General features: G+C 39.9%; 9 protein-coding genes across 15 annotated transcripts; 3 read left to right on the top strand and 6 right to left on the bottom strand.

The window, feature by feature from the left end:
* Nucleotides 1-24,921: 24,921 nt before the first annotated feature.
* Nucleotides 24,922-46,177, bottom strand: LOC101175393 (macrophage-stimulating protein receptor-like). 3 transcript variants are annotated; one of them, XM_011474774.4, is made up of 21 exons: nucleotides 46,010-46,177; nucleotides 44,210-45,462; nucleotides 39,422-39,598; nucleotides 38,703-38,822; nucleotides 38,447-38,617; nucleotides 37,515-37,675; nucleotides 35,493-35,622; nucleotides 35,256-35,392; nucleotides 34,144-34,323; nucleotides 33,957-34,056; nucleotides 33,599-33,829; nucleotides 33,363-33,509; nucleotides 33,125-33,287; nucleotides 31,379-31,465; nucleotides 30,227-30,433; nucleotides 30,072-30,152; nucleotides 29,818-29,999; nucleotides 29,599-29,708; nucleotides 28,064-28,229; nucleotides 27,839-27,975; nucleotides 24,922-27,731 (listed from the first exon to the last, which is right to left on the bottom strand). In XM_011474774.4, exons 2-21 carry the CDS (start codon nucleotides 45,407-45,409, stop codon nucleotides 27,518-27,520), a joined length of 4,101 nt encoding a protein of 1,366 aa, XP_011473076.1. In that variant the 5' UTR covers nucleotides 45,410-45,462; nucleotides 46,010-46,177; the 3' UTR covers nucleotides 24,922-27,517. The 3 variants fall into 3 exon arrangements, with proteins under 3 accessions (XP_011473076.1, XP_004068781.1, XP_078803137.1); XM_004068733.5 differs by having other exon boundaries at nucleotides 44,210-45,424; nucleotides 46,010-46,139; XM_078947011.1 differs by lacking the exon at nucleotides 31,379-31,465.
* A 2,989-nt stretch (nucleotides 46,178-49,166) lies between these two features.
* On the top strand, nucleotides 49,167-88,497 carry uba7 (ubiquitin-like modifier activating enzyme 7). The gene is made up of 24 exons (XM_023954830.2): nucleotides 49,167-49,529; nucleotides 49,621-49,789; nucleotides 50,093-50,227; nucleotides 50,342-50,448; nucleotides 50,528-50,618; nucleotides 50,725-50,857; nucleotides 52,161-52,258; nucleotides 52,334-52,483; nucleotides 52,566-52,730; nucleotides 53,494-53,598; nucleotides 53,680-53,760; nucleotides 54,120-54,275; nucleotides 55,668-55,833; nucleotides 55,925-56,121; nucleotides 56,214-56,278; nucleotides 59,162-59,372; nucleotides 62,500-62,574; nucleotides 64,564-64,765; nucleotides 64,856-64,938; nucleotides 68,757-68,849; nucleotides 72,193-72,384; nucleotides 85,302-85,403; nucleotides 87,058-87,140; nucleotides 87,783-88,497. Exons 1-24 carry the CDS (start codon nucleotides 49,483-49,485, stop codon nucleotides 87,913-87,915), a joined length of 3,039 nt encoding a protein of 1,012 aa, XP_023810598.1. The 5' UTR covers nucleotides 49,167-49,482; the 3' UTR covers nucleotides 87,916-88,497.
* Nucleotides 88,498-88,509: 12 nt separating this feature from the next.
* Nucleotides 88,510-91,222, bottom strand: LOC101166543 (PAK4-inhibitor inka2). The gene is made up of 2 exons (XM_004068612.4): nucleotides 91,019-91,222; nucleotides 88,510-89,671 (listed from the first exon to the last, which is right to left on the bottom strand). The coding sequence occupies exons 1-2, from the start codon at nucleotides 91,019-91,021 to the stop codon at nucleotides 88,772-88,774; spliced, it is 903 nt and encodes a 300-aa protein (XP_004068660.1). The 5' UTR covers nucleotides 91,022-91,222; the 3' UTR covers nucleotides 88,510-88,771.
* Nucleotides 91,223-93,552: 2,330 nt separating this feature from the next.
* gnai2b (guanine nucleotide binding protein (G protein), alpha inhibiting activity polypeptide 2b) lies at nucleotides 93,553-154,108 on the bottom strand. The gene is made up of 9 exons (XM_023954829.2): nucleotides 153,586-154,108; nucleotides 122,768-122,810; nucleotides 120,965-121,106; nucleotides 114,896-115,056; nucleotides 104,386-104,514; nucleotides 99,812-99,941; nucleotides 99,282-99,435; nucleotides 99,004-99,196; nucleotides 93,553-96,218 (listed from the first exon to the last, which is right to left on the bottom strand). Exons 1-8 carry the CDS (start codon nucleotides 153,701-153,703, stop codon nucleotides 99,006-99,008), a joined length of 1,068 nt encoding a protein of 355 aa, XP_023810597.1. The 5' UTR covers nucleotides 153,704-154,108; the 3' UTR covers nucleotides 93,553-96,218; nucleotides 99,004-99,005.
* Nucleotides 106,005-107,701, top strand: LOC105358373 (uncharacterized). The gene is made up of 4 exons (XM_078947014.1): nucleotides 106,005-106,292; nucleotides 106,948-107,039; nucleotides 107,169-107,265; nucleotides 107,418-107,701. Exons 1-4 carry the CDS (start codon nucleotides 106,133-106,135, stop codon nucleotides 107,489-107,491), a joined length of 423 nt encoding a protein of 140 aa, XP_078803140.1. The 5' UTR covers nucleotides 106,005-106,132; the 3' UTR covers nucleotides 107,492-107,701.
* Nucleotides 154,109-162,038: 7,930 nt separating the features above from the next.
* Nucleotides 162,039-199,166, bottom strand: slc38a3b (solute carrier family 38 member 3b). Of its 4 annotated transcripts, none has more exons than XM_004068611.5 (17): nucleotides 198,900-199,154; nucleotides 185,555-185,707; nucleotides 185,259-185,279; nucleotides 185,010-185,091; nucleotides 184,812-184,927; nucleotides 183,495-183,568; nucleotides 182,744-182,836; nucleotides 181,697-181,778; nucleotides 177,635-177,717; nucleotides 169,225-169,283; nucleotides 168,840-169,013; nucleotides 168,633-168,712; nucleotides 168,441-168,541; nucleotides 167,868-167,992; nucleotides 167,644-167,788; nucleotides 165,817-165,920; nucleotides 162,039-164,535 (listed from the first exon to the last, which is right to left on the bottom strand). In XM_004068611.5, exons 2-17 carry the CDS (start codon nucleotides 185,653-185,655, stop codon nucleotides 164,431-164,433), a joined length of 1,545 nt encoding a protein of 514 aa, XP_004068659.1. In that variant the 5' UTR covers nucleotides 185,656-185,707; nucleotides 198,900-199,154; the 3' UTR covers nucleotides 162,039-164,430. The 4 variants fall into 4 exon arrangements, with proteins under 4 accessions (XP_004068659.1, XP_011473071.1, XP_011473072.1 ...); XM_011474769.4 differs by lacking the exon at nucleotides 198,900-199,154 and adding an exon at nucleotides 198,416-198,541; XM_011474770.4 differs by lacking the exon at nucleotides 185,259-185,279 and having other exon boundaries at nucleotides 198,900-199,166.
* An 8,476-nt stretch (nucleotides 199,167-207,642) lies between these two features.
* Nucleotides 207,643-221,187, bottom strand: rbm5 (RNA binding motif protein 5). Its single transcript, XM_004068609.5, has 25 exons — nucleotides 220,988-221,187; nucleotides 220,704-220,752; nucleotides 219,589-219,766; nucleotides 219,353-219,511; nucleotides 219,146-219,215; nucleotides 218,673-218,746; nucleotides 217,917-218,000; nucleotides 215,810-215,870; nucleotides 214,321-214,386; nucleotides 214,054-214,214; nucleotides 213,878-213,975; nucleotides 213,195-213,282; nucleotides 213,049-213,117; nucleotides 212,875-212,941; nucleotides 212,026-212,126; nucleotides 211,820-211,949; nucleotides 210,718-210,809; nucleotides 210,459-210,641; nucleotides 210,219-210,359; nucleotides 209,008-209,091; nucleotides 208,729-208,911; nucleotides 208,557-208,631; nucleotides 208,368-208,468; nucleotides 208,153-208,282; nucleotides 207,643-208,075 (listed from the first exon to the last, which is right to left on the bottom strand). The coding sequence occupies exons 2-25, from the start codon at nucleotides 220,718-220,720 to the stop codon at nucleotides 207,950-207,952; spliced, it is 2,538 nt and encodes an 845-aa protein (XP_004068657.1). The 5' UTR covers nucleotides 220,721-220,752; nucleotides 220,988-221,187; the 3' UTR covers nucleotides 207,643-207,949.
* Nucleotides 221,188-226,005: 4,818 nt separating this feature from the next.
* brk1 (BRICK1 subunit of SCAR/WAVE actin nucleating complex) lies at nucleotides 226,006-227,504 on the bottom strand. The gene is made up of 3 exons (XM_004068608.4): nucleotides 227,303-227,504; nucleotides 226,885-226,967; nucleotides 226,006-226,808 (listed from the first exon to the last, which is right to left on the bottom strand). The coding sequence occupies exons 1-3, from the start codon at nucleotides 227,418-227,420 to the stop codon at nucleotides 226,782-226,784; spliced, it is 228 nt and encodes a 75-aa protein (XP_004068656.1). The 5' UTR covers nucleotides 227,421-227,504; the 3' UTR covers nucleotides 226,006-226,781.
* Nucleotides 227,505-231,999: 4,495 nt separating this feature from the next.
* On the top strand, nucleotides 232,000-277,096 carry tex264b (testis expressed 264, ER-phagy receptor b). 2 transcript variants are annotated; one of them, XM_004068731.5, is made up of 4 exons: nucleotides 232,000-232,466; nucleotides 247,616-247,834; nucleotides 264,561-264,726; nucleotides 276,230-277,096. In XM_004068731.5, exons 1-4 carry the CDS (start codon nucleotides 232,206-232,208, stop codon nucleotides 276,475-276,477), a joined length of 894 nt encoding a protein of 297 aa, XP_004068779.1. In that variant the 5' UTR covers nucleotides 232,000-232,205; the 3' UTR covers nucleotides 276,478-277,096. The 2 variants fall into 2 exon arrangements, with proteins under 2 accessions (XP_004068779.1, XP_078803139.1); XM_078947013.1 differs by lacking the exon at nucleotides 232,000-232,466 and adding an exon at nucleotides 237,706-237,831.
* The last annotated feature ends 457 nt before the right edge of the window (nucleotides 277,097-277,553 follow it).

Genomic DNA, 277,553 nt, shown 5'->3' with positions numbered 1-277,553 from the left:
CAGTTAAAATTCACAAGAGGAGGTAGATTGCCAGTCTAATGAGCAGTTTGCTAACCTAAGACAGCAGGTTGTAAATGGCATAAATAGTAAAGGCACGGTGGAGTAGTGGGTAGCACTCTTGACTCACAGTGAGAAGGCCCCCAGTTCAACAGAACACCAATGGGGGACCTTTCTGTCCGGAGTTTGCATGTTCTCTCCTGTGAATGCATGTGTTGTTGTTTTTTCCAGGGACTCCGTCTTCCTCCCACCGTTTTCAGAGAGAATTGGTCACTCCCATTATCTATAGGTGTGAATGCGAGTGTGCATGGGTGTGTGATTTGTGGCCCTGCGACAGACTGGTGACCTATCCAGGATGTCCCTGCCCTGGCCCAGGATAGGCTCCAGCAACAACCCTGAGAGGGACAAAACGGTTTAGAAGATGAATGAGTAAAGGCACATTAGAACTATGGTGCTTGCAGTTTGATCTTTTGCAAGGCTTACTGTGTCCATAACTGTCTATGATATTTCTATAGAAAAAAACAGAGAAATTGAGGAGAATGATCAGTATTTTCATTACCACAAAGCATGAGTAGTGTGACTTTCAGTAGCTTGTCTAACAGAGAAGCCAAGTCTGGAAATGATCTAAACATTGACCCAGGGCACAAAGCCCAGATCCTGGAGTTTCTGCAGGAAGGAAGCCGGATGAGGCAACGCTACAGGCTGAGGCATAGGGATGTTTTTGGACAGGCGAAGCTTGGACATATTGGCTTCCATGTTGGATAGATGTGGTCGTCATGGTTCAGAGCAGAGAAGATCAAACTGATTGTAGATGAAATATAAAAGCAAAGAGTAGCTTTGTCAGTTTATAACTTGAAAAAGTTGCTATCAAGAAAAGCTATCATGAAAAAACATTACAAGAATGGTTATTCTGACAAAGAGAATGACTGAGTAAAGCTGTTAATTTCTTAGTAGAAGTCTATGGAATTTTGGCTTCTTGGAGCCAGTGGGTACTTCCTGTTTGGAAAACCAGGGGGGACAGACATAGACATAAACATTCTGAATTTAAGTCCATTTTTAAGATCTAAATTACACATAAAAAAGGTTTTTAGAAGTCTAAATAATAGTTGCCTTTTCTCAGCTTTAAATTCTGAGCAAAATACAACTTTGCTTAAACTAACTGTTTTTTTAAATGACAGAAATATGAATCCAAAGAGCAGAATTTTCTAAATTTTCATTTTAGAATAAGGACAACACAATACATTTTCCTTTCCTCGAATTCCTAACAATTTGATAATTTTAATCAACCATTTCGTAGCACCTGACAATGAAAATTTTAGCCCTGATGTAAAATGGATGAAGTCCAGAAAAAGATTTTCATTAGTTGTTTTTTTTCTAAAAATAAAGATTAAAAAGATGTGATTTTTAGCTGCACTTTCATGTTTCATCATCTGCAGCTACTGAACTGCAGATGATGTTTATGATCTTGATGATGTGTCACCATAGTACCAGCCTGTTAAGGACATTCATCCGTGCTGCAGTTCCCGATGACGTGAATTTTGACATCATTACTTTTGATGGAAACATTTTCTTTATCCTTTGCTCATTTTGGAGGTCTTTTTTTTTTAGTATTTATTCAATTTATTCAGTTGTAGATTTTAGCCAGAGTGCAGATTTTTAGCAGAAGGAAAATCTGCCTCACAGACCTCAGAGCTTTGCTCATCCTTATGTTTCCACAGTAAGTAAATTAAGTTCAGTAAGTCTATGAATGGATTTAAGTCCCCCCCTGTGGTTTAGACTCTGTGTGTCCATTTCAGTTCTTTCTTCCTGACAGATGTTTTACTGGGTAATAAGGATAATAAGTGACAGAAACCTCGAAATAGATCAGACATAAATTGGTTTTTAAATTTTACATGCTGTTAGGAATTTGAGCGTTTCAAAATGGTCCTTTAATGCGTTAGCTTCAAACTAATTTTTAGTTAAAACGAATTCTCTGCACAATTTTGCACTCATGCCTGTAAAACATGAGTCAACTTATAGCTCAACTTAGTTGCCATAGAAACCAAAACCAATAGTCATGGGGTCTCTGGTAGAATTCTTTGAAGGGCTGAAGGCATGCTTCTCTAGCTTTAGTGAAGACCTTGAAAGCTATTACAGCAGTCTCTGAAGTCATACAAGATGGTTTTCTTATACAACAGTGCCATTAATTAATTTGATTTGTAAGCATTCCAAGAAGAGAGAAAAAAACTGATGACAAATTTACTACATAAAAGCGATCCATGTCTTTTCGAAGTGAAAAACATGGAAAATGACGCAAAATGATTTGCACAGCTGAAAGCGAATGATCTTTGATAAAGCTGAAGGCACAATGCCACTGTTTTCAATTCTCAGATGCACTCCTCACATTGGCTGCTCTACAAGATTTGATCCATTTTATGTACTTGCCCATCTCATGTAGACTGGGGAGTTCAAACAATGCTCTGTTGCATTGACTGCCAAATATGTCTAAAACAATAACCTTTCACATCTTTAGAATAGATGCAACAGTTTGACTCATAGATTCAAGGCAGGATAGATACAATTTCCTTTATTTACACGAAAATCTTTGTTCTTTTGCATTTCATACATCTTATATCGTTTTCCCCACTTCAGGACAAAGCCAGGTCTCGACATTTCGAAATTCCATCATTTTATGATGTGCGTATGTGTGTCTGTGTGTGTGTGTGGGGGGGGGGGGTGGGGGGGGGTTGTCGGCACTGTTTGTCTTGTCATCTTGTTTTTAAATTTTATTGTATTTAATGCACAGCACTTTAAGTGACAGATGTTGTTGTAAAAGTGCTATATAAATAAAGGTTGATTTGAATTGATTTGATCTTAGTCTACTTGCACTGAAAATTAAAAAGTACCCCTCAGCATGATCTTATTTGAAATAATCAATTAAAATAATATCACAATAAGACATTATTTAAATTATTGTTGCTTTTGCACCAGTTTGCCTGTATACTCTTGAAATATTGCTGGTCACTGGCTGTTTCCGTGTTTTTCTTTTTCGCACAGTTGCCTAGAAATATCCTCGAGATGGATGAGCTCATTATTTCCAGCAACTCACCAAATTCTAAAAAGAAAAAAATAAATCTGGAATTTATGTGTGGACTAATCTGGTGTTGACAAACAGCTCACTCACAGTTGCTTTGTCTGCATCATAATTCATGGTTTAAACTCACTAAAATCCCCTCCATTAAAAATCACGCTTTTGGAGTTTTTGACATGTACGTGTGGCATTATTCTTATGAAAGAGAAAAAGTGTAATAAGAAATTATTTCATTTTTGCATTTCTGAGTATTTCTCCTCGTAAATCGCTGGCAATCCAACTGTCGCAAAGACGCTCGGGTGCAGTGGAATCAAGACAACACATTGCTTCAATGCCTGCACGTATTTCAAGTGCGTCCAAGGCGGGATTTCGTTTTTGGCCGCACATATTTTTATTTAAAGTTAAAATCCCAGATGTGTTCTCCACATTTGTGGTCTCTCTCTGGCCGAGTTTGAAGGCTTGCTGTCCAGCATTAAGCAAAGACGATAGAAAATGAAAACAAGAATAAAATCAGGGGAACTCTTTTATAATTTCCTCGATGAAAATAAGAAAAAATGAACGACCTTGATATAATTTTAGGCAGGCAGCTCAGCAGTGTGTTCACCTGTTTACACCTCCCCGTGGATGGTTCTGCCAATAACTTCACCTGTTCCGTGACGTAATTAAGAACCAGGTGTGAGTAATCAAGAGATGTCCCCTTAGTGCCCTACCCGCCAATTTTAACCGCACCCCCCTTAGTACACACACCCCTCCCCCCTCAATATATACATCCCAACATAAACACACACACATGCACACACACACTCTCTCAAACACACATACACGCACACACATTTTGCAAGGAAGGTGGGACCTAGGACCATCTGTCCCCTGCCTCTTCCCTGGTGGGGGGTACGGGCCCCTTTGCAACGGCGGCTGTGTCCCCGGGGTGCTGGCTTCCTGGGCCCGGCGGTGCTCTCTCCGCGCGGTGGGGGGGGTTCACATTACATCTGAGCCGGGGGTGTTCGTGTCCCTGGGGGGTGGGTTCTGGTCCTTGCTCCTGAGTGCTGGGCCCCGCCAATTTTCCAACTGTGGCCGAGCCTGGTCGGGCCATATTTACAACACCCCTTGTGGGCCCTCTTTTTTCCCCGGGGTTCCCCCCTCCTGGGCGGGGGCGGCGGGCCCCTGCCTCGCTCCTCCCTGGACCAACCGTCGGCCGGGCGGATGGCTGCCTGGAGTGCGGAGTGGGTCTCCCTTGGGGGGTCCTGGCTCGTACCTGGGGTTGGGGCGGGGGGATGCCCGGAACTCCTGGGTGGTGGTGGGGTGCTCGTCTGGGGCTGTGGGCGTCCTTCTCCGGTGGGGCCCTGCGTTGGGATCTCCCGGCGCGGCGGGGGGGCTGCTCTCCTGGTTGGGCTGGGGCGGCGCCCTCTTTCCCTCCGTGCCTCCCTGCTCTCTGGCTCTGGGGGCCTTGCGGCGGCCCTGCTGGCCCTGGCCTGGGTGGCGGGCTTGGTCGCCCGGGCGGCGGTTGTTCCCTGCCGGTTCCCGTGTGGCGTTGGGGGGATTCCGGCTGCCGCTGCTGGTGCGGTGGGGGTCTTGGGGTGGGGATGGCTGGGCACTCTCCCTCCTTCTTTTCACGTTCCACCATCCATTTTAGAAGAACATAAACACTCACCTGAGCACAGGTGTTAGCTCAACAGACTGAATGACTGAAATATTTCACACTAGTTGGTTTTAAGGCATAAGTATGCATGTGAACACTATCTGTTTTGTGTACATGTCGACAGGTGGACATTTTTTGCAACTAACAGGTGTGTTTATCACATTTGAGTGTGTGTGTGGACAGGCTCCGCCCTTTTTTTTTTTTTTTTTTTTTTTTTACATTTAAACCTTACCATAATGATTAACAACCAGTAAACTTGTTGCTTTATGCTGCTTCATGGTCTTATCCCCCTTCCCCTCCTATTATCACCCCCTACCCCCCCTCTCTCTAACGTCCCTCTCTCTTCTTCCCCTCTTTCCTTTTCCGTCCGGTCCAACACCAAAGATTTTCAGACATGTTTGAAATTAATAAAGTTTGGCCTCAATTACAAAAGGGGTTTATTCAGACATACCTTTGGTTTGTCTGAAGATTAATAACCCCTCTTGTTAAAGTAAAATATGTCCAACCCAAGAGGCCCTCAGCTCTCATCTGACTGCCCAGCTGTTGGACAGGACAAGTAAAAAAAAAAAAAAAAAAAAAAAAAAAAAAAAAAGAACCAGGTGTGTGCTCTACGCCTTCTGTCATCCATTTCCGCGAGTTTGTCGCCCCACCCTACCACCTGTGAGCTCCGTCAGGGGTTAGTTTTATACCAGAAGTTTTCTATGGTGATCTTGTTTTATTGTTGCTGAATGGAGCCTTATGCCAAACTACAAAACAATGCCAAACTAAAAAATATGGAAAATAAAGCTTTCTACTGCATGAGTTGTCTGACTGACATGTTATAAAGTTCAGGAGCCCTGAGCAGGCTGGCTCCTCACCCCGCAGCGGGTCCCTGTCTGGTCACTAGCTCGCGTCCCAGGAGCTGGCATAGTGATCAGGATCGCTGCAGCTCCATCGGCCATAGGATGTACCCGCCTTCACCCCAACAGTGGTTGGGACGGGTATTGTTGGGCGATTTGTTTCAAACGGTTCAGACGGGTACCAAATTGCTCCGCTAAAATCGCGGCGCTGAAATTGTGCTCCTGCCAGACCTTCACACCGCGCCTCCGACTTAAATCAGGCCACAGGACTCGTGTCTGTACCATTGACTTTGCAATAAAAATGGCCGCCTCTACCACACCAATCGCGTTCTATGTGAACGCAGCTTAACTGCAACCCAAAATCCTAAACTTAACTCTTCTTCTGGGTCCACACGGCCAAAAAAAGGAAGGAAAGTCTCAGTTGTAGCTTAACATTTTCCAAAGGCTTTAGCTCTTGTCTTATTTTAAGTTGTTTTGAAATGCCCTACTTCTTTTGAATAAGACAAATGGTGCATTTTTTCAGCATATGAAAACAACCCTCAGCACCTGTAAGTTCCTGTTTGCCTCAAATTGAGAGTTTAATAGCCAAAATGAAGATATTAAATGATGATGTCTCCTTTAAATAAAATAATTGACTGTATGGATGTAGCTAATGAAGTTACAACATATGTTTGGTTCTGATTTTATTTGGATTCATATGGTTTGTTCAAACCTTCAGCATTAAATAATGCTGACAGTTGGAGAAGTCATGTGGATGCTCGCGTTTGCAGAAGAAGGGAGGCACAGTGTCACAGATGATACCCTCACACTTTAAGCAGAACATTTGGTGCTCTGTGAGGTTACCATAGCTACCACAACACATTGAGACGGAATGTCCATAATGTCGCTAAGATTGGATCTAGTGGTGTGTGGATGATTTCTTTGTCAAAGTAAGAAGTCCGTGGCAATCTGATGCATTGTAAACACCAGTAAAAAGAATTCTGGGAAATGGCTACAGGTTAACTGGTGTTTCCTATAAAGCAAAATAAAAGAATTATTTTTTCTGTGAATGACAGGTGTTGTACAATTTATTGTCAGGCAGAGTGGGGGACAAAAAAAGAACAAAAAAGATTCACTCACGCTACAAGTGTGTTGTAATCTCTCTGCTCATCTGAAAAAGCCGTTAATCTCTGTTTTCTTTTGCATTAATTCACAGTTTAGGAGATTAATCTGTAAACTGGCACCAGAACTGAACTATTTTCACAAGCAGGCGGACTCTCCCCCAAATGGTTTGGGATTTACTTGTTACATTAACAATGCTCTTCAAATAGTGTGTAAATGCACAGTTATCTAGGATAATATGGGCAAAATAGATTCGAAATGATCACGTTTTAGCGAGAGATAAAAAAGCGTTCTGTTGTATGTACATGTTACTTTCTGTTACTTTCTGCTTTTTTGTTACCAGACTAAATAATCTCCCAAAGAAAAATGTCGCTTACATTTTCTTACTAAATTTGGTGGCACATAAACAGGCACTAATCAAAACAGCATTTATCAATTGATTAAAACTGAATACTCAAAACAAGTATTTGAATTATGGGACACCAAAGCAATCCATATATTTGCCTGTTAATAACATGACTATGTGTATATTAGGATGCATGTATTGAAAATCTGTAGTATATTTCTTCACTCATGCACAGTTTTTATAGCTTCTCTGTAACATAACTAAAATAAAAACTACAAGTCATTGTTAGTGACAAAAAGAAAATAACTTCCCAAAGTAATAAAAACAAAGTATTCACTTTGAAGCACACAGATTATATTAATCACTTCATTATTTATTGGAATAAAGATGACCAAGTGTTGTTTTTCTCTCCTTGGAACGCTTACAAGCTCAGTGCATGAATGGCTGTTGTGTGTGTTTTTTATTATGATCTTTTCTCTTTCAAACCTTTTCACAAAACACACATTTGGGGTATGAATAGATTATAAAACACACACATGCAGTTTGTTAATTTTCAACCACATTTCTCTATGTTCCTACACAACTGGCATCAAATGGGGGTTGTCATAGCAACAGGCTCACAAGCCACAACAGGGCTTTTGGAAGACAAATACATATCAGCATAATAGAAAATCTCTTCCTTTTCATTTTTCTGCAGACTTGTCTTATCTGACTAATCTAGCAGCACTCAGTTTTTCGCTTTGGTCCCTGAGTAGACAATCCAACTTTAGACCATCAATGTGGAAAGTCCTGTAACAAAGGCATTGGCATTCTTAGTGTGTGCAGTGCAGGAAAATCCTGATACTTGAGCATTGGAGTGATGGTCTTTGGGGGTGACATGCTTTCTTTTTTTCTTCAGGCCATCAGAGTATCCCACTAACAATTTGGAAAATGTAAGCATCCTGTAACCCTTGTGCTATCGTAGGCACTTTAACATTGGGAGTTGGGTCATCTAGACCCACTAGACAGTGCGCTGAACCTTTTTTCTACAATGATTTGTGATCTTCACTGGTGTCCATGGATCACATGAAATCTTTCCACCTTTATCCACCTTTGTCATGGTAGGAATAACACGTCAATGTAAGGGTGGGGTCATCTAAGATAGCACAAGGGTTAACTGCAACAAATCAGGGACTTAGCTTTGGGTAAGTGAGGCTTTCAGTGACTCGATCAAAGGGTGGAAAAATAAATCCAATATGGCCGCTCAATGCGAAGATTTTCGTCCTGAACTTCCATCTATTTTGTTAACCTGCTAGGGGCTGTGAGGTTGCCGGAGACTGCTCCAGTTACTGTTGGGTGAAGGCGGGATACTCCCTGGACAGATCGCCAGCCTGTCACAGAGTTTATGGAGCTGGAGTGATCGCGTCTGCCACGCTAGCCAGCCGCCCGCTGATGAGCATAGAGAGCTGCTCAGAGCAAGCGAGTGTCAACCTCCAGGGTCCGGCAGAGCTTGCATCCGCCACCGCCCAGGCTGTCGATCCCTGGGCAGCGGAGCTCACTGTGCTGGCCCACCGGCGGTTGCCTGCCCGGCAGACGGAGAGTTGTTACGGGTGCCGTCATAGCAAGTGCAATCACTCCAGGTTCATGGGGTTATGATGTTTCTCTTATTTTTTACATGAAGGCAATAATAAAACAATCATCCAGTTTTATTTTTATTTTCCACCCTCAGGTTAAAGCTCAAACTAGGCTATAGACAGATGGAAATAACGTTTAAAATAGCTGTCATGGCTCCCGCTGCAGGAGTGAAGTACACTGCACCGGGAGAGACTGAATGATCTGGTGAACCCAGACACAAAGACATGCTTGCTGACACCTCTGTAGAGTTCTCCAAACTATGTAAACCCAAGCTTCTTGCTCAACATCATCCATGTTTTCCATGATGTGGCAATGAATAAAGTCCAGAAAAACGTTGGCGGTTTCTCCGCGGCCGGGGCGTCAAGTCATTGAGCAGTAGCTCCAATGCGCAAATTTGATCGCGTCCGGTGTGAATGCAGCGTCATACTAAAGGAATGTATGTGAATCATCTGAGAGAGACTAATTTAAAGTTAGTATTATTTTTCAAAAGTGTAAACGTGTAAAAATGTCTGTATTCCCGTATGACCACAAAAGGGTTTGTTTGATGCCCTGCAGCAGTTTTAATTTGTAACAATTTTATAAAGGTGTGGATTTACAGTAGTCTAGGACAAAAATAGGCTTCTAAATATTTTTCAGACTCACTCTCAGACAGAATGCTTCTGAATTTGGCAACAGAGAGTAGGTGTAAAGAGAACACTAAGATTCCAGCGCACAAGAGTGAAGTCATTAGGAAGAACTGAGGGATAAAGTATAGTGTGACAAAAAAAGGATTTGCCAGTCGCTGATTCTGTAAATTTTTGTGAGAGGTCTAATGTTCATCATTGATACACTTTAACTGCGAGAGACAGAATGTAAAAAAAAAATAGTCCAGGAAATCATGTTGCACAGTCCATTCTTTCATATATATCTGTATGTGCTTCCAGCATTACCAGTACATGGTAATGGTGGTGCTGGCGCCTACCAGCTATCGGGTGAATGCGGGGTACACCATGAAATCTATGACAGTCCATTGCAGCGCCATACAGGGAGACAAACACACACATGTATTCATAATGGAAAGTTTAACGTCGCCAATGAACCTGATAAACTCTAGGTTACTCTGTGGTCCAGACTGGCAGAGCCACTCCAGAACCTTGAAATGATTTTTTAACTTGGCACTTGCTTCATTGACCATGTGATGTGTTTGGGATCATTGTCATGCTGGAAGATCTAGTCACATTTCATCCTCAAAATTCTCACTAATGGATGGAAGAGGGTTTTTGCCCATAATTTCTCCATAAAAAGCCCCATTCATATTTTACTTCATATATCGGTTGTCTTGTCACTTTGCAGAAGATCAACCCCAAACCATCATGTTTCCACCCCTATGCTTCACAGTGGGTACGGTGTTCTTGGAATGTGACCCAACATTCTTTCTCTTCCAATCACATCAAGTGGCGTTTACACCAAAGACTTTTACTTTGGTCTCATCTGACCACATGACATTCTCCCAATCCTTCTCTAGATCATCGATATGGTTTCTGTAAAACCTTAGACATGGCTTGGACATATGTTGGCTTAAGAAGGAGAAACTTTGCAAGATTTGAATCCAAGATGACATCATGTGTAACTATAGCAACCTTTGTTACTGTGGTCCCAGCTCTCTTCACGTCATTGACCAGTTTCACCTGGTGTGTGCAGTGCAAATCTTGTGAATCTTTTTCTTTAAAGGCTCTATTCCGATATATAAAAGAGTTGGTGTAATTTAATTCCGGCCAGGCACAAACAGCAATTATTGATTTCTATTTTCTATTTTGGAACGGTTGTCACTTCCATGCATTAAAAATCCAAGTCCCTAAACCCAGGTGAAAGTATGAACTAAACTTTTTAGTTAAACTGCTTAAAATATGCATTCAATGGCCACACATTTTGTAAGCAGAACCCAAAAACAGTCTGAGAAATGTTGGCAGTGATGCTTGATTTGTTGAAAGCACATTCAAGAACGTGCGTGACCTGCCCGTTTTAAAGGTAGCACGAGAATTTAAACCCAAGGCTCCCATCTTCAGTCATGGTAAAGCACTCATCTGGGTGATGGAATCCCACACCAAGGAGTCTTAAGCATCTGAACTTTAACCCCACAACCGGCCTGCACAACCCTTTAAAGTCCTCCTTATAGCAGCTAACCGGTTTTTAGCTTTTTAAGGCTTTTTTTTTTTGCAAGCTCTAATAACTGCTCACATTTACAAGAGTCAACCCACTTACTTTGGTGTAAACCTACAGCCTGGTGGATGTATTGATTAATAAATCATCAAATGAATTATTATTCTTTATTGTTTAATTTTCACACCAGGTATTTCATATCTTATAATAGGAAATCCATCAGTAAACAAAGAAAAAACATTAACATGGATTGTTAACAAATGTTTTGTGTTTTACATTTGAAGAAGTTTAAAGTGTGGTACACAATCAACTTATTTGATCAAATATATTAGTTTTGCAGTCATTTTAAAGACAAAATAATTGCCAACATACGGTTAGCACATCCAACTGGGTTGCTGTCTTAACATATTAAGAATACTGAATCAACAGGCATCTTTAGAATAGAAGGCATGAAATACACTTGCTCCCAGAAGGCTGATAATAAAAAGCTCAAAAAAAAAAGAAGAAATGTGCCCGACCTTGTGTTTCTAAAGTTCTTTCATTGCTGTGCAAATTTGTGTTTGCTTTCAATATCTCCCCATCTGTGGAGACATTCACTCGGAGAGCAGAGACAGGAACAAACATAACACTTCTCGCCATCTGTGACCTCACAAGTCCTCATCCTCCCCCTGAATGCAGTGCGACAATGGAGAAGCAGGAGAGAGGGAGGAAGATTGCTGCACTATTCAGGCAGCTACTGATGACACACAAGCTCAAGGATAGCAGATTCAATTCAGAGAACAGAAGTGTGAAGCTGCCAATACACCAGATATTTTGCAAAGAAATCCACTAAAGGAAAATAATTATGAAGAGGAAAAAAAGCATTGCAAAAATGTGAAGCAACATCGTGCAACTGATAGTTCGATGAGAAATGCTTGAGAGTGTTCATTTAAGTCCTTGTTAATTAATTAAATATTAAAGAAAAATAATAAAAAACAAATGTTTATACTATAATAAAATAAGATGAATACAAGTAATCTCATTTCTAAACATTTGGGATTTAAAAAATATATATTATTATATTTTTGTTGCCGATAGCAGCTTTGCTGTTATTAAAGTGTTTAAGAAACACGGTTTCATTTTCCGCATCCTGAGGTCATTTTTCCTAGAGAGTAATGTAATGCTGATTGTTAAATGCAACTATGGCCTGTAGCTCACTGAATCATAATATTGTCATCCCCAAGCCTACACTCGCATCAGAGGATTTTCTTTGGGTAAATGTTGAGCGAGCGCCTTGTAAAGGTCAAAACTCACATTTATTTTGTCGCCTTTATTGCATTTTGAAAGACAGATCTCCAAAAATCCCGACCGCAAATGACAACTATTCCTCTGGCTTATCTGTGAATCACACAACAGACATTGGATGAGAGTTTGCAAAATTCAGCCAAACCCAACGCCAAAGCCAGGACAGAGTAAAATATAACAGTAAAACATGTATGCATGTATACAACTTTAGAAAAAGAAAAATTATTTTTGACCAAGGATCCCTTTCTCTTCTTTCCATGCAACTGTGAATTTTTGTTAATGCAGGATATAATTTGAGTTGTGGAATTGTTGTGCACAAGTGTGAAAGTAGATGAATTTATCTTCCGTAAATAAGATTTAGTGATAATCAAATCTATACATAAAAAATAAACTAAGTCTAATGATTATGTGAATGCACACAAAGAAATAAGTTCGAAATCCTAAATAAACATTGAAGTCCGACTCCAATCATCGTTTGATCAATTAAAAAGTGTTCCCAGTGGTCTTTAAATTGAGATTATGCCGCTTTTAGCCAAAATAAAAAAAAAAGAGTTTTTTTCTATGACATCAATTCTGCAGAGCGGCAGTAGTTGATCAAAAATTATAAGTTCTTCTGAGTTGTGGGCGGGACTTTTGGCGCGGAGTAAGCCTGACCTGATTTCACATGATCCATCCGTTTACAAGGTAGCTTACAGCCCCTGACTATCCAACATACCAGTGCCACAGAAGAGATGAACAATTTTGGTCCACAAACCATCCATCCATACAATGGACGCCCGCACGGCAGCAGATAGAGAACAGCCACCCCCCGGGTGGCCGCATCCGTGACCCAGGCCAGGGCCAGCAGGACCGCCCACGGGGCCCATGGGGGACAGAGAGTGCAGCTCCGGCCCAACTAGGAGAACAGCCCCACCGCCGCGCAGGCAGGACCCAACGCAGGGCCCCGCCCTAGAAGAGTGCCCACTGCCCCAGACGAGCACCTCCTCATCACCCAGGAGTTCTGGGCATCCCACCGCCCCCAACCCCAGGTATGAGCCAGGACCCCATAAGGGAGACCCGCCCCTCGCTCCAGGCAGCCACCCACCCAGCCCACGGTTAGTCCGGGAAGGAGCAAGGTAGGGGCCAGCTGCCCCCGCCCAGGAGGAAGACATCCAGGAGAAGAGGGGGTCGACACGAGGTGTTGTAAACATGGCCCGACCAGGCTCAGCCACAGTTGGAAATTTGGCGAGGCCCAGCGCTCGGGGGCAAGGACCAGAACCCACACCACAGGGACACGGACACCCCCGGCTCAGGTGTGATGTGATCCCCGGCTCTTGGCCTTGCCAGAAAGCTCAGGGATCCCTCTCCCTGCGTGGAGAGAGGGCCGCCAGGCCCAGGAAGCCAGCACCCAGGGAACACGGCCGCCGTTGCCAAGGGCCCAGTACCACCTACCAGGGATAGGGTAGGGGACAGATGGTCCAAGGTCCCACCATCCTTGTGAAATGCGTGTGTGTGTGTGTTTGTGAGGGTGTGTGTGTGTGCATGTGTGTGTGCTTATGTTGGAATGTATATTTGGAGGAGTAAAGGGTGTGTGTACTAAGGGGGTGCAGTTAAAATTGGCGGGTAGGTCACTGATTACTCACAGTGATGTCCCATCACCCTCCCCACCAAGGGGCCCTAAATGTCTAAGGTGCAGTTAAAATTGGCAGGTAGGGCGCTAAAAGGACATCTGCTGCTTGCTGGCAGTGATGTCCAAGCACCCCCCCCTACCAAGGGCCCTACATGTCTACGGTGCAAATAAAACCGAGAGAGGGGGGGGGCATTCCACACGGCAACCTTGGGAGGGGGATCACTGCCAAGTAGCTCCTCCCCCCAAGGTGCAACGCAGGCTGGACCCCCCCCCCCCACGCTGATTTTACATGTGCAGGTTTTAGAATCGCAACTGCAAAAAATAAAAACGCAACTCAAAAAGACGATTTCAGAAAGGCGAGACAACAATTCGGGACCTGATAAATATGATTGCACTTTGGGTTATATCTTTTGGTTGCAAATTATGGGTTTTGGTTCTCAATTTATGCATTTTGATTCGCAGATTTGGGGTTTTGATTCGCGATTTACGGTTTTGATACGCCATATTAGGCACTGAATTGACACCATAGAAATTTCTTTACGATTCAGCTGTTTTGGATCGGCTCACTAAAAAGAGCCCATTTGGCTCCCAAACGGCTCTTCAGGTGTTTTGTTGGTTTATTTAATTTATTAATAACAATATACGATTATGAACACAATGAATAACTAATGAAAAAAATTGTTTTTATTCGTACAAGTGTTTATTATGTATGTTGTTATTTATTCCTTTCAGATAAAATGTATAAATTAAATGATCGAAACAAAACCAGCTGTATACAATTCAACTGTTAATTACTTACAGTTTTATCTTTCTCCTTTTGAACAAATTTGAGGCGAATCTACACAAAACATTGGAACCACAACCCAGAATAAAAGTTAAAAGGTGAAAGCCAAAAAAAGGCTTTATTTCACTCTAAAGGTTGGCATTTAGAAATACCAAATGTCCTGGCTTTGAAGAGCTGATCTGGTTTCTTCTGTTTTGATCTGTCCTGTTTTGGAGAAAATTCTATCAGGTGTCTGTACAGGTGGATTTGGTTTTATATCTAATTGTTTCATTGCAGACTCTACACTCTTTTATGATCTTTTAAAATCAATAAAAGTCAAATGGTTCCATATTTTGCTTCATTTCCCAGTACTATTGCTCATTTTCTTTCCATTTTTGTGTTGCTGTAGTTTCTTCTTGGTTCCCCATCATGTTCTCTCCGTCTCTCCCTTATTCACGCTTTAGATGCTGCTGCGCATGTAACACCCCCCCCCCCCCCCCCGCTAAGCGCAAACACGATTCATTCGCGACCATCACGCATGATTATGATCATAGCTGCCAATATTACTATGAAACATGTTTGCCACATCAGATAGTTGTCAACCCATTATCCAGATAGAATAAAAGCGACCTATGATCAAACATTTCTTAAAAAGACAAACATAAACTGAGCTTTAAAATCTTCTTGAAGTCATGAGGTTTTGACTACATGCGTGCTCTGATGTATTAATAACAAACAACCAGCAATATCACTATTTCTAACTGAAAAAATCCGAGCAGAGTCAATCTTCAGCCCAGTTCTGTTGAAGTTGGTCAGTGCTTCACGAGGCGTCCATTTGGCCATCACTACCCTCAAACATGTAAACGTCTTTGCCTCTACAGGCCCTAGACGGACACAAAGTACACGTGACTTTCCTATACCCGCCCACATTTAATCTTCTGGCTCCTTCTAACACTAAAAAATCATGTCTTTCACTTGTGATTGTGAGAACATACTTCAACCTACAGACATGAAACTTTTACAAACTACCGTATTTTCCGGACTATAAGTCGCACCGGAGTATAAGTCGCACCAGCCCAAAAATGCATTATAAAGTAGAAAAAAACACAGATAAGTCGCACTGGACTATAAGTCGCATTTTAACTTTCACAACCTCATATGACACAATCATAGCAGACTGTTTATCTAATAATTTCACAGTAATTATTTCTCATTTTTTTATTCCTTTCATGAAGCATCATTGGCCAACTAATACTCTGTTTTCATCCTGTTTTTGTAGAAACAGTTTTCATTTTTATTGCATTTCTGAATCTATGAAATCATTGGAAAATAGAATATTATGTTGTTAGCCTTCAAGATCTTACTGTAAAAAAAGGTTTGCTGATTCTCTGAGTCACTTAACATACTCTTAACACTTAACATACCTCATACATCAAATTGACCCAGGAACATCATCTCTGTTCCTCACAAATGAACATAACAGGAGGGTTAACAATGTATTTATTTCAATTTATTTCTAATATAAGTCGCTGCGGAGTATAAGTCGCACCCCTTGCCAAACTATGAAAAAAAGGGCGACTTATAGTCCGGAAAATACGGTATAGCCCAAAGCCTTGTGATACTCACAGGGGTTTAACAGTTGTGATAAGTGAGTGTTCTGAAGATATGAACATTTGCTTGGAGGTAGTAACACCCATAGAAATACATAAGGATTCTCTGCTTGTTGGGGAAATGAGGCGCACCTGTGCTGCCAGTGTCTGTAAACACCTGCCTGTCAGACCCTTTGATGTCTTCCTGATTCGTTCTAGCACTTACAATGTTATACTCTTATTGATTTTATTCTCATTGGCACACATTCATCATTTAAACAAGACTTCTAGACCCATTTTTGCATTTCTTTCAACAGTTTACACTTAACTACATGTTGTGCAGTAAATGTAGAATTTCCCCATCTTTTTTAATCCCTTCAAAAGCTTTTCCTGCTTTTGCAAAGGATTGTAATGATATTACACACTGCAGGAATGCATTATGGGAGCTAAAATGTGTTTTTGTTAGTGTGTTGAACCTTAGGTTAGTTGTCTACTTCCATAAATCACATGGCTATGCTGTAACAGAATTTAATGCTTGTTCTGAGCTCAAATGCTGTTTATGTGGGTTCACTGATCCCATGGTACTTTCCCTCATTTTCAGTCTGTCTAAACAATAATATCAGATTCAGAACCAAGAGGTTGTCAAGTTAAATGCTTCCTCTGTTCACTCATGAATTGAAGTGTCCTTGGGCAAGACACTGAATAACTCCTCCTAATTACGACTTAAAGTTGTAATTAAAAAAAAAAAAAAAAGACAAAGAGCGTTAGATGCAGATGTCACTGTGTGGAGAGCTGGGTAAATTCATATTTTTAGAAAAACCTATATTTGTAAGAAATTACAATATCTAATAAGAAAACACCATAATATTGTCCAAATATCACGTGTGCTCTCAGGAGAGCAGAGTAGTTTGAAACTGAATTGGGTTTTTTCCGCCAGTAGGAAAAAAAAGTCATCATTTCCGTTGTGCTGCAGTTCATGCTGTTGCTGCGGTTATGTTGTGTTTTGGGCAATTTCGTTGTGCTTCGGGTAATGCAGTTGCGTTGTTTCTTTTGTATGTAGTGTGAGCCCTGTCGGCCACCGTAGAAACCTGATGGATCAGAGGGATGACTATTTCGCTCTGAAAAAAGGCCAACGTCATGGCGATTAAAGTTGAAATACGTGTTTACTTACTTGTGTTAGAAAAGAGAGCTGCAGTGCAGACTGTCATGTAAATAAAGCATCGTAGCCACATTCAAGCGCTCTCTTTCATCCTGCCATGCTGCCACGTCACACTCTGTTGTTTCTGAAAAGAATTGGGTTTTTTTTCCACTTTATTTTTGAAGCCAGTGTTCAAGTATCGTTAAGGTTTCTGAGCTGTTTTAAAGTACTGAAGAAGCTACATTAAGCAATGTTGAAAATAAACAGCACTTTATTCCCTCGATCATATTTTTAGAACCTTATTGTTTAAGGTTCTTTTTAATTTTCATTATACTCTTTTTAATTTTTATTCTTTACTTTTTATTATTTATGCTGTATTTATATCTTTTTCTATGGACCGCATCTGAGTCTGAAATAAAAGTGTTGTTGTAAGGCACATTCATTCTATTGAATTGAATCGCGGATTCCGGGTGGAATGAGGCAGCACACACGAGCATTCAGGAGGGGATTAAATGACCCCCTAAAGGATGAGTTAGTCTGTAAGAACCAGTCAGCGGGTCTCTCTTGGGGTTGGGGTGGGAGGATGCTCAGAACTCCTGGGTGGTGGTGGGCTGCTCGTCTGGGGTTGGGCCCTCCCGCCACGGTGAGGGGGCTGCTTTCCTGGTTGGGGTGGAGTTTGCACTCTCTGTCCCCCCATGTCTCCTTGCTCTCTGGCTTTGGGGACCCCTGTGGCGGTCCTGCTGGCCCTGGTCTGGGTGGCGGATGCAATTGCCCGGTGGGCAGTTGTTCTCTATCTGCTACCGTGCGGATGTTGGGGGGGGTCCTGGCTGCCACTGCTGCTGCAGTGGGGTCTTAGTGTGGGGATGACTGGGCACCTTCTCTTCTTCCATTTACATTCCATCATCCACCTTAGAAAAACATAAACACTCACTCGAGCACAGGTGTTAGCTCACCTTTGCACGAATAGTTTACGTGACTGGATGAAATGTTTCACACATGTTGGTCTGAAGGCATAAGTGTGTGTGTGTACATTAGTTGAATTGAGCACATTTGAGTGTGTGTGTGGACAAGCCCCGCCCCTTCTAGATTTGTATTACATCTGAACCTACTCGAAATGTTTATGAACATTTAGCAACTTGTTGCTTTATGCTGCTTCATGCTTTTACCCCCCCCCCACTTCTATAATCACCCTCCTATCTCCCCCCCTCTAACATCCCTCTCTCTTATTCCCTCCTTTTCTTTTCCATCTGGTCCAACACCAAAAAGTTACAAATATAAGTAAAATGAATAAAGTTTAGCCTAAATTACAAAAGGGGTTTATTCAAATACACCTAGTGTTAAAAGATTCATCACCCCTATTGTAACAGTAAGTTACAATAGGGGTGATGTTCAAAAGAAAACAAAAGAAAAAAAAGGACCAGTCTGCTAACGTAAACTCTCTAATCCAACTCTTCATCGGCATTGACAATCACCTTCGGGAGTGCCAAAGAGACAGGGTCGTCCAAGGGTCGCGAGACTACACCTCCTCAGTTTCAGTAGCTGCTACCCAACTGCCAACACCACACGAGCCTATGGAGGAACCCATCCAGCTGGGCAGAACACACCTCACCCTTGAAGAGCGCAAGTGAAGGATCCAGCTTGGCAACTGTTTGTACTGTGGAAAATCTATGCACCTTATTACAACCTGTCCACTGCGGCCAAAGGATTGGTCTCATCAACGAAGCGAGCGGGTCTTGGTGAGCCAAACACCTAACAAAGAACACTCCAGGCCCCGCCTTCATCACACTCTCTACAATTCACACACTTCACCTTTCGTCACCAGTACTTCTTGATTCCAGTGCTGACGATAACCTAATAGACAGTATATTAGCCCATCAACTTGAACTAAACACACCTGTCACTGCTAGGGCCCTAGATGGCAGAATTATCTCTACCATAACGCATTCCACTGAACCAGTGTCTCTTCTAATTGCTGGTAACCATCATGAAAAAAATCAGCTTAAAAATTATCATCATTCCTAAAATACCATTGCTCCTCAGTTACCCAAGGTTCAGGCTGGACAATCTCCAAATAGACTAATAGATTAATTATAAGATCAGTATCTTGAGTTCGTTTTGTCAGGCTAACTGCCTTTGTACAGCAGTGGTTTGGGTAACCAAACCTCCTGTGCCCCCTCCAATTGACTTGACTGGTATCCCTCAATGTTATCATGATCTGGCTGACATGTTTAATAAATAATAAGCCACAGCGCTGCCCCCTCACATGCCATTCGACTGTGCTATTGACCTTGTTCCCAGTGCAGCACTTCCCACCAGTCACCTGTACAACCTTTCTCTGCCTCCCCTGCTTATTGACAACTTCCCTACGTTTACTGTGTGGCGTGTTCTGGATGTACACCACCGGTGGCCGGGTCTCCAGTATCTCATTGACTGGGAGGGTTATGACCCTGAGGAGCAGTCCTGGTGCCTCGTGCCGACGTTTTGGATCCGGCCATTCTGCGGGAGTTCCACCGAGACATCCCGACAATCCTGGTGGGCTGCCAGGGGGCCACGATGGAGGGGGAGGTACTGTCAGGCCTTGACAATTCCTGGCCCTTCGTTGCCCTCTACTATTCCTGTTTGGTGAATTTTCCCTTTGGTTCTTTGCTTGCCCTCTGCCTATCTCTCCTTATAGGAAGAGGGCGTCCAGAACGAGACAGGGCATCCTGACACATCTGCCACTCATTACTCCAACAGTATTTAAGACTGGTTCCTCCAGCTCTTGCTGCCAGTCTTTCTCCTTTCATCAAGAAGCATTGAACCCACATCTAAGTTTGCTTCCCTGGCTTTCTACTCGCAACCTTATCGGATCATTTTGTTTCTGTTTTTGTTCTGCTATGAGCTGGAACCCTGTTCTGACCTTGCTCCTTCTGGACTCCCTATGGCCTCTGACCTGCCTGGACCCCCCAAACCCCGGATTCCCAGCAGTTCTCCTTCAATGAATCTTTTGTTTTTTAATCAACCATCACCTCTCCTTATCTGACCATGATGGATGGATGGATGGATGGATGGATGGATGGATGGATGGATGGATGGATGGATGGATGGATGGATGGATGGATGGATGCATGGATTAGAAAAATCTACAGCTTCCAATACATTTTGAACTGCAACAGCTTTGTAAGATTGTTAGCATCAAGCATTAGCTCAAGAAACTCCCATTAGTCACATTTGGTGAGTGTTAAAAAGGTTTCAATGACAATGTTCGATACTTAAAAAACAGTTTTATTTAAAAAAAAAATAGGGAACATTCAGTTTTTCTGCACTTAATGCTAGAAACATGTAATAAAAATTATCTCAAGATTTTTTTTATCAATAAGGGAATGTTTGTTTCTTTTCTATTCAGTTTTACCTCTTTGCTGTGGATGTTATTGCATTTTATAAATACGTTTAGGCTGCTAATATATTTCAAACAAATCTATTTCTCATTACGGTAATTTGTATGGCGTTTCATCTCTGCCATAAAGTGAAAGGGCGTAAAGATAACTGAGCGGGCGTATTCAGGAACTGAATGTGGAACCTTAGAACCGTGCAGGCGCAATTCTTACTGAGCAACCCTGCATTTGCACGCCTGCAATCCTAACTGAGTGGTGATCTTTCGCGGTCATTTTTCCTTTGCGCGCTTGCTTGGGTTTCCGCTCAGTGTTAAGGGGGTGTTTTTGTCACTTGGGGGGCGGTGGTCAGGGATTTGTTTTTCACTTGGGGGCAGTAACCTTTCTGGTTTATCTGATTGGCCGAAATTTGCTGCTCAAATGCGGCCAGGCAGCGCTGCGGGACTTTCATTTTTCAGATCAGGGGGGGTTAACATGCGGCTCTGTGCCTTTTATCATAGTTTCTATATACAGTACCTGTCACGGTGCCTCCGTCTGTCACCTCCCCCCTCCCAACTCTGCTCATTGGAACTAGCTGCACCTCATCACCTCATCACCGGCAGACCTTCATAAGGAGATCCATCCCAGCATTCTACGCCAGTCCGTTACACTCTCTCCGGTTCTACTCTCCACAGTTGCCACTGGTCCCTCCACGCCTAAGGCTGTTCAAGGCACGCAGTCCTCCTCGCTGCGCGCTCAGGATCATCCGCCACTGCGCGTCCTCGCGTCACAGGATTCTCGGCACCGAACCACAGACGCTCTTCTGGAAATCCCACTGGAACTTCCTACCAGACTCTCTTGTTCCACGGTGATTTCTTGGACGTTGAGTATTAATCAAACTTGCAACCAAGTCCCTGAGTCTGAGTCTCCTTCCGGGTTTCAGCAACTGGGTCTTTTTCGTCATCGTGACCATGACAGTACCGGTACTTTCACAACCATAAGGCGAACATAAAAGTCTTACATTTTCTCCAAAATGTATGGAGCGGCCCTAATGTGTTTCTGGTTGATCTGATTGGCTAAAATTTTCATGTCAAGTCCGGCGAGGCAGCGGGGTGGGACTTTCTTTTTGCGGCTTTAATAGAAAAGAAACGGCGGCTGTAACGTGGATTAAAACCGTAACGAATGCAGTGACTTTTACATGAGAAAAACTTACAGCACAAAAAAACCAGCTGCACGCCATTTTTTTCTATTAAAGCCTCTAACACAGACAGGGGTGGCGAACAAGTCTCACATAAAGATTCGAAATTTCTATCTCTGAGAGTCAAAGAGCCACACCACGCATTGACCTGCCAGACACAGACACACAAACACGCAATGAAAGCCATGTTATTTTCCACAACACACTACTTTACTTAAAATACAACAGCACTGGATTAAACTGCGCAGTTTCAGTTATGGCTGTTTTTTTCTGTATTTAACATTAACACATACCGGTAAAACATGCACAAATGTGTTCTTAAAAAGGCAGCGAGCGCAAAACTGAGTTGGTTGTGATTTTATTTCTTCAGTCATCAATCAGCATCCAAAAATCCATCAAAGTCCTCATCTTCTGTATTTGAAATGAAGCTACATTTCTATCAAACACGCCAGCTTCCCTTTTCGTCATCATCAGAGTCCGTCTCGTTGCCGTGTGGCTCCAAAGAACAGTGCAAGCAGACGCGTCAGGCCCAGCTTAATTCCTACAGTTCAAAAGTGTGACATAACTCACCCGGCGCTGCGTCCCAGTAAAAGGAACGGAGGATGGACAGCTTTTCATTGCAGCTGGGAGATCAACCAGAAAGGTTACTGCCCCCAAGTGACAAACACACCCCTGAATACCGCCCCCCAAGTGACAAAAACGCCCCCTTAACACTGAGCGATAATCCAAGCAAGCGCGCAAAGGAGAATTGACTGCGCAGGATCACCGCAGGATTGCAGGCGTGCAAATGCGGGGTCGCTCGGTTAGAATTGCGCCTGCGCGGTTGTGAGGTTCCTCACTCAGTTCCTGAATACGCCCGCTCAGTTGTCTTTAAGCCCTTTCACTTTATGGCAGAGATGAAACGCCATATATTTGCTCTCATTTCTTACCATTTGTGAAGTCTGTCACATTGTTGAAATACAGTGTCGTTAATAAGGTTTACCTGAAAGTTTAAATAAAGTCAACTAATTAGAACACCTGTGTTCTCTTTATTTTCTTTACAAATCTACATATAGTAAATTGCAGTTGTGTTAAAATAACTTAATCCAAAAGATTTAGTAGAGCTTGTTTGGGTTGAGAATATTCAATTGGAGTTTTTGATTTAAATCAACTTAACTGTTTAACATTATGAAGTGAATTCAAAATAGCTAAGTTAATTTGTATATAATTATCCTACTCACATTCGATTTACTTAAAAGTTCTTGACTGAACTAAGTGTATTATTTAGTTTATATCTAACTAAACCAATTGTGTGCAACCGGTTGCCATAACTTTACAAGTGAATACAACTTAGTAGCTTCTATGTAGCAATTACAACATTCTACCTATGGCATTATTTTTGTTTGCTCCTGATTCCCAACAATTTGAATGAATAACTTCTCAGAAACACAATTTCGCATTTAATTTCCTTTAAATATGTATTTGATCATGGGAAAAAAATTGAATAGGCCTATTAGTGTAACCTTATAAAACCTTGTAAAAAATAAAAGTTGGTTAGCACTGGCAGCGAGAAGGCCTTGGTTCAAATCTCAGATGGGTCCCTTCTGTTTGTAGTTTCCAATGGAGTAGGACTTTAATCAGCGCTTTACTACACATTAAGAATCAGAACTGATGTCTGAAGGCATAACTGATCAAATCAAACTAGAGAAATGATGTAATCGTGCAAACAATGGAAAAATTATTTGATACACTTGTCACTACGGCTACACTTATTTTTTAACAGCTGCAGTGAGAACATCTTACTACTATGTGATGGTATAAGTCAGCAGCAGAAACTAAGAAAAAGGTTAAGACACTTACTGGGGTTAAAAGCAATGTGGGGCAAATTTAGCTTGTTTGAGTTTCCTTTTTAACAGTGCTGGTTGATGGAGAAGATGAGTTTGTCCACTTTGTGCAACTGAGCTACTCCAGACTGCAGACCACCTGTATGCCGTTCTCGTCTGAAACTCCTCCCTCTAGAATCAACGCTTCGTTGTTTTGGTTTTTTTTTTTTAATTTAATTTATGGAAAGTTGTTTACTCTGCAACAAAACCATGTGCAAGACTGCATAATATACTGTATATCATGGTATTGTCTACTGCACCGGGTTTACCAATAAATCTTTGTAAAAATGTGTTTTTATTGAAACTGAATATACATTTTTAACAATTCTTTTTCTTTCATTTCTTTAGATGAAAATCAGCTCATGTTTAAGGAAGTACCTGAAACAAGCAGAGCTTTTCACTGGCAAATTTTCAAAACATGAAAGCAAAAGGATTAAAAAAACATTCCTAACCATCTGTAAATTATTCATGGTGGATAACATTTTTAGATCTACTGATTGAGCAAATGCATTCATGTTTGACGCTCTTTGAGTTGTGTATTCAGACCTGTCAAGGTATGTGTTTTTCATTTTATCTGCTTGGCAGAGAACCAGAGCTCATGCTGCCAATTCACTCTGTATCATTTTTATCTTTACCTCTGATGACCCACTTTCAGTCATGAACAACTTTTGTACTTTCAGTGAGTGTTGTGTTTTTTAAAGAGATGGTAAAAGAAGAAATTATTATAGAAGCACATTTTTATTGTGTTTATTTTATTAGATTTTTTGTTGAGGCATGTCTTTTTAAAACATATTTCAAAATATATACAGTATATTAATTATAAGTATTCACTGAGCGCAACCTTTTAAAAACGAAATCATTTTCAAACTAGGAATAAGACATAAAGGAAATACGGTATAAAACACAACTTGCGTCACTTATGGCCAGTTTTTCAATGTACATTAAAATAATGACCTTGAAGTTACAATGCAAAGCTAAAGTGAAAAATGACCAAGTTCAAGCCTCAGCTAAACAGCAAAGTTGATTTTATTTTCAGAGCTCAGCATTTGGGTATATGTTGGTCTGAAATGCAGTTGTGTTGCCTTCATGCAGCACCTTTGTCTGCTGGCTTCTGCTGTGCCTAATGCACTGCAGAGCAACACTGCAGTACAGACTCCGGTTCTCCTCTGAAGGAAGCCTTTGCCTGCCCTCTAGTGACAGCAGAGTGCACTTAAAGCAACTGTAAAAACACTACAGTAAACGTGAATAATTCACAGAATGTGACATTTACACATTTCTCATCTTTTAGTCTGCATTCTGGGGTCAATATGAGGTACTATTAAAAAAAAGGAGATATTGCTGATTCTGTTTAAATGTTTTGAGACAGTTATGAGAGCAGCAAAATTTTATTCAGCATTTTATTTTACAAACAAAGGAGCAAAAAAAAATTATACATTCATTTTGTCATGTTTGCTTTGGAAAACATTTGTGTATGATGATTGTCCTTTGATAGGAATGATAGGAAGCAGGGTAAAAAAAAGACCTTACATTTTTCATAAAGGAGTGGTGAAACTTTTCATGGGATCAATTTAGAAGACATGTGTGAAGTATATTTTTACTAACTTGAATCTACAGAAGAGGTCATTCAACTATCGACCATCTGCAGTCAGTCGTGCAAATACTCGAGAAAACCAATGAGTGTAAAATACCCATTTATATGGCGTTTGTAGACTATGAAAAAGCCTTTGATTCTATCCTGCACAAGGCTGTTTTTGAGGCGCTAGAACAACACAGCGTAGAGGAGAAGTACATCAACATCCTGAAAGAGACATATGATGGAGGCACTGCTCAGGTTCGGAACGAATCACTTAGCCGAAAGATTAAGATCATGAAGGGAGTGCGACAAGGAGACACCTTGTCACCAGTGATGTTCACAGCATCGTTGGAAGAAATATTCAGGAGAATGGAAGCTGAAGCGGGAATTAACATCAATGGAGAGAGGATGAACAACCTGAGATTTGCAGATGATATCATCTTACTTGCAGAAAAGGAAGAGGATCTCAGCAAGCTGCTCAACGATCTGAACAAGGAAGGGAGAAAAGATGGCATGAAAATGAACAAAAAGAAAACCAAAATCATGTGCAATGAAATAGCAAGGAAAAGGAGAAGGAAAGGAATAATTGTGGATGGAGAACAACTGGAGGAGGTGGATGAGTACAAGTATTTGGGAAGACTGCTAACACCAGGAAATGAGATGGCGAAAGAAATAGACGAGAGAGTAACATCCGCTTGGAAGAGATTCGGACAGTACAGCACGTTTCTGAAAGATCAAAAAATGCCCATGTGTCTCAAGAGGAAGATCATGAACACTGTCATACTGCCATCAATGACGTATGGAGCTGAGACATGGTCACATACCAACCGCCAAAGAGAGAAACTGGCAATCACCCAGAGGAGCATGGAACGATCAATGCTGGGTGTTACGAGGAGAGATAAAGTCAAGAACGAAGACTTAAGATCAAGAACAGGGGTGAAGGATGTCATCGAGAAAGTGATTGAAGCCAAAGGCAAGTGGGCCGGACATGTAGCCCGAATGAAGAACCACGAATGGGCTAAGAAAACAACAGAATGGACTCCGTGGGACAGAAACTGAATCTACAGCATGTTTTTGCTTCATCTTAAGGCTGTTTCTGCACTCAAATTGCTCTTTCTTTTTCTTTCTAACTTGTCCTGTCCAACAGCTGAAGGCCTCTTCTACTATTACAGTAGGGGGTTATGGATCTTCTGACACATGAGGTGTATATTTGTATAAACCCCTTTTATATTTTAAGGCTAAACTTCTTTTGTGCTGATTGGGGGGTTGAATCAAAAAGCAAAAAAACATAGTAGAGGTTTATCATTGTTGGGCAACCACAGGGGTGCCCAACACCAGAGAGCAGGGGTGCACACGAGCACAGAGGGTGCGAGCTTTATCCCAGCCATAAGAATAGCCCTTCATATGAGGAAGGAGGATAAGTCGGGGACAGCTTCAAGACTGACCCCCAATGAACCATCCTCCAACCCCCCTACCGCATTGGGCCCATCTCCCCAGACCATGTGCCCCACTGTAAGAAGAGCCAACTCCCCAGGCCCCTCCCCCCTTACCCAACATTAAGAGAGAGGAGCCAAGAAAGAGCTGTCCCCAGGGACAAGCCCAATCCCCCGGCCCTGTGAGAGACCTGGTCAGGCACTAACAGCACCGAGGCACCCAGACCAGTCAGGGTCGCCAGGCTAACAAAATACAGATAAGTCAGCCCAGAAGTAAAATCCTGTTTTGCTACACAGTGTCCATCCAAGGTTCTGGTTAACTGGCTCTAATGCACCAGCAGTGACATTTATAGACATTATAGATTTCTTTTAAATTTGGGATATTTCAATATTATTTTCAATTAAGAACTTTTTTTTCTATGACATGGGTTAAAAGGTTTTTAGAAATACCAAAGAGAAATATTTAAATATACAGCATTTTAAATAAAAGGACTTAAACTTAGCTTGAGAGATGGCTCCACTTTAGAGGGAGAGCAGAAAAATCAACATTTAAAAAACACCTGCTTTCAAAGGCCTAAAAAAAGAATTGAATAGGCCTATTAGTGTAACCTTATAAAAAATAAAAGTCTGATGAAAGAGAGCTGTTGGGGCTGCACAGTGGAATGGTGGTTAGCACTGACAGCCAGAATCCCAGATGGGTCCCTTCTGTTTGTAGTTTCCAAGTTCTCCTAAAATTTGTGTGGAATTTATCTAGCTTCCTCCCACAGCCTAAAAACAAGCTTCCTCATCAGTGACTTTAAACTGTCCTTTGTGAGTGTGTGTGGTTCATAATCTTATGTGAATCCTTGTTGTGGATGGGCAGATTATCCAGGCTGTACCTTGCCTTTGCTCCGTCAGTCATCTTTATGCCCCACAGCTCGAATCTTAGACTGAATTCCGCCATTTGTAGTCGCACTTAGCTGGCAAATGACGATTATGAGTCCAAGTCTGATTCCTCAGCTTCGTCTCCAGACTCCGCCATGGGGGGGTAAGGCCTTGGCTGGTCTAAGTTCACGTAGTTAACCTCTAGATTGATATAGTGTTCTCCTTCAAGACAGCTAAGTATATGGTTAACTTCAGTCACCAGGCTGTGGAAGGAGGGTCTACTCTCAGGCACAGGGTCCCAACATGTCAGCATGATTGAATACCTGTGAGGTAAACAGTGATATAAAAAAAGTCAAACATTTCTTTTCAAGTCGTTACACTTATACATTTTCACCATTTTGATATGGGATGGAAAGATTTTCACCCTTACAGTGTATTGGGGCAATACTGTGGCTGAGGAAGTCGACGTCCCTTCAACAAGTAGTGCGTGATGTCATAAGGGTCCACATCTGGATAAGGGCTCGCACCTCTGGTTAAGAGCTCCCACATCAAGATGCCGTATGACCACTGGGAAGCAGGTATGCGAAATTCGAAAAATGCATTTATAACAAAAGAAATGGCAAGTAAAAGGATTTCTATGGTAAAGCACACTCACTACATCTGACTTGGTTGTGAACTTCTGTGTTTGCAGGCTTTCGATGGCCATCCACTTCACTGGAAGTTTTGCCCGACTGTGATTCTGAATGCTGTAGTATTCTTTATCATAAACATCCCTTGCCATGCCAAAGTCAGCCACCTTGACTGTAAATGTTTCATCCAGCCTGTAGAGAAGAAGACATCTTAACAAAAGATCACTGTTTTACACTGTCCTTGTCATTTAAAAATACTTCTTCTTTTGATGAAAACATCAATATTTGTGCTCCCTCGTTTATTGCGAGGTTACGTTTCATAAAAAAACTGAAAGGTGAAATCAAGGAGATTTGATTATAAATGTTTTAAGGCTGTAAAAAGCCTCACTACACACTTTATACACTTTTCTCAGAAAGACATGAACATTTTTGTCTCTTGTTTAATTACTCAAAGTTCAAAAATGAATTTGAAAAAAAAGCCCAGTATTATAGAATCAAAACAAAGATCTGATTGCGATTGGAGATTTATGTGGATTTGGCAAACTAATTATTATATAATTATTCTGTACAAGAGGTTCGGCATGGAAGAAACGTATCGACATCAACAGCCAATCAGTGCGCTGCATTAAAATAAGAAAGAAAAAAACCCTGAAAAACTGCACTGAAAAAGATCTGCAAAACAGTGAGACCATGAAAGGTGAACCCTGATATAGTGAAGGAACACTGGAAATGTGTACATTTCAGTGCATACCCCCCCCCAAAAATTTACTTTTATTAAAAACACCATCAAAAGTTTAATTTTATATTCTTTGTTGTCATTTAAGCATTTTTTAAACCTTTTGAGGTCAATGCATATCTTGTTGCAAAGAAAAGAGTTGAGGGGGGTTTTACACTGCATGTAACTAAAAGCAAAAGTAAACTTTACATATACGGTAGGTATTTGTTTTTAACATGTTCTTGTAGCTTTTTTCTCATAATGGAAGACATAATTGAAGAAAATTAAGCATAGAAATTGCATTTCAGTATTTCCTTATTCAAATTGTTGTTAATTTAAAAAATGCCATTTGAAAAGTCTGCACTTGTAAAATTGTAGCTACAATAGCAAACTGTAAGCTCCCTGCTCTGCTCCATTCTGAGCCATCTTCTTGGAGACAATTAGATTCATGTACGTCTCTATTTTCCTCGTCTGAGGCTGGTATCTGGCCCAAAACTGTGCAGACAAAATCTGCTCCAATTTCGCTTGCCATGTTTGTTGCACTGGTAATGTTAGGTTGGGGGTGTGAGTGTCTGTAAGGTAGTGGGAGGGCATGTAAACAGATGGGTGATGGGGAGTGGGGGGGGTGTAGCCCCAGGCAACATTCCCGCCCAAAACTCAGAAGCAAATTTCTAATGAATTTATGGCGCTCTGAAGAAACTGTGTCCTCGGAAAGACACAGGGTTGTTTTTTTTAGGCCAAAAAGGGCAAAATCATACTGAAAAGACCAATGGTGCTTTGAAAAAGCAAAAAAAAATAGTTGTATGCATTAAGTCAAAAAATATTTAAGGTATAATTCATACACACATGCAGTTTCGTGCAGCCAGGTCTCTGTGGACAAACTTCTTTTCAGCCAAGTACTCCATTCCTCTGGCAACCTGAAGTCCAAACCCAATCAGGTCTTTCACTGTAGGGTTCTGCGAGACAAAGAAAACAGACTTCATTGTCCATAAGCAATTTTTGTATCAGGGTAAATATTGACCGTTGTGATTCTTGTTCTTAAAAATGTTCCATCTGTTGATTTACCCTTTGCTCAGACCGGATAAAATGACGCACGTCTCCATGTTTCATATAGGGCAGAACAACCAGTGGGAGCCCCTCGTTGGGCAGCATGATTCCGAGCAGAGAGAGTATGTTGGTGTGGTGGAAACCCTTCATGATGATGCCCTCTCTGAGAAACTGGTGCACCTCATCCAAATCGGTTATCCCTGTCAACAAGCATGTGCAGTTTAAGAGCTGTTCCAGCAGAGATCCCTGAAAGATGGCCCACAACCACTTACTGTTTAGAGACTTGACAGCACAATGGATCTCCTGCCTATTGCTATCGATTAGGTATCCATGGTACACTGTCCCAAAGTGACCTGTGTGGAACAAGCAGTTGCCTGTAACTTAGAAAAAATGTAAATAGAAGAAATAAAAAGTCTGGAAATGTTACCTTTTCCGATAACTTTGCTGTCTTCAATTCGAAGCTTCTCTGCGGGAATTAGCACATCTTTGACCTCCTCCAAGAGATCAGTACTCAAGCTAACTATGGAGAGATTGTCCCGGTGCATTAATGGAACATCCAGATGGTCATAGCTGGCAGCGTACAATAACCCTTGGAAGGTCATTCCTCCTGAGCCTGAAGTTTGGCTGGAGAAAACTGACAATGCATAAAACAAACACAATTTTATGTAACATTGTATTTTTGATCCAAGTAAAGGATCTGAAATGATTACACGTCTCTATTTATGCAATTTGCATGAAGAAAATATGTAAAAATTGCCAAGTTGGTTATTAAATACCCAAACAGTTACTAACAATGTGGGGAACCTTTTTTTGATTTTTATGTTTTAATCTGTCTCACTTTTAGAAAATTAGCCTCCTACAATGGCCTTTTAAGGACCCACTCTGAGGAAAATTATGTTTTGGGTGTTTTCAGAATGTTCTTGTGGCCTTTTTCTGATGAAGGAAGTCATATGTATAGAAAATTAAGTTCAAATTTGCATTTCTGAGTATTTCTTTATTCAAATGGTTGTGAATCAGGAGCAGACACTCCATTATCAAAAATGTACAAATTAGAAATACAATTTATGAATGCACAACTTGAAATGACACAATCTTAAAACTAACTATGAATGTAAAACGGATCCAACGCATAACATTTTTTAAACCAATCACCTGATAGACACAGGCAAAAATCACATTTATACATTTTAGAGATACAAGTGCACAGAAAGTTTCGAGACTTCCCTTCTCAAGATTTAAGCACCACTTTCTTAAGCAGAGCCTTTCTTATTTAATACAACTCAAAGGGTCTTTGGTAAAGAGCGACTGCTTCTCTGCAGAAACTGTTATAAAAAACAACACAGATTTTTTTATTTATACCTAAAATTGGCATCATCATGATCTAAACACCACTAGGAACATCTTCAATAGATCAAAAGATGATCGGAGTGAAAAAATGCACTGATTACTACTGCAACAGGTGACAAAAATATTAACTGTTTTTAAAACTTTAGATATAGTCTTTGTGTTTATGTTGTTTATTTTGAAAAGAAATAAATTCCTGTATTTCTTTTATTCAATATGAATTTGGAAGCCTCACCTTGCCGATAGTCACCTGTTGGAACAGAGTCATGATGGCTGCCAAAGCGACTACGCGCTAATGTTGAGGAACCATTCTCATCTTTGGCTGGAAGTTAATAACAAAGATAACCGAGTTTGGGGATTTTCTTTTCCAGTCGTTTGAGCAACACAACAAATGATGCAGAATTCTACAGTGGCCGAGAACCGCCATTGCAGCAACAACAAAAAAAGGAGCAAAAATAAAAAACTACTAGCAAAAAAGAAAAATGAAAAGCAAATTAGAAAAAAGCAGCAACTAAAAAAAGGAACAAAAATAAAAAACGTCAAGCAAAAAAGAAAAATGGAATGCAAATTTTAAAAAAAAAGCAGCAACCAAAAACAGGAGCAAAAATAAAAAACTACTTGCAAAAGTTATGCCGCAACAGATCGAGGATCAGAACACAAGAAGTGGATTGTCTTTTCCCATAAATACCGCTACGAAAAAGGGGAATACGTAAAACGAACATTTTTAGCCTGATGGCTGAAAATGTTTTTAGCCTTTTTAGCCTGATGGCTAAAAATGTTTTTAGCCTGATGGCTGAAAATGTTTTTAGCCTTTTTAGCCTGATGGCTAAAAATGTTTTTAGCCTGATGGCTGAAAATGTTTTTAGCCTTTTTAGCCTGATGGCTGAAAATGTTTTTAGCCTTTTTAGCCTGATGGCTAAAAATGTTTTTAGCTAAAAATGTTTTTAGCCTGATGGCCGAAAATGTTTTTAGCCTGATGGTTAAAAACATTAGCATTATTATTGGTGTTATTATTGGTTTTGTGTTTATCATTTACTATGACGAGTTCTAAAAGCATTGGCAATCATGTAATTGATTCAGGGTTCATGGGCGAGGGGGCTCCATCAGCTCCTCCAACAGCTCCTGGGCTGCCTGGCAGTCTTAGAGCTAACTGACTGCCGGTGTCGCATGTTTTTGTCGCAAAGAAATACATGTAACATCTTTAAATAATTGTATATGTGATATATTTTGTATTTATGTTAAATTTAGTAAGGCAAATAATCATGTTGATGCGGATTCTTCTATTTTTTATTTGTTTATTTGTAGATTATGCCAAATATGATGGTGTTTACTAAAAAGGTTGGATATAGTGTGCATTTTGCATGGCGTTCACACAGCTAGCGATTCTAAGTATACCCTGAATAAAACCTGGGGCTAAAACCAAATAACGTCAAAATTACACATAGTAACATTTAACACCAATATTTTCACTTACTCCTTTCTTATTTGTTTTACGTATTCCTCCTTTTCGTAGCGGTATATATGGGAAAGGTTAATCCAATTCTCGTGTTCTTTCGCCAAACTGATCCTCGATCTGTTGCGGCATCAGTTCCGTGGTAATGTCACTTACGAGGTGATGTCACTTTCGTTGTGACTTTCTTTAGGTAAAATGCATGTAATATGCTCCCCTGGTGTATATGAAGTTTACTTTGTGAAATTGTGTTTTGTATTGTACTTCTGTTTTGTACAACAAAGTTGAAAAAAGAATTGCAGCCGTTTTTTTAGATGCATTGCTTTTTTTATGTTTGCATTAATTTATTTTTGCATCGCTTTTTTACATTGCTTTTTTTTCCTTTTATTTTTGCTCCTGTTTTTGGTTGCTGCTTTTTTTTATTTGCATTTAATTTTTCTTTTTTGCTAGTAGTTTTTTATTTTTGCTCCTTTTTTTGTTTTGTTGCTGCAATGGCGGTTCTCGGCCACCGTAGGATTCAACCTTTCATACCTCTCTTTTTCTTTCTCAGACGAGTCATTACGAGACATGCCAGCACAGCACCCAGAGCCAACGCAGCAATGATGCCCAGAATGATGCTCACAACGATAACCAGGTTGCTATTGGTGTCATAGTGTACTGTTCCCACTTCAAAAATGATTCCATTGACTGTCACCTACAGTGGGAAAGACAAAAGCATGATATGCAGGATCAATTTGATTAAATAATGTAGTTCTGTTGACTGTCTTACCTTGACAGGCAAGCCCTCGCTGGGAATGACCACACCTTTGGGGATCCTGCAGGTCAGTTCATTTGACAGAACCTTAACATCACAGAACTCCTCGCCAATGCTCATGTTGATCTTCATACAGTGATACACTGAATTCAGCTTGTTGTGCTGTTTATTATATTAAAGAAAAGCATGTCATCATTTCTGAAGGTATAGGTAAAAAGAATGTTGCCTAAAATACCATCTTAATCACATACATGCAGAGAAACTTCTGTCTCTCCCGGTTTGAGAAGCAGAACTTTTTCATCGTTTTCAAAGGGGATGACGTCTGCGTCTGGGTAGTAGTAAAATGTTTCCTCCCAGGATTGACTTTTTCCATCCAAGTGAAGAGCGATATTTCCCGTGTCAAACTTTTCCAAAACCTTTTCCTCTGGGAACCCAGGGGTCCAACACTCCATGGATGTGGCATTTCTAGTGCCATCGCAGACCTACAGGGTAAAACCAGTGCAATCACTTTAAGTTAAGGTAGAATCTGCCATTACTTTCAGCATCAAATTTGATTAAACGTGTTTAAACTTAGTTCAATTCTGTAATTTGATCAAGGAGTTAACTCACATGTTTAAGGGGCTGTATGATGAGATTAGTTGGAGTGTACTGAACTACCACTTCATGGACTGAGTCCAGATTCTGACCTTCTATTATTAGTCTGGAGCCACTGTAAGAAAGTGGGATAAAAACAGCATTTAAAGAATAAAAGTACAAATACTTCTTGTCTTGGAAAAGGAACAAATTAGAGGCTCACCTTTGAAAGCTGCAGAGGGGCTTCACTGATGTTATGACGGGATTTTTCTTGTAGAAGAACTTTCCTGCAGCTTGCACTTCAAAGCTGTCAATAACAACTTTTACTGGCACTTCACCGACACTTTCTGTGGCGTCTGTGTGGCAGACGATGGATGATAAGCCTCCTGGTTCCTCAAAAACTCTAAAAGCAAATAACAATTCTTAACACAGAAATTAGATTGGCCTGGGTTATTCTAACATTTTGTTAGTCGTGCTGCTATAGTCCTAGATTATCGAAGGCTGTTTCAGAATACAAAGAGACTTTTTTCTTCACTTTCTTCACTGTAAGATATTTCTCTATTATCTCTTTTTCTCTGCCATGAATACAAGACATAGTTTCAGTCACAAACTTTTTTCTCTTTCTCTTAAAATGTATACTTTTGATTTGATCTTTTTGTTGTTTAAAGCCCCACTCCGATCGTGTTTGGGTCTATTGTAAAAGCATTACCAGTGTTTTTTTTTTTAATTATGACGCCATTTTTTACCAAAAAGCATCTGTGGGTTTTTTTTTTTTTAAACATAGTTTTTGCAGAGAGGCAGTAGTTCATTAGAAATTCCCCTCAGAGTTGTGGGCAGGACAACAGAGTAAGCATTTCCCACTTCCCATCATCATCTGTTAACACGCCTATGCCCTAGCTTACAGCCACTCACAGCCCCGACCTAACATTAGTGGTGGAACAAAAAAGGTGAGCAATATTAGAGCTATCCAGCCGTACAAGTACATGGATCTAGTCGTCTACAAGTGACTGCATAACAATTAGGTGAAGCAGGGAGCCTGTGGCCTGATGATTGTAGCTTCTATGTAACAATATGATCTTTTTCAAATGGCATTGAATGGAACCAAAATGCAAATTTTTCCAAAATGCAATTTTACCCTTAATTTTCTTTATATGTGTTCTCCATCAAGAGAAAAATTCCACAAGTTTATGTTTAAAACACCAAAAACACAATTTTCATCGGAATGGGTCTTCAAGACAATCTTGATTTTGAATTGGGGCTTCCTAAAAAAACAAAATTGAATTTAAAAGCTTTATACCCTAAAGTTTAGTTATGTTGAAGAAAAGATGCACTCACCTTGATATGCTGCATTTTTTGTTAGCAAAAAAGACCTGTCGCTGTGTCCCAGAATTCAGATATTTGCCTTGCAGAGTAACTTTGGTTCCTCCAAACATAGGTCCATAGTCAGGCCTGATCTCCATTATCTGGGGCTCCTGATTAGAAAAGTAAAACATCTTTTTAAGTTAAATTAAAATGTAATCCAAACTAGGTTTGTTAGAATTCTGAAAAATGTATAAAATATGTAGCTTTTACCACAAAAGAGAGCCCAGATATCTGGGCTGTGCCTTCAATTGAATAGGGGCCATCAACTTTACCCTCATGCACCTCCAAAGTGATGTTGACGTTCTGGTTTGGTGCTTGGTTAAGAATTTTGCAAACTAGCCTGTATGAGGAAGAAAGAAAAAATGAACAGAATTTATCCAGATTGTGAAGGACTCATTCTCATCATATTTGGTCAGGACTTGAATTATGAATTGATTAAAAGTTATATGGTCAAGAGAAGTGACCATGGAGGTGGAGCCAGGTGTAAAAATACAGCTTCCTTTGGGAGGCTGAGCTTGAGCTGGAAATATTGTTATTTCTTGTTCATAATGCTGACTAACACAGATCTCAGGTTTGAGAATTCTGACCTTGTTTACCAGGTTTTTAAGGCAATTTCAATCTGCATTGGTTACCTGGGTTAAAATGAGTCAGTATTTACTTATTTGTGGCAAGGAGAATGCTATTCTTACAAAGTAAAATGTGGAAAAAAAGTATGTCATTCCTTGCTGATTTTGTATGTTTGCCCACATAAAAAGAAACCAAGTCTGTCATCTAAATGGTAGGTTCATTAGAACAGTGAGAGATAGACAGTCACACAGAAAATCAAGGGAAGGAAGGAAGGACATGTTGAAGAATTTATACAAATGTATTTGCATTTCATGAAGGAAAGCATATTTGATCCCTTTGTAACCATTAAAAGTTCTGGTTCACACAGACCAGTTAAACTCTCCAACTCAATCTGTCACCTAAAGTGAAGACACCCGATTGAACAAATACCCCACAGAAAAGACACCTGACAACAGAATCAGTCAGTCAGTCAGATCCCAAACTCTCTAACATGGAATAACTTAAGAGCTTTCAGTGGATTTAAGGTAGAACATTGTAGACCTGCACCAGACCAGAATGGACTGCAAAACCATCTGCAAGAAGCTGAGGGTTAAGGTGACAACTGTTGGTACCATTGTGCCAAAATACAAGAACATGAGCATCTATCCACCTACAGGTCTGGGGCTCCGAACAGCATCTTCCCTGGTGGGGTTTCCGTGATCGTGAGAACAGTGAGAAATAGGCATAAAGCAACACAGCAGGACTTAGTTGATGATCTCAAAGCAGCTAAGACCACAATCACAAAGAAAACCATTGGTAATACTTTACTTTGTAATGGTTTAACATCTCACAAAGTATCACTGCTTAAAAAGGCCCACGTGCAGGACCGCCTCAAGTTCGTCAATGTCAACCTTTGTGATTTAGTGAGCGATTGGAAGAAGGTGCTGTGGTCAGATGAGACCAAAACTAAGGTCTTTGGCATCAACTCAACCTGTCATGTTTGGAGGAAGAGAAATGCTGCCCATGACCCCAAGAACATCATCTCCACTGTCAAGCATAAAAATGGAAACTTTATGCTTTGGGAGTGTTTTTCTGCACAGGGCTACTTCACCGTGTGGATGTGACGATGGATGGAGCAATGTACCATCAAATCTTGAACCTTCTTTCCTCCATCAGGAGGCTTCAAGATAATGACCCAACTCCTACAGCCAAGGCAACCAAGGAATGGCTGACGAAGAAGCATATCAAGGTTGTGGAGTGGCCCAGCCAATCTCAGTCCTATAGAAACTCTATGGAGAGAGCTGAAGCTCAGAGTTGCCATCAAATCTGAATGATTTAGAGGTCATTTGTAAAGAATAGTCGATCAAAATTCCTCCTGATGTGTGAAGAAACCTGCTCATCAACTAGCGGTACAAGAAACGTCTGAACTCTGTTCTTGTTACAAAGGGTTTTGCTACAGCGTACTAAGTTTTTCTAGCAAGAGGGTTAAAATACTTATTTTTCTCAAAGAAATGCTAATTGATAAATTATTTTAAGTGGATTTTTTCTACTTTCTCTGGGATTTTCTATATCTTGCTGTTTAAATGAACTTACCATTAAAATGACAGAATCAGACAAAATCAGCAAGGGACCAAATATTTATCACCTCCACTGTATGGTAAAAATGTAGTGTTGTGTGCTACTCACTTTTCACTACTTTTCTGATTAGGCAGAAGAGCACAGGGAGCTCCTGAGCTCACTGTTATGACATGAGTTTTTTCATCAATGACGGACGAAAGAGAGCGAAATTCTGAGCCACAGAGGGTCACTTCTGTCTCGCCACCAGCCGGTGCCATTTGAGGGAAAAACTAAAAACAAAATTAAGGAAAGCATAACCACGGGGGAAATTCAAATGTGACAGAAGGTAAACCTTTTATGTAAACATTAGACACAGGTTTAGGGGTGTAACAATCAATCTAATTGATTTGTACTCCAAGGATTGGACCGGATCAAACTGTCGGAGGCAAATTGAATCGAATCAAATCGACTAATACCATTAAAAAATTGTTTCAAAAGGAGATAAATCGATAATCAAATCATTCTTCGAAAATACCATATGTAATAAGACATGGTTGTTTTATTTTACTATAACATATATCCAACCAGGTGCCATAACAGCGGACAACACACACGTGAAGTCAGCAAAAACGGATCAGTCCATCATTCCAGTCCAATGTGTGGAAACACTTTGAATTCAGCAAAGACATGTGACCATAAAGTGTGCTAGAATCTTTTAATTATGTTCAGTTTACATTACTTTGATGTGGAAAAACAACAGTGGTCTGAACTTTGTGAAACTAAAATGTGAATGTATTTGCTATTAATTCTTGTTCACATATTTAATTTGCAGTTGATTATCTTGAAGGAATACAAGGAATCTGAAAAACGTCACCTGTTCAGTACCAGGTATTTATGAGTCACTTTGGTTAAATTTTTGTATGTCCTGGATCAGTTTTAGGTCAGTAAATTATATTGAATCGGATTGTTTAAAATGAACAAATATCAAAAGTAAATCCAATCAACAACAAATTGAATCGTTGTTAAAATGAATCGTTACAAACTTTCACAGGCTAAGTTACCTCAGTTATAACTGGTGTGCAGGAGTAGTTGTTCCAATGAGAAGCACATTCATGCTTCCTGGAGCATTTTCCTGAACACCAACCACAGTTCATGAAACTTGGAGCTGTTAGACAAAGCGAGCACGTCCAGAGGTGTGCACATCCTGGTCCCACAGTAGGCACCTTGAACAGCTTTAGGGAGAAAATTGAAGTTAAAGATAAAAAAAAAATACACAAATCCAGAAAACATCCAGAGCTTGCAGCCGAGTTGATGTACCTTATTACCAGCCACAAAGAGAAGATAATCCTCTGAGTGCACAGTTGCTGTCCTGGAAACTTCAGTGTTTCCCAATGAAAAGTTGGAAAAAAAGTTTGGTTTGTATTGTGTGAGAATGACCTAAACCAGTAGAAAAGACAAACAATGGGAAAGTCACATGGATTTACTGTACATAATTAGTGGGACTGGTAAAATCAAATGTTTTATAGGAATTCTGCAAAGTGTGATACAAGCATCAGATTGAACATAGTACACTCACTGGTCAGTACACTCAAAGTTTAGCGCACTGTCTTGTGGGGTCTAGATGACCCCACTCCCAATGTTAAACTGCCAAGGATAGTACAAGGGTTAAGCCCGGTTCCAACACCACAGCCTACCTGTTTCAGAATGGTTTCTAGAACTCAAATAGCCTCTACAGTCACAAGATCTCAACCCAATAGAGCGCCTTTGGGATGTGTTGGAAACAGAGCTAGCAAGGTGTACATAATAAATTTGAAAATCCAAGATGGTGGCCATTTTTTAAGATGGAAAAACGTTACCTGGTCTGAAGCCAATTCTTTCATTGAAATGGATCTATTTGGTTGATTTTCAGGATCTTTTTACATGCTTTTGGGCATGCTGAATTCTAATTTTAGCACCATAAAGGAAGTATAAGTGCATGTTTGTCCTGTTTAGTTAACATTTTTCTCCAATCAAATAAACAGTTCAACAACACCTACCTGCATTATTCTACCATCTGATGTACCAAAATGGCCAATGGTGTGGTTCCCAATAATGTTGACGAGCACGGCCGTAAACAGGACGCCTTTCATTCTGTTGTTGAACAGATCGACTCTGTAGTGGGGCTTTGACACCAGGGTGGGCTTATTGCTGCATGTGTAATTATCCCAAGAGCTCTGCAAAAACACAAAGTTATTTAACCGTCAGAAAGGGCACCTCTGCTTTCATCCGCTGGTCTGCATGTTTACATAAACATAAATCGACTTAAAAAGGAGACAGGATACAGATTATTAAAAATAACTTGAATAATTTATAAAGCACTCAAAAGCTCCAGTCTTGCTTCATAACCCACAAGCTTTGAAGAGGGCTCATAAAACAAGAAAAATTAAAGCTCTGTTGACTCGGCTCTGTAATTAAAATAGTAAATAACAGATTTTACGGGGACTGGAGGAGAATGAGTCACTGTGGTTTAGGTCAATTATTAAAAAGAAAGAACATGTATTACTTTCGGCAAACAAGCCACGACAAAGCAGGTAGCTAACCTGTCCCAGCATGTGTGAAGAGGGTCACCTGTCCAAGACTTTAAACACTTTATAGTGGAAAATATTTGAAAAGATTCTGTGCTTTAGTTCGGTTTTTCAATTCTGTTAATTGGTTCCTATTTATCATCCACAGCTGTTTTCATTTCTGTCAATTTCCCTCAGTGTGTTTAAGTGTCTGGTTTTCAGGTGATCTGTTCTGCTTAGTCACCCTGTGGTTTTGTCAAGTTTCGATTTATTCATTCAAAGGTTTAGTTTCTGTCACCATTCCTGGTCTCCTACGCCACCAGTTCCTGACAATATTTTCTGAAATTTAGAATCCGGGAAATGTATGAACAATATACAACCAGCTTCTTTCAGGGAGGCACTGCTGTCTGATAATCTAGTATTGTATCCCGTTCATAGTAAATAGAGACCTGCTGCCAAGGAGAGATAATAATTAGATCATCAAGCAAGTACTGTGTGGAATAACTAACAAATAAGTCCATAAACTTGATTTTCAAGCCATCCATCTTCAGAATCCTGAACAGGTTGCCAGTCTGTTGCAGGACCACGTACGAACACACATCCACGTACACAGCTATGGGACAATTTAGAGATACCAATTAACCTACGGACAGTGTTGGGGGTAACGATTACAAAGTAACGAATTGATGTACTTGCATTACTTTTGTTAGTAACCGAGAAACATAACGTAATACAGTTGAAATACATGTAATTAATTACAATTACTGGAGTAGGGAAACCCTAGTTTCTTCGTTACTTCTTTCTGACATTTCTGTCGGTTTAATGAAACGAAACAGAGGTTAAAAAAATGGATTTACTGGCGTATACATGCACACAGGTTCACGCAGATTTGGGAATCGGTCAAAGCACAGACATGCCCTCATTGCTGCAGTCACATTGCTTTCCAAACTGCTCAAAGATGAGAGAAAAAGAGATGCTGCAGGGAGTCTTCTCATCCCAGAGGAGCAGCAGGTGAACAGCAGAGCAGAGACCTGCAGAAGTTTGCACAAAACCCCAAAACTTTGCAGACAGAGAAAGGTCAACTCATTCTAATGGAAAACCTAACGTAAGCAAAAATGAACATGGAGGCCTTTCTATAGTTCTTTATGTTTTCAAAAGAGTGGCTTATTTTCAGATTTGATAGATCTGAATATAGGCTTAGCAGGTTTGTCTCACCTTCAGCGGTGGCATAGACCACATGTGTTGTAACTTACTTTTGTGTCGTTTTTCACACTGTTGTCTGAATTCTTTTAGAGGCAGGTTATGTCTTGAATCAGGTTCATACTTTACACGATGGCATTGCTTCAAAATAAAGTGATATGAAAGACAAGAGGATCTTGTTTGTGCTGTTTTTCCCTTGAGAAATGTATATGAGAGGGGGGAAACTAAAGTAACGAGTAGTGAATTACTTTTTCAAATAAGTAATGAGTAAAGTAATTGAATTACAAATTTAGTTTTTTTGGAGAAAGTCACCCAACACTTCCTACGGAGCATGTTTTTGGACAGTGGGAGGAAGCCGGAGTGTAGAAACCCACTCCTGAACAGGAAGAACATAAAAACTCCACACAGAAAGGTCCCAACCGGAATTTGAACCATCTCAGTGTGAGGCAAGAGCGCTAACCACTGTTCCAGCGGGATTTTTAAAACCTGAAATGCAAAAATTTGCTTTCATCTGAAAAGAGGACTTGGAACCATCACCATCACCTTAGCCCAGGAAAGAAGCTTTGAACGTGAGGAATTCGACATTTGTAGCTCATGTTTAGTGGTGCCCGTGGGTGATAATTCCAGACTCCAGCCTCACTCCACTCATTGGAATGCTTTTGCTTGACAGACCAACAATGAAATATTTCACAATATTTCTAATGTTTTAAAACACCAAACTTTGGGTTTTCATTTCCTTTAAGCCATATCATCAAGTTTGCAATAAAGAAAGGTAAAAATATTTCAATCTACATGTAACAGTTCCTAATACAAATAATACTAGTTTCACTCATTGAACAACAATATTAACTTCTTCACCAAATCCTAATTTCTTTTTTACATGAACCTGTATTTCAGATTATTTGTACAGCCCCTCCCACCTTTGCTGAACAACTAGTTGTTCATATTTTACAATATTTAAAACAAAACAGTACATTTTGAAGGATAATCTTCTGCTAATGAGGTAAATTATCCCTGTGCCTCCAACTTTCTGACTTACATAAATGCTTGTCTTCAATGTTCCATGTTTTTTGGGAGCCAGAAACTAAATATCCATTTTTAGCAACCTAACATTCCTATTCATGGTGGTGGAGGAGTTAGTGTGGCCTTCTAAAAAAAAAAAATTCATTTCTTAAGTCATCCATGAACTTTACAACATCCCAAAATGTCATCCACAGCTAAAGTGAGAGAAAAACCTGTCAAACATCTCCGGTTTTGGCGGAAATCTTGTCTTACATCATGTATTTACCCAAACTACAGCTTCAAATAAACGGAGAACAGCTATTAAGAAGGAAAGATGATAAAGTTGTGGACCAATCAAAGCTCAAACCTCAGACTGATGAAAGGAGAGTGGTTGACCACTTAGAAAAGACACAGACGACCATGAAAGAGACAGCTCAGATGGAGCATCAAGGTGTTGTTGCTAAAAATGCTGCGAGAAGGCAATGAATCACGAGGTGTGATTCATGTTTCACACACTTCTGCTTCTCCATTTTGCTGTATCATTTTTATAAATAAATGACAAAATGTAGCATACTTCTGTGGTTTCTTGTTTATTAAAGATTGTGCAACAGCTAAAGCACAGAAATGGAAAGATTATCTTTCATATAACTTTTTCTATTTTTATTTTCCTTCTTTTTTTATTTTTATTAAGTAAGATATCCGGTTTTTCCTTTGCTTATATTGTGCTTTTTGCCAGCCACCGCAAAACTGGAATGTAAGTCATAGAAAAATACTCTTTCTCCATAGCTTTGTATTGCATTTCTCTGTCACCTCAATGGTAGCCATCCCAAGCAAAAACTAAGTAGTACATGTCTCATAACAACAAATACTACGAGGCTGACTGAACATTTAGCAGATAACACAAGCGGAATTGTGTGACATCTTGTCGTTTTGGTGCGTTGTAGAGCTGCTCTAAGAGGTTCAGTGTGCAGCCAACTAGCGGCTGGGGGTTTAAGAGGAAAACAGGAGTCAAACGCTGGAGGACGTTCATAAATAATTAAATAAATATCCTCTCGACAGAATTTTTAAACGAAACTAGTATCGCCAAATGATTTTATTGCGATATATCGACCCAATCTATTTTTTCCTACACCCCAATCAAATGTATTAGATGGCAGAAAAGTGCAACACTGATCCTCCGCTACAAATATTCCACTTTTTACCAGTAGTTTTTTTTAACTTGTGTTTTTTTTATATGTTTTTGAGAGCTCAAATGAATCCATGAAAGAAAAAACTCAGCTTCTTCTTTTCTCTGGTTGATTTTGGTCTCAGCAAAAACAGAGATGGTTTCAGATAACTTAAAAATCAGATTGCTGCTGAAAACTGTTTTAATGTGCAAAAAAAGGAGGATCAGAAATGTAAATAAAGAGTTGTGACAAGTTTGAAATAACTATGATGGCCGACCAACACGTTTGGGCTTGTGGGGCTTGAAATTCATAAGGGCCAACAACTAACAAAGCTCTTTTATTGAGTTTTTTACATTTTTCCAAAAGTTTTTTTAAAATAAAAACTAATAACTCGAACTTCAAATATCTTTTGTCAGTGGTGACTTGTCATTTTAGGGTTTTGATTAAATTTCAAAAACAAAAATGTGGGAAGAATGAAATGTTTTGAAAAAAAGGTTTATGATCTGGAACCCAGAAAATGAAACTTTTTCAAGTGAGAGCTGTGCAAGGCTGCCACCACAAAGCCGAGACGGACTGAAACTTGGCGGCACTGCAAAAGCAAAGCAATGAATCGGTGTGGTAATGTGCAGGTCTCAACACTGACTCACACACCTCTCCCTGCTCTGCTTCTCTTCCCATCTCACGCACACACACCTTTTTCAGAGCTGACAGGGACATTTATTATTCCAGTTCTCAGGAATTGCTTTATGGCCAAACTATTGCCTCTAGTATGGTATATAGTCCTTTATGACTTTAGATAAAACGAAACTTTACGTCATATTTGTCTGACAGCGGCCAGCTTAATCACATAGTGTTTGTCTAGTTGGTTCATTTCTTGTCTGTGTCACAGTGAGCTGTGGACCTGAGGACTCACCTCATGTGGGCAGTTTTCACACAGCTGGTAGTGGCAGAGGCCTCTGGATAACTGCTCTGTACCTGACTTGCAGCAGGCCTCCACGCCCATCTCAATAGCATGGTTGACTTTCAACAAAGGGAAGGCGCAAAAGGCCGAGTTTTTCTTCGCCTCGCCGCGCTCATTCACCTCTGCAAACACCCCATACAGAATGTCTTCTTTGGTGTCCACCCGCAGCTCTTGGGCCAAGTCCAAGCCTGCTCGACCGAAGTGTGCCGCCTGCAGCCCATTATACACAATGTCCTTGGGATTCTCTCTTCGTCTCCGTCTGCGTTTTGGGTTGTAGCGGCACTCCAAGACCACCTCTCTGTACATCCACACCTCTGGGATGGAAATGGGCAATCGTCCCAGACGAGTCTGAAAAGCGGAGTTTCTGTTGGAGGGATTTTCCCTTTGCAGAGACAGAAAGTACACATACTCCTCAGTGGAAAAAGTGTAGATGTAGTCGATGGCGTAGGACTGACGAAGTTCTGGGAGCACTGTCAGACCACTCATGACCATGTCAAAGCCATCTTCAGTGGAGAGCGGCCTCGCCACTGATATTGACCTCCTCGGGTAGTTCTGTGCCACCCTATCATTCACCGTGGCTGCTATGAAAAAATAAGACGTCGCACCGTATTCAACTATAGTAACTTTGGTACCAAGGGGGCTGGCCAGGCAGTCGGGACAGTTATCCTTAAAGTTTAGCTTCTCTCTGTACAAACATTTAGGCTCAGGTTGTGGAGATGAAATGTCAATAAAGTAACAGATTCCGTACTGGGTACTTCCACACATGTACAAGTATGGTAGGAACACAGCAGGGTCCATAAGCAGAACCTGGTTGTCCGTGTCCACGTGGTCGTTCGGATCCGGTTCTGTGTGACAAATATGACAAGTCCCACAGTCAGGACTCCCAAGGGGTCCAGTTTTCACTTCCCATATTTTTTGCATAGAATCGTTAAGTGCTACAATTGCATTTTGGTGTCCAACAAATATCTGTGGGGGGGTGTATGCGGTCACTGCAATGTTCTGGACCGGTTTGTCAGCTCGGAAGAAAGGGAGAGAATATTCCGCAGAGAAATCCGGCAACCTGGGAGGAATGGGTGGACACGTGCGCTGCCCGGAGGCTTCTTGAATCCATAGGAATACTGTCAGGAGGATCGTGAAAGCTGGCGTCTCCATGTTAGTGAGTGCTACCTATAAGATGAGAACATCGTGAAGATGAGGCAGGAGCCCTGAAAGGAAACAGAGAAGGAATGCTGAGATTAAACAAGCCGTGGGCTGTAACCTTTTAAGCACCAGTGCCGTGGATGTTTCACCTTAACCAAAAGTCAATTGAAAGCTGAAAAAGGGAATTCAAAAATGTATTTAGATGAAAAAAAATAAATAAAACCATTAATTGTTAAACTGGAGAGACATTAGGAACATGGTGGGATGAAAAAAAAAGAATTCTGGGAGTTTCTTCCACATGACATGACATGTGGAAAAGAGTGGGAAGGCTCTCATGCAGCTACTAAAAGATCAACGGAACACACAAAATCAACAGAAAAACTGCTTTTGGAGTTTCCTTTACCTGTTGCTTCACTTGGTCATTTGTCAGGAAATAGTGTAAAAACAATATAGTTCAATGAAAAATGACAATAACCCTAAAACTAGAAAAATATGTGTAGAATGGTCAAAGTAGCTCATAACTCTGAACAGTTATCAGATTATTTAAACATAAGTTTTGTCTAAACTGTGATTAAAATCTCTATTGAAGATTATCAAGAAAACAAATCTTACTTTGATTTTGAAAGTCCTGAGTGACTCTTAAATCCGTTCAGCAGACTCCAAAACCAAAATTCTTCAGGAGAAAATAGAAGACGAGTTTCTGCTTCTGAGTTCACCTGACAGCGCCAGACTCCCACTCTCTGGATCGCAGTTTCCAGTCTGGCCGCCTCCGAAGGATTCAAGAGGCCGTCAATGCAGCGACGGAGGCGAGACCTCACACCGGCCTTCAAAATAAAAGCGCCCCACGCTCCGAACCAGTTTTTAAATGAGAAGCATCTGCAAGCCAAATAAAATAAATAAAGGAACAAAAACAAACGATGAGAACACTTATAATTGTAAAATAAAATACATTTACAAATTTACCAAAAAACGCTACATCATCATCACCCTTAACTGTCTAAAAAAAGGTGGATAAAGTGTGTTAGCCTAAAAGTAGGCTAAATCGAAGGGGTTCATTTCAAGATTTGATATTATTATTATTATTATTATTATTATTATTATTGTTGTTGTTGTTGTTGTTGTTGTTGTTGTTGTTGTTGTTGTTGTTGTTGTTGTTGTTGTTGTTGTTGTTGTTGTTGTTGTTGTTGTTGTTGTTGTTGTTGTTGTTGTTGTTGTTAATAGATTTTACTAACCTTCTGTGAGTAGCCTTATACATGCCTTCTTTTTTTCAGTTATTGGTGTAAAAATCAGTGTTTGTTCTTTTCTGTGCTTTTAAAGTGGAAACCGGAAACCGTTTTCACTACGACATACTTGACCACGATCTCCCCGTCTGGGTTTTGTCCTGTTTAGCCGCGCCCGCAACTAGGAAGTATGAAGAAGTTGCGAAATTCGACCTATTCTCAAATCTTCATCATGTCCGACTCAGGACTGAGCCGGTTTCATATTTTATCTGCTGAAAATCTGCTCTCATTTACCACTGTCACGGGTTTATACAAATATTTCCAGGTCACGGGAACATAAGTGGAGTTTGGTGCAAATTTCTGATGAAAAATTAAGTTTATGTGGATAAATCATACAAGGAATTTATGAGGAGTGTATCCACTTCCCTTTCAGACACATTTTTGTGATGTTAACTAAGATAGAGTGCAGATGAAACACAGGTGGGAGTATTTCTGCACTGAACACATCAACATTAATAGTCTACCTTTTTACACAAACTGATAATATGAAAGTGTGTTAAGGAGTAAATTGAGATTTTTCAGCAATGGCATGTTAGTAATAATGTTATTTACCTTGTGATTATGCATCACACCCTGGTCCAAAAGTTAAACATCTACCTGTGAATTCAAAGTCCAGCAATAACACAGTTACACATCCAACCGAAAACAGGCTTTGTGATTCTTGTCTGCCATTGTTTCAACTGGTTTCAGCCTGAATCTCTGAACATCTGAACTGACTCTTTCAGAGACAAGAGCCATCGCCCAACCAAAAATCTGAAATCAACGGAAAGATAAAACAACGGTTGCTGTGTGCCATTTCCTGTGTTGCCTCTACAGGAATGCATGTTTTACAGTGAGCAACCTTCATCCATTCAAGGGTTGTTTCTGAGTGAAGACTGAATGTCCTCAGGGACATTTCCAACTCCTGGAGTATTTCTAAAATCAACTTTCACAAAATCCTTGATTCTCCGCAGGTTATTTGAATCACTTAAGTGTTTTTTTTTTTTCGGTTAAGGTGTGCATTTTAGGCCAAATTTAAAGCTCAGACTTTGTGTTTATAGCTGAAACATATAACTGTGCAGAAAGCTGATTACATGACATGCCAAGGTAAACGATGCAGGGAAAAGTGGCAGAGTTATGCAAACGCTGCAAACGCACACAGCTTTATCTGAATGTAGAAACAGATATTTTTTTCTGAGAACCATTGGGGTTTGTTTTAATGTCTGTTGTGGTGTCTATGAATCCCTTCTTGCAGCTTTTGTTGTGGTTTCTTCTTTTTTTTAGTTTTCCCTCTTTACCTCTGAGAATATTGGACAATATTTAGGTTCCAGATCCACAAAAATATTCAATTAAGATGAAAATTCAAAACACATTTTACCCGAATTCATATATTATTCTTTTACTGACAGTTTTTGTTTTTTGTTGGTAAAAATGTAATGAACCAAAAAATAAAAAATAAAGAAATTCAGAGTGTTCTTAAAATTGTGGTTGTCCCATGAAATATTGATCAATGTAGATTTTTACAGCTCCCCCATCTGCCCCTATTGCCCCCCTCATTTTTAAAGACCTGTTTCATCTGATAGATGTGTAGTAAGTGACTCTGTTTAGTGATTTGTTCAGCTTGGTTTTCCCCCAAGGTGCTTTTCTACAACAATCCTTCACGGTCCACCTCATTTTGAATTGCAATGCCCAAACAAGTTGTCCCTTCATGATTACAATAAATGTGTTTTTTATGAAACAACCTTTTTTTTGCCTAAACCACATATGACTACTCTTATGATTGATTTTAATGGGAAAAACCAATGTTTCTCATTTCAACCCATTTCCAGTCAGTAAAAGCCCAGAGACGATAACATGAATCTTTTTGGGAATTTTCATCATGAAAATATCAACAGTCTTTTCCACTTAACAGGTGAAAGTGTGAAGACATTATCCTCGCCATAAAGTTTTGAAAATAAGCAAAAGATTTGAGATTTCACTGTAGCAGCCATTTTGAAGGGAGTAGGAAAAGCCCTCCCACTCTCTCCAGTGGAATGATCATCCGCTGTAGGACAGAAAACATGGACCACGTCATGTACAATGGGTATTGATCATGCCAATAAACTACATTTTTAAATAGGATATAAATGTTTTACATAGGGTTAGATAGAATCACTTTGAGAATCATTTTTTAAAAGGTTCTCATACCCGTGGAAATTAAGGACCATCTCAAATCGACAGCTCACTGGAGGATGGGACACATGGCTTTAAATAATACATTACACTTACTGGGGAAACATCCCACTGGTCTGGAAAGGGGAAGAATTGGTGGCGAACACTTTGTGTCACTGTTAATTATATGGGGAAGAAAGACGGGAGCTGGAGGATGGAGTATGGTTGTTGGAGGGAGGGTGGCTGAGTTTGAGGAAGCTTTTGGGAGGGGAGCAGAATTTCAACGGAGTTGTTATTGTTTTTTTGAGGAGAACTGGACTGTTGAGAATGTTTTTTTCTTTACACTCCAACACAGTAGGTGGCGGTATTGCGCAGTGTCATTGGTGAATTCCGCCATTTGAAACCACAAGAAGAAGAAGAAGAAATCACAGGGGGGTTTTGGAGATTTTTGTGGGTCTTAAGTCGCCACCTAGTGGTCAACATAACACACGACACCCGCTTCACTAAAAAGAACCAGAAACGAAAGTGAAGTGTCATTGATGTTAATGTCGCGAGGAAACCTGGTTCGAGTTCCTTTGCCGGTTTTTGTAAGGAACTGAAACAGAACCCGACCTTCACTTTTTTTCCACGGACGTTGACAGTTTTTTTTTGTTAGGAAGAACCAGCAGGAGCGACATGGCAGGAAACTCTGAAATCGACGAGGGATTTTACTCCCGTCAGCTGTGAGTGGAATCCCTGACCGCAGTTTGGTGGTGAATGAATGTGTAACTTAAGGAAGTTGATCCACTTTCTTTCTTGATGTGGACCGATCAGGTATGTTCTGGGTCACGAGGCCATGCGCCGGATGGGAGCTGCCAACGTGCTGATCGCCGGCCTGAAGGGTCTGGGAGTGGAGATAGCCAAAAATGTCATCCTGTCCGGAGTCAAGGCGGTCACGGTGCAGGATGAAGGCTCGGCTGTGTGGTCCGACCTGTCATCGCAGGTACACGCCTGTGTGTGTGTTTGTGGGAACATTCATGCATGTCTGAGCAGATCTTCTGAACAAACCTGTGGTGATGATGATGGCTGTGAGGTCCTCCTGCTGACCATCACATTTTAAACCAGCTTTCCAGATGTGTCTTATTGAAAAAGAAAAGTCATATTTCAGTCAGGAACTGCAGAATATCTGTTGGTTCAGCCTCACAGCAGCTGAGAAAACCACATTTCAGTCCAGCTATTCAAAGCAAATAAACTGTCTTTGGGTCAAGATTGTTTTTACAACTTGTTGTTTCTTCCTCCCAAAAAGTTTTACTTGGGGGAGTGCCATTTGGGACAGAACCGGGCCTCATGTTCCCTCCAGCAGCTGTCCTCGCTGAACCCTCACGTTGAAGTGTCAGCACACACCGGCCCTCTGGACGAAGAGCTGCTTCTACGCTTTCAGGTGAACAGAAACAATAAATGGAAAGCAAAGGATTTATTATAAAATGAAAGTAAAAGCAATCTGTTACCAGTTTCACTGTGAAAGCGTCGGCTAAGTCTGCCATCCTCCCTCCAGATCGTGGTTCTCACTGATTCCTCGCTGGATGATCAGAAGCGTTTCGGCCAGCTCTGCCATTCTCATGGAATCAAGTTGATAGTGGCCGACACCAAAGGGCTCTGTGGGTGAGACAAGGTGTCCGAAACAGCTTTAATGGTGCAAAAAAAAGACATGCAAGTGCAATTAAAGTGGTTTGATCCGCAGACAGCTGTTCTGTGACTTTGGGGAGAAGTTTGAAGTCTTGGAGCGGGATGGAGAGATGCCTGCATCACTGATGATAGAGCGGATCACTAAGGTAGAACGTCTCTGAGAGAAATACGACTCTTACCAATTCAACAATTCATCATTTAAATCATTTAGTCCTGGAACATCTGACGTTTTTCAACGCGGAATCCTTTCAGGAAAATCCTGGACGTGTCATCTGGACAGATGACCAGAAACATGGACTCTCAGATGGCTCTAAAGTCGTCTTCTCTGACGTTCAAGGCATGACGGAGCTCAATAGTATCGGCCCCGTGGAGATCAAAGTCTGCGGTTGGTGTTGCTCAATCACAAATACTTGCTCCTTACAACATTTTCAGTCACTGCCATGCAGCTGCGTTGCTTCCTGGTCACATGACCGCCTCCTAATACCATTATCCTTTTATCTTGAAAGCATTGTAGTCTTAATCCGATTTCGTCTTTCAGGGGTTTTACTAGAAAACACGAGCAACACCACGCCTCACACTAGTTAATAAATTATTCACATTTTTGAGACTCAATCCCCTCGTAATCACCTAGCAAGTCCTGTGATGAATACTATACTAAAATAAATATAGATGAAATAATATTAATTGGGAAAATTTAACATGTAAGGATGTAAAAGTTACAGAAATATATTGAAAAATTGATTTGGTTCTGAAAGTATCAGCAGTATAATAGATATCAACAAGATTAATGTTGGTAAAAAAAGGATCAAATTGATCTGGAAGTAAATCATCAGTTTCTAAATTATTAGTTAGTTTCTCTTCCTGTTGTGTTGTCTACTGTATTTACATTTTCATGTACATGTGATGCAAACAATAAGACAGCCAATCACACGCTGGCTTCTACCAAGTCGGGTCAATTACAATTAGCAGAAGGTGGACTACAGTGAGGATTGTTTGTTGTGTTCACTACACATATGATGACCAACAACAAAGCAGTCTAGAAGACCCAAAATGACAGGTTTTAATGTTTGATGCTGTTATATTTTGTTTTGGTTGCTTAAATTTTAAAATGCCGGGGGAAAAAAAAAAGAGTTTCTCTGTCAAAAAACATTTAGATTTTTTTGTGTGAAATGCCAAATGAATTATATACAGTACAGAGCAAAGGTTTGGACACACCTTCCCATTCATTTGAATGAGAAGGTGTGTCCAAACTGTGTATCTAGACTGTATCAATGTAGGGAAAAGAATTGGACTGCATTGAATCACCACAAAGTTAGCTGAATCTTTTCTGTATTGATTTGTGGACCATGTATCCAGACGCATATGGCTCCACGTGAGAGAGAGAGATACACAACCCTAATAACATCCCAAAGTAGTTAATTTTTTCTAAAACAAATTTTCATTAGTATTTTTAAAACTATGATATTTTATGATGTATCCAGCTATTGCCCATGTTTTTCCCCAAACTTATGTCATTACGTTCAAATATTCTAGCTATACATTTTAGTTTTGATTCTCGGAGTTCCATGTTTGTTGTGCATTAGTGGTGTCTGCAGAACGCGTTGGAAAGCTTTCACAGTTTTTATGTTGTGAAGGATTTAAAATGGTGTGCTTTTTCTACCTTTTTTGAATTGACTGGTTCTGAGCAGATGAGTACTCCTTTAGCATCTGTGACACCTCATCATTCTCGGAGTATGAACGCGGCGGAGTGGTGACGGAGGTCAAACAGCCCTTCCAGCTAGACTTTGTAAGTGACGCTCGTTCATTTGAAAAAAAAAAAGACGTCACAGTTTCAGAAAAATGGTTACCTCCTCCGTTGCAGAAACCGCTGAGTGAAGCTCTGCACGATCGTGAGCTCCTGATACTGAACGACTATGGGAAAATCTCACGCCATAACACTCTGCACCTGGCCTTCCAAGCCCTGCATGACTTCGTGAAGAACAAGCAGCGACTCCCTTACTCCTGGTGTCAGGTCAGTTCATGCGTATGTGAAGCGACAGAGCATGACCTCACGGGATAGTTTCCACTCACCCTCACTGCCAATGGCCTCACAGACAGATGCTGACTCTCTGCTTGAAATGGTGAGAGAGCTGAATACTGTGGCAGAAGTGGAGCAGCTGGATGAGGCTGCAGTGCGGCTCCTGTCCTGCACGGCACGGGGGGATTTGGCTCCTATCAATGCTTTCTTTGGAGGCCTGGCTGCACAGGAAGTCATCAAGGTGAGGTGATGTCAACAGTAACAATGTAAAAGTGTTAAAAACCCAATCCAATGAAAATTGTTTTTGGTATATATAACATGTTCTTGTTGCATTTTTCTGAGGATGGAGGCCGTATATAAAGAAAATTGACCTTAAAAAGTAGCTCTCCTGAGTATTTCTTTATTGAAATCATTGTGAATCAGGAGCAGACGAATGAATACCACTGCAAAAAGCTTGTTGGTGTGAAATAGGACCTACAACTGCATGAGCTCCCTGCTCCACTTTGTTCTGACTACATCCATGTCTGAGCTGGCTTCTGGATTAAATAAAAACTGTACCGCTGGACAGCTACAATATTGCTCACCATTTGTGTTCCACTGCTAACGTTAAGTAGCAGAGACATTGTAAACACAGAAATGATGGGAAATGGAGGCAGGCTTACTTTGCCACAACAGTCCCGCCCATTACTCGGAGGCAATTTTTTTATTAACTGCTGCCGCTCTATAGAAACTATGTCAGAGAAAACAACACAGGCTTTTCAGATTTGACTAAAAGCAGCATAATCTTAATTAAAATTCCACTTGGAACGCTTTTACGATGCATCAAAAGACGGTCAGAGTGGGACTTTAAAGGACTGGGGCACTTTGGACTTTGCAAGTGCTGCATCATAACACTATTGCCCCATTCACACCCCAGTTATTTGTTAATGTTGCTAATCCGTATTGAATAAATAATGTGCGATTTCTGCACAACTACGGTAACTTGGATTTTTCTTCCCTTTAAGGCTTGCAGCAGGAAGTTCACTCCTCTAAAGCAGTGGATGTATTTTGATGCTCTGGAGTGTCTACCTGAGGACAAAGATCGACTGGCGGAGTGTTCTGTTACATCGGTGCGTTAAACAATCTCTTCAAATGAACGCTTGTGTTTTAGAAACAGATTTCGATTCTTGTGTGTTTTTTTAAACTGACAGACAGACACGCGGTACGATGGACAGACTGCTGTCTTTGGCGCGTCGTTCCAGAAGAGGCTTGGGAACCAGAAGTACTTTCTGGTGAGGAAAGTTGTTTGGTTCTTTTGTCCAAGAGGGAGGACAGAAATCCAGATTCTCCATCTGTGCTTTTCTTTGATCTGACATTAGTGATGGCGCATGGGGGAGATGGTTCCATGTCTTATTTCAAGGAAGCTCTGACCTATTTCTCTTATATGCATTTAGCAAGGCCAAGCTATTTCTGTTCATGTGTGTCTTACTGGATACAAAAATGGCCTGCAGAATATCAAAGTATTTTATGCACTTTTAAAAACAAACATATAGAAAACATTGTTTTATTATGGTGCACAGATCCACCTACTTATTCCCATGTGAACAGCTCCAAAAAACCTCCTTGTCCCGTGTTTTTTTCTCGTTTTAAGGTTGGGGCTGGTGCGATCGGCTGTGAGCTGTTGAAAAACTTCGCTCTGATTGGGCTGGGTGCAGGTGAAGAGGGACACATCACTGTTACAGACATGGACTACATAGAAAGATCCAACTTAAACCGCCAGTTCCTGTTCAGGTCTCCTGATATTGGGGTAAGAAAAAGATAAGAAAAAACTACAACATTATTTTTTTTAGATTGCATATCCTTGATGCTAATGTCGCATCTGACTTCCCATCTTCAACTTAATTAAAAAGAAAAAAAATATATATGTGTGTGTGTATACATAAATGTATGTGTGTATATATATATATAAATATGTGTGTATATATATATATATATCTGTGTGTGTGTGTATATAAATATATATATGTGTGTGTGAGTGTGTATATAAATATATATATGTGTGCATATATATATATATATACATGCGTATGTATGTATGTGTATATATATATATATATATATATATATATATATATATATATATATATATATATATATATATATATATATATATATATATATATATATATATATATATATATATATATATATATATATATATATGTGTGTGTGTATTAGGCCTGCACAATAAACTGCAAATTTATCGTTATCGCGATTTCAAGCTGTGCAATATCCATATCGCAAAAGTTGGCGAAGATCCCAATAAATGGTAAACCTTGATTGTGTTAAAACAATCTTAGGGCAGCTTGAACTATTTAACGAATCGAATAAATCCATTTATGCATTTGACCAATTAGATGGAGCCCTTGACGTTGTTGACCAATCAGATGGAGCTTTTATGTTAGATGTTGGCTTCCTATGTAGACGAAGGTCATTTGGAGAATAATTTAAGATATTTTGACTCTTATTTAAATTTAACTGTTGCAGTGAAATGGAAATGTTTTTGTTGTTTTGCTATTCGTTCAAGTAACGCAAGTTATATCGTCATCGCAATATTGATCACTAATATCGCATATCGCAAGTTTTCCTCATATCCTGCAGCCCTAGTGTGTGTGTGTATATATATATATATATATATATATATATATATATATATATATATATATATATATATATATATATATATATATATATATATATATATATATATATATATATATATATATATATATATGTGTGTGTGTGTGTGTGTGTGTGTGTGTGTGTGTGTGTGTGTGTGTATATATATATATTTATATATATATATATGTGTGTGTGTATATGTATATATATATGTGTGTATATATATACACATTAAATGTGGATCAACCAAAAAAAAACTTGTGTCTTTTTTACTGTCTTGCTGTTGTGATAAAGTGTGGAATAATGGAAAAATGTACCTACGTTCCTGGTATCTGTTGTTTTTGTTACTGGCGTTTAGACCAGGACACTAAAATTCATTGAACATTCAGGTCATGAGACCGGTTATAATCTACGATTAATGTAGTGGTGTGACAGTGGTGTTTACTTCTTGTAATATCCTTTTATGGATCTATTTGAACTTTTTTCTTTTATGATTTGCTCACATCTCCTTTAATAGAAAGCTAAGTCGGAGGTTGCAGCCAAAGCGGTGTGTCAGATGAACCCACAGATGAAAATCACCTCTCATCAAAACCGTGTGGACGCTGCCAGTGAGGCCTTGTACGACTACAGCTTCTTCAAGGGCCTGGACGGTGTGGCTGCAGCCCTCGATAATGTGGAAGCCCGTGAGTAAACCTAAACTATACAAAGAAACTGCATTGTATGAAACTCACTTCTCACTTCTGAAATGGCCGAATCCCTATTTTTGGTTTCCAGGGGTCTATCTGGACAGCCGCTGTGTTCTTCACCAAAAGCCGATGCTGGAGGGAGGAACTCTAGGAAGTAAGGGCCACACTCTGGTGGTGGTGCCCCACCTGACAGAGCCTTATGGACCAGCCAAATCCAGTTCTAGCAACGCCATCCCACTGTGCACCCTCAAGAACTTCCCACATCGAATCGAACACACACTGCAGGTACAAGCCCTATTTGTTTTTCTGCATGTCTCCATTATAGTACGAACAGACATGAACGTTACTGAATCATGTTCTGTGTTCTTCTATTCCAGTGGGCAAGGGACCAGTTTGAAGGCCTGTTTAAACAAACGCCTGAAAATGTGAATTGCTTCCTGAGGTAAGACTTTGGATGACATTCTTCATTTTTTAATAAAGCCTGATTGAAAGTCACTATCTTTGTTCATAAACAAGAAAAAAAGTCTTGTTGGGTTTTTTAAACTAAAAACCGGCTATGCAAACATTCAATATTATTCGGTTTCAATCACCTGTTTAGAACACGCCTAAACTGAAAAAAAAAACACGGCATCCCACGGTAGACTTGTGACTCCTCGGGGCGCATTTTGTCTGATGCTAGCTAGCACGTTGAAAAATATATAGATGGGGAGACCGTTTAATGAGTAAAATGTTTAGGCTTGTTTCCTTTCTATAGCTGGCTAAGTCTCTCAGTTCTGGAATGATTTATGAGCTCAAGAGCCTCAAAAATGGATACGAATGTAGCAAAACATTGGTTTTTGCTGTATTAAACAAATGTTCCTTCTTTTTTCATCATCCATCCATTCAGTGGTGCTGAATGACATCATGGAGGTTTTTCATGTGTTTTTTGTTCCACACATTCAGCTTCGACAGGAAGCATGACTCTGAGCGTTCCTGTTCAGACATGAACACAAGTCACAGCCCAGGGGGATGACTGCCGCACTTCACAAAGAGCTGCTAATGTAATGGCACGACAAATCCTACAAACACGGGTTTACAGCAAAACAATCCCACAGCCTGAAACCCTGGCTTTTGCTGCTCGTGAATCAAAAAGGAAAGGTTCAAAACAAAACAAAAAAAGAAATCCTCTTTGAGACACAACAGCCAAGACTCCCTCAGAGGAAGTTTTTGATCTAATGTTTTTGTATTTGGAAATGGTTTATTTCAAGCAATCAAAGCAAGAATAATGAACAAAACAATACAATCAACATCCATACAAAGACATATCAAACATAGGATAATTAGTCACTAAATCATAGATTGCTTGAAAGGGAGTGGAAGGAAGCAAATGTATATAATCCCACCCCTGTTCTACTATACCATATTCTTTACATGTATTATCATTATCCAGTTCACAACTTCTAATCAGATGTTTGTACCTTACCAACACTGATTGAGGTCATTAAGAATCCTTAAGTATCAATACATTCACATGACAAAGATGACGTACTTAATAAGAATGTAAAATAGACATAATTACTCTTTCAGAAATCATCATAGCAAATGCAGATCAAGTATCAAAATTGTTAAAGCGTTTCCAGTGGTCTTTTAATTGTGATCATCCCTCCTTCTTTTTACATTCCATCATCCATTTTAGAAGAACATAAACACTCACCTGAGCACAGGTGTTAGCTCACCTTTGCACTAATAGTTTGCGTGATTGAATGAAATATTCACACTAGTTGGTTTGAATGCATAAGTATGTGTGTGGGAACAGTGTTTGTATTTTGTACATGTTGACGTGAACATTTTTGGAGCCAACAGGTATGTTTGTAACATTTGTATTACATCTGAACCTAACCGTAATGATAACCATCCAGAAACTTGTTGCTTTATGCTGCTTCATGGTTTTACCCCCCCCTCAATAATCACCCCTCTATCCCCCCTCTCTAATATCCCTCTCTCTTCTTTCCTCCTTTCCTTTTGTGCCTGGTCCAACACAAAAGCTTTTGATTTGAAAAAAATAAAGTTTGGCCTCATACTACAAAAGGGGTTTATCCAGACATACCTCTGGTTTGTCAGAAGATTCAGAACCCCTGTTGTTAAAGTAAAATATGTCCAACACAGGCCTTCAGCTCTTATCTGTTTGCCCCGGATTTTGGACAGGACAAGTTAAAAAAATAATAAAAAAGTATGATTATGCCATTTTTAGCCAAAATCATAAAACCTGTGTTGTTTTCTAGAACATAGTTTCTGCAGAGTGGCAGGAGTTCATCAGAATTTCGCCTCTGAGTTGTGGGCGGAAGCATTCACGGAGAACAATCCCGCCCCTTATCCCTTCCCCTTTACTGAGAGCTCTCCATTATGTGCTTTCCCGCTAGCTTACAGCCCTTCACATCCCTGAGCTAACAGGGCAGCAGTGGTTGAGTGGTCCAATGATTAAAGGGTTGGCGGTTCGATTCCCGCTTCCCCCACTCAACTGTTGTTGTGTCCTTGGGGAAGACACCTCCCTGCCTCCAGTGTGACTCCACTGGTGTGAATGCGTTTGAATGTCCTGATGATGGTCGAAGACGCGAACTGGCGGCCACGCCTCTGTCAGTCTGCCAATCAACTTACCATCATCAAGTATGAATGAGGAGTGACTGAATATTTAAGACGTACATAGATCTATTTGTCTGCAAGTGGATTCATCAGAATGGAGCTGAGCAGAGAGAGCTTATGGCCAATTTTTCATATTTTCTACTTAGAACATACAAGCTATTTAAAACAGAATTTTTATTGTCTGCTCCTGATTGCCAACGACTTAATTAACCCTTGTGCAATCTTAGATGACCCCACCCTTACTTTGACGTGTTCTCCCTATCATGACAAAGGTGGATAAAGGTGGAAAGATTTCATGTAATCCATGGACACCAGTGAAGATCACAAATCATTGAAGAAAAAAGGTTCAGAGCACTGTCTAGTGGGTCTAGATGACCCAACTCCCATTGCTAAAGTGTCTAGGATAACACAAGGGTTACACAAAAACCGGTACATATGAAAGTGAGAACTCAGTCGTGTCAGTACAAGCAAAGCTCTTCATAATAAAAATAAAAACGTGATATACAACTCAGAAATACAACTTTAACCTTATTTTTTTCTATATAACTTCTAATCAGATATTTATGCCGTACCAACATCAGCAGAAAAATGTCAGAAAAACATGTGAAAAACACAAAAACATAATTTGCATTGGAGTGGATCTTTAAAGAAGCAGATCTTCCTTTGGGCTTTATTCCTGAAGGCATGATCTTCTTTTTTTCTGCAGAGACCCAGGGTTTGTGGAGCGGACGCTGAGCCACGGAGACGTTGAGGCCACTGAGACACTTGAAGCGGTCTGGAGGGGTTTGCAGGATATGGAAGCTGGAGGACAGCGTCCGAAAAGCTGGGAGGACTGTGTCAGCTGGGCGCGCTGCAAATGGGAGACCCTCTATAACAATGATATACGCCAGCTTCTTCACTGTTTTCCTCCTGATGAGGTAAAAGAGGGAACAAGAACACCTATTTATCCCAAAGGTGCAATGAATGTCTGTGAACACAGGGGGGCACTGTTGTATTTTCTAAGTAGTTTCCCCTGTGAATGCCTCTGAATAGCATTAGCATCAACCAAACACAACATAGTTCTGCATTTTTCATATTTTCTTACAGGTTTCCGTAGCATAAATGTCCAGTTAATAGAAAACACAGAAACTTGTCTGAAAGCTGCTGCTGATCAATATCTGAGGGGCTTAGACTCAGGGATTTCTTATCATCTCAGTTTCAACCCAAACACAACCCCCTCCTACCTCAGTCTCACTGCAGAAAGTAAGGATTTATGTTATCAGGTAATGTTCTGCGCAATTCTGAAACTTCCCCATTTCATATTTTTCCATTCACGTCTGCTTTATTCTGTCTGAAATGGCACAGAGATCCCCGTGCTTCTCTAAAGAAAGCCATAACTGTGACGGCTAACCATGAAAACAGAGTTGTTGTCTCAACTCTGCTTCTCCTTTTTTTGCCCCAACTTCTCCTGGCAGCAGCATAAGAATTAAACTCCTATTGTGACCTAAGAGTTTCTGCGGAACTATGATAAGGCCACTGATGCTCTGTCCTCTTGACAAATAGGTAACAGTCACTGATAACCAAACAGTTGATGCAACTGCTTCTCTGCTGGTTTTCCACTCTTACAGAGAAAAGGAGTGTGGAGGGTTTTTTCACCCATAATTTAAAGCAAGATGCAATTCTCAATTGACAATTCAGTTTGCAATTTGATCTGGTCTGCAGCCTGACTCTTTTATTCCTCCATTGTGGTTGTTTGGTTAAAGAAAAATATAAAGGTTTTCAAACGTTTTAGTCTTAAAAAGTAACGTTAAAGTAAAAGGTAAGTAAGTTGTAAAGTAAATAAAAAAATAGTATAAATCTAGCTTGATTATTATTTATTACTTCATTATTCAACTCATTCATAAGCAGTTAAAAGACAGTATTTGACACAAATAGAACTGAAACATTTTGACAGATTTTTGCGCACTGGATTATAAGGCAGATTTTCTATTTTTCTTTTTGTAACAAATTCAAGAATTGTAGGTGCACCTTATGGTTTGTAAAAATACCGTATAGTAAGGGTCACTTAAATTGATCTGATTTTCTTTTGGTTAGTTAGATTAACAAATTCCTGCGATTCACCACAAATGGTGAAATAAACTGTTTCTTTCCATTACTCAGTGCTGACATCACACTATCTACTACTCCATTTGCTGCATTGCAATGATCGATCTGACACTGGGTGTCTTTTAATTTGAATGGAATTCAAGTGAACCTGTGTCAAAAGTTATAAACTGTTTCCTATTTAGAAAGAAGGCTCTTTTCTCTCTATGTTTTTATGCCATAAAACAACAGTTCGTTTGTAGTTATTGTTAGATTAATAACAGCATCAATACGAATAAGAGTCTTATTTTTCCAAAGGGTGAAGTAAGACTTTATGGCTCCTACTGGGTTGTGAGACAGAAAAGGATCTCAGTGGCAGATTCATCACATTATCTATATAATATATGTTTACACGAGTCCAAGTCTCTACAAGGCTGTTGATGAACTTTAACATGAATCCGTCTCTTATCTTGGAAGAATCAATACATTTTGTTAAAAACCTCCAAAAGAAACAAAATATAGTTAACAGTTTATGATAAATACTTATGAACAATATCAAAGATAAAAGTGACACATTTTATATTTGCAATATACTAACCTATAATCTGACTAAACAATCTTAAAGAACAGAGTTTAATTCTATTAATTCTATTTGTATTTGTCATAACAAACGCTGGTTGAATTAATGATGGACAGAATTGATTTTTTTTAAAGAAAAGTGTCGATTTATTTTATTTTTAGAACACTTTTTCACAGCCTATGTTGTCATAAGGTCCTCTACAAGAAAACAAGTAAACCAAGGCAAAAACTGGAATTATTCATTCCTGGCTACATTAAGTTCTAGTTAGACGTATTTCAATGTAGCAGACTGGTGACCTGTTCAGGGGGACGTCTGCCTTCGCCCTGCAGTTGTTGAGGTGGCTGCAGCATCTCTGTCACCCTGAAAGGGATTCAGTGGGTTCTGAAGATGGATGAATGGATGGATGGATTTCATTAAAATGGCATTCGTTTGATTAATTAAGTAAAAAGGGTTGGAAACAATGTTTTTATTTCTTTCTATTACCTCTTTAGTTTCACAAAAAAGTTGCATAGTTTTGTTTTTGTAACTTTTTTGGAGGAATGGAATAAGAAAGTTCACATTAAATATATTTCAATGAAAATATTGAGGAATTTAGAAATGAGCTTATTGTGACAGGATTGTGTCTTTTAACTTCAAAGTCAAATAAAACCTAATTAGAAAAGTGATTAACAAAGAACAGAGTGAGAACTGGAGAATTGGGGAGTCTGTTGTGTTGAAGTATCTTCCTTTTCACACAGAAAACTTTGTTGTTTTAGTGTTGATGACATCTGAAAGAATTACAGCAGTTATTACCTTTTGGTTCCTTTTGCAACCCCCCCCCCCCCCCCCCCCCACCACCACCACCACCACCACACACATACACCACACACACACGCACACATACACCACACACACACACACAACAGCCATTGGAGACTTTTTTTTCACACATGAATGGACCATTTGGGAATATCAAAGCTTTTCCACCCTTTGTTGCTTCAGCAGACGTACAAATTGTGTCGTCCACACATGGCTGATAACAATATTGGTCTGTTGGTGAAGGGGAAGATTGGCAGCCTGGTGTGTCTGCAGTCCAGAAGTTATCTTCTTGTTTATTGACAGGGGATTAGCTGGCTCCTGTGTTGGATAAGGTGCACAACGAAGCAGGCCAAGAATGTGTAGAATTTGTACTGTTTCAAGAAATGTGCTTGTTTGGAAAAAAAAAATCCACACTTGAAACTTTTTGGGAATTTCCTGCCAAGATAAATCATCTGAACGGACTTTTCCCCTGGAGATTGGGTTGTAACATTTCGGGTTTCATTTCCCTGGGAGTTTTTCAAGGAATATTGTGGATTCCCCATCCCCCCACCCCCCCCTCTGCTGTGTCTTTACAGCTGCTCGCCATTTCTTCTGTTTCTTCTCAGGTGACCTCTAACGGTCTCCCCTTTTGGTCTGGATCCAAGAGATGCCCCCACCCGCTGACGTTTGACCCCAAAAACGTGAGTCTAGCTGAATTCATCAGGCAGCAGGTTTGCTGACATGCACCCAGCTTGTGTCTAAAAATCTTTGGTTCACATTCTTTATTTATCAAGTCTGATGGATATATATATTTTTGTCTTTCACCTTAAAATGATCATCAATTCTTCAGCTGTCTATGGACAAAGACAGAAAGATAATCTGCTCTCCAACAGCACTTTCCTCATTACTCAGCTAGGCTGAAATTACGATATGAAGATGTGGAAACCAGGCGGTCATGTCACCAAATTGTTGGTTTTGGAGCAGATTTTAGCCCCGGCTTTGTTGAAATGGGAAAAACATTCCTAAAAAATGTTGGACTTCTGACTTCCTGTTGAAGGATAGGGTCAGAACCAGAGAAGCAACTGGAGCCAGATCAGGTCACCAAGTTCATTACAAAATGAGAAATAAAGGGTAGGTAGTGATTTCAAGAATTCATGGAATGGTGCACGCTTATTAACAACTGCCTACAAAATAGCTGTTATTCGTAGTCAACAGCAGGAACCAGGCTGATTCTAGACCAATCTACATCGTCTGGATCACACAGAAATTCTTGGGGGTTTCAAATGTTTATGCACTTGTTTGCGTTTAATCTGAGTTGGCTGCTTAGCTGAACAAGAATTTCTGATGCAGGAAGTGAAACGGTGATCACTAATATCAGCGCAAAATACCCCGAGTAATATTTATACGGGCAGTTTGTCAGAATAATGTCAATAAGACTTACCTTCTCTGGGTTTTTTGTGTCAAACTTGGTGGGAAGTTTAATAATCTGGTGTAGATTTAGTGCATCAAATTGTTGCAAATGACCTTAACTTGTCCAAGTTTAAATCACCAAGAAGCACCAATTCCATATTTGTAAACACTACTAATAGAGGACTTAGGGTCTGTAATGTGCAGGCTGGAGCAGATGGTGGGCAATAACGGCCGGCAACGGACAAAGAGAAATATTTTAGATTGCTTTAAATTTAGAATAAACAAATCCAACTGCTTTGGGATCGATTTTGCCAAAGTTACTGTGCATTATAAGTTTTGTCTGTAAATTGCCACACCTCCAGCTTTAGTTGACCTGTCCTGTCAAAACAAACTGTAGCCGGGAGATATAATTCAGAATAGGAAATGGAGTTTCTTAACCAGGTCTCTTTAACAATCAAAATATCCGGATGTGACCCATTAACCCAAACTTTAACATTGTCCGAGATTAGACTCTTGCTGGAAGGGGCTGTTGTCACTGGTCTACATCAGAACGTGAGGACCCGCTCGTTTTTGTGGATTGGGGGGGGGGGGGGGGGGGGGGGGGGGGGGGGGGGGGCTGGTGCCCAGGTTGTTAGAGAAATACTCAGAAATGTGGGAATGGATCAAAATACCGCTTTGGCGTTGTTTATGGTGAGGAATGAACATTATAATACACTTAAAAGCCCCAAAAGTGGATTTTGCATGGTATAGACCTTGTAAGAGGGCATAGCTTTCATTTAGAGTCTATTAACACCAAGCCACCTTGTGGGAAAGTGGCGAACTGACCTGGCTCCATTTAGTTTCATTTAAAGTGAAGGTCAATCAGGAAGTTAAAGTGTTGCTGTCTATATATGGTGGTTAACTAACTGTAGCATGAATTTAAGGGGTTTTTAAAAATGAAAGACAGCTGAACTTTGAGCAAAATGACCTCTTTGTGGTCTCAACTCAGCATGTTCCTGACTAGAACTAGACTAGTTTCCTGTTTTAGGGATGTTAAATAGTTTCACTGCATGGTGATGTGTTAAAACACTTTAACAGCTCTCACCTCCATGTTATTCAGAGGAGTGTCTCCTGCTTAATGTTACTCTGCTCACCTCACTTGTTGATAACATTCATTGCAGTTTTACTGCTCTTGGGTGTATTTGAAATGAAGTGGGACTATTATTTAGATACAGATTCTTTGAAAAGAATCTTAAAATATATTAGTTTGAAAAAAGAGCTGTTTTATTGTGTATTATTAGAGCACTCACGTAGGATACGTGATGGCAGCAGCTAACCTCTACGGCCAAACCTACGGGATCAAAGGAACTAGAGACAACGGCTCCATCGAACAAATCCTGGAGAAAGTCCAAACACCGCCTTTCAATCCAAAATCGTCTGTGAAAATTCATCTTACTGACCAGGAAATGGAGGAGGAGAGAAAAAAGGAGAGTGGTGATGCTGGTGAGTCAGAACAAGTACTGTTATTGTCTGTTTCCAGACCCTTGCTGTCCGTTTCCTCACATCTGCTCTCCTCCTGGCTCTTCGTCACAGAAAAAGCCCAGCTGGAGGAGCTAAAAGGAAAGTTGTCATCTCTGAAAAACTCTGCTCAGATGCACCCCATCGACTTTGAGAAGGTAAAGTCCGAGCACACTGACGCCTCGGCTTTGTGCACTGGAGAAGCCACAGACAGATACGGGGGGTGTTTGTAAAGTGACAGAGGCAAATATTAACAGCAATTTTTTCCGTTATTTAGCCTGTTTTTGGACAAAAAACACAGGTTTCATTTTTCAAACGCATATTTTCATCTTTTAATCTATAACATAAATGTTATATTTACTATCTAAATATTTTGTTGGTAAGCTAAATATTAATTTAAAGTTAAATATTTTTTCATAATTAATTATTTAGTTTACAAAATATACATTTAGTTTGCAAACTAAATATCATCTTCTTGACCGTTTTTCCCTTTCGGGGTCACGGGGTTGCCGGAGCCTATCCCGGCCACTTGGGCGTAGGCAAGGGATGCCCTGGACTGGTCGCCAGTCTGTCGCAGGGTAGAAACTAAATATCACTTTTTTTAAATTAGATATTTCGTTTCCAAATATTTATATCTATTTATTTTCCAAACTAAACATTTAAGTTTTATGAACTAAATATTTTTGGTTAAATAAATATTTAAGTACATTAGTACAAACTAAATATTTTGCTTTTTTAACTAAATGTTTGGTTTGAAGCAAAATGTTTCAGTACAAACTCAATATCTAGCTCATATGCAAATGAACTTGTCGATAAGCGGAAATGGACTAACAAAGTAAAGTTTTGTATAGTATACAACCGTGCTGTTTTGGTTCACAGTCTTCGGTCTTCATTAATCACAATCAATGAATAGAAATGAGTGCTTATTATCCATACGACAGCAGGGGGCGCTAATCAAATCAATCTAAACTTTGTATTGTTTCTTTAGTTAAACTCCAATCCCTTTTTTGATTGTACGCATAAATAAAATCTCATGACTGAGTTTAAACTTCCTGGGCTCGCATCGCTTATGGATTCTGCTCCAGGCAGGGAACACCCGTAGAGTGACAACCCAAAGTCCGTGAGTCAGGCGCAGCTCACGGCAGAAGTCAGCGTTCAGAGACACTCCTTGCAACATATCTGCACATTTTATCAACCAAACTCACACCACTGAGAGCGACGGGATAATATTACAGGAAAAAATTAATCCATCCTCTGAAAAGGCGCTCCGACGCTCAACTTATGGCATTAAATGACATTGAAGCTTTGGTGAGCCGGCCCGCGGGTCACACATTCAAATATCATCATCGGTCAGAGGAGACGTCTGCGTCTTCTTCAGGCCATGGAGGGGCGAGCTCCTTACACGTGGGAGTGGCTACAGATGAAGCCATTTAGGGAAGTGGTGGTTGGAGGAGCTGTGGATCCAACAATTCGCCCAACAATTCAACAACGCTAACCTTTTGATGAGCTGTGTGACCCTGGGGAACCCCCTGTGGCGCCTGCTGTGCCGTGCCCAAGGCAGCCAGTCCCTACCAAGAAGATCACTGCCATCCGGTTGTTGGTCACATGACTCATTTTATTTAAAACAAAAAAAAAAAGTGTTTCCATTGCAGTTTTTTGGAAATATGTTAATTTAGAAAAGCCTCAAAAAACACCTCGTCAAAACCTTTTTTCAATAAATGAGAGTTTTTTCAAAATTGTCATGTTTCCATAAAGCAAATTTATTATTGCAAAACTAATTTGCGCAATTTAATAGTCGATGGAAACACAGGTAGTATCAATAAAAAGTACTGGGTATCCTCCATCCTAAAAAATGTCTGCCAGATGGATCGATGTTTTAGGGGATTCATTGTGTGGAACCCTTTTTTAAAAGGTTGAATGTGTGACAAACATTTACACTCTTCTTTCACGAGAACAGAGGTTTACCAGAGTGGCACATACTTTAAAATCAAAGCAACGATAGAACCGCATTGGCCTGTAGTCTGCTCCAGCACTTCCAGGTCCTATCAGACGGACAATAGTGATTAATTCCACAGTGGGCCAAAAAAATGATCTGCTCGTCATCGATTCTGCAAGTTTTTCCCCCATCAAAAAATGAGAGAGGTTTGTAAAGTTGCTACTTCAAATGTGAAAGACCGTATTTAAAGAAATAATCCAGGAAATCACATTTTGTGATTTGTTTTTATAATTGAGCAAAATAAAAGTATTGAGGTTTTGCAAACAATCAAGACTTCTGTCCCTCATACATCTCCAACATGACCAAGACCAAAGAGTTGTCAAAGGACACCAGGGGGAAGATCATAGACCTAAAAATAACTGGAACGAACCAGTGAACTAAAGCATGCAGCTTTGTGGGAAGAGATCAACTGTTGGGTCGATTAATGGAAGAAAGGCAAGATCACTGATCATTTTCTTCCACCTGGAGGTCCATTTAAGATTTCACCTGAAGTACAAATGATCTTCAGAATTTTGAGGAACCACCTAGGGCTGCACGATATGAGGAAAACTCGCGATATGCGATATTGCTGATTAACATTGTGATGACGATGTAATTTGCGGTACATAAACAAAGAGCAAAACAACCAAAAACATCATTCCCATATCATTGCAACAGTTTAAAAATTATACTCCAAATGACCCCCATCAACATAGGAGGCGAACATCAAACATGATATTGCTCCATCTGATTGGTCAACAATGTGAAGGCGTCCATTCAATTGGTCCAATGCATAAATGGATTTATTTGATTTGTTTAATGCTTCAAGTTGCCATAAGCTTGTTTTAGCACTCTAGAACAAATCAAGACGATGGAAGAGGTTCCATTGGAAAAAAAAAGAATTCAAATGTATTTATGTTTGAACAGAAGGTGTAAAGTCTAAACGGTTGTGGATGATTTTGAGCTCAACTGAACCTACTTAAATGCCCAAAAGTATGAGCTAAAAAAGTCCCTGAAGTTTTTTGAACTAAGCAGAAACCCTGTAAATGAAATAACGAATGTTCCTTACACATCAGGATAAGGATTATTGCTTAAATCGCCCCAAATTCCCAGTCAGTGCAATATTGTATGTCACCACAAAGCCCCAGGTGCTGTGGAAATGACTGCATCTTACAAGGAAGATCTTGCAACAGGCCACAACCGGGGAAATCCAAACTTGGTCTGTTCCTCTCCCTCTTTCTGGCCCTCTTTCTGGCTGCAGGAGTTGGGCAGAGAGCCTCCACCTCACCTGGAGCCCATGTTCCCATTAACACTTCCCAGTTCACTGCCTCACACAGTGCTAGATCGTACAGTGTTCATTCTCTGTTCCTGCCTGTCTTTCTGCTTACACTTTCAGTTCCAGTCCTCATCTCCAGCTCCTGAAATTACAAACCAGCCTGCCTGCTCTCCTGCCAGGCAGCCTCAGCCCAGTCCTGCCTCTTCCTCTGATTAAGACTTCTGGTCTTACTAAACTGTCTAAACCCGCTACTTTACCCCACCAGTCGTCCACAACGCTATATTTCTGTGATGGCCAAACATCGGCTTATAGGCCCATAATATAGGCCCTTTAAAACTGAGTAATTGGAAGAGGTGGCAGATGTATGATGGAGTAGAACAGGAACATATTGAGTGCCATCTTAGATAAAACGAGATTCAAAACTCCCCTCTCTGGGTTTTATCCCTCTGTGTCCTGGATTCATGGAATGTGTGTGTAGGAGGTTTTAAGAGGTATCAGGTTGCCAGCGTGGAGCTTCCCCATAGCCCCCAAAGCCATCACAAAGTGACAGTTAGGCTCTCTGCTTTTGTGAAGCCACGAATGCATGACTTCATGGGCCGTCATCACACCAGAAATCTGATTTCCAATGGATCCTAGTTTTGCAACCCCAGAAAGTCATGAGCCGTTTTATTCAGGCAGCCTTTATCCTAAGGTTACTTCAAAGCGACGTTTCATTGTCTTCACAGGATGACGACACCAACTTCCACATGGACTTCATTGTTGCCGCTTCAAACCTGAGAGCAGAGAACTACGACATCCCTGCAGCGGATCGCCACCAGGTCGGCAAGCACCCATGTTGTCTGAATCAGTGACGTATCCACGGGGAACAAGTGAATAAAACTAAAATAAGAGCAGAAACAAACAAAAAAGCAAAAATATTTCCCCTTGGGTCCAATTTTTTGTTATGTCTGAGCCTTACACACCTGCCCTAAAGCCACTGAATGAGCCTCCTTAGCCATTGTTCCCAGAGCAGAGCTAATCACTGCACTTTACCTGTCGCCTAAGAGGTGACACCTGAGCCAGGCCCTGGACCAGCTGCAGCTCCAGACAAACAACATCAAGACAGATGGAACCTGGGGGGAGGAGGGGACCATCCATCCTGTGCTTGACTGAATGAGATGCCCTTGTGTAACCACGCAGACTTTTTCACATGCTGGATCTTGTTTGGAAAATTACTTTAACTCCAGCCGTCACCAAAACCTGTTTGTAGATTTGTGCAGTTCTCTTTCCACTAATGTGTGAATCTTTGTGGCTAAAAAAAAAAAAAAAAGTGTTTCCATTGCAGTTTTGTGGAAATATGTTAATTTAGAAAAGCCTCAAAAAACACCTCGTCAAAACCTTTTTTCAATAAATGAGAGTTTTTTCAAAATTGTCATGTTTCCATAAAGCAAATTTATTATTGCAAAACTAATTTGCGCAATTTAATAGTCGATGGAAACACAGGTAGTATCAATAAAAAGTACTGGGTATCCTCCATCCTAAAAAATGTCTGCCAGATGGATCGATGTTTTAGGGGATTCATTGTGTGGAGCCGGTTTTTAAAAGGTTGAATGTGTGACAAACATTTACACTCTTCTTTCACGAGAACAGAGGTTTACCAAAGTGGCACATACTTTAAAATCAAAGCAACGATAGAACCGCATTGGCCTGTAGTCTGCTCCAGCACTTCCAGGTCCTATCAGACGGACAATAGTGATTAATTCCACAGTGGGCCAAAAAAATGATCTGCTCGTCATCGATTCTGCAAGTTTTTCCCCCATCAAAAAATGAGAGAGGTTTGTAAAGTTGCTACTTCAAATGTGAAAGACCGTATTTAAAGAAATAATCCAGGAAATCACATTTTGTGATTTGTTTTTATAATTGAGCAAAATAAAAGTATTGAGGTTTTGCAAACAATCAAGACTTCTGTCCCTCATACATCTCCAACATGACCAAGACCAAAGAGTTGTCAAAGGACACCAGGGGGAAGATCATAGACCTTTGTGGCTTTTTCTATGGCTTAGCGCTTTATTTAGACTCAAAATGGACAGAATAGAGAAGGTTCATATATTATTTTTGCAATTCTCCTTTCTTACTGCACCTTTGAGCGAAAATTTTACCCCCTCCACAAACTCAAAGACTCTCTAAAGTTTGTATGGACCCAGTGAAAAAGAATTTTGACCACAAAAAAAAAAATGGTGACATCACAGTGGGAGAAATACGTTAAAAAATGGATCTTATGTGGTTCAGATAAGGGAGAACATTTTGGAAAGTCAGATATCAGATACCCAAAGGAAGTTTTGTAATTATTGTGCGATGGACACAGGACTTAAGCATTAGCAGCCTTTTTTTATTTTTTTTAGCAAAGTGTAAAATTTGGCGATTTTCACATTTTCAGAAAAAAAAACGTTTGTTTGATCTTCATAAAATTTCCCACACATACCGCCAACTTAAGTCTACAACCTTCGAAAAGCACAACCAGCATTTTGTTGACCTTTGACCTCATGTAGAAAACGCCACCTTGAACTCCTGTAAAACATCACCTTTCTTACCAGCTACAGATTTAAACTCCTCCTAGAGATTTTGATCTTTCACCTTCTAACTCCTGGAGCCTCACTGATAATCTACATGAGGAAAAAAAGATTGTTTTTAAAGTTTGTAGATATTGAACGGCATTAGCATGTTGAACTCACAAATGTTGCGTTTCCCTGCCGCTTGCACATTTTTTCCTGGATCATTGTAAGAATGTAATGCATAATTTGCTGGCTCTAGCTAATCGGAACAATATAACATATGAATTGAACATGTTAGGAATGCTAAGTTTCCAAGGAAGTCTTAAGAGTTACTTTTGGCGATTCTTCTAAAAACTACATAGACCCCTTCATCACCCTTCAGGCGACCAAAAAAAAAAATGGAGATAAAGCCAACAGAAAAGCATCCATTTAGATAAATGTGTTATCTTTTATTATACACTGCACTACTGTATTGATTGAGCATAAAGGGGGCAGAAGGGGAGATTGAGGGGTACGTAGCAACCACTCAGGCAGTGAGAGTGGGTCAAATGAGGGCGGCGAGGGCAGGGGAGGGTAGCGCCCGCGTGCCATACATCATTTACTTTAGATTTCCCTTAGTAATAGTATCTATTTCTATCTATTTGTGAAAAAAAAAGTTTTCTCAAATGAAGTTTTTGATGTCCCAAATATTGGTGTTTGAATTTCACTGCTCGACATACATCCTTTACAGAGTTTCAGTAACTCTTTGATTATAAATCAATTTTATACAACAATTTATTTTTCTTTATTGTTATTTTCTCTGATTTACAATTAAAATTCAAAAACCTCCACAAACTGATTCCTGTAATGGCTGTGTAGAGTTTACGTTAGGGTTTATGGCCAACAAAGTGTGCGTTATTACTTTTTAACGCACGCCGTGGAAGCCTGAACCGTCCGACGCAGAGTAATAACGCACACTTCAAAGGCCATTAACCCGCTTATCCCATGGTCCCTTACAAAAGCAATACATATTAACCAGTTTTTAGTCCCTTATTCTTGTTTTTTTTCCGATTTGGATCGCTTTTCTCACAAAATTGCGCCGCATCACGTAACAAATAGTCCGCGTCGCGCCGCACCACTGCAGTCAATATTCAGAGATATATATATATATATATCTATCTCTATGCTGATCTTTCCGATGGGTTGAATAAAGCATCAGTTCAGAGAGGAAGTTCCCCTCTTACCGCTTGTTTTTGTCCAAATGATGAAGCAAAAGGTTGTTTTAAAGAAGCCGGTGCAGTGATACGAAACATTTAAGCTATGTGACCGGAACTTCTTTTTTCACCGTGCGGTTCTCAGGTTTTAATGCACACCCAGCAGCCAATCAGAATCGAGTATTCACCCGGACCATGGTATAATAACAGATATCTAAAGAGTAGCACCATCTGAAGACAAATTTGAACTCACATTTAAATTCCAGATATTTTGAAATATAATCCTGTTAAAGAAAAATATTAAAATGACACTGCTGTATTAGAACACTCTTCCCTTAATGTTGTAAACAAAGAAATGGGTTTTAGGTTGGTCTGATTTGAGCGACCCTGCAGGAGATGAACTTGTTGAAAGGGGAACCTCTCTCTGGCTTTTGCAGAGTAAACGCATCGCTGGGAGGATCATCCCCGCCATCGCCACCACCACGGCGGCTGTGGCAGGCTTGATGTGCCTGGAGCTGTTCAAACTGGTCCAGGGCCACAAGAAGATCGAGTCGTACCGCACAAGTTACCTGAACCTGGCCGTGCAGTACTTCGTTCTGTCCCAGCCAAGCCGCCCTCCGGACTTCCAAGTGAGTAGCGCTTTCATACCACCGCATTCTGCCTCTGCAGAGAAAACTCAGAGGGGAGACAGAGGCCTGATCCATGAACCGTTGAGCTGCTTAGGCCCTCAACAGACGCTTACTGTAAATACATCCATCGTATGATCCTGTCTACTTTCAGGATAAGTCTGTTGGCTTTTATGTGAATTTATGCGATGGCCTCTGGGGTGGAAAGCATTAAAGCATGAAAGGAGGCTCTCATAAAAAAGGGCCCTCTTCTACCCGTCAATCACTGGTGCCTAAACCCCGTCTTTAGCGGGCTCAGAGTAATCCAGAGGATATTTTAATGCACGTAAGGCTCATGCTGGATTCGCCACAGTGTTTGGACAAATTAAGTGAACTTAAGGCAACTTTAGGTCGACAAAAGAAGAAAGGACTCTCCTCTTTAAAGGGCGAGCTCTTTTAGGGTCAGACATCTGAGAACATAACCAATTCATTTGAAGTTACGTGTGTGAAAATGTCCTATTCAACTTTAGAGCTCTCCTAAGGATCCAGCTGTTTGGTTCTGTTGTTCACATCTAAGTGTAACCAGATATGAAACGGGAACGTGGCAATCGCTGATAGACAAAGGTCGGCGGGTGTCGGCAAGCGGGGGAACTGTGTCCTTGGTACTCGGTTGAGGGTGGGGGCTCTGGGACGCTGAAGATCTGGTTTCAGAGAAGGATTGAGCGTCTGCAGAGACGGCAGCTGTAATGATGGAAGCAGCTCTCCGTGAACTCGCACTGACTCTAAACGCTGACACGTCTTCCCTGTAGAGCCGGTAATGTTTGGACATTCCTGCATTATTACATTCTGTCTAACTTCTTGGTAGGATAAACGCCACATTCCCAAAGCAGCATGGATTTGTTTTAGAGTATAGAATGCGCAAATGCGCTTTCTTTCTTTAGACTGTCGTCTATAAATGACGAATGAATCCTCTAAAAACTGTCGTGTCAGATTTTCGGTTTGTTTTTTTAAGATTTTAGAAGGAGATTATACAGTATTTTATGGATAATTTGTAATCTCAAAAGTGCTTTTAAAATTGGGATTATCACAAAATTATTACATAGTCATTGTAGAGACTTTTTTTGTCTTAAATGTTATAGGTCTGGAGTAAAAAAATTGTTATTTTCTGGATGAAATGTGTGTTAACCTCAGGTTTTACATATTTTAACCTTAAAGAAAATTTTGTACCAAAAGGCTCCTCTTGTAGAAGGAGGAGATTCCAAGTATAAACAAAGATTTCTTAATTTTCAAATCATAAATGGGCGACAGTGGCCCAGGTGGTTGAGCGGGTCGTCCAATGATTGAAGGGTCGGCGGTTCGATCCCCGCTCCCACCAGCCAAAATGTCTTTGTGTCCTTGGGCAAGACATTTCACCCTCCTTGCCTCCAGTGTGGCTCCACTGGTCTGTGGATGTGCATGAATGTCCCGGTGATGGTCAGAGGGGCCGTAGGCGCGAAATGGCAGCCACGCCTCTGTCAGTCTGCCCCAGGGCAGCTGTGGCTACAACCGTAGCTTACCATCACCAAGTATGAATGAGGAGTGAATGAATAATGGACACATTTGTTTTAGTGACTCTTTCTTGAAAACTCTTATCAAAACTTGTTTGACTGTTTTTTAATTTACTCTTTCAAATGTATTCAAATGTGCTAAAGAGAATTGTTGCTTTGTTCTTATGATGAACCTTTTAAAATATCCAGTTTTTAATTGAGCTTTTAAAAACCCACTTCAATCATCTTTTTGAGCATTCCCAGTGGTTTTTTAGTCGCCGTTTTAGATAAAATAACATAAAAAATTTGTGTCGTTTTCTAGAATATAGATTCTGCAGTCTGACAGGAGTTGAGTAGAAATTCACCGTCTGAGTTGTAGGCGTGGCGGTGGAAGCAGAGCAACCCCCGCACTTCCTGCTTCCAATAGCTTTTCTGCACCACAAATAAGATCTTTTTCAAACTGCTTTTTTTTCCCATCTGCTCCATATTCACGAGTCTTATAAAGAAATGATCAGAAATGCTATTTTGAGCTTAATTGTCGTTATAAATTTCCTCAATCATCAGAAAAATTCCATAAGAACATGTTAAAAAAAAAACACGATTGTTATCCGAGTGGGTCTTTCGATTTTGTTCTAACAGTTTTGGCCTAAATTGAGACATTTGTCATTCTTGCTGACCTTGTTTTTTTTTCTTTGATTATTTGCAGCAAAGGATTAATTTCAGTAATGAACATCTGATTTAATTCCCTGAAATCCTCAAAAGCTGGAAGTGACTGGAAAAGAAGCACTGAAGCGTTTTTAATAGATTTTCCAAAAAAAAAATTATGTTCTTTTCCTATCATTGAAGCCTATTTTAGCATATTCATTTTTTCTTCACTTTTTGGGGATTTCAGCTGAAACAGTTTGCAGTCTTGTGTTTTTTCAAATCTCCCCCCCCCCCCCCCCCCCCCCCATGCATCTAACCTGTCGTCTAGACATTATGTCACCAGTAAAATGGTTAATGTCATGTTGAAGCGGTCGTAGATTTTAAAAATAAACCCTGTCTGCACAGAAATGTTGAGCTAAAGATTTTAACCCTTATACAAACAGTTAGCATGAAGGGATAAAAACATAAAAAGGATTTACTTCTACTGTTTAGTCTCTAAAATCCATGTTTGAAGAGGGCTTAAGCTAAATCCGTTCTGGAGTATCAACATTTTAGCTTACCATCATAATCACTTAAATGTTTCCACTGGTGGGATGAGTCACAGTTCATTAATATCAAATAACAATTCTCCCATCTGACTGATGATGCAGGTGCCTCCATAGTGACTGTCTGTCCCACATCAAAGCATTGCTGTGCCTTTCAGATATACTGTTTCCAGACAGCTTCTTCTCCGACCATCCCCATCCTGATCCAGATATGTTAGCTTAAACCAGCTGTTTCCCAAAATAGGAAGTTCCCCCGTTTCATCTCACGCTGCTTTCCTCCATATTATGGGGGCAGAAAAATGTCAACAAACATGGGTTCGGTTTTCTGTGACGGTTGGAGAGCCACAGGAGGGAAAGGAGTGACAGAAAAGCAAAAAAATGTCCCCGATTCTGCAAGATCTTCCACTTAGAAAACTGAGTTTGGTCTGTGAAGTTCATCATAGAAACACTTTAACTGTGTGACAGAATGTAAAAAAAAAAGAAGAATCCAGGGAACCACAGTGTATGGTTTCATGGCTTCTTAGTTCCATGTTTACACACTGTAGTTATGTCAACAATTCACCTTGTTTGATGATGCATATGTTGCATCAATGCAACAAATTACTTCAATTTTAATGTGTTAAATGCTGGATTATAAGATTTACTTGGCCTTTAAGTTTCCTCATTGGAGATGAAGGCTGGCATACTGTGTACTAGAGACCTTTGTACTTATGATATTACTTAAGTACAAGCAAAGAGGACTCATCCGAATAATTACTGGAGTGAAAATAAATAACAAAATGGTTAAAAAATGTACTCAAGTGCAGGATTGCTGTTGAAACAATTGAAATTTTGAACATCTTTAAAAATGCATATTTATGCATAATAATTCACACTTTTCAGAATTTAAACTTTTGAAATATTTTAACGAAAAAGTTGCGTCTACTTTTCTATCAAGAAGAAATTTTTTGACAGTATTTCAATTCAATATTTTTTAAAACATGTTAGGCAAATATTTCCAATATGTAAACTCTTGTTTTCTGTTTTCATAGACATTGGACAAGATATATTCTTTCAGTTATTATGAGTTCCAAGTGTTAAAGGGCTTACATCAAACAAACTCAACTTTTTAAGCTTTTAAGTGTTTTATAATGTTCATTCCTCACAAAAAACAACCCCAAAGTGGTATTTTGATCCATTCACGCATATCTGAGTATCTCTGAGCATCAGCCCCTCCCAATCCACGAAAATGAGCAGGTTCTCACATTATGACGTAGAAACGAACAGCCCCTTCCAGGAAAATGTGAAAATGTACTTTGGCTAACCACAATGAAGAAATACACAAACAGTTTCTATAAAGTGCTGGGGGGGGGACATATCATTGATTTTATGAAAGGAACCAGCGGGCCGGAGGAAATTTGAACACGGGGCGCATTTGGCCCATGGGCCAGACTTTTGGACATGCCTGCTCTAATGTATATACAGCTGTGCAACTGAATTAAACTGCATTTATTTAAACAAATATGTACATCTGCCCATCTTATTGATCGGAAAGGGCAAAAATAGTCATTTCTGCCATAAATCTCTCTCTTATGTTTTGTTCTGCATCCATATAAACACTTTTTTTGGGTCCAAACATGAAACCTCATGAGCATTTTATTACTGCAGCGAGTTTAACGGATATTTTAAAAGGAAACATTTTAGTTTTACTTCTGCACCTGCATGAGCTGCAGCCTCATAAAACCGAGCCAGTCACCCGAGGCCAGACAGAGACGTGCTTCAGCTGTGTGCTGAATTAGTCTGCTGTTGCAGAGCTCTCTGCATCAGCTTCCCAAACATTCTTCATAAGTATTGGCTGCTTCCATGCCAGCTAGTTGAAAGGGGTCCCTCTCTACCTGTGCATGTGCTGGCTACTCCCTGGTGATAAATTCCTCCTCACTTTGTCCGGTCAGGCCATTCTAAAAGGAAATTAGCGATGGGAGCAAATCCTCTGACCTTTAAGAAAGCTACTTGTGTTCACACTTCCTGCCTTCACAGGAAGCCAGGTATTGAAACCAGATTTTCCAGAGCGCATGATGGGTTGTTCACATCAGCAGTCCATGTAGTTTGGTGGGTAGAAAAAACAAATTCCGCCTTGAATTGGTTTGCTCCGAGATCAGTTGTCCAACTGGAAGTCACACATCTGTCGCACAAACAAGAGAGAAGAACACAAATGGGGGGGGGGGGGGGGGCTTTCCTCACATGTGGTTAAGTGTGTGCTGAGCCCCCCTACCATGGTGCCAGTAAAGAAGTGGGGTGAACATGATCCCATCCCCTCCAGATTCCCAGAGGAGCGGCGGGTGCATTGTGAGGTTTGAAACTCAAGACGCAGACATGAATGGTGCCTGTGGGACAATGACTTATGTGATCAGAATAAGAGGGCTTGTGCCTTTTGTTGCTTTCCAGAATTGATTTGCTGCTGCTGTGATATTGTTCCGTCACATGTTGTTCCACGCTCTATTGTGTTTCCCCCGATGGTCCTTAGTTCCTCATCCATCGTTACCTGCCATACTAGATCATCAAACAGTAACAACACATCTGTTGTTATGTATATTACGGTACGTCAAATTGGAAATACAGGAAAGAACATGTCATTAATTTCTCTTTGTCTTATACTTTTTTTTCAATGGAACACTTTAGGGTAACTTTTACTATGAGGGCTTCTCTTTTAGGTAACTGAGTTAGTTTGAAACCCTTATTACATAGCCTGAAAGTTTATCCTTAATTTATGCTTGTAATTTTTTCAAAGGACATTTTTTTTTATTAAAGAAGTTCTTTTTGTTGTACATAATTCCAGGAATGAATCCATTTCCATGAGTACAACTGTATACTTTGAGGCAGGTGACTCCCTTTTTAGGGCTTTGTTTCTGTTGTTTTATGTCTCATCAGGCTCAGACTAACATAGAGTCTAAAGCCTAAACCAGCTGTCATCAGGTCAGAGTGAAGGTTTAAATGCACAGGTCAGAAATCTATCCCAGGACAAGAAATGACAGTTAAAAGTACTTTAGAGGAGTTAAAAAAAAACCCTGTTTTCATCCACCTTTGTCATGGTAGGGAGAACACGTCAAAGTAAGGGTGGGGTCATCTAAGATAGCACAAGGGTTATGCTGAGATCGTTTGCAGTTGAGATGTTTTTGCTGCTTCAAAGCATCAGAATCGCGGCGTCACATCATCTCATCACCAGAATTCGCCCCTACAAAGTCAAATGTGCTTACAAAAGATTGCTCAAATCTGAGTTTTCTGAAGAACATTTCCCAGTGAAGCAAAGCTTGATGGGATTGTATCACATCAGTTTATTCATAGAAGAGAAACTAATGTTATAGCCTTAAAAGTCTCACTTTTTTCATCTTTTGATCTGTTGTCAGAGCGTTTCCCTGTGGTCTTTAAATTATGATTAAGTAGTTTTTAGCAAAATTTCAAAATCCTCAGTCATTTTCTAGGGCGCAGATTCTGCAGAGTTCAGTAGAGAAACTCACCTCTGGACTGTTGGTGCGGACCAACCCATCACCCATCCGTTTACACTCTCCCCCACTAGCTTACAGCCCCTCACACCCCCAACCTAACATTAGCGATGCAACAAAAACGGTGAGCGATGTCAGAGCTATCCAGCTGTTCAGTTTTGATCCAGATTCCAGCTCAGACGAGATGGATCTATTTGAATGCAAGTGAATGCATCAGAATGGAGCGGAGCAGGGAGCCTGTGGCCCAGCCAGCGTATTGTCGACATCACAATTATGATCTTTTTCAGTCAGCATTTTTTGTCTGCCCCTGATTTGCAGCTATTTAAATAAAGAAAGAGTCACAAATGCTGTTTTAAGCTTATTTTTCTCCATCATGAGAAAATGCCACAAGAACATGTTAAAAACACCAGAAACACCATTTTCGTTGTAGTGGGTCTCAGGAAATGGTTAACATATTATTTTGTCTTGTTTTAGTGGCCTTTGAGTCTGCAGCCTTTGCAGCAGATGGGCCTTACTGTGTCCACAGACTCCTGCATGTCAGAGGCCCGTTTGTCAGTGAGCGTATTGACTCAGGACCCTGCCCCAGGTCGCCTCAGTCAGATCTGTCAGATGGACTGCTCTTATCTTCACATTTGAAAGACGGCCACTGTTTGCTGTTTTACACGTCAATGAAGACTTTTGACAAAGAAGCTGGCTTTCCTTCACTGCCCACTTTAAAGGCGCGTTGCTCCGCCTCCAAAACTGCTCTAGAAAGGTGCACGTAATGTTTTTTACACTCAGCAGTGACTCCTTCACTCATACTGAACACTGCATTGTAAGTATGCACAACATGCACGTCCATCTTTGCAGAAGTACGATGTTGTTTGTTTTCGTTGGCGAAATGCAGACACGCTGCTGAGGCCGACTGTAGGTTGAGGTCATGAAATAGGCCACGCCCACAAGGAGCGAAAGCCTCAGAGATCGAGTCGTCGTACTTCCGGGTATGAAAATGAGCTGAGAAAATAACTCCTATTTAACTGATTCTTTAGTGTGCCAAAGGTAATATATGATCATGTATATGGATGCAGTTTATTCTGAAAGGCTGCAACAGGATACACGCCCCTTAAAAATATGTTGCTAAAAATGTAAATAACTGACCACAGCCAGTTGGAGTTGAGTGAGAGTTCTGGGTTTTTATCTACTCGAGGTACAATTGTTGTTGCTATAAAACTACTTGAGTACAATTTTATCAAAAGTACTTTAGTAAATGTAACAAAGAGCACTTGTCACTAACCACCTCTGAATCCAACTTTCCCTAATCCCACATTAAACATTGGTAGTAACCAGTTACATTTACAGCATTTTCTTATACTTTTCTGCTTCTAAAAATAATCTTTCTGTACAACATTTTATTCTTTTACACTTATAGACTCAGGATGAATATATAATAGGTTTTTCAGCCGTGCTGGGTTACAATGGTTCAGTGCTTTTTTGGTTGCTTTTAACTTTTTATTGTGCACATTCAAACGTCCTAATGTTGCCAAAAAGGCTGTAAAGAAGACAATTTGGGTTTATGGTGCATTTAAAACGACACAGTTTAATTTGATTACTATTCATTACTATCCATGTTCATTTAAATGGAATCTTTTGTATATAATATAGATATTACACTGATTAGCAGGGAATTACTGACTGATCTTTAGGATGATTACAGAAAAGAATCTATAGCTTAAGGTATAAAGTTGTAAGTCTATAAAATTTACCTAAACAGAAAAAGATGAAGATAAAAAATCTGATGGAAAGACAGCCTGGAGCTCCTCCATCGTCCTCCTCTTAAACTCACATTGAAGCTTTGGAACAGGAAAGCAACCTTTGAAGAAAACAGCCTTAAGCCACATCAGCTTGTAAAAACGCTTTCCCAGCTGGGACCCTGTGCAGATAATGAGGCTGAGAAAGGGATGTGGTTTTCCTTCTGGCAGACTGAGAGTCGGAGAGCGTTCAGCATTTTACAGCAACTCCCATGGTCCAAAATGGAGATGCACATTGTAATTTAGACTTGAACTGTTCATAGGAATCTCTGTGTTTTTGGTTAGACTCGTCTATTTTTCTCTCTTTTGTTGGGTTTCTTTGTTTAAAGCTATTCTGGCTGCTCTCTTTCTGTTATAATTTTGAAGCTGCGGGATTTTGGCCTCCAACAATCAGCTGTCCAGACGAGATCTTTCCCTGTTCTTGATTGGCTGTTTCTGGTTCCGTTTCACTTTTTCTTTGTTTTAAACAAAGTTGTAGAGTATTATCATATAATTTGGTTAAATTAATATTCAAATTGATCTTAATTCTTACTGTAGGATCTAATGTAAGTTCTGGGGTTAGATAGGACTCAGCACAAACCAGCACTGCTTTTGACCCTTGTGCTATCTTAGATGACCCCACCCTTACATTGACGTGTTCTCCCTACCATGACAAAGGTGGATAAAGGTGGAAAGATTTCATGTAATCCATGGACACCACTGAAGATCACAAATCATTGAAGAAAAAAGTTTCAGAGCACTGTCTGGTGGGTCTAGATGACCCAACTCCCATTGTTAAAGTGCCTAGGATAGCACAAGGGTTATGGACATAGTAACTGACATGTTTTTCTGCATATTTTTCTTTAAATTCAGCGATAATTTAACAATATTGTCTGGATCAGATCATTTTATGATTCACGTTTTTTTTTTGTCCTTAAGTTCATTTCATGTGTTGCACAACGTTTTTTCCTATGAATTTATGGTTTTGGACCAAACAAAAATGAATCTCCAAGATTTTGATGTTTTAAATAAATGACTGACCTTTTTCTTTAAAAGGAGCAGGTTCTCTGTAAACAAAAGGCAGCGTCTGGAGTTTCTGACATGTTTGGACGTTTGCCTCCGTGGTGCAAAAGAAAAGTTCAACCCATGAAGTATTCTTTAGGTTAATGTAGTGACGGGTTGTTTACATTTCATATGGATATATATGCCGGTAGAGGATAATTCTCTGTAGCAGATGAAGCATTAACTGTAATTATAAGGTAAGTTACGGCTGAGATGCCTTTCAGTTATTGTTTTAGAAGGCATGACTAATTCTAGAAGAACTTCAAAGTCCCATAGCAAATGAGAACGCTGGTGATTTTCCAACATGAGAGTGATAAAAACTGAATAGATGGAGGCTTGTGTCCTCTGCAGCCTCTGATGTCAACCGCAAACCTCTCAACCTCCCAGAATCAGGACTGCTGGCTTTGCTTTGTGTGCTTTATTGAGCCAAATTTCTTTAAAGTGCATTTGCCAGTTTCAGATTTGTAATCTTCGCCTGTCTCATCCAGAAGTGTTCAGAAATTATGTTCTGATTTAAAATCTGATGGTAGATTCTGTTTGGCCTGTGATTATTTTTGTGTTTTTTAGCTTGTTCTTGAGGCACTTTTCCCTCATGATGTGGGGCATATATAAAGAAAATTAAGCTCACAATTGCCTTTCTGAGCATTTCCTTATTCAAATAGTTATGAATCGGGAGCAGATGAAAAAATGCTGCTAGAAAAAGGTCATTATTTGTGACATAGAAAATACACTGGGCTGGTCACCAGCTCCCTGCTCCGCTCCCTTCTGATCCATCCACTTGCAAACAAATCGATCCCTGAAGGTCATTGTTTGCCTGGTCCAAGCTGCCATCTTGACCAGCTCAGTGGTCTCGTGGTAGAGTGTCTGCCCTGAGACTGGAAGGTCGTGATAACAAATTCCAGGCCAAGTCACTCCTACAATTCTAAAAATGGGACCCCCCTTGTTCCCTTCAAAGGAGCAATGGACATCAACAATCAACAACATTTACTCAATGGAAATCATAACATACAGACTGAAACTATAAGAGGCACAATTACACCCAAAGTGGAAAAAATGGACACTGTATAATAGATAGATATATGAAGCACCTAGAATTGAACCTTTTTTTTGTTGGTTTGTGATTTGTGTTCATGTAACAAAAACTATTAAAAAAAATAGAGTTATTAAAAGAAAAACGGGACCTCCCTTAGCACTGAGGGGTTGGATTGGGGGGTAAAACCCCCAAATGATTCCAGAGCGTTATTGTACGCGATTTTTGCACATCAATGATGTTAAGTTAGGGGTGTGAGTGTTGTAAGCCAGCAGGACAGTGTAAGCAGATGGGTGACAGAAAGTGCTCCATGCCAACAACTCAGAGGTTAATTTCTATTTCTCTATTTCTATTTCTCCAATAAAAAAATGACCTTTTTTTAAAAAGATTTTTGCTAAACATTTTGAAAACAGATAAAAAGATGATTGGAGTGGCTCTTTAACAGGAATGGTCTCGCTGTATTCGTTTTCTCTGGTAATAAAAAGCTCCAAATCCCCCCCAAAAAAAGGTTAAAAACACGTTTTTATCAAATGTGCTGCAGGAACCACGTTCACTTCTAATGGCATTGCTCCACATGAACAGTTGAAGTTTTGCTGCTTAAGCTCAGAGACAACAACCTCTTTTAAAGCCATTTTTGTTTTTATTGTGGCAAAAGTTCTTGTGCCTGTGGGAGACCACTTGTAATTGTTCCCAGCAGCCACACTGGTTCCAGCAAGACTGCTGGAACCAGTGTGGCTGCTCTGACTCTTTTTTGGGTTTTTTCTGTTGCTTTTCGCTGAATAGTCTGTTGCTGCTTACAGGGACTGATATGTCAGAAGATATGCTTCAGTTTGGCACTAAAGCGGAACATGAAGCATATGGGAAGGGAGGACAGAGTTTAAAAATAGCCTTTTGGGATTTTTGTGTGACGTCCACATCAACACACAGAAGGATCCAATCCGTGCACCAGAGCTCTGAAGTTGGAGGTCAGTTCTGCAGTGAAACAGTTATGCTGCAGTTGGAATAAGCTTTGACAATATTTTATTGCATGCATGCCTTCTTGTACATAATATTTTTTCAAGCTATTATACAGTATAAAAAAAAAGTCTGTGATTTAATCTGCATCTTACAAAAACAAATGTGCTTTGTGTAAAATCGGGGACACACACACACACACTTAGTTAAATGTTGGTGCTTTAAGCATGTCTCCATAACCCCCCTGGAACCATAAGCAGAGTGGAGGTCTGGTGGAAAAGTTCCTCTTGGCTGCTGGAGCAGAGATAATTAGAGCCAGGTTCAGCCAGGGCTTTGGTATTCACAACCTAATCCAAATTTTGGTCTTCACAACTCCTCCTGCCAGACAGTCTGCATGAGCGGAGTTCTTTGACCAGACGACATATTTGGGGATTCTTGACCCGTTTCAGTCTGAACCTTTTTTTTTATTTTTTATTTTTGGTTTAGGAGAAACACTAAGTTTGAATTTGATGGGGTTTTGTCATCCGTCTGGGTTTTGTGAGGGTCTCTCTGTTTGGAGGTCAAAGGTTGACCGTGCAGGAAAAGTTACATTTGTGGAGGAAAAATCTGATCTTATGAGATGTGACAGGTTGTTGGTGGAATCCCGGCATGAGTTATTAAGGTTTATGAACCTTTCTGTGTGTATTTTTAAGCTCTTCGTGCCTATCTTATGAAAAGATGCTGATGTTCACAATGTTTTAGCCTCACAATACATACAACGATGGGTACGTTGAATTTTCTACTGCTTTGCCTTTTTGTTCGGAATAAAGCTTTTCAAACGTAAAGAACAACTTTTTATTTGATTTAGCAGGGACAATGCACTTGTACACAGCCAAAAATGAGGTCCAACTGATTTTCTTTATTGGAGTGAGGTAGCTTTCACTTTCACCTTCCAGTGAGAAGACCCAGGTTCAGAGTAAAGTACTAAAAGCTGGTTGAATATTTATTTCTTTTGGAAGTGACCGTGGTATTAGTGGGTTAGAGGCCTTTGAAGTGTGCATTATCAGAATTAACGCACTTCACGGAAGCATGCATTATTTTCTGATAATGCTCACTTCGTCTGCCATTAACCCTTACTTAATCCACGCCCAGCAGCCAATCAGAATCGAGAATTCACCCGGACCATGGTATAAATTCTGATAAATCACAAACAACTGGAACTAACAGGAAAGTTGATTATTATTCAGGGAAGTTTCAAATAATGTAGTGTTGTGGTCTCACTTCCCTGAATGTTTCATCTAAATAAATGATGGGCATAAACATGGAAGCTGCCAACATCAGTTTCAAGGTCCCTTTTTTTTTCACTTTTGGATGGACACGCTTGTTCCTTCCCAAGGATGCTGCAGAACAGCCAAGGTCAGCTCAAAGTGGACTCAGCCACCCAGGCAGCCAAAGGGTTTCTTTCAACTTATGTTGCAATTAAGGAAAAAAATGTCTGTCACCTCACCTAAAACAGGTTGTGCTCAAATCCCTTTTTTGTGCTGTTTTAATGACATCATTACCTTTTGTTTATGTCAGATCTGTATCGGTGTTTACAGTGACGTGTCATGAGAAGACCGCAGAGTCGAGCTATTTAAAAGTGACACCACTGAAGTGCTGGATCTGTTTGTTAGCATCTCTCTCCAACATGGAGTTTTAGAGTCTCTCTAAAACCTTTGAGCGGTCCCTGAAAAACGTTCACTCTGTCAAACTTCAGGAAGCGCATTCTCGACCTCTCTGTTGCCTGTTTGGGTCTCCTCATTGTTCTCAGCTGCTTATATCAGCCATGAAAAAATGCGTTTGGACTGCGAACATTTTACCCTCATCGCTCACACCAAGCAGTGTTCTGTCTGTCGGCGTTGTGTGTTTGTGTGTTGCTTCTTTAAAGTGCAACTGTGTAACGTGTCTGTCGACAGGTCGCAGGAAAGAAATACACCCTTTGGGATGACTTCCTGGTTGAAGGCAGATGCCACAATCAGCAGGAAATAACCTTGGAAGATATGCTGCAGAATATTAAGGTGCAGAACTTTTTCTCTTCTTTTTTTAAATCTTTTTTTTCTCCATTTCCCCTTCAGTGTCCTCAACGCCTATTGTCCCAGCCATTTTCCATCCACCCATTTTTCATTTCTAGTAAAACGATCAGTTATTTTCCTCTTGCCGACAAGTTTATTTTTTTTTTTAAGGAGCAGATACACATTTAAATGCTATTTAAGTTTTTATAGATGCAACTTTTTACACAATGTTGAATAATCTTGACAGTTTAGAACAAAGCCATAATAAATAAGTCACAAATGTTTAAACGGATTCATTTTGACACCATCATAGTTAGAGAAAAACAAAACTCTAGACTCCCAGCTTCCTTCCAAGAACTAAATGGATCATTAATCCATCCACACAACCCGGCTTTGCAAAGCATCAGTGGCTGTTTTCAAGTTAAAAGTTCCAAATCCAGAGGAGTTTTTCACATTAAAATCCTGAGAAAACATCAGTCTTTGCTGTCAATCATATCAGCATTTTAAGTTCTGGGACAACTTTGACCTACTGTGATTCAGAGAAAAGGGCTGTGCAGTGGGGGTAGTGGTTAGCACTCTCACCTCACAGGTTCGAATCCATGCGGAGACCTTTCTGTGTGGAGTTTGCATGTTCTCCCCGTGCACTCCGGTTTCCTCCCACGAGGAAAAACATGCTTCATGGATTAAATTGGTGTGAATGTGTGTGTGTGTGTGTGTGTGTGTGTGTGTAGGCTTATGACAGTAGTGACCTGTTCAGAGTGTTCCCGGCCTTACCTCACAGTAGATGGTGATGCTCTAGCATCCCTGTACCCCGAAAGGGATTCAGCAGGTTCTTAAGATGAACGTATGGATGGACAACTAGAGAAAAAAAACATTTTATGTTATACTTTCTATAGTTTCATTTTTTTTCTTTTTTGATACTTTTTTGATGGAGATGTTTTTGATGAAGTATATTTTAAAGAAAGATTCTGATCAAATTTGTCAAAATTTCATTTTCCAGTTACAGATTTTGTTATTTGTTATGTAAATGCACCACAAATTCTCAAACTGTAAAGTTTGAAAACCGGCGACAGAATCTTCTTTCTGGAGCTTTGCTGTACTTTGTATAAAGTTTGGTAGAATAATTCAAGGTTAGGCTAGGAGGAGGTGGGAGTTTGTCCACAGATACTTCTAGGTCCTACAGACGCTTCACACATCTTAAATTTAAAAGGTCAACAAGATCTTTGCTTAACTCTGAGTTTGAGTTTTTCTCTGAGTTTTAAACTGTTTGGATGTTTGTGTTTGTTTTGATTTATTCTGTCACTTCTGACAGTATTTTAGCCAAAAATAAGCTTTTGTTTTCATCAACTAAAATAGACTTTTTCACATAAACACTTTTCTTCCATTTTGGTCAGATATAGAAATTCATTTATAGAACCTCTTATACACACACACACACACACACACACACACACACACACACACACACACACACACACACACATATATATATACATATATATATTACATCAATAGTTGCAGAATGTGAGTTCATACTTTCTTTTCTTATGTATTTTTTGCTCCCACACATTTTATTTTAGTGGTGAGAAGGAAAGTTGCATAAAGTGTGGAATCAGTTCTTTGCTGCAGTTTTTAAATCTTGTTTTCTGCTTTTGTGCAGGAAAAGTCTGGCTTGACAGTCAGTGCTCTGTACTATGGCCCTGCTGTCTTGTACATGGGACAGGAAGAGAGGCTAAAGAAGAGGTATGTCCATTTAAAACGCCACGGCGAGGCGGGTCTTCCTTCATGCACACGTGACCATCCACACAAAGTGACGCTGCTTTGCCTGTCAGAGGCAGGACGAGGGATCTCCTCTACGCTAACGAACCGCTCATGCGTCCCTGAGCACAGATGAAGTGTGAACGTTGGTTCTCTGAGGCCACATTGTTTTGATCTGCTCAGTTCCACGTGTGAGAGAAGCCCCAGGGTGTGTGTTATGAATGCCTTGCGGTTGTGTGTGTTGTGGTCAGATTAAGTGCAGCAGAGTGAGGCGGAGTATAGATATCTCACCGTGCATGCAAACATGATGAATGCCCCTCCAGCGCTCGCTTCCTGTGCAGTTGCCCTGCCCCGAACTTCCTGTGCAGATCCACAGAGAGGGAGGAGGGGGGCGGGGGGGGGGGGGTGGAAAGATGATCACCGCTCCAAAAAATGAAAAATAGTTTCGCTGTCTGACCGTTCATATGAACTGCTTTTTAACTTTTTGCAGATGGTTTGACGGTTGTGTCGTTTCTAAAAGCTGTTTTTAAGTCAACGAACCCCAAAATGGAGTTAAAGTGTTATTCTGAAGTTTTTAGCTTTTTCATTTGCGTGAAAAACAATTGTGGTTCTCCACGTTCTCCGCAGCGTTTCTGACGTGGTGAAGATGGTAACGAAAGCAGACATCCCTCCTCATCAGAAGGTGCTGGAGCTGATCCCGTCGTTCGAGGAAGACGAGGATTGTGAGACGGTTCCGCCCATCCGGTACCTGCTCCTGTGACCCAGTGAAGGCCAAAACAAATAAATACCAACAAATGAGCTGGTTTGGAACTCCAGACAGATGTCTGACATGGACCTTTCTATTTAAAGCTTACACACTTAGTGCTTCAGCAGGAAGGAAAAGTGAATACGTTTAAAGCTTCATTTTTATGCTTCATGATGTGCCGTTCTTCTCACACCACATGTTGTCTTATTTTGAACATGTTTTCCTGGATTTCTGTAGCTTAAGCTGGTCAGACTGGAATCAGACAGCTGTTCAGACTCTAGAAGCTGGAGTCATCTGGAGGCTTTTCGTCTGTCCTCAGATGACCTTAGTGCGCCGCTCCTCCACCCAGCAGCAGTCTCACTCCACACTCACATCAACATGCTGACCTTTGGGACCTTCTGGGCTCTCCAGGCTGATAGTTTGGCTTCGGCTTTCTGAATAATATCTCCCATAAATGAACTTTATGCCGTTACCGGTTCATTTGGAGTTAAAGTATAATTTGAAAAAATGTATTTGTAATGGAAGGAAATGTCTTCATGTGCTTCACTACAATAAAATCGGATTTTCTCTCCGGTCTGCTTTGATCATCCAGATAAATGTTTAACTCTGTTTCTATTTTTTTAACGTCTTTTTATTTGAAAATTATGATGAAATCTGTAAACAATAAGAATATTTTCTTGCAAGTAAACAACTTGACAGACAGGAAAAGACTGTAACGTATTTGGGATTTTTTTTTAACCGAATGATTGATCCCAGAGCAAACTTTGGCAGAAGGCAGAACATTTACAATCATTGCTGCAGTGAAACACCACACAGAGTGAAAGCTGATGAGATTTTAGTACAACAGTCAGTCTGGGGGGGCTGTCAGCTCTCAGATGTATCCGATAATGTCATTGCATATGATGGGTTGTCGACTGCCAGTCTTCATCAGAGCAGTGAACTGGTAGAAGTCGGAGTCCCCCTCGTGAGTCTGGGGACAGACTGGGGTGAGAGCTTCAACAGGACAGGACATGCGTTGGAGAGCCTCTGCATCCCTGTCCAGCCTCCTGAAGTCTGCCGGCCTCCGCCGGAGCTCCACGCCTTTGGCTTTCCCTGCCAGCCTCCTCCTCATGTTGCCCAAAATGTCTTTGGCGAGACGCCGGCCTGCGCTGGGCTTTAGTTCTGCCGGCTCGGGGCAGTCCGGCAAGTCCATCCAGTTCTTTATTAAGTCAGCAAAACTGTTGTCCCCCAGAACTAAGGGTTGCCGAGTCCTGCTGCGGCTAAGCAGCGATGTGGTCCAGTCTTCCAGATCACTGGCTTCAAATGAAGTCCAACGTTCCAAGCAAGCATCAGAGGTTGACTTTGGCCGGACCCGACAAGACGGTCCTCTGTTTGTGCGGACGCAAGCCGAGGCGGAGACCCGCATGTTCCTGGTCCTTCTCAGCACCACAGCTTCATCCTGCCAGGAAGCCTCTGAGTAACCCGAGTCGACGTCCACACTCTGCTCGCTGCTGGGGGAGCCTTGTGCCGACCGCTCGTGCTCCTGCTGCTCCTGCTCCTCTGCCAGACAGCAGGCGGAGTCGTATGTGTTGGATTCGCTGGCGTCGGAAAAACGCAGGCGGGTGAGCTGCTCCGGCTGCGCCTGCCGTTTGCAGAGCTGCGTGGCGGGGAAAGGGCGCACACAGGGGTCGCTGAGCGGCCTTGGTCTGCTTATCTCCTTCAAGTCCTGCAAGGACCTCACCATGGACTGCATGTGGTCCCGGAGGAAGTCCATTGACTCTCCTAAACACAGCTTCACAAAAAGACGGAGAAACTTTCAGGCAGGAGACTTCACTATATTATTGTTGCGATTATAGTAAATATAAATGGAAACATAAAGGGAAAATAGTCATTTTAACATTTCACATGACATCTTTTCAAAATAAAAGACATCCTATGTCACTTAGGATCGTCTCAATGCAGCATATGTAATAAATGTAATAGTAGGTAGTGTGATACCAGCAGTAAAAAAAAAAAGGTTTATTTTACAGATTTTACCCCTTACTGGGTTTTTATTTTTTTTCAAGCCTTAATGTGCATTTAAAAGCTTAAATTTGTTCAAAAATAAAAGAATCTTTCTTATAGAGTTTGGGACACCTTTGGAATAAATTCTGGTTGCATTTACTGACCTCCAACTCCAAATCTGTCAAAGTATTTTATAACTTTGGTAAACTACAAAAGGTTGATGGATTGTTGGAGATTTATGTAGTCGGAAGCTTTGCAGAGTGAAAGGCACCGTCTTTCTGTTTGTGATAAGTTGAATAAAGTTTAAGTACAACTTACTTTTTACTTTTTTTTAACCAAAGAGCCATTGTGGGCATTCCGGTTGCAGAGCCCTACTTTTAAGTATGCATAGAAACTTCAACCAGTTCCATTTTTAATCTGTTTTCCACATCCCCGCATTATGAGTAGTTGATGCTTTTCCCAAATATTCCATCATTCCCGGTTCTTCCAGATCAGACTACATTTCCAAATGTGAGGCAGCAGAATTTTAACCAGCTGAGATCACTCAACTCTGGAGCCATGTTCCTGGCAAATCTCAATTTTTTGGAGACTATCTGCAAGGAGTTTAATCCCAGAAAATGACAGAGAAATCAGAGCACAGGATGCACAAAAGAAGAAAAAAAAGAAAAGGGAAAAACTTTTCCTGCTGCCTCATAAAGTTGGAGGGGAAGTTAAAACAAAGTATGAGGAGTGTTGGGCCTCTGATATCCTCCAGTCCTCTCACAGGATGTAAACGGCTGTGAATCAAACAGGAAACGGTTTATATTCAGACCTTTTCCTCTGTTCTCATTATTCCGAGCCTTCATAACTCACTTTTAATTTATACAAGAGAAACGAGAAAAGGCAGAAATCCCACTTTGAGAGGAGCTGAAGAACAATTTAGACAAAGTGATGGTCGCTGGAGCACTTGACCCCGCCGCCTGTCAGACAGACGGGCTCCTGGTCACTTTACAGGTCCAGTTACGCACCGTGGAGAGGACATTTACGCGCCGTCTACACGTGGCCTCTTTGGCCGTGAATAACTCCAACATTGTGTCAAAGCGTAAAAAATAAATACTTTGAAATACATGACTCAAATGAACCAAAACAAACTTACCATTTCTTTAGAGGTGGAAGTAAGGATGAAGATCAAAACTGTCGTTTTTTGGTCAAACGTGACATGGTCTAATGTTTGCCAACACTAAAACTCTTTTGGACGTGCTATAAATCAAATGTAAAGCTGTTTCCGAGAGCAGACAAAGGCTGCAGCGTCTGCAGTGACGGGAGTCCTGACTGCAGCCTCCTCCTGCAGACGCTGCGTCTGCGGCATTTAAGGGCTCCGAGCTGCGCATCACTGGGAAAAGCAGCCAATAGGAGACCTGATACAGGATCCCGTCCGCGCGCCGATGAGGTCACCAAACTGCAGCATTGACATGTAAACACAACAGGAATGTTTTTATTTTTAAACCTCAAACTGCGTTTTTCTTTATGGTTTACTGTTTATTTTTTCTTTCAATAATTTGTTAAAGTGGAGATGGTTCTTCCAGGTTTTGCCATTTCTTTTGCATCTTCACAGCGCCATCTGGTGGATGCAGCTGGGTCATTCCAACAATTCCAATAAAGGAATTGATTAAACTAATCTATAATTGAAACATTAAACACCTTAACCCAGGGGTGTCCAAACTTTTTGCATTGGCTCAGGTTTTGTGAGGTGAAACTGCATAAAGGCAAATCAATCTTTGAACTATTGTAACATTAAATGACCTATTCAACTATTTAATGAACCTTTTTTTTTTTGCAATGCGACACTTTTTTTTTTCACATAGAACCAAAGTATATCTAATTCTTACCAAAAAAAATGGACCAGATATAAAATAAAGAAAAAGTCTGGACTTTTTTGTTTTGGCTATCATGAAATCTAAATTCATGGAAAATGTTACACATTACTCACAATTAAATGCTCACTGAAAACTTCTAAACATAAGCCAGGTGAACAGGAAATTAACACATATAGTTATCTAATTTAGATGTACAAATCACTGTGGTTTTGATCACACAAACAAACAAATTTGGTCTACTAAGGCTTTAAGGTCAAGCTACTACAGGTTTACAACAGTTTTTCCTGTAATTTAGCCAATGACAATGAGGACATTTTAGATTTTAGAAAGTCCTGTGGGCCATGTATTATTGATTTTATGACAGGACCCTCTGGGCAACTGGAAATTTGAACACGGGTCACATTTGGCGTACGGGCCGGACTTTGGACATGCCTGCCTTGACCGCAAAAGCAATGGTTTGTTCCTTTACTAAAAGTAGCAACCTACTGATAAGCGTTAAGTTTTTTTTTTCTTTATTACATGAAAAACTGAGACTTTGATAAATTATTTTAACATCATGCATTGTAATTGCCTGGAATCTATTTTGATATTGTGTCACAGTTCCAGTCCATCTATGACAAGCTTTCTCATCTTTTTACTTGTAGAATCAATGACTGAGAAATCCCCTGTTAGATAGATGACTTTATTAAATCCCCTGTTGCCAGTAATGTGACAGTGACATGCAGTCAGGGGAGGCAGGTGAAGCTGCGCCTCACCTGCAAAATATAACTTTAACAAATACATATTTAAATAAAATAAAGATACTTTTTTCTATTAAAAATAATATTCAAATATCAATTTTGTCTATTCTATTAATACTTTTTTCTGTGTGGGTTTTCAACATTTCTTTAGTTAAAAAAAAGAAGAAGCAAATTTTCAAATTTCCTGTTTGAACATGAAAGAGTGGGGGGGGGGCACCGGCAGCCTTTTTAAAACTGAAGAAAGAAAGATGTCTATGAAGACTCTCAGTCATGCAGGTTGATTCCATCATAGTAGTAGTAAACCTACTACTATGAAGAAAGAAAAGGAACACTTCTACAAACAGCTTATCCAGGTATTACTTCAGAAGGAGCGGTGCACAGACTTCATTTATAAGTCAAAGTAATTCCATCACAACAATCTTGGTGCTTTTTTTTCTATGTTACAGTTTGTAAATGGAAGACAAATGTTGAAATGAAATTTGAACTGTTGCCAATCAAATGGTGAATACGCTGCTCTGCAGGGTTCATATGTTTGTAAATCTGACTGATGACGTCAGTGCCTCACCAGCCGTGAACCTCACCAGCCATCACTGTAAGGCACATGTGTCAAACTCAAGGCCCAGGGGCCAAATGTGGCCCTCCATGTCATTTTATGTGGCCCGCAAGAGCATAAAAGTGTTTAATTTCTTGAAATGAAAATTGGTGTGTATTTATTCATATCTAGGGAGAATCAGACTTGAAATATCAGATTGGGCAACTAAACATTAGGACTTAAACACTGTCCATATAACCTAACCTGACACAATCAAATGTAAAAGGATTTATGCTAAAGGAACAAGCAAACATATGTCTTATATGAAACTGGAATTGTCACTTTAAAATGTTATAATGAATAAATATTGAGTTATTTAACAATAAGGAGTAGTTACATTTATTTTTCATTACATTTAGTGACATGTATAAGTTCTATCTGGCCCTTTGAGGACAACCACTATGCTGATGTGGCCCTCAGTGAAAATGAGTTTGACACCCCTGCTGTAAGGTGACAAGAATACCAGAGTGCAAAGGAATGGTGAGATTGTATAAATGGTTTAATGTCTCAGAAATAACATTTGATACATGTGTTAATATAGTCATATTCTAAGATTACACTGAATTATTCAGCAGGAGACAAAAAAACAGATTTCAATTCAATTTTCTTCATTTCAAAGAAATGAAAATAAACACGAGTTTAAAATAGATAAGACAGGAGTGTGCTTGAAAAGGAGTGAGTTGAAGAGAAATCTTGTATGATCCCAAACTTTACATTTTTATTTAAATTGCCTCAAATCCTGCAAATACTTTTTCCAGAGGTTAGTTATAAAGTTTTTCATATTTTTGGATTACTTTTTTAAGAACCAGGTATTGAGCATGGTGACATTGTTGTGTAGAATAGCTAAACCTTGTTGGACGATTCTTCTGGCTGATGTTTGCAGCTTCAAAGCAGGGCTCTGTTGCTCCCATATCCCAGAGCCTCTTTACAAGCTGTTCTAATCTTTTTTTATTTTCTTGTTACCAGTTAAAAGATTAAATGACACGTGAAAAATCTTGTAGATGTCTTAATAGATCACACTGTGGTTTAAAACAGGTTTCCACCAAACTTTTATTCACATTTGAACTTTAATGCTAATAAAGAACCATCCTCTATCTTGGTGTTATGGTGAATTTTAAATAATAGATTGTGTAAACTTAGGTAGGATTTAAACAGCTCTAATTCACTGTAATAAAGCATGTCTTTAAAAAACAAGTGTAAACAAATATCAAGATAAAAATGACGTAAAAAGATGGAATGAAGAGGCAATCATGAACAATCCTGCTTTAAAACAAACGAATATTTTAAAATGGTGACACAGAATCAAGATGCTCTTCTTCTCTTGAAAGTTTCGTAGGAATTTCATTTTGATTTTGGGGAAATACTGGCTAATATCTGTACAGTCATGCAGGATAACACACCATCATACAAGTGTGAGGACGGATTCTGTGTAAACGTACAAAAACTGCTTTCCTTGGTCCAGATTCCTCTGCGTGCTTGGAAAAGTTCTCCTTAAAAATATGCTCCCTGCCGTCCAAAGGTTCATCAAATCAGCATTAACAGAAACTCGTGGGATTCTTAGAAAAGTTCTTTTTGTCAACAGTGTTCTGTTCTCAAAGGTCTTCAAGCAAATCAAAAAAACACAAGTGAAACCAAAAAAAGGAGCTGCAGACGCATTAGAAGACTCTCAGAATGGTCCCAGCAGGTGGGTAAACAGGAAAAGACGGTTTCATTTTAGATTTTGCTATTGTCATTTCAAATGCTGCAGTACAGCGACATGCTTTATGACTTAGCTTCCAGCAATGTGTTTTCCACTCAAGCTACCTGGCTAAAGTGTCATAGGTTCTGTGTTGGGGGGTAATGGATTACAAATCAACAAATTACTGTAATTGAATAACTTTTGTCAGTAACAGAGGAACATCATGAATTACGGTTCAAGTGTTGCTAATTAATTACAATTACTGGACTCTAGAAACCCTCCTTACTTTGTAGCTTGGGTTCTATAGGCCCTGATATTTTCTCAGTTAAATGAAATGAAACAGAGGTTCTTTTTTTTTTTTTATAATGGAGTCACAGATTTGGGAATCGGTCAAAGCACAGACATGCCCTCATTGTTGCAGTCACATTGCTTTCCAAACTGCTCAAAGATGAGAGAAAAAGAGATGCTGCAGGGAGTCTTCTCATCCCACAGGAGCAGCAGGTGAGCAGCAGCAGAGAGCCGCCCCGAGTCCTGATGAGTCGGTTACAGATGAAATAACTCTAGAGTCGGCTCTTTGGTGTGAAAGACCAGATTCTTTTTCCTTTTATATTTCACCCTTTCTTACTTTATGTTTCATCTCTGAGCTCCAAGTCTCCATGTGTGTGTGTGTGTGGGGGGGGGGGGGGGGTGTCAGTACACTCGCAGCATCACACAACTTTGCACAGACAGAGAGAGACAGGTGCAGCTCATTGAAAACCTAAGGTCAAAATGAACATGGAGGCGTTAAATAGTCCTTTGTGTTTTCTAAAGAGTAGCTCATAGATGTGAATATTGGCTTAACAGGTTCGTCTCACTTTCAGCAGTGGCATAGACCACACGTTTAAACGTCTTTTTCTGTCATTTGTGTTGTCTGGATCCTAATGAAACCAGGTTATGTCTTGAATCCGGTTCATACTTTACACAAATTCATTGCTTTCAAAATTAAGTGAAATGAAGGACAAGAGGATCTTGCTTGTGCCATTTTTCCCTTTAGAATTTGTATATGAGAGAGAAAATAGTAAAGTAACGAGTAGTGAATTACTTTTTTAAATAGGTGATGAGTGAAGTAATTCAATTACAATATTGATCCAGTAACTAAAGCAAAGTAATCAATTGTTTTATAGAAGTAATTTACCCAACACTGCCTAGGTTTGGAATGTAAGTACTTTTGTCTGGATTTGATTGCTCTTACCTCTAGAATGAAGATCTACTCTGTACAGAAAGAAATATCTCTAGAAAATATTGGCAGCAAATGAGACAGACAAGGTGATGTTTTGGAAATCAGTGATGTAGAAGTGACATCAAATCCCCGCTCCAGGAATAAAGTCTGTCTTGGTTTTAATTCTGAAAAGCAGCGATCCGAGCGTGTTTCGCAGTCTCTCATGCAGTTTGGGGGGGGGGGGGGGGGGGGGGGGGGGGGGGGGTTGATCCTGTGAAGGAAAAAAAAAAAAATTAACTGGATTACATTTGATCCTGAAAGACAGACAGAAATGCTTTATATCAAGTCAAACACCACACAGTAATTCACACTAATTCAAAAACAAATATCCAATCAAAGACGTAACTCAACACATGATCATCATGATGTAATCCTTAAAGTCTTCCTGCATACAAAACAAATATTTTTTCTGCCGTCTCAATCCATTTTATTATGACTAATCCACAAAATGTATAAAGTGTTTTATATAAAATACAATATTTTCATGCTGACAACTTCACTAATCCCTAAAACGTATTTCCCAGTCAGATTTAAATCAGCCGCTGCGATGGACTGCTGATCTGTCCAGGGTCTACCCCCCCCGTATCCTCCTGACCCCAAACAAGGATGAGCAGGTATAGAAGATGGATGGATTCATATCCATGCAGATTTCCTTCAGAAACGTGTCAGAAATAGCTAAACTAGGTTTTGAGGCTACATACCATTAAAGATTCTTTGCCATCAAGGTCACCGTAACGAAAAGAGCTTCAATTGAGGTCAAGGTCATTTTTATCTGTTGAGTTCAGTTAGAGGGGAAAAAGCGTTTTGGATCAGAGGTAAAACTTTTCAAGAATTTGAGTTTAGGTTATTTAACTGTAGCGTATGAAGTGCAACCATACTAACTATTTACAATAGAAATGTAAGCTACACACATCTGATTGTTATTGTAGATAAAGGCCTTAAAATTACATGATAACTAATGCATTTTATCTTAGTTTATTAAAAAATTGAGGTTAAAATGTTTTAATCTGTATACATTTTTTTATAGTTTAGGCTTTACTGACATCTGGTGATGATTTTACAATATGGTTTAAAATGCCTAAATCACGCAAAACCAACTTTTTTTTAGAGTTATAATTATATGTATTATAATGTTAATTCCTGACAAAACAAAAAGAGAAGAAGTGGAATTTTGATCCATTCACGCATTTCTGAGTGTTTCTCTAAAAACCTGCGCTCTGAGCACCAGCCCCTCCCAAACTACAAAAACCAGCGAGTTCTGACATTGTGACGTAGATGAGTGAGAACAGCCCCTTCCAGGAAGAGTCTGTGCTGCCAGCAACCACCCCCAGGCCAACAGACACGCCCACTTTATCAGCAAAGCTAACAGTGATTGGCTAAAAAGCTTTTATAAGGCTCTGCAAATGTACAATATTTTTGTTTTGTATCTTAGCCGAACTTTGTAAAAGTCCAAATGTTGTTGGTTTTTGTGGGCGTAACCATGACACGCTGCCGAGGCCGGTTCTGGATTGTCGTCACAAAAGGAGCGAAAGCCGAAATCCACCTCTGAGATCAAGTCGTTTCACTTCTTCCGGTTAGGAAAAGGAACTTGCAAAAATAACTAATCAAATCCAATTCAGGGGAAAAATAATTAAAATCAGCATAGGCAGAGTTAAATGCGGTGCGCTCCGCCCACTGTAAGATTTGGGAAAACCTATATCTCATGAAACAAATACAGTATAAAGCAGCTGCAGAGATTTTACAGAGGATTCAGATATACTTTACTCTCAAAAGTTAAGGGAAACTAAAAAAAAGAAATTGGACTTCAGCCTCACACACGACGGAAAATATTGGCTGACATTAAACCGACCCGTGGCCTAAAAAAGGTCGGGGACCAATGATATAGACCAGTGTTTTTCAACAAGTGTGCCGCGGCACACTAGTGTGCCGTGGGAGATGGTCAAGTGTGCCGTGGGAAATTGCCCTCATTAACTGATCTAACAACATTTTCCATCTCCAGGATTTCAGCTCTTTGTTCATCCAAACAGGCCCTGATAAAACACTGAGTAATTAGGAATATAAAAGATTTTAAAATTACTTTTTCTTTGTGTTTATTTAATTCTATTAAAGACATTTTGATAATTATGACGGTACCGCGATTTACCTGCAGCTATAGCAGTTTGCGGAAAAGTCCCCGCCCCTTTAACTGTCTCCGCCAATCATTCTTGAAGGCTTAATCACATGTCATCAGTCTGACCAATCAGAAGTGCTTAAAGTCTTCACTTCCTTGTTCTTAATTCTGCTGATAAAGTCGCTCAGTTCTAACATAAATACCAGCTAAAGCTCGTCTTTAGCGGTGTAGCTTTCCACAGAATCCGGTATCAGACCGTGGAACAAGTGAACAAAACAATGAGGCTCAGAGACGCGAGTCTTTCTGCCCTTTTTCTGCCATTTTCACACTACATCTCCCATGATGCATTGGCTTAAAGGGACAGCGCATATTGAGTCAACCTTGTGAAACGTCTTGAAGCCACAACAAACAAACAGTTTCTAAATTTCCTAATTTAACTTTTATTTCATCTCTTAGAGAAAACAACCGCAACTTCCTGCTTTCTCTGCCACAATTATCACAAAATTCCACGTAAGATTGCCTCGGGGGGGGGGGGGGGGAGGGGGGGGATTGGGGGTCAATACAGACCGTGAATTTCTGCTTTTTGTTTTTTTTTTGGGATGCTGGTGTGCCGCGGGATTTTTGTCAAGGTTAAAGTGTGCCGTGGCTCAAAAAAGGTTGAAAAACACTAATATAGACTATGTACAGATGATCCACCCAAACATGTTATTTTCCCCAATGGAAAACATTTATTTAGGGAATAAATTTTAAGCCTTTGGTTTTAAATTGAAAACAACGTTTCTGTACATTTGAGGGAAAGTGGGTCACAACTTTTAATGACCTTCATTCTTCACATCACTGAGTGAAAAAATATGTTACACCCAGCCCAGCAATTCCAAAGTCCTACCTTCAGAAAAGACCACAGTCCTTGAGGTTGTTCTTAATAATGACATCAGTGACAGCATCAAAGACAAACTGCACGTTCTTGGTGTCAGTGGCACAGGTGAAGTGGGTGTAAATCTCATTGGTGTCCTTTTTCTTGTTCAGATCCTCAAACTTGGTTTGAATATAACTGGCAGCCTCATCAAATTTGTTGGCTCCTGGGAGGCGGAAGCAAATGACCATCATTTCTAAAGTGACGCTTTTTAAACGTCCTGCATGCTCTTGATGCTGCCTGCCACCTACCTGAGTATTCAGGGAAGCAGATTGAGAGAGGGCTGTGGGTAATCTTCTCCTCAAAGAGGTCTTTCTTGTTGAGGAAGAGGATGATGGAGGTTTCCGTGAACCATTTGTTGTTGCAGATGGAGTCGAAAAGCTTCATGCTCTCGTGCATTCGGTTCTGAAAGGAGGCGTATGGGCATGAGTCACACAACAGCAATACATCGAAGCCGCCACCAGGAGGAAATGTTGTTTCAAGACAATGTAGATTCATCAGAGACTCCCCTGAGCTCCTATAAGCTGTTCAACACATTAAGGCAATGATTCATGTCACTTGAAGAGAAAAAATGTAACTGAATGATTATACTTCAACTGGAGTTCAATGAGCTCATCTTACTGCTTGAAGGTTGATACAATAAAGCCATAACAAGGACAGTTGGGGGATATGAATGTCTTTCAGCACCACTGAATCGACACTACTCCGTAGATTTCTGAAGCCAGCAAAGATGAATCCTCCATGCAGACGAGCACACATCAAAGGGCGGGCTCTTCCTTACCATCTCCTCGTCCTCAGCCAGCACCAGATCATAAGCACTGAGAGCGACGCAGAAGATAATGGCTGTTACTCCTTCAAAACAGTGAATCCATTTCTTCCTCTCCGAGCGCTGGCCTCCCACATCAAACATCCTACAAGGGAAATTAAAGAGAAGACTAAATGAATTATCCACCCGAGGGTCTGGAAGAGTGTCAGACAGAGAACAGGAGAGGACACTTTTGTTTTTTCAGGACTGAAGAACACTGCTGGCGTATGCATAGCCGTTTCATGAGGGAAACTCTTTGCTGAGGAAGTGGAGGAACAGAGGGGTTAATGTGTGTTACAGGCAGGTTCAAAGCCCGTTTATTCTGAGGGGGACTGGGGGCTAATGAGAAAGCTGAGAGTGACGGAGGACTGGACAAAAGGTCACAGTCCTCTCAGACCAGGACAGTTGCAAAAACAAGCAGCAATCGGAGCGAGGAAACACCTCATGAGGTCAGGTGTCTTCTAAATGACACACTCTGATGAAAAGAAGTTGAGCTGCTGTCAATCTTTTTACAAAATATTTCGTTTCACTGTGATTGTGCCAAACAGCAGAATTATAAGAGAGTTCTCCAATCGATTGTCTGCATGTTTTATTCAAGCGGAATTCAGAGGCTGAGGCTCAGGGGAAATACCAGAATGTCAAAAAGGAAAGCGGTCGCATCAGTTGACTTCAGATGCTTTAAAAAGCAGCACTTTACAGACTCAAATATCAGATCAAATCTCTTAATCTCGCAAAATAAAAATTCCCTCTACTTTATATAAACAGCCTCCCCCTGTTTTATGCCTGTACTGTCAGCGTTTTTATAGAACATATTTCATGCACTCGATGTATCTGGCTTTATGCGCCAATCTATACATCCATTACTAACCCACACATGAGAGCTGGGGCGGGGTCAGAGCATATTTTATGTAAGACTATTGATAGTGTGGCGCGCAGGAACGACTTAAATGTTTTCATTCAAAACCACTCTGGTTTTACTGGGCAAGAGCACTGTGGGCAGGTTTGTGTGTGCTTACAGTGTGCATATGTGAGGAGGGGGAGGCTTTTAATTGCTGCTACAGTTGTTCGAGGGGTGGGGCGGCACCGTTTTACCCAAAAAGGTCATATGGTTTGAAATGCTGGTAAAATTTGAAGTACTCTATCAGCTCAGTATAAACAGCACATTTGTAGACACAGAGATTTTTCTGTTAGTTTTTAAACTAACCCAATGGAAAACTGCATTGGTGACATACCTAAAGCTGAGTTTTCTGTCAATAGCTGCGGTTCCAAAAGTAATCGGAATGAACGCCTGATCCGAGTCAAAATGTGTAATGTAAACACGCCGTTCGGAATACTCTGACCCGATCAGACTCATTCGGATCAAAATTTCTTTCCAATCGACATGGGTGGGTTATGCCGATTGTTGATCTGATCGTGGTTCATGTAAAGAATTTATTCTGATTATGGGTCACTACTGCTCTGTGTTTTACATCATGCATAGACGGTGTGGCGTCTCCAGAGACGCGCTCCAGAGAAGGCTTTGGAGTGCAAACAGGATCGGCCGGCTGCTCCACGTAAGCGAATCATTACTATGAGCAGAGCAGCCAGACTTGTAGCTTGCTAGCATGTTTGCAGGTCCGTTGTTACGGTGTGCGTTCCACAGAAAACTTTGGACCACAGTCCGTCCAGTTGCTCTCCGTGAGCGAGCTGCCGGACTCAGGAGAACCGCATCTCCCGGGAGAAGAGTCTCAGAGCAGCTTCAGTGTAAGCTGGCGGAGGCAGCTTTTGAATATAGAAATGCTGCTCTGCGCAGTCCTGAGAAATCGTGCAAACAATCAAATAAATTTGCGGCATTATCCGCACGGATTTTAAGTGCATCCAAGGCTAAATGTTGATATTAGCTTAATTCTAACCCTTCTTCCGGGTTTGTGCATCCAAGAGTAAAGCACTGGCCGCACATATTTAGAAAATTATGAGCAAACAGTCACTTAAAATATATAATAATAAATAAATAAATAATAATAATAATAAAAGCCCGTTTAGATCTCGCTCTATGCCGGAGCTTTGTTTGTTTTCAATGGAACTCGCTATCTCTTCTTCTACAGCCATTTCCAGTGGTTTAGATAGTTCTGCGCATGTCAAAAAGATTTATTTTGATCAAATGTCTGGCGTGTAAACGCTTGATAATTGGATAAAGTTTTTCTGGGCCCATGCACACAGTTCAATTCTAATCTGATCTTTGATCCAATCACAGACATTTTGAACATGTAACTGCAGCTAATGTCTACAGTATCTTTTGGACTATAAGTTGCACTTTTGGGAAAAATTTATTCTACAAAAAACAGGACAAAGAACAGACATTTTATCTTGAAAGGCAAATAATACTAACAGAATAGATAATAATAATAGACTGATATTAGTCCACAATCTATCGTATTTTAGGACATTTTCCATGGAAAAAAGAGAAACCCACTAGTCACGTGACCCCCGCACAAGGCCGCAGATATGAATAAAAATAACATTATTCTATTACTTCAGAGCCTTTTTGAAGAAAAGCTGAACGAAACAAACAATCAAAGAAACAAACTGTATATCCAAAATGAATGCATATTTTGAAAGTAAAGGGTATATTTCTCACAAGAAAGGTTATAAAAATAAAGATTAGTCCAAAAAATATCTTATTCTGTGGGATTTTCCACCAAAAAAAAGTGAATATTCGCCATGCTTTTTGTTCACGGCAGACAGAAAATTAAAACTCATGTCATCCTGAAAAGGCTCACAGAAAATGAAAAAGAACATGAAACGTAGCCATCCCACAATTTAAAGCAGTTTGTCCCTTTCCTACATGACAGTAATGATTCTAAACTTCCAGCAACTTGTTGCTTTATGATTCTACCCCAACCCCTTCTACAATCATCCTCCTATTTCTTTAACCCCCCTTTTTTTCCTCCCTTTCTTTTGTGTCCTTACCCAACCCCCCTCTAACATCTCTCTCTTCTTCCTTGTGCTTCTTTTCCGCACAGTCTAATACAAAATTAATGACAATATAATCAGTATAAGTAGAGTTTAGCAGAAATAACAAAGGGGGTTTATATAAGTATACACCTTGTGTCAGAAGATCCATAACCCCCTGTTGTAAAAGTAAAATACGTCCAACACAAGAGGCTTTCAGCTCTAATATGCTCAGCTGTTGGACAGGGCAGGTTTAAAAATGACAAAATTCCCTTTTCTCCAAGACAGGATCAGCTGATTCGGTTGACCATTTATTCATTTCACTATTTGAAAATGCGGCATATCAGCGCAAAGCTGCTTTTCCCCACTTCGGAATCCGCTGGAATTACATTGATTGCGTAAACAGTTTCATAAAAGTATGTCACTTGATTGATGGAGAACAGCCAATTGAACATCTTCTGAGACACACCACTACACATGCGTGTTTAACTACACTGAGTGCACATTCTTTCTGCCATTCTCTGGCTGCCCCGCTGTGCGTTGGGTCCCCAGCAGAGGACCACTCCGGCCCACAGGACCACAGACTAAGGGCCAGCGCTGTGTGCACTCTGTCCCCACCACAAAGCCCAGCTAGACCCAGCACCCATTAGAAAGCCTGCCTCCTGTGCCCTAGCTCCCATGCTTGACCCTGCCAAGAGCATATGCTTGTTTAAAAGATTAAGCCTAAAAAACAAGAAACTGAGCGCCAAATATGACATTTTTCTTCTTCTTCATCTTCAGAAAGGTGTGAGCGTTCAGTTTTAGACTTCTAACCGTGCAACCACCTGCTAATGAGCCTTATTTTCTCTTGACTGGGCCGAGGTCAGTGACTCAAACAGAACCTAAAACTGAATGTACACACAGCGTTTTTAACACATGGATCCCATTCAACAAGACATTGAAGGCAAAATGATTTTATAATGTCGTAATCTTACATGTTCATATGAATTTATTCATTTAATTCAAAATAATTGTCTGATTCACTTAAAAATCTGCTATTCATAATAAGTCTGTATATTTAAGCACCTAAAAATTTGAATTTCAGATTATTTTATATGTTATATCAGATAAACTTTATTTTATCCCACAAAGGGGAAATTTTCTTATTTGTATAGGCCTTGGGCGGCCGTGGTGCAGTGGGAGGGCGGTCGGCCTCCGATCGTAAGTTTGCGGGTTCAATTCCCGCCTTGCCCGCCGCCCATGTGTTGAAGTGTCCTTGGGCAAGACACTGAACCCCACATTGCCTCTGTTGGAAGGTTGGAAGGTCTGGTGGAAGGTTGGCGCCAGTGTTCGGCAGCAGAGCCGCCCGCCACCAGTGTGTGAATGTGTGTGTGACTGGGTGAATGGGTATGTGACTGTAAAAAGCGCCTTGAGCCTTCGAGGAAGGTAGAAAAGCGCTATATAAGTCTACGCCATTTACCCTTTGTATAGGTCGGTCGGTAGTTAGATATGATGTAAAGACTGAAGCTAAAGCCCTGGTGTTATAGGGTTAAGATTGCAGAACAGGAGTGACTATAAACATCAGATGCATGTCAACATTTATCTTAGCTTATCATAGCTGATGATATGAGTGATCTTACTTAAAGTGCAGTTCCTTGAAGGTGAAATGAGTCTCGACGATTCCTGTGGTCTTAACTCGTGTTCGTAGCACATCCTGCTGGGTGGGGATGTAATCTGCTTTAGCTATCCTCTCCAGGTCGTTCAGATAACTAAGAAAGGAAAAGACTGATCAGCATTTCCACATTGTTTGGAATCTGTGACAAAAAGAGGCCCAAGAAGACAACCGGGCAGACACAACCCATCAATGGCCTTGAAATACTCAGGTCAGACTCCGGCACATGGTGGAGCCTTGCAGAGAGGAAATTTCTCTATGCTGGTTTATTGCAGCAAAGATTAAATATCTCCCATGTTCTCCAAAAACATCCTGCTTGTAGATTACACATCTGCAGTTTCAAAACAGGAAAAAAAATGTTTTGGTGTGTCCATTACCCGTTTTTTTTGTCTGCAAAAAGTTTTATCTGAAACAGGCATCAGTCGTCTATGAGACTAGTGTTCCTCCACAGTATGATGTGCCCCATTTTGCAGAGTGGAGTCAATCTGCTGCTGGTGGTTGTGCATTGATTTCCATGCTGTTGGTGTAGTCTATAAGTGCACATGCTTTTGAAGCTCTTGCTTTGCTGCTCTGTTCTTGACGTGTTGTTGCTGAATTGTGGCACACTTTAAACTTGTAGAGAGGAAGACTTCTTTTTTTTTTCCACGGCGCCTGCAGTCCTGACTCATTCACACTCCGAGGTGACATTTCACTTATTAATAGCACATACATAGAGTTTGTTTCATGCTGCCTCTTTGCTCTCTGAAACATTCACCAGGAGACCAACTTAACTTATTCATAAATGCAATTTGAGAGATGAGTTTGCTGAATTTTAATAGTAAGCATTAGATGTTGCAGCTGGGAGGTGGAGCTTCTCTGTTTGTGGATGGGAGGTGGATACTGTTTGTGTCAGGACAGTGCATGCTGTGCTGTGTTTGTTGCGTCACTGACATCTCTGGCACTGGGTAGGTATGAGTAATGGGCTTGTGACGGCAGACAGGAGGTGGGACTGTGGGCGGGAGACATTAACTTAAATAAACTCGCACAGAGAGTCACGACTGGCTGAATCGGATCTCAAGGGAACATGACACTGTTTGAACTACAGCTACAAGACTTTGTAGTCATGTGAGCAAATAGCATTAACAGAATGTCTTGGACAACACTTCTCTCTGTAATTTAACTACTATAGGGATGTTTCTCTTGAGGATTTTTTCACTCTGTCGGATTTTACCTTAAATACCTAAAATTACCTAAAACACAATAGTTCACAGATGCGAACTCATAGATGCAAATAAAACAGTGACAAAGATGTAGTTGATTCTGTTTTCTTCTTTGTTGCATTTCCATCTTTAAGTCGGTCCATCAGTAGAAAATGTTCATGCTGGCTCTCTTTCCCCTTCTTGGGTTAACTCTGATTCTTGACAGACTGGTTGGTAGTTGGGGGGTGCGTGTGAAAGCATATTTGATACAGCCTGCTGCACTTACACAAGCATCATCTTCCCATGCCAGCTGGTAGCTTCCCTTCTACCTTACAATGTGTATGCTTTACAAAAAGTGCTAAAATCTTCTGCTGGTAATTTCCTCATGTAGTGGAATTTTACATTTCACAGGACAGTTGTACTAAATAGTAGGGACGAAACATATCATTTTGACGACAATAGACCTTTTTCGCAAAAACCGGAAGTACGTCATCAACGTGTAAACCTAGTTCCGGTTTGTGCTTCGCTGACAGAGGAATGGCAGAGCCTAGAGTGTTTTCGAAGAGCCTGAGTTGTGTTCCGAAGTTCACCAGCACCGATGTGATGAGGAGTGTAAAGATGCATTCGTCCACTAAAGGAAACAAATTGGACAAGGGATATAAATTCGTCCACGAAGAGTTTATCCACCATTACCAAGGTAAGCTTCAGCTAGCTTTAGCCATAGCCGCATCACCGGTAACTCTGTGTGTTTACGTCAACTGTAAATCCTGGTGTTATTAATTTGTAATATAAGGCATAACACATCGCAGTGAATATGTTGTGTGTATGTTTAAGTGAAAAGGCATGAGATTAACATAACACCCAAAAATTTGGTGAAGCTGTAAATAAGAAATGTTAAGTTGCCCGTATGCGTGTTCATTCTTTTTGCTGCGGTTGCGGCACTTTCTTCACTTACTAGTATTATTTTTCTGAAAGTATGGTAAGCAGAAGTCCTCTTTTCCTGGACATGTCCTCTCTTTTGATACTTATAATAAAATAACATTGAACATAGATGAAATGTAATCATATTTGCTTTATGTACGCAGCTCTGAACACCAATTACTCTCGATGAAATATCTCACAAACTCACTTCACCCCTCATTTTTACTAACTCAAATCTGGTCACCCTACTGAAAGTTATAGTTTCATGTTACATTGATGTAGCAACATAAGTATGTCTTAACTGTAACCTATTTAATTTATTGTGTCTAGATATCGCTGGATGCATTAAGTGCCAACCTGAAAGCTTTCTCCTGCAGTTGTGCGGCTGCTAAAGGATTCTGCAATGACATCCTTTTGCCATCCTGTTCCAGAGCGCACATTATTCACAGCTGGTTTGCAGGCTGCTCCACCCACCCTGTCCTGCACGAGTGACTTGCAAAGACGGCACAGACCAAGAGCACAGGTGGGTTTGTGATCATATTGTCATTATTTTTTAAGAACGGATGTGTATCCATAAGAACTGTAAATTATTATAAAAACACCCCCAGTAGTGACTACAGACTGTAATTGCTTTCTGCGTTTTACTTATAAGGGAATCCATCCTGAACCGGTTAGTGAGCTGGTGGTGCAAAGGCCCAAAACAGTTGGCAGGGACGGTCTGAGGTCCACACTGTACAAGGCATATACAGGTAATTAACTTTTTGTTGCTTTGTGAGCAAGTTTTTTTTTTTTCTAATCTTATGACTAACCAAATTATCATTACAGCAGATATAATGAATTAAATTTAAATGTAGTTATGCACTTATGTCTAACTTTTGTGTGTTGTGTTTCTCTTGTGTAGGACCACAGCCAGATCCATATATGATGGCATCTGGAAGCAGATTATGCCAGGTGCAGCCCCCTGAGATGGAATGAAACAGAACTTGGATATATATTATGGCAAATACATGAATGCATACCTTAAATTACACTTATCTTGTCTTTAACAATCAGTTCAGCCTTCTGTCTTACTGTTGATCTGTAATGTTATTTTTTATTGTAAATGTTTGATGTTATTTGAGTTGTGATTAATCAGTTGTTGTTACGCATACCAAAAAATTAAATGAGGCACAATTTTGACCAAAATTGTTTTATTTGTTCATCTAATTTTTTTGTGTAGTCAAAGTCACATTTCAACAGAAAAATATTACAAATATAACAATTATATTTAATTCGATTTTAAGAATATGTGGAAACACTAAATTTTTCCATACTATTTGCACATTATACATTATTTAAATACCAAACATTAATTCACTCTTCAAAACAAAAAAGTCCATGATAATTTCCCAAAACACGGCAGTTAAGCCAGATCTGATTCACACCGCCCATCAGTGTGAGCGGCACGGGAGAGTCCCTGATGTGAACGGACTTTATCTTACTGATCACTCTTTCCACTATAATTCTGAGGCGGGTGATGGCTGCGGTTTGTTCTGTTTCCTCCTTGCTGAATTGAGCTGAAAGCTTAAAAGGTGGAATGATGATCTTAGATCCAATGTCAGTGAGGAGGTCTTGAACGAGGAACTTTTGTCCACCATGACAACTTGGCTTCTAAGTCATGGATGTAATCCAAAGCCTCATCCAGAGCACCTGTGAAGATAAAGAAAATTAAAAATCAGTCTTAATATATTTATGCTACCTTTCAACACAACACAGTAATCATGTTTTGAAAAGTATGTTAAGTATTTAATTACAAATACGTTTCATTTATTTTTGTTAAGGAAATTACAAAATGACAAAATACTCAAAAGTGATTAAATACATGTAATTAAAATAGGTGAGAGCATGAACAGCTTTTATTATAAATATTAGTTTGTTCAGGTAGAAATGCATTTATCCAATAACGGTACACATAGTTGACTTACGTTAACCAAACACATTATGAACAACCTTACCTGCAGGTGGGTGTGTCATGTAGTCCTGATCCATCTTTACTGCCTTAGCTTAGCCCCCATGTCGCTGTCTTCACAGCATAGCTGCATAGCCTGACGTTTGGGGTTCTGTCATATACTGACTCCCTTCTCAGAGGAGCAGTAAAGTTGTTCCAAGGGAAAATACTCGGGACGACACCACTCTTCAGGCGACGAACGACGCAGCCGCACCACAATCCGGAGCGAAGTGCCGGCAGCAGACGGTGCTACCTGTGTTTACATTAAAACTATGCCCTTCATCTCTTCGGATCGCCTATATCCATTTGGGTTTCAGGTTTGGATCCACGGGAAAATAATGAAATGAAAGGCCGGGCTGTTTTTGGTTGGAAGACGAACAGCCTGGAACACAACAGAGACGGCAACTCTTCGACTCTGCCATTCTTCATATCTGCTGCTACGCTAACAGGAAGTTGTTTTACACGTCATTGACGTATTTCCGGTCGAAAAATGCGGAAGTGTGAAAAAGGTCTATTGGTTTCATATTGTAATTTGTGGTTGCTGATACGATTCATAGATGATATTGGTTCATTTTGAACTATGCGATTCACTGACCTAAAATGGATCCAGCCAGTGGAGGTGAAGTTTTCCAGATTCATTGTATTTCTTGCAAGATGATCAAGTGTAAATTGAATATGTATTCAAGTAAACAAGAATGAATGTCAAATCCATTCACATTTCAGTGGGCTACAGCCAACTGTTGTTTTTCTACGTCCAACTAATCCAAAGGTAACATTTTTAGAAGATTCTATCAAACTGTTTGGACACGTCTCTTTGCTGAATTCAAAGTTTTTCCACACATTGGACTGGAATGATGGACTCATCAGTTTTTGCTGCATCATGTGTGTGTTGTCCCTTGTGACGGCAGCAGGTAATTTTTACAATATAGGAAAATAAACCTACCTTTTCTCAATCCAAATGGTAAGCTGATTACATCCCTACTGAATAAGCAATACGGTTTTTTCATCACCTTCCACAGTAAATTGTTATCAATAAGCAGCCATAGTTGGTCACAAAATTTAAAATAGTTTACCTTTAAACTCATTAATTGTTTTGTTTATTATTATCTACAGTATATACATTTACCAGACACTTTATTAAGTACACCTTGCTAGTACGGCGTTGGAGCCCTTTTGCCTTCAGAACTCCCTTAATCCTTGGTGGCATAGGTTCAACAAGTTACTGGAAACATTCCTCAGAGAGTTTGGTCCATATTTACGCGATGGCATCACATAGTTCAGGGGTCGGGAACCCATGGCTCGCGAGCCACATCTGGCTCTTTTGATGGCCGTGTCTGGCGTGCAGACAAATCTTTATAAAAAAATGTTTCATTAGACTCCTTTAGGAGGTTTGTAGTCATTTCAGCGTCAAAGTGGCAAAAATCCGTCATGGTGTCTATTTATTTATCAATCGCATAGACAACGCAGATGAGGCAGAGACACGGTTCAAGTGGGGTTGTCGTGTTTATGGTGTAAAGAGCAGGCGATATGCGCATGCGAAAAAGGGTCCGCTCAACAGCGTATAGTGAGCTCGCGTGGTCAATTAACTAATTTTACACTTTTAAGAAGATGGCTAAAAAAAAAAAGATGAAGAGTATCGTACTTTTCAGCAGGATTGGACAGAGGACTTTGCCTTTGTGGAGAGAGTGGGTTCTGCAGTGTGCCTTATATGCAATGATAAAATTGCATCCATGAAACGGTCAAATATTAAGCAACACTTCGACACACGCCATACTGCATTGCATCGAAATATCCTGCAGGGATGAATTTTCGGATGAAGACAAGATAATAAAACGGATAAAAGACACACCTCTGTCGGCAAGAACTGTTCAGGATCCTACCATCATAATGTCAAATCAAATTGAGGCGACACAAGTGAAGGACATAAACGCGGCACTGTTTTTTCTCTTGCTTTAAATGATCACCAGTTTAAAGCACTGCTGGATGAAGTTGGGAATAGTTATCCTGGTCTGCTTCTGCACAGCAACGTGCGTTGGTTGTCAAGGGGGAAGGTGCTCAGCCGTTTTGCGGCTTGTCTGAGCGAAATCCGGACTTTTCTTGACATGAAAAATGTCGACCATCCTGAGTTAGCTTACACTGAGTGGCTCCTGAAGTTTTATTATCTCGTGGACATGACTGAACATCTAAACCAGCTCAATGTGAAATTGCAAGGCGTTGGAAATAGGATCTTATCCCTGCAACAAGCAGTGTTTGGATTTGAAAATAAGCTGGAACTCTTCATCGCCGACATTGAAACAGGTCGTTTACTGCACTTTGAAAAACTGGGAGAGTTCAAAGATGCATGCACAGCAAGTGACCATGTTCAACATCTTAATCTTCAGCAGCTAGCAGGCTTCACATCTAATCTCCTGCAGTCATTCAAAGCGCGCTTTGGAGAATTTCGCAAGCGCACTGGTCTTTTTAAGTTCATCACCCATCCACACGAGTGCGCAGTGGACAGCACTGACTTGAGTTACTTCCCTGGAGTCTCTGTCAGAGATTTTGAGCTACAAGCTGCTGATCTGAAGGCCTCTGACTTGTGGGTGAATAAGTTCAACAGCAAACAGAGCTGGCGGGCCAACACAAGTTGGAAGAAATGAAAAAACTTCCAGAGAACTCATTGTCATGTTCAAGAAACCAGTCTGAGATGATTCCAGCTTTCTGACATGGCGTGTTATCCTGCTGGAAGAAGATTAGTACACTGTGGTCAGAAAGGGATGGACATGGTCAGCAACAATACTCAGGTAGGCTGTGGCGTTGGAGCCATGCTCAATTAGTACTAAGGGATCCAAAGTGTGGCAAGAAAATATCCCCCACACCATGACACCACCACCACCAGCCTGAACTGTTGACACAAGGCAGGGTGGATCCATGGTTTCATGTTGTTGATGCCATATTCTGACTCTACCATCTAAGTGTGGCAGCAGAAATGGAGACAGACTGATCAGATTAGGCAACGTTTTTTCCAATGTTCTATTGTCCAGTTTTGGTGAGCCTGTGGGAATTTTAGCCTCAGTTTCCTGTTCTTAGCTGACAGGAGTGGCACCTCAGTAATTTTAGACACATTCGCCACCAGATGTCCACACAGTCAGCAAAAATGTACATGCACTCTATGATCCTCTCTCATATCACTTACTGTTTGCCTGTCTGGTCACAGGCTTGCAATATATCTTTAAAACCTGTCCAAACATTATACAAACAAACTGTTAAAACCTTGGATAAAAAACCCAACATATTTCACCATTGTACAATATTACAAAAACATGGTTTACTGAGTTGGGAAAACATGGTCAAATTTTCAAATCTCTGTTTCATGTACAAAATCCTTCATGGCTTATCATCCCCTCCTCTTCACCAGTTTGTTAACATCCGGACAGCAGATCACAGCAGAACTCGGAGTGCAGTCAGAGGAAACTGTATCATTCCCTTCAGAAAAAGCGTTTTTGGTCAGACTGCTTTTTCTGTTAGAGCTGCTACTGAGTGGAACTTCACACCTGTTAGTATCAGAAATCAAAACACATATCATTTATTCAAGACACAATTAAAGAAATGGCTCATTGACAATCAGAGCTGTCAACACTGAGTACATTTCCTCTCACTGATCCTCGCTACTGTCATGTCTTTTATGTGCATGTATGTTCTTACATTTTTCTGATTTTGGATTGTTTTATCACTAATTTGATTTTAGGTTAACTGCTTATTTTATTGAATGCATTGTTTAATATATATATGTAATGTTATGTAAATATGTGATCTTACTTTGATCTTTTAGGGTGATTTTTAACATCTTCCCAGGGACTGCAGATGAAAAATAGCCCTTTGGCTAACTCTGACATATTGACAGAAATGTTTATTAATATGCGCTGTCCCCCCTATTCAAATAAACGAATACTCTCTCTTTGGTTTAGTTTTCTGCTGCTGTAGCTCATCTTGCCTCAAAGTTGGACATGTTGTGCATTCAGAGATGCTCTTCTGCAGACCTCGGTTGCAACCAGTGTTTATATGAGTTACTGTTGCTTTTCTATCAGTTAAAACCAGTCTGGCCATTGTCCTCTGACCTCTGGTATCAACAAGGGATTTCCAAACACAAAACTGCTGCTCTCTGGATATTTGCTCTTTTTCTCTGTAAACCCTAGAAATGGTTGCTGGTAAAAATCCTGGTAGATCAGCAGTTTCTGTAAACCTGAGACCAGTCCATCTGGCACCAACAACCATGCCACGTTCAAAGGCACTTCAATCTCCTTTTTTTCTCGGTTGAACTGCAGCAGATTGTCTGGACCAGGTTTACATGCCTAAATGCATTGAGTTGCTGCCATGTGATTGGCTTATTAGACATTTGCATTAACCCTCCTGTTATGTTCTTTTGTGAGTAACAGAGATGATGTTCCTGGGTCAATTTGACCCGGTGCATGTTTTATTAATTAAAAAATGTCTGAAACCCAAAAAATCCTAACAAGCAGTGTGAATATATCATCACTAACTCCATTACCAATCATTCTTTCAAAAACTTAGTGAAATGGTGTTCCTTACCTCTAACAGGAAGTGGTTCAATTATTAAATAATTCACTCGGTTTTCTTAAAAATATACATGTTCAAACTTTTTTTTGAATTTTTCACTACTGTATTACTTTTAAAAGACTAACATATAAAATACAATAGTTTTACATAACATTGAAACCTAATCTTGAAATTCTGTTTTACATACATGCACTGTAAACCAGAAAAAAACAAAATCACAATACAACAAACAAGCAATTGCAATATGAAGTTGTGTGTGTGTCTGTACATATACACAGCACAAGAATGACCAGCCATCACACTGTACTTTGTGCAAATTAATTTTGCACATTTCGCACAGGTCATGCTTGTCTTCACCTAGATCCTGTCTCCAGCTCATCTCGCGCCCCCGGCAGTCCCCCCAACTCAATCTGGATGAAGCTCATCTGCTGGACTTTCAATATGTAGTTGTAGATTTTGATAAACTAATTCCTCTTTATGAGTTCTGGTAAATCGCCTGTCCGTCCTGGGGGAGGATCCCTCGTTCATGTGGGCACCCCTGATGTTTCTTCGTTTTTTCCGAAATCCGTTTTTTTTGTTAGGAGTTTTTCCTTACCGCGAAGGTGGGTCTAAGGGCATGGATTACCGTTTAGTCTGTTTATTTTTTTCCTATTGAATTCTATGTATTCGTGATCCTTTTTATTTTATGTTTTACTTTTTCAATTACCGATACGAAGCCCATCGAGACGACAGTTGTTGTGAATCTGGGCTATACAAATAAAATGGAATTGAATTGAATTGAATTGAGTTGAAATGAATTGAATTGAATTGACATGGTCACATGAGTCACTGCCATTCTAGTGGGCCCTGGCACTGTCTTTATTATAGGTTTGTCTGACGCATATTTGGGGATAAAGACCAATGTAATTCACCATTCTTTGATATGAATGTCTTGCTTGGAGGAAAAAGAATAGCAATTCCCTCATCTGGTTCAAAATCAGAATCATTAGAAACAGAATTTAGCTCAAGATAGTCTTCTTCTGATCATGATCAGTGATGACTGATGACTGATGATGTCGTCTTTCTGCTTCTGCTGCTCATTTTCTAAAGGTCTGCCTGACAGAGTTTGATGTTGGAAGGACTCCCATGCAGAGAATCTTTTATATGTTTTGCCCCTCCCCTGTTGAGTGTCCACTGAATGTGGGTTGAGTTTTCCCGCGAGAACATAAATGGTTCCTGTCAAAAATCATAACAACTATACACCTGTGTGTGTGTGTGTGTTTGTGTGTGTGTGTCTATGTGTGTGATTGGGTTGAAATATGTCTCACAGCTGCAAAAAAAGGAAAACTAATAATTCTAAGACATCCGTGTATCTCCAGTTTGACTGCCGGGTCAAATTGACCCGAACATCATCTCTGTGATATACACATGCAGTGGTGGGGGGGGGGGGGGGGGTGGTGTTGCATATATGTGAGATGAACCATTTTCATAATATATGTTGATTATGCTAATTAAGGTAAGCAGAAGAAGTTTCATGCTGAAAAAATACTTTTAACTATTTTTCCTAGATGTTCAAACTTTAAAAACGGGTCAATTTGACCTGGAACATAACAGGAGGGTTAAGAAACAGTTGGACAATGAGTGTATTTGTCTATTTTATTTTAAATGTAAAGGTGATTGGTAGATAGCCGCTGTGATTTGTTTGATTTTAATCTTAGTGTTTTTCAATAAAATGAATTATTTTAAAATGTTCTCAAATGAGATTTTTTTTTTTTACTTGCATGCTCCTAAGTTTAAAGGAAAAGCACCGTAAATGATGAAGGTTTTACGAAATGAACTCAATAATTCATACTCACTAGGCCGCCGAGTCGTTGAGCTGGTATTCTCGCGACCGAGTAAAGCAGCTCTGTATGCCACTGTCCGCCCACAATCTCCTCATGACGTTGGCCAAGTCATCAGGGAGAATACCCTGCTCTTCAGCAGCTGCAGACAGGGCAAATAGCTGCTGGGCATCATCCTGTAAAGGACAGTGGAGTAGCAAAACTATTACTGCAAGGTTTGTGCATCAAATTTCACTATGGAAAATGTTCCATCAAAACTAGTCAAAATGTAAAGAAAGGGACAAGAAATGACTCTCCAAATAAGTCTTTTTTTTTAACTTGTCCTGTCCAACAGCTGGGCAGGCAGATGAGAACTGAGGGCCTCTTGGTTGGACATATTTTACTTTAACAATAGGGGTTATTAATCTTCAGATAAACCAAAGGTATGTCTTAGAAAGAGGGGGGGGGCAGGAGGGTTATAATAGGAGGGGAGGGGGGATAAGACCATGAAGCAGCATAAAGCATCAAGTTTACTGGTTGTTTATCATTACGGTAAGGTTCAAATGTAGTACAAAAAGGGCGGGGCCTGTCCACACACACACTCAAATGCTATCAACACACCTGCTAGCTGCAAAAATGTCCACATGTCAACGAGTCAACATGTACACAAAACAGATAGTGTTCACACGCATACTTATGCCTTAAAACCAACTAGTGTGAAATATTTCATTCATTCTATCACGCAAACAATTAGTGCAAAGTTGAGCTAACACCTGTGCTCAGGTGAGTGTTTATGTTCTTCTAAAATGGATGGTGGAATGTGAAAAGAAGGAAGGAGAGTGCCCAGCCATCCCCACACCAAGACTCCCGCCACAGCAGCAGCGGCAGCCGGAACCCCCCCAACGCCACACAGGAGCAGGCAGGGATCAACCGCCCCCCGGGCGACCAAATCCGCCACCCAGGCCAGGGCCAGCAGGACCGCTGGGAGGCCCCCAGAGCCAGAGAGCAGGGAGGCACGGGGGGAAAGAGAGCGCCGCCCCAGCCCAACAAGGAGAGCAACCCCCCGCCACGCCGGGAGAGCCCAACGCAGGGCCCAACCGGAGAAGGACGCCCACAGCCCCAGACGAGCACCCCATCACCACCCAGGAGTTCCGGGCATCCCACGCCCCAAACCCAGGTACGAGCCAGGACCCCCCAAGGGAGACCCGCTCCGCACTCCAGGCAGCCACCCACCCGGCCCACGGTTGGTCCAGGGAGGAGCAAGGCAGGGGCCCGCCACCCCCGCCCAGGAAGGGGGCACCACGGGGAAAAAGGGGGCCCACAAGGGGTGTTGTAAACATGGGCCGACCAGGCTCAGCCACAGTTGGAAATTTGGCGGGGCCCAGCGCTCAGGGGCAAGGACCAGAACCCACCCCCCAGGGACACGAACACCCCCGGCTCAGGTGTAAGACTGTCCCCCGCCCACCCACCCCCCCACCCCCCCCCAGCATAGGGGCTAGGTCCACCCAGCCCAGGGGCCCCATCCCCGGAGGCGCCGACACCCCAGGCCCAGCACCGCCCACCCCACACAGAGAGAGAGGAGCCAGAAAGCGTCCCCCCCCCCCCCCCCCCCCGGAGCAAGCCCAGGCCCCCACCCCCAAACATCTCCATATAAGTCTTATAAGTTTTCTTTTTAGCCTTTAGTGCATGTAATTCTAGAAATGTGTTTTAAATTATAGTGACACAAGGGTAGCCCCAAAAAGGAGAAAAAAAATAGTCCCAGTAAGCAGTGTTGCTAAAATCTTTTTGCATTTAGAGATAATGTAACTTAAGAGTCTTTGAATATGTGTAAGAACAGGACAGCTGACACACTAATTGCTGTGTGTGGGAGTGTGACAGTACCATCACGTACACACAACTGGTCGTGTTTGACAGATCTGCTAGTGGAAGAAAAAAATAAATAACATAACCCAGATGCAGTCACACATCACCTGCAACATCTTTAATCCTTCAATTACAGCTTCAGTTGGAGTGGCCACGCTGGCTTCACAGGGAAATCGCAGTGGGGTTGCTGATCTAATACGCGTCAGCTGTTTGTTTATGCTTCTGTATCAAGGTTTAATTAATGCCCACACTGCAAAAAAGGGAATCTTAAGAAAGTAAAAAAGACCCCCGTTTTAAAAAAATGTTCTGTCTTGCATGAAAAAGAATCTCTTTAAAAAGGTTCTTGAGAAAACATATTTTAGTGACTAGAATGTTTTAGTTAAAACAAGAATTCTTGGTAAGACAACTTTTTTACCCTGTTGGCAGATTGTCTTTGAATAAGTAAAACAAATTTGTCAATGGGGTAAGAATTTTTTGACTTAGTTCTAAAGGGCCTGATTTTGTAGTGTAAGCCCCCAGTTTCATTCACTAAATTGATTATTTGCCTTAAGGCTGATTTACTACCATTTCACCTGGAGCAGACAATGTTGTAACATATAAACCATCCATCCTCTTAGCCCACTATATCCCTATGGGGACCACGGAGTTGCTGGAGCCTTTCCCAACCACCGTTGGGCGAGGAACACCCTGGATAGGTCCCCAGTCTGTCACGGGTCACACGTTCAATCCCACACATACCTAAGTACACTTATTGAGAAACCAATCAATTTCTGTTTGTGGACTATTGAAGGAAGCCTGGAGAAAACTCACATATGCACAAACTCCACAGAGAAAGGTCCCAGCTGGGATTCGAACCAGGGCCTTCTCACTGTGACCAACTACTACACCACAGTACAGCCCACCATTTAACTCAATACTCCTCATATTTATTGTTGATTAATGTGAAGAAAGGAAAAGTTCATTTTCTACCGTTGTAGTTGAAGTTTCTATTCCTTTATCCTGTGTTGTCACGACAAACAAGTTGTGTTGGTAACATGTCATTTCACACACGCTGATTATCCATATATCATATCTGCTCGTCTGTAACCTGTAAAACATGACAGTCCTGGTGGATTTTATCACTAGTTTTTTCTTTTATCAAACAAAACTGTAATAAGTGTATTGCCAATATCAGGAAGTTGCATTTCAACAAAAATCTGTAAAAATATTTTAAAGAATTCAAATCAAAGCCAAGTTTAACTTAGACAGCTTTAGAACAACAGTAGACTTCCTCAATGTTTGGCAGGTCACCCGTTTTCTCACAAGCATAGATTTGTATCGAACAGCTGGCCTTACTTCATGCAAATATATGTTGACTTAGGTCAGGAGAATGCAACCTGAGGCTCCAGACCCACATGTGGCTCTTTTACCCCTCCATTGTGGCTCTCTGTTTAAAAAAAAAACAATGCTTTTATTGTTAAAAAAATTGAGTACTAAAGTAAAATTTAAGTAGTAAAGTTTAAAAAGTACATTTATTAAAACTATATTCAACTTATTCAAAAAACCATTGAAGGACCGTATGAGTCACAAGTCAAACTAAAACACTGACAGATTTTTGACCGCCGTGTACCACAGAAGATCAATTGAAGGTCAGTAATCACTGACCATTTTAAGCACATTTGAAGGCTCAGTCTACTGGTCCATTGTGTAAGCATTCCCCCTAAATGTACATTCAGACTCTTAAATATACATTTAAACAAAATCAAGTTTTGCTGTTTTTAATGTGATTTTGTGGAATTTTCTGATGATTGAGGATATTTTAAGAAAATTCAGCTTAAAATTGCAATTCTGAGTATTTCTTTATTCACATAGTTGTAAGTCAGGAGCAGACAAAAAATGGCCACTTGAAAAAGAGCTTATTTGTGACAAAAATATGATAGGCGAACCACAAGCTTGCTGCTCTGCTGCTCTGCTCAGCAGATCGTTTTTCTTGTCTGACCAGCATTTGGATCAAAACTGTACGGCTTGATAGCTCCAATATTGCTCGCCATTTTTGTTGCTGCATTAATGTTAGGTTGGGGTGTGAGGAGCTGTAAGTTTGCAGGAGAGCATGTAAACAGAAAGCTCTCAGCAACGAAAGGGGAAGGAGGGCAAGGTTGCACCACGCCAACACTCCCGCCCCCAACACAGAGGTAAATTTTAATGAACTACTGCCGCTCTGCAGGAACTATGTTCTAGAAGACGACACGTTTGTTTTTATTTGGGCTAAAAACGGTATTATCATAAATCAAATACCACTGGGAACACAACAGATCAGAGGATGATTGGAGTGAGACTTTAACTAATACAACTACAACAGGAAAAAAGATTTGTCCTCAGACTTGGGAAAAAAATCCTGTGCTCCAGTTTCTACAACAGCAGTGTTTCTTCTGATAACAAGAAGCTGCAGTGAACAGGTGCATGCTGGAATCCGAATGATCCAGCGTTTGTTTCTAACAACAAAGCTTACTGGTGTTATTGACTGAAAAAGAACTGCCAAAAGAAGAAGGCAGAGGCGCTTTCCCAGAGGCATCCCGGCCTTGGAATGATCTTTGCGCACTAAGCGGATCTTAGAGGCTGCTGAGGAAGAGAAACATTTGTTCAAAAGATAACAAGCAGGACATGTAGCTGAGTTTGGACCAGACTAGAATAGGGCTGGGTGATATAGAATGTTTTACATCACCATATAGTTATTTTCATATCGGGCAATCACCAAATAACTGTAGTTGTCAAATTTAAACACATTGCTCATAAGAGAAATGTGTAACCATCAGCAGGTTGTTTAGATTTAAATAATTAATTCCTATCCTACTTTAAACATAACAGATGCACTGAAGGACCATGATGCAACAGTTTTTTTCCAGATAACTAAGAAAAGGCAGAGATATTACAAACTAAATTGAAAATTAAAGCAAAAGCTTTCAAGTTTCAAAAGAGAACATAAATAAAACAGAATGCTAAACTGCTTGATCAGTTCCATTTAAAACCAAAACATTAATTCTACAAGTAAATTCTAAAATCTGTAAATTCCTGCACAATTTGCAGTTCACAAAATTTAATTTTTGTGTCACCGGCCAAGTTGGCTGGTAGGAAGAAAGAAAAAAAAAAAAAATCTACTGGCCAAACATATTTTTTACCGGCCAAATTATAACACTATTTTACACAGAAATACGTTCGGCGTTTTTAAATTTTAGCAGAATCTTGAAAATGAATAATACAGTTTCTGAAAAATGAAATTAAATAAAAGTAATTTCTAAATGGTATGAACACATTTTTACTGTCATTAAATAAATACATTTTACACTCAAATTCAAACATGCTGAGAAAACAAGGAGGGATTTACCATAGATTTCCTAATTCTGCTTTCAGGTGATTACATTTTTTATTAAATTACAACAAAAACAGCCTGAAAACTGTATAATGATTTTGATTATTGTTATTAAATATCATTGACATTGAAGCTACAGTTCTTTCTCTCTCTCAAGGAAAAGGGCGCGGGGAGAATCAGGGCAACATCTGACGGATCTAATTTTTTCGGTGTAACATCGACTCTGTAATGCTGTATAGACGCTGATAAAACGCAGTGGATTCAATTCTGTTTTCTTTATTATAAAATACTGTTTTTACAAGTGACGTATGAGTTAAGGTTTTTTATTTTTTGTTTTGTTTTATTTATTCATCTGTTAAAATACTGTCAGACTTTAAAGCAGCCCATGTTTACATATAGGTGACACACGGAACAGCTCATTAGCATCTTTAGCATCATAGCATTAGCGCCTAACAACAGCGCTCAACATTTTTTTGTTAATCTGTCTGTTGCTGCTTCTGTTTCTGATTCAGGTCCCCCAGCCGGGACTTGAACCGGGGGCCTTCATGCTGTGAGGCAAGAGCGCTAACCACTGCTCCACCATTCTATTGTGATATATAATATTGTTTGTGGGACAGAGTATTGTACACACCACAGTCTGTCCTGGATACACAACTGCAGGATGTCGTTGACAAAACAGTTTTAGGAGATCCTGAGGCTGAGGCAAACCCACGTCTGCATTCTCACACAGTAAAGACTGACACTTTGCGTGAACATCTTTGTCTTGGGGTTAGGCCATGCTTATAGTGAAGGTGAAATAATTTGAGATGGACTGGTGTGTAATACGTACAGTAATCATACTGTATGTAGAGCTGACACACAAAAAAACACACTTCCTGTGTGCTTGGGTATCCTACCATTCTGGCAGGGTCGCTGTAGTCTATCTTGAGACTGGCCATGGCCTTAACAATGGCCATGATGGACTGGATGGTGTTGCTGTAAACAACCGCTCGATACTGTTTACACTCGTCTTCTGAGTAACCATCTTCATGGATAATCCTGAGAATAACAAGAAATGAAAATGAAAATGAAAAAGAGAAAGATAATGGGAAAGTTGTCTCTTTCAGATGGGCTTTGTGTTTTGATAAGACTAAATAAACATCAACCTATCAACTTAAACTCCAGTTTAACATCATATAAAAGAACTCAGTTCTGCTAAAGGCTAGGCCTGGGGTTGAAAAAGATTTATGTCTCAAAATTAAAATTAATACTCAGAAAATCTTTATTTGATTCAAATAACTCAAGTGACGTCTTGCAATTTTTCAGACAAAAAAATGTAATCTGTTGGTTTTAAAGATAAAAAATTAAACATTTTAATCATTCAACCTTTGATTAGTTGTGAATACTCAGTTTCGTAAAATTTGTCAAAATATTGGAGAAACGATTTGTATTAAATAAGATAATGTTAAATCATAAATCAAATCACATTGTGAATTGTTGAATCCATTCAGTATTCTGATAGCTAGCCTGACAGAAAGCCCCTAACATTGAGATCTTTCTCTTGAAATCTATTAAATAATTCAAAAACGACACCCCGCAAGTCATTGTTAAAGTTACAGACGCAAAAAATAATTGTTAAATAAGCTGCTAATTATACTTTGATTAGGAATGTGATCTATGATGCAGAAAAGAATATGATTTACAGCAAATTCTATATGATCTGAAAGACATTAGCAGGACAGCACATTGTCAAAATAAAGGAACATTTTTAACTAAAAATAGTTTTTATAGCATTTATTTTACTGAAGATTTTAATGAAAGTTGGCAAAAAAATGGAGTAAAGTAAGTGTTAAAGAAGAAAGCCGTTATCTCCTCACATTAACATCACAGCCAGCTAAACTCAAAGACCAACACTATCTGTAGAGGATTAAATGGAAAATACTAGAGTTTCATGTTGTTTGGGATTTGATCATATCTTACATGCAGGTAACTTGAACTAGGAACATTAAAACAACTGAGGGGAAAGCTGTGACACCTGATACATACAGTTTCTGCCTGGCCATCCAGCAGTGGTTTCCTGCTTCATTCAGCAACACGGCCTATTTGTTATAATGCTCAGAATGGCTTTTTATGATAAATTCTTCTTTTGTTGTTATCAGACACCTGAAACTCCAAAGAATCACAGCTTTTTTCCTCTCTCAGTAATGAATTTATGTAGAAGTTATCTTCAAATATTGCTTTAATTGATAGCAGCTACAGTGTTACAAAACAAATGAAGTGCACAAAACGCTCTAAGATGATATGGATTAATTAGGTTTTAGCTCCTTAATGTGTGCAAACTGCAGCTTTCTGGATTGCTTTCAGTCTGAATCAAGCTCTAATGAACATTTATGCATCACAAATGTCTAAAAAACCAAAGATATTTATGAAAAATGCTGAAGGCATACATTTAATACACATTAGGTCAGAAAAGGTCTTCTTGGATCAAACTATACCTGCATTTAATGTAATTTTCATTTTTGTGTTATGAGACCCAAAGAAAAAAATAATCCAGAAAGGTTCGATTATTTTCTGTAAGGTAGTTTTCTTATAACACATTTACAAAATAACAAGCCCATAACCAGGTTTTTTTTTAACTTACATTACATTTACAGTCCTTCCTTAAATAAGAGTTTACACTTTTGTTGATATGTCAGAAAAAGACAGATGTTGGAACTTACTTCATTTGCTTTACAATGGTGCTTTTCCCAGACTCCCCAGCACCTGTTGGAAAATGTAAACATAGCATAATTAATTTACAGAAAACAATTTTTAACAAAGTCTCAAGTCTTGAAAGTTAATGTAAAAAATACATTAAAGAAAAAGGATAAATGTTTACAATTTCTGAGTTTATTTTTTTTTCAAAAATATTGCGAATATGCGATAATTTCATTGAAATGCTACAAAAAAGGCCACGAAAGTTAGAACTTCCAGGGATAGTTTGAAGACCTTTTACATCAACATAGTTAGTGTTCTTCCTGCAGCAACAGAAAGCTGCAGCAACACAAAACTGTTGTGTGATTGTAAGGAGCAGACTGGATGGATCAAAAATAGCAGACAGCAGATTGGTGGATAAAAATTTATTGAGAGCTGGGGAGGCAGCATTTTTTCATGTTTCTCATTCACGATTTGAATAAAGAAATACTGATAAATCAAGTTTTAACCTGAATTATCTCCTTATATGTCCTTCATCATGAGAAAAATGCCACATAAACATGTTAAAAATGCGATTAACACAACTTTTTATTAGAGTGGGTCTCTAATTATTTAATAAATTATCCTTAAGGTCCTTCTCCTTATCCTTCAGACTTTGCCATATCAAGATGCTGCCTCCATTTAAAACACCATGTTTCTAGAACACGATCATGAAGGGACTTTTTAAAGCTCCTGCTGTGCTCTCTACTGCCGCCAGGAACATCAGCATTCACTTTTAGTCAGGTAAACAGACAAACATTGGAAAAGCTTCTCCTGACCCTCATGCTGCTTAAGTGGAAAAGGTAGCTGGAGGAGAGCAGAATATCTGTCTCTCTGGAAAAACACATGACCGTTTGAAGGTTACCTTCCTGACACAAGAATAAAACTCTTCCATTAATATTTCAAGCCTACGGGGAAGTGGTCACTCATGAACACGACAAAGAAAAAAAGGAGAGCCATGTAATTCTTCATGAAAGTTGTAGTGAACTTCCTTTTTTTTGTGCCACTTAGAAGGAAAGCTTTATACAATTGCATATTCTTATTGTACAAATAAATAAACTACTATAAATGAAACAAATAAAAACAAAAAGTTTGTTTTCACCAAACTTGGCTTAATATACATCAGATATATCTTGAAAAGGAGCTGAAATGGTTGCATGACTGTTTGCTGAAATAAAGATATTGATTAATCTGTACAATATTTTAATATTTGTCATAGTTTTATTTAGACAAGCTCTTAAGTACAGAAAGCTAATGCCAAAAAATGTTTAATCAGACCAGCCCCTAATGTACGGAGCCCCTAAAGGCCCATTGAAGAAAAAAAAAAATTTAAAGCAAAAAATTATAATAATAATAATAATAATAATAATAATAATAATAATAATAATAATAACGGGTACGCACCAGTTAGTATCGGGTGTGCACCTGTTTGTAACTGTTATTTATTTATTATTTACATCAATTGTTTGTTTGTTTGTTTTTTTACCAGTTACTAACAGCCATTAATACAAATAACGAATGGCTTTATTTTGTCGTAGGAATCCAAATGCCAAATATAATTTGGACCCTTTTTTGACACAAACCACATGACCACTCGTTTAAGATGACGTTCAGAGATGATGTAATTGTGACGTTAAGCTAGCAAAGCTAGTCAAAAAGCAAAGTAAAACTAAATTAGCTCACGTAATGCCATTTCTTAGGGAACATTTACTAACGGGTGCAAACCCGATACCAACTTGTGCGCACCGGTTAGTTTTTTTTGTTTTTTTTACTTCAATTTTATTTTTAGTGGTAGGTTGGCGCCAGTGTTCGGCAGCGGAGCCGCCACCAGTGTGTGAATGTGTGTGTGACTGGGTGAATGGGTCTGTGACTCTAAAGCGCTTTGGGCCTTGTAGGTAGAAAAGCCCTATATAAGTATACGCCATTTACCATTTTACCATTAATCACATATGTCAAAACAGAATAAAAATGAAAGAAACGTCTTTATTTAGCAAAGACAACCCAGCCTTGAACAGTGAAGATCTCCAAGACAAATGATGCTCAAGCAACCAAGAGTAATAGCATCTACTCCGACTAAAAGTAGAAATAAAAAAACAAGGATTTATAGTTTGAGTGGTATAAATGTAAAGATTCATTAGTGCGTGTGGACAGAAATATCCTGACAACAAAATAAAAAATAGAAAAAAACACTTTGAAAGACCTACTCATATATTTTGAAAATCCACTCAGAAACATCTTATTAGGTAGGACTCATTCATGGTAAGAAGAACAGGTTGTTGTCAGCAGATTTAATAAGGAGTAGAATGAATTAACTCCAACCATGCATACCCCTTCAAAAAGCCTGTTCCAGTCCCAAAACAAACCCATTAACATCACTGCCAGCTGACATCCTGAAATGTGTTTGATCTGAGTACTTTAATTACTACGAGCAGGCCAAGATAAGTCATATTACACTGAGGGAGAATAGCTGCATTCAACAGGGAGAAGATAAGAACAGCTTTCCTAACCCCTGAACGCCTGAATTTATTTACATATGGACAGACTTTGTCCTGAACATATCGACGCTGTGTCTAAACTATAAGATCAAAATGATTCTTTGAGTTTTGAAATGCTCACAGTTTGGCAAGTCCAGTGATAAAAATAATATTAGTCTCAATTATAAAGTCTTAATGTAAATTTGATCAGAAAAGAAGAATTATTTTTTTTCTCTACTGAGCTAAAAAATAATTTGCACTACCACAATTTTCATGCACAAAATCAAACTGAACGGCTTAGATGTACATTCTCATAAAAAAAAACAATCATTCTTGTTTGAGATGTGTTACACTCGCACACACATACAGCAATGAGACTTTCATGTCCTTTTATGTCACTTCTTTTTTTTCTCAGAACAGCTGGGGGGACCAGTGTGACCTTGGATTTTTTTTTTTTTTTAGATGCACCATTGAAAAATCCAGTTGCACGTGCAACTAAATTGGTCGCACTCTAGAGCAGGGATGTTCATTACATCGATCGTAATCGACCGATTGATCTTCAAGGACATGAGGGTAGATCGCAGGCCAGCAAAGATAAATAACCAAAAAAAAAAAAAACTATATTTCTAAAAAAAACGTCAGCGAAAAAAAATCCTGACCGAGAAGTACGTGACTTGATTGACATGCAGAATGGCCAATCGGACATCCTCTGATACATACGTCTCTGCAAATGGGTGTTTAAATACACTGAGCGCAAATTCTGTCTGTTATCAGAAAGTCACTACTTGCCCCACGGCACGTAAAGTACCTGGCAGAAGACCACTCCGTCCTACTGGGCTGATGGATCAGAGCTCACTTAGCAGCAGTGCTTTTTCTGTAGCACGCGCTTTTTCGGGCGCTGCCCACGGAGCCAGCCGTGCTTTAGAAATACCATGGTTCCCACACTGTACGGTTTACAGCAGAGCACGAAATGCGATAGTCACTGCTTTCTGTTTTTTTGTAATAAAACACCTCATCTGTTAATACTAAAGTATCTCCTCACAAAGATTTGTGTACTCATACTGTGTAGTTTTTGAATTATCAGTACATAAACAATGTTATGTACTAATAGTTCATAATACTATGTTTATTAAACAGTATTTATTAAACAGTATTTACATACATATCTATCTATCTCTATATATATATCTATCTCTATATATATATCTATATATATATCTATATCTATCTATATATATATATATATATATATATATATATATACATATATACAAATATATACACATATATATATGTAGATCTTTAGGACATTGTCGTCTCAAAAGAAAAGTAACTCACATGCCAAAAAAGTGTGGGAACCCCTGCTCTAGGGCCATGATCTCAGTTTTCTCCAAGATAATGCTTAGCTCATGGTAACTTCATTTGAACCATTTCCTGCATAAAGAAATTATGTGTGTTTAATTCCACAGTGTACGTCCATACTGAACAAGCACACACACTGAACACAGCAGAAGTGAAAGTGCAGCATTGGCAAAGTCCAGAACCAAGCTGCTTGCATTTTTGTTGGTAAGGCTTTTGTGAATTTATGAGAAGGCATGGAGCTTTCTGCAGCGAGCATACTGCAAATGTTGAAGTGACTTTACCTGCATCAGCACAGCTTTAAGATTTTTGCTGTGCGTTTACAGATGAGCTTGTTAAGTATGACTGAGGCTAGGTGTTAATGCAGTGATTGCAGGGAAGCTAAAATACATTTTTAATTCTGTGAAAATTGTTTGTAGTCCACTAGATTTTCAGCAAATGCTGAAATGAATTTGAGCCCCAACTCAAAGATATGTCATCTTTTTTTGTTTTTAGCTAATTTTGAGAACATATTTATAAATAGTTTCACATCATTTTGTGTTATTGTGTTTTCATTGTCAAATCATTCTTTACTGATCATTGTGCTGCTTGTTCTGTGTGGTGGTGGACATGTTTAAGCCTTTAAATCTTTTACTACCAAACTCCATTATGGATTCCTTGGCTCTAAGAAAGATGACTACAGCAATGATGACCCTGAGAAATGTAACCTCACAAAATGGCAAAAACAAAGACAATTTTTTGACTTCAATTATAAGTCAAAAAATGAAGTTACATCTGAAATTAACTTTTATTAGGCATTTAGATCGAGATAAATCACTTTGTTGTATTGTACACCAGACTATTGGTTTTTCAATAGCCTGTCTGTCAGCCAGTCTTTATTAAAGACATCTTTTTTGCCTGCAGTTGAGTGTTTTTTGTTCTCTCATAGAGCTCTTTTTGTGCCAGAAGCAGCAGTTTTTTCACATTCACTCCACCATTTCTCAAGAGGAACAAAGACTTAGATTGCCTTAGTATATCAGGACACATCAGTTCCAGGATACTTCCAACAAACCAGAATAAAAAATAGCTACATACAGCGTAGAGTAATGGAGGAATTTTACATGGATGAATGTATGCTTTTGGCTGCACTAGAAAAGTAGGTCATCTGCATTGTGGGAAGCATTTGAGCTTCACTGGTTCGCCTTACAGAGCACTACTGAAGCTTTTGAAAGAGGAAAAGAAAAAAGCCTCAGACGCAAAAAAAAAAAAAAAAAATCAAAAAAAAAAAAATCAACAAAACCAAAAAAAAAGGACACACGCTACATGATGCGTAGACTTTTGTTCATAATAAAATGCAAATATGCACTCAGTCAATCAATGGCACCTTAGGAGCAGTGAGTCCAGCATATACATGCCATATACATTATTTTCTAGCTCAATCCTGCAGGAATTCAAGCACAGTCACTACCTATTGTGTTTAGTACTTCATAGATGCGCTGAATCAAGTCAACTTTTTTAATTTTTTTAATAGTACTGAAAAAGAATGAAAATTTTAAAAGAAATTATAAAAACACAGCGAAGGCTATTTTTTTTTTTTTTTTTTTTAACTTGTCCTGTCCAACAGCTGGGCAGACAGATGAAAGCTGAGGGCCTCTTGTGTTGGACATATTTTACTTTAACAAGAGGGGTTATTAATCTTCAGACAAACCAAAGGTATGTCTGAATAAACCCCTTTTGTAATTGAGGCCAAACTTTATTAATTTCAATCATGTCTGAAAATCTTTGGTGTTGGACCGGACGGAAAAGGAAAGAAGGGAAGAAGAGAGAGGGACGTTAGAGAGAGGGGGGGTAGGGGGTGATAATAGGAGGGGAAGGGGGATAAGACCATGAAGCAGCATAAAGCAACAAGTTTACTGGTTGTTAATCATTATGGTAAGGTTCAAATGTAGTAAAAAATAAATAAAATAAAATAAAATAAAATAAAGGGGGCGGAGCCTGTCCACACACACACTCAAATGTATTAAACACACCTGCTAGCTGCAAAAATGTCCACCTGTCGACATGTACACAAAACAGATAGTGTTCACACGCATACTTATGCCTTAAAACCAACTAGTGTGAAATATTTCAGTCATTCAGTCATGCAAACTGTTAGTGCAAAGGTGAGCTAACACCAGTGCTCAGGTGAGTGTTTATGTTCTTCTAAAATGGGTGGTGGAACGTGAAAAGAAGGAGGGAGAGTGCCCAGCCATCCCCACCCCAAGACCCCCACCGCACCAGCAGCGGCAGCCGGAATCCCCCCAACGCCACACGGGAACCGGCAGGGAACAACCGCCGCCCGGGCGACCAAGCCCGCCACCCAGGCCAGGGCCAGCAGGGCCGCCGCAAGGCCCCCAGAGCCAGAGGCCAGGGAGGCACGGAGGGAAAGAGAGCGCCGCCCCAGCCCAACCAGGAGAGCAGCCCCCCCGCCGCGCCGGGAGAACCCAACGCAGGGCCCCACCGGAGAAGGACGCCCACAGCCCCAAACGAGCACCCTACACCACCACCCAGGAGTTCCGGGCATCCCCCCGCCCCAACCCCAGATACGAGCCAGGACCCCCCAAGGGAGACCCGCTCCGCACTCCAGGCAGCCATCCGCCTGGCCCACGGTTGGTCCAGGGAGGAGCGAGGCAGGGGCCCGCCGCCCCCGCCCAGGAGGGGGGAACCCCGGGGAAAAAAGAGGGCCCACAAGGGGTGTTGTAAATATGGCCCGACCAGGCTCGGCCACAGTTGGAAATTTGGCGGGGCCCAGCACTCAGGAGCGAGGACCAGAACCCACCCCCCAGGGACCAGACACCCCCGGCTCAGATGTAATGTGAACCCCCCCCCACCGTGCGGAGAGAGCATCGCCGGGCCCAGGAAGCCGGCACCCCGGGGACACGGCCGCCGTTGCAAAGGGGCCCGTACCCCCCACCAGGGAAGAGGCAGGGGACAGACGGACCCAGGTCCCACCTTCCTTGCAAAATGTGTGTGCGTGTATGTGTGTTTGAGAGGGTGTGTGTGTGTTTATGTTGGGATGTATATATTGAGGGGGGAGGGGTGTGTGTACTAAGGGGGGTGCAGTTAAAATTGGCGGGTAGGGCACTAAGGGGACATCTCCTGATTACACACAGTGACGTCCCCTCACCCTCCCCACCAAGGGGCCCTAAATGTCTAAGGTGCGGTTAAAATTGGCGGGTAGGGTGCTAGGAGGACATCCGCTGCTTGCTGGCAGTGATGTCCAAGCACCCCCCCCTACCAAGGGCTACAAAGGACATGTCTAAGGTGCAAATAAAACCGAAAGAGCGAAGGCTATTAGATAAGATGACACATGTAAATGAATACCGTAAATTCCGGGCTATAGAGCGCACCTGGTAACAAGCCACACCATTCACATTTTTAAAGTACTATTTTATTCACACACAAGCCGCACCTATATATTGTCCGCATACGCCCACGTTTAAACACGCTGTTTGAACATGTTGAAGCATACATCCTACGCATTTCCAACAGTGTCAGAGAGGGAGAAACAAATGCTAAATGCATATTGTCCTTTCCAGTATTATAGTATATTTAGTTGAACTCCCTCACAAACAGGCAAACAGCATGGATGTCAGTTCTGCTCAGAGCCACCTCAGTCATGGGCTGTGTCCAAATTCCTACCCTAACCCCTAACTACTAAAACCCTATATAGTGCAGCTTTATATAGTTCTCTGAATTTTCAAAGCAATTCGGACACCCATGCTCACTACTTTTCTCTTTCGGGTGTTTTCATGAGGAGCTTGACACGGAAACAAAGTGGCGCATTACCGCCACCACCTGGTCTGGAGGCGAACTACTATTTAACACGGAGAATGACACCTATTTGTCAAAGTAAAAACATAATAAATATGAACATTTTTACAAAGACTATTTATGAATCTGCTGTGTTCTGATCATGGAAAACGTGGCTGATTTATAAATAATAAAATTACAAACACATTGGTGTTGATTTAACGTATTTGTTCAGAAATAAACCCTCAAGTCATTAGTCCATGGCAATATTTATTTCTGTGCCGCTGAACGATTTACGGGCTCTTGTGAGGAGGCATTTTTTTCAGTAGTTTTCTCTTCTACCTTACTGAAAATAGCTTTGAATATGAATCTGTCCGTTTTCCTGTTGGCAATAATTCAACTGTTTTCGTGAGATCAAACTGAAAACGAGCAGATATGCAGCATCACAGGACAGCAAGGAGGAGAAGCAGACGTCTCAGAAGATTTCCTCTGGATGCCCTGGCCAGACATGAACAACCTGTGAGTTAAACTTAAATTTATTTTTAGTTAAACTTAAGCATTTGTCACTAACTGTGCTCAAGGTTACACAATCTGCTGGGTAAGACTTTAACATTCTTTTTCAACATTGGATTATAAGTTGTTTAGTCTAACTACATGAAACACTTGTGAATTCAAAGTTTAGTATTTTTTATTCAGAGTCAAACCATATCACTTGTTTAAAACAAAAATACTTTCATTTATTAAATACTTTCATTTTTCACCCAGTAAAAACAAAAAACGAGATTTTCCAGCATTTAAAAATACTTCATAAACTAAAATGTAAGACATCAAAAATAAATAGAAACATTCAAAAAATGAGATTTAATTTCCTCAATGAAATATATTAATTTTCCATTTTCCAGGGTCTTCCACGTTTAGCTCGTGCTGGTTTGCGGCGCCTTCCGTCCGTGAAACCAGGGTTCGACTCCGGGCTGCTCCCTGTTCTCTACTTCTGTGCCGGTCCCAAGCCCTGTTGCCTTGAGAGGGTTGCGTCAGGAAGGGCATCCGGCGTAAAACATTGCCAAGTTTACCATGCGACTCGTTCGCTGTGGCAACCAGTGATGGGAAAAGCCGAAAGAGAAACAACAACAGGGTTTTCCACGTCTCTCCTGCTTTGCAAACATAAAGGTTTCTGTCCTGGCCCTTTACTCTGACAGTCAGCCCAACACAAGACCGGATTTCCGGTTGACCCGCAGGACCATCAAGCATCTGGTGGAGCAGCTTCGGGTTCTTCACACTCTGGGGGAACAGGAGACTGAGTTCCTGGTATTTCTTTTCTGGCTGGCGTGTGGCACATCTTACAGTGTGGTAGCCAGAACCTTTGACATGCTACGGTCCACTGTGAGTGACATTGTCCACAGGACGGCGGACCTCCAGCTGAGGAGCAGGGTCATCCAGCTTCCCACTGGGAATTAACTACCATTAGTCCCCTCTGGTTTTTTAGCAGCTCGCTTGGTCTTCCACTTTCCAAAAGGTCGTGGGGAGCATCGATGGCTGCCACATAAGAATAAAGGCCCTAAAAGAAAATGCAGCTTGTTATTTTAACAGGAAGCTTTTTTATTCCATTCAAATGCAGGCTGTATGTGACTCTAATGCCAAATTTTATAGATATTTTTGTTGGGAATCCAAGATCAATCCATGATTCACGGGTTCTACATAAAAGCCCAATTTATGTAAATCAAACATTACGCACCTGAAGGATCCTTTTGGGTGATGGTGAGCATCTCTGCATTGCTCATCCCATCACGCTGCTGACACCCTACAGAGACCCATGAGGAATGTGGTTGAGGCCCGTTACAACCAGAACCACTCCAGAACACGCTCTGTGGTGGAGAGAGAGCATTTGGCATTATAAAGATGAGGAGGAGAGCAATATTTCTGGGGGCCCTGTTAGTAAAACCAACCTTTGCGATGAAAATCATTGCCTGAAGTTCAATTCTGCACAATCTATGCATCAGCAAAGGGGACTGCTGGGAGCCACAGATGTTGAGCCACAGCAGGACGACACCAGGAACATGCAGGACGAGCAAAGTGGAGTCCGTCTGCGAGGACAAATCTCTGCTTTCCTTTCAGCTCCAACTGTGTCTCACATGACTCTGGAGGAGCACAATTATTGTTAACATGTGTAAAAATAAATGTTAACATATAAAACGAAATTGTAAATGTGTACATTTGATATTTATATGAAAATCCTTTTGAGATTGTTAAATGGCTCAGATTTAAATAAAACATGTAAATTATTCATTTTTGTTAATGCATTTATTAAACAAATTGGAAAAACAACGGCAACATTACATTTTTTGAACAATATTTTCAACTCAAGTAAGCTGAACAGACTCTCCTGACGCTCTTCCTCCCTTCTTGCTCTTTCCTCCTCTCCTCTTTCAACAAAAACCTTTACCCAGATATGACAACGATTAATCGTTTATTAACAAAGACAAATCTGATCATGATCATCAACAAGTGACTCCCATCTGGCACGAGCTTCCCTGAAAACAAACAGGCTATCTTTCTCCGTCCACAGATAGATCAGATTTTCCTCATCCTTGTCTGTCCCTACATATATAAACACGTTTAAAACATGTGTTAATAACTTATGACTACGGTTAGAAGTCACTGCTTTTTGATGTAATATCTAGCATTTGTTTTTAGCCTTCGGCGCTAATTCGCGCTAGCGTTACCTTTAGCATTACCGAAATTGATGAGCTTCAAAGCAATGTAGGTTGTCGATTGAGGAATATAACATATTAAACACATCATCTTACGTATTTACAAATATATTTTACAACAGATACAAGATACTTTTTAATATACTTACATGTTTCAGTTGTTTTCCTTGCCCAACCGGCTGCCATTTTCGAATAATTCAAACGCAATGTATCGTGGGTCATACGCAGTGCATTCTGGTCCGACCGCAGTGCATTCTGGTCAATATTCGCCAATCGAGTGAGCATCGATCCACACTGGTTTTTCGTAGGGACTTCTGGGAAATTTCTAGTCCACTCGATTTTTGAACTGTAGATTCGGACAGCCCTACAAAATGGCGACTGCACTATATAGGGGTTAGGGCGGTAATTCAGACACAGGGATGGTGAGGAACTTTACACCCACGATTCCCCACTTCCCATGAGTCTTAGGGGCTGAAGGCAGGGCTAACCCCCAGGTCGCCACACTGTGTTGTAGATTGAGGATGTGAATGTGTCAAACCGCGCGCGTCTGTATAAGGAGGAGGGAGTGTGTGCAGCGGAAGGAGGAGAGAGCTCGAGTGTAGCAAGTGAGAGCAAGAGCAGCGAAAGTGTGTTTCGGGTGTTTGTTTATGTTTCTCATACAGAGTGAAAGAGAACTGTAATAAAAGAAGGTTTCCCCCAGAAGAAGATGAATGATTCTTTATTAACCCACTCTGGAGGCTCTGAGGGTCCAAACGGGGAAGTGAACAACAAGATCCGCCTTCGGCGGAGAGGAAATAAATAATAAAGTAATTGCAGGAAAGGTTCAACACATTATATATTTACAAAGAAAGACGGTACACAGAAAGAGTTTTCAAAGTTTTGATAATATACTTGAGCTTTTCTTTCCAGACAGTGCCTGTGACACGGCAGTAACACGGCAGCAATATGGTAGTAACATATCGGTAAAAGTCACTGAGTGCAGCACTAGCTTATAGTGCCTCTGCACAGAGGCAAGCACTGCGCATCGCGTGTGCTGGAAGTTTTCTTCCACAACAGTGACACACTGTAACACAGCGCTAACAGGGTTGGTTTAAAAAACATGGACGTAAAAGTCACTGAGAACTTTCTGCATCTTCCCCCTGTGCACTGAAACCATGGAAGTCTTCTTCCTCAGTGTTGGATTGGAATAGCGTCAGACATTCTTGGCCACAGACTCTCTCTGTCTCTCCGTTGTAGTTATCAGTGTCATTCTGAGGCAAATTCACTCCTGAGCTTGCGCTGTCCTCTCCGTCACGCAAAAGACCGGCTTTTCCAAACCTGTTGGTGATGGTGGGTTTTTTCACACTGCTTTTAATGATTGGTTTTAACCTGAAAGCTGCGTCATTTTGTTGTGGTGGTCACGTGCACGTTGGGTCTAATGGCAGCAAGGGATTGTGGGATGCAGCCAAAATGGGGCTGAGTGTGGATGTTTCTTTTTGTTGCACCATGACTGAAGGGTCTAAGAGCAGAAGTGACCTCCATGCTGTTTGGCTGCTTGTGGGTATGTCAAAATAAGTGAGATTAATGCCATAAATGAGACAATGCATTCAGCTTCTCTCATAGCTTCCTCCTGAGACTGATCAGAGTCAAGAGGTGCATGGTTTATGAATAATTTTCCATTACTTTCAGTAATGTGTGGCCGGGATAGGCTCCGGCAGCCTCGTGACCCCGAAAGGGACAAAACCGAATAGAAAATGAATGAATGAATGAATGAATGAATGAATGAATGAATGAATACTTTCAGTAATATGAGTTACAGCTCAGATGACTGACAGCTCTAACTGTCTACAGTTTTAATTGAATTTCCTGCTAGGATCTGTTCATGCTATTTATTCTCAAAGCGGGATTTTACATTAAACTTGCTTTCCCTTTGTGTACCTCTGACCCTTTCTGCTCTAGCGCCCCTAGCGGCCGTTAGAGAAAATGCATAAATTAGCTGCATCCTTGAATAAGCCGCAGGGTTGAAAGCGTGTGACAAAAGTAGTGGTTTATAATCCGGACAATACGGTACTTAGAATATATGCAGTGCACAGACAGATTTTGAATCTTTGCACATCCAACTTGAAAATGATCATCGCTTTCAACATGGTGAAATCCTTCTGTTTATTAAACACAACTTGTCCTTCAAAACCAGGGACATTACTTTTTCTACAATGAAGGTTTGCCAGTGCTATTCATTAATAAATTCATACTCTTTTCATTCTCGTCATACATACCTTCTCAAAACCACAGATAGATTCATCACTGTGAAGATATGCAAGAAGAAAACTCTAAGATACATTTTTTTCTACTTTTTTCTTTCTTTAAATTTGCCATTTTTATCCTCTTAGTTATCCTTGTTTCAAGTGGAGAGTTGATGCAAAATTTTACACATCCACAGTCATTGTACTTATCTTAAGTAATCTCAAATGAAAATTCCGATACATGGTCATCTTTATGAAAGCCTTGAAGCCCTTGAGACAATTCCGCTCCGTTCTCACGCAGTAAACTAAGGGAATATTTCATGCCTTTGTAGAGATAAATAACACAATGCATGTCATGTTCATCAATACTTGGACCTAGGCCTGCACAATATACCGCAAATTTATCGTTATCGCGAAATCAAGCTGTGCAATATGTATACCGCAAAAGACGGCAAAAATCGCAATAAATGGTTACCTTAAATGTGCTAAAACAAACTCATGGCAGCTTGAAATATTGAACAAATTAAATAAATCCCTTTATGCATTTAACCAATCAGAAGGACCCGTTTACGCTTTTGATCAATCAGATGAGCCCTTTTATGTTTGATGTTTGCCTCCTACGTCGACAAGGGTCATTTGGAGTATAATTTTTAAACTGTTGCAGTGAAATGGAAATTATGTTTTTGTTTTTTTTGCTATCTGTTTATATACCGCAATTTATATCGTTATCGCAATATTAATTACCAATATCGCATATTGCGAGATTTCCTCATATCGTGCAGCCCTACTTGGACCAAATAAACACTTTGGGCTTTTTGAAAATTAAGACTTTTTCTTTGACCTGAAGCCTTTCAGCAGTAGCAATGAAGGTCTAGATATAAAAGCCATTTATCATCGTACAATACTAACATAAAAACTATAGGTGAAAAGCTACAAGAATAAATTTCTCTTCACAAAATTATCTTTTTTGAAAATGCTACCCTGCTGGTCTGTGTAAAAATATGACAATCGTATTACAAGAAGTTGCAGACCAGAATTCCCATGCCAACTTTTTAATATCAAGTAATGTACAAATAGAAGTATAAAAACTAATATTGCCTAAAATGAAACCCAAGTCAGCATGTATTGCTGACTTGCTGTAGCTTGTATGCATAGGCTGTTAAGCTGTATTCCTAGAAAGAAAGCAACTAACAACACAAATGAACCAGCTGCTAAGAGATGGGACTCACACTAAAGGGTTAACAGAAGGGCGAACGATCCTGATCCAGAAGGATCCCTCAAACTGAGCTACCCAGCTCTCTCTCTCTCTCATTCATATCTATATATCTATATCTATCTATATTTACATATACAGTGATCCCTCGCTATAACGCGGTTTACTTTTCACGGTTTCGCTACTTCACGGATTTGCATCGTGCATTGTGTTCTGCATTCTGATTGGCTAAAAAGTCACTCCGCTTCTTCTCTACCTGTGCGTCAATAATGTTGCAGTTTAATATGTAAATGTACGTAAATCAGCTTGCCAAATTTACAACACGTACGTGCAAATTCTCTTGCAATTTCCAGTTTCTCTAAAACCCATGGGAAAAAGAGCGACAACAACTGCCTATCACTGTGTTCTTCCCCTGAACAAACACAGCTGCACCGCAGGCTTCAAAAGAAGAAAACACTGCAGAGCGGAGTCAGGATGCAGTGGCCTCAGTCTGAAGAGCAGTGAAATACACCTGAGTCACTATTTGTCTGACTGTACTTTGTATTTTTTTCATAATCATTTTAAAATTTTCTCCCATTTAATCCAATTACTCGGGTCGCAGTGGGCGGGGCTAATCTCCACGATTTGAAGCCTTCAGTTCACATCAATGATAAAAATTATGATTTGACAGTACAGTACAGAAGTTATTTGTTGAAAAAAACATTTCTAAAGTACTTTTATTTGTGAAACAAATCCTTGAGCCTGTAAAATGGTTCTTTCTTTTCAATGTATAATAGAGTATTTAATTGTATAATAATTGTAAAAAAAAAAAAGAGGTTTCTACTTCACGGATTTTGCCTATCACGGGTTCCTTTTGGAACGTAACCCCAGTGAAAAACGAGGGTTTACTGTATATAGGGAACTGCAAGAAACACCTGCACTCCCCTTATGATGCATCCACTTCTCTCTACGACCCTCCACGGGCCCAGAACAATTCAAAACCCGCAGCACCCATATGGGTCAACCCCCATACAAAAGCATGTGACTAAGACCTTAGGTAAATAACAATATTATCTTTTTTTTTTAAATACTCAAGAGGTAAGGTATGCCTTAATTTTGTATATCCTTTTTCTGTATTTACTCTTTGTGCACAATTAATATACATACTTATCTGTGTAAATATTAGTTGTGTCTTTGAGCTGACGTCAAAAGAAAAAAAGGAATTTGTTAATGTAAAGGCTGTCTGTGGCCTTGCAGATTAAAACATCTCTCCAGCAAATTATTACTCCCATCAGAGTAATTACTGCCTTTGTCTGTGCACAGATTCCATCTTCCTCTAAATGTCTCATTACAATTCTGCAGCTATAATTACCAGCTCTATCTAGGCTTTGTTTTACTGCAGAGTAGGTGAATGTATACAAGAAAAGTCTAACATGTCCGCAAAACAAGAAAGGTGTTTTTTGGCAACAGAAATCAAATTAAAAGAAAATCAATAAAAAACTTTGAAATTAAAGGGGTCAAATTGATAGTGACTATAATACAACAAACCTTAAAAGGTAATAGTTACAGAGTTGAGACAAGTTGAGATTTCAATAAGCTCTGTAGCAGTCCACTGTCAATCATTCAGTAGCTAATGAAAAAGATGATGGGGAAAAAAAAAGAATGAATGATCACTGATGTCTGCTAAGAAAATGCTGATGGAACAGAAAGATCCAGCCTGCTGTGAACATGTACACATGCTGACACGATCTTTTTCTATTCTGTTTTACCTACTTTGCAAAAAGAGGTTCAGTTTTAGATTGATTAGCTTCTGGGATCTGAACATATTTCAATTCTTTTGTTATTTTTCAGCTATTATTCCATACCGGCTCGGAAAAATTAATCTGATAATCTCACCCTAAAGTAGGTGGATCGATGAAATGCTCTGGTGCAGTAGACTTTCCCACAAAGGTAATCTCAGAATGGAACATTAAAGTTGACAGTTACAGAAACACTTAATGCTTAATGTGTTTTCACTTTGCTAGAGAACAACAAAAAATAATCAATAAAAAATAAACAAACAAAAAAAAACGAAACGGTACAAAGTGATCCAAACCGAAATTGCCGTACTGAAACGGTTCGGTCCAACTACGTTTACCGTTACACCCCTATAAATAAAATATAATTTGTAGTATTTTATGTGGTATATTGCCTGCCTCAGGGGTGGGCAATTATTTTGACTCGCGGGCCACATGGGGTTCTAAAATTGGATAGAAGGGCTGGACCAGGAGCAGTTGCGTGGAGTGAGAAAGAAATAACATGGAATCTGGATGAAAACATTTGGATTGAAAAATATATTTTAAAACAGAACATTTTAGAGTTTTTAGCCAATCGCACCAACGGCTTGATGTTCCTCGTGTAAGACATAGAAAAAGGCTGCGTTCATGTGGTGTTTGAATGATCGTAAGAATGAAAAACAACAAATCTTCCAACACCACATGGATGCTAGAGCGGAGTCCACAAACTTTTTCTTGTGAGGGCCACAATAACTCTTTTTCTTTAAACGTCTTTTATCTTTTTTTTATTGTAAAGCACTTCAATTAACGTTTTATTGAGTCACGATCCTTTTAATAAAATAAATAACACTATTTATTAAATTAAAAAATGACCAAATAACTGTGATTTTCATAGACAAAAAGTCAGTAAAAAATATACTGATAGATTAAAAAGAAAAGAAAAAAAATAATGGATCCTCTCCAGTCATTGATAAACTTAGACTTTGAGGGCTGCAGCTCCTCACACGTCTCACGGTTTGCGCTAAAACTGAGCAGCTGTGTCCTGCACTTCTGTTTCTCATCCAGTAATAATGATAAAAAAGCAAATTTCTATGTCTTCTGCTGCAGCTAAGCATTTATCTGCGTTACCTTTTCACCAGAACAGAGTTCCCTCGTTTATTGCAGTGACCTGTGTAATTAATTAAATTTGCTTTAGGGCGCCCCTACTATCCTTTCAACTATCTGCTATGATGACCGTTGTTGCGCTGTCTGTATAGAACACGCTGGAGGGGGGGGTTGCACGCGGGGGAAAACAACTTGGAACTGCAGAGGATGTGAACAGGTAGAGAGGCGGGGGCGGGGCTTAGACTCACTGCTTATGATTCCAGTCCCGCAACAAACTAACAGCTGCTTCCAAGAACAAAAACAAAAAATAGTTCTCATCCATAAAATTAATATAATTTGTTGGGTTTACTGGATTTAAAGAAAAAAAATAGAAAGGAGTCTGCATCAAAGTGAATTTATTTCCATCATCTCACTGATCTCACATCATCTCACAGATGGAAAAGTCTATTCAAGGTTGTGTATGATCGATAAAAGATCAAAGTAAACATAACGCTTATAAATAAGTCAAATAAATAAATATCGTGACAGCATTTTGAATCAATACAAGTATTGCCAAATTAACTATCGTGATATTTCAGCGAAACCCTTTTTTCTAACACCTCTAGTGTTGCGGCTCCCTGTGCTTTCATTTCTGTGGGAAACTGATCCAAATGGCTCTTTGAGTGGTACAGGTTGCCGACCCCTGACCTAGTTTCTGCAGAGGGGCAGTAGTTCATTACAAATTCATCTCTGTGTTGTGCTCCCATCATCAATTTGTTTACGCACTCTCCTGCTAGTTCACAGCCCCTCACAACCCCAGCCTAACATTACTGGTGCAACAGCAATGGCAAAAAATATCGGAGCTATCCAGCCATACAGTTTTGAGCCGGATCCTAGCTCAGACAAGTAAAACAAAAACTTCCATGGATCTAGTTTTCCACAAGTGGATGCATTAGGAGGAGCAGGGAGCTTGTGCCTTGCTGTTGTAGGTTCTACCTCACAACTACAAGCTTCTCAAAGTCCATTTTCTTGTCTACTTTTTTTCACATATATTCACGCATGACCAGTTTTCATCTGTGGACAATGCGCAAAATCGTACGTAGCAACAGTCTGACACAGTCTTTCAAGTGTAGCCTTCGTCAACGTGTCAGCTTGAAAAATAAAAAGCAGAAAGTGTTAAAAAACAATTGGAAATAGCTACTCTTGAAATTTAAAGATACTTTTAAGAAGTTTGTAATTACAAGAAGAGGTATTCTTTTCTGACAAGACCTCCAGGACAGTTTTTCTTAAGTTGCGTTGCCTTAAACACATGCTCCCATTCACACATTACAGCTTCTGTTTACACATTTTACTAACTGCAAAAAGTGTAAGGAAAATGTACGCTCAACCAAATAAATAAAATAAAGTCTTTACTGGATCTGGACCAAAGAAGCAGGCCAACAATTAAATAACTGTCAACTATTTGCAACCAGTGACTATACTCAACTCCACAAGTGGAAAAAAAACATTCCTTTCAGTAATTTTTGATTGATGCTTATGTTTAGAAATATAGAGAGATATATCACAATAGTTTATTTGGCGATACTTGTATCGATTCAAAAGGCTGTCAGGAAGATATTCATTTAGTTATTTATGAGCATCCTTCAGCATCTGACTTTTCAGCATAAACCTCCGACCACTAGTTGGCAGCAAAGCACACTGAGCCTCTTTGAGCAGCTCTACAATGCACAAATACAGCTACATGGTGTTAGCAAGAAGTAGCTTGTTTTGTTGTTAGGAGACATGCACTACTTAGATTTTACTCGGGATGGGCACCGAACCAAAACTCTGTGCCATGTTGCTGCCAGTAACATATAAAAATGCGGATTGCTGTGCTTTTTAGCGGGCATAGATAAGATTTGTGTGCTTGCGCTGACCATCCCCGTGTCCACTGCATCTGTCCAGCTGACATTTTCGGCTCTCAGCACTGGTTTTGAATAGAGAAGGACTTCTGAAGCGCGATAGTCTGCATGCCAGGGTGATCAAACTGTTTTTGAGGAAAGAGAGGTGGATGGTTTTTGTCTTCAAATAATCCGATTTTTTTAATGAGTGAAATGATAAATATCATAGTAAATAATATTCCAAATTATGTGATTGTTTTCAATGTTTTGTGCTGGCTGTAGTTGCATAGCGAGACTTGTTAACTGTTTTGTTTATTTTGTTTATTTAGAGGCATAAAAATGGTTCATGAGGTGTTGAGTGATTCAGACATAGCACTACTGAAGGCCAGGTGTGTAACGCACAGTCCGCCACATTAAGCAATATTGAAAATATACAGCATTTTATTTACTCAATCATACTTTTAGAACCTTGTTGGTTAAGGCACATTCATTACATTTTTTTTTCTTATACTGAAAAACATTTTGTTGTGGAAATCAGATGTTGAGTGTTCACTTTAAGGACAAATATATTTTCAGTGACCAAAATAAAAGCACTATAAATTTACTTGGGTAAAAGCAACCCATATATGAGATACAGTTGCAGTGCTTAACATTGTGATCATTAAATAAACTCAATTTTACAATTGTATTACAATGGAAGACGTATTAAATTTCAAGAAGAGTTTTTTCCAAGTCATACTTAAAAAAAAAGAAAGAAAATGTGTTTCGGTACAATATCTGGATACGTATCATATCGTGGGGGACGTATCGGGATAGGGATCTTATCACCAGACTCTTGCCAATACACACTCTTAACCAGAACTATCCATGCCTCCAACATATGACATACTACTACACCAACACAGTGAAAAGGAAAAGTACCAAGCAGCAGTAATGAGGAATTGTGTGAAAGGTATCATGTGTGCTCTCTCACCCATCGGTAGTGGATGGCATGTTGAGGATGGAGATTTAAATGTGACCTGGGTGACTGACAGTCCTGCTCCTCAAAGTGTGACGCATTTGGACCGCTGCAGGTGCAAGCAATGCAAATGTGATGCAGACAAATATTTTTGTGTGTCAGAAAAACTGTCGTGGACTGACTTGTGTTTAAGTGTCAACACTGTGTGAATGATCAGAAGGAAACAGAAGAAAAGGGTAAAAAGATGTGAAATGTTATTTCTGACAGTGATAGGGATGATTAAACATCGGAAACAACCATGAAACATCCTCTACAAAAAAAATAAAAAATGAAACCCTGCTACTGTAAACACTGAAAATATAAGAAGCAATTCTGTTATATTGACCATGTATAACTAAGAAAAAGTGTTTTTTCATCAAACTTCATGGTAATAATTCTATAGGATCTAAAATGTTAGCATACATGTGTAAATATCAATTGGTAAGAGATGTTTTGTTGCTGAAGTGAATTGTGATAAATAAAACAAACAAGCAAAACTGAATTTCTTTGTTTTTTTTTTATTTGTATGTTTTGCATTCATGGCTTGTGACAAAGAACTGCAGGATATCTTGCAAAGCTTTAAACCCAAAGTCCAGAAAGGTATAAGCTAAACAAAAAAGCATTTAAAATGTAGTTCCAGCTCTAGGAACAAAAAAATCATTTTCGGTTCACCTTTCGGCCTAATAACAGGGGCTGAATATCACTGCGGGAATTGTGCAGATAAAAATTAATTCCCGCAAACTAAGCTCTTATAATGTGGGAAATTCTCGCATTAAATTAACGTGTAATAATACGTAAGTTTGCATCACAACTACAAAACCAGAAACAAAGAGTACCGGCAGGCCTAAAACGACAACAGAGAAACACATTTAAAAATTCAAAGAGGGACACAAACAAAATCGAAGAAAACACACTTTGCGCACACTCTGCAGTCTTGTTAAATGAACTGTCTGATCTTTTTTTTAAGAAAAGGCAGTCTAAAGATGGAACGCTGGTTAAAGCGTAAATCCAAAGAAGCATTATCATCTGAGGGAGAACCTGCGCCGAAACAAACTCCTGAAGTAAGAAGCATCACTGCTGCCAGTACTGTCTGTAATGATGCAAGTCATTCAAATCAGTAGCATTACAAAGCAAACTGAAGATAACTTTCAGTTAAACTTGCTAAAATATATCTGTGGCTTGAATATAGTAGGAATGGGCTGCTCTATTTGTTAGATGTATTTTGAGAGTCCATAATACAAAACGTCAACTTTGCACCGCCACTCAGATTCTGTCTCTCCTGCAGCAGCCATTAAAAAAAAAAAATCAATTAAAAAACACAAGGCAGATGCGGAGAAATGATGGCTACAGCTATTGAAGCGGCACAGTTACTGTGTGAAGAAGAAACAAAAGGACTTCTAAAATCAGCCTGCTTTATAAACAGCGAAGTATATAGTTGATTACATGTTTTGAATTGAAAGTGTTTATGTGAGCAGCAAGATTTTCTTTTTTTTAACAAACTGAAATCTGAAAAAAAAAGCAGAGACAATACAGAGAGAAAAATGAGAATTAAAATGAGAGAAGGAATCAATAAAATCTTAATCAAAGAGGAGAAAGAGAGGACATATTACAGCAATGGAAATAGATCCTTTTTGATGCTCACTCAGCAAAGACAGAGGTCACGTGAGCAGGGTTCTTTAAAATATATTTTTTATATCAACAGAATTGTTACTGTGAAGAAAGAAGGACGGAGACGCCAAGAACATGGAACGGCAAGCATGGAGGTGGGAGAAGAGACGACACCACAATGACCAATGGAGGAAGAGAGGATAGTTTACAGGTGAGGAGCTGACCACATGTCCCTGCTGAGACGTGTTTAAATAAGGAACCACTGAACCGAACCCAGAGCCACCCAAATTATGTCCACCCACCCAAAGCTATTTTTGCCCACAAATTTAGAATCCAAACCCCCCAGTTGGTCAGGAAATCGCCCATTTTGGCGACACTGACATACTGCATGATGGGATTTGTAGCAAATATTGTAGTGAAGGTCACAGACACAGTGGGATTGGGCCTGCTGTTAGATCTGGCATTGTGAGATACCATTCCCTTTGCCTGTCTGGGCGGATTGGGGCTTAAGTGTGGGTTTTTGTCTGTGTTTTGTTGTCTAGCTGTCTTACTCTGTTTTGCCCTTAGTTACTGTATCATGTTATGTTTATTTCTTTCTGAACCATGAGTGAGGGGGAGATGATGATGATGAGTGACTCCCTTGTGTGTAATGTATGATCCAGACTTCATGATAACTGATCTCTCAACCTCCTTAATTTAATGTCACTAAAATATATGTTACTAGTACGAGATATGGGCCATTAATAACAATAATTCAAAATATTCTGGTGGACCGGATGCAGCCCGCGGGTCTTGACTTTAACACACTAATGGATCCCTGCTTTGTTTTGTTTCATTGAAGCAATTGTGTGATGTATCCGTTTATACAGTAAAAAGAACTTAATTCTTTGTGAAGTTCTCACATCTTGGTTTTTGTCTGGCTCTTCCTCCCTTCGCAGCACAAGACCCTTTTCCGTCAAAAGTGGTCTCGAGGCTGTTTTAACTTAGAAACACATTTTATGAATGACAATGATTTGTTGGTCAACTTTCTAACAAAACAATAACTGGATCACACTCCTTTTTAAGTTTTTATTTCATAAAGTAGTCTTTGTTTCCTTTGTACAGCATTTTTTGTTAAATTAAAAAGTCATGTATCCATCATACCTACATGAGATAACACATGCAGCTAACATAATTAGACTATTTAACTTCCAAGTGATTGCTTGGCATGGCCTAAAAAGGAGGGGGGGGGGGACAACAGCAAAAGTCTACTTTGACTGTTGCTTGCCTCTATTTTCAACACGTTTTTATCTTTTTTTGCGTCCTTTACCTCAGCAATGCATCATTCTGACAGAGCTTTTGTGAGTTCATAGAGAACCAATTAGGAAGTGAAGGTCATAGAAAGCTATGGTACATCTAGATGGACCTACATCCGAGCTGACTGATGATGTCCCGTTATCACAATAATCTTCAGGTCTAAGCAACTCATCACTTCTATCTGAGGCACATTTACTATCTACACCTAAAGTGTAGTATAAGATCATCTGTGCAACACAACAGAAAAGGAGCACAAGAAACTAAAACTGGTTGTCAAAATAGTTAACTGGAACAATATCTCTGGGATATCTACACCTAAAGAAAATCTTAAGGTTGAGGTTAGAATAAAATGAACAAATATGTGTTTCTTCAACAAAAAAGAAAGATGTAAAGACATATCTGATTTATTGAATGTAGCAGAAAAATTAATCCTTTAACAATGTGTTGTTTACAAAATATGTTTTGTTTTTCTAAAGCATTCCTTAAGAGACTGTGTTAGACAACAACTCTGCATCCTAAATTGTATTCTTCGTGTTTTCTAGCCCTGGTTGTCATGCCTGATGGTGGTAAAAGAAAAGTCCTCCATATTTCTCAAAATGAGAGAGATAAATGTCTTGGTTTTCTGAATAACAAGAAGATTTTCTCCAGACAGTTGTCCAATTATCCATGCAGTCCAAATCACTGATTGGACCAGCATCCCAGCAGACTGAGGCAGAAAGTATAAAATAGACAAACAGCAGAACACCAAAAAATAACCATTTCCATAAAAAACAATGGTGCAAAAAATTGAACAAGTTGTAGTTTTTAAATGATTTTTCTAGAAAAAAGCAAACAGCAATACAGGAACCAACTGCACATGAGAAAATGGGACTTAGTGGCATTTGCCAGAAATATGACTAACAATAACTATACTTTTTCGGCAAGTGGCTGGTAGTAAAGCTGTCATCTCCAGATAATCTGTCTCACTCCTGGTCCACTTCTCTGACATAAGTGGTGAGTAATGTCTACAAAGAGCAATTATTTAAGACTTCTTACATGATGATGGACTGCACAGATAAGATGCAGCTGATTTGTGGGAGTTTAAAATCAAAGATAGCAAAGTAAAATATGTATCTTATGTTTTTAGGTTTAATATGTCAATCTTTCAAAGACTAAGTAAGCTCATCAGTTATCACAATTGTTTGATAACAAGATACACCAGATATTTGCCTAATAATCTGTATATTAAAATTAATATATATCAGTAAATTAACAATGCAAGGCTAATTTATCTTTGACCTATGATTGTGTTCCGTATAGTTCACTTTTGTTTCAGTTTCCAGTTGTGAATAGGATGGGCTGCTTAGTCAGCGAGTTAGCAGATAACAGAAAGTTATAAACAAATTTAATAAAAAAGAAAAGTGATATTAACATATAGCTGCATGGAGACGCAGTGGTTAGCGCTTTGGCCTCATAGCAAGAAGGCCCCCGGTTTAGGTCCCGGCTGGGGGACCTGAAACAGGACACCAATGGGTGACCTTTCTGTGTGGACTTTGCATGTTCTCCCTGTGCAGGCATGGGTTTTCTCCAGGGACTCCGGCTTCCTCCCACCATCCAAAAACATGATTCATAGGTTAATTGGTTACTCTAAATTGTCCCTTGGTGTGAACGTGACAGTGCATGGGTGTGTGATTTGTGGCCCTGGGACAGACTGGCGACCTGTCCAGGGTGTCCCCTGCCTTCAACCACAAGTGGCCGGAATAGGTTCCAGCAGCCCTGTGACCCCGAAAGGGACAAAACGGGTTTAGATGGTGAAGCAGCTAATACTCCCAGACACACTCAAACATGCACACGAGCTCAAAGAAACCCACGCATGCACAGGAGAACTTGCAAACTCCAAAAAAGGTCCCAGCCAGGATTCAAACCAGTCCCTTCTCACTGTGAGGTGAGACTGCTAACCGCTGCACAGTTTGATATTTGATATTTTTGTTCATAAATCCTCTATTAACAGGTGTTTTCCCACATAGTTATCATTTATAAGCATTAGTTATAGTTTTAGAAACTGTCTTGCGATCTAGCAAACACTACATAGAGCCCTTTAAAGACTATGATGCATACACAAGTTTCAAGGGTCACACAAACTGGAACTATGCAACTGATCTGTTGTCTGCATTGGGTTCCTCTCTGCAGCTTCATTTATGTTCTACAGGCTGCAAGTAACTCGGCAGTGGAAACCAGTCAAATAATTCCTGTTTTGTTTGTTATAGCACCGCGAACCCTGTCAGTAGGATTTTGGGACCACAAAACATGTGGGGTCTAAACAAAAAATGTAAAAAAAAAAAACAAAGGAAGCAACAGAAAAACTACTTAGTAACATGCTTTGAATAGAACATTTAGGAACTTTGACATGGTTTTAAAAAATGTTTTGGCTAAAATCAAATGTTAAAATTGGAATGGCTTTAATAGCTGTGAATTGAATTATGAAGGCAAAGTCAGAGTAAACAGAGATTGGCTTGGCTTCATGTAGAAATTAAAAGAAAAATAAACTAGAAACGTTGCTTCCTATGCATAAAATTAATGAAATCCGTTGTTTTTGATTGTTCTTTTAATGGAATCATCTATTGCAAACTAGGCAGCAAATTGCTGCTGTACCTCTATTCACTGGTACGGTAAACAATACAACACTACATGGATACATATGCGTGCATGCATATTTAAACGTCAGAGTGCTTTTCATTGCTCTTGGATATTATTTAATCATGTCTCTGGGGAAAGTGCAGCTCATGTCTGTGTGATGATTAATTAAACAAATTCCTAAATTGTAATCAGATAAATATGTGAACACAGCATTGATTAATTACCAAATATGATTTTTAACTAAATGCAGAGATACTGCGAGCCGTTTTAGAGTTATAGCACTAAAACAATAGTTAGGGCTAAGCATAACCATGTCCTCTCAACGGGAATGCATGTGATGTGATTCCTCTTGACACATGGTGAAATATTTACATAGTCTACTGAAGCACCAGGGCCGTGGGCACTGGTGGGTCTCCAACTTTTCTCTCGTGCTGGAAACCATGATTTTTTCTTGTGCTTGTAAACCTGATGTCAATTAGAGCTTTTTAATTAACAAATGAGCAAGTTTGGAAAATATTACCACAGAGTCAACCCTTTAACTACAGTGTTGACATTATTTTGACTACCATAACTCTTCAACCGTTTAGGCAATTAAAGTCAATTAAAGACTCTGGAGCAGAGAAAAGCAGCCTGACATGCAATACTTTAAGTTACCGGTAGTATTGATTTGCATGTTGGTGCAAAGCCGATATGAAAAGTCACTTTTCTCTGCATCAGATTCAGCTAAATAGCGCATACTTTTTTAGCGCTTTTCTACCTACAAGGACAAAGCGCTTTACAGTCACAAACCCATTCATCCAGTCACACACACATTCACACACTGGTGGCCGCTCCGCTGCCAAACACAGGCGCCCGCCTACCACCAGAGGCAAGGTGGGGTTCAGAATCTTGCCCAAGGACACTTCGACTCATGGGCGTGCAAGGCGGGAATCGAACCTGCAATCTTACAATCATGGGTCGACCGCCCTACCGCTGCACCACGGCCGCCCCGCTGATTATCTTTGATTGCGTAAACGGTAGAAGAGTTACAGAAGGTCAAAAAGCTTATGTTATTTAGATGTCCCCGGCAACATCTCTAGTGCTATGTAGGGATGCGGTCCTGAAAGCCACAACATCGATGTTTACTGCACCGATAAGTTTCAGCCTTAACAGTACCTGCGTAGTGGCATACACTACTTTGTTTCGATGTGGCTTCGATGTGGCTTAATAAAACTGGCTGTTTCTCTCTTTTCTCAGTGATTTTCCTGCTCCAGTGTGAAACGGAGGGGCTGCTTACATGACACACAGTCTCTCACACACATTGCTCCGCTGACAGTGAAGCGGCATTCACACCAGACATGTGGTACGTTCAAGAACACGCTGTACGTGGTTCCATGAACGTCCATTCAGCCAGTGGACCTGCACGGGACACCGGAACTGTGCCAGACATGCAGGTAGCGACAGGGAGAGGATTCTTATTTATTTTATTTTTTTACTGTTTACTGGCAATTGTCCGCCACCTACAGTGAGATAAAAATTTATGTGAAAAGTCAAAGCAGTGCAAATGTTCCAGGCTTTTTGTTTTTCACAGCTCTGTTCCTATAAAAATGTTTGTCTTGGTGTCAGATTAATCCGGCTGTCCACAAAACACAATCACTTATTACTCCTTCATGATCATGTTTACAATGGTCTGTACTTCCGTGTTTTGCAAAGGGCCCTACATCCTCGTCACTATTAAATCCCAGTCCTCGATTGACCGTGGTACCATGATTAAGCGTCAAAAAGTTCAAAAAGTGGTTGAACTTTTAGCAAGCGATCAATGCATGCCCTACTTGTACGAAGAGCCTGCTACAAAAACCTGCATTGGCACGCACGATCACGAGCGTTACGGACGCAGAAGCCCGAGATTCTGGTCTATGCACGTTCGCATAGACTTTTGACACTGAAAGTGGCTGCTTGCCCCAGCCAGTGTGAATGCAACTTCACACGCGAATGGCAGAGCAGCCCCGAGCAAAAGTCCAAAGTGTGGCTGTATTTTTTTTATATAGTACATGCAAAAAGCACACGCTATGTCAGATGTAACAAAAACATTGCTTATAAGGGCACTATCATTAACCTGTCCAAACACAGCGCTAAAATCCACCAGATTCTAGCAGAAGGGTGCGCAGCGTTTGACCGTCCAAATGAGACGTCTACCATGCTATTGTTTCAACAGGTGTGTATGCTGGCGGTACACAGGTGGACCATGTGACTTAATTGCAGGAAATTTGAACAAGGAGGAGGGGAATAAATGAATACAACTGCCAGCACTTTAAAAAAATCAATCATCATATATATCATACCATGGTCCGGGTGTGGATTCAAATTTGATAATCCACAGTGATAATCGCATGCCTAAAAAAGAAGTTCTCGTCACATAGCTTCAATGTTCTGCTGCGCTGGCTTCTTTAATAAAAGCGTTTGCTTCATCATCTAAACAAAACCAAACAGTAAGGGGTGAACTTTCTCTCTGAACTGATGTCTTATTCAACCCATCGTGACGACCAGCTCATGTATCGCTTTCTTTTGCTGCTGCAGTCGAGGTCTCTACCGGCTCAGTGCGTTGCCATGTTACCGTGACAGCAGCAAGTTCAGGCCTCCTAAAACTTCTGATATTTTTCCTATTTTTATTCAGACAATAATAATTTGAGAATCGCTTTTATTTTTCACCTCTCCAACTAATGTGGGTCACAGAAACACGGAAGTAGCAACGGAGAGCGGCTTTTACAGCGGTAGTAAGGCTCACTATACCGAAACAGACTGTGAGTGACAAACCCGGACATGGAACACTGATACTTTTCCACAGCTTCTTAAAATAAATGAATCAAAGCTCTAAACATCCTCTGTGTCTTCCATGCATTGTAAATGAGATACACACAGACAGACATTTGAATGCATCTGCTGTAAATCAAAGTTTTGTTTGTTTACATCCGTGTTTTTGAATGACTTATTGTGTACATTGGTTTGTGTTTATCCGCATAAATGATTTAATATAAACTGGGTATTGACTGTGCTTCTTAGATATCTCTATAATTTCGATAATGCTTCATCCCTGCCAGTTTTTTTATCATTATCTCATTTCTGATTGTTTCACCATGACTTGGTTTAAACATAAAATAAAGTTAGAAAAACCCTTTTTAAGTGCATGATAGTGTGTAAATGAGAAAAGTCGTCAGTGTGAGAGAAAATAGTTGTATGTATGAGAGTTTGTTTGCAAAACACTAACTAGTTTCATACAAGCAGATGTGAGTTTGATGGAAACAGAAGTCAATCTAATTTCTCGCATTCTGATTGGCTCTCTCAGATACAAAGCTAAATGATCAGGGTTTGTAGCGATAAGGCGCTGTTGGCTGTTTTCCAGAGCTTCAGGTATGTGTATCTGGCTGTATCTCATAGATACTTGTTTTTTTTTCATTGCACCTCTTTGGGCCTCTGTGACATCCACATATTTCACTCGAGCACGCATACTATTTGTGAAAGGGTGAGTCGGCACCTGTGCTCAGGTAAGTGTGTTGTACTGTGGAGGATGATGGAATGCAAAAACAAAAATGAGAGAAATGCCCTGTCACCCCCCACTAAGACTTCCGCCAAAGCCTTGGCAACAGTAGCAGCCCAGGCCCTTCAGACTTCCACGCAGAAAAGCAGATCAAGGGAAACTTTTGCCTGAGGCATTTTAACATCAGCCACCCGGAGCAGGGCCGGCGTACCAGACGTGCATGGTAAACATGGGCTGACCAGGCTCTCTCAGTGTTGGGAATTTATAAGACGTCCAGCGCTAGGAGGCAAGGATCAGAACCAGCACCACAGGGATATGGACACCCCCAGGCTCATACAGTACAGACCAAAAGTTTGGACACACCTTCCCATTCACTTGAATGAGAAGATGTGTTCAAACTTTTAGTTTGTACTGTATGTGATGTGATTCCAGCTCCAGGCCTAGCCTGAGAACTCAGGGATTCCCCTCCCTGCGTGAAGAGAGGACTGCCAGGCCCGGGAAGCCAGCACCCAAGGGACACAGCCACTGCCGCTGAAGGCCTGGCTCCCTCCTCAAGGGATAGGTTGGGGGACAGACACAGCTGCTATCTGTGTGTTCATTGGCTGGACAGGCCAAAAATGAATAAATAAATAAATAAATTCTTTATATATGTCCTCTATCATGTGAAAAATGCAACAAGAACATGTTAAAACACCAAAAGCACCATTTTACATTTGACTTTTTCATGTAATTTATTATTATTGTAGAATTGTGTTTCAAATAAAGTAATTTATGTTTATCAGTATATAATTTAATCATTTTCAAATCAGAACGGCGATTGACAGCGATTAAAAAGGAGAGTGACCACGGAAAAGTGCTGAGCTAAATGCAATGGGGTTGAGGATATGTGTACATAAAGATGTGAAGTTTGTGCTTAATGGAAATAAGAAAACAATGCACAGCCTAGTAAACGTTTTTATCTTTTATCCTTCACATGAAGCCCACTCAAAGGAACCAGCAAACTGGGCAGATCATTAGCGAGCAAACATCTCTGGCTTTATTCTTCAGCTCATTAAATCATTAGCAAGATGCGACCATCTATTAACAGCCTTTCTTAGCAAGATGACACACTTCCACTCCCATCTGTCCTGCTGCGCCATCATCAATCTCCTTCACACACACACTTTGAGATTATATTCCAGGCCAAGCGTTACTTGAGCTCAGCAAAGAAAAGGCAGACGAAGATCATTCAACAAAGATAGAACACAAAGAAGACGAGAATGTGGTAAAGAGTGGGAGGGTCCAGGTTGGCTGAAGAAGATAGTTTTTACCATGATGATTTTAAAGCAGAGACATGCTATGGTTTCTGTTTGTATTCAAGTTTTGATCTTTTTCAAAAGGGTTCCCAGTGTTTTATTATGATTATGCCATTTTTAGCCAAAATCCAAAAATTCTGTGTGGCTTACTAAGACTGCAGAGCGGCAGTATTTCATCAGAAATTCCCCTCCGAGTTGTGTTTCCCACCTGGACCAGGTGTGTTGATTTAATCAGAATGTGGAGACATTTGATTGAGCTAATCAGCAGCTAGCAGGACTTAGAGATTTGGAAAACAGTCAGATCTCAAGGACCAGGAATGAGCAGCCCTGGTTTACACTATCTCCCACTAGCTTACAGTCCCTAAAACCCCTTATCTAACGTTAGCAGTGCAACTAAAAAGGTCGAGCAACATTGGAGCCGTCCAGAAGTACAGTTTAAAGCCAGATGACAGCTTGGACAGACGAGGAAAATGAAGATGTTCATGGATCTATTTGTCTATAAGTGAATACAACAGAATGGAGTGGAGTGGGCGGAGAGCTTATGGCCTGCCAACTGTAGCTCCTACGTCACAGCAACAAGCTTTTTAAACTTGTTTTCTTTTCTTTTTTTTGTCTGCGTCTTATTTCAAACAATTTGTAGAAATATTCACAGATGCAATCTTAAGCTTAGTTTTCTTTACATACGATCTCCATCATGAGAAAAATTCCACAAGAACATGTTACAAACACCAAAAACACAATTTTCCCTGTAGTGGGTCTTTAAAGAACAGACCTGATCCTGCTCTGCTGAGAATCCACAAATAGGTTTTCTGGGGAAAACGCCAGTTCCCAGCCCAGAGAAGTCAAGTTAGTTGACAAATCTCCATTTTTCGCCACACCACGAACACTTTTGTTAATTAATTACCAGCACACACAGTTAAGAGCGGCTCTTGGAAGGCACCGTGTTGGAATTTCTCAAAATCTCTACCCCATTCCCCCACATGAACCAAAAGAGCGGTTTCCAGCAAGAACCTACCTAACAAGAGCAGTTTCACCTCTCTGGCTGCCTTCTCGCCGTCTTCCCGCAGGTTTTTGTCAATCATTTTTGACCTCTCCGCGGCAGCTTTATCCTCGGCGCTGACCGTGCAGCCCATGATTCTTTAGGCAGAGGAGCGCACGCGCCCCCAAACAGATGTTAATCGGTTAAAAAATGGTTAAGTATTGCTCCCAGCGCCTCCTTAGCTCCTAACAGAACCCCTGGCTTTATGGAATGAAAAACCAGGGTTTGTATCCGCTCGGTCTGGAGCGCTTCAGTCCATACGTCCGCACGCGGACATGACAGCGCCTGCTGTGCCTCAACTTGCCTCACGAGCGTCCCTTTTTATTTATTTATTTTTTTTTTTTTTTTGGTGACCGTTAGAACTTGTCGACGAGTTGCCTCGACATCGCCTCGACGACTTGTCGCGATACTTCAATTAAAGCGGGTGAACTCGTCACCGTTGACACGCGTGAAGCCAATTAAAGGAGCAGCCGTGCAGCAGGGCGTGAATTCAGGAGGGGGGTGTTGCTCACGCGGCCGCGCGCTGCTCTGCATTTCTGCGGGATGCCGAGAGACGTGAGCTCTGCCGCAGGTGCGGGAGTCGCTCCGTGTCTGTGGGAATTTAAGATGGCCAGTATCTGCATCACATGCTTATAAAATACCCTGGAACTACATGAGGCCTTTAGGCGGTGTGTAGCGCCACCAAGTGGACGAAAATGAAGCATATCCTTTTATGTAAGGAGAGTAGCTGAATCACAGAATAAGATTAATTGGAGAAAAACAAGTCTTTTTGTGTCAAAATTGTTACATACTTATTTAAAAATATAACACTCACATATTTTAAGTATTATAAATAGCTAGAAGCCACAGGTTACAAACAAATGACTTGATTGATTGAACGATTTGTTTATTTCAAGCATTGATTGTAATAAAACAAATCACATTTTTTTTCAAATGTATAAGAGAAGTGATTAAATGCATAGGTCAAACAAACAAAAACAAAGATGCACTTAAGTCACATTTGCTAAATTAAATATAGCGTTTATTACTAAAGTCAAGTAGAGCTTGATTTATTGCATGAAAAGGAGTGGCAAGAAGGAAGCTTCTATAATCCCAGCCCTACTGAGTTATTTCATTTTATAGTTTTACATAGTTTTTTTTATCAGGTTGTAATCAGATCAAGTGCAGATTGTTTCAAGTAACTAAATCAAACGCACAGTGGCGTGCCTCACAGCAAGAAGGCCCCTGGTTCAAGTCCCGGCTGGGGGGGCCCGAACCAGAACATTAATGATTGACTTGAACTGACCTGAATTGAGGTCTTGAGGTCAACAAAATGAGCATGTCCCCACCAACCAAAGTTACCTTTTCCCAGAATACATAACTGATTTGGAATAAAATCCAATAACCACATGTTTTTTCTGCTAAAATGACCATTTGCCTATTTAGTTTCACTTAAATAACATAAATATGAGAATAATATATGAATCTTTATAAAATGTCACCATTAATCATGTGCTTCAGTTTTGTTCAACCCTGTAACAGTCTATGCTTTTGTGAGAAACTTTATTTCGGTTATGTTAAACAAACAAACTTAAAAACATCAACATAAACATTGACACTGATCAATGTCAACATAAACATTGAAAATAATAATAATAATAATAAATAAATAAACATAACATAAACATTGAACAAAATTAACCGAAAAAGGTGTTGGGTGAAGCCAAGGCTTATTTCCCCAACCCTGAATACAAACATTACATCTACCTACAAACTGTTAGAACCTTAAATCAGAAAATAAAAAAGATGAAAAAAACAAAAAACAAAAAACAAAAACAAAACAAACACTTCTCAAAATGACCTCACAACCACCAAAGTCTCTCAGTCCAGAAGGTATTTTTGAAACATTTTAACTTTATACATTTTCTTAAAGTGCAGTATGGATTTTGCATTTTTCAGTTCGTCTGATAATAAATTCCACATGTTGACCCTCTGAACAAAAACACTATTTCTTAATTCGTTAGTTCTGACCACTTTCTTTTTAAACATATCTTTACCTCGAAAATCATAATTATCAACTTTTATTTCGAACAAACTCAGTATTTTGGCAGGTACACATCGTTTTTTAACTTTAAACGTAAAAATTCCAGTACTAAGATAAACTAAATCATAAAATTTTATTGCCCTTAATTTAGGAAATATTTGTTTTGTGGATTAATTGTATGAAGAGTGGTTTACAATTCTAATTGTTTTTTTTTGCAGAATAAAAATAGGTTTTGTATTTGACTTGTAACTATGCCCCCAGATTTCTAAACAATAGGTCAAATAAGGAATCATGAAGGAACAATATAGAATATACAATGTAGCTGTGTTTAAAAAATATTTGACTTTATGTAAGATGGCTAATGATTTGGACAATTTAGAGAGAATATAAGTTATGTGTGGTTTCCATGATAATGTATGATTCAAGATTACTCCCAGAAATTGTATTTCATTTACTCTTTCAAGAACAACATCCTCAATTTTTAACTCAGAGATGTTTTCCCGTTTTCTATAGCCAAATATAATGTACTTGGTTTTATTTTGATTTAAAGACAGTTTGTTTGAATCAAACCATTGTTTGATTATGGATAATTCTTTGTTATGTCTGAAAGAAGCTTTTCCAGGTTATCTCCAGATAAATACAAAGTAGTGTCGTCAGCATATAAAACACAATTTAACAAATCAGAAACTTTACAAAGGTCGTTTATGTATAAAATAAATAATATAGGACCCAATAGGGACCCCTGGGGTACTCCACATGTAACAGGACACATATCAGATTTTTCGTTATTGTAATAAACATACTGACATCTGTTAATAAGATAACTTTCTAACCAGGAATATGCTATTCCTCTAAAACCATATTTCTGTAACCTACTAAGTAACATAGTGTGATTTAATGTATCAAATGCTTTTTGAAGATCAACAAAAACGCCTACAGTAAATTTCTTCTTCTCTATCGAGGAAGAAATATGATCAACTAGATGCATTATCGCCATTGAAGTAGATCTACCAGCCCTAAAACCATATTGATCCTCATGCAATAAATTAAACTTTCCAATAAAATTGTTCATTCTTTTAACAAAAAGTTTTTCTAATATCTTGGAGAATTGGGATAATAATGAAATTGGTCTGTAATTTGTAAATATATGGCGATCTCCATTTTTAAAAATGGGAATAATTTTTGCTATTTTCATGTTATTTGGAAAAATGCCCTCCCTAAAAGACATGTTAAATATATGAGTTAATGGTTCAACAATGAACTCAGTTGTGTTTTTAATTAAAGACATATCAATGTCATTCCAATCTTTGGATCTTTTATTTTGAAATGTTCTTACAATTTCTAGTATTTCATTTGAACTAACCTCAGACAGAAACATTGAGAACTTGTTTGATTGGATACTAAGTTCTTTCAACTTCTTTATTGGCTCTTTTATTTCCATTGCAAGTTTATTTCCAACATTAGCAAAGTATTCATTTAATTCATTTGCAATAAGCATTGGGTTTCTGATCTGAATATCATTTTTTTTAAAATAACTTGGATACTCTTGTTTCTTATTGTTTTTTTTGGTTAATTTGTTTATTATTTTCCAAGTCTCTTGCATGTGTAATTTGTGTTGCTCAATTAACTTATGATAATACCGTTTTTTAGAATTTCTTATTATATTCACCAATTTATTTTTATAATTTTTATATGTATTTTCTGCTTCTTTACTTTTTTCTTTTACAAACTGTCTGTATAGTGCATTTTTCTTTTTACAAGCCTTTTCAATACCTTTGGTTATCCAAGGCTTTTCGTTATTTTTTTTATGACTAATTTTAATTTTTGGACAGTTTAAATTATAAAGCTCTATGTATCGATGCAGAAAGGCATCATAAGCTTCATTCACATTGGTAGAAGCATAGATTTCATTCCATGTTTGATTACATAGAGCCCTCCTAAATGAATCAATGTTATCAGAACTGCAACACCTTATCCATTTTCCCTGGGTCTGTGTATACATTTTCTTTGAAGACACATTTTTCAACACTGCAAACACAGGCAAGTGATCAGTAATATCACAAAACAAAAGGCCTCCCAAAATTTCTTTATCAGTTCTATTTGTGAATATGTTATCTAGCAACGTTGCTGATTCTGTGGTTATACGTGTAGGCTTATTAATTATTGGGCATAAACAGTTGCCATACATTGAGTTGATAAACTCTCTTGTTTGATTTAAACCAGTTGGATTGATTAAATCTATGTTAAAGTCACCACATACTATTTTTATTTTATTTGTGCCCATAGTATTTAAAACTTCAGACATTTTTTCATTGAAGTTGGCCATATTTGTTCCCGGTGGTCTATACACACAACTAATCCATATCTTTTTTGAAAGACCATCTTCTATTTCTACTGTGATACATTCCAGAACATTATCAATAGTGTAAGATAATTCATTGACAATTTTGCTATTTATTGTTTGTTCAATGTATAGAGCCACTCCTCCACCTTTTCTTTTATTTCTATTGGTAGTATAAAGCTCGTACCCCTCAAGGTTGACTTCCACCATCTTGTTATCATCAAGCCAAGTTTCTGATACAGTAATCACATTAAATCTTTTTAAAGATTTAAGAAACAATTCTATAGAAGAAAAATTCTTATATAAACTTCTGCTGTTGAAGTGAATAACTGATAAGCCTTCTTGAATGTCCACATTGCTGTTAAACTGTTCCACTGTATAATAATTACAACTAATTTCAAGATCATTATAATAGTTTGAGTCCGGGTCAATGTCATTTTCAAAGTCATGCTTTGTGTTTTCAGATTGATCTTGGATGTATGAATCAGATTGATTTTCTGTACACAGCAATAAGTGATCCTTTGTAGCTGAGTTAACTTTGCAACTTGTTTTATTTTTCATTGTATTGTCTGTCATAATTATCAGGCATCCAGTCCAGTTTGAACAGTCCCAAACCCGATCCCAGCATACCTTCTTATGTCAGTCATTTGAAGCGGTCCAGTTCTTTCATGTTCCTTATCATCATTGAGCGTGTAGATTCCACCCCGTTGGGTCTGATGTAAATTTTCCCATTCCTGGTCCAAGTTGCTTGAATTTTGTTTTGCTTCTTTAGCAGTCGAGCACATCTTGCTATTTCTGCATTTTTTTTTGTAAGACTTTCGTTTATGTAAACTCCAGAGCCTTTTAATTTTTTTGATTGTCTCAGTAGCTCAATTTTTTGCTTTACAGAGATTACCTGCACAACAACAGATGGTTTGATTTTAGGATTTTTGTTTGGAATCGTGTAGCAGCTGGAGATGTTTTGCTTTTCCAGAGTGATATTCTTGGTGTTCAGAAATTGCAGGAGTTGTTGTTCCAGTGACTTTAATTCCTCTGTAGGAGCGTCCTCACCTTCATCCACTCCAGATGCTACTTTGGCATAACTGCGATGTTTAGTTTCAAATCCTGTGATGATAACATCTTTGTTTTTTGCTAGTTGTTCCAGATCATCAATCCTTTGCTCCAGGAGTTCAATCTTGTGGTCTTTTTGAATAATTATTTCTTTCAGTTGCCTGATATTGTCTATCAATCCCCCTTTAAAAAAAATATTACCGTATTTTCCGGACTATAAGTCGCCCTTTTTTTCATAGTTTGGCAAGGGGTGCGACTTATACTCCGCAGCGACTTATATTAGAAATAAATTAAAATAAATACATTGTTAACCCTCCTGTTATGTTCATTTGTGAGGAACAGAGATGATGTTCCTGGGTCAATTTGATGTATGAGATATGTTAAGTGTTAAGAGTATGTTAAGTGACTCAGAGAATCAGCAAACCTTTTTTTACAGTAAGATCTTGAAGGCTAACAACATAATATTCTATTTTCCAATGATTTTATAGACTCAGAAATGCAATAAAAATGACAACTGTTTCTACAAATACAGGATGAAAACAGAGTATTAGTTGGCCAATGATGCTTCATGAAAGGAATAAATAAATAAGTATGAGAAAGAATTACTGTGAAATTATTGGATAAACAGTCTGCTATGATTGTGTCATATAAGGTTGTGAAAGTTAAAATGCGACTTATAGTCCAGTGCGACTTATCTGTGTTTTTTTCTACTTTATAATGCATTTTTGGGCAGGTGCGACTTATAGTCCGGAAAATACGGTAGTTCAGTCCAACTTCTGCAGCAACCCGGAAGTGACATCACTGAATATTTTCCCGCTGATACTCTGAAGACAAAAATATTAGCCTACTTTCTTATCCATATTTCATAGTTTATATTGTCAGATTGACATTGTCAAGCTCAACTTTTCAACTCTGTTACGTTCATAAATTAGATTTACTATTGTTTGGGGAAAAGCAAACAATTGTTTTGAAAAATATGTTTAATTTCTTCTTTTCCTCATGCCATATCTAGCTCTATATCTTAGCTAATGTAGACATGTGACAACTTTCAGTTAAAATATTCCAACACGTAACATTCAACCCCGTAGCAAAACACGTTGTTACGGTGACACATTCTTCTAATAATTTTTGGGATTTCATTTCTGAAGTGGGAAAATGTAATTTTGCAGAGGTTTAAATAGTCCTTAATCTGATGCAATGTTAAGAAACACTTTTTTTTGGTAAAATTTTCCATCACCAAAGGAAAGCAATGTGCACCGAATTGAGAGAATGACCCACCTGCACTTACCATGAGATGCGGACGCACCTGTCTATGACCGTCCAGACCATACAACCCAAAAAACCCATAGCCTGTGACTAAGGTGCATTTGACTGAGCCTGCGCTGCTCGCTCCAGTAGTCAGAGCCGTAATAAAAACATTATGTGTGTCTCTACATCATGTTTACAAGATACTTTATGAAATAATTTTATTTTTTTAAACAGGCTACTAACATTAGTAAATACTATTTAGAACTATTTGTCATAAATACATACCTGAAAAATATCAAGTCAAAGTCAATAAGCTCATGCAGATGTTTAAACTATGAATGATGTCAGTGTGACTCAGTGGAGGATTGTGAGCACATCCGTGTAAACAAAGATCCCCATTTATTGTAATTAACTCACTACTGTCTCCGCTGGCCTGATTTATGGATCTGGTGTTTCTTCAGCTTTAATGGATACATTTGATTAAAAAAAATCAACTGGTAAAAAAGTAACTTTAATTGTATTTCAGCATGAGAAATGAAGGTGTAGCATGAGAGAGTTGGCAACCCTGTAAACAGAAACACCTGATTCCTGTTCAAAAATTGTGAAAAATCCATGAATGAACAAATCTTTTGTGCCCTGTTGAACTACTAACACGTCGGGGCAATCAGTGCTAACTGGTGGTGCGGTGGCATGGCTTTGGTCTTGTAACGTTGTTCCTAGAAGCTCCCTTCTAGAAGTTACAATCCTGTGGTTGGAAAAGGAGCTTTGACTAAGCAACCCTCACCAAAGTTCTATGTTTCACCAAACCAATGTTTCCAGCACATCTGTGTGTGACGTGCCAGACAAACCCTTAAAAACTTTAATAAATTCCTGAGTTTCATGTTTTCTCATTTTTTTTACGTTGCTAAAAATAAATCCCAAAAGTCCCCGTCACTGAGGCCGCCATTATAAAGTTTAGACCAGGCCAGAGCAATGGAGCACAGATGATCTGAGTTAGACCCGCCCACTGAATTTAACGGGACAGTTTGACAGAAAACGCCATGAAATTGTGCAAACCGGACCATGAAAATATTAATTCAATCATAAAATGTATCAATAAAACATAAAATAAATACATGTTTCTTAAATAGTTTAAAATTAAATTTTTAATAAATGTTGACACATTTAATGACACTTTAATTATTCATTCCAATTTTAAATAATGACACATTTATATAATAATTTTATACCAAACATCTTTAGTTCAATTAGTCCCTTCTAGCCCACACTGGACCATACATTAATTAAAAGTGTCATGAAATGTTTAATTTAACTTTTTAATATTTTAATGCAACATATATTTAAACATTGATTTATTGATTTCCAATTTGATTTATTTAACAATTTTAAATAATGAATGTCACATAAACTTGATAATTTAATGGCGTATATATTTATTTCAGTTAGTCTCTTCCGGTCCTCCATACTACAGATCTTTCCTGTTTCCTCATATAATAATGTCAACATTAAGGGATCAGGATGACCAATGGTTCCAAAGGAAAAAATAGTTTGGTCTTGTGATATGTGCAAAAATTCTTAATTTTCTTTATATATGTCCTTTCTCATGACAAAAATACCACAAGAACAAAAACACGTTTTTTCATCTAAGTGGGTCTTTAACATGAATGTTATATATATATAAAACATATATATACATATATACATGACCCAAATCTATACCCAGATCCTATTTTCTGTATGGTTTCAAACAGATGACAAGAGAGACCATTTAAAGCCATCTACAATTATTTTATTTACCAAACTAAAACTGTCCCAAATATTTACACTTTACAAGCTACAGTAAATATGTATGACAAATAAAAAAAGGTTTACATTAATATACTGTACATTATTAATATAAGGTTCGATCTTGTTCATCAACATTTAAACTTTAGATACTGGTATCCTTGTACAGATTAAAGCAGTTAGATGTGAAACATGACATGGATTTGTTCAATGTACAAGAGAGAAACGGATTTTATATGTTTGGTTGCAGCCAGAGCTTGTTTGAAGCATTTCAGAAATGTAGGTAGGTAGTTAGTTGTTATTTTTGGCTTATTTCTTTACAATGACATGAAGAGGACGATGCTAAAGTTTAACATAGACAAACGGCAAAGTACGTGAAGGGACAAAAAAAGACTAAAACTACATATCTTATGCTGTTTCCAACTGTCTTTACAAAGAAAAACTTAATACAAAAAAGGTTTTCAAAGTTGGTGAGTTAGAACTCTTCTTGTAAAATAAACTAGGATTAAAACTCTGGATTTTTCTGTGGATAGTTTGTATTTTAAAATCAGAAATTATACATATTTTTTAGTAATAAAACAACAACATATGTCGTATCTGAACTTTTTCAGCAGCGTTCAAATCATTAAGGCATAGCATTTCTAAGGGGGGGGGGGGGGGGGGTTATAAAATAAAATAAAAAATATTCGCTTTCAATTTTTTTTTTGACACAGTAAATTTGTTCCTAGTCATATCAAACTTGCATCATCACAGTAATTCAGAAGCGTTATTTCTTAGTTTTCATAACATTACATCACAAATCAATACTTCAAAAGCAAGGTGCCTTCAAATTTGAAAGTTAGACTTTAACAATTATACACAACAATGCAAAAGCAATATCAGTCACCGTGCTGCTCACTGATGAGAAAAATAGAAATAAACATGCAAAACTCTGGAAGTCTAAACTGTCAAGATGTTCAGAACACTTCAACCCAGAACACTGAAGAATAAAAATCCCACCATGAATTCACCTTTCATCCACAAAATACATCTCCAAACAAGATAGTGAACAGACACAGGCAATATCCTATTTAAAGTATATGAGTTCATACTTTCTAGTTTTAAAGGGATTTTTTTAGTCGAAAGTAACATTATCTCGTAAAGGCGATAATTGACAATAATAACAATGCCATGAAATAAATTTACATCTCTGGATATTTTGATCACACCTTTATTATAAAAAATGGCCAAAAGTACACGTATTACATAGTTTTTGAAGTATTTTAAATGTTAATGCTTTTATTTAGGTATTTGCTTGTGTGTGTGGCGCACACAGTCTGTGTCTGACAAAACTGTACGTGAATACTCATTTTTAATTATGTGTGGATGTATCTGATATTCTGAAGAGAGTAAGGGATGACACCTTTTTACAATGCAAGTAGAAAATATTTGAAGGTAAAGATTTCAGTCTGTTACGTTTGTGCGATTGATTTGAAGCATATTAAGATACAATTCTGTAAATTATGCAGCTTTTTTTAACTGTGTACTCTTTAGGAAAAAATAACATCATATTGAGTTTCTTTGTGTTATCAAAAGTTAAAAATAGTCCCACATGAATAGTAATTATCTGAATAAATTTATGTTTCACTCTATGCTTTGGTTGTCATTCCAAATACTGCAAGGCACCAAAGATTAAATGCAAACTAAGAAAGAGTTAAATTATCATCACCATTCTTGAATCACACCTGTGACCCTTGTGCTATCTTAGATGACCCCACCCTTACATTGACGTGTTCTCCTTACCATGACAAAGGTGGATAAAGGTGGAAAGATTTCATGTAATCCATGGACACCAGCGAAGATGACAAATCATTGAAGAAAAAAGGTTCAGCGCACTGTTTAGTGGGTCTAGATGACCCAACTCCCAATGTTAAAGTGCCTAGGATAGCACAAGGGTTAATGAATGACTGAATCTATAGGTTATTCATTTCATGTTAGATAAGTGAGATTTGTTTAAACTAAATGCTTCTGTTTGTCTCATGACGAAACACTCTAAATTTTAAAAACGATCCTCTCCTAAATTATCAGTACAGGACCAGCTGTTTGGGTGAAAATAAAACCTTTTTTTCCGATTTACACATTTTTTACCACTGAATCAGCCCCTCCCTTATTTACTTCTGATTATTTAAACAAATTCCATTCGCTCTTCATTAAATTAAATAATCTAATATTAGTATCTGAAAGGTTTTGTTTCGTTATTTGCATGCCACCATATACTGTTTATTTTAAAAGGCTGACAGCTGGTGATGTGTTTCTCCAGCTGTGACTCTGCTTCTTCAGGCTGCCTGCATCACAGAAGGAGGCCTTTTCCTGAAAGCAAGCGCCACAGCGGCGATTAGTGGCCTCCCGCTGCGCGGCTGGTCCCACTGGTCCAGTCGATGATTATGAAGCTTAGACTCATTACCATAAAGGAGACACCCAAAGCGGCAAAACAAACAGCCTGAAAATGAGGGGAGGGGGGAGATTCAACCATGAAAAAGTCTGGAGAAAAATGCAAATCTGCAGTCTTCTGCATTAAAACATTGAACAAAAATATAAAGGCAACACTTTTGGTTTTGCTCCCATTTGTCATGAGATGAATTCAAACATCTGAAACATTTTCTACAAAATAATCCTTTTTCTTAAATTTTGTTCATAAACTGTCTAGATCTGTGATAGTGAGCATTTCTCCTTTGCTGAAATAATCCATCCACCTCACAGGTGTGCCATATCAAGGTGCTGATTAGACATTATGCTTATTGCACAGGTGGGCCTTAGACTGGTCATAAAAGGCCACTCTGAAACGTGCCATTTTTTCTTATTGGGAGGTCTGGGGACTCAGAAAACTGGTCAGTATCTGGTGTGACCACCTTTGACCTCATGCAGTACAACACATCTTCTTCACATAGAGTTGATCAGGTTGTCTATTGTGGCCGGTGGAATGTTGGTCCACTCTTCTTCAATGGCTGTGCAAAGTTGCTGGATATTGGCAGGAACTGGAACACACTGTTGTATACACCCATCCACACAATTATTCTCAATGGATGATATGTCTGGTGAGTATGCTGGCCACGAAAGAACTGAACAGAATTGTGAACAGATCCTTGCAACATGCATTATGCTACAACATGAGGTGATGTTCTTGGATGTATGGCACAACAATGGGCCTCAGGATCTCATCCCAGTATTTCTGTGCACTCAAAATGGCATCAATAAAAGAAACCTCTGTTCTTCATCCATAACCTACACCTATGCTTACCAGAACCCCACCGCCACCATGAGCCACTCCACAACCTGATCAACTCTATGTGAAGGAGATCTGTTTCACTGCAACATGGTCACACCAGGTACTGACCACTTTTCCCCAGACCCACCACCACCACTAATAAAGCAAAATGGCACGTTTTAGAATGGCTATTTTGTGTGGACAGTCTAAGGCACACCTGTGCAATACACATGCTGTCTAATCAGCCTCTTGGCATGGCACACCTGCGAATTAGGATGGATTATCTTGGTAAAGGAGAAGTGCTCACTATCACAGATTTAGACAGGTTTGTGAACAACCTTTGAGAGAATTTTTTATTTATTTTTTTGTTTCTGGAAAATGTTTCAGATCTTTAAGTTCGTCTCATGACAAAGGGAGCAAAAACCAAAAGTGCTGGCTTCATATTTTTGTTTATTGTATGTTAGTATAGGAGATCATTCCAGCTTATGAGACACAGTACACGGTAACATCTCTCACCACTATCTTGGGTACGGAGCTCATGGGTTCATCCTCTTTGGGAACGATGCGGATGTAAAAGACAGCAGGGAAAATGAAGATGAGGCATGGAGCAGAGGTGGCACCTGAAAGAGAGGTAGAAGACAATCGAGTCAGCTTCACCCTGTAATCTTTTCTTTTCTGATGATTTGGAGTATTTTATTTACTGGCATAAAAGCTTAGGAAATTGCTGATGATTTACTTAAGTCTGGTTTTCTGTACTGAAAAAACAAGCCTGAATGTAGCTCTACAATTAGAGTTAGTCCAATTTAAAAATGACAATGTATGACTGTGAAACTCAAACTTTAATGAAGCTAAATGCAACAACATTGAATTTATTTTAGTTCCCAATTTTTAAGAAAGAGCAGAATCTGAGCAGGAAAAGGTAAGAAACAAAAACAACAACAAAAAAAAAATCACCTGACAAATGTAATTTAATTCTCAGAAGTAGGTTGGACCTAATAAAGAGCTTTAGAAAAGATGTGTGTTTCTGTGGTTGATTGTGTGCTTTTTTTCTTCTTTTAAGTGACATCCTTCAGTGAGAGAAGTTTGTCAAACTTTCCGACTTGTTCCTCTTTTAATAACAAAGCCACAGGACTGGAAAACTTTACATAATCATCACAAAGAACAAAATATAAAACAAACAATTGCTTAACAGCTTCCATGAGTTTGAGTTTTTCACAAATGTGTTCTTGCCTCGACTTGTTTTCGTGCATCAGTAGCCTGTTTTTTTTTTATCATAACAGCATACATTTTTTTGCAAAAAAAAGAACCTAAATGTTATGATGTAAAATGAAAGAAAACCAAATGTGCTGCTTAGATTCTTTTTATGAGTCAGGAAATGTATCAAATTAATTATTTATAGTTTGTCTTCCTTGGTATCTATAGATGAGTCAGCTCAATATCCTGATCTCCTGATCTCCTCTTCATGTTGTGCAGCAGTTATCTCTGCAGATGTCAGCTCTGGTATGCGTCAGACATCCTGCATCAGATGTCAAATGTTCAACTTTCCCCTCTGATGTATGAAGTTCTGCCTCCACTTTGTGGACAAAGTCTGATAATAATATTGACTGACACTGGCAGTCCTCCGGTCATGTTGTTTGTTTGTTTGATTTCCGGTGCTGCCACAGAGAGTTCATATTGAGGAGTAAATTGCAGTAAAAGGAAAACATCTCAAACATGTTTCGGATTTTTCAAAACAAAATTCATCATTACAAGATTGAATTTGTCTCCATCGCCCCATTTGATGCACAAGAACTCGCTAAACAAATGTTCTTGAACGCATGTTTAACCCATGGTGTTCACACTAGACAAGCAGGGAGGGGCTTCTTCTTCTTTTTTTTTTTCTTTTGCTACTTCTAGCAAATGTCTGTCATATACAGGTGGAAGTCTTGGTGGGAAATGTCACAGTGGTGCAAAACTTTCTTTCTCAGCTCAATATATGAAAGACTTGGTGTCACAGAATTCCAGCTAGGCACAAACAGTAATTATTCATTTCTCCTCCATGATCAATTTTCAAACTGTTGGCAAATTATAAGGGACCCTATCACTACCAAAGCCAATCCCTGACTGGTCAAAGTTCAACTTGGTTTAACTTGCAATGCACGTTTTGTACGTAGAATCCAAAAACAGCAGTAAAAACGTGCATAGCTAAGTGTGAACGCTAGAATTTTGAACACGGAAGCCTGAAAATCGTGTTTACACGCGTTTCCATTGACTTTTCATTACAAGTGGCTGCTTGGATGCCCGTCACCAAGGGAAAATGTAACTCGAGAGCAAAAGTGGCAGATCTGACACTGGTATACTAACCTATCACACCAAAGATGCCCAAAATGTTAGGTGCAAATATCACAAGCATGTTGATGAAGAAGAGCAGAACGAGGGCGATGAGGACGTGGCGTAACCAGCTAAAAGGTTTGGTGGGGAATAACATGTGGAGGATGGCTCTGCGCACCTGCAGAGATCAAATTCATGTTTGAAACAGACCAAGGTGACTTTATTTTCACAATAAAGACAAAAAAGTTCTCACGTACAGGGAACAGGACAATCGGCACAGTTAGGGTCACAGCAGTAAGGACAGCCACACGCACGCACAGGATCAAAGTGTCATAGGGATCAATGCGACTGTAGGTGTGCAGCAGTTCAGGCTCCACTTTATCTGCAGGAAAACACCAGGAGAAACCAGTTTCTGAATGTGCACCAACATCAAAAGCTGCAGTACTTTGTAGAAGCTGCAGCAAATAAGTCGCCACAAGAGGGAACTCTGCAGCGCAAGAGAGTTATAGCTATTTATACATCATTACATTACACTGGATTGCAGCGAAGTAAAGTCAGTTTTATATTGAAACACCATAATGAGGAAATTTTAAGAACATGGCATCAAAAGAACATTTCATTAGCAATAATTAGGTTTTATACTTCATTTTGATATATTTACGTGTATTCTTTATTATTCATTTCTTTATGATTCTTTGTTAGTTCAAATTAAGCCATACCAGCCTGTTTGCATTTGTCAACAGTTAGAGATAAATGCTGAAGAAATTTTGATGTTTGTATGGATTTTGTGGAAAATAGCACAAGAGATTTTGGGGGGCACCTGCGCTCACCATAAAAGGTCAAGTAGCCAAACAGAGCAGCCAGAAAGTACATGGTGTACATAACAAGGATGGAAATATTGGAAACCTTTTGCATCTTCTTCTTTGATGGACTGAAATCAGAAATTTTGGAGTTGTAAAAAAAAAAGAAAGCCACATTCTGCACAGACCTGTTGTAAAAACCACAGGTTTACAAGGACTCACTTTCGCAGCTCGGTGTAGATGGGCAAAACCTCTGGGTGGCAAACAAAAGCGAAAGCCAAAATAGGGATTGTGTAAGCCGTCTGTAAAAAAGTGAACAGACACATAACTTTCTATAATTAGCCAGCCTCTAGAGCCTCTCAAAGAGAGTGTGTACCACCAGTTAGAAGAAATTCTATATCTAAAAAGGCTGTTGGTGCAAATGCTAACCTGTGTGTTGAGGGTGATCATCCGAAGGCCGCAGTGAGAGTCGTCTTCCTCAGGAACACCACCAGCGATGTACTCCTGGATGTGGTTTGAGACATTCGGGCTGTGGTGTGCAGCAGTGCTGTTGACTGAATACTCCTCGAACGGGCAAGGAGTCTGAAACTTCTTAAAAATGACCTGTAAACACAGATAAAAGAGAGATAAGGGTCAAAAGACGCAAGAAAACCGTCCATTAGAACAATGAAATCCACCTTATCAAGCATCAATTCAAAATAGGGACAAGTGTAGGAAAAAGACGAGGGCAAGAAAGAGGGCCCGTGTGCCAGGTCGACATGTCAGAATAAATGAGGCTCTGTGTGAAGAATAGCTGTGATGAGGGGCCACTTACTGCAGTGAGAAAGAACACCATGCAGCTGAGAGAAAATCCACTGGTGTAGCCAAGGTAACCTGGAAAAAAAGAAACTCAATATCAACAACCTGTTACACGGCTGCACTTGTTCTTTGAAAGTGCCACATTAGCAACAATGAAGCCTGTCAGATTTATAGGTAGATCAATTATTCCAGCTCAGTAATGAATATGCTGTAAGAGAATCCTGCAGAGTGCCTAGGACCCATGAAGACAAAAACATGTTTTTACTCTGTAATAGTGAGCGGATTAGGCCTAAATCTGTAGAGTAATTATCAAAGAGAACATTAGGAGCACCCGCTGACTTCCTGGCAAGTGACAGGATAAAAACACACTAATTGCTTGATGTTAGCATTTCCATCAAAGTCTCATTGTGTAAGCTAGCTAAATGCCAAATGCATTTTTCATCAAGAAAACTCCATGTATATGCACTTCAGTTAAATGTGTATACCCAGGTGGTCAACACTCTACAAATATTAGATCATAAAGGCATAAATTCCTTCATAAGTATCCTTCATCTGCAAAATTGACTGTCTTTAACTTTTCCTCCTTTATTTATGAAACGTTTGTGTTTTAATAAACTATCAAATCGTCTCTCCTAAAAAGATGAGATAAGTCAGCATTGTTCATCATAGATAGAGATGGAGATAGAGAAAGAATGGAAAAAAGAACAATTGTTTGATTTTAAAATAAGTCATTTATTTAGTGGTGAAGAAAAGAAGTTAATCTTAATACTTTTTAACGTAACAGTGGTTGTTATGGACAGAGGTCAAACATTTCCTGTAGGTCTTCACATTTATATCGTAGCTGCTATTTTGGTCCATTCTATCATGAGGATCTTCTTAAGAGCTGTGATATTTTATGGTTGTTGCTGGGCAACACAAGTTTTCAACTCCCTCCACATATTCTGATTCTCCCATCTATTGATGGATTGAAGTCCAGGGACTACCTAGACCAGTTCAGAAACTTGAAATGCTTTAAAAGTAGCTAGTCTTCTGGTGTTTGGGATCAGATCCAGCCATGTTTTACGATGGTAGGAAGTTTTTGCTTTAAATCTCCATGCATCGATATAATGATCCTTTCCTTAACAAGGATCAGTCGTCCTGTCACTTGTCAGAAAAGTTCCCTTAAAGCATGATGTTTCCACCCCCGTGCTTAACAGTGCATATGGTGTTCTTGGGAATGCAACTTAACATTCAACCCCCCCACCCCCCAGTCTTCCACTCTTATTCATGTCCACAATGTTCTTCCTGGTGTCCTTAGACAGCTCATTGGTCTTGGTCATGGTGGAGAGGTAACAGTTTGACTGTTTAATTGTATGTGTAGCAACTTTAAGGCTTGTCCAGATGCAGGAGATGTTGAGCCAGGTTCACGGTTTGTAATGGCCAAAAGGAAATTAAATACTGTTTTGCTAACACATTTGTTGTGTTTATCCTAAAGAATAAAAAATATGTAACAACAATAAAACTAATTTTTCAAGGTTTCAAATATCATTCCAGCTTAACGTGTTACATGAAGCAATCATCAAAGATACCAGACTCTGCTCACCCTCTCCATACAGAAACCAAAAATAAACAAAACCTGCAGATGAACAGGTGCATGAAATTAAATTCTCCCCCTGATCATGTGACACTGGAACAACAATGGCAGCTACAGTGTGTAAACAGGTGTCTTTATACAGATAACCAGTTTAAACAGCTGACATTAAAACAGGTAACAAATGGTTACAATTATTCAATTTCTGGATTATTTATTCCGTCTCAATTGTATCTACGATGAATATTACTGTCACAAAACAGACAGCTGGTTCCAACTGCAGCAGGTTTATTAGCTCAGCTAAAAGTATACAAAGATAAATCAGGGTCAGGTAGGCAGGGGTCAAAAACGAACATAGGAGCATGAAAGGAACAAAGAGAATAGTCAGGATGCAGACCAGCAGGCAAACAGAGTCAAATATGATACAGGGTCAGGAAATCAGAAGATTAGGTCAGGATAAACCCTCAGTAACGCAGGAAGAGTGGGACTAACAATACTTTGGACTGAGTAAAGGTCAGTGCAGAGTTTAATAATAATAATAATAAATTTTGTGCATATAGCGCCTTTCTGGACACTCAAGGTCGCCTCACAGTACAAAATTATGTAAAAACATAAAAAACAACAATAAAACTCACCAGAACACAAAATAACTTAACAGTTAAAACAGCAGCTTAAATATTATGTGCTGAATGCATGGTGAAACAGGTGAGCTTTGAGATGTTTGGAAAACTGACAGAGTGAGTCCATATTTTGTAGATCAGAGGGGAGGGAGTTCCAGAGTTGCGGGGCAGAGCTGCTGAATGCTCTACCCCCCCATGGTAATGAGACGGGGTCGTGGAACAGCCAGTCGAAGGGAGGAAGAGGATCTGAGGGAGCGAGTGGGGGTAGCAACAGTCAGGAGCTCTGAAAGATACGGAGGGGGGCGAGGTTGTGGAGGGCATTAAAGGTTATAATGAAGATTTTGCAAGTGATCCGGGGAGGTATTGGTAACCAATGAAGCTGCTGTAAGACGGGTGTAATATGGTGAATGGAGGGGGTTTAGGTTATTATTCGAGCAGCTGAGTTTTGAAGCAGTTGAAGCTTACGGAGGGTTTTTTGTGGAAGTCCAGAAAGAAGGGAGTTGCAGTAGTCTATACGGGAGGTGACGAGACTGTGGACTAGGACCGCTGTGGAGTGAAGAGTGAGAGCGGGACGGAGACGACGAATGTTACGCAGATGGAAGTAAGCCGAACGGGTGATGTTATTGATGTGGGCAGTGAATTACAGAGCTTGTTAAGAGTGGATTTAGTGCCAACAACGAGAAGTTCAGTCTTATTGCAGTTTAATTTAAGGAAGTTTGCGGTGTACCAGGATTTGACTTCAAAAAGACAATTGGAGAGGGAATAAGGTGGAAAAGTAGAGCCCGGTTTGGAGGAGATATAGAGCTGGGTGTCGTCCGCATAGCAATGAACCTGCATATTGTGTTTCCGAAAGATGTGACCGAGGGGGAGGAGGTAAATGATGAAGAGAAAGGGCCCCCAGGACAGAGCCCTGGGGCACACCTGTGGTGATTGGAGTCACGGGAGAGGCGAATGATTTTAACTGGATGAACTGGGTGCGATTTGAGAGATAGGAATGGAACCAGCTAAAGGGGAAGGTTTCTGATGCCAACCTTCCCCTTTAGGAAGGTTGGCATCTGTCCAAAGTCTGTCCAGACGGATGGGGTGGGAGATAGTGTCAAATGCTGCACTCAGATCTAGCAGGAGGAGGATGGAAACGGAACCAGCATCTGCCGCAAAGAGGAGGTCGTTTGTGATCTTGAGGAGGGCTGATTCGGTACTGTGGAAGGGACGAAGACCAGACTGGAGCTCTTTGTTTAAATTGTTGACGGAGAGATGGGCATGGAGTTGAGTTTTTTCAAGAATTTTTTAGATGAATGGGACGTTTGATATTGGGCGGAAATCGTTGAGGTTGGAGGGGTCTGAACCCATTTTATTTTAGTATGGGGGTGACTACTGCTGACTTGAGAGCAATGGGAACTGTTCCAGTTAAAAGGGAGGCATGAATGATGCTGGTGATCAGTGGGGACAGAGAAGGGAGAGTAGCCTTGAGGGTATTGGATCAAGCTGGTAGGAAGAGGTGTTGGATTTTTGGATGAGTTCACTAATTTGATCAACTGATGGGAGGTTAAAAGCAGAAAACGAATGAAGTGGGGGAATTAATGGGAAAGCAGTTTTCTGCAGGCAGCGTTTTCAGTGCAGGTGGGGAGCTGTTGACTTTGACTGGGGACATTGTTGGGCAGTGGAGGGACTACTTCAAGGATCTCCTTAAACTGAAATCACTGACTTAGTCGACGAGCTCCTTGGTGACAAGGCTCGAGGTCCACCCTGAGTACCTCAAGTCTCTGGATGCTGTGGGAGTGTATTGGCTAACACGTCTCTGCAGCATTGTATGGCTGCCGGGAACTGTACCCCTGGACTGGCAGACATGGGTGGTGGTTCTCCTTTTCAAGAAGGGGGGCCCCAGGGAGTGTTCCAACTATTGGGGAATCACACTCCTCAGCCTCCCTGGGAAAGTCTATGCCAGGGTACTGGAGAGGAGATTCCGTCCAATAGTCAAACCTCAGATCCAGGAACAACAGTGTGGTTTCCGTCCTAGTCGTGGAAAAGTGGACAAGCTCTACACTCTCTTTTAGATGCTGGAGGGTTTGTGGGAGTTCGCTCATCCAGTCCATACGTGTTTTGTGGATTTGGAGAAGGCTTTCGACTCCGTCCCCCGTGGTTTCCTGTCGAGGGTGCTATGGGAGTATGGGGTCCGGGGAGCCTTACTGAGGGTTGTCCAATCTCTGATCAGAGAGGAGCTTTGTTCGCATTGCCAGCAGAAATTAAGACCTATTTCCGGTGCATAGACTCCGACAGAGCTGTCCAATATTGCAGCCTTTGTTCATAATCTTTATGGACAGAATTTCTCGGCACAGAGAGGTGCTGGAGGGGGGTCTGGTTTGGGGACCACGGGATTTTTGCTCTGCTCTATGCAGATAATGTCCTGTTGGCTACTCGAGCCGGGACCTCCAGCATGCATTGGGTGGGTTTGTGGTCAAGTGAGAAGCCCCTTTGATGAGGGTCAGCATAGGTAAATCTGAGGCCATGGTTCTTGACCAGAGAGACTTAGTGTGCCCTCTCTCGGTGGGTGGAGTAATCCTGCTCCAGGTGGAGGGGTTTAAATATCTTAAGGTCATGTTCAGTAGTGAGGGAAAATTGACAGATGGACTGGAGCGGCGTTCGCCATTATGGTATCGTTGTACCGGTCCGTTGTGGTGGCGGGAGAGCTTAGCCAGAAAGCAAACCTGTCAACTTCATTGCAACACTCACCTATCGTCATGAACTCTGGGTCATGACCGAAAGAACGAGGTCCCGAATACTAGCGCCTAAAATGATTTTCCTTTGAAGGGTGGCTGGGCCGAGTCCGTCCGATAGTTGAACCTCGGATTCAGGAACAACAGTGCGGTTTCCGTCCTGGTCGTGGAACAGTGGACCAGCTCTATACCCTATCTAGGGTGCTGGAGGGATTGTGGGAGTTCGCTTACCCAGTAGGGTTATGCCGATGTACGATACCATCGTCCATCATGATGGGTGAGTGACATCCCGATGGAGAGACACCATCGTGATGCCACGACCCCGCCACGTTGCGAGTCGATACCATAAGCCGCGGTTACATGTGCAAATTATCTTGTTGGCATCAATGGTCGGATTAGAATCCAACCGTGTACATGGGCCCAGAAAAATGTTTTCAGAATATAACAAACGTTCACATGGCTCACACTTTCGGTCGGAATAAATCATTCGCACATGCGCAGTAGGGTTTGAAAAACCGGAAAAGGATATAACTTCCGCCGAGCGGCTATTTTTTTTTTCAAACTTTATTGAATGTAACAATTCAATCCAAAACAATGTTGCCGAGCGGCCATATACGTTGACATGTCAGCTCGGTAATATATGAGACGATCTTCTAAACGTGCTTTTAATAATGTTACGATTATTATGAAGCGCCTGTTCGCTCATCATTTTAATTTTAATCTGTGTGGTCAGTGCTTTTTCTGTTGAAGAACGGATCCAGGATTAGCAGTATGCTACACGTGCTAACAACATTAGCTTTGGGTGGTGCTGCAATCTGCAACCTGGCTGCACGTAAACATGTGGGAATAACATCAGCCTTTATTTTGTCGGGACACGACTCGAAACACAAAACCACGTGATTGTTTGAACGGTTTCTAAGGAATGAGCGACATTTTTGCTTTGAACTAAACTGCCCCAAACTGCTGTGTGTGTGTGCTGACGATCCGAGCTGTGCTCAGACACACTGCGGGACGGATCGCAGTTCTAAATCTCCCACATACCGCTCATGTAACAAAGCACCCCCCCCCCCCTTCCCCTCAGAGACAAAGCTGTAAGTCCGCGCTCCACCGGTCCACTTGACTAGTTAAGTGCGGGAGCGGACTACTTCTTTCAATTTTGTTTGTTACTTTTTTTTGTTAAAGTCACTTCCCTCAGTTTATACTGGATCATCGCGGATGAGTCATTAGTTGGGAAATAAAATAAATAAAGTAATAAAATAAAATAAAGAATAGCAATTATATAAGAACCCCCCCCCCCCGGCGATATCACCGTCCATCCCGATGGTTGACAGCAAACACCGTCAACTGCCAATTTAGGGGACATCGCCCAACCCTGTTACCCAGTCCATATGTGTTTTGTGGATTTGGAGAAGGCGTTCGACCACGTCCCTTGTGGTATCCTGTGGAGGGTGCTCTGGGAGTATGGGGTCCGGGGAGCCTTGCTGGGGGCCGTCCGGTCTCTGTATGACTGGAGTAGGAGCTTGGTTCGCATAGCCGGCAGTAAGTCAGACCTGTTCCCGGTCCACGTTGGACTCCGGCAGGGCTGCCCTTTATCACCGGTTCTGTTCATTGTTTTTACAGACAGAATTTCTAGGCGCAGCCAGGGGCCGGAGGGGATCTGGTTTGGGGACCACAGGATTTCCTCTCTGCTTTTTGCAGATTATGTCCTGCTGGCTTCATCGAGCCAGGACCTCCAGCGTGCATTGGGGCGGTTTGCAGCCGAGTGTGAAGCGGCTGGGATGAGGGTCAGCATGGGTAAATCTGAGGCCATGGTTCTTGACTGGAGAAAGGTAGTCTGCCATCTCTCTGTGGGTGGACCTCCCTGCCCCAGGTGGAGGAGTTTAAATATCTGGGGGTCTTGTTCACGAGTGAAAGAAGACAAGAGCGTGAGATTGACAGGCGGATAGGAGCGGCGTCCGTAGTTATGCGGTCGCTGTATCGGTCCGTTGTGGTGAAGAGAGAGCTGAGCCAAAAAGCAAAGCTCTCAATTTACCAGTCGATCCTCGTTCCAATACTCACCTAATGTCATGAGCTATGGGTCATGACCGAAAGAACGAGGTCCCGAATACAAGCGGCTGAAATGAGCTTCCTCCGTAGGGTGGCGGGGCGCTCCCTTAGAGATAGGGTGAGAAGCTCGGCCACCCGCGGAGACCTCGGAGTAGAACCGCTTCTCCTCCACATTGAAAGAAGCCAGTTGAGGTGGCTCGGGCATCTAGTCCGGATGCCTCCTGCACGTCTCCCTGGAGAGGTGTTCTGGGCATGTCCCACTGGGCGGAGGCCCCGGGGAAGACCCAGGACACGCTGGAGAGACTACATCTCTCGGCTGGCCTGGGAACACCTTGGGGTCCCCCCAGAGGAGCTGGAGGAAGTGGCTGGGACTAGGGAAGTCTGGGCATCTCTGCTCAGTCTGCTGCTCCCGCGACCCGGTTCCGGATAAGCGGAGGAAGATGGATGGATGGGTGGCTGGGCACTCCCTTAGAGATAGGGTGAGAAGCTTGGTCACCCGTAGGGAGCTCAGAGTAGAGTTGCTTCTCCTCCACATTAAGAGGTGGCTAGGGCATCTAGTCTGAATGCCTCTTGGATACCTTCCTGGGGAGGTATTCCAGGCATGTCCCAGTGGGCGGAAGCCCCTTGGAAGACCCAGGACACGTTGGAGAAACTACTTCTCTCGGCTGGCCTGGGAACGCCTCGGGGTCCCCCTAGAGGATCTGGAGGAAGTGGCTAGGGTGAGGGGAGTCTGGGCATCTTTGCTTAGATTGCTGCCCCCGCAACCCAGTCCCAGGTGTGCAGAAGAAGATGGATGGATGGGACAAAATGCAGAAACAGTGACAGAAAAATATTTTGATTCCCCAATGTATGTAATTCACCTTTTGGCCTATCACTTCAGGGGTCGCCACAGTGAATCAGCTTTTACTCATTTGCACACACAGGTGGCTTGGCAGAGATTTTTACGCCCCATGCCCTTCCTGACACAACCCTGTGTTTTATCTAACTTGGGGACCAACACAGGATGACCTAAACTTTGGCCCCTTTGTGGCTACATAGTTAGGCAGTAGCACAAAGGGTCTTGCTCATCGTGGCCCCTGGGAAAAAAATCCTGGTTTCCCATGCATAAGTCCTACCCGTAGCAGCAAAGCCATCAAACCACTTTTTTTGCCCCACGGTATACTGTAATTAAAACACATCTTCAAAATGGCCTCCTATCATTTTCCTGCTGTAATTTTTAAAAATGTGTTTTACACTGTAAAAATTCCTTTTTGTCAATGACTCAGCTTCTAGTGTAAAGTAAATGACAAATGTCTATGTTTATCTCAGTCAATTTAAAACAACATGGATAATGTATACTTCCTATGAGCTGTTCAGATTCACCTGTAGAAGAACACATATCTTTGTTTCATCACAAAAACTCAGTAAAATTAAACTTTAAATGGAAAAAGGTCATTTGTTTCAGAGAAAATGTGTGATTGCATCAATTTTACTCACCAAGCTGTTTCATTAAAGAAAGTGGCAGGATGACACAGGCAGAGACAATGATGACAAGGTAGTTTCCATTCAAGTACCAAAGGCTGCAAAAAAGACAAATCTATTTTACTTTGGTAAACTATAGATTTAAAACATTAAAACAGTGTACAGCAAACAGAAGCTCTTAATGAAAGAGGAGGTGATAGTCTATAAAGTGTTTTGTAAACATTTGTTTCTTGAAATAAAGCAGCTCTAATGTGTGTGCTAGAGTGGCCCTAAAAACTTTTCTGACCCTAAATAGCCGGCAGTAAATGTCCAGTAGGGGTGAGCATATCCTTCTGACTATTGATAGTATCAATACCAAGGTGAGGTATCGATACTTGCGTGATGAGATCGATACTTTCTTTGCAGTTTTTCTACATAAAGTAAAGTTCTTGAATTTACTTACAAAGTCCATGAAAACGCAGTGTTGCCAGATTGTGCAAAAAGCCGCCAAATTTGAGCAAAACCTCGCCCATTTACGGGGAAAACTGCCCAATCTGGCAACACTTGAAGTGCGCTGTTCACACAGACACCTCGTCTTGCTACAGCTCACACCTTACCCTTCTCCTCCCTGCTTCATCAGAGAATGGAGATATTCGTTAAAGAGCCACATATTTGCAGCAATGGCAAGATTTTTGGAAGTGTTATTTTATTTTATATTTAAACCACCATATGGTTCCCGAGCGGGCCTGTGTCTGCACCTCACCACTCCCCTAGCAGTCAAATGCGGAGAAAAAATATCCCACACAGTGTTACTTTTGTTTACCTTTTTTAGGTACGGTAGTTACTTTGTTATTTTATAACTGCCTTTATTTTGAAAATATATTTTCGTGGTGCTATTTTCTGAAACGTTGTTACATTGAAGCTTTTTGTAAAAATGTTGCACTAGTTACTGTTTTTTTTGTTGTTATTATTGTATTATGCCGTTACTAATACACATGTTCTGTAATTGATGTATGCTCAGTTCAGACTGTAGTCATTAGTTAATTAACATTTTTATCTGCTAAAAGACTATGTCGTGTGTTTTTATTATACACCTAATTAACAAAAAAATGTGTATTTTCAAAATTATTCTATAATCAGAACATTTAAGGAAAAATTATCCGTATCTATATCGGTATCAGTATGGACATCAGCATTACTAGCCAATTCCTTGGTATCGAGTCAGTACCCAAATACCCAGTATCGCCCACCCCTGATGTCGAGGACTCTGGAAGAAATGTGTCTTTCCAAATGCGGCTCTCATCATGAGCCCTGGAATAGACCATTATGTAACAAATGATTTATGTGGCAGTTTTGGAAAAGGAGACGACAAAACAGACGTTTTTGAATTTAGCTACAACATCAACAGCCATTTAGGAGAACCAGAGACTAACTTTGTACTTTCAGAAAAATGTCTACCCATTTATTCCATCACCCTCTACGGTTTCTAAGTACTACACTTCAGTGCTGAGGCTCTAGAAGGCTGGTGTCCTGAGCCAAACATATACAGTTGCCTTGAATTTAAAAATGGCACCAAACATGATGCCTTTCAGTTTTGTTAACAGAAAACAAATGGTAAAAAAAAAGAAGTATGTTTTTATTGCCAGGTGAAATGAGCTTACAGCATGGGTGACAATAGAAAACATCAGCAGCAGCATACAGCTTAAAGAAATGGCCCTTGATCCATTAAGGCCTACTGTCTCTTAAATCTTGTGCTCAGTGAGGCCTTTGTGTCCATCAGCCCTCTTTTTTTAGCAGCTAATCATGTTATTCTTGACTCTGAGTGAAACACAAGCAGAGGGATCAGCTGTCCACCACAGCTCTGCAGGCTGCGGCAGACAGCAATCTATCAGATCAGCAGCGCTTGAGCATGCTGGAGGTGGGTGCACAGGAACTAGTTTGGAAAAGTCCCTTGAAAGCAGCAGGCCACATTTTCTTTGGGCCTTTTGAGGCATAAGGTCAACTTAAAGGATCACGTGTGGACTGTAAGCTAACAGGAGAGCATGTAAACAGAGCAAAGGGGAGGGGAAAGGCACATTTCTAATGAACCTGCTGCTCTCCAGAAACTGCCCTAGAAACAACACAGGTTTTCTGATTTTGGCTAAAGATTTGAAGTGGGATACAACTTATAGATCTTTAATACTAAACGACCCTCTTTATTCATTTAAAAATCTAACTGGCAGCGAATTTCATGTGTTCTAACTGATCACAAGCATCAATCCTTTACCAGTCTGCTCAACCTAACAGTGGAGCACACACACTATTAAAAACAATGATAGTGTATCTCTCCCCAGGCAATAAGCAGCAGAAAAAGCACTTTTTTATGAATTTTGTTGACACAAACAAGTATTTTGGGTGTTTTTTAACTTCACAACAAACAAAACACAAGTTTTTTTTCTCATGTAATGTTAATGAGAAACTCCATCAACATAAGCAAGCAGGGAGAGCAGGGCACCTGCCACAGATTATTATAGGCTATTTCCAGACTATTTTAAGAGCCACTGGTCATAAACGTCAGTCTTTGCATAAATGACTTATTCCTCATGGTTTGCAGTGGATTTGAACAATCACCGTTGTCAATGAGCTGACCCATCCTAATGCAAAGTCTAGGAATTTGGCACTATGACTTGAAACTCTTGGCTGTTGTCACATGTTTGTGCGTCTGTCAGAAATGCAGAGAAGTCGTTACACTTTGAATCCATGAGTGCTGCAGAACTGATTGTTCTGGAGCTCCGTGATGTTTTGACGGGTTCTGTAATTCTAGACTGGACTCAAGGAGTTTATGATTCTTAAAAGGCCACACCATCTGTTACAGAATGCCTCCGTGTGGCTGAATATAGCTCATAATGACGATGTTTGCCACTGATCATATGCTACTGTGCCATGGAGAGGAATCCATATATAGCTTCTCCCAGTCTAAAATGAATCAGCAGAACAGGATAACCTGGGATACTTGAGAGATGTTGGATATTGCAGAACCTCAGTGCGACACAGTGGGTGAAGCTGCAGTTTCTGCTCTCTGTTTTGATCACAGTTTGTTTTTAGATTTAAGTAGGCAGCTTGATCCCACTTCTTTCCTTTTGAGCTGTTTGCAGGGTTTTCCCGCATGAAGCAAAACTTTCACAGGATAAGCGCTGGTTTCAAGAGCTGACAGTGCAAGGGTTAAAGCCCACTCCAATGAAAATCACCTCCTTGGTGTTTTTAAAGATGTTCTTGTGGCCTTTTTCTCATGAAAGAGGACATGTGTCAAGAAAATTAAGCTTAAAATTGCATTTCCAAATATTTCTTTATTCAAATTCGTGGTGAATCGGGAGCAGATGAAAAAATGCAGTTTGAAAAAACTTATAGTTGTTCCATACAAACTACAATCAGCCATAAGCTCCCTTTCTCTGCTCCATTCTGATCACCCACTTGCAGACAAATAGATCCATGAACGTCTTTGTTTTCATTGTCTGAGGTGGCATCTGGCTCAAAACTTTACGGCTGAATAGCTCCAATATTGCTCGCTATTTTTTGTTGGCCTGCTAATGTAAACTTAGGATTGTAAGGGGCTGTAAGCAAGCAGGAGAGAATGCAAACAATGGGATGTTCGGAAATGCTGGCTTACTGTCCGCCAACAGTCCCGCCCACAACTCAGAGGTGAATTTCTGATGAATTCCTGCTGCTCTGCAGAAAATATGTCCTAGAAAACAACACAGTTTTTTTTTTATTTAGGCTAAAACCAGTATATTCATAGTTAAAGACCACAGGGAACGCTTTTACAATCGACCAAAAGATGATTGTAGCAGGACTTTAAAACCGTGTGGAACCAGAAAACACGCAATCATAACCACCCCACCGCTCAGCCAATTCCAACTGTCCAATCTTATCAGAACTCCACGCTGACTAAATCAATAAAGAGAGCAAACTGATATCCTGTGCCCCCCCCCCCATGCTCCTGCTGAACCTGCCAGGCCCCTTGACCTTCACACAGAGCGCAGTGTAGGTCAACAAAAGGCAGGATACGGGTACAGGCAGTCACGCTGGCATGTCAAAAAAAAAGGATAATACCGTACTCACTCAGAGTTGGGATCCTCTTTAAGGAAAGCTTGGATGACCAGGGGCAACTCAGATTTAACAATGTAAAGGTAGCTGGACATCGCTGCAACAAGACCAAACAGAAGAAACATGAACATGGGGGGTTGGAAGCAACTTCATGTATGAATAAAAATGTCCACAGTTATAAATTATAATCAAAGGGAGAGTTCAATTTTTTTTTTGCACAAAAAATGTCATATTTATCTGCAGAAAACAACCTTTACCCCACCACCCACAAGTAGAAAACCCAGAGATATAAAAGAGGATAACAAAGAATATCTAGAACTTAATAGAGGCAGAGAGATCAAATCTACTCTTTGTTTAGATTATGATCATGTTTTAACACGGTTATGACCTCCATGTGTAGCCCTCACTTAATGATTTATGTGCAACAGTATTTTAGAACGGTGGGAAAGTTACTGAAAGGCTAAAACGCTGGTTTTCTATTAAAGGCTCAACTAACATCTCACATAGAGCGAGAAATAATAGAGATGTTTCTGTTTCAGAACACAGTGTTTTCAGTGTTTTCAGAACCCACTAAGCAGCACATGGGGGTTAAGCTAACAATATTGCAAGATCTGCTTTTCACAAGATTGCACAACTATGTAGGTTTGTCTGTAAAAAGCCAAAGGACTATGACAGGAACCAGTAGTGCAGACTGAGTTTCTTCACCAACTTTCAAATTGTTCCAATCTTTGTTCAACTCATTTCTAATATACTAAGAGTCAATTGGGCAAACTGGTTTTAGTTAGGGATTAGTTAAAAGTCACGTCTCATTCTGAGAAAAAAATCTGGACACAATCAACTCAGAGGTGATGAGAGTTCAGTCACACAACCAGCAGCACTAATCAGGTGGTTCTGCTTATATTCAAGAACACTGGCTTAAGAAATACCACAGATTGTAGTGGCTATTGCTGAGCCTGTAAAGAGGTGATGAAGTCTACTACAGAATACTGTTCTCCAGCTGTGCCTCAGCAGGTTGCAGAAAATCCAAATGTTTGTGAACACATAAATCATAAGGCTGCTCACCTCCAATATTCTGCAGGGTGATTGCAATCCCAGCAGCCATTTTTCCTGGAGTGCCAAAGGCCCTGTACCCCAGCTGCTCATAAGCTCGAATTCCTGTAAGCAGATTAGAAAACAATAGCCGGTGGTTTGATTTGTGAACGTCTTCTTTGAAGCCAGCCGTTGGGAAAAAATAAAAAAGATAAATCATAGTTGTCCTTATTGTAGCTTTGTTTTCTACTGACATTTGAAAGATTTGAATACAAGAAACTTTTTAAAACAAAAAATAGTTTTGTTTGACTGAAAATGGGAAAAACGGTTTTAATTGGAACAATGATTTAACAATAATACATATATCTCCACCTGTAAGCTATAAATAAAGTTAAAGTCCTACTATCTGTCACACAGATGTGTGAAATTTGTTCTCCGCATTTGACCCTTCCCCTGGGGGAGCGGTGAGCTGCAGACACAGCCGCACTCGGGAACCATTTGGTGGTTTAACCCCCCAATCCAACCCCTTAATGCTGAATGTCAGGCAGGGAGGCCTTGGGTCCCATATTCTTTAGTGTGACTCAGCCTGGATTTGAACTCTCGACCTTCCAGTCACAGAGCAGACTCTACCATAAGGCCACTGAGCTGGTCGGTATGTTTGGTCTTTTGAGAAATGTAGTTTAACAGTTGTAATTTTCCAAATAATAACTTTTAATGAATTCTTTATTTTGGTGGTTAATAAAGGATTTCCATTCAAAAAGATGACTTTTGGTGCAAAACTTACCCACAATGCCAGCTGCTTTGAGGAGCAGGTGAATGGAATAGGCTGATAAAGCTGCAACTGCAGTCAAAAGAAACCTGTAAAAGTTCGACAAGATTATATTTTATGCCTCATTCTATTTACGTCACATTTTATTGCAATGTTATAATTGTAAAATGGTAGTTTGGCAGCATCAGAGCATCAGATGGACAATTTTACTTTGTAAAAAGGACTGGATTTAATTTTAGCGTTATTATTCTTGTAATAAATCAAACAAATTCCTTTCAAAAATATGTGCAGATATGTTCTTAAAGGTTCTCCCACAAAAGTTTAAATGAATTCCATTGAGGGGCTTTAAAATTCCCTCCTACTGTCCCTTTATCAACTGTCTGCTGCTTCTTTAGGACTCACTGACATTGTACAAAGCTAACAGGTGGAACTGGAAGCAGCTGAGATGAATCCCCCTGAAAGAAGCAAATATTTCTCAGCTGGGGCAGAGCTGTCAAACAACTGCGTTGACGAGCATCCGATGGAAGATGAAAAACCACTTTACTGTCCCTGGAGCCGGTTCTGGCTCAGCAGAGCGGTTTCACACAAAGATGATGATAATTTGGAGGACAGCTCACATTGATACGCATTTGATTGACAGCAGTAATCTCGCTGAGTAGTCCTGAAATGTCAAGATCACGACAAGAGCTGCAATTCAAGTGAGATCAGTAGATTCATCGTTGACAGGTCAGCCATGGCTGCATCATCTCTCTTTCTCTGACCATGTTCAAATCAGGTTCAGCGTTTCCATGTGATGCAGTACAAAGGAAAATAAAACACGGCACCATGTTTACACTCATTTAGAAAAATCACTAATCGCTATGGGGTATCTATGTCAGCCCTGAGTAAACCAAATGAGTGTCACTTGAAGTGGCCACGACAAGGCACAAGAGTCATTACGTGCTTTAAAGATGTTGACCTTTCGGCATATCCCTTCATGGCTTTGACTGATTCACACAGGTGGTTTGGCAGAGATTTTTATGCCGGATGCCCTTCCTGACACAACCCTGTATTTTATCCCGGCTGGGGACCAGCACAGGGGGGGATCCAGACTTGGGTCCCCCTTGTGGCTACATAGGTAGGCAGTAGCGTGAAGGGTCTTGCCCAAGGACCCACCCCAGATCAAGTTCATTGAGCCACCTGGTTTATCATAGTTCGTCAAACTGGGTCTGAGTCCTTGGTTCACTTCCCCGGGTGTGAATTAGCTCAAATGTGTGGGTCCTTAGGTCCTCAGACAAGACCCTCTGCAAAGCCACCTGTGTGCTGCGGTGAGCCCTAAACTTCTTTACTCACAAGAAGAGGAGAATGCCTGTGTTGGCCATGGCATAAGCCAATCCAAGGATTCCACTGCCCATAATAGCATTTCCCAGGTTGAAGATCGACATCCCAAAAGAGGTCTTTCCCTCAAACTGTAGATTTGATCAGAAAAAGAATAACAATCTCCCATTATACAACAATATGCATACTTAAAGACTGGCTTTTGTCACTTACATCTGTGAAGCGTATGGCCTTCTTTCCATTTCCACTGGGCAAAAACTCCTCACTCTCCAGTCCACCTTCAGGGTCCTCAAATCTAAGCCGCAAAATTAAAGCTTTTCACTGATTAGATCTGTATTATTGATTACTTCTAAATACTTCTGAAAGTGTTCACACATCTCCCGTAGACATGACTACATTTTAACTATTGATTGGAGGGAAGAAACTGTTTTAAAATCCTTTTTAAATTTACAGCAGACTTACCTAAATCCTTCAGGGCCATTTCTGTAAAAGGATCCACCAGTTGAAGCGAGCACAAAGGCAAACATGCATTTAACAAAAACAAAAGTACAAAAAGTCATGCAGTGTTCTCCTTACATTTATTTATCAGAGGTAAAAGTAGTCTTTAATTACAAATATAAATCAAACGGCTGTTTCAACTTTTTGCAGATATTTTCTGTCATAAATTAATTGATCAATTAATTATTTTTACATTATTACCCAACATTTGCGTGCCCTGTTACAAACACCTGAGTGAGTAAAAATGGAAGAAAACTCACTGTTCCTCGTTGAGAGGGGTCTTTGATGGCAAACAGGTGTCGTCGTCGTGGTCGTTTTTGCCGTTAGATAATATGTTCATCTCTGACTGAGAAGGCTCCATCCTCCAAGATCTGACAGAATTCCTTTAGACTTTGTGTGTTCAGCCTCAACCCCTAATGATTAAAAAAAAAAAAAGAGATGGACATCAGAACAAACTGCCACGGTCTCAATCTATGATTTCTTTGCTCAGTTAATACATTTGTCAAAGATCAATCTATAATTTTGGTATTTTGTCATTTTTATTTTGGCCTAAGCTGGAAATGTTTCATAAAAATGGGATTTGCTTCTTCTGTTCAAAGCATCTTATCAATTATAGTGTATAAACCTGTAACAAACAGAATCCTTTAGGCTTTATAAAATGATAAATTTTTTATATTTTATTTTATTTTCTACTGCTGGTAAGAAGAATACAAGTTAAAACTCTTAGAAAACATAAATATTTTTGTTTAATGACATGTAATTCTGTGGCTTGATATTACGTCTCTCTTTGCTTAGTATTTGTTTGTGCTGCAGCGACGCAGTTCCACCCCTGACACAGTGACTTCCAACACTGAAGACCTGACCTCGTTCCCTCTGTTCACCCATTTTCTTGATTACTGCAACACACACAAACGCGGCCTTAGATGAATTCTTGGAAAGCGAGAAGGTCTGGTATTTTCTGTGTTCATGACACCCTGTCACGGTTTTAGGTTCTTTGCCCTTTATGTTCTAGTTATTTTATGTTCTGGCATGTTTTCTGTTCACTTCCTGTTTTATTTTGAAAGGTTCCTGTTGTGTACTTTGGTTTTGAGTTTTACCTTGGTCCCCATCCTTCCTGATTGGCTTCACCTGTGTCTCGTCTGTCCTATGTATGTATTTAAATCTTGTCATTCCCTTCCTCCTGTGCTTCTCCATAGTATTAGGTCTTCCCGTTCATGTGTATTTGTATTTCGAGTTTCGAGCTTGCCTGCCTGATGCAGTGGTTTTGTTTTATAGTTTTTTGGTTTTGTTTATTAAAGCTCCTTATCCACCTGGAACTCCTGCCTCCTCCTCTCTGCGCCTGGGTACTCCCACAACCCCCCGTCGTAACACACCCAGCATGTAAAAATAAAAGGCACCATCGGAGGTCAAAGTCTGAACGTTTCTGACTTCTGTTTGCTCTTGTAAAACCTCAAAAAGGAGGACAGAACGTTTGTGCCACTGCAAACATTTCATCCTTCTCATTGTTCTTCTTTAAAGAAAAAACAGAATGTGCTCACGTGATGTGGAAAAAAAAAGACGTTTAAATCTCTCATAACAAAAAACAGAAAACAGTTATCAGGGTAATGCCAAAATTATGGGGTTTTTTATGTTTAAAGATTTTCTGTAACTAACTTACAAGAACATGTCATTCTTATTTTCTGTATTGCACAAATGAGTTTCACAAAAAGGTGTGAAAAGCTGGAAAAAAAATGAATGTTGTGTCAAATCAAAATTGCTTTGACAATGTATGGGGTACAATGAATACAAATGTAAAACCTAAAGCTGTTCTCCTTGGACAAAATCATGTGCTTCACATTTTAACAGTGTGAACTCAAGCTGACCATGGTGTGATGTTAGCAGCTTCCGCTGAGAACCAAGTATAATGCTCTAGTTGTCGTCCAAGACAGAAGTGAAGAATTACTGCTATTCAAACTTCACTAGCAAAGTGACTGGTCAACAGCTAAAGTCACTTTTACTGTTTGTATGGGTGAACAACAGCAACAATCTGGATCAGTGAATTTACAGTAAACACAGAGACACAAATACAGACAATAAACAATACTTAAATGCAGCTCTGAAGCTTCTGTTTGCTCAGACATGCGTATTTAAATGCACCAGCAACAAATGTGACAACAGCTTGTTTCACAAATGAAAGCCTGTTTGAAATCTGCAGCAAAAAAATACAAAATACAAAATGTGTTTGTGCATCGTGTGTATGTGTCCCTAATAAATTGTCCTATCCAGACCTAACGGCGACATTCTGTTGATGTATTTAAGATTTGCATAGTGAAGTCTGCAGCTAATTTAATTCATTTACAAAGAGCACAGCTATTTAACAGTTTGCTTGAACCTCGTCCATATTTCTTTAAACGCCTTTCATCCATTTAACACTTTTTTTTTTAAATTCTGCTCAGAAATCTCCGACATCCACGGACTCTCATCAGGAAACAATTACAGTTGTTCAACATAACATTATATTGTATTTAATAGAAATAGTCCATGTTTTGTGTGTTTTTTGTCTTGACGTTGCTCTGGTTTCTGTTCTGTTCTCTAAAGTCGTTTTTATAAATGGAATTCTTTCGAGGGGGGAAACTAGTATGGGGAACACTTTCCAAAATACCATCAATTTTACTCACGTAGAAGGAAAATGCATAAATAAACCATCAGGGGTTCGGCAGCAGAAAACATTTTACTAATAGTGGTACCCGTATTTTTGCAAATGTTTTATTGCTGCGGTCATTGATACAAATAATGTTGCTGCTGTCACTAAAAAAGTGAAAAAAGTAATACAATCAGAGGAAAAGAAATACATTTCTATCTTTTACAAAACAAATTTTTTATTTAACCTTTACTTTTCCAGGAAGTCCCATTGAGATAAAATCTCTTTTTCATGTAAAAGCCACAAATTTACAACAAACTAGCAACAGTTCTATGCACTAAAAGTACGTTGTTTTTTGCTACTTCCTTTTTTCTATTTTCTTACTTCCTTTTTAATATTTTGTAATGTCTGTGTAATGGCAAACTTGTTATCTTTAAGGTAGGAGGAACATGTAGAACAGAAAACCAATGCATGGAGAAAAACAAAAAGACAAACGGCTTTTGTGACTGAAGATTTTTGAGATTTATCTGTCTGCCCCTCTCGCCACAAAAATAAAAGATCCAACTACAAAACATAAACCATGTCATGACATTTGAAAAAGGGATTAACACAAATACATTTTTTTGTTGGAGAAAGTAATTGCAATGAAATTACAGCAATGACGCTGCTTTTCTTTACCAAATGGACATTAATTCAATAATTATTTAAATTCAACTTTTGCTGAGTCACAACTGAAGTATTTCCAGTCCAGATTTTTGTGGCTGTACCAAAAATAAAACATCATTGTATTTGTATTTGTACATCATTTTTCATCAAAATCTTAAAAAAATCTTAAGAGCGGAAACAAAATATGAAATGAAACAGAACAATCTCATTTTGCATTATTCATACTTCAACAGCATAAGAATTCTGTTTGGAATGTCTTGACGTTCTTCTGCACAATAAAAACCACAATAAGAATGTAAAATATAGATTCAATATATAATGTTCTTCAAATATTAATAGGTGAAATTTTAGTTACATTTAAATAAAATTAATGCAAATGCACATGCAATAAGTCCATTTTTATTTTGCAGATAATCAGCATTTTCCTTACTTTTCTTTCTGCAAGTTCATTTAAGAAACAGTTTTCTATCAAATACAAACTTTTTTTAAATTAAATACTGGAAAGGTAACATCACTCTACAGGAGTGCTACTAAGTTTGCTAATGTGACAAAAGATTTATACCTTAAGTTGTTTTAATTAATTAGTAGATTAGTTTGTTGTTTCAAAAATGTAAGCATGTAAACATTGTTAAAACAATAAAATTAGAAAAAGAAGAAAGAAACCAGCAGCAGGACTTTGTTTTTCCTTATTTAGCCATTTAATGTTGTAATGGTTGGAAATGAAAACAAGGCAACACAAAAGGGAACTCTTGGCACATGGAGATGACAAAATGCAACGAGAAAGGTCAAGAGCGCCTGGCAGCACCAGCTCATCCTCACCCCCACGGGGCTCGGGACGCAACACATGATCACGTCCCGTGTTTATTATCCAACACCTAAGAGACTCTGCATGGAAAAGTAACCAAAGAAAGATTCCATAAATCAGAAAAACTACAACAAACTATGTTTTATCCGTATGAAAGACCAAAAAAAAAATTATTATCTTATCAACAATAACTAAGATACAAACCGTTAGTTTTTCTTACTTTAGCTGTAATAAAGTTCATATGCAAATTAGTGTTTAATACGGTGGCCCTGAAGTCCAAATCACACCAACAGAGTGCAAAAACACATTAAAGATCACAACAACAATTAAAAAAGCAAAACAAATAATAAAAAAAACATTACATTTTAGAAATAAAAACAAATTCCAGAGACCAAAAACCGCAATTATAAAAGAAATGAAAAAACTAGAGAGGAAAAACATTTCAGGAAAAAAAAGGTATATTCTAGATATCAAAATGAAACACGATACACACACAAGCTTGTTTTTGTAGTTTCGTGTTTTGAATGTTGTATGTCTGAGTTTTGTGTACTGCAGAGCAGGAATCTACTGAAAAAAGTTTTTACACTGATCCAGGGCAGATTGTTTTTCAGTCTTTTCTTGTTTAATAAATCCAATCAAATCAAGACTATGGGACATCGCTGATTGGTTCATGACGGATGGATGGATGGATGGATGTATGGATGGATGGATGGATGGATGGACGGATGGATAGATGGATGGATGGATGGATGGATGGATGGATGGATGGATGGATGGATGGATGGATGGATGGATGGACGGATGGATAGATGGATGGATGGATGGATGGATGGATGGATGGATGGATGGATGGATGGATGGATGGATGGATGGATGGATGGATGGATGGATGGATGGACGGACGGAAGGATGGATGGATGGACGGACGGATGGATGGATGGACATGAATGAATGAATGAATGAATGAATGGATGGATGGACGGACGGACGGACGGTTGGATGGATGGATGAATGAATGAATGAATGAATGAATGAATGAATGAATGAATGAATGAATGAATGAATGAATGAATGAATGAATGAATGAATGGATGGATGGATCCGTGCTTTGGTTAAATTGTGTTTTGGTTTCTCAAATGTAATGTTGGTTTCTTCTTATTATTATTATTTATTTTGCTTTTTAATCTGCTTTTGCGTTGAGGGATTTGTTGGTGTGATTTGTACTTCAGGGCCACTGTAATTTAAGAACGTATCTAGATTCCACTGGAAAATCTCTGCCCTTGTTTTTTCCACAGGGAACCAGAGGCAGCACATCCTCAACAAACCATTACTTTCCTTCTCCACAGTCAACAAACTCTTTCTGACAGATTGAACTCTTCAAATGATCAAGAGCATCCATATCAGCACAAACAGGAAGCAAAGGTATCATTCATTATAAATATATAGCTTTAGGAAGCCAGTAAAATAAGAAATTAAACATGGATTCAGTGAAAAATGATAAGGTCAGCTGAAAAATGAAAGGATGATTGTTAGCAGACCAGCTGTAAAGTAGAATCTTTAGTTTGGTTCATTTAAAGACCTTTATGACAGGTGCTCTGCAAACTGGCAAACTACCAAATCCCCATAAAGCGTTTTTTGATCACGAGTGGGTCATTTTAACCCAACCAGTTGCTTTTGCTTCAATATTGATGCAACAGGGGTTATTCATATTTTAATGTCTTTATTATGCAGGAAACAAGACAAAGGAAAAATCTTTATGACATTATTTGTTTGCCAAACATAATCACTGAATAATACCAACATTATAACATTCTAGTACTATCAAATATAAATTGCTTATTATAAATTATGTCATTTTCAAAAGGAAAAACCTTTACACCGTACCACACGACACAACAATCTGTTAGCGGTTTCAAAAAAGTTGAAATGTTAAATGTGATAAGGTGTGACACGAGAACCAATCAGCACCGTTACCAACCAATATTATTTCTATATTGCAGAAAAAATGTGTGTTTGTGGGGAAACCAGTTGCAAGAAGCAGTTTAACCAGTTTAGCCTCATGATGACCCTTACTCAGCAGGTTAGATGGAATTACTTGACACAAGCGAATACGTGCAGCACACAAACACAACTCCAGGTGTTGTCAGTAAAACTGTTCAATATCACTACCAATCCAAATCTGGACATTTCTTGGAATATCTGATTTGAAGGGGAAATACCAATGTGAAATAAAATACCTCTTTACAGTGATAGTTTTAAAGTAAGAGCTTTCATTTGTGATGATCCCTTAATTTATCCTCAACCTGCATCAAAGTTGTTTCTACCAACGTTGGAAGACAGTTTTTTCGAAACCATTAAACACTTAAAAAGTCCACAAACACAGCGCAAAGAAGACCAAATGTTCACTGAAAAGGAAAAGACTCTATGAAATACAAAACATTTTAAACCTGGAAATATCCCCTTGGAAGCTATTTTTCCGTATAACAATATTCCCAGATCAGTAAATGTCACCGTTCTGGTCTTATTTAATGTCAGTGAACCCTGACCTTTTTCTGAAAAAGGGCAAATTGGAGTAACATACAAGCCAGACAGGTGTTAGGAAACATCAAGTAAACCTAGTGGAGATTTAATGGTAAATACATCAAAAAGCCTCCTGAGAGTTTTAAAGACCCCCTCCGATCAGTTTTTGATCATTTGTCAAAACATTGATTATGCCATTTTTAGCCAAAATCAAAAAACCTGTTTTGTTTTCTGTGGGAGTAGTTCATTAGAAATTCACCTCTGAGGGCTGCTTAGACATCACTGTGAGCATTCAAGAGATGTCCTCTCAGTGCCCTACCTGCCAATTTTAACTCCACCCTTTAGTGAACACATCCTTTACCCCACAACAATATACACTCCAACACGCAAACACACACACAAAAACAAACACAAAAACAGACATAAGGAAGATGGGACCTCTGATCTTCTGTCCCCTACCCCGGCTCCTGCAGAGGGAACCTCGCCCTCTGCAACAGCGTCTGTGTCCCTTGGGTGCTGGCATCCTGGGCCCGGTGCAGGGAGAGAGATCCCTGAGTTCTCTGGCAAGACCATGAGCCGGGAATCACATCACATCTGAGCCTGGGGGTGTCCATGTCCATGTGCTGCAGGTTCTAGAACTTCCTCTCGAGCACTGGGCCTCTCCAAAATTCCAACGGTGGGTGAGCCTGGTCGGCCCATGTTTACAGTGCTATTCAGGGACCCCCACTTCTCTTGGGCGTCCTCCTCCTGGGCAAGGGTGGGCGGTACCTGCATCGGTCTCTACCGGACCTCATGCGGGCTGGGTGGGTGGCTGCCTGGAACATGGGGTGGGTCTCTCTTGGGGGGCTCTGGCTTGTGCCTGGCATTGGGGTGAGGGTATGCTCAGAACTGCTCGGTGGTGGTGGGCTGCTCACAGCCTGGGGGTGCTCTCCTGGGGCGGGGCCCTGCGCTGTGCCCCCAGGCGAGGTGTGTGTGTGGGGGGGGGGGGGGTATTCTTCTGGCTGGGCCGGAGCTCGCACTCTCTGTGCCCCTGTGCCTCCTAGCTCTCTGGCATTGGAGGCCCCTTTGGTAGTCCTGGTGGCCCTGGTCTGGGGGCCGGATGTGATTGAGGATTTCCTCCATCTGCTACATCGTGCAGGTGGTAATGGGTCACCTGCACGTGTGAACTGTCATTGTGTTGTGTACCTGTTGACCTTTTTATGAGAAGATTTTTGGAGCCAACAGGTTTGTTTGTAACATATGAGTGTGTCTGGACAGGCCACGCCCCTTTTAGACTAAGGGTTTTATTCAGACTGGTTCAGACCGAACCAGTGTGCTTGCTTAATTTGTTCAGGATGAAGTCCTATACCTTGTGTTTGATCTGTATTTAGACTTCCGTCAAGCGGCTGTTCCTGATTCAAACCAAAACCACGTGACTAAAGATCTCTTAACTCATTGGTCAGGAAAGACAAGGGTTGGGCGAAGCAACTGCACCAGGGGTTGGCAACCTGCGGCTCCGGAGTCAGTCAGTGGTAATGTCGTAGAGGACACATGAACGCCCCCCCAAAAACGCCAGTTTTTTTTCCCTGGACTAAAACCACCCATTTCCACCTAAAATTTATTACATTTGCTTTAGGGCGCCACTACTGTCCTGTCCACTGTCTGCTATGATGATTGTATGTTGCGCTGTCTGTGTAGAACATGATGGAGGGGGGGGAGGGTTGCACACGGGGGAAACAACTTGGAGCTGCAGAGGATGTGCACAGGTAGAGAGGCGGGGGCGGGGCTAAGATTCACCGCTGATGATTCCAGACCCACAACAAACTAACAGCTGCTTAAAACCAGAGCTAATGGGAATTAACTAGTTAACAAGCACCCTAGAGGTTACTTGGTGAACAGATCTGGATTTAGTCAGCCTAAAATTAACTGTGTTCTTTATAGAAAAAAAGCAGCCAGATGGCCACTTTTCATTTCCTCCTGGCTATTTAACCAGTACAAACACTTCAAGTATCCTTAACTGTTATTTCTATCCTGAATCACACAGAGAATCTGTGGTTATGGTTATGGTTAGCCTAGAAAAAAATCCCAGAAAGGGTTAACCTTCTATGCAGATTAGAGCCTGTATCAGAGGGATAATAATCATCTGTGGAGTTGCTGGCACCTAACACCTTGGAAGAGTCAGATATACACGTCCACAGGCTCTGTGTGTCTGAGGAGCCACTGGCTGTGTTCCACCGGGATCAAACATTGACGTTAACGCTGCCCACCTGACCGCCACATCATGGCGCCAGCTGACATCACCGATTGCTCTTAGGACTTAGTTGTTTATCCCACACTGAACTGAACAGGAAAGCCCATATTTGGGTGTTCAAATGGGGAGTAGCATAAAAAAGTTAACACCCACGTGTACACCACCCAGGATTGAGGTTTACTCTGGATTATTGTCGATTTACATCCCAAAATCTTACATCCCAAAAGACCATTTATTCCCAGACAGTTGCCTCTAAAACACAGAGATAATGCACTTTCATTTCTGCTGTTTTAACCATTATACAAAATGACACAAATCTACACCCTGCATTTTTCAGAGCAGACAAGGATTTTGACAAAGTAGCCTGTGGCAGACATCCAACCCCTTTAAATGTCAAGCCGAAGACATTGCAGATAAGAAAAAGGCTGCATGTTTCAAACCAAAAAGTAAACACTCACCCAAACCAACCATACAAAAACATAAGAGCACCATAAAAATGTTTGTGAAGGTTTCCACTAAATTCCCTTTTGTAATTATTCTTAAATATAAGCTCTTTCCACATAGAAACAAAATACTCAACAAAATCAATTACGTAGTTTTTTTTTTTATAAAACCTAATTAAATTTGATTTCAGCTGAATTAAAGGGGATCAGTTACTCTGAAATACATTTTTTAATTATATCCATTAAAACAAACAACTAAAAACAAAAAACAACCAGCAAGAAAGCCCATGTGAGTCCCTGCTGCTCTATGAAACTTCTGGGTTGATCCTAACGTCTCCGTTTCACCTGAATCTTACAGAAAACAGTCAAAGGCTCATGTTTGCTTTACAAGAACTTGTAAAAATAAAACGTCACAGATTCTTACGAGATCTCATGACAGGAGACGAGGAGATATGAGGAGTAAAAAAAACAACAAACAGAGATTTGCTTTCACTACCATCTGCTCCTTTGTTGTTTATAACTTTTTTTTTAGGTTATCTGTATACGCCACGCTCATGGAACAAATAAGAAAAACTTGTTGCATTGTCATCACTGCTGCACATCCACCAGAAAAACACAAGAACATTTCTCAGATTTAGAGCTGTAACCATTCATATTAGTGACGATTGGATTCACATCATTTGTGGTTACTGATCCCATTCATCCCATTCCATGACCCAGAGCTCATGACCAAAGGTGAGTATTGGAACGAATATCAACCGATAAATTCAGAGCTTTGCTTTTTGCCTCAGCTCTCCCTTCACCATAACAGACCGATACAACTGCCGCATATTGGCGAATGCTGCACCAATCCACCAGTCAATCTCACGCTTGGATCTGTCAGAGTCCAAAATGCACCGGGAACAGGTCTGACTTACTGCTGGCTATGCAGACCGAGCTCCTCTCCAGTTATACAGAGACCAGACAGCTCCCAGTAAGGCTTCCCGGACCCCATTCTCCCAGACCACCCCCCACAGGACATCACAGGGAACATGGTCGAATGCTTTCTCCAAATCCACTAAACTCATATGAATCGGTTGGTTCAACATGGGCCCAAGTCCACAATTTTAGGTCTTCAAGGGAAAAACTATCTGATTATGTGCAAAAAAAGTCCCAAGTCCGTTGTAATGTATTGACTATGCTTGACATTTAAAATGCATTAAGTGCAAAATTCCTGCGCTTGGTTCTCTCTTGCATGGGTTTTGCTTTATCCCATAGATTCCAGCACAGTTATCCAATATGGCAGCGCCCCTGTTAAATTCAAGAAGGGCCCAAGTCCAGAGACTTTAGTTTGTTAGTCCTCTGAAATGATAAAAGTGAGGTGCTTCATATTACAGCATTTGTAAGGTATGAACTGGTGCTAAATGTGGGTAAAGTATGAATCATTTGGTGTAGCCTCCCTTTAAGCAATTCAATTAAAATCATTTCCTGGAAAAACAAACCTCTTGGACTTGGGCCCCTTTTGAACTAACCGATTCATATGGACTGGATGAGTGACCTCCTACAAACCCTCCAGCACCCTCAAGAGGGTGCAGAGCTGGTCCACTGTTCCATGACCAAGACAGAAGCCGCACTGTAGTTCCTGGAGGTTCGACTATCGGACAGACTCTCCATTCCAGTATCCTGGCATAGACATTCCCAGGGAGGCTGAGGAGTGCAATTCCCCGGTAGTTGGAACACACCCAGCGGCCCCCCTTCTTGAAACGGGGGCCCATCACCCCAGTCTGTTCATGGCAGACGGTTCCCAACTGCCATGCAGTGGTGCAGAGACGTGTCAGCCAAGACACTCCCACAGCATCTAGAGACTTGTGGTACTTAAGGTAGACCTCATCTATTCCCGGAGCCTTGCCACGAAGGAGCTGGTCGACTACATCAGTGACTTCAGCTTGGATGATGGACAGCCACCCCCCCAAAGTCCTCAGCATCTGCTTTCTCAAGAGGAGGCCTGTCAGCAAGATTGAGAAGATCCTCGAAGTATTCCTTTCACCGCCAATCGATGTCCCCAGTCGAGTGTCCTGTGCTCACCACCATGCCTGCAGAAAACTGCTTTCCCCTCCTGAGGCACCGGATGGTTTTCAAGAATATCTTTGAGGCCAACAGATAGTCCTTCGCCATGGCCTCACGGAACTCCTCCCAGGACCGAGTTTTTGCCTCCACAACTGCCCATTATACCCCTACTCAGATTATTTAAGAGATAAAAGACCCACTCCAATCAGCCTATGATCTATTGTAAAAGACGTCCCGGTGATCTTTTAATCATGATTATGACGTGTTTAGCCAACATTTTACAAAACTGTTTACCCAAGCAAATTCATAGTGCTTTTATTTTGGTAAATCGAAATATATTGGTTCTTAAAGGGAACAGTCAACATTGGGCAAATTCCACAACAACAAATTTTTTCTGTATAAGAAAAAAGAAAAGAATGAGAATGAGCCTTAAGCAATAAGGTTCTAAAAGTAGGACTGAGGAAATAAAGTATTTTTTCCCAACATTGCTTATTGTAGCGTCTCCAATACTTTAAACGGTTTAGGAGCCTGAATGGTGCTTCAAAAATAAAGGGAAAAAAACACCACTTCTTTCCTGAAACATAAAAGTGTGATGATGAGGCAGCATGACAGAGTGAAGGATGGCTAAGATGCTTTGTTTACATGACAGTCTGCAGCTGCAGCTCCGCTTTCTCACACGCGGAAGTAAACACGTGTTTCCCCGTTCATCACCATGACGTTTGCCTTTTTTTTCAGATCACTCTGATCCATCAGGTCGCTGAACTAGAATCTATTGCTGTGAAGTTCGGCAGAACCTTGGCCTGCTTTGCCGACAGGAGTTTGGCTGGTTCATGACCCGCTGCACAGCTGCACTGCTTTATTCATTCTTATCTGAGCTAAAAAGCACCGCAATCCGCGCTTTTATATGATGCTGGCAGCAACATGGCACAGAGGTTCGGTTTGGTACCCATCCCAAGTAGAAAGTAAGTAGTGCAGGTCTCATGACAGCAGAACAGGCTGCTTCTCGCTGAGATCTTGTTGTGTTGTGGTGTAGGGCTGATCTAACAGGCTCAGTGTGCTCTACTGCCAACTAGGGGTCGGGAATTTAAGTGGAAAACGAGAGTCAGATGCTGAAGGATGCTCATAAATAATTAAAAAGATATCTTGGCAAGATTTCAAATAAATACAAATACCGCCATATTAAATATCGTGATAAATCACAAAATCGTTTTTTTCCTACACCCCTAGTATTTTGGGTAAAAATGTATTTGGATGTATTACTGGTTAGAGAGGAAATGAAATGTGTCCCATTGCGTCAAATTTGCATTCAGGTTTAGGATATAAGGGTAATGTCAAAAAAACCAAAACACTTTTTTTTTTATTGGAGTGGATCTTTAAGATCTTTCAAACAGATCCATAAACAGCAAATTCTTTACTTTATAAACTCTTTGGTCAAGAAAAAAAAGGTTGAAATCATACATTAGTAACTGATTCCTATAAATTAAATATCATCAGCTGAACACAACGAAAGCATGAACACTGAATCAACTCTGAAACACTAATAGAAACAGTTTCTTTGTCATAAAAGTCATAAATATGGAAAAATTAAAAGTAAATCCCCGTTAGCTGCCCCCTGGCCTCATGTGGTCTACAATAACAAAGGCGCTTTGCACGAATGTCCTGTCATTGAAGGTTTTACAAGTTGCACGCAGGTTGGTTGTAATCTGAGGTGTGGAATGTTGGAGCGCGCCACAATGACCTGAAACGACACGTAACCTCCCGGATAGCCCCAAAATTCGCGTCCTAACTTACCGAGAAGAGGTCAAGCACACATTATGAACCTCCCTCCGCTTGTTTTCTATCCACCAGCAGCCCCTTTAACGCCTGTTCCTGCTGCGTATTCACGACTAAAATAACCTGTTTAAAAAGGAAGGCACGTCTCCCTTCTGGGCTGCTTCGCGTAAAACGTGCAACACGAGACGCACGGACTGACTAAAGATGGAAACCAGCAGTGACACTCGCTCCTGAGCCACATGGTCGTGACAACTCGACCTGGCGCTCTGTGCGCTGTCCGTCTGTTCCAAACAAAAAGAGAGCCACATGGCCATTTATCTCTTCCTCTCTCTTCTCTCTCTCTTTGACCAGCGGCGCGAATCCTGTTCACATTTCTTGCAGATTGTCCCTGCGTGGTTGTAGAAACCCAAATCATCTTTCGAAAGGGGACACAGACATATAAAACCGCTCAACACAACCACCCAGGTCTTAGTTTTTCCAGGTCAGACTTGCTTCCTCTTACCAGCAGATCTTGTCCCGAGGTTTTCCCCTTAAATCCCACTGTTGGTGACAGTAATTGACTGTGGAGATGATAGGCGCTGTCCACGCGGGGGTTGATCGTTCTCTTCCACAGGGAGAGTTACCTGTAGGAGTCTGGGTGTGTGGGGATTATGCCAGGTTTTACGCACACTCGGAACGTCTGAAACCGGCGAGGCGGGTACTTTGTGTGCGTTCGGAAATGGTCGATGTTGTTAAGCCATCCTTGGCCCCCCTCCCTGGGGGTCGCATCAGGCCCGCCCTCTGAGTGAACCCCCGCCCCTTGACGCTTGGAGCTGCTCAGATTTCACCGTCTCCGCTCCAGACGCACGTTTGGCGCAGGGAAAGCTGCCCTTCCACTGCGCTTTACTCCGTTTCTGGCATTTAAAATATTTAAAAAACAAGCAGCACGTGTTGTCGGTGGGAGTCCACCTTTGCATTTTGACAGCTTTAGATGAATGTTTTATATGTTTTTATAATGATCTGAGCCAAGGATCCCCAATCAGTTTAAGTGTTTGGCACCTATGGGCAGATTCAGCAAACAGAACCACCTAATTTATGCATTAAAACAACAAGAAAGTTAAGGAAATATAAAATAACACGATTAAAATGGTAAAATACAAAATTGTGCTGAAGTTAAAGAAAATCACATCATTGTAATTATTTTACTTTTTACATTTTCTGTGTGGAAGATCAATTTTTAAGTATTTGTTCAGTAATAAACTTGATCAAGAAAAGTGTTTTGTAAAATATCTCTAACTTTTTACATTTTTTATGAAGTGCCTATTGAGTGTCACCACAAAACCGTCCTGAACCAGCATGAAAAGTACCTCAAATATCTCTACAGACTCTCTTTCATCCAGGTTGATTCCATAGAAGAAAAACTTTTGAAAAGGTTCATCTGGACTTAGCCTTTTATTAGACTAAAGACTTTCTTGCAGATTCCACTGTGGAGTCAGTGAGGAGAAGTAAGAGAAGATGAGGTTGGATTGGCCACACCCTGAGGGAACCAAAATGCACCATCACCCATCAGGCCCTGATCTAGAATCCTCAGGGGAAGATAAAATGAGGAAGACTAAGGAACACATGGAGGTTGATGTCAAGCAGACCTGGAGGGACCTAGAAAGGATGACTCGGGACAGAAGACAATGGCAGTGAGTTGTTGATGGCCTATGCCCAGCAGGGATAATAACCACCATGTCTTAATTTAGGCAAAACATCCTCAATCTCATAAATCTAAGTCCAGATGACCCTTTAAACAACCTTTTATGCTTTTAATCTATACATATTCTAACAACAATTTGATTAATATCTTCATTTGTGGTTGCTGAACCGATTCATCCGATTCATGAACTGTACAGGAAAGCCCATATTTGGTAAACACTCACCGAAACCAACCATACAAAAACATAAGAGCACCATAAAAATGTATGTGAAGGTTATCACTAAATTCCCTTTTGAAATTGAATCGGTTAGTTCAAAAGGGGCCCAAGTCCACAATTTTTTTAAATAGAGATATATGTTCTATGGTCTTCAAGGAAGAAGCTTTCAGATTATGTGCAAAGAAGTCCCAAGTCCGTTGTAATGTATTGACTATGCTTGACATTTAAAATGCATTAAGTGCAAAATTCCTGGGCTTGGTTCTCTCTTGGATGGGTTTAGCTTTATCCCATAGATGGTAGCACTAGTTATCCAAAATGGCAGCATCCCTGTTAAATTCAAGAAGGTCCCAAGTCCAGAGACTTTAGTTTGCTAGTCCTCTGAAATGATAAAAGTGAGGTGCTTCATATTACAGCATTTGTAAGCTATGAACTGGTGCTAAATCTGGATAAAATATTAATCATGTGTGTAGCCTCCCTTTATGATATGCAATTAAAATCTTTCCTGGAAAAATAAACCTCTTGGACTTGGGCCCCTTTTGAACTAACTGATTCAATTATTCTTAAATAAAAACTGTTTCCACATAGAAACGATATACTCAACAAATTCAATTATGTGGTTTTACTTTTTCTATAAAACCTTATTAAATTTGATTTCAGCTGCATTAAGGGGGATCAGTTACACTGAAATACATTTCTTAATTATATCCATTTAAAAAAACAACTATGTCAAATAACCAGTTTGGTTAATATCCATAACAAAGCAGTTGATGAAATGACTGTCGTGGCAATAAGAGTGTAGGACATGAACAAACCAGCAAGAAAGCCCACGTGAGTCCCTGCTGCTCTATGAAACTTCTGGGTTGATCCTAACGTCTCCGTTTCACCTGAATCTTACAGAAAACAGTCAAAGGCTCATGTTTGCTTTACAAGAACTTATAAAAATAAAACGTCACAGATTCTTACGAGATCTCATGACAGGAGACGAGGAGATATGAGGAGTAAAAAAACTAACAAACAGAGATTTGCTTTCACTACCATCTGCTCCTTTGTTGCTTATAACTTTTTTTTTAGGTTATCTATATACGCCACGCTCATGGAACATCATCACTGCTGCACATCCACCAGAAAAACACAAGGACATTTCTCAGATTTAGAGCTGTAACCATTCATATTAGTGACGATTGGATTCACATCATTTGTGGTCGATGACCCCATTCATAGTCAATATTGGTTTATTTGGAACGATCAAATTAGATCATATTTATTGACCTAAAATGGATCCAGGGCATCTTTAGCCAAAACTTCCACCAGTGTGACTCTGAGATAAATACCTGCAGGTGAAGTTTTCCAGATTCCTTGTGTTTCTTCAAGATAATCAAGTGTAAATTAAATATGTGTACAACAAACAAGTTAACAAGAATGAATGTCAAATCCATTCACATTTTAGTTTCTAAAGTTTAGCCCACTGTTGTTTTTCCACATCCAAATAATCCAAAGGGAACATTATTGGAACATTCTAGCACACTGTATGGTCACATGACTTTGCTAAATTGTAAGTGTTTCTACACATGGGACTGGAATGATCGACTCATAAGTTTTTTGCTGACATCACACGTGTGTTGTCCGCTGTGATGCACTTGGTTGTTTTTACATTATAGTAAATTAAACCTACCATGTCTCAATTCAAATTATACTTTCCATTATCGAATATAATCGATTTATCTGATTTTGAAACAATTTTATAATGGTATGTGTCGATTTGATTTGTGTAACCACTTGCCTCAGACAGAGTGATCTGGTTGTATTGTAGGAAAATCGATTTATCGATGAATTGGTAAATCCCTGATAAAAGTGCGTATGTGATCTGCGCCTGTGCTTTTGACAGAATACTCTGACTCATTCTTTTTCGTCAAAGTGAGTAAGGATTTAAAAAGAACATTTTTACAGGTGTGATTTTTTTTTTACAGTTTTATGCAGCTGGTTTGATTCACTTGCTCCCTATGAAATGTGTTGTTTCTCTCTGTTCGGTTAAGAGCTGGACAAAAACTCCAGGTGAGGGGGTCACTCAGCCTGACAGTCATTTCTAAGGGTGAGGATTTCACAGGGAAAACCCTTTTTTTTGCACAAGGTCTAATATGAAAAATACAGTAATAATATTTCAAATTAAAATGTTGTAGGATGTGGTGGAGAAAACGGCTCACTTCCCACAGCTTGACCTTAAACGTGTCTTTTAGAGTCACGTGTAAGTTCAACAGAAAGGCCAAATCAAGGCCACTGATGTGAAAGCGGCCCACAGCGCCCTCTAGTGGCCATACTGGTTCATGTCCAGAAACTTTCAGAAAAGACTACTGTAAAAAAGGAAAACACAGGACTCAGGCAGCTGATAAAAGCTCTTAAAAATCTTCTATGCATTTAAAATATACATGTCAGTATTTATAATAAATGCTTGGTTTGAGAAGTCTTCACTTAAGATCCAACAGCTATTAAATACAAAGATGGACTTTCCCTAGAAAGGATTTTTCTCTGTTTTCTTTTGCCTAAATCAGTTCTGCTGCTAGTTTTTAATGTAGGAATTTAGTCCGAGTATCAAATGTAATTTTTAATTCAATTATAAATAAAATCCAAAGATGTTTGGATTTTATTTATGTGAAAGTTCATGCTTTTTCAGAAAAATATGAGGAAACAGGCTGAGTTTTCTCATAATAAAGGTTCTTTGTTTTGTATCAACTCAATGATGACACATTTACTATTACATCTTTATTCTTTTATTTTGTTAAATGTAAACACAATTAGGTTATCTTATAAATAATTCAATTTCACGCCTTACTTGCAAATAAAAGCCCAAGCTTTATTTTTCGGCATATTTAAAACAATTTTCACAAATCCATATCTGTGCATTTTAGTTTTCAAAACGTTTTTATTTTTAGCTTATTTATTTACTGAAAAACAATGTGAAAAACAAAAAACAAAGGCACATTTCAAAGGTGGATTCCTCTGACGGATACTGTATCGAATCCAACGAAAACTTTTCCAGCTTTCCGACAGAAAATAACTTCTTTTGTGCATTTTAACACTTTAAGATCACATGAGAAAGTTTAGGTTTTGTAGTTTTCCTAAACTACACAAAAAAACAAAAAGTTTTTTTAAAAAAGACAGATATTTCCTAAAAATACTTTTGTTTTTAAATGTGAAGCAAGAGTCAAATGAGAAGGAGAGTCAATGAAATTACACCAACACTGAAAGGAAACTCACCGTCACTTCATGAGACACACCTGTCCAGCTGCTCGTTAACATAAATGTCTAATCAGCCAATCAAAAGGCAGCAATTTAATGCATTTAGGCATTTTGACCTGGTCCAGAAGATCTGCTGCTGCAGTTCAACCGAGCATCAGAACAGGGAAGAAAGGAGATTGAAGTGACTTTGAAGTGGCATGCTTGTTGGTGCCAGATGGACTGGTCTGAGGATTTCAGAAACTGCTGATCTTCTGGGATTTTCACCCACAACCATCTCTAGTGTTTACAGAGAATGATCAGAAAAGTGAGCGGTAGGTCTGTGGGGAGAAATGACTTGTTGATGTCAGAGGTCAGAGGAGAATGACCAGACTGGTTCCAGCTGATGGAAAGACAACAGGAACTCAAAGAACCACTGGTTCTAACCGAGGTCTGCAGACGAGCATCTCTGAATGCACAACACGTCCAACCTGGAGACAGATGAGCTACAGCAGAAGACCACAACACCAGGAAACTGAGGCTAAAATTCCCACAGGCTCACCAAAATTAGAAGATTGAAAAACATTGCCTAGCCTGACGAGTCTCCATTTCTGCTGCCACACTTAGATGGTAGAGTCAGAATATGGCATCAACAACATGAAAGCATGAATCCACCCTGCCTTGTGTCGACAGTTCAGGCTGGTGGTGGTGGTGTCATGGTGTGGGGGATATTTTCTTGCCCCACTTTGGATCCCTTATACCAGGGGGGTCAAACTCATTTTCACAGAGGGCCACATCAGCACAGTGGCTGTCCTCAAAGGGCCAGATATAATTTATACATGTAACTAAATGTAATGCATAATAAATGTAACTACTCCTTAATGTTAAATTACTCAATATTTATTGATTATAACTTTTTAAAGTGACAATAACAGTTACATAGAAGACACAGCTTGTCACTCTAACATAAATCCTTTTGAATTTTGTCCGCTCATTAAAACCCACATAACTCCATTAATGAAGGATCAAACTGTCCAAGTGAATAAAGGAAAATAACATAAAACTGAGCTAGAAAGAACATGTATGACACGTGTAACATTTTACAAAAAAAGGCTGCACACAGCCGTGCCTCCAACTGATGGTTTGATGACAACAATTTGTCTGCATACACACATTAGAACTGCAAACATTGAATAATTACAACAGTAGCTACACAAAATTAATATGTAATTAACAAAAAAAAATATTTTAAGAAATTAAAAACTTTTTTGCTCTTGCGGGCCACATAAAGTGACATGGCGGGCCACATTTGGCCCGTGGGCCTTGAGTTTGACACACGTGCCTCAGTACTAATTGAGTATGGTTCAAACGCCACAGCCTACTTGAGTATTGTTGCTGAACATGTCCATCCCTTTCTGACCACAGTGTACTAATCTTCTTCCAGCAGGATAACACGCCATGTCAGAAAGCTGGAATCATCTCAGACTGGTTTCTTGAACATGACAATGAGTTCTCTGGACTCAAATGGCGTCTACAGTCACCAGATCTCAACCCAACAGATCACCTTTGGGATGTGGTGGAACGGGAAATTGGAATCACGGATGTACAGCTGACAAATCTGCAGCAACTGTGTGATGCTGTCATGTTATTATGGACCAAACTCACTGAGGAATGTTTCCAGTACATTGCTGAATCTATGCCACCAAGGGTTACGGCAGTTCTGAGGTAAAAATGGGTCCAACCCGGTACTAGCAATAGTAATGTGGCCATCATACCAGTGAGCGTTTGCTTTAATGCCTTTGCATGTGGTGTTTTTGAGGGAAGCCTCACTTCCAGGAGAACACAAACACGGCATGTAATCAGACTTCGTTCATTGTGGTGTAGTGCTGCTACATATGTGATCTTAAGAACATTTCACATTGAGAGGTGAAAACGGTTCAGTAGATTTCTCAAGAGCTACATTGGATTATATTTCACTGCATGACGGACATTGTTTAAATGTGTTTCAGCAGCGTGGAGCCAGGCAGACTGACCTCTAACCTCACAGGCAAGTAGGGGTGGGATTATATAAACTCGCTCCTTTTCACACAATAAATCCAGTTCTACTTGACTTTAGTTTATGATCACTATATTTAATTAATCATGTGACTCAAGTATGTCTTTGTTTTTTAATCTATGCATTTCATCATTTTTGTAATGAGCCAGATAAATCAGTGATTTTTTTTTATGTATTGTCTACAATCAATGCTTCAAATAAAATAAATAAAAATATTATTTAGGATCATACCAACCTTTGACCTGAACTGCAGTTTTATATTAATTCTCTAAATGTCTATTAAGCTTTTTTTTTTAAAAGATTTCTATCTGTTGTGAGTTGTGAGAGCAGGGTCCTCTGTTCTCAAACATGTAAGTTATCCTTTTCGGAAATTCTAGGAAAAGAGCCAAACTTCCCAGGGACAGAGAAACTCCCTCTGCAGCTGGGATTTCATTTGAATAATAAAATAATGCAACCCGACACCTCTCTGACTTTTCCACTCAGCGGCACTGAACTGTTATTTTTTAATAGTGGTCTCACATGTCCGTCTGTTTAACATTTCACATGCGCAGCTCTGAAAGGTGTGAAGTGCCAGAAAAGTCAGGTGGAGAATTTAGAGGCCTGCCTTTAAATACGAGTCTAAAAAAATACATTTGTTGTAAAAAATATATTTTAAAAATCCTAAAGGAAGTGTTAATTTGCCAAGTACTAAGCTGCAATGAGCTGAGCTGAGCTGAGCTGTCCAGTTAGAAAACATTTCGTGTCATGTTATCCTGCTGGGTGGGACGGGTGTAGCTTCTAAAAACAAATAGAAAACCTGCTGAGGAGAAAAGGCCTAGTAGGGAGTTGACATCTTTCCTGGTTTAGATGGGAAGTTCTTGGATCAACAGGAATCATTTTGATTGCATAAGCTTTAGCGCTTCTCTGCAACCTCACTTCCTTTCATTTTCAAAGAAAAGTCACTAAGTTAGGGTTATTGTTACTTCCATAAGTACTTTTCCTATTTAATCTGAATTTACACCAAATACCTCAAAGTTCCCTTTGATCTCACTAACAATGACTGAGAAGCATCGCCATTGTAACCCTTGTGCTATCCTAGGCACTTTAACGTTGGGAGTTGGGTCATCTAGACCCACTACTAGACAGTGCTCTAAACCTTTTTTCTTCAATGATTTGTGATCTTCACTGGTGTCCATGGATTACATGAAATCTTTCCACCTTTATCCACCTTTGTCATGGTAGGGAGAACACGTCAATGGAAGGGTGGGGTCATCTAAGATGGCACAAGGGTTAATTAGTTTCATGCCCCCAAAACGAAGACATTAAGGTAGAGACAAACAACTCAAATTTGCCACGACAGATTGACAGCTGCGTCTCCTCACTATGTTGTTCTGAGGTGTTCCACTTCCGCAAGTTTTGCAGGTCACTTGGGGGTCATCCAGTCCCTGCTTCAGCAGGTCCCAGACCTGCTCTATGGGGTTCAGGTCAGGGGTCACTGCTGGTCAAACCATGTGAGGCACTTCAACTTCCTGAAGCCCACCTGTGAGAAACCTATCACCATGTGTTGGAGCGTTATCCTCCATGAACAGAAAGTTGGGGGTGTGCCGGTGGAATCGGGGGATGATGGTAGTTTAATGATGTCTCTGAAGTAAGAATGTGTAGTAACTGGACCATCTAATAACCAAATCCGTTTTGGGGCCGACTGGTGATGCCCGTCCAGACTGTTGCTCCTCCTCCACCAAAGTGACCCCTGGAGACCGTGTTGATCTCAGCGTGTCGCCTCACCTCGCCTTCATCAGCAACTCTGACGTCCATCATTTCTGTGGATGGTGACCCAAACCACCAGTGAACAGGACCGTAGACCATTGCTGCATTGTCCAGGTCACATGGTTGTGTGCCCACTGCAAACACGCCGGTGTTTTGGTGTCAGTGAAGTCACCTGCAATTGTCTCCTTGGTGTCGCTCAACAGCACTTTTTTGTGCCTCATTCGGTTGGAGGCGTTTCGTTCTACTGTAAGCAATAAAGCTTTTTTGTTAAATGAAGACATTTCTTCAATATCTGTCACTATAAACTATGGTTCACTGCAGGTAATCACACAAAGTTCACATCCCATCATTTATTTTTTCTTAATTACACAAGATTTTGTATAAACTGTACAGTCAAGACAAAAAAGGATCCATTGGTCAAATATAAAAACAACTATGGAGATCAGGAAGGACACCCAATGTGCATATGTACAATTTCTAAGTTAAATTAATCCCTACATGGTACGTCTCTGCAGGCTTTACAGGAATGACCAACATCTGGTTTGCAGCTGGAAATGAAACCAGACATGGAAATGACATCATTTATTCTATTTGCTTCCTGTGCGGCAGACAGAGCGGACGAGTCCATCACCAAGACAGAAATCACTCCAGTTCAGTGAAGCGCGCAAACATGGCTTTCCTGACTGCATCTTTGTACGTGTCTGAAGGAGAGAGGGTGTAGTTGGTGCCCTTAGTGCCGAGTCCAGCTCCTTTTGTTCTCAGCTGAGCCTGTGGGTGGGGTGGGGGCAAATGTCAGCACCAGAGTTGAGTCGTCACTGGTTAACAACACCAACGGCAGCAGATACCTCGATTGGAGCAGTGATGCCCTGCTGGTTCCGCCCCAGACCTTTGCCTTCCTTCCAGCCCATGGCCTGCAGCATTTTGTTTCCAATGTTGTCACTGCTGAGGCCATCTTTGGTGGGCTGTTCATAGTTGCTGGGGTGGCAGAGAAAAGCATTAAGTCTTCAAAAAACAACATCATTTGAATTCTTGGAAGATGTGGTTTTGTTTTTAAACTTACATGACAGGTGCCGGCTGGCTGAATTTCTTCTTTTTGGACACGGGGGGTTCTGGAATGCCATATTTCTCTCTCCTCTCAGCCGCTCGGTCCCTGTACTTTTGCTGTTCAGAAAGAAAGACGCATGTTCAAATCCAGCACAGTCATGAAGAGAAGGTTGGGACACGGAGACACAGGATTTAGTTTAGGAACCTCGGACTCTTTTCGCTCCAGCTCCTCCAGTTCTGCTTCAGTCATCTTGGATCTGCGCAGAACTTCCAAGTTTTTCTGAAAGAAAAAAAACACAACATCAAACAAACAAATCCCCCAAAACAACAGTTTTCTATGCACCATGGCTTAAGCATTAAAACAGACGCAGCTTTACCTTGTGAAGGTCAGAGAGTTGCTGATGCCGAACTAAACTTTCTTTATTTGGAAACTGTCTCCTGCAGAGCAAACAGGCCAACTTCTTCCAGTCTGTCAGCTTGTCCTGACCTCCCTCCCCATCAGGCTCTGCTCCTCCTTCCTCAGGGTCACTGTCTCCACTGTAGGCTGCCACAAGGCCACACTAACCAGAGAAGATGCACAGTTGAGACCAATGAGCATTAATAAGACGATTGCTTTCCTCTTGCAGAAGGCTGTGGCCACAGAGACCAGACTTCACCTTAGAAGCACCGGCTAAGCTGACGGGGGCCTCCTCTTCAGCCATCCTTGACGCCTCATGGACGAGTCGGTCTAGACCCGCCTGCTGAAAAACCAACAGAACCGTTATTGGAGCAACACAGCTTGGAGACACTAAAGCAGGGCGGCGGCCTGGGACGTGTGGGCGTGTCATCTGTATCTCTTCTCACAATGAGCTTTTCCCCCGTTGTGGGGTCATAAGGAAAGGGTCCACTCACGCAAGGCTGTTACTGTGACCCCGCCCACCTTTATAATACTGCAGTTTTTCCACGTCAGCCTTCATGAACAGGAGATTTAACTTCATATGCTCCGAAGGGCATATGAAGTTACAATCCGGTGTTTTTGATAGTGTTGCCTGTGAGGTGACATGAGCGTGCGCGTCTGAGCGTGCGCGTCAGAGCGTGTGTGGGTGAGGCGAGTGTGAGTGCCGAAGCATGAAGCTGATCCGCAAACTGCTGCACACGTTTATGACCGCACAGGGGATTTGTTTGGTCAGGTTTTTGACATCACAGCGCTGACATTTATACAATTATACGTTCAGTTTGTTGAATTAAAAACAAGCAAGGTGAGATTAAACGCAGACCTTTTCTGTTCCCCCAAAAGTCAAAGTTAATACTACGGCTGATCAGAACTCCGTTTAGTGGGAGTGAAAAAAAAGGAATAAAGACGCCGTCTAATTGCAGAAAATGCATCTTACTGTGATTATCACGCTAATAACAAAGTAGAAACATTTAATTTTACGTGCAATAAAAGCACCATCACAGAATGAACTTACATGAAGTTCCTCTGGCCCGGTCTCATGATGTAACAAGAGATCAAAAAGCCAAAAGCATCCGCTTATTTTTCAGGTTAATGGTTGTAAAGTTCTTACAAATATTGATGGTATTTTGTTCTAATGAATCCAAACCTATTACTGTTGGTATGACAACCCACAAATGCAGTACTTTTGGTTTCAAACAAATGCAGTTGCTGCTTGTTTACCTTGTGAAATATTGTTATGAAAGCACTTTTTGGAGTTAATGCCAAAATATTTTTTCAAAAAGCTATCTGACCTGCTGTTTGTGAATTAAATATAATGGAAATGTTTTTCTTCTCATCAGAGTTCACATTACAGTTGGCGATGGCAGAGTTTGTTAAGGAGAACGTTTGGAAGTGGCACTTCCTGTCACAACCGTTGCTGCTCTAAAGCCTTACCTTCCTTTCGAACAACGAGTATCCAGCGTCAGCAGCGGCCGCCTCCTTCCTCTCCTCTTGACTGATGGGCTGAAAGCTGCTCTTGAAGTTCTCCTTCTGCTTGTTAAGACTTTTAGCCCACCGCTCCATGTCCTTAGCAATCTGAGAGTAAAAAATAAATAAATACATACTTGGACTGAATCTAACAACTCTAAGAAAAGCAGATTTTCTGCAGATATGGTGTGTGTTTAACATGGCCACCTGCTGAGCAGTCTTGCTCTTTGGCTTCTCCTTCTTCTCTTTGGGTTCCTTGCTGCTGCTCGCCGCAGAGCCATCAGCCGTTTTCTCATTCTGTTCTGTGTTGATGTTGGCCGGAGCCGGAACGTACGTCTGCTTCTCGGTGTCCCAGTAAAGGTACTGCTGCGTCTGAACGTTGTAGTAATACTGTAGGGGCAAAGGCATGCGGTTCACCACAACAACATTCACCAACACAACACGGCTGAAGATGGTTACTACCTACATGTGAATTTGGGTCATAATAGAGGCCCGTTTGAGGGTCGTAATAGTAGCCGGAGGACTCATCGTACTGATAGGTGGAAATATCAGGAACCGCTGTTGGATAAAAAAAAAAAAACAAACAAAACTGATTTGAATGGATTCAAAATGTGGAAGTCAGCGTCACAAATAAACGTCTGGTGCTTAAAAAACAAGTGCGAGTGACAACTCCCATCCATTAGCATATTAAACCTCTGTACTAAAATCAATCTTTTAAAGTTGAAATAAGTTAGCAAAAAAGAAGCTAACATATGGAGACAGAATGACTGAATCCATGCATTTCATAGGGATTCATTGTTTCTTATATACAAGTTAAATTAAATTAAAGTCATGATTTCTCATGAATCTAATCACATTAAAAGATGGATCCTCACTATACGTAGGCAAATTTTTTTTGTCTCACTGTTTCACAGGTTTTTACAGCTCAATTTTGAGTCCTTTTTTATTTTATGTAGATCAACTGTGTTCTGATTGGCTGTTGACCACATCAGTCTCCAAGTTGTCTCCTGTATAAAATGCATTTAGTCTGCAAGAGTTGCATAAATAATAAATTATGATCTTTGTTTACAGTCTAGAAAGCTAAACTTGTGTTTCTATGAAAGTGTGTGTGTGTGTGGATACGTGTATATATATATATATATATCTCATTGTAACAAATGGTCCGCTTTTTTTTTTAAAAAAGTGATCCAAATTGGGAAAAAACAAGTAGTAAGGACTAAAAACTGGTTACTATTTCTTTTCTTTTGTAAGGTTCCGCCCTTTGCGGAACCCTGAACCGCCACCGCGTGCGTTAAAAAGTGATAATGCACACTTCGTCGCCATTAACCTTACATGTAAAACACCTTGAGATGACTTTTAGCAGGAAAAGTGCTTTATAAATAAAGTTGAATTTAAAAATGTTCATGTCTGCCTGAGTAAAGTGTCTACAGTGTGTTGTGGGGGGTTTATAGCCTTCAAACATCTACAATCCTGCTATGCAGATTTCACCTATCATGGTTTTTTTTAGGACACAGAGATAAACAAGGGGAACAGATTAGATCAGGTTTTATGTCATGTTTTGCTCTTACAGTTGCTGGTTTCTGCAGTCTGTCCAGCAGCTGGTAAAGTACTGCCGGCATTTCCAGCAGCTGCAGCGTCTATAGCTGGCAGATGTGCAGGATGAGGTTTTACATCCAGCTGTTGGGCAAGCGGCAATGCCTGCAATGAATGCAAGGATCATCTTTATTTTGGGAATTACAGCCACCATTTCCTAACTACTAAGAGTGTGCATTACTGGCACGGCAGGCTGTGCAATAATATGTGGTTGGTAGACTTGAGCACTCTGTGACAGAACAACTCCCACTGCAGCTGGAAGAATCTTCATGCCTGGAGCAGCTAAGATTGAGAGAGAGAGAGAAAAAGTTAAATCTTTAATAAACTAATCAAAATTATACCCTGTTAATCAGTTGAATGCATTATTTAACTGTGAAAGAAGCTCATAAAGTACAAGGCAAACTGGTGATGACTTAAGGAAGAACTGATCTGGTTGTGTACCGCTGCAAAATGCAGTACTGGATTTGTAAAGATAATAAATAATCAGATTCTGCAGATTCATGCTTCCACTATGTGCTGTAAGGCAAAGCACACACAAGCAAAAAAATTGCCTCCGATTCGATTAGATGATCCCAGGGATCAGCCTGTGGGCTGATAAATCTTTAAGGTGTGACTTTAAACTGGATCCTGTGATGAATCACCGGATCAAATAGGCACACGCGTCTGGGATAATGAACTATTAATGTGTGGACTGCAGCTGTGTCTGACAGTGAGAGACTGCAGCTGTCATGAAAATCATCTTTGTTCCCTAAAATGTGTTGCCATAGCAATCCCTCTGAGATCCTGCTGGTCATATCTACCACTGCTAATGTGCATTTGTGTCATAAATAAAATCCATAACACGGGTTAAGTTTAAACAAGAACCAGTGAACACTTTTCTGGTCAACAAGTGTTTAATGAATTTCAGACCTAACATTACAACAAGTCAAAAAGGATTTTGTTTAAGTATTAAAACTACTTAAATAATGCAAATCTACTTTAGAACATGTAGTAATGAAAAATGACTTCATTAGAGTTGGAAAACACGTACCTCCAAGGAGTCCATTTCCCTGTGAGGTGCTGGTTGCTGCTCCCTGGTGATAGTATGTCTGGTAATCCTGTAAAACATTCATTGCACGTGTCGAATAAGGAAAGGTGAGCTGCTCCGGTCCAGTCCACCGACACATACCGCCACCAATTACGTGCATTTTATAAATAAACAAACCTGTGACAACGGAGTGTAGCCTTCCTGCAAATACGCATACTCTGACATCCCGTCTGAGCTCTGCTGCGGCTGCAAAGAAAACAGTAACAGTGAACGGGTGACGTTGGCTTATGGAGATGGTTAGAGAGCTAATGAACAAGTGTTACCTGAGTGGAAGACCACTGGGCTGCAGCAATCGCTGTACTTGCCACAGAAAAGGCACTGACTCGATTCCCATCAGGCAGCAGCAGGTCTCTAATCAGGACACAAAGATGAGGAGAGAGGACAAAAACTTTAACAATTGAAATCAATTGAGTTATTTTTGGAAAATAAAAAGTACCAAAAAGAAATAAATAAAATTACAAAAAAATAAATTAATCATAGGCAGGAAAAATCCTGGAGTCTTTGCACATACTGATACCTTATAAATAAACCTTTATTGAACAGGTAGGATAACAAAAAACCATTATATGGCTTTAATGACAGTGGCCATGTCCGAATTCCCACCCTAACCACTATAAATCTATATAGTGCGGCACTATGTAGTGCCCTGGATTTTAAAAGCAATTCGGACACCATGCTCACTACCTTTAAACAAAAATTGTTCCAACGCAATGCATTGTGGTCCATATTCACCGATCTAGTAAGCATTGATGCAGAGACTTCTGGGAAATTTCTAGGGCACTCGATTTTGGAATTGTAGATTGGGACAGCCCTATAAAAAGTGCACCATGTAGGGAGTAGTGAAGGACACAAATAGTGTGAATTTTCTAAGGGTTTCAATGAACTAAGGTTGACATTTGCCATTTCACACACTACAGATTAAGTAAAGGGATTTGAATACACTCACTTTCTAGCACTCTTTGCAAAATCCACCCCAATGGTTTTTCCGTCCAGTTTGAGTGGAGGCTGCAGGCCCTGCAGGATGGTGAGCAGCTGAGAAGCCTCCTGCAAAGGTACAAATGTTTAGGTGCATCTTTGAATCCAGTTTTACGTCTTGCCAGATAATCTAAATCTGTATTTTACCAGTGGGGACGACAACTGCACAAAGGCAAAGCCTCTGTTCTGGCCAGTCTGCTTGTCTTTGATGAGGCGAATGTTGTTGGCTGAAAGGTTAGCGTAGGGTGCTAAGGCTGTCAGGATCGATTCCACAGTGGTCAGGGGGGCAATATTTCTCAGGATAATAGCTGTTACGGACAAAAAGCCTCCACTTACAAAACAAGCAACATCCGAGACGATGTTTGATTCCAGTGAAATGAATCTTTGTATTCAGAAAGAGAGAAAGGTACTTACTGTCCCCATAGAAATCCCCACTCGGTTGAGTTTCAGACACTGCTGTGTTATTGGTCACTTCACTTTCTAATGGCAGAAATGAAAAATAAAATCTTGATGTAATTTTTAGATTGTGTCAAGAAAAGATAGCTGTAATTAAAAAAAAGCCTATGTTAACACAGCCCAAAGCTAAAATATGACCAAGTTTTTTTTTTTTTTACTTCATTTACCAACAAGTAAATCTGCAACAGTACAATCTACCAGCTGTTGTTAAAAAGCAGCTAATGAAGGTAAAACACTAAAGAGATGAAGCTATGCTTTACAGCAATGTTAGATTGTTGAAGTTAACTCACACAAAAAGGCTGTTAAGTTTTCTACTGTTAAATATCTTCTTACTCTATAAAAATAGAGTCTTAAGTCTTTCAATATTTACTATTTTAGGCAACAACTGATTGTCCAAGAGTGTTGTTGATGCTTTTCCTCCAACACTATTAAACGACGTGAAGGCGACAGAAAACAGCAGCTTTTTCTGGGATACTTAACACTTGGATTTAAACATTACCAGAATAGTTCACAGAGGAAGTCTTTTTTTTCATAAGCCCAAACAAACCCACACATCAGTGTGATGCATTCCAGAACTGCAGTCCACATTCGTCTAGAACAGTGATCCTGGACCTTTTTCCAGCCATGGACCCCTTTAATGTCAGACAAGATTTTCATGGTTGTCTGAGGAAGAATTGGGCTTTTTTTTAAGCTTTCAATGTCCCTTAACTTTAAGGATAACGTTTATCTTCATCCTCCATATCTGCAGCTGGTTAAAAATTTTGGTACACTAGTTTTTTATGTAGGAATTATTCAAATGTGATGGATTTTCCCGTAACCCATAACCGTCAAAGTGGAAACAAAAAACTGTCAACCTAGTCTGACTTAGGGTATGACAGAAAAATACAAAATCTAAAAGAAAAAGAAGTCACTGAAAGAAAATAGCAATCATGAATCCACTGAGCAACTTTGAGAAACCTTGTAACATTAGACAGCCAGTTGCTGAATATTCTGCATTTTTAATATGGTGAGGGAGCTACCAACAAAAAGTCCATATTAGGAGTAAAGACTCCTGGTTTTTGTCTGTTAAAAGCAGCTTCCCCTTTTTTTATTTCTTTTTTCATCAAAGGTTCTTCTGTTTTTTTTACAGCATCTGTTCTGTCAACAGAAACTTTCCAAATACGTTTGTTTTTTTTAAACTTTGTTAGCTTGGGAGTTTTCATTTAGCGGATGGCGCAGCCACATTCAGAAAAGAGCGGCTAGATTTTTGAATCGTGACCGAGCAACGTGACGTGCGCCAAGAACGAGTGGAGGAGAGAATCCAGTGGGTTTCTTTCTAAAATAACCCTTTATGCAGAATCAGATTATAAATAAAATGGAAAATAATGTAGGTTGTGTTTATTGCTCTGTAGCGTGGTAACAAGTGGTCCACAGCCGGACACCACTGACCTGCTCCTGCTTTACTCACCAGATTTGGCCGCGCCACACCTGAAGCACTTCAGCCGCCTCCGGAAATTGTACAAGCCACACTGCAAGGAACCATTCACATCACTTTCATTACATAACTAAGACAGGGCTCCTACACGTTTCTTCAAGTTAGATTTAAGACTTTTAGATCTTTTTAAGACGTAGCATTTGAAAATAGAAGATTAATTTCTCTAAACCCTTGAATTTCAGAACAATTACTTGTCAGTAACGTAATAAATGACAGTGACTAGACTACAGAAACCCTCATTCCTCACATTTTGATGCAGTGAAACCATGGGTGACTAATCAAAAATGTGTGTAAACTGTTGGCTCTGACAGTCTCTTGGTAAACTGAATCAAACAGTCAGTGATGCATGTGTGCTAATGGAGAGTTGGAGATTGGTCAAAATAAGATGAAGACAACTGAAATATGGATGTGGACAAAGACGTTTGCTCTTTCGGCAACTGCAGATATTCAGATTATTTTCAATTTATGAAAAACAAAAGCAAAAAAAAAACTTCAGTTAAGTGCAAGTTTTGTCCTAGAGATGACCTGCTTTCCAGTGCCAGAGAGTCAATGAGCAACCTGTCTACTATAGGCTACTATATTATATTTATATATACACATTATGTTATATATTTTTTTCATGTTCATGTGGTGAAATAAATAAGTTGGCACTAAAAAACCCGACTGTCCTTGTGAAGCCTCTGTTTTTATTTTAAGGGGTTCTTGTTTGTGCTAGCTTTATTCCCACAACAATTTGTATGCATGTGGAAAATAAGTAATGAGTAGTGAATTACTTTTTAAATTGGGGAATGAATAATTTAAGTACCATTTCATCCAGTAAATAAAATAATCAAATACTCTTTAAAAGTAATTTACCCAACACTGATTCTTGTTTGTTTGTTTGTTTGTTTGTACACATATTTCATTTACACTTGATTATCCTGAAGAAATCCATGGAATCTGGAAAACTTCCCTTGCACTGTTCAGCACCGGCAGGGATTAATCTGAGTCCCACTAGAGGAAGGTTTGCTAAAGATGCACGGATATTAGGTAAAAATGCATTTGAGAAAATGAAAACGTGTAGACGGGGATTTGTGGTAAAAATATTTGATTTGATTTTTGTGCTAAAGAACTTGATTAATGCAGGAAATGAACCTCCTCGAATGTTCTTCCTCTCCTTGACTCATTTCTGCTTGTACATTTTCATCCTGGCAATCTTCCTCTTGAACAATCTTCCCTTCATTGTTTTCAATGAATTTCTCAAATATAGATGAATTTTTTTGCTGCATGTTTCACTTCCACCATTGCTAAGGTTCCATCTTGAACTATCAATCACAACAGTGTTCAGAAAACTGTAGGAATCATTTCTTGTTTTGCTTGTCCCGTTACAAACTAACCTACCTCCAGCTTGCACCATAAATATGCCTAAAAATTAGGAATGAATTGAGTGAACCCACACAACAAATCAAACGTACCCTAGCTGTAACGCGTGCACGCTCAGTGTGTTTGTTTAGGGAAGCGAGAGAATTAGCGGATGATGGGAGGAGAGAGGGATATCAATCACATTTTAAAGCAGTAAGTATCAAACGCACAGATGTGCGTCTTATACTGCTACACAGTATCAAGATTCTTGCATTCAGCCCTGGTCACAACTAGCTCAAGCAGGTGCTTTCGTTTATTTATTTAATCAACAGTTAGCATCCAGCGTGATGGTGATGGTGCATAACTCGTCCACTTGCACAACCGTGCTTAAAAAATAAAACTTTAGACAAGAAAAGTCATGGAAAAAGTTTTACACAGCATTATTTTTAAGACCAAGATATCAAAATGGAAGACTTTTAAAATGCTTTTTAAGGCCGTACTACCAAATGTTCAAATTCAAGGCTTTTAAGATTTTTTAAGACCCTGGGGGAACCCTGCTAAATGTGCTGCATGGGGGGGGGGGGGGGGGGGGGGGGCATTTTAAAAAAATGATCTGCCAACAAGAACTGGGACAGACTACATGTAGAGATGATACAAAGTGAAGATTTGCAACTAGAAACCCCGAAGGGAAATCTTAAGGGAGAACTAGTTCAAAGTGGTTCTGAGGAGAAAAACGTACCGTGTTGCACAGCCAGTCTTCATACTTGTTTCTAGGGTGACTGTAGTGCATGTCGACCACTTTCCCTTGGATGACCAGACGTTTCTGAAACAAGAAATCAAAATCAGCCAAAAGTTCATGGCGAGCGCCGATCTCATTAATTGGAGCAAGCAGTGTTGGAAGGGAAAGACTGGGGAGAGGGACCCCCAACAGACAGCCTCTGAGTTAAAGACAGGCACGTGATGCATGTGAGCATGATGTCAAAAGGATTCTTTATGTGTTTGGGACCCGCGTGCCCAGACTATGCTGGAGCAGAGTGTAACATGATCCTAATAAGACATTCTTCACTGCTTTAAACAAATGAATGGCCAGCAAGATATATTTTTAAAAATATAGGACCTAAAAAAAAAAGAAAAAGAAAAAAAAAGCTGAAATATGAAGACCCTAACTCCGTTATTTTAAAAACTTTTTTTTTTGAAGCAGACCTAGTAAAAAACTGTTGCTTTAGTAAAAATGCCACTGAAGCCAATTCAAAAAAAGTATCTAGCAAAAAGAAAGACAATCTCATCTGGACAAATCTTATCCTAAAGCAAATTTTAGGATAAGATTTGCTTGTCCTTAAGCACATGAAACTTCTTTTTGTGTGGTATTCATCCATGGGTTGTTAATTTGGTCTGTATAGCTTCCATACTACACATTTTATACATTCTGGTTGCCTTAAGGATTATTTCTCCAGATCCCCAAGATTAAAACTAGACTTGGCGATTGTGAAGCAACCTGATTGGTCTCCATCCATCTGGTAGCATCTTGCAAGTGATAAAAGTCCACGAAGGCGAAACCACGGCTTATACCTAGAGACAGCATTCAAATATAGACGGGAGGTGTGTTAGTTAAGAGTCCATGGGCATATTATTCAAAGTCTTCCACAAACTGCTTCACAACCCAGGCCAAGTTTGGTACAAAACAGGCCGTTCCTTAAGGGCTTTATTGTAGCAAGAAATCCAGCTGAATACCACAGTTTGAGTCTGACAAGTGCGTCAGTCAACTGACTTTCTTACAGTTATCACTGCCGTTCCAACTTACCTTGAGGAAATCCACAAAAACTGTAATGACAAGTCTTGAATAAATATTTTAAATACGTTTTTGACAGAATTCTCTTCTAGCTGCTATGGGAAAAATGGGTCTGAATGGAAGCAGATTGGCCAAAGATCGAGGGGGGAGAATGGGGTCCGGATACACCTGGTTCTCACCTGTTCTCTTTTTCATCAGTCTGACATCAACTGGCTGGGGTCCTTCAAGCTGATCAATGGAAAAACGAATCTATAGAAGACAAAGACAACACTTTAAAAGAACGAATCACATTCGACTCACTTTTAATAAATATTTGAAATAATATCCAAGAGGCAAACAAGCACACAGAGCAGCTAGAGAACTATAGACAAAATCAAACTACTAACGTCCTCTTCCGTCACATGAGGAGCTAGACCTCCTAACATGATGGTCTTGCTCTTCTTGTCTTCTCCTGGTTCTCTTCTGTAGTCTTGATCTGGATAATCGCCATCAGAGTGATAGCCATCCTCTGATCTATCGCTGTTGCGACGTTTTCTCTCTCTTTGCTGAAAAGAAACATCTAAAAGTTCAAACAAAAGAACAAACGGCTGAAAGATCTGTCACTTTGAAAAAGACAAAGTACCTCTGGACTGTCTCTTGTGCCTCTGCGCTCTCCTTCATAGCGCTCAAAGCGTCTCTCTTCGCTCCAGTGGCGCATACTGTGATCGCGATCCTGGTCTCTCTCACGCCTGTCGCGCCAATCTGATTCATCACGGGACTGCTCCGACCCGTATCTGCCACTACGCTCCGTACGTCCAATCCTGTTCAGAACCATGAAAACTCGTGAATAAAATACATCTATTTATTTATAATTTGCCAAAACAAAAATTACACTTAAGCTACCATTTTAAGATTTTTGAAGCTCAATTTGCAGCTGTAGAAGAAAGTAAACTAGTGAGCAATTAATAAAGCACTTATGCTGAAGTACTTGGTCAATAGTTGCCATGTTCCTATAAAATGCTGGTTGGTCTCATGGCTAGAAAAAGCGTTGAACCGCTGAAGTTCACTGAACGTCAACGCCATCATGATTCCACAACCACTACATGTGGTAATGGTGTGCTCTTTGTTTATTTATCAGTCATTTATCCAGGCAGGACAGATTAAGAACAACATTCCTTTTTATAACTGGTTAAATGCAGGAAAGAGGTTATAAGAACAAGAAATAAACTGAATATAATCAGAAGAAAAAACACAATTTAAAAATATAGAACCCTAAATTCAGTGCACTGTGACCGTAGCATTTATAACGACCATTAAAGATGGGTTTTGATATCTGCTTGTGAAATAAAAGTGTACAATCTAAGAGTTTTTTGTAAATCATTCCAGTCTCTCGCTACAGCAGATCAAATACAGAGAATCAAGTATACAGTTTGATTCCGGGACCGTTGAAGATCCGTTAGCATAGCGGGTATCGTACATGTGATGAGGTACGCAAAAAGCGAAGAAAGACCGAGAAGATTCATAAATTAACAGTACAGCAGCCAGTGAAATTTTAAACGAGTGAATAAGTCAAAGTTAATACTTCCTAAGAATACAGCGATGAGTTTTAAATGGAGCATCTGTTATAATTCCCATAGCATTGATAGATGGGCTCCACATTTTGCAGCAGACATGCTTACAAGCTGATATGTAGATAATAATAAATGTCACCACAATCAAGAATAGGAAGATGGTTGTTTGAACCCGTCTCTCTCTTACCTTTTGTCAGCTCCCATTTTTTCTTAAGGACGCTTCAGGCCCGTAACCTCTGAGAAAAAAATATATATATATTTTAAACACTACTGAATATATTCTACATTAAATACAAAAAAATAACCAACAACATTTTTAAATAAAATTGTGTTTGTTCTGAGAATTAATAGAAGCAGAAACATGGATTCCAGCCATATTTGTAGAAAAAAAAGGCGTAGCTAAAGGCCAAATAACGACAACAACGAAATATTCGAAGCCGTTTGGTTGACTTCTAAAGCAGGTAAACTCACCGTAATCTATACGTTCAAAGCCCAGGTACCCACTATCACCGTTTATAGGAATGTCTGCAAAATTGTCGAGGAAAAAAAATCGTCATCTCACACTAAAGGACTTACGTATTACTAGCACCTTCTTTATCCCAAGATGCAACGGGGCACGTCCTGGTGCATTATGGGTAAATCTGACAATTCCCTGAACAAGCCTTGTGGGTGTGTCCAAATTCGAGGGCTGCGTTCTTTTTATAAATATATAAATATATTTTATATATATATACTTTGTTGTTCAAAACACATAGAACAAGTATGCAGGTCAAGAACACTATCAATCAAACTTCATTTATAAAACACTTTTCATATAAACGTATAACACAAAGTACTTTAAATTAAAACAAAACAAAATAAATAATATAAAAACAAGCATGAAAATTAAATTAAACAAGCACAAAAATAAATAAATAACAATAAAAAATAGGGCCCCCTCCCTGTACCTACACATCCCCTCACTTCTTTAACATCCCCCACCTAACTAATGGGGAAAGTCAATGAGAAATGACGAATAAGAAATAGGCTGAGCACGAAAACAAGATGCTGGAAACGCTAAAAATTGGAGCCTCCCTTTCTGTGAACAGCCGCACAACCAGCCAAATGCAGCATCACAGGCGGGGACCGCTCCACCACAGCTAAGCAGTGATGCAGGTCCCCATCCAGAGCCACAGTGGCTGAACAGCAGCCGACCCAGAGGGAGAGGTCCAAACTGAGGAAGCACCGGAAAACAAATAAACAAATGAGACTGAAAAGGTAAACATTGATAAAAGCAATAAACAAGAAAACACGGATATAAGGTAAATTAAAATAACACATTAAAATCTAGTGCAAGTTCATAAAACAAGATAAAATGAATAAAAATATATAAATAAAATAAATTAATAAATAGTGGTAGTAAAAAATTAGCTAAAAGCCAGGTTAAAAAGATGGGCCTTTAGCCTTTTCTTAAAAACTTCAATGCTCTCTGCGGCTCTCAGCTCCTCTGGCAGACTGTTCCATAAACGGGGGCCATAGTGCTCAAAAGATGCTTCTCCGTGTGTTTTGGTTTTTACAGTAGGAATGGTTAACAGACCAGTGCCAGAGGATCTCAGGGTCTGCGAGGATTCATACCTTACTAAAAGATCTGATAAATAAGAAGGCGCAAGGCCGTTGAGACATTTAAAAATGGTTAAAAGTATCGTAAAATCAATAGCCATAACAATGACAATGCCAGGGGATGGCATATATATTACAAAAGAAATATTACAAAATGGATTACAATACATGGAAGGGCTGCATTTTTTCGTCAATAATCCTTATTGAAAATATACAGAATCATAATACAAAAATTAGTCAACTTTAAAATACCCCGATAGAAAAATGAGTAACAAAATGTGTCAGGGGGGGAACATAAAGAAAAAGAAAGAACAAACAGCAAAAAAACATTTTTCGTGTAAACAAAGTGTCAAAAGCTTTGGGGTTAGAGGAAGATTTGATTGTTTTGGTTTAACTAAATCGCAAAACGTTTCAAAAAGGGCTTTTTTTGCAGAAAATTTGCACTTATGAATATGAAATTTGGCTAGTATTATTAAAATATTAATTAAGTACGGTAGTGTTCCCTTATTAGTGAATTTTTAACAGGAATACAAACCAAACAATATACCTTTGTATACTGGATCTTTTTTTTTTTTAATAATATTTTTATTGAGGTGAAGTTTTTCCAAGAAGTTGCTGTTTTGGGGCATTTCCAGAATAGATGTATGATTGTTTCAGTGTCTAAATTTCCAAAAGGAGCAGTTTCTGTCATGTCATGTCCACGTGTAGTGAGGTTTTTGCTGGGTAAGATGTGAAGAAGTTTAAAGCAAACATCCTGAGGTTTATTTGAAATAAAATATTTGGAGGAAAAAGTCCAAACTCTCCTCCACTCAATGTCTGGGGCAAATTTTCTACAGCAGTGGGTCACATATGCAGCTGCGATATAGGGATCTTATTTTTGTATTTGTTGAAGGTCTTGTAGTAAAGTAGGTCTTACAAATATTGGTTTCAAACAAAGAAACTGAATGTAAGGGTAATGGGTGTACAAGACTTTTAAATAACATTATGATTCCTTCAGGAGTAGCATCCATTACTATTGCAAATTCTTTGGGGCTAACTGGGATATTATAAGTGGTTAAAAATTGATTTTTAACTGCTTATAATAGGACATTAAAGTCAAATAGTTGATTCACATATAGTATATTATTTTTAAACCAGTAAGGGAAGAATAAAAATTTATTTTTGAATAACATATTTGTGTTATTCCAAATATGAAAGTTGTGAGGAGAAAATGATTGTTTATAGAATCAGGACACAATCATTTGCTTGTGAAAATGTTTTAATTTAATGGGCAACTTTTGAATGTGATGATTAGATTGAAGAAGAAAAGGAAGTTTAGAAAAGAAACAGTTTGGAATAAAATTCCATAAGGAATCAGGAATAGTTGGGAATTTCTTGATGCAGTTGATCTTAAAGGTGTAATTTAAGGTGGTGAAGTCTAAGACATTAAGTCCTCCTGAATCTATTGTGTTCAAAAGCACTTTATCTTTGGTGTAGTGAGTTTTGATTTTTCCAGATGAATTTGTAAAGCATTTTATCAACAGTTTTACATGTGGACGTGTTGACCCTAAAGTGATGTCTCTTCGGTTAACTTTCTTTTTGGTCTTTTCAATGATGGGATTAAAATTTAAATTGCAAAGGCCTGCATTTGTAGGCTGCTTAAGTTACAGCGTCGCAACAAGTGCTGTCGAAATTCAACAACTCCTATATATAATTTTGATTTGTTTTGTCTGCATTTCTTTTCCTGTGTTATGTTCTTGTGTTGTATAGTTATAAATATTAAATTTTTATGATGTATTCCTCAAATATTCTATTAAAAAAGCGCGACCAGGAAGTGGAGATAATTGCACCTTTTAATGTAAGTAAACACTTTAAAGTGATAAGTTAATGCTTAGATTAATATAAAACATTTTAAAGTTATTTTGATCTGAAAATTTTACAGTAAAAGTTCTTATATTCGGTCTCGGTTCGCATGCCAGATGCTGCAGCTGTTCCTCCTCTGTTTTTTTTTCTTTCATGGTGTTAACGTAATTTTAAAAAATGTAATTTTATATCATTTTGGGGACCAAAGAACAGACAGCAGCTTAAAGCTCTGGGGAGAGAACGATCATCTGTTCACTGGTGCCAAATTTCCAGCTGCTGGCTTGTAGGTAAAAACATCCCATTTTACATGTCTTCGTCACAGTAGAGTTAGAGCCTTTTGTGTTTTGACGTGAAACCTATTTTTGAGAGGAATTAAATCTGTTATCGCTCCCTTTTTGTTTTGTGTGATTTTCAGGACAATCCTGGAGAAAGTGAAGCTGCAGGAGAAGGTTTCCAAAAAAAAAAGTGGGACAACCTTAAAAAAAAATTACAAAGTGTGTGAGGTAAAGAATATAAGATGTTTGACACACGTTAAATATGCGTGTTATAAAAATGTTTGTATCTTTTTCCCCCAAATGTCATTTAACTCATCCCAGAGACACTTCAGCCTGCTGCCATCAGGGAGGAGACTGCAAAGTCTGCAGGTCAGAACCAGCAGACTCAAGAACAGTTTCCTCCATCAGGCGATAAGGAAACTCAACTCCCTCCCTGCCCACCCCCTCTGCCCCCTCCAACCCCTGCCACTCCTGCATCAGAACATCATCTTTACCAAAGACTGCAATGACCGACTCATCTAGTTACTGTTCTTCTAACTTTAAAACCAAGTCCAGATGACATCCCCTAAACCTACTACAATGGAACCGACCTGGATGAATGAGAGTCTTTATAGACATGTTCTTAGCACTTTTGTCACTTTAAACTGCCACTTTAACCATCTCATTGCTCTTATTCTTCTTCTTATTACTATTATTTATTTTAATTTATTTTATTATTTTATAAGCTGATTACACTGTGGGGCGAGAGGAAAGTAATTTCATCTGTGCTGTATGTCGTGCATGCAGCATATTTGACAATAAAGCTGACTTTGATAACAGAGTGCCCCCCTCCCCGTCTTTCAGCTCCCAAACACGTTCTAAACAACTCCATCTACTCCGCTTTAATCCAGAGTATTTTTATACAAACTAGACTTTCTCTAGAGATTCACAGACACAATGCAGCTCCTTCTGACCTTCTCCAGAAGCTTCTTTAAAGCAAATAAAGCATCCGTGGTTCTCTTCTCTGGCATGAAACTATGATGTTGCTCACAAATGTTCATTACTCTTCCACTTTCGGCTTCTCCCATCAGGGGTCGCCACAGCGAACGAGTCGCATGGTAAATTTGGCAATGTTTTTACGCCGGATGCCCTTCCTGACGCAACCTTCTCAAACCGGGCTTGGAACCGGCAGAGGTAGAGAAGGGAACAGGGAGCAGCCCGGAGTCGAACCCGGGTTTCACGGACGGAAGGCGCCGCAAACCAGCACGAGCTAAACTGGCTCCCCCACAAATGTTCATTACTGATCTGGTTTATTCTTCTAAAGTCTCAAAAACTTAACATGACCGCTTTCTTCTTAAAAAATGAGCACTCGCCCATTCCCCAGGCGTCCTCTCATAAGACCTCACTAAACAGCTCAGTGGAAAAAGTTTGCTGCCACACGGCCACCTCTCCTAAACACTTCCATATACCCTCACAGGTATGTGGTCGGGCCCAACTGCCGCTCTTCAGTCCATTTCAAATTTAAAGAGTTTTGTGACGTCATGCTTCACAACAACAGCCACCTTTTCTGCTCTGTGCTCCCAAACGTTTTCTGATCTTCAGACCTCCATCACACTCATGGAACTAACTGTCCATTTCCATCCCCGTCCTCGATCACTCCAACATCCTCCATATCCTCCCATTTCCGGCCCCTCAACCTGTATAGATCCACCCTTTTCCTCTGTATTTTAAAGAAAATATGCTTCCCATTTCTGTGGCCTGCAAGTCAGAATTAAGGGTAACAAAACAAACAAATTTCCGCCATTTTTTTAATTTAATTGGGAGTTGTAGTTTACAGATTTGTTACACGTTTCCAACATGAAACAAACAAGAAAAAAAATCTTATTTCATAAAGTTTGAATCAAAAAAGGACATTAGGAAAACCTATAATTTCAAACTGTAAAATTCAAAATACACAACCCCTACATCCCTTAGTTTGCTGTGATTGATGTGAACAAAATGAACGTGTTCTAACTTACCATATGCACAATATTATTTTGTTTCTTATAACTAAACTTTATACATTTCCTAATAATTACATCAGTAGGACTTTTGTAGTCCAGTTAAACATAATAGAGCCAAACAATGCAATGCCTTTATTTTCAGAAACATTTGCTGTACAAATATCCTCAATGGTCTCTAACTAATTACTTGTTCAACTTGGCACATGAGAATTGACCCCTATTTTTCTATATAAATCTCTGATTTGTTTATGACACTGCATGCTTAAAGTTTAGAGCAGGTCCATTTCTGAATATCATTTTGAAACCAAAACTTGATGATTCCCACTTTGTTCTAAAAAATAACAATGAAGTCAGCCACACCCCAAAGATGGACTCATTTTATGTTCAAAATTCTGCCATGAAGACAACACAACAAAGGTCAATCACAAGATATAAAAATGGTCCTTATGATGATCCCCCCTAAAAAAGGGAAGGTGGAGTCCAGAACGCTCAGTCCAAAAGCTCTGGGTGGTGGATGGATGGGTACACAGATTCAGGGAGAACATGAAGTCCCATCCATGGTCCTCTCTAGGTCAGGGTCTCTCCTTTTGTCACCTGCATTCACAAACAGAAATATGTAGCAGCTGCTTAGCATTGAGAATGGGAAACACGGAAGGGCTGTTCTGCTTACTCTGGCCTCTATGTACTCGATCCTTCTCTCCAACGCTGTCAGCTTCTCGTTGAGGGTGGCCAGGCGGGATCGACAGGACATGTCTGTTTGGGTTCAAATGTGGTAAAACCTTTAAAGGTGCTGCTAACGAACAGTCGAGTGACGACAACAATAAAGTAGCATTTGAAGCTTTTTCGGGTTTACAGTGTAACAGTCCCATGGAATTTAGTCTTCATTCTGTTATGTAATACAGCTACCCTGGACGGAGATATAATTTAAACTTTTATTTTGCTCTTCCCAAATTTCAATTCGTAAACCGCTAGCCTGCAAGCTAACTGCTAACTAGGAGTGTCCATTAAAAACATCAACATGGGCTAGCTTAACAAGCTATCGCCATCTTTCTACGCTTTCACGCCGAAGATGGTGGTCGAAACCTTACCGAAAGAGTTCAGAAAGTCGGCGATTTTTTTGATGCTGCTCGTTATGACTTCTATATACTCTCGATTCGCCCAGTCTTGGTGAATCTCCCTCTGAACTGGGTCTTCCTGGCCAGCCATGTTGGATGATTCTCCGCCCGCAGTACCGAGCACCGAAGCTAGCTATCATCCAGGAAGCAGAGGGCGCCGGTCGCAATGATCTCACTGTTTCCAGAGACAAGAGTTTAAATTCTACCGAAGTCTCATTTTCTATTTATATTATTTATTACAAATGTTAAACGAAAAATGCGTTACAGCAGCCAGATAGTTTTTAAGCAAATTCATCACTACTTTCATCCATGAAAAATTCAAAAATGTCAATAAATCCTGTATAATGATTTGATTTTGCATGGAGATACAATTTCTGATTTGTTCTTCGTGTAAGGCTGCTAATCCATGGCAACAATTCCGTCCCACTCCAATGAAAATGGTGTTTTTAACATGTTCCTTTAACATTTTCTCATAATCGAGGAAAGATATCAAGAAAGTTAAGCTTAAAAATGTATTTCTGTGTATTTCTTTCTTCAAAGTGTTGTTAATCATGAGCAGTTGGACCCATAACATTATGTTTGATTGTTTTTAAAGCACAGACTGAAAGAAAAAACAATGTTTGAACTGGATCAGAACCAGCCTGCATTTCAGCTGAGCAGTGACCAGGCACTGGACCGGCTGTTTCACAGCTTTGTTTCATACTCCCACTTTTGCTAGCAACAGCCTTCCAACAGTTTTCTTGCTCCAAGTCTAAAGTCACAAAACTCAACCAGCACCATAGAACTGGGGAAAAATAAAAAAGTCTTCCTATTTTGGGAACAAGCTCCTCTTTGCTAGCTGCCATTTTAATGACTGCGTATGGCAAGAAACTACGGAGCCCCTAAAGGGCCATTGAACAAAAGAAAGATTATGAAGCAAAAAAAAAAAAAAAAAAACTAACTGCACCCGTTAGTATTGGGTGCAGTTTGTTTTTTTGTTTTTTTTACTTAAATTTTTTTTCACCAGTTACTAACAGCCATTAATACAAATAACAAATGGCTTTAGTTTTTTAAAAGCTTTTTGAAACAAACCACATGACTTTAAAACCCATTTAAGATGACGTTCAGAGATGATGTAATTGTGACGGTAAGCTAGCAAAGCTGGAATCTCTTTGTAGACAAGTCAAAAAGCAAAGTAAAACTCAATTAGCTCACATAATGCCATTTCCAGGTAACTTGGAAACATTTCTCCGTGCACAAATTACCTAGTAACTGGTGCGCACCCGTTAGTTTTTCTTTCTTTTTACTTCAATTTTTTTTTTCCTTTTATTTTTTTTTTTCAATGGCCCTTAAGGGGCTCCGTAAGAAACGGACGGGCTGACCTTATTCCAAACAACAGAAGCCCAAGAAATCAGTGCTGGAAAAACACAATCCCAGTCTCCCCCAAGATAAATTGCAACAAATTCGAATTTATCGAAAAATTGATTTTTTTGCCTAGCCCATCAGCAGCCCTCTTTTTCTGTTTAACAGTCTCAAAGTGAACAAAAAGTTGTCCGTAATTTATTTATTTTCTAACTTGTCCTGTCCAACAGCTGAGCAAACAGATGAGAGCCGAAGGCCTCTTGTGTTGGACATATTTTAATGTTACAACGTGAAGTTATGAATCTTCTGACACACAAGGTGTATATTTGAATAAACCCCTTTTGTAATTTAGACAAAACTTTATCTATTAATTATATTTATATTAAATATATAGTTGGAGCGTATGGAAAAGAAGGGAAGAAGAAAAAGGGGTTTAAGGGAGGTGGGGTGGGGGTAGGAGGGTGACTGTGGGGGGGGGGGTTAAAATCATAAAGCAACAAATTGCTGGAAGTTTATAATCATTACTGTCAGATTCAGATGCATAATAAATCTAAAAGGGGCGGGGCCTGTCCACGCACACACTCAAATGTTACAAACATACCTGTTGGCTCCCAAAATGTTTACATGGAAATATGTCAACATGTACATATAACGTTCACACACGCATACTTATACATTCAGTCTAACACATGTGAAACATTTCATTCAGTCACACAAACTATTTGTGCAAAGGTGAGATAGCGCTTGTGAGTTTTTCTGTTCTCCTAAGGTGGATGATGGAATGTAAAAAGGAGGGAGAGTACCCAGTCATCCCCACACCAAGACCCCGGCCGCCCCAGCAGTGGTAGCCAGGATCCCCCAACACCCACACGATATAGCAGAGAGAGAACAACCGCCCCAAAGGTAATCACATCCGCCACCCAGGCCAGGGGCAGCAGGACCACCACAGGGGCCCCCAAAGCCAGAGAGCAGTCTGTTAGAAACATATCAGTGTTTATGAAGGATGGTTATTTTATCTGAAAAATTGCAAGAAAACTAAAGATTTTTTTCTTCCCTTCAAATAGCAGCTGAACTTGCTCAAAAAGCTAAAAAAAAAAAAAAAAGAATAGAACAAGAAGCTTTAGTGACTAATTGTGCAGGAGGATGACTACTTACCTGGCTGCAGTTTTAGGAAGCAAAACAGCCAAAAATAAATACATCCAAACTGTCAAACACCAAAGAGCCAAAACAGAACTTCAAAATATTGGACAAAACTAATTTCAATATGCTAAATAAATTTAAGAGACAATAGCAGATTGTTATGTATTACATTTCTGCCTTATTTTTTTTTGCACTTTAACTTATTGTATTCTCAGTTTTTCATACTCTATTTTGTGTTTTTTTACATGTTTTGCGTATTTTTTAAATATGTTTGTAGGGTAGACAACAACGTAAGAATTTCATTGCACTGAGAATTTGGTTTCTCTGTTTTATTTGCCTATAAACACTTTGAGTCTTGAAAAGGACAAAAACAGAGGGTGTTATGGATGAATAAATCCAAGTTTAGGATTTTAGCATGATGTTGTGGAACCAGTCGGATCAGAGGTAAACTTTTGAACAAGTGGATGTGTGAATTGCTCCAGGATACCCTCCATCCATCCACTTTCTAAACCCGTCTTATTCCTTTTGTGGTCACGGGGCTACCGGAGCCGAACCCAGGCGTACCCTGCAGGCAGAGCATGCCCTGGACAGGTCGCTAGTCTGTGGCAGGGCCACAATCCCACGCCCATACACACCCACATTTATTAAAACTGGTTTTTATCATCTCTACGGTCCGCTCGCTACTCTTTCTGGCCAATATGGAGATGCTAATGCATGCTGTCATCATCAGCAGAATGGATTATTGTAAAGCCCTGCTAGCTGGGTTCTTAAAATTGTCTTCCAAAAAACAATTTTAAGAACCTTCAGAACTGCTGCACAGGTTCTCACCAAGACCAGGAGGCGGGCTCGCATCACCCCAATTTTGAAATCCCTGCATTGGCTCCCCATATGCTTCAGGATTGATTTTGAGATACTTTTAATAGTTTTCAAATGTCTTAACAGTCTTGAGCCTTCTTATCTAGCAGATCTTTTAGTCAATTATGAACTCACAGACCCTATGTCCTCTGGCATTGGTGTTCTAACCATTCCGACTGTAAAAACCAAAACCTATGGAAGGGCATCTTTTCAGCCCTGTGGCCGTCGTTTATGGAACGGTGTCCCGATGGACCAGAGAGCCGCAGAGAGCAGAGTTGCTTTTAAGAAAAGGCTCTTTACAACCTGGCTTTTAGCTACTTATTTATACAATCTGTAATAGTTTTTATCTATTTTGTATTTATTTGTTGATCCACTTTTATTGTATTTTATGTTTTTACATGGTACTATTAATAATTCATTTTAATATTCTTTATTTCACATTTTATAGTCAATTATTTCTTTTTTCTTTTACTAATTCTGTTCTTTTTTATTTTCAGTTTTACTTCCAGAGCTTCCTCAGTTGGATGCTCTCCGTCTGGGTCGGCTTCGTTCAGATGGGGGGGCTGCATCGCCGCCTTGGTGTGATGTTGCTGGGCCTCCACCCGGAATGCTGCATCTGCTGGCCATGCAGCTGTCTACAGAGAGGGAGGTTCCAGATGTAAACATTTACACCAACAGAGTTTCTCCGTCCTCAGCCTCTTTCCCAAATGTTTATCTCCATCATGTAAGGGGGTGGGATTAGGGGTTCTGTGTGGGGGCTTTATTTTTATATTGTTGTGCTTGTTTTATGTGTTTATTCTTGTGTGAAGCACTTTGTGTTATGTTCTATATGAAAAGTTCTATATAAATAAATATTTGATTTGACATTGAATGTATAAGTTAATGTATTTTTAGGAATAAATAAAGCAACTACATCATGTGTTTTCATTTGACGGTTGAATGTTTTAATGTCACACAAAAGGAGTTCATTTGCTCCCTCTGTTGGACAGAAGAACAGAAAACACACAACTGGGGTTGACATGTCTGTTCTATGTGCTTCCTTCGAAACCACCATAGACACAATAAAAGCGCCAAACAACTTGTTTATGTTGTCTATTTTAATTGGTTAAACATAGCGAAAACGGTTTTAAAATGAGGAGAACCTGTTAAGTTTGAAGTTAACCCTAAACGTGCAGTGATGACGAACAATAAGGTAGCCCACCCAAGGAAATATTAAATACTTAAATATAATTAGCTTTTTCCAACTTTCCAAAGTGAAATAATATATGCATTTATGTCTCGTCTTTTCCCGGTAATTTAAAAAATAAAGTCATTGTAAACTCAGAACACGTGTCACCCCTATTGTTTTCACACATGGTATCTTCCAGGAAGTAACTTTGTCGGTTAACCGTTGCCATTATGCCGCGAAAGAAGTTCGTTGTGGCACGTGTTTCTCAGCGAAATTAAAAGCACACATCTTGGGATGTCAGCCTAAAAGTAAAACAGTAGATTTTCTTTCCGAAAGACGCAAAATAATCGGAGCTGCGACGTGTGTTGCGCTATGATGTCAGGCTGGTTCAGTCTGAGCACGGAGGTTATTCTATTCAGTCTTTTTATTTTAGGGGTTGTCGGTTATATTCTCTACTCAGGGCTATTCACGAAGGTAACAGTGCGTACAGGTTGCCCTCCAATAAAAAGGATAACGTTCGCCTATAAGTTCAAAGTTGGAGCCTACAAAAACTGCGGATCACTGTTCAGGGAGGCACACAGTATTGGACCGAAGCTCCTGTTGATTGGAGTTTTTTACACGGATCCCCAAAAGGTAAATATTCAAGATTCACTATATGATCAGGGGGCCTTCATTTACTGCTGTCTTGGCGCGTATTTAGAATCTCTCTTGTGACTTGTCACTGAAAATAATGTTTTTAAGAAGTGTCACAGTAGTACGTCATACATAAATCTCACCACTAGATGGCAGTGATGTTCTTTTTTTTTTTAAAGACAAAAGCTCCTGCTAAGTGTCATAAGTAAAAACAAACAAACAAGGGATCCCTACACAGCAGCCCATTCATATTCATTGTGAACCTTAGTGTCCAGTACATCACAAATTTTATAAGTCATTTTTTATTTCAAATTTGTAGATATATCTTCCAGAATCTTGTGATCTGATCGTTAACTGTCTTTGAGTGCTTATAGACATTAATCTGCAGCTGACATAATCCAGAAAACTATATATTACCATGTCATATAGTTACTTATTAAAGTAAAAGTCCAGGAGATTGCTTTAATAAACAGCAATCAAACTATTTCAGTGTCTCTTTATCACTATTAACATTACATGCACTTGCCCAGTTATGCATCTGTGATGTGTGGTTTTTTATTGTTTTTAGTGTGGAATTCTCTTTTTTTTTTCTTCTAATTCAGCTTCTATAGGGAGCAGGAGACAATAGCAGCTGAATGTGTTTTCTCGCTGCTCACTCTGGGGGTTTCAAAGTATTATTGTTTCCTCAACTTTAAAAATCATTCCAGTTTGCCACGCCAAGAAGGATCAAACACAAGAGGTCTGTTTTCATGACCCGACATTGCAAAAAAAGGATTACTCAGGTGTGGAGGTACAGGAGTGGAAAACTGGGACCTTGCCTAGTGTAGAAAATGCAACGGCTTCTCTAACAAGCAATGAGCATCCGTTTTTTTCTTTCAATTAGCTGCTGACACTTGTGGTATTACCAAGAAGCAAGTCAATAAAAGAGTCGAGTGAAAACTAGGAGTTGCCTAGTTTTTACAGATCAGCAGCTTTTTCTACCCTAATGCTGATTACAGATACTTTATCACAAGTGAAATCTGGTCTCATTCATACTGGAACAAGCGGTCAAATGAAGGCAGGACCGCCCCCATCCACCTTCAGGAGTCTTCAAAGATGATTTTTTTTTTTTACACAGCACATATTTACTTCGGATTCGGATTCTTGTAGTTTTAAATATAGATGGTTAAAAAAACCCATCTTGCAGCCAGTTTAAAGCCAAAGACATCAGAACTTTTGTTTCTTCTATGTGGTGCCGTCCAACTATAGACCCTTGACAGTGGGTCAAACCAAAAATTCAGCAACGGCAATAGTTGACACTCTTTCTTAAAGCATTACCTAATGATTAAAGATCTACTCTGTTGAAAAAATGCGTTTCTGGTGTTTATAACACGTTTTTTGAGATAAAGAAAATTAGAAAATTTTGGAGTATTTCTTTATTCAAACTGTTGTGAGTCAGGAGCAGATGGAAAAAAATGCTATTTGTAGTTATGATGTAGAAAACACGCATGGTGGGTCCCAACCTCCCCTCCATTCTGACGCATTTATAAATAAAGTTTAGGAATAAAGTTTGCTTCACTTGTTCGTCTTTGTTTCCCTCGTCCCAGCTGGCATCCGGCACAAAACTGTACGGCTGGATATCTCCAATGTTGCTCACCGTTTTTGTTGTGGCTGTAAGCTAGCAGAAGAGTTTAAATAGATGACGGGAAGTGAGGGTTGGCTTACTCTGCGCCAATAGTCCCGCCCACAGCTCAGAATCAAATTTCTGATGAACTGCTGCTGCTCTGCAGAAACAATGTCCTAGAAAATTAAATTAAAAATTATTAATTATTTATTTTGGGGCAAAAAATGGTAAAATCAAAAACTAAAGAACACAGTGACAGCTTTTATTGGAATGGATGTTTAAACACTCAGTTCCAACTTTTTAAGTTTTTTTACATTTCTCTTTTAGTTGAACTAGAAAACTCCTGACCGTTTCGAGAGGAGCTCAACTGGTAAAAACCATCTACAGAAACTGATGGAATGACACCGTAGTACTTTTCTCAGTTTTGCTTCAGAGACATTTTGTTGTTGTCATTTAGTTTTTTTCCCAGGCCGGCAATTAGGCAGAATTGGGTCCTGGTTTTTCTGCATAGTCACAGCCAAGTCCTGATCTGAGCTGGAATAATTGGTGTAATGATCTCAGCTCATTAGCGTCTGGGCCTCAGGATGCTATTCAGTGGCAGCACCAGGAGCTTCAGAGAGTGCTCTAAATAAGAAGACTCTGTCCACTGTTATTTGCAGCGGGAAGGACGCGTTCAAGAGATCAGCCAACAGAAGCAGAAGTGTCAGCGTGGCCAGTTTCATCTTCTGCTCTTGGTTTTCTCACTTTTTTACTATCATTTATCAGTCTTCTGATGAAGCAAAAAACAGCCTTAAGAAGAATAGAGTGGGTCCAATGATGGTCGCCATGGATACAGGGCTACAGCAGCTTTCTGGAAGCCACTATTAGGGGCTTGATTCTCTAAACCCTTTCTCCTTCACAAACCTCTTCACAGTTTAAAAGCCGGGGTGTTTCTCTGACCAAATGTGCCCACTTCACCCTCAGCGTTTATCACAGTGCGCATCAGAAAAAAGGCTCTTCCATATTCAGCTGATCTGGTTTGAGGTGTAACGTCACAGGAGCTCTGCACTCTTTACGTATAATCCAGATCCTGTTCAGCAACTGTTTAACTGAGCTGCAAGATTTCTTTAGTTGTATTTGACAACTTTTTTTCTCCAATAAGTTGTCAACCTGTTCAAGAAACATCAAAAGACATTCCTCTTGTTTTGTAATGAGTGCAGCTAGAGGCGCAACAAAGGCTACGGGTAGAAAATGCAGCTTTTGATGGTTGTTCTTTGACGGGATGCCTGTTTGAAGCCTTGTGATGGTGAAGTGATCCGGCCCAGCTGTGAACCCTCAAAAGAATCAAAACGTCAGGAAAGATCCTTGTCCAGATGTGGTGGAAAAACTATTGATTATAGGATTTATTTTATTGATAAGCAGGTAAACACTTTTTTTAGTGTGATTGATTGGGTTATTTCAAGCAATTTTGAGCAATAAAAACAAATAGAGAAAAAAAAGTAAAAATTCAAAAAATATTAAATCAATTTAAGATATTAATTCGTAAATTGATTATAAATTAAACCAGAAAAGTTGCATTACCTGCGGGAATACGTTTGATTGCATAACTTTTAGCTGTAGGAGCTAAAATTTATTGAAAGGAAAACTAAATACATTTCTAAAACTATTTGCATGAAGTTTGCAGACGTTTTTAGAAATGTAAACTGCAGAAAAGGTTTTTCATTATAATACAACACATTTGTTCTATTACAGAAAGGCCGTAAGTGGCAGAGAACAATGTTGCGGGAAAAATTGCAGGAGAACCAGATCTTTGACGGTGTGGGATTTTTGACGGTGTGATGAACCAGCAGGGGGCGCGGTTAACCCCTGCGGCCGCGTCGCAAATGAATGCAATTACAACGCAGTATTCTTTATTAACAAATAACAGTAACCAGCAACTACTACCTATCAAACTAATGAACAAACTATGTGTATGTGTGTCCGCGCGCTGCGTGTGTAGGAGGAAGGAGCGCGCACAAGTGTGTTAGGGGTGTGTGTCGATTCTTCTGCAGCGGACCGCTCTCTAGCTGCAAGCGAGCCCTCACCTGTGCTCTCTGGTACAGACATCTTCTCAGAATATTATATATTGCCCAGTTATAAACAAGACTGCAGACACTTTGTCACCTCTCCGGTAGCCATGAGTCTGACACCCATGAAGAACGCGGGGCAGGAGGCTCCGCCTTTGTTTATACAGACACGTAATTTTGCGCAGCACAAAATAGTTCCCAAACAAAAAATGTAGTGATATTCATCGCACTCTAACAGTACGCGTTCATGTTTGGTGTTACAGAGTGAAGGAGAACAGTAATAAACCCCCCAACACAAAATCCTCCGGCGGGCGGCCGTGTCGCACACTCAAGAACGCACGCAGGTATTAATGGAAATGAATGATTACAACGCATTAAATTCGTCGCGAGACGGAAACTTCTGTTGTAGAATAAGGATGTGTGCTTCTGAAACCGCGTGCGTGTGTGTAAGTAGAGTGAGCCGTGGCTCTAAGAGGGAGTGACAGCTGCGCAGTGCAAGAGGTGAGAGCCGCGGTGCAGGGAGTGTAGGAGAACAGTAATAGAAGGTTTCCCCCAGAACCCCTTGAAGTCTGAACACATGACTAGCAGAAAAAGTAAATTATCAGCAAAGATGAATATGTTTAATGTGTTCATTATAGTTCCAATCATGCACCATATGCAGAACTTAAAAAAAAGACGTTAAAAAAAGTTTGATAAAATTGTCAAATTCAGTTTATTTAATTATCACAATGTTAACGGCAACTGTATCTTATATATAAGTTGGTTTTACCCAAGCAAATACATAGTGCCTTTATTTTGGTAACTTGAAATATAGAAAGGGAAAAGTCAATGTCTGATTTCCACGACAAACTATTTTTCAGTATAAGAAAAAAATGTAATGAATGTGCCTCAACCAATAAGGTTCTAAAAGTATGATTGAGTAAATAAAGTGCTGTTTATTTTCAACATTGCTTAATGTAGCTTTTCCAGTACTTTTAAACAGTTCAGGAGCCTAAATGGTGCTAAATAGGGGGGGGGGCGACCGGGACCGGGACCCACACTGCAGTGCTTCACACGTTCTTATCTGAGCCCGCTAAAAAGCATAGCAATCCACATTTTTATATGATACTGGCAGTACCATGGCACAGAGTTTTGATCAATGATCAATGATATAATCAATGAGACGCGAGCGCACACACACGCAGGCAGACACACACACTCACATACTCATGAAACGCGAGCACGTACACTCTTGCGTGATGCCTGTGTGTGAGGCGGCCACTGCGTGTGAGAAGAATAGGGAAAGCCACCAGGGCAGACTGCGAGCAATTGGTCGCATTTTGCGACCAAAATTTGAGAGTGTGCGACTGAATTTTACATCCAGTCGCACATGCGCGACCAGTAAATTTGCTTCCCCCACCCTTCGTATTTTTTATACATTAAACGTGGAAGGGGCACGTCAATGATCAATGAAATAATTAATGAGACGCAAGCGCACACGGACGCTGGCAGACACACACACTCGCGCACATACTCATGAAACGCGAGCACGTACACTCTCGCGTGATGCCTGTGTTCGACGCGGCCACTGCGTGTGAGAAGAATAGGGAATGCCACTGTGAGTGGCTAAAATGCGTAGAGGGGGAGGGGCCTAGAGATAATCGAGTGCGCGTAAACATCTGTGGGAAGGAAACGGAGAGACAAATATCAAAACCTGATATGTGCGTCTGAGCTATGGGTAAGCGAACTATTGATTCGTTCTTCCGACCTGCGGCTAGTGTACCAGTGCCAGAGTGTACAGCAGGGGTCTCAAACTCGCGGCCCGCAGGCTATTTGCGGCCCCCAAGATGATATTTGCGGTCCCCGCCTTAATATGAAGGTTTAATGTTACTGCAGCCCGCCAGTTTTAATGAATGACACTTTTTCATTGTCGTGCGCGAAGCTGACCAACCAATCACAGTGGGGTATATGACTCTTGGGGGGCGTGACAATGACAGGGTTTGAAAGCAGGAAACCTGACCGCCCCCTCCCTCCCCGGACCACATTAAGGAGTTCCTTACTTTCCTTTAGAACGTATTTATTCGCTCGTAATTTTCTAAATACATGCAGTCCGTGCTGAACTTTTCTCTGGGCCGCACAGACCCGGAGGAAGGTTTAGGTTTTGGTTACGGTTGCGGCGGCGCATAAAACGGTCCTGCGCGGTTGTTACGGCAGCACACCGTCCCGCGGGAGTCGGGTCAGCTGAGGAGAATAAATGTCCCACACCTACATGCGTGACTGCTAACGGGGCTTGAACTTTAAACACGTGCGAGCAACAACAACATTAGTTTTAGACACACTGAAAATACGTGGGGAAAATGCAACGATAGACGTGTTTGAGATGAACCGGCACCTCGCCTGGATCGTTGGGGAGACCGGGGGGGGGGGGGGGGGGGGGGGGGCTGTGAGATGAAAGCGAATCTGCAGCAAGACTGAAGGAGAACAGGAAATTGGAATTGTCCTTAACATTCAATTTAGTTTTAATATTCTTCTCCCCCTTAGTATGATCTGTGTTATTATATATTTTATGATTATTTTAATGTTTTGTGATGTATGTAGCCTTTTTTTAATGAATTGGTATTTTAAATTATTTTAATTAATCACTCCACTACAAAAACCATCAGGACATATGTCCCATAATGCATTGTTTTGTAGTCTGTAGGGCAGCTTTCAGTCAGTTCAGTTTCCAGCTGTGTCCGGGTAGGTTTGCCCCTTGCCCCACCCCTTTCTCGATTGACAGTTGATGTTGGAGCAAAAACAAAAATATATGTCACACACCAGGGGCCTGTTTCAGAAAGGAGGTTAAGTGTAAACTCTGAGTGCATTAACCCTGAAATCAGGGAAACCCTGGGTTTTCCGTTTCAGAATGGGAGGTTTGTTAAACCAGAGTAAATAGAGTAAGTCAAACCCGTTTCTGAAAGAGAGGTAACTTATACTCGGAGTCAGTATCCATGGTTACTTATGCTGTGAACCTAACCTGGTCGGGAGCAGGTTTTATTCTCCAAACTCAAAGTTTCTGCTGGTCCCCTCCCCTTTTTAAAGACGAAGCGGTATTTTTCGCTTTAACCTTCATTGCCCACATTTCCGTCACACAGAGACGGTCTAAGTGACAAGAATGGCTTGTCCTTTTTTGGAGGACCCAATAGACGAGGAGGCTGCATTCATTCATAGAAAATTATATTCACCTTGTACGAGGATTTTGAGAAGACTCAATTTTTTTTTCCACTTTTAGCTGCTGCCATGTTCTTTTAATTCCTGCAGGATTGCATCTACGTGAAAATGAAATCAGGGACATTGAATTAGATTAATGTAACAATTACTTTTTGGAAACACAATTTTCTAGCACTGCTTACTTTTTTAATCCCGTATAAACCTACACCACTTGATCAATACAAGGGTAGTGTTGCAGTGTGTGTGTGTGCTGAGCGGGGTGCGATCCACGAGAGAGAAGGGGAGGGGCGAGTGCAGGTGCAGATGGGGGGGGGGGGGGGGGTAGAGCGTGGTATATATCGTGTGTTCGGAGGACGGAGCACTTAGTTAAATAAAGAGAAGGTGTCATTCTCAGAATAACTGTTTTGGAGTCATTCTTAATCCGCTCTGGAGGTTGAGGGTTTCCAACGGGAAGTGAACCCCGAAGGAGAATTCCCGAAATCACGGTCGGAAAGACGAGAGAAAAGAAAGGAGAAGTCTTCGCGCAGCGAAAGGTTCAACATTAAACAAAAGTTCACTTTTAAAAACACAATTGCATGTATTAATATTAAACTGACCAACGTTTGCAAGAGGGGAAGGTTAACAAAAAAGTCCTCTGAACATTACCGACGTTAAATGCATTTTTCCCCCCCGATTGGTTCTGTACACTATGCAGCATTTCATGCATTTACACTAGGAATAACACTTCAAAAGTACACCAAAATATAGCCATTTTTTATTTCACTCCTTACGCTATTTAAAAAGTTATTACAGCCAATATTTTATAACAATGATTTAAATGCAAACTTAGGCATTAACTTGAGCAGCTATGTTTTCCACGCTAACTGTCTCTGTTTTCCAGATGCAGCGGTGTTGCTTTTCTTCTGGAATATGTGCTCATATTCACTGTAACTCTGCAGCAGCACGTCAAGTTCAGCTGGCGAAAAATACGCAGACCTCTTTTTTTCACGGTTGCCATGGTGACTCGTGATATCTGTGCTCCATTGATAATGGCTTCTTATAGTCGCGGTGCTCACGCTCACCTCCGAATCAGTCCACTCAGAGTTGATTGATCTTACTCGGATCAGCTTCTCTGAAACAGAAAACTCAGAGTTGTTAATCTCCCGATTGACCAACTCGGAGTTCAAGTTCAACCTCAGAGTTGGTCGAACCTCCTTTCTGAAACAGGCCCCAGGTGATCTGCGCAGCGTTGAGTTCACCTGGGTGATCTCAAACACGCTTATTGTGCATCTTGGCTGCACCTATTTGGTGTCACAAAGATAAATTTGTACTGTCATGACAGTGATGCTTTTGTTTTGTTGCATCTTCAAAAGTGCAGAATAAAATGTGACACTGAATTTGAAACAGCACATTGTAATTTCTGCATCTATTATTAAAGTATTCATTAGTAATACAGTGGAAATTAGTAGATTTGGTTAGAATGTTGATTTGCGGTATGCGCCCCTAAATTTTCTGGTTGCGCCCCTAAAATTTTCAGTTAGGGGCCACTGTGCTCCTAGTGAAATAGTTAGTCTGGAGCCCTGGCCACTGTAAGTGGCTAAAATGCGTGTAGGGGGAGGGGCCTAGAGATAATCGACCGCGCGTAAACATCTGTGGGAAGGAAACAGAGACAAATATCATTACAACCTGATATGTGCGTCTGAGCTATGAGTAAGCGAACTATTGATTCGTTCTTCCGACCTGCGGCTTGTGTACCAGTGCCAGAGTGTACAGCAGGGGTCTCAAACTCGTGGCCCGCAGGCTATTTGCGGCCCCCAAGATGAAATTTTGCGGTCCCCGCCTTAATATGAAGGTTTAATGTTACTGCAGCCCGCCAGTTTTAATGAATGACACTTTTTCATTGTCGTGCGCAAAGCTGACCAACTAATCACAGTGGGGTATATGACTCTTGGGGGGCGTGACAATGACAGGGTTTGAAAGCAGGAAACCTGACCGCCCCCTCCCTCCCCGGACCACATTAAGGAGTTCCTTACTTTCCTTTAGAACGTATTTATTCGCTCGTAATTTTCTAAATACATGCAGTCCGTGCTGAACTTCTCTCTGGGCTGCACAGAACCGGAGGAAGGTTTAGGTTTTGGTTACGGCGGCGCATCAAACGGTTTATGCACGGCTGTTACGGCAGCACACCGCTCCCGCGGGAGATGGTCAGCTGAGGAGAATAAATGTCCCACACCTACATGCGTGACAGCTAACGGGGCTTGAACTTTAAACACGCTCGAGCAAAAACAACATTAGTTTTAGACACACTGAAAATATGTGGGGAAAATGCAACGATAGAAATGTTTGAGATGAACTGACACCTCGCCTGGATCATTGGGGAGACCAGGCGGGGGGGGCTGTGAGATGAAAGCGAATCTGCAGCAAGACTGAAAGAGAACAGGAAATTGGAGTTGTCCTTAACATTCAATTTAGTTTTAATATTCTTCTCCCCCTTAGTGTGATCTGTGTTATTAAATACTTTATGATTATTTTAATGTTTTGTGATGTATGTAGCCTTTTTTAATGAATTGGTATTTTAAAATATTTTAATTAATCACTCCACTACAAAAACCATCAGGACACATGTCCCATAATGCATTGTTTTGTAGTCTGCAGGGCAGCTTTCAGTCAGTTCAGCCTCCAGCTGTGTCCGGGTAGGTTTGCCCCTTGCTCCCACCCCTTTCTCGCGATATTTTTGTGATGATTGACAGTTGATGTTGGAGCAAAAACAAAAATATATGTCACACACCAGGTGATCTGCACAGCGTTGAGTTCACCTGGGTGATCTCAAACACACTTATTGTGCATCTTGGCTGCACCTATTTGGTGTCACAAAGATAAATTTCCATCCGTTTTCTTTACCTATTTGTACTGTCATGACAGTGATGGTGATGTCAATTTACCTTCTTGTTGCATCTTCAAAAGTTCAGATTAAAATGTGACACTGAATTTGAAACAGCACATTGTAATTTCTGCATCTATTATTAAAATATTTATTAGTAATACAGTGGAAATTAGTAGATTTGGTTAGAATGTTGATTTACGGTATGCGCCCCTAAATTTTCTGGTTGTGCCCCTAAAATTTTCAGTTAGGGGCCACTGTGCTCCTAGTGAAATAGTTAGTCTGGAGCCCTGGTTAATTGGTTACTCTAAATTGTCCCTAGGTGTGAATGTGAGAGTGCATGGGTGTGGGAGTTGTTGCCCTGCGACAGACTGGAGGCCTGTCCAGGATGTCCCCTGCCTTCACTCACGAGTGGCCGGGACAGGGTCCAGCAGCCCCAGGACCTTGAAAGAGACTAAACGGGTTTAGAAAATCATTGTTGCAGCGGCTATATGTGCTACTAGGGGTAAAGGAGAGGTGGAAGGAAATGCATTGCCTAAAGTGTGGCTCATTGCGTAACTTTAAATGAATATGCCCACAATGCTATACACACAATTGAAACTAATCAAAGTTACATTGTAAATTGTCAAACATCTGACACGAATGTTGACTTTATACACAAGGGCAGAACAAGTTATTCAGTGTCTTGTCCAGGGACACTGCAACACACAAGTGGGCAGATGGAGAATCAAACCCGTTATCCTCTAGGCTCTAAAATATGACACTGGTCAGACAGACGAAGGGATGGGTATCGTTAAGGTTTTTACGGTACCACTACTCTTATTGATCTTATTACGCTTATCGATCCGGTATTTTAATGATACTCTTATCATTACTTTTTGAGGACGAAAAATATATAAATAAAAAACAAATTAAGAACATAAAGGGTTTTATTTCCTCATTATGCAACAACATTGTTTTTTTAACAAAACATTTTACTTTATACATTTTTCCAATTTGAAAAGTAGAATATAGGGTTGGGCGATGTCCCCTAATTTGGCCGTTGACGATGTTTGCTGTCAACCATCGGGATGGACGATGACATCGTCGGGGGGGGGGGGGGGGGGGGGGGGGGGGTTTACATTTTTCGTTCTTGTATAACTGCTATTCGTTATTTTGCTTTTTTCATTTTATCTCCCAACTAATGGTTAATCCGCGATGATCCAGTTTAAATTAGGGAAGTGACTTTAACAGAAAAAGTAACAAGCAAGATAGAAAAGAAGTGTAGTCGCTCCCGCACTTAATTAGTGAAGTGGACCGGCGGAGCGCGGACTTAAAGCTTTGTGTTTGATGGGAAGGGGGGGGGGGGGGGGGGTACATGAGCGGTATGTGTGGGAGATTTAAGACTGCGATCCGTCCCGCAGCTCTAGGGGTACAAGCAACCGAACTCAGAACCGGGTCTAAACGTGTGTCTGAGCACAGCTCGGATCGTCAGCACACACAGCGGTTTGAGCATCAAAGCAGAAATGTCGCTCAGTCCTTAGAAAACATTCAAACAATCACGTGGATTTGTGTTTCCAGTTGTGTCCCGACTAAATAAAGGCTGATGTTATTCTTACACGTTTACGTGCAGCGCCACCCAAAGCTAATGTTGTTAGCCTGTGTTAGCATACTGCTAATCCTGGCTCCGTTCAGAAAAAGCACTGACCACATGGATTAAAATTCAAATGATGAGCGAACAGGTGTTTGATAATAACCGTAACATTATTAAAAGCACGTTTAGAAGATCGTCTCGTATTTTACCGAGCTGACATGTCAATATATATAGCCGCTCGGTGCTGTTATCGTTTTGTATTGAATTGTTACATTCAATAAAGTTTGGAAAAAGCCGCTCGGCGGAAGTTGTATCCCCTTCCGGTTTTCAAACTGCGCATGTGCGAATACTGCGCATGTGCGAATGATTTATTCCGACCGAAATTGTGACCTTAGTGAACGTTTTTATATTCTGAAAACATTTTTCTGGGCCCATCTACACGGTTGGATTCTAATCCGACCATTGATCCCATCAAGATATTTTGTACATGTAACCGCGGCTTATGGTGTCGACGCGCAACGTGGCGGGGGCGTGGCATCACGATGGTGGTCTCTCCATCGGGATGTCAGTCACCCATCACGATGGACGATGATATCGTCCATCGGCACAACCCTAGTAGAATACATGAAAAATAAAGTTATTTAAAGAAAAATAAACAGCAATGTTTTGACATATTGCTGACATGATGTAAATATAAAACAAATTAAATAAACTCTTCAGTCTAAAATAAAATACAGTTGCATAGGGCAACATGGTGGAGTATGCAGGTAGATTGCTGAAAGCCGTACGTTCCTTTTTTTTTTTTTGGAAAGTTCTGCATATGGTGCGTGATTTGAACTATAATAAACACAATCATCTTTGCTAATAATTTACTTTTTCTGGGAGTCCTGTGTTCAAACTTCAAGGTTTCTGGGGGAATTTCCTTTGTATTCATTCCCATTACAAGCTGCGTGCGTTCTTGAGTGGCCGCCTGCCGGAGGATTTTGTGTTGGGGGGGGGTAACAAGAGTCCCGACACCGCAACTCTTGCCGCTTTATCACTGCGGTGATCAAAAATCCCACACCGTCACAGCTGTACTCCAGAGCGGTTTAATAAAGAATCAATCGCCGTTCTTCTGGGGGCAACCTTTTATTACTCTTCTCCTTCACTCTGTAACAACAAACATGAACGCGCGCGCACCTTCAACTCACTTGTGCGCGCTCTCACTTGCACACGCTCCTTCCTCTTACACAGGCAGCGCACTGACACACGTACACATACTCAACACCTATATAGTTAGTTCATTAGTAAGACAGTTAGTAGTTAGTTGTTACTGTTATTTGTTAATAAATGGTAAATGGTAAATGGTGTATACTTATATAGCGCCTTTCTTCCTACAAGGACAAAGCGCTTTACAGTCACAGACCCATTCACCCAGTCACACACACATTCACTCACACATTCACACACTGGTGGCGGCCCCGCTGCCAAACACAGGCGCCCGTCTACCACCAGAGGCAAGGTGGGGTTCAGAGTCTTGCCCAAGGACACTTCGACTCATGGGAATCGGCGGGAATCGAACCTGCAATCTTACGATCATGGGTCGACCGCCCTACCGCTGCACCACGGCCGCCCCCAAATAAAGAATAAAGCGTTGTAATTACGAGGCTCGGTACCCATCCCTAGACAGACTATAGAGGTGGAAGAGTACCACGTGATCAGTACAGCAACATATTTAGCAATTGTCCTCTGAACAAGAGCATAAACTAAATTAAGGTTCAGCAGACTAACAAAACACATTTTAGCTCCCATTATGCATTCCTGCAGTGCATAATGTCATTACAGTACTTTGCAAAAGCAGGAAAAGCTCTTGAAGGAATTAAAAAAGATGGGGAAATTCTACATTTACTGCATAACATGTAGTTAAGTGTAAACTGTTGAAAGAAATGCAAAAATGGGTCTGGAAGTCTTGTTTAAATGATGAATGTGTGCGAATGTGAATAAAATCAATACGAGTATAACATTGTAAGTGCTAGAACGAATCAGGAAGACATCAAAGGGTCTGACAGGAAGGTGTTTACAGACACTGGCAGCACAGGTGCGCCTCAAATCCCTAACGACACACAGTCCTAAGCAGGGAACCCTTATGTATTTCTATGGGTGTTACTACCTCCAAACAAATGTTCATATCTTCAGAACACTCACTTATCACAACTGTTAAACCCCTGTGAGTATCACAAGGCTTTGGGCTATAGTGTGTAAAAGTTTCATGTCTGTAGGTTGAAGGTTTCCAGAAGCCATGCACATGTAATTTCTTTTATTGCTTTGACTACAATGCTTGAAATAAATCAAATCAAATCAAATGGTCACGACCTCGTTCCCCTATAGGACATATCTTCCTGTTCTCTTCAGGCTAAAAGTCTACCCAAAACTGGAAAAATACATCAAGGTAATACACTTTTTAGGGCCTTTACTGTCATTTGTTGTCATTTGAAAATAAATGTTTAATTCTTATATAGTTAAAAATACTCACACAAACAGTTATTTTCAAACATGTGTTTTGGATTTACAGCAAACAGGGAATAAAAAACATGCAAGTGTCACTGAAAACATCTAAGGTCCCCTGGAATTCTGAAAAAAAGCCTGTATCAGTGTGTCTGTGTCTCCATGGTAACGGGTTCAAAGTCCAGGTCTGCTGGCAGCTGCATGTCATCACCTTAGTGACACACAGTGTCGAATCTCAGCTTGATACATCTTACCTAGGACGAATTGATGCCGTGTCTAAACTATAAGATTGTCAAATAGTTTCATCTCTGTCAAATGTTTCGATGCAATAGTAATCAGAAGCGAACCGATGCTTCATCGCTGTCCTCCAGGCGAATCATTGTTCAGAAATGTATAGAGATCCCTTCTGCTGTTGCTCTGTGACGCCGCATAATGAGCACCAAATTTCAGACCGCCGTTTGATTTTGTGTAGACAAAGATTAGTTGTCAAGTGCAAAAGCTGTGCTGGAAGGTGACGCCTTCAAGGGGTTACAGAGAAACGAGTAGATTTATTCCATGAAACGTCAGCGGTGTTTCCCTCCGCTCACAGAGGAGGAACTCACATCTGACCCATGGGTATTCATTTGTAAAAAGAGTCTCTCTTTTTTTCTTCTAACGGGAACTTGGCTGTTTGAAATTGAGAAAAGAGCAAGAATTGCTTTGCTGCCAAATAATCCAACTGCAACTTAAATTAATAAGTAAATTTGACACCAGCAGCTGGCCGATGTTAGAAAAAAAAAAAGAAAAGAGTATTTGCTTTGCTTTATTTACGCCCCCCCTTATGTTACTCACTGTTACGTATAGGACTTTTGTTTCATAGAGAATAAGATTCAGAGGAAAACCGCTTCTTTCATAACGAGATCAAGCAGCATAAGTCAAGTTGACGCTCAGATGAAAGAAAGATAAAGACAGAAAGAGAATGGGAAGATAAAAAAGGAGGTGATGAGCTGTACTGTCATGGAAGTCACCTCTGAAGTGCTATAAATTAAACATGGCTGCTTTTCTCATTAAATATACAATAAGTAATGTAGGTGTTTTTAATTATTTCATCAAAGTAATAGAACATTTTATATTACTCACCTAATGGAAGAAAAGAAAAACTCCTTTACAGACTAGATGACCGTATTTCCACGCTGACAGTAATTTAACAGTGGAAGGTATTATTTTGAAAAGCATTTTTAGCCCTTCAAGGCTTTTCTTTTGAAGTGATGGCTGATGATAGCTGGATCCCAAAGTATTCCTGATGACTAAAGCTTTCCTAGTCATTATCAGACTACACATTTACAAATTATAGCTCTGCATTGATGTACCTCTGTACTTTTCATACTTCATACCTAACTTTCTCCTTGTTTTCAGGTACTCGGTAAGCATTGTTGCTATGCTGTAGGCAGCATCCTGAGTGAGGAGGGGCGTCAAATCGACACGGAGCTCCTGCGGAAATACGAGGCAGCAGGCTTTAACATCTTTTCCTTTCCGGAAGCCATGCACGTGGTCACGACCTCGTTCCCCTACAGGACATATCTTTCTGTTCTCTTCAGGCTAAAAGTCTACCCAAAACTGGAAAAATATATCAAGGTAATACACTTTTTAGGGCCTTTACTGTCATTTGTTGCTGAAAAAAGTCATAATTCGTTTCCTGAAACATTTAAAAATAGTTTGACGAGTAAAATGAATTTGGGAAACAGATTGATTCATTCAAATAACGTATAAACTTTATTTTAATAAACATCAGAATAGTTTATCAGATATTCACCTCTGAGTTGTGCGCTGGACTGTTGACTTGGAGTAAGCCCACCCCTACTTCCCATTAACCATCTGTTCACACGCTCCGCTGCCAGCTTACAAACATTTGTGGTGACACAAAAATGGCAAGCAATATCAGAGCTATCCAGGCGTACAGTTTTAAGCCAGATTCTCAGCTGAGGACAACAAAAACGTACATAGATCTGTTTGTCTCTTTGCGCTCTTTTCAAAGCGACATTTTTTGTCTGCCTCTCATTCTTGATGATTTGAATAGAGATATATTGAGAAATACAGTTTTAAGTTTAATTTTCTTCATATATGTCCTCCTTCAAGCAAAAATGCAAACTTTTCATTTGAGTGGGTCCTTAAACCATATAAATATAAAGCTGTAATGAAGAAAAGTGTCTAGATTCAATTTGAATTCTTGAAGTTTGTAAAAAGCTCTATACAGCCTGAATATTTTGAGTACTATAAAATTTAAAGTATTTATTTGGTTTTATTTTGTAATACTTCTGTCTTTTGTTGTGGTTATTTCTGTTGTGTCTCATTTTAGTTTGCTTCGTAAGTGTCTGATATAACCTAAGTTTCAACAAGACTATGGAGGCAATTTTTTGGAGTTAATTCAGTCTCAATAATCAAAATTGCTACAAATGTTTCACAAACACAGACGCTCTGGTTCACAAATATATATTTATGCAAACACGCAAAAAAAATAAATAAATTCAGAAATCCACATGAATTATTTCTTTAAAAAAAAATCATAGAAACCGTTGCACGTATATAATTGTACACTTGTAATATAAACTCAGAGATCATAGGAATCACAGAATGTGCATTTACAAAGTGCCTCATTTGTGAATCCCTCAATATATGTGAGAGAAATGGGTGCAGTGAATATTATACCTCTTCTAACGTGCCAAATATCATCATTGGTTTATGAATCTGTCGATCAAATTCATCAGCTAACCAGGTGTGTTCGCTATCAGCCAATCGGATGGATCTATATATCATTCCTTCATTAGTTTTTCAAATTAAAATCAGCGGTAAAAAGACTGCTGCATGTTAAGACCAATGTCTGAACAACAGAAAAACAAATAATGGATTGTGTTTTAATCTTCACATTTACACACCTTTTGAAAATGGAGCAAAAGATTGAAAACATCAGTCGACAGTCACCCAGAAGATCTGAAGCTAAGCTAGGTTCCTGATAAAACGTTAACTTATAAGTCTTAAAAATCATCCACCGTTACACCAGCTAGGTCTGTTTGAAGCAGCTGTGGAAAAAAGAACACGTTAAAGACGCAGAACGTGGACTGAAGTCGCGTCATTTACTGGTACCAGTGGTGGACTTTTCACGGTGAGGGGGGGCTCGAGAGCAGGTAGGACCCAGATGCAGAGGCGGGAGGCAAACGGTTCCAAGACTAGAGGGCTTAATAGGACAAACAAAAGGCGCTGCAGAGCAGGATGACAAAACAAAAACAGAACTCACTGTGGCGTGGCTAGAAACATGGAACATGGCATGAAGGGACGACGAGGCATGAAGACGTTAACTCCATGACAAAAGCTAATGGACCAGCACAAGAGGAAGGCAGAGACAAGACTTATATACAGGCAGGGCAGACAAGACACAGGTGAACATGATCAGGGCATTTGGGGACCAAGGAAGTAAAACTGAAGACATGACAAGACAGGAACCCTTTCAAAATAAAACAGGAAACAGAACCAAACAAGACAGAACAAGAACAAAAGCAAAAACCAAGACAAAACAAACTCAAACCATGACAGGACTGTGCTCTACACTCCTTGGCCTTCAGCAGTGCTGTGTCTGAATCACTCAACCCCTCATCAACCATTGTTTGATGCAGAAACGAGTTTTGCTTTTCAGATTAAAAATTCCTGTAGCCACAATAAATGCCTCTAAATAAACGGAATAAACAAAACAGTAAACAAATCTCATTATGCAACTACAGCCAGCAAAAAACATTGAAAATAACCACATAAATTTGGAATATTATTTATTATGATATTTTCATTTCACTCATCAAAAAATCAGATTATTTAAAGGCAAAATGCATCCTCCTCCCTTTCCTCAAAAACAGTTCGATCACCCTGTCATGTAGATTAGCGTGCTTCAGTTCCATCAAGACGTCCTTTTCTATTGCCATCAAGCGGAGTCTGTCCAGTTGTGTTTCTGCATAGGTTTTAATGCATGTAGACCCAAAAATGTTCGCTCGACAGTTGCAGTGGACACAGGGATGGTCAGCGGCAAACACACAAATCTGTACGGCTGCTCATGATTCACTTGGATTTTTCTGATGAAGGAAGTCATGGAGATCATTGAGAGATTTTCCTGCAAAATCCTCCATGGTGTACAGTACAGTCAGCTCTGTTTTTAACTGAGACGGATCAAAAAGTGCTCCGCTCCTCTGTGACAAACTGGACAAGGCTGCATGTGGGAAATTCTTCCTGTGTTCCTGAATCTTCTGACCAATCAGAAGGTCTGATACTGTGACATTGTCTAAGCCTGCTAGAAGGCCCTGCTGACACCAACTCAAGATCTAATTAGTTGAAAGAAACGAATGTCCGACATTGATCTTGAATTACAAGACCTTCAGCACTCATATTGAAGGCCTCTTTAGCTCTGACACTGCCTGGTAACAAAGGACAGCTGAAATGCGATTGGTTAAATGCTCCAATATGAAAATACGTCTGTCTGGAAGCAGCATAAGCATCATAAACACAATAAAAGGGATTGGACAGACCACTTGGAATGATTTAATGAGTATGCATGGACAAAATATAATTAACGCATGATTCAGAAATTTTTAGGGCTTTTTTTTAGGCCTCAGTGAACACGGCCCACCACTGACGGATACTGATTTATACCTGGAAAATGATGGAAGTAATTTCAGTTGTCATGGCTTTAGGGCCATTATTTTTCTGTTGCAAAAAACCCCAATAAAGTATCTAATTCCTTTGATAACAGAACTGGAAGAAATAATTCAAATGTTCACAATCTGTTTGCTCCACTTTTAATCTATTATTTGTTTTTCTGTTGTTCAGACATTGATCATAACATCCAGCAGTATTTTTTGTTTCTTTTTCATTGTTGATTTTAATTTGAAAAACTAATGAAGGAATGATATATAGATCCATATGATTGGCTGATAGCGAACACACCTGGTTAGCTGATGAATTTGATCGACAGATTCATTAACCAATGATGATATTTGGCACGTTAGAAGAGTCTCATAATTTACTGCACCCATTTCTCTCTAAAATATTAATAGATTCATAAATGAGAGGCATTTTATAATTTCATGTGGATTTGTGAATTTATATTACATGTTTGCATAAATATATTTTTGTGAATTATGTGCATATAATATTGAGACTGAATAAGCTCCAATTTTTGCTGACCTTTCTTGACTCACATATGAACTGGAGTGCCATCCCATTCCAAACCCATTGAGTTCAAAATGATGTTGGTCCACCTTTTGCAGCTATTGCAGCTTCAACTCTTCTGGGAAGGTGGTCCACAAGGTTGAGGAGTGTGTTTTTAGGAAATTTGGACCATTTTTCCATAAGTGCGTTGATGAGGTCACACACTTCTCTGCTCTAATTCATCCCAAAGGTGTTCTATGGGGTTCAGGTCAGGTCTGGTCAGGCCAGTCAAATTCATCCACACCAGACTCTGTCATCCATGTCTTCATGGACCTTGCTTTGTGCTTTGGTAGAGGAACACCCCATACTGTTCCCACAAGGTTGGGATTATAGAATTGTCCAAAATGCTTTGGTATCTTGAAGCATTCAGAGTTCCTTTCACTGGAATTAAGAGGCCAAGCTCAACAACTGAAAAACAAGCCCATACAATAATACCTCCTCCACCCAATTTCACACTCGTCACAATGCAGTCTGAATCTGCTGACCTCTCTCTCTGTCAGTTTACGTGGTCTACCACTTAGTGGCTGAGTTGCTGTTGCTCCTTAACGCTTCCATGTTGTTATAATAGAGCTGACTGTGGAATATTTAGGAGTGAGGAAATTTCACCACTGGATTTGTTACACAGGTGACATCCTGAGCCAATACTTTTGATAATAAAGGGTACATCTGCTAGAATAACTTTCACATACTAGTCCGTTATATACAAATATAGATCTTTCATTACCAATTTTAACAATTCTGACAGTAAAAACTGACAGAAAATTGCTTTTGGCTTCAAAAAATCTTTAAAAGAAAACTGTTCAATGGATATCAGCATATAAATGTACAGCAACCGGCAGCCCACTCTGACCTCAGAGGCTTGTGTTTGTTGGACAAGAAGAAGATTGTCCATAGAGGAGACAGGAGCCTGAAACCAAAAAGAATAGCTCCCCGGGAGTCTCTCTGAATGCTGCTTTAGGGGATGCTGGGAGGGTGAGTCGCTGTGATTAGCAGTGGGTGCTGCAACTATCACAAATTTGGGAGGAGTGCCAAAACAGGTGGCTACACCACAGGTTGTCTCCGTCATTATGTGTCTGCTGGCTAAATGTGTTTGTGTGCGTCTTGTCTGGTTTGCACTGCCATCTGCTCAGGTTCTTTGGGTCTGACTCTGCTCCACAAACACTTTGCCTGTTTAAAAGGTCAGGATCGAGTTCTGGCTCTAGCAAGTTGGAATGGTGTACCTCTATTTACAAAAACACATTTTGTTATTTTTAGTTATGTAAGAATCATAAATCTACCCATTGAACCAAACATAAATATACCTTAGCAGTCATTGATGATTTGAACAGTTTTTTTTGTCTGCCTTTCTTGTTTTCTAAAAATAAAGTTGTTGTTTTTTAGTAAAATTTTTATTTTATTTATAAACTATCGTGAAATTCTTAAACTGTATTTGGATTAAATGTTGTTTGTCCAGAGTTCTAAATACATAAAAACACATATAAATGTGTCACTGAATATACTTATCTTTGGTGGTGTTCAGATTAACCATGACTGTATGGAAATACTATAATTGCAGTTTTAAGAACATGGTAAAGATGTAAATAATGTGTCACTATGGGGATATACAAATCTGTGGCAGCTTTCACCCTTATTCTGAAGAAAAGTGTTTTGTTTTTTTTGACAAACAGCTTTTTTCTTCATTCTAATATCAAACTTTGCAACAATTTTTACATCTGCTGGAAAAAATGTTCACTAAAAAGAAAGTTCTAGTCACTAAAAGGTCAAATTTAGGTGTTAAAATTAGGATCATGGATTTATTTGACTGGTTCAAATAGAGGATCTATTGCAATAAAAATACCACTAAAATTGAGTCAAAAGTCGAAATATTAAAAATGAACTGAATTCTTTGGTTCTTCTGTTATCAGACACGGTTGTGTTTTTTTTACACACCTTACATGTTTGGACGGAGGTCTTCCGTCTTCATTATCCCCATAATGACACATTATTCAGACGGAAGACATCCGTCAAAACATGTAAGGTGTGTGAAAAAACACAACCTTGTCTGATAATAGAAGAACCAAAAAAGTCAGTTAACATACACAGACACAATGAACTTTATTGAATTCAAAATGAAGTTAAAACAGCACAGAGTACGAGTCTTTTGGAAAAAATACTATGATGAGAAGCAGGAATTAATAACTAAAAATGAAAGCCTTTCTTTGTTTTATTCTTTTTCTTTGAATCAAATATTCAGTTGATAGCTAACACACATCCCCAGTGACGAGACCTTTTCAAACAAGCTGATCGGCATTTAGCATGCCTCGCTCGTCTTGGCAGAAGGATTTCTGTCTGTTAAACACTTTGAGTCACTGCCCCATGGCCAGGGCTGATATTTGCCTTTTCAGGCCATTGATTGGCCTCAGTGTTTTTCGGCGGCGCCTTGGCTTTTTAGCAGCGAGCGACATCACAGATGCCTTGGTATCTTGAGAATTGGTTTTTAGCGCGGTGGCCAGGGCCCGCAGACAGGAATGGGGTGGGGGCTGCGCTGAAGGGGGCAGGGATAGTACTGCTGACATTCACGGAGATCTAAAGGTTTGTGAAAGGCAGCTGATGGAACATTTGTTTGCTTGAGGGCACTGAAATTTCTTGCCAGCGCAGGCCTGCGCTGAATGTAAAGCAAGTTTCCAATTGTTCTGTAGAAACTCCTTTTTAGTAAAAACTGACAAATGTGCACCTTCTTTTGTAAAGAATGGCGGTTCATTTTTGGAGCTTTACTTTTCTATTCTTGCTGTTCTCATTCTCGTCATATACATGGGGAAGATCTCTGCAGGAAATAACTAAGTTTGGTCTGGCGTGTTGGTTGGAATGCATTCTTAGTTAACTTTGCTGAACACTGAAAAAGGTCAGTAAAGGTTGCTGGCTGAAAAGAGTCGTGGAGGCCATGCAGATTTAATGCCCTGGTTTCAGATCAATATAAAGCCTACGGCAAAGAATTTTCAAACTGGGGAAAAGAGTAATTCTAAGTGTAAAAAAATATAAGCCACTTTTATTGTAACATAGGAAAATATCACAGTTATGCTCTGCACACATGTTCCTGTATATTATTCCAACCACTTGATAGTGGCGCTCCATGTATGCTTTCCCTGCCAGCATCTTACACCCTGCAGTTATGTGCTGGATTGTTTTAATTCAATTCATTTTAATTCTATTCATATAGCCTAACATTACAACAAAAGTTGCCTCAATGGGCTTCATACCGGTAATTGTATAGTAAACATGAAATCCTAAAGAACATGAAGTCAATAGGTAATGGCTAAAATAAACTAAACAGACAAGGTTAAACTGGGCATCCCTGCCCTTAAACCCTCCTTCTCAGTGAGGAGAAGACTGTTCCCTCTGGGAGTGGGACCCCTCCTGTCTGGACTACCTGGCCTCTCTTTGTCACCATCTGAATGTCAGAACTGTAGATCCTGGTGGTCTGGATCAGGGAGACAATGTCAGCTCGCTCTTAATCTATTGCTTAATTTCATCCATGTAGAGGAGGTGACTGATGTTGGCCCCATTTCTGAGTCGGTATCCATAGCCAGTCTTGTTGATTATTTGGCTAAGGGGGTTCAGACCTATGCAGAACAGCAGTGGGGACAGAGCATCACCTTGGTAAATCCCACATTTAATGGACACTTGTGCAAGTGGCTTCCCATTGGCTTCAAGGGTGGTTTTCCACAGCTTCATTGAGTTTCCTATGAAGGCTCTTAGAGTCCTGTTGATGTTGTACAGCTCCAAGCATTCAGTGATCCACGTTTGTGGCATTGAGTCATAGGCTTTCTTGTATTCAATCCAGGCTGTGCACAGGTTGGTGTGTCGTGACTTGCAGTCTTGAGTTACAGTTTTGTCAACCAGTAGTTGGTGTTTGGCTCCTCTGGAATCTCTCCCAATGCCCTTCTGTGTTGCTCATATATTGATGAACATGCATATTTATCTTTGTTGCAATGATGCCTGACATGAGCTTCCATGTTGTGGAGAGACAGGTTATTGGCCGGTAGTTGGATGGGACTGCACACTTTGAGGGATCCTTCTGGATCAGGATCGTTCACCTCTCCATTAGCCATTTGGGGTGAGTCCCATCTCTTAGCAGCTGGTTAGGTTATAATCTGACCATCAGATGCCTCCGTAAAAGCATGTGGTGCCTGCTGACCCCCACCTCTAACGTTTGATGACACATTCTCCAGAGCCACTTTCAGTGGAAGGGGTGTGGACTTTGAACATGATTGCTCAATATTGGCGACAGTTGCCCAAGAAACGTGACTCAGACCATCTCAAACCAATCACTGTCGACTGGCTCCGAATGGCGGTGCTCGTATTGTGGCCAAATGGTGACTGAATTGGTTTCATTTCGGTGGAGCTAAGGCATTTTCTACAGGTGTGACGTCCAATGATGTATACTATTGGTGCACCACAGGCATGAAACTGCACTATTGTGTAAATGCTACTGTAAATGGATTTGCACTTCATTTTCAAACACTGTTAGGAAAACACATCTCAGATAAGTAACAAAGATCTTTGATTAAATGTAAAAAACTTCACTTTGCTTTCAGCTTTGCATTGTGGGCATTGCAGTTGTGTAAGTGTTACCTTTTCTGTCCTTTAGTTCAAAATCAAACATGGTTTTTGCACTTAATAGCAGTAATGTGGGTCTTTTGTGTCTGGTTCTATCTCTTGACCTATTAGTAATATTGCTATGCCAAATTTATCCCCCCCTCCAGTATGTTGCATCATGACCCTGCAAGCCAACCTCCCCCCCGGGAGCCTCTGTGCAGTTTGCTTGTCAAATGTTCAAACATGACTTTCATCCATGCAGGGGCTGGGAATCAACTATTAGTGTTAAATGTCAAATCTACATACTATTGATCGAACCTAAACTTTATTCACTGTTGCTTCGTTGTTCAGAATAAGGATCAGGAGAGGAGGGTGACACTGCCGTTTAAGAGGCACAGCTATTTTTAGATACAGGGCAAACAGTTTTTTTGCTTGTGGCTATTTTATCAATCTTTCGGGATCTGGTACATTTGAGCAACACTTGAATTACTAACTTACACTATATTACCAAAAGTATTCAGTCACATGCATTGACTTGCATATGAACTGGAGTTCCGTCCCATTCCTAACCCATAGAGTTCAATGTGATGTAGGTCCCCCTTTTGCAGTTATTACAGCTTCAACTTTTCTGGGAAGGCTGACCACAAGGTTGAGGAGTTATAGGAATTTTTGACTATTTTTCCATTGGTGCATTGATGAGGTCAGACACTGATTTTGCTTTAGAAGGCCTGGCTCTCAGTCTCTGCTCTAATTCATCCCAAAGGTGTTCTATGGGGTCCAGGTCAGAACTCTGTGCAGGCCTCTCAGGTTCATCCACGGCAGACTCTAGCTGCGTTTACATGGACAAAAGTAATCGGAATGAACGCATGATCGGAAGAAAAATGCGTCCTGTAAATACGCCGTTCTGAATACTCTGACACGATCAGACTCTTTCGCATCAAAATTTCTTTTCGATCGAGGTCGGTGGGTTATGCTGATTGTTGATCTGATTGTGGTGTGTGTAAACAGTTAATTGCGATCGTGTGTCACTACTGCTCTGGTTTATAGACGGTGTGGCGCTCCAGAGGAGGCTTTGGAGCTCAAACAGGACCGTCCAGCTGCTCCGCATAAGCAATCTGTGTCTCTGAGCACAGCAGCCAGACTCGTAGCTTCATGTTTGGGGACAGGGGAGGGTGCTTAGTTACGGTGTGCGCTTCTTAATTTGGTTGTTAATAAATCTTATTAAACGTATTAACACTGACACGTTTGTTTGGCATCTATAATGCCAATAAATTTATCATTAGTATCTTAAAAACATCCTAATAATAATGCTTGTAAATGTGTTAACTAAGTAATTTAAAAGACCTTATTAGACTTATGTACTAATAAATGTCTTACTAACACCTTAAAAATTCTATTAAAATGCTTGTTAATGCGTTAACAAAGCTTGTTAAGGAATCTTAATATAAAGTGTTTCCGTCCCATTCACTTAAAAAAAGAACTCAAAGTGAGCTCATTTCAGTGGGCTGTGAGGGAGCAGCTGAAAATCCATCAAAGTCTTATTTTGACATTAGGCTGTGTTTGTTGTAAATATATATGACATTGTATTGAGAGATTTAGCTAAAAGGCTATAAGACCTACACACTGTGGGTCTTATTTAAACTGAGTTTTCCTCTGTGTCCTCTGAAGAGGGATTTTCTGAGAAGCAATTAATAAGTCTATTTCGAACCATTCAAGTGTGAGTTTTACAATAAGGGTGGGGGCATTAAATCAAGGTGTAGAGTTTGGGGAGAATGGTAAAGGAATAAAAGAAAACCATGAAAATAAAAAAAGAAGAGACTTAACGATGCTGTTCAGCCCTACAACTTCCACAAAGTCCTCAGTTATTTCTCAGGGTTGAATGGGTCTTTTGAAAGACAGTTGCTGCTTGGGGGACACCAGAACTGTTCATTCTGGCACTGTCCCTTATTACCCTTCTGACCCAGTTGTTCTTCTCAAATCTCCAAAATGAAATAAAGACTGTAATAGGGCTCTACAGATTGAATGCTACATAATTGTGTAATTTTTTAGGCTTACAGTCCCTGAAAAAACCCCTAGTACCATTTAGGAATAACTACTATCATTCTGCTGTTCTGACAATAAAATAAATAAATTGACAATTCAAAAGAGAATAAAGAAAACTGCATTTAGGTTTAAAATGACAAAATAAGGGGAAACAAATTGTGTAGGATAGAAGGTCCTGTGATGAAAGGTTAGCCTCTGTAATGTTAAAGATTGCTGTTATTATCACAGGATCTGCAGGAAACTGTCAAATATTACTTTAACCTTAAATTACACATCTTCTATTTCTTTGAAGATTTGCTTCTATGAAAATGGTGTCTTTGGTGTTTTTAACATGCCCCTGTGGCATTTAGGCCTGCACAAAAAATGGCAAATTTGTCATTATCGAGGCAAAAAAAATTTTTTATTAATAAAAAATAAAAAAAAACCTCAAAACTTAAAGATTTTGAGATGTTTATGGGAACCTTTTCTGGCTTTAGACGTTTGGCAACGATGGTACAATTAAAAAATATTTTGACCTATTTAGACATGATTTAACACGTGATTTTGAGGTGTTTATTTTTTTAAATATAACTTTAGCAAAGTGTTGAGTTGAATAAAACAGATCACTGATTATTTATGTTTCTGGGCAATACTGCCCTAATTCTGAATCAAATTTATACAAGTCAGTTCATAGGATCACAATTTTTTCAAGTTACCAATTTTATTAGGCTATGAAAAAAATCTTTTTTACGTATTTATTTATATTAACTGAGCAAAGGTTGAACTTTTATGAATTAAAAACAATGAATTACATTAGTAAAAACAATTTGAAAGCAGTTTTTGTTCTAATAAACATACAAATAACCTTAAAGAAAAGAAGTTCTATTTGCTTTGCTGCATCAATATTGATTTTTTTTCAAGGTAAAGCTTGATTCAGTATTGATTATTAAACTTTTAAGCCAAGCCTATTAAAATATTTACACAATTCGGACAGAGAGGAAATTCAAGTTTCATGTGAAAAGAAAGAAAAAGGCCAAAATTGGACATCCATCTGTCAGTTACTTTTAAAATATTTGATCAGAGATCCGGCAGTATTTTTTACAAGTAATACACAAAGTCATTATTTATTGTTTTATTTAAAAAAAAATCTAAGAAAAAGGTCAAACCATGAATTATTTAAAAAAATACCACTCTTAAAAACATGTTTTATTTTTTTAAAGCTGAATTTAAGATTGTGAAATGTAGTGACTGTAATTTCCATGTGCTCTAATATGGACTAAAACTCCTGAGTTTGTTCCTGCAGTAGTGGCATCCTGCATTTACTTAGATTTTCTTGGATGCAGGCTTGTATGTTTGCACTTAGCTTTTTCAGTTATTTACCTTTCTTTCAGGGATTACTTTATATTTTCACTATATCATATAAATAATTCTATTATTTTATATAAGTAAAAGTCATTGGTTTACTATCAATCTGCGATTTACAAAAACATAAAGAAGTTACATGTATGTCTCCACTTATTGTACATTTTCTTTATCTAAGCAGAAGTAGGTCAGTAGTTCTGACTATGATTATGTGCAGCCATCGTTATATGCAGAAGCTGAAGTACGACAGAACCGCTGCTGGTTTTAGGTATTTTAATTTACACAGGCTTTACGATGACAACAGTACAAAATCTTCTAAAGGTCTGAATGAGGAAGACGAAAGCAACAGTTTCATTGTAAAGGCTCTACAGGTATAGATTTAAATCCACAAGTCATATAGAGAAACACCTGGAACCCATGGATGCTGCAATACAAACATACCTGACTGCTAATCCTCTCCATCAAGAGAGATTTTGGCAGGTGAAGAAAGCATCATTGAAGGGTAACTCCCAGCTGAAGGCCGTGCTGCCGGCTCTCGGCTACTGGCAAAGGGATGACAGGCAGAAATGCCCTGCAGGTATCTCCATCCACCCCATTCCAAAAATAGCTTCCAAAATCTTGTACAGAAACCTGCAGAGGAAGTAAGTGGGTGGACGGATGCATTTTACAGGCGGCCTGCAAAGATGAAGTTCACTGGCATGTCTGCCACAAGTTTTAAATGCCGCCGATCAACTCAAATGTCAAACTCGACAAGCACAAACTGCCGTAGTATTTAGAGTTTATTGGTACTTTGTGGGTACTTTATTTCTCTAATGCGTTATTGCGTTTCATTCTAATGGAAAGTCCGATTTCCGACAGTTTTTGTTTAATTTGAAATAACATAAGAGGTTAATGGAAACACTTTCCATGTAACCTACTTTTTTTATTATGTTGAGCTGAAAATGTATTTATTTCCTAATTCATTGGTATTACAAATTGTAAGAATTCAAGCTCAGATCAGAAAAAAAAACTACCCAGTGTCTCAGTACGGAAAGGATTACAAATTCTCAAATTGTTATAGTTAGGATGTCTGCTTTCAAGAGTACATTGTAAAAGGCGACCAACTCAACTGAAGGTGTGAGATTTTTCACACGGACATTTTAAATGTGAAAAAACTCCCATCATTACCTAATGACTTGAGATATCAGATTTTTCAAGAAAAATGTAGACTGAAACCACTTATCCGAGAACAGCATTTATTAAATTATGAGATACCGAATAAATGCGTATGTTTCTGCCCATAAGTAACCCCAGAGAATTCTCGGCATGTATCCGTCTTTATCCAATAAACACTGCTCAAAAGAATAAATGGGAACACCTAAACAACTCAATGTTACTCCAAGTCAATCACACTTCTGTGTAAGCAAACTGTGCAATTACTAGGCAACACCGACTGACAGTTTCACATGTTTTTGCAAGTAGAATGGACAACAGGTAAGGCGAGACCCCTCCAGTAAAGGAGTGGATCTGCAAGTAGTGACCATAGACAACATATCTGTCCTCATGTTTTCTGGCTGATGTTTTTGTGACTTTTGAATGCCGACAGTGACCGCGACAGTGGCCCAGGTATTGCAACTCATCAAGGACGGCATATCAATGCGCGCTGTGGCAAACGTGGCGTAAAGAACATCGTTTTGGACATCAAAAACGTAGCACGTAATTTACGCCGTCTTGTGTTGTCTGAAAACGGGCATAAAAAGTGTCATTTTATCGCGTACAAACCGTGCGTCCGCAATGGCGTTCTAGCGCGTTCCAAATGGCTTTTTACTGTCACATACAGACGTCAAACATCTGTCTGTTTAGGCGATAGCCTATTGGTAAAACAACTGCAGCAAATACTTTTCCCATGTTGGAATTGTGAGTTTAACTCTAAACTCTAGAACATACTTTGTGTTTTTTATCTTTTTCTTTTGCTGAGTTTTAGCAACAATATAATTTTGACGATTTTGACGTACAGCAACATGTGGTAAGTTGCCTTTGTTATGAGATAGACAGACAATATTATATTATGTGGTGCAGTGGAGAAATGCAGAGTTTACTATGTTTTCCTGAGTTACCTGGGTTCGATTCCCATGCTCATATGGATTTCTTCAAATGCACAGTTAGGTATAAAAACATTATTTTTAATTCATATGAATATCTTTTTAAAAACAACAACAACTAACCAAGTGTAAACAGCCGTTGCTACTGGAGCTCTTAGGAAGTTGGAGTGTTATTTAAGAAAGACGTTACACGAGTGACGTTTTTTTGTTTTGTTTTTGGATGCGCGGTTTGTACACAATAAAACGCCGCTTTTAACGGCCGTCTTGGGACAACACAAGATGGCATAAATGACGTGCTAATTTTAAAACGTGCATAAAAAGTGGCGTTTTTGATGGCCAAAGTGGCGTAATTTGCACTGCTTTTCCTGGAGATTTATGATACTTTTTGCTTGCCATACTTATTCACTTGCTGCATCGGCGAACGCACCGATGCAGAGGAGGGTGGATAGTTCGTCCACTGAGCAGAAGCAGCAAATAAAGAGAAGGAAAAAAAAGAAGCAAATTGCATTCTCTAGTCTAATGCAAAATATAAGATACATGTACAAGAGGTAAGAGCCATTTTGTTGGCAACCAACACATCACAGTTTCGTTCAGTCTGCCTTTCTTGTTTCAGGAGCCTTAAATAAAAACGAATTTAAAAAAAAAAGTTCTTAAAGCAAGAGTGTACACATCCTAAAATCAAAATAATTTTTTCCCAAATTATACAAAAAATGTAAATGCAAGCCTTATTTAATCATCTGAGGATACACTCCCGAATCCAGTGGGAGGCAATATTGCTCCTTGAAACTTTTAAGAAGTTTCAAAGTAAAACTTTGAAACACATACAGTGGGCTGAGCACAACGTGTTTAACCCCGCCCACGTATAGCCACGCCTTGGTCTTCACACTGCTGCAAGCAAGGGGTAATTGTGGCCTCTGTCACGAATGGTGTTCGGTGAGAACGGAGCTTAACCCTAACCCAAAATCCTGAACTTAACCTTTCCTTTGAGTCCGTGCGGCCAAGAAAGACGTTCAGCACTGAACGCACATATTTGGAGGATTACATGTGAATAGCAGCTTTCTTTATAGCATTTCATTGTATTTGCTGTGCAAGTGAATTCAACATTCTGCATGTGCTAGCATCAAATCAGTTTTAAGCCAATGTAGCCTAAATTAGAATGTTATTCAAAACATTTTGTCAAAGTTCTTTTTGTGTAATTTTATTAAACAGCAGGGTCTGGTGCACATGTTAGTTTTTTGTCATTCTGCATATCGTATAAAAGTGTCCATTTGAGAAATTTAAGACCACCGGGAATGTTTTTATTTTTACAAAATTGTCATTGGGGGACTTTAAAAAACAAAACAAAAAAACACAATGAACCATTTTTACAGAAAATCCTGATCTCTTTTATCATCTTCCACAAGGCCAAGAAGACCAGATTTGCATTTTTCTCCCCAAATTTGCTTCCAGTAAATAAATACTTTCTGTGGATTTTTATGCACAGCCAGGTCTTTGCTGCCAGCTGCTGACAAGACAGAGAAGCCTTGTTTGTTTACCTGAAGGCATTTCATGGAAATGAGCCTGGTGTGTATTCTCTCTTAAGGGACTGAAAGTTTTTTTTAATAAAGATATTGATAGGAGACGTGATCTTCACACATCATACTTCACATAAGACCACTAATGGACTATTTCTTAAAAGCTTTAGTCATTTGGTTTGTTACCTGCCATTTACACTGAACAAAGTCACACTTTGCTCGAACTCAAAGTGCCCACATACTTTGTGGAAACATCAGATGCTCTTCCTTTAGGCCTACTGGCATGTGCATGAAAATCATGAATATTTAATGTTTCCATACCCTCCTTAACATAGCGACATGCATGAAAAATGACAACAATAAAAATTCAGCCACTGCTTCATGTCCAGCCGATGCATTTTTTGTGAATCAAAACATTTATATTTCAGGGAACTGTTGAGTTTGAGAAGCATCTTCACTTTTTTTTTCTTCTCCTCTGAGAATTGCACATGCGATTCTTTAGGCACTACTGTGTGTATTTCCAGTAGTCTTTAATTTTTTCAAATCTGAGTCAACTCTGTGGGTAGACGTGGGTTGATGAAATCAGAATAGTTTTGGCATGGATCTGCTAAACCTCCCTATATTTGATTAACTGCTGCCTTTAGATGAACAGAGACCATTGTCACTCCTCTGGACAGTAAACTCCAAACTTCTGAAATTTGCTTTTGTGGCAGTGGTCTGTGCTACGTTTGACCCTAAAACCACTAATGGTTAAGGAGTTTATTCTCATATTGCTCCTGTATTTTGGCTTTGTTTCTGCTCAATGACTCATAGGTCAGATGTTTTGTGTTTTGTTGACTAAAAGATGAACACATGAATCATTTGCTTCAAGTTTGTTTCGAGAGAGAGAGAGAAGAGAGAAAAGAAGTAGATTTTATTTATATATATATATATATATATATATATATATATATATATATATATATATATATATATATATATATATATATATATATATATATATATATATATATATATATATAATCTACTTTTACTCTCGAGAGAAAGAAGTAGATTATATTTACGAGGAGAGATAAGGTCAGGAACGAAGACTTAAGATCAAGAACAGGGGTGAAGGATGTCATCGAGAAAGTGGTTGAAGCCAAAGGCAAGTGGGCAGGACATGTAGCCCGAATGAAGAACCACGAATGGGCTAAGAAAACAACAGAATGGACTCCGTGGGACAGGAAAAGAGGAAGGGGAAGACCGAAGAAAAGATGGAGAGATGACATCGAGCAGAAGGCAGGCAGCACGTGGACCCAGAGTGCCCAAAACCGTGATGAGTGGAGTAAGATGTATATGTAGATGGCGTGACAGGCTGATGATGATGATGATGATGATATATATATATATATATATATATATATATATATATATATATATATATATATATATATATATATATATATATATATATATATATAATCTACTTTTACTCTCCCCTCTCTCTCTCTCTCTTTTTCTCTTTTGCCAATACATGAACAATATTTGATCTGCGACATGTCTATTTTTATACCTCAGGAGCGGAACCTATGGGCACACCCGTTCCTGGAAATTTACAAAAATGGTCAGATCCACTTCATGGTGCCCCTGGACCGGCAGGGGGATTTTTATGTGCCTGAGTTCCGACCGTCAGACAGGAGGAAGTCAGAACAAGAGGATTCCTACAGCAGCACAGATGTCTCAGGTACGCGATCTTGCTGTGCATGATGATAAGCACAAACAAAAGGACAATTTTGGTCGAAACTACTTGCAGCTACTGTCTGTCAAGCTGCAAACTTCAAATTACCAGAGAATTTTGAGAATTTAGCAAAAAAGTGTATTTATTTTTTATTTTTTTAACTTGTCCTGTCCAACATCTGGGCAAACAGATGAGAGCTAAAGGCCTCTTGTGTTGGACATATTTTACTTTAACAACAGGGGTTATGAATCTTCTGACAAACCAGAGGTATGTCTGGATAAACCCCCACTTGTCCTACCTTTTCATGTTTCTGATTTTAGTTTCATTTTTGAACATTTCATTTTGATTTTGTAATGTTGTATTTATTTTTTATTTCCATTGGGATCTTTGATGATATTCGTTTGCGTTGAGTGATGTGTTGATGAGATTTGCACTTCAGAGCCACTATCCAACTTGTACCTTTTAATAACTTCTAGAATTGGTTTTGTTTTACTAAAGTGAAGCCCAAAAGCAAAGCTAGTGACCCCGACTGCAGAAATATGATTTAATAAACTCCACAGAGCTCAGGGGAAATAAGGGGTCAGGTGATCATGTTAGCCACTTGGTTATTATGACATAATATTGTTTTCTAAATTCCTCTCTTATAAAAGTAAGGTTTTGATTGACATGTGGGGTTTGCTGTTTGGGTTTTAGCGATAACTGTGTGGGTAGAATTGAAGGATCTTCTCTCCATTGCTGGTTTTGTTTATGAGCAGCTCTGCTGAGGCAAAGTGTAACTGACACCTGCTTAGGTGTTAATGAAAAGCCTGAAGGAAACAGCTTCTGGTGAAAGCGTGTTGCCACTCACTATGAAACGGTATGGAGCTACGTAAACCCAAAAGAGAAAGTTACCATCCACTATCAAATGAATACCAGACATTTAAAGGCTTTTTCTCACTATAAAAATCAAAACCTTAGGAGTTATAAAAACACAAGAGAGGGACCGGATGTAGTTGATGTTTATTACATATTCAACATAGAAACAAGCTTTTTGCTGCTTTAATTGATTCTAGTTATTGTAAAGCATTGCTATAAATGGAAATATATATATATATATATATATATATATATATATATATATATATATATATATATATATATATATATATATATATATATATATATATATATATATATATCCTATTTAAAATCCATCCATCCATCCACCCATCCATCCATCCATCCATCCATCCATCCATCCATCTTCCTCCGCTTATCCGGGACCGGGTCCAGCAGTCTAAGCAGAGATGCCCGGACTTCCTTCGCCCCAGCCACTTCCTCCAGCTCCTCTGGGGGGACCCCGAGGCGTTCCCAGGCCAGCCGACAGACATAGTCGCTGCAACGTGTCCTGGGTCTTCCCCGGGGCCTCCCCCAGTGGGACATGCCCAGAACACCTCTCCAGAAAAAGCACTGTTTATATTTATGAGCTGCACTAGTAATGTAAATAACTAAAAAGATTCTAAAACTTTTTTTTCTAAAATTATTTACCAGATGTTTAGAATAATCACTAATTATGAACAAATAGGCCCTGTGACAGGCTGGCGACCGGTTCTGGGTTTACCCCAACAGTAGCCAAGTTAGGTTCTGGCAGTCCCAAGCTAAGGGATACAGTGGGTTAGGAGAATGGATTGATGAACAGATGGATAAACAAATAAATATTTTGAAACTTTGATGTCAAATATACTGCTCCTTATAACCTTTACAACACAAACAGCACCACTAAAATCATTTCCCATTGTAGAATCTTGCAGTTTTTGTGTTTGAATGTGGTATTTATGTTTTATTCCACAAATACTTGCTTTCTTTTAATAATTGTCACAGAGAAGAAATTAATTATTTATTTAAATAGGAATAAATGTGGACAAAAATAAAACTAAATACCCGATAATATACTGTATATTCCAAATTTCAAAACATTTTCACCTTATGTTCGAGTTTAGACTCCTTACTAACCTAAATTCAAGAAAGTTCTTATCCCGATTTAATTAGTTAATTTTTTCTGAGTTACAACTACCTTATAGAAAGAATCTCCTTTTTGTTCAAACCTGATTGGACAAATGTACCAAACCTAATAAAAGGTTCTTTGTTAACACCTTTTTCTCAACAATCCTCTTCATCCAGTGCTCACCTGAAGGCTGGACAACACCAAAGACTGGGCCTTTGTTTTTTTATCCACTGCCGGGGCTTAACTGGAGCTCTCTTCAGGCTTCTTCTGACTTGATTTTCCTCATTATTAAGTGGAAAGCAGCTCAGCTGGGTTTAAGGGAAGTGCCTCTTTTAACTCTGTTGAATACTCCACTCCCTTACTGTTTCCTGGTTTCCTTTGCGGTCTGTTTTGTTCGCCGTCAGTCTGTGCTCCTTCGTGTTCCCAGGATCTCTCTGACAGATTTGTTTTGCTTTCGCAGTCTTTGGAACAGGCTGATTCATTGGCACTGACAGCTTCTTTAGCTGCATGTTGTTGGTTCACTGTGATAGCTTCTAAATAAAAATGTCATGCCCCCGACCTTTTTACCCACTTAATGGATGAAGAACTAATAGGGCACACCCCACAATATAACCTTTGAGCCAAATGACTAGTTATATTCCGGGTCCTTTGTAATTCATAAACACCTTTTTCAGTTTTTGTATGATTAACATCTTATTTAGTCTGAGTATTTGAATGCAGTGATAATGCAGATTATTGAAATGGACCTCAATTTGTTTTACAAACAGCAAAAGTCACAAACTGTATGGATCCAGGCATTTTTAGATCAAATGGATCATCTCAGCCTTTTATGTTTCTTCTTTCCATTGTCACATTTTAGTTTTAGCAAATATTTTTCTAGTTATATAGCTAACGTTCAAGTCCCAGATGTTACCCACTGAATATATATATATATATATAAATTGTTTTTTAAAAAGCTGAGCCGTGTGAACAAATTTTGCTCCACATGTGTCATGGGCATAGTGCAGAGTGGAAGTGACATTCAAGTCCATGTCTTTGCATGGTAATGTGACAGATGTGCTCCTGTCACACCGAGATCAACTCAGCCAGAGTGAACCACTGGAGCATTCAGGACACTGGAAGCTTCTGCGGCCCAGTGACACCTCCCAGCACACCCTCACTCAAATGGCCACTATCACCCCCCCAACACCCCGTACCAATCCTGTCTCAGTGACCTTATCAACCCCCTGCTTCTGCTCTCTGGCTCCTCAGTCGGTCATACAGTAGAGACTTGCACTTCGTATACATTTTTTTAAATTATTATTATTTTGTATTGAAGCATTTGGTAGTTTCCAGTCAATCTTTAAATAATGGAAAAATAACCCAAGCAGCTTAAGTCACTAAAGGCAAATTTAATAATGTGAGAAACTGATATGTAACTGGCGAGAAGTGGGTCAACTTAAGAATTAAATTAATTGCTAACTAACATTTAAATAAAACATGATGCAAGTTTGAAGTTTAAATCTCTGGATTTCTTTAATAACAAACCTGACTGTGACAATCTTTATATTTTCATAAAATTTGTTTTTTTTTCACATGTTGCTAAAAGACCCAGAAAACTCCATGAGCACCTGGCAGAAAAATGAACCAGCTGCTCAGAGATGGGACTCAACCCTGATGACTAATGGAGAGGTGAACAATCATGTTCCAGAAGGATCCTTCAAAGGGTGCAGTCCCATCCACCTACCGGCCAACAACCTGTCTCTCCACAACATGGAAGCTACTGTCTGGCATCATTGCAACCAAGCTTAATAGGCACATGGATCATTACATGATCAACACACAGAAGGGCTTTGGTAGAGACTCCAGAGGAGCCAAACACCAACTCCTGTTTGACAGAACAGTCGCTCAAGACTGCAGGAAACGACACACCAACTTGTGCACAGCCTGGATTGGTTACTAGAAAGCCTATGACTCAATGCCACACACGTGGATCACTGAATGCTTGGAGCTGTACAACATCAACAGGACTCTAAGAGCCTTCATAGGAAGCTGTGGAAAACCACCCTTGAAGCCAATGGGATGCCACTTGCACAAGTGTCTATTAAATGTGGGCTATACCAAGGTGATGCTCTGTCCCCACTGCTGTTCTGCATAGGTCTGAACCCCCTTAGCCAAATAATCAAGACTGGCTATGGATACCGACTCAGAAATGGGGCCAACATCAGTCACCCCCTCTACATGGATGACATCAATCTATATGCTAAGAACGAGCGTGACATTGACTCCCTGATCCAGACCACCAGGATCTACAGTACTGACACTGGGATGTCATTCGGGCTCGAGAAATGTAGCCGGATGGTGACAAAGAGAGGCAAGGTAGTCCACACAGGAGGGGTCTCACTCCCAGAAGGAACAATGGCAGACATCGAGGACAGTTACAAGTACCTTGGAATTCCTCAGGGAAATGACATCCTGGAGCAGGCATCAAGGAGAGCTGCAACAGCTAAATACCTCCAACGGGTAAGGCAAGTCCTGAGAAGCCAGCTCAATGGCAAGAAAAAAACCCGGGCAATGCACAGCTACACACTGCGAGTTATCAGATACCCTGCAGGAATAATAAGATGGCCAAAGGAAGAGATACAGACCACAGATGTTAAGACACAAAAGCTCCTCAACATGCATGGAGGGTTCCATCCCAAATCCAGCACCCTGAGACTGTATGCTAGCCGCAAGGAAGGAGGCAGAGGACTAGTGAGCGTGGAAGCCATTATCCAGGATGAAACGTCCAAGCTGCATGAATACATCAAGCTCAAGGCCCCAACTGGCAGTGTGTTCAGTGAATGTCTCAGGAGAGCAGAGGATATAGTGCTGGAGGACAGATCCTCATGGGAGGACTAACCCCTGCATGGGATGTACCGCCAGACCATAACTGAAGTGGCTGATATCAAGAAGTCCTACTAATGGCTAGAAAGGGCTGGCCTACAGGACAGCACTGAAGAACTCATTATGGCAGCTCAGGAACAAGCCCTGAGCACCAGAGCCATAGAGGCTCAGATCTACCACACCAGACAAGACCCAGAGTGTAGGCTGTGTAAAGAGAGCCTGGAACAATCCAGCACATAACTGCAGGGTGTAAGATGCTGGCAGGGAAAGCATATATGGAGCGCAACAATCAAGTGGCTGGAATAATATACAGGAACATGTGTGCAGAAAATGGACTGGAAACCCCAAGTGGGAAACACCTCCGAAGGTAGTAGAGAATGAGAGGGCAAAGATCCCGTGGGACTTCCAGATCCAGACTGATAGAATGGTAATGGTGAACCAACCAGCTGGTGTGGTGGATAAAGAACAGAGGAAAGCCGTTGTGGTGGATGTGGCAGTGCCAAGCGATGGAAACATCAGGAAGAAGGAACATGAGAAACTGGAGAAATACCAGGGACTCAGAGAAGAACTGGAGAAAGCATGGAAAGTAAAGGTGACAGTGGTGCCTGTGGTAATTGGAGCACTCGGGGCAGTAACCCCCAAGCTGGAGGAGTGGACACAACAAATCCCTGGAAAGACCTAAGACCTCTCAGTCCAGAAGAGCGCAGTGCTAGCAACAGCTAAGATACTGCGCAGGACCCTCAAGCTCCCAGGCCTCTGGTAGAGGACCCGAGCTTGGGTGAGAAACAACCCGCGGAAGGGTGAGAGGGGCGTTTTTGTATATATGCAAATGTATACATATATGTATGCATACGTATATATATATATATATATATATATATATATATATATATATATATATATATATATATATATATATATATATATATATATATATATATATAAGGGCATGTTAAGTCCCCACTACTGTTCTGCATAGGTCTATACATATATATATATATATATATATATATATATATATATATATATACACACACACACACACACACACACACACACACAAGGCTGGGGGTAGCTCGGTTGGGAAGGTGAAGGACTGGCACGCAGGAAACCAGGGTTTGATTCCTGGGGGGAATGAACAATCATTGGTATGGTAATGGTACCAATGGTGAGCAGATAACATCACCCAGTGAGGGCCCTTGGGCAAGACCCTTAACGCTACTGCCTACCTCATAATATGAGAGACAATAAACCACATGTCATGCCGGCTCGGACATTGCCCAGCCAAACAAGGTCTGCGTCAGGTGCTGGGGGACCAGAGCACCCTGAAGGAAAGTGGGCTACTGGAACAAGATGGAAATGGATTAAATGTGAGACATTCTGTTAGAATGTTACTACTCAAGCGATCCCACCGAGAAGGGTTACATGCAGAGAATGTGGAATGAATGGATGCTTCGAAACCCACAATCAAGGCTAACTGCCAAACAACTGGTACCCCAATGCTCTAACATCCACAAATGACAACTCCTATCACAACTTGAGATTGAAGCAGTACAATACCACCAAGGGGGGGGGGGGCAGAATAACAGGTCAGAGAGGAGGCTATACCACACTCCCACCCTGAAGGCCCGTACACACCGGGACGAATTTCGCGCGCGATATTCGCCGACGTTTAACGCCTCGTGACTAAACAAAGGGCACCAATGTGAGTGTGCACACCGACGCGAAAAAACGCCATGGGTCAAAGCGTCACTTTTTAAAAAACGCCTCGGGTTCTTTTTTGTGGTTTGACGCGCAGTGTCGAAAACTATACAACCAATGAGAATGGCGCTTTTGCACATGTGTCTGGAGCTTCTGAAGTTACAGTAAAACACAACTTGGGGGCGCTCAAACACAAAACTGCCTTTCTGAGCACACATACCAGCGAAGAAGATAGACGCCAAGGAGCATCTACACTGCCGCGAAGAAATAATGACGGACATTCTAAAATATCCCCGAACCAAGCACCAGTTGGAGCAACTGGTGCTTGAAATATTCATGTTTTCTTTGTATGATTCTGACAAGCACGTAAATACTTGCTCTCTTCTTCTGAGTGAAAAGCGACTTTAAGAAGCGTAAAGTTGCGCAGCGCCACCTTGTGTACAGGAGTATTTCTGTTTTACATTAAGCGCCATCTAATGTCAGGGAATGAAATTGCATGTTCGCTCGGCTCATCGTCAGCGAAAATCACCTGGGTGTGAACACAAAAAACGTGGCGAAAAACGCTGTCGAATAACGCCTGGCGAATATTCTTCCGGGCGTGTACGGGCCTTGAGATTGGGTACACAGCCCCAACAACCACAGATACGCTGAGCAAGGCAGCAACTGACCTGAAAGACAAGATCATGTCTAGAATGAACACTAGGCAACCAGCTACACCAGTTAAGTGATGTACTGCCTGAAAGTCTCCTGGAAGCTGTGAATGAAGCATTGAGGGCAATTCCTACCACAACAATCACAGAAACCAATGAACTGGGTGAAAACTAGCCTTGAGGAGCAGCCTAAAGAGGTACACAAGAGAAAATGAATTCACACTGATAAACAGGCTGCAAACAGGCTGACCCTGCCACCGAGCGCAAAAGTGTACGCTCGGTGGCAGGGTCAAAACAGTTGATCAGACCCACCAAGGCTGGAAACTGAACAGTCCTGGAAAAGTATATGGGAGAAAGAGACAGCACATAACAGCAATGCCCCAGTGCCCAGTGGCTGGTCTCTCTGAGAAAAGAATATAGGAACCTCCCTGAACAGAATTCAGGAACCATAACATTGGCAGACATCCAAGAAAGAGTCTCAGGCATGAAGAACTGGACAGTACCGGGCCCTGACATAATACATGCCTACTGGCTAAAGAAACTCACCACACTCTACGAGCGCCTGGCAACACAAATTAACCAGCTGCTAAGAGATGGGACTCACCCTGAATGGCTAACAGAAGGGCGAATGATCCTGATCTAGAAGGATCCCTCAAAGGGTGCAGTCCCATCCACCTACCGGCCAAAAACCTGTCTCTCTACAACATGGAAACTCATGTCCGGCATCATTGCAACTAAGATAGATAGGCACATGGATCAATTCATGAGTAACACACAGAAGGGCATTGGTAAAGACTCCAGAGGAGCCAAACACCAACTCCTGGTTGACAGAACAGTCGCTCAAGACTCCAAGTGACGACACACCAAACTGTGCACAGCCTGGATTGATTACCAGAAAGCCTATGACTCAATGCCACACACGTGGATCACTGAATGCTTGGAGCTGTACAACATCAACAGGACTCTAAGAGCCTTCATAGGAAATTCGATAAAGCTGTGAAAAACCACCCGCAGAAGGGTGAGAGGGGCTTTTTTTAAATATATGTTTGTATGTACATATATGTACATATACAGTACAGACCAAACGTTTGGGCACACCTTCTCATTCAAATGAATGGGAAGGTGTGTCCAAACGTTTGGTCTGTACCATATATGTGTCTTAAGACACAGAACATGACACACTGAATCCAATAAATACTGTATTAGCACAGTTAACTTTATAAGTAATTAAATCTTATACCCACATGTACTTTTTCATTTTTTACCTAAACAAAAGGCAATGTTCTTTTAGTGATAGTTTATTGCCATTCTGTGAATAAAAAACTAAGAGCCAAGGTTTTTTTCAGTGTGTCAGCCAGGCTTCACATCAACATGACATTAGTGGTGTATTAGTACATATTTTTTTGACCATACCATGTTTAAATTATATCATCTGACGTGTTAATGTAGAAGTGGCAAAAAATTAGGTTCAGTTCAGTTTATTTCTGAAAATGAGAATATCCATCGAGCTGCCAATCTTTTCAGTGTAGGGTTTAGCAGTAAAATTGACATTGCAAAATGAAAGGAGGGGACTTGTTTTCTTCTGACCCGGATCATACTTTCCGTCTTCCTGGTGGGTGCCATCATCAGAGACAAACGCAGTAGCCACCCCTAATGTCCTTCTTGCTATCTAGCTTCACCTTAGATTTTGCAACTCATATTTAAAACTGCTATGAATGTTTTAACTAAGCCAGATTGTGTCAAATCACTCCAACAGCCCCCTTTGTGACCCTTCATGGTCGGCACTAGTTGTGATTTAATGGGCTGTTTTTCTCCATTTATATGTACAATAAATGAAACAACATAAATCATGCGAAACATTCACTTGCTGAAAATGTCCTGCTTCTTTCTGGCTTTAATTTCGATCATGACTCAACTTCGCTGAGCGTTGCTCCAAGTCATCACCATGAAGGCAAAAGCATTTCTCCAAATAAAGACATCATAACTGATGTACATTACAGTCCAAGTGGGATATTCTGTCCTCCAATGACATATTTAATTTAAAATCTGCCTGAAGGGTTTCTATGGAAGCGTATTGCATTCAATAAAAAAAAAAAACACAGGTCATCTTCGTTCAGATCTTTTACTTGATTTTTGTTCTAATATTTGTAATAACTACAAAAACAAAAACTTGACCAAGTCAAGTTCAATCAAGTCTTGACTTGAACCAAGTCAAGTCAACAAAAACGAAGTCATGAACTGTTTATTTATTTATTTTGGTTGTGAGTCAATCAAAATGACAATATTGAGCACAAATCAGTGAAGTCCATGGCTGACCTGCTGGATGTTCACAATGTGGGTGTGGTCCACTTCCTCAACATCACTCGAACATTGTCAGAATTCGCTATAATTTTTTTTAGAATTCGCTGTTACGTTTGCAGAATTTTCTAGAATTTTTTTGAATTCGCTGTATTTTTTTCAGCAAAGAGTAATAATATTAGGGATTTCTGGACTTAATGTTTGTGAATAAAATAAGTAATAAAGATTTGAATGAAGATCACCTGTTGGTTTTTTTTTTTTAAACATAAAAAAGTTTTTTAATGGAATCCAGTACTCTTCCATAGACTTCACTAACAGTCAAAAAAAAAAACAACAACAACTAACGTTTGCCCTTCTAGTTATAATTATAAATATTTGTTTGTGTTTTATTTTAATTTCTTCCCATTATTCACATGCATATGCAAGGACTAAATATCCATTTGTGCTCCTGGCTAAAATCCTAACTAGTTGATTCTATATTTAGCAGAAATTATATTAAATAAATTCATCTTTGGGTGTTCATGTGTGAGTAAATATGTGTTAACTTCTCTCCTATAGTTGCCCCCTTAAATGGGCAGAGTTTGCTATGAAATATTTCCCTCTAGAGTTTTCGTTTGGTCTTGGTTTCTTCTTTTGTGTGAAATGAGACGAGTGCTGGTTCCTGCTGTAGATGAGCGGCTCTCTTTGCCTGCGACACTCGTCATTGTAATTTGCCCTCGCGTCGTCAAGCATGCCGACACTTTCCCCTCCAAAGAAAACGTTGAGGGCCAGTTTCCTACGTACAGTACACATAAATCTCAATTTGTTGCTGACAAACAAAAAAGTAAATAAATGTTGCTGGTGGAAATGATCTGAATTTAGGTTTTGCCCTAAAAACATCTTCGAGTAAATGTATGTACAGACAGCCAACATTCTTCTTCTTCTTTCTCTTTCGGCTTTTCCCATCAGGGGTCGCCACAGCGAATCATCCTTTTCCACCTCACTCTGTCATGGACATCTTCTACCCTAACATTAGCCAACTTCATGTCCTCTGTTAAGACATCCATATATCTCCTCTTTGGCCGTCAGACAGCCAACATACTCTGACAATATTAAATCTTTTATTTCTTGTTTTTAATTTACTTTCTCTTGTAATTTGTAAAACTAAAACACAGGAAGAAGCTGACACTCCATTATCAGCTTTTCTCTCATGTGTCAATGTTTTTAGTTTGGCTGTAATCAACAAAAAGTTATTTCAAATAACATTAAATCATTTTTCAGACGACTGTGCAACAAATTCACCTCCTTTAGTTGAATCCCCAGAGCCACATTAACTCCATGTAGATTGAATCTTATGTGGCGTTAGAGGGTTTAAAGGGCTGAAATCTTCACGCCTGCTATTGAATTTGTGTGTCTCGTGTGTCCATGACTGGCTGACTAAATGTTACAAGATGTTTATTTTGAGTGCAGTGTTGTGTCAGAACACATTTGCTCACAGAGATTAAAGGTCAATAGAGCGGCGCACTTAAGACGTGCCTCGGATTGTATTAACCTGCAAGGAGCGAACTCATAAATGCACAGGAGGCAGAGCTTTGCTGGCTGATACAACGCAGTCCAATTAGAGCAAGTCCTCGACGTTTCAACACCTCGTTGTCGGCTTTTCTGTTTTAAGTCGCAGCACAAGGTGTTGGAGCTGGTATCTCATAGTTTGTTCACAACCAAAGACATGTGACAACCACCATGTGTGAGAACTTCTCCGTCTGAGGAATAAAGGGACGTGTGGTATTTTTAGATGTAAGAATGTGAAAGCATTCTGAATGAAGAGGATGCTAATGTCCTCTATGCGGGTTATTGTTCATGACACACAGCAGTTCTGGACTGAAATCAAAGGACAGCTTAAACGGCATCATGAAGATTTTGGCTGAATCCACGCGCCTGACTTTTTCTTTCTTTCTTCTCTCATGAGGAGATTGTTTCTAGATGTCATCTCACCATCTGTCCCTTCCTTGCCTTTGTCCTGTGGCCACTTCAGGTGCAGAATCCAACAGCGAGGACAGCTCAGAGAGCGGGGTTCTCCTGCCAGACAGCAGGGAGGCGTCACTAACGGCGTCCTCCGTCCTCCCGCGCTCAGATTCCAGACGACGGGAAAGCTCATTTAAAGAGCCGGAGCGGACTGAAGGACAAGAGGAAGAGAAAAATGAGCAGCATCATGAAGATTCCAAATACAGAAGCCTGGAGGGGCCCATGCAGCAGTGGACGGGTGTTGGGGGTGAAGAATAAAAATGTAGTGTAGCCTGTTAAACAGTGAAATATGATGAGACTGCAAAGGCACAGATATGACTTCTGATTAGCTTGGATTTTATTATGATCTCATACAAAGAACACAAACCAATGACGTCAATTATTTCCTTCTTGTGTTTTAAACTTTTAGTTTTATTTTTTGTCCTTCCAGAAATGAACTCAGTTCTACCTTGGATGTTGATTAACAAACTGAATATTAAGTTACTGAGATGAGTTTATTTAAAGCTTTCAGTTTTTTTATGCGCTTACAAAGATTTATTCTTTTTTTTTTTTACATTTTTATCTGGATTTTTAAATATAAATGGTGTTTGATTCAGTCAGAAAAATGTCAACTTTTCAACTTGATTGTCTTGTCAGTTTTGTGTTCCATTTTGTTGACTGAAAACTTGAAATCTAAAACAGTGCTCAGGTTGCCTGACTTTCCTCAAAGATTTAACATGGAAAGGTTGTTTTTAGAGCATTTTTACTTGAAAATACTCACTGTTATTTGTTCCAACAATGAGTGGAATTCAGTAAGAATAGAAATATTACAGATAAAGTTGATTTCACTGTCTGTAGCATTTCATATTAAAGTATTAAAAAAAAGAATTTACCAAAATCTATTATCTAATTGGTTACTTTTTTTAATCCTCTGATATCTCGTATTTTAAATTTATTGTATGGTGACAAAAGTTTAGAACCGTTAATCAGACGATCTGAAACATGTGACACAGGATCAGTGATGCAGAGGAGGAACTTCAGGTTAAACGCAGATTTTTTTTCCAATTGCTGTTGAGTTCTTGCAGGGATTGCATCACAATAGCAATTTAGCCTACGCCATACCACATCGAATGGTGCTGTGGATTAGTCCTTCAGATATTTAAAAGCACTGGATCCCAAACTAATCAATGTTCTTAGAAAATAAAAGCATGAAAAAACTTTAATACCAAAGCGGTTAGGGGAGTAAAAGAAGACCGTAATGAAAGAAGAATTTGGCACAAGTTCTGGATCAGAAAAGGAACCCAAATTGTGTCTAAATATAATTAAATAATGAAGATATTGGAGTGTTTTTTTGT

The sequence above is a fragment of the Oryzias latipes genome, chromosome 5 (assembly GCF_053564925.1).
Source record: "Oryzias latipes strain Hd-rR chromosome 5, Olatipes_Hd-rR_3.1".
NCBI lineage: Eukaryota > Metazoa > Chordata > Actinopteri > Beloniformes > Adrianichthyidae > Oryzias > Oryzias latipes.
The sequence above is the reverse complement of the archived record's forward strand: the minus strand, read 5'-3'. Positions and strand labels throughout refer to the sequence as shown.

What these genes read in the sequence shown, in the direction of transcription:
- LOC101175393 (XM_011474774.4), bottom strand. Translation starts at nt 45,409, where the DNA reads ATGGAGACGCCAGCTTTCACGATCCTCCTGACAGTATTCCTATGGATT. An exon ending in CAGATGGTAGAATAATGCAG is followed by an intron (nt 38,823 to 39,421) that starts GTAGGTGTTGTT and finishes CTACTGGTTTAG; the next exon opens with GTCATTCTCACACAATACAA. An exon ending in TCATACAGCCCCTTAAACAT is followed by an intron (nt 33,830 to 33,956) that starts GTGAGTTAACTC and finishes TTTACCCTGTAG; the next exon opens with GTCTGCGATGGCACTAGAAA.
- uba7 (XM_023954830.2), top strand. Translation starts at nt 49,483, where the DNA reads ATGGCAGGAAACTCTGAAATCGACGAGGGATTTTACTCCCGTCAGCT. An exon ending in GGTCCGACCTGTCATCGCAG is followed by an intron (nt 49,790 to 50,092) that starts GTACACGCCTGT and finishes CCTCCCAAAAAG; the next exon opens with TTTTACTTGGGGGAGTGCCA. An exon ending in AGCTGCTTCTACGCTTTCAG is followed by an intron (nt 50,228 to 50,341) that starts GTGAACAGAAAC and finishes TCCTCCCTCCAG; the next exon opens with ATCGTGGTTCTCACTGATTC.
- LOC105358373 (XM_078947014.1), top strand. Translation starts at nt 106,133, where the DNA reads ATGGCAGAGCCTAGAGTGTTTTCGAAGAGCCTGAGTTGTGTTCCGAAG. An exon ending in GTTTATCCACCATTACCAAG is followed by an intron (nt 106,293 to 106,947) that starts GTAAGCTTCAGC and finishes ATCCTGTTCCAG; the next exon opens with AGCGCACATTATTCACAGCT. An exon ending in ACTGTACAAGGCATATACAG is followed by an intron (nt 107,266 to 107,417) that starts GTAATTAACTTT and finishes TCTCTTGTGTAG; the next exon opens with GACCACAGCCAGATCCATAT.
- gnai2b (XM_023954829.2), bottom strand. Translation starts at nt 153,703, where the DNA reads ATGGGCTGCACGGTCAGCGCCGAGGATAAAGCTGCCGCGGAGAGGTCA. An exon ending in ACAGCGACCCTGCCAGAATG is followed by an intron (nt 115,057 to 120,964) that starts GTAGGATACCCA and finishes TGTCCTTTACAG; the next exon opens with GATGATGCCCAGCAGCTATT. An exon ending in CTGCTTCCCTGAATACTCAG is followed by an intron (nt 99,197 to 99,281) that starts GTAGGTGGCAGG and finishes TCCGCCTCCCAG; the next exon opens with GAGCCAACAAATTTGATGAG.
- slc38a3b (XM_004068611.5), bottom strand. Translation starts at nt 185,655, where the DNA reads ATGGAGCCTTCTCAGTCAGAGATGAACATATTATCTAACGGCAAAAAC. An exon ending in ATCTACACCGAGCTGCGAAA is followed by an intron (nt 168,542 to 168,632) that starts GTGAGTCCTTGT and finishes TTCTGATTTCAG; the next exon opens with TCCATCAAAGAAGAAGATGC. An exon ending in TGGCTACTTGACCTTTTATG is followed by an intron (nt 167,993 to 168,440) that starts GTGAGCGCAGGT and finishes GTTTTCCTGCAG; the next exon opens with ATAAAGTGGAGCCTGAACTG.
- rbm5 (XM_004068609.5), bottom strand. An exon ending in AAGACTGGCTGTGCAACACG is followed by an intron (nt 215,871 to 217,916) that starts GTACGTTTTTCT and finishes GGTTCCTTGCAG; the next exon opens with TGTGGCTTGTACAATTTCCG. An exon ending in GGGAAATGGACTCCTTGGAG is followed by an intron (nt 212,127 to 212,874) that starts GTACGTGTTTTC and finishes TCTCAATCTTAG; the next exon opens with CTGCTCCAGGCATGAAGATT.
- brk1 (XM_004068608.4), bottom strand. Translation starts at nt 227,420, where the DNA reads ATGGCTGGCCAGGAAGACCCAGTTCAGAGGGAGATTCACCAAGACTGG. An exon ending in CGACTTTCTGAACTCTTTCG is followed by an intron (nt 226,968 to 227,302) that starts GTAAGGTTTCGA and finishes GAACCCAAACAG; the next exon opens with ACATGTCCTGTCGATCCCGC. An exon ending in TCGAGTACATAGAGGCCAGA is followed by an intron (nt 226,809 to 226,884) that starts GTAAGCAGAACA and finishes TTGTGAATGCAG; the next exon opens with GTGACAAAAGGAGAGACCCT.
- tex264b (XM_004068731.5), top strand. Translation starts at nt 232,206, where the DNA reads ATGATGTCAGGCTGGTTCAGTCTGAGCACGGAGGTTATTCTATTCAGT. An exon ending in AACTGGAAAAATATATCAAG is followed by an intron (nt 247,835 to 264,560) that starts GTAATACACTTT and finishes TTTATACCTCAG; the next exon opens with GAGCGGAACCTATGGGCACA. An exon ending in CAGCAGCACAGATGTCTCAG is followed by an intron (nt 264,727 to 276,229) that starts GTACGCGATCTT and finishes TGGCCACTTCAG; the next exon opens with GTGCAGAATCCAACAGCGAG.